Source organism: Electrona antarctica, assembly GCF_951216825.1.
Source record: "Electrona antarctica genome assembly, contig: scaffold_90, whole genome shotgun sequence".
NCBI classification, from domain to species: Eukaryota; Metazoa; Chordata; class Actinopteri; order Myctophiformes; family Myctophidae; genus Electrona; species Electrona antarctica.
Window position 1 is genome coordinate 280001 of NW_027637615.1, and position 278444 is coordinate 558444.

General features: G+C 45.2%; 1 protein-coding gene and 1 long non-coding RNA gene across 2 annotated transcripts; both read right to left on the minus strand.

Moving 5' to 3' along the window:
• Positions 1-25143: 25143 nt before the first annotated feature.
• Positions 25144-233825, minus strand: LOC306918767 (uncharacterized protein). Its single transcript, XM_079531631.1, has 26 exons — positions 233687-233825; positions 232106-232219; positions 225828-225941; positions 222924-223037; positions 210549-210665; positions 128655-128771; positions 126993-127106; positions 60340-60453; positions 57914-58027; positions 56274-56387; positions 53393-53506; positions 50599-50712; positions 47718-47831; positions 42735-42848; positions 41777-41890; positions 40639-40752; positions 39573-39686; positions 38495-38608; positions 37005-37060; positions 34822-36691; positions 33578-33751; positions 32454-32627; positions 32219-32374; positions 31198-31247; positions 25637-26304; positions 25144-25384 (listed from the first exon to the last, which is right to left on the minus strand). The coding sequence occupies exons 1-25, from the start codon at positions 233764-233766 to the stop codon at positions 25655-25657; spliced, it is 5154 nt and encodes a 1717-aa protein (XP_079387757.1). The 5' UTR covers positions 233767-233825; the 3' UTR covers positions 25144-25384; positions 25637-25654.
• Positions 233826-275348: 41523 nt separating this feature from the next.
• On the minus strand, positions 275349-278173 carry LOC306918773. The gene is made up of 4 exons (XR_013789401.1): positions 277980-278173; positions 276656-276829; positions 276421-276576; positions 275349-275516 (listed from the first exon to the last, which is right to left on the minus strand). It is a non-coding gene; the product is annotated as an uncharacterized lncRNA (long non-coding RNA).
• Positions 278174-278444: the final 271 nt, after the last annotated feature.

The window sequence follows — 278444 nt, forward strand, 5'->3', positions numbered from 1 at the left end:
AGTGTACCAGTGACCACCCTCAGTGTGCCAGTGACCACCCTCAGTGTACCAGTGACCACTCTCCCTGTACCAGTGACCACCCTCCCTGTACCAGTGACCACCCTCAGTGTACCAGTGACCACCCTCCCTGTACCAGTGACCACCCTCAGTGTACCAGTGACCACCCTCAGTGTACCAGTGACCACTCTCCCTGTACCAGTGACCACCCTCCCTGTACCAGTGACCACCCTCCCTGTACCAGTGACCACCCTCAGTGTACCAGTGACCACCCTCAGTGTGCCAGTGACCACCCTCAGTGTACCAGTGACCACCCTCCCTGTACCAGTGACCACCATCAGTGTACAGTGACCACCATCAGTGTACCAGTGACCACCCTCAGTGTACCAGTGACCACCCTCCCTGTACCAGTGACCACCCTCAGTGTACCAGTGACCACCCTCCCTGTACCAGTGACCACCCTCAGTGTACCAGTGACCACCCTCCCTGTACCAGTGACCACCCTCAGTGTACCAGTGATCACCCTCCCTGTGCCAGTGACCACCCTCCCTGTACCAGTGATCACCCTCCCTGTGCCAGTGATCACCCTCCCCTGTGCCAGTGACCACCCTCCCTGTACCAGTGATCACCCTCCCTGTACCAGTGATCACCCTCCCTGTGCCAGTGACCACCCTCAGTGTGCCAGTGACCACCCTCCCTGTGCCAGTGATCACCCTCCCTGTGCCAGTGACCACCCTCAGTGTACCAGTGACCACCCTCCCTGTGCCAGTGACCACCCTCCCTGTACCAGTGACCACCCTCAGTGTACCAGTGACCACCCTCCCTGTGCCAGTGACCACTCTCCCTGTACCAGTGACCACCCTCCCTGTACCAGTGACCACCCTCCCTGTACCAGTGACCACCCTCAGTGTACCAGTGACCACCCTCCCTGTGCCAGTGACCACTCTCCCTGTACCAGTGACCACCCTCCCTGTACCAGTGACCACCCTCCCTGTACCAGTGACCACCCTCAGTGTACCAGTGACCACCCTCCCTGTGCCAGTGACCACCCTCCCTGTACCAGTGACCACTCTCCCTGTACCAGTGACCACCCTCCCTGTACCAGTGACCACCCTCCCTGTACCAGTGACCACCCTCAGTGTGCCAGTGACCACCCTCAGTGTACCAGTGACCACCCTCAGTGTACCAGTGACCACCCTCAGTGTGCCAGTGACCACCCTCAGTGTACCAGTGCCCACCCTCCCTGTACCAGTGACCACCCTCCCTGTACCAGTGACCACCCTCAGTGTACCAGTGACCACCCTCCCTGTACCAGTGACCACCCTCAGTGTACCAGTGACCACCCTCCCTGTACCAGTGACCACCCTCAGTGTACCAGTGACCACCCTCAGTGTACCAGTGACCACCCTCAGTGTACCAGTGCCCACCCTCCCTGTACCAGTGACCACCCTCAGTGTACCAGTGACCACCCTCAGTGTACCAGTGACCACCCTCCCTGTACCAGTGACCACCCTCCCTGTGCCAGTGTACCAGTGACCACCCTCAGTGTATCAGTGACCACCCTCCATGTGCCAGTGTACCAGTGACCACCCTCCCTGTGCCAGTGTACCAGTGACCACCCTCAGTGTACCAGTGACCACCCTCCCTGTACCAGTGACCACCCTCCCTGTACCAGTGACCACCCTCAGTGTACCAGTGACCACCCTCAGTGTGCCAGTGACCACCCTCAGTGTACCAGTGACCACCCTCAGTGTACCAGTGACCACCCTCCCTGTGCCAGTGTACCAGTGACCACCCTCCCTGTGTAGTGTACCAGTGACCACCCTCCCTGTGTAGTGTACCAGTGACCACCCTCCCTGTACCAGTGACCACCCTCCCTGTACCAGTGACCACCCTCCCTGTACCAGTGACCACCCTCAGTGTACCAGTGACCACCCTCAGTGTACCAGTGACCACCCTCAGTGTACCAGTGACCACCCTCCCTGTACCAGTGACCACCCTCCCTGTACCAGTGACCACCCTCAGTGTACCAGTGACCACCCTCAGTGTACCAGTGACCACCCTCCCTGTACCAGTGACCACCCTCCCTGTACCAGTGACCACCCTCAGTGTACCAGTGACCACCCTCCCTGTACCAGTGACCACCCTCCCTGTACCAGTGACCACCCTCAGTGTACCAGTGACCACCCTCCCTGTACCAGTGACCACCCTCAGTGTACCAGTGACCACCCTCCCTGTGCCAGTGTACCAATGACCACCCTCAGTGTACCAGTGACCACCCTCAGTGTACCAGTGACCACCCTCCATGTGCCGACAACCTTCCCTGTGTTTCTACACTAGTCCACCCATCGACTGATCTAATATACGGCAACCTTCCCTGTGTTTCTACACTAGTCCACCCATCGACTGATCTAATATACGGCAACCTTCCCTGTGTTTCTACAGTAGTCCACCCATCGACTAATCTAATATACGGCAACCTTCCCTGTGTTTCTACACTAGTCCACCCATCGACTAATCTAATATACAGCAACCTTCCCTGTGTTTCTACACTAGTCCACCCATCGACTAATCTAATATACAGCAACCTTCCCTGTGTTTCTACACTAGTCCACCCATCGACTAATCTAATATACAGCAACCTTCCTTGTGTTTCTACACTAGTCCACCTATCGACTGATCTAATATACGGCAACCTTCCCTGTGTTTCTACACTAGTCCACCCATCGACTAATCTAATATACGGCAACCTTCCCTGTGTTTCTACACTAGTCCACCCATCGACTGATCTAATATACAGCAACCTTCCCTGTGTTTCTACACTAGTCCACCCATCGACTAATCTAATATACAGCAACCTTCCCCGTGTTTCTACACTAGTCCACCCATCGACTAATCTAATATACAGCAACCTTCCCCGTGTTTCTACACTAGTCCACCCATCGACTAATCTAATATACAGCAACCTTCCCCGTGTTTCTACACTAGTCCACCCATCGACTAATCTAATATACGGCAACCTTCCCCGTGTTTCTATACTAGTCCACCCATCGACTAATCTAATATACGGCAACCTTCCCCGTGTTTCTACACTAGTCCACCCATCGACTGATCTAATATACGGCAACCTTCCCTGTGTTTCTACACTAGTCCACCCATCGACTGATCTAATATACGGCAACCTTCCCTGTGTTTCTACACTAGTCCACCCATCGACTGATCTAATATACGGCAACCTTCCCTGTGTTTCTACACTAGTCCACCCATCGACTGATCTAATATACGGCAACGTTCCCTGTGTTTCTACACTAGTCCACCCATCGACTGATCTAATATACGGCAACCTTCCCTGTGTTTCTACACTAGTCCACCCATCGACTAATCTAATATACGGCAACCTTCCCTGTGTTTCTACACTAGTCCACCCATCGACTGATCTAATATACGGCAACCTTCCCTGTGTTTCTACACTAGTCCACCCATCGACTGATCTAATATACAGCAACCTTCCCTGTGTTTCTACACTAGTCCACCCATCGACTGATCTAATATACGGCAACCTTCCCTGTGTTTCTACACTAGTCCACCCATCGACTAATCTAATATACAGCAACCTTCCCCGTGTTTCTACACTAGTCCACCCATCGACTAATCTAATATACAGCAACCTTAGCCGTGTTTCTACACTAGTCCACCCATCGACTAATCTAATATACAGCAACCTTCCCCGTGTTTCTACACTAGTCCACCCATCGACTAATCTAATATACAATTTACAATTTACAATTTAGGCATTTAGCAGACGCTCTTAATCCAGAGCGATTTACATTTAGCAAGAACAAAAGCATGGGAATACATCACATATATAAAAAGCATTTATCAAGAAACATGCGTAAGCTAAGAACGTAGCTAGAACATATCTATATAATGACACTATACATATAAACTATACATATATACTATATTATGCTGTACATATATACTATGAAGTGCTATGACTACATACAATGCAATTATTGTGCTGTCTACATAACATGCTATAAGTCTGTATCAAATGCTATCTAAGTCTAAGAAGTGCTGTCTAAGGGGGTAGGGTAAGTGCTATGGGCCATGGTGGAGTCTGAAAAGGTGGGTTTTCAGACTACGGCGGAAGATTGGGAGTGATGCTGCAGTTCTGACTGCAACGGGGAGTGCATTCCACAGTTTTGGAGCCAGAAGCAACCTTCCCTGTGTTTCTACACTAGTCTAATATAATCTATATCTATAATCTAATATACGGCAACGTTCCCTGTGTTTCTACACTAGTCCACCCATCGACTGATCTAATATACGGCAATGTTCCCTGTGTTTCTACACTAGTCCACCCATCGACTGATCTAATATACGGCAACCTTCCCTGTGTTTCTACACTAGTCCACCCATCGACTGATCTAATATACGGCAACCTTCCCTGTGTTTCTACACTAGTCCACCCATCGACTGATCTAATATACGGCAACCTTCCCTGTGTTTCTACACTAGGCCACCCATCGACTGATCTAATATACGGCAACCTTCCCTGTGTTTCTACACTAGTCCACCCATCGACTGATCTAATATACGGCAACCTTCCCTGTGTTTCTACACTAGTCCACCCATCGACTGATCTAATATACAGCAACCTTCCCCGTGTTTCTACACTAGTCCACCCATCGACTAATCTAATATACAGCAACCTTCCCTGTGTTTCTACACTAGTCCACCTATCGACTAATCTAATATACAGCAACCTTCCCCGTGTTTCTACACTAGTCCACCCATCGACTAATCTAATATACGGCAACCTTCCCCGTGTTTCTACACTAGTCCACCCATCGACTGATCTAATATACGGCAACCTTCCCTGTGTTTCTACACTAGTCCACCCATCGACTGATCTAATATACGGCAACCTTCCCTGTGTTTCTACACTAGTCCACCCATTGACTGATCTAATATACGGCAAGGCCCTGTGTTTATACACTAGTCCACCCATCGACTGATCTAATATACGGCAACCTTCCCTGTGTTTCTACACTAGTCCACCCATCGACTAATCTAATATACGGCAACCTTCCCTGTGTTTCTACACTAGTCCACCCATCGACTAATCTAATATACGGCAACCTTCCCTGTGTTTCTACACTAGTCCACCCATCGACTAATCTAATATACGGCAACCTTCCCTGTGTTTCTACACTAGTCCACCCATCGACTAATCTAATATACGGCAACCTTCCCTGTGTTTCTACACTAGTCCACCCATCGACTGAACTAATATACAGCAACCTTCCCTGTGTTTCTACACTAGTCCACCCATCGACTAATCTAATATACAGCAACCTTCCCTGTGTTTCTACACTAGTCCACCCATCGACTGATCTAATATACAGCAACCTTCCCTGTGTTTCTACACTAGTCCACCCATCGACTGATCTAATATACAGCAACCTTCCTTGTGTTTCTACACTAGTCCACCCATCGACTAATCTAATATACAGCAACCTTCCCCGTGTTTCTACACTAGTCCACCCATCGACTAATCTAATATACAGCAACCTTCCCCGTGTTTCTACACTAGTCCACCCATCGACTAATCTAATATACGGCAACCTTCCCCGTGTTTCTACACTAGTCCACCCATCGACTAATCTAATATACGGCAACCTTCCCTGTGTTTCTACACTAGTCCACCCATCGACTGATCTAATATACGGCAACCTTCCCTGTGTTTCTACACTAGTCCACCCATTGACTGATCTAATATACGGCAAGGCCCTGTGTTTATACACTAGTCCACCCATCGACTGATCTAATATACAGGAACCTTCCCTGTGTTTCTACACTAGTCCACCCATCGACTAATCTAATATACGGCAACCTTCCCTGTGTTTCTACACTAGTCCACCCATCGACTAATCTAATATACGGCAACCTTCCCTGTGTTTCTACACTAGTCCACCCATCGACTAATCTAATATACGGCAACCTTCCCTGTGTTTCTACACTAGTCCACCCATCGACTAATCTAATATACAGCAACCTTCCCTGTGTTTCTACACTAGTCCACCCATCGACTAATCTAATATACAGCAACCTTCCTTGTGTTTCTACACTAGTCCACCTATCGACTGATCTAATATACGGCAACCTTCCCTGTGTTTCTACACTAGTCCACCCATCGACTAATCTAATATACGGCAACCTTCCCTGTGTTTCTACACTAGTCCACCCATCGACTGATCTAATATACAGCAACCTTCCCTGTGTTTCTACACTAGTCCACCCATCGACTAATCTAATATACAGCAACCTTCCCCGTGTTTCTACACTAGTCCACCCATCGACTAATCTAATATACAGCAACCTTCCCCGTGTTTCTACACTAGTCCACCCATCGACTAATCTAATATACAGCAACCTTCCCCGTGTTTCTACACTAGTCCACCCATCGACTAATCTAATATACGGCAACCTTCCCCGTGTTTCTATACTAGTCCACCCATCGACTAATCTAATATACGGCAACCTTCCCCGTGTTTCTACACTAGTCCACCCATCGACTGATCTAATATACGGCAACCTTCCCCGTGTTTCTACACTAGTCCACCCATCGACTGATCTAATATACGGCAACCTTCCCTGTGTTTCTACACTAGTCCACCCATCGACTGATCTAATATACGGCAACCTTCCCTGTGTTTCTACACTAGTCCACCCATCGACTGATCTAATATACGGCAACGTTCCCTGTGTTTCTACACTAGTCCACCCATCGACTGATCTAATATACGGCAACCTTCCCTGTGTTTCTACACTAGTCCACCCATCGACTAATCTAATATACGGCAACCTTCCCTGTGTTTCTACACTAGTCCACCCATCGACTGATCTAATATACGGCAACCTTCCCTGTGTTTCTACACTAGTCCACCCATCGACTGATCTAATATACAGCAACCTTCCCTGTGTTTCTACACTAGTCCACCCATCGACTGATCTAATATACGGCAACCTTCCCTGTGTTTCTACACTAGTCCACCCATCGACTAATCTAATATACAGCAACCTTCCCCGTGTTTCTACACTAGTCCACCCATCGACTAATCTAATATACAGCAACCTTCGCCGTGTTTCTACACTAGTCCACCCATCGACTAATCTAATATACAGCAACCTTCCCCGTGTTTCTACACTAGTCCACCCATCGACTAATCTAATATACAATTTACAATTTACAATTTAGGCATTTAGCAGACGCTCTTAATCCAGAGCGATTTACATTTAGCAAGAACAAAAGCATGGGAATACATCACATATATAAAAAGCATTTATCAAGAAACATGCGTAAGCTAAGAACGTAGCTAGAACATATCTATATAATGACACTATACATATAAACTATACATATATACTATATTATGCTGTACATATATACTATGAAGTGCTATGACTACATACAATGCAATTATTGTGCTGTCTACATAACATGCTATAAGTCTGTATCAAATGCTATCTAAGTCTAAGAAGTGCTGTCTAAGGGGGTAGGGTAAGTGCTATGGGCCATGGTGGAGTCTGAAAAGGTGGGTTTTCAGACTACGGCGGAAGATTGGGAGTGATGCTGCAGTTCTGACTGCAACGGGGAGTGCATTCCACAGTTTTGGAGCCAGAAGCAACCTTCCCTGTGTTTCTACACTAGTCTAATATAATCTATATCTATAATCTAATATACGGCAACGTTCCCTGTGTTTCTACACTAGTCCACCCATCGACTGATCTAATATACGGCAATGTTCCCTGTGTTTCTACACTAGTCCACCCATCGACTGATCTAATATACGGCAACCTTCCCTGTGTTTCTACACTAGTCCACCCATCGACTGATCTAATATACGGCAACCTTCCCTGTGTTTCTACACTAGTCCACCCATCGACTGATCTAATATACGGCAACCTTCCCTGTGTTTCTACACTAGGCCACCCATCGACTGATCTAATATACGGCAACCTTCCCTGTGTTTCTACACTAGTCCACCCATCGACTGATCTAATATACGGCAACCTTCCCTGTGTTTCTACACTAGTCCACCCATCGACTGATCTAATATACAGCAACCTTCCCCGTGTTTCTACACTAGTCCACCCATCGACTAATCTAATATACAGCAACCTTCCTTGTGTTTCTACACTAGTCCACCTATCGACTGATCTAATATACGGCAACCTTCCCTGTGTTTCTACACTAGTCCACCCATCGACTGATCTAATATACGGCAACCTTCCCTGTGTTTCTACACTAGTCCACCCATCGACTAATCTAATATACGGCAACCTTCCCTGTGTTTCTACACTAGTCCACCCATCGACTGATCTAATATACAGCAACCTTCCCTGTGTTTCTACACTAGTCCACCCATCGACTAATCTAATATACAGCAACCTTCCCCGTGTTTCTACACTAGTCCACCCATCGACTAATCTAATATACAGCAACCTTCCCCGTGTTTCTACACTAGTCCACCCATCGACTAATCTAATATACAGCAACCTTCCCCGTGTTTCTACACTAGTCCACCCATCGACTAATCTAATATACGGCAACCTTCCCCGTGTTTCTATACTAGTCCACCCATCGACTAATCTAATATACGGCAACCTTCCCCGTGTTTCTACACTAGTCCACCCATCGACTGATCTAATATACGGCAACCTTCCCCGTGTTTCTACACTAGTCCACCCATCGACTGATCTAATATACGGCAACCTTCCCTGTGTTTCTACACTAGTCCACCCATCGACTGATCTAATATACGGCAACCTTCCCTGTGTTTCTACACTAGTCCACCCATCGACTGATCTAATATACGGCAACGTTCCCTGTGTTTCTACACTAGTCCACCCATCGACTGATCTAATATACGGCAACCTTCCCTGTGTTTCTACACTAGTCCACCCATCGACTAATCTAATATACGGCAACCTTCCCTGTGTTTCTACACTAGTCCACCCATCGACTGATCTAATATACGGCAACCTTCCCTGTGTTTCTACACTAGTCCACCCATCGACTGATCTAATATACAGCAACCTTCCCTGTGTTTCTACACTAGTCCACCCATCGACTGATCTAATATACGGCAACCTTCCCTGTGTTTCTACACTAGTCCACCCATCGACTAATCTAATATACAGCAACCTTCCCCGTGTTTCTACACTAGTCCACCCATCGACTAATCTAATATACAGCAACCTTCGCCGTGTTTCTACACTAGTCCACCCATCGACTAATCTAATATACAGCAACCTTCCCCGTGTTTCTACACTAGTCCACCCATCGACTAATCTAATATACAATTTACAATTTACAATTTAGGCATTTAGCAGACGCTCTTAATCCAGAGCGATTTACATTTAGCAAGAACAAAAGCATGGGAATACATCACATATATAAAAAGCATTTATCAAGAAACATGCGTAAGCTAAGAACGTAGCTAGAACATATCTACTGTATATAATGACACTATACATATAAACTATACATATATACTATATTATGCTGTACATATATACTATGAAGTGCTATGACTACATACAATGCAATTATTGTGCTGTCTACATAACATGCTATAAGTCTGTATCAAATGCTATCTAAGTCTAAGAAGTGCTGTCTAAGGGGGTAGGGTAAGTGCTATGGGCCATGGTGGAGTCTGAAAAGGTGGGTTTTCAGACTACGGCGGAAGATTGGGAGTGATGCTGCAGTTCTGACTGCAACGGGGAGTGCATTCCACAGTTTTGGAGCCAGAAGCAACCTTCCCTGTGTTTCTACACTAGTCTAATATAATCTATATCTATAATCTAATATACGGCAACGTTCCCTGTGTTTCTACACTAGTCCACCCATCGACTGATCTAATATACGGCAATGTTCCCTGTGTTTCTACACTAGTCCACCCATCGACTGATCTAATATACGGCAACCTTCCCTGTGTTTCTACACTAGTCCACCCATCGACTGATCTAATATACGGCAACCTTCCCTGTGTTTCTACACTAGTCCACCCATCGACTGATCTAATATACGGCAACCTTCCCTGTGTTTCTACACTAGGCCACCCATCGACTGATCTAATATACGGCAACCTTCCCTGTGTTTCTACACTAGTCCACCCATCGACTGATCTAATATACGGCAACCTTCCCTGTGTTTCTACACTAGTCCACCCATCGACTGATCTAATATACAGCAACCTTCCCCGTGTTTCTACACTAGTCCACCCATCGACTAATCTAATATACAGCAACCTTCCCTGTGTTTCTACACTAGTCCACCTATCGACTAATCTAATATACAGCAACCTTCCCCGTGTTTCTACACTAGTCCACCCATCGACTAATCTAATATACGGCAACCTTCCCCGTGTTTCTACACTAGTCCACCCATCGACTGATCTAATATACGGCAACCTTCCCTGTGTTTCTACACTAGTCCACCCATCGACTGATCTAATATACGGCAACCTTCCCTGTGTTTCTACACTAGTCCACCCATTGACTGATCTAATATACGGCAAGGCCCTGTGTTTATACACTAGTCCACCCATCGACTGATCTAATATACGGCAACCTTCCCTGTGTTTCTACACTAGTCCACCCATCGACTAATCTAATATACGGCAACCTTCCCTGTGTTTCTACACTAGTCCACCCATCGACTAATCTAATATACGGCAACCTTCCCTGTGTTTCTACACTAGTCCACCCATCGACTAATCTAATATACGGCAACCTTCCCTGTGTTTCTACACTAGTCCACCCATCGACTAATCTAATATACGGCAACCTTCCCTGTGTTTCTACACTAGTCCACCCATCGACTGAACTAATATACAGCAACCTTCCCTGTGTTTCTACACTAGTCCACCCATCGACTAATCTAATATACAGCAACCTTCCCTGTGTTTCTACACTAGTCCACCCATCGACTGATCTAATATACAGCAACCTTCCCTGTGTTTCTACACTAGTCCACCCATCGACTAATCTAATATACAGCAACCTTCCCTGTGTTTCTACACTAGTCCACCCATCGACTGATCTAATATACAGCAACCTTCCCCGTGTTTCTACACTAGTCCACCCATCGACTAATCTAATATACAGCAACCTTCCCTGTGTTTCTACACTAGTCCACCCATCGACTGATCTAATATACAGCAACCTTCCTTGTGTTTCTACACTAGTCCACCCATCGACTAATCTAATATACAGCAACCTTCCCCGTGTTTCTACACTAGTCCACCCATCGACTAATCTAATATACAGCAACCTTCCCCGTGTTTCTACACTAGTCCACCCATCGAATAATCTAATATACGGCAACCTTCCCCGTGTTTCTACACTAGTCCACCCATCGACTAATCTAATATACGGCAACCTTCCCTGTGTTTCTACACTAGTCCACCCATCGACTGATCTAATATACGGCAACCTTCCCTGTGTTTCTACACTAGTCCACCCATTGACTGATCTAATATACGGCAAGGCCCTGTGTTTATACACTAGTCCACCCATCGACTGATCTAATATACAGGAACCTTCCCTGTGTTTCTACACTAGTCCACCCATCGACTAATCTAATATACGGCAACCTTCCCTGTGTTTCTACACTAGTCCACCCATCGACTAATCTAATATACGGCAACCTTCCCTGTGTTTCTACACTAGTCCACCCATCGACTAATCTAATATACGGCAACCTTCCCTGTGTTTCTACACTAGTCCACCCATCGACTAATCTAATATACGGCAACCTTCCCTGTGTTTCTACACTAGTCTAATATAATCTATATCTATAATCTAATATACAGCAACCTTCCCTGTGTTTCTACACTAGTCTAATATAATCTATATCTATAATCTAATATACGGCAACGTTCCCTGTGTTTCTACACTAGTCCACCCATCGACTGATCTAATATACGGCAACCTTCCCTGTGTTTCTACACTAGTCCACCCATCGACTGATCTAATATACGGCAACCTTCCCTGTGTTTCTACACTAGTCCACCCATTGACTGATCTAATATACGGCAACCTTTCCTGTGTTTCTACACTAGTCCACCCATCGACTGATCTAATATACAGCAACCTTCCCTGTGTTTCTACACTAGTCCACCCATTCGACTGATCTAATATACAGCAACCTTCCCTGTGTTTCTACACTAGTCCACCCATCGACTTATCTAATATACAGCAACCTTCCCCGTGTTTCTACACTAGTCCACCCATCGACTAATCTAATATACAGTAACCTTCCCCGTGTTTCTACACTAGTCCACCCATCGACTAATTTAATATACAGCAACCTTCCCCGTGTTTCTACACTAGTCCACCCATCGACTAATCTAATATACAGCAACCTTCCCCGTGTTTCTACACTAGTCCACCCATCGACTAATCTAATATACGGCAACCTTCCCCGTGTTTCTACACTAGTCCACCCATCGACTAATCTAATATACGGCAACCTTCCCCGTGTTTCTACACTAGTCCACCCATCGACTGATCTAATATACGGCAACCTTCCCTGTGTTTCTACACTAGTCCACCCATCGACTGATCTAATATACGGCAACCTTCCCTGTGTTTCTACACTAGTCCACCCATCGACTGATCTAATATACGGCAACCTTCCCTGTGTTTCTACACTAGGCCACCCATCGACTGATCTAATATACGGCAACCTTCCCTGTGTTTCTACACTAGTCCACCCATCGACTGATCTAATATACGGCAACCTTCCCTGTGTTTCTACACTAGTCCACCCATCGACTGATCTAATATACAGCAACCTTCCCCGTGTTTCTACACTAGTCCACCCATCGACTAATCTAATATACAGCAACCTTCCCTGTGTTTCTACACTAGTCCACCTATCGACTAATCTAATATACAGCAACCTTCCCCGTGTTTCTACACTAGTCCACCCATCGACTAATCTAATATACGGCAACCTTCCCCGTGTTTCTACACTAGTCCACCCATCGACTGATCTAATATACGGCAACCTTCCCTGTGTTTCTACACTAGGCCACCCATCGACTGATCTAATATACGGCAACCTTCCCTGTGTTTCTACACTAGGCCACCCATCGACTGATCTAATATACGGCAACCTTCCCTGTGTTTCTACACTAGTCCACCCATCGACTGATCTAATATACGGCAACCTTCCCTGTGTCTCTACACTAGTCCACCCATCGACTGATCTAATATACAGCAACCTTCCCCGTGTTTCTACACTAGTCCACCCATCGACTAATCTAATATACAGCAACCTTCCCTGTGTTTCTACACTAGTCCACCTATCGACTAATCTAATATACAGCAACCTTCCCCGTGTTTCTACACTAGTCCACCCATCGACTAATCTAATATACGGCAACCTTCCCCGTGTTTCTACACTAGTCCACCCATCGACTGATCTAATATACGGCAACCTTCCCTGTGTTTCTACACTAGTCCACCCATCGACTGATCTAATATACGGCAACCTTCCCTGTGTTTCTACACTAGTCCACCCATTGACTGATCTAATATACGGCAAGGCCCTGTGTTTATACACTAGTCCACCCATCGACTGATCTAATATACGGCAACCTTCCCTGTGTTTCTACACTAGTCCACCCATCGACTAATCTAATATACGGCAACCTTCCCTGTGTTTCTACACTAGTCCACCCATCGACTAATCTAATATACGGCAACCTTCCCTGTGTTTCTACACTAGTCCACCCATCGACTAATCTAATATACGGCAACCTTCCCTGTGTTTCTACACTAGTCCACCCATCGACTAATCTAATATACGGCAACCTTCCCTGTGTTTCTACACTAGTCCACCCATCGACTGAACTAATATACAGCAACCTTCCCTGTGTTTCTACACTAGTCCACCCATCGACTAATCTAATATACAGCAACCTTCCCTGTGTTTCTACACTAGTCCACCCATCGACTGATCTAATATACAGCAACCTTCCCTGTGTTTCTACACTAGTCCACCCATCGACTAATCTAATATACAGCAACCTTCCCTGTGTTTCTACACTAGTCCACCCATCTACTGATCTAATATACAGCAACCTTCCCTGTGTTTCTACACTAGTCCACCCATCGACTGATCTAATATACAGCAACCTTCCTTGTGTTTCTACACTAGTCCACCCATCGACTAATCTAATATACAGCAACCTTCCCCGTGTTTCTACACTAGTCCACCCATCGACTAATCTAATATACAGCAACCTTCCCCGTGTTTCTACACTAGTCCACCCATCGACTAATCTAATATACGGCAACCTTCCCCGTGTTTCTACACTAGTCCACCCATCGACTAATCTAATATACGGCAACCTTCCCTGTGTTTCTACACTAGTCCACCCATCGACTGATCTAATATACGGCAACCTTCCCTGTGTTTCTACACTAGTCCACCCATTGACTGATCTAATATACGGCAAGGCCCTGTGTTTATACACTAGTCCACCCATCGACTGATCTAATATACAGGAACCTTCCCTGTGTTTCTACACTAGTCCACCCATCGACTAATCTAATATACGGCAACCTTCCCTGTGTTTCTACACTAGTCCACCCATCGACTAATCTAATATACGGCAACCTTCCCTGTGTTTCTACACTAGTCCACCCATCGACTAATCTAATATACAGCAACCTTCCCTGTGTTTCTACACTAGTCCACCCATCGACTAATCTAATATACAGCAACCTTCCTTGTGTTTCTACACTAGTCCACCTATCGACTGATCTAATATACGGCAACCTTCCCTGTGTTTCTACACTAGTCCACCCATCGACTAATCTAATATACGGCAACCTTCCCTGTGTTTCTACACTAGTCCACCCATCGACTGATCTAATATACAGCAACCTTCCCTGTGTTTCTACACTAGTCCACCCATCGACTAATCTAATATACAGCAACCTTCCCCGTGTTTCTACACTAGTCCACCCATCGACTAATCTAATATACAGCAACCTTCCCCGTGTTTCTACACTAGTCCACCCATCGACTAATCTAATATACAGCAACCTTCCCCGTGTTTCTACACTAGTCCACCCATCGACTAATCTAATATACGGCAACCTTCCCCGTGTTTCTATACTAGTCCACCCATCGACTAATCTAATATACGGCAACCTTCCCCGTGTTTCTACACTAGTCCACCCATCGACTGATCTAATATACGGCAACCTTCCCCGTGTTTCTACACTAGTCCACCCATCGACTGATCTAATATACGGCAACCTTCCCTGTGTTTCTACACTAGTCCACCCATCGACTGATCTAATATACGGCAACCTTCCCTGTGTTTCTACACTAGTCCACCCATCGACTGATCTAATATACGGCAACGTTCCCTGTGTTTCTACACTAGTCCACCCATCGACTGATCTAATATACGGCAACCTTCCCTGTGTTTCTACACTAGTCCACCCATCGACTAATCTAATATACGGCAACCTTCCCTGTGTTTCTACACTAGTCCACCCATCGACTGATCTAATATACGGCAACCTTCCCTGTGTTTCTACACTAGTCCACCCATCGACTGATCTAATATACAGCAACCCTCCCTGTGTTTCTACACTAGTCCACCCATCGACTGATCTAATATACGGCAACCTTCCCTGTGTTTCTACACTAGTCCACCCATCGACTAATATAATATACAGCAACCTTCCCCGTGTTTCTACACTAGTCCACCCATCGACTAATCTAATATACAGCAACCTTCGCCGTGTTTCTACACTAGTCCACCCATCGACTAATCTAATATACAGCAACCTTCCCCGTGTTTCTACACTAGTCCACCCATCGACTAATCTAATATACAATTTACAATTTACAATTTAGGCATTTAGCAGACGCTCTTAATCCAGAGCGATTTACATTTAGCAAGAACAAAAGCATGGGAATACATCACATATATAAAAAGCATTTATCAAGAAACATGCGTAAGCTAAGAACGTAGCTAGAACATATCTATATAATGACACTATACATATAAACTATACATATATACTATATTATGCTGTACATATATACTATGAAGTGCTATGACTACATACAATGCAATTATTGTGCTGTCTACATAACATGCTATAAGTCTGTATCAAATGCTATCTAAGTCTAAGAAGTGCTGTCTAAGGGGGTAGGGTAAGTGCTATGGGCCATGGTGGAGTCTGAAAAGGTGGGTTTTCAGACTACGGCGGAAGATTGGGAGTGATGCTGCAGTTCTGACTGCAACGGGGAGTGCATTCCACAGTTTTGGAGCCAGAAGCAACCTTCCCTGTGTTTCTACACTAGTCTAATATAATCTATATCTATAATCTAATATACGGCAACGTTCCCTGTGTTTCTACACTAGTCCACCCATCGACTGATCTAATATACGGCAATGTTCCCTGTGTTTCTACACTAGTCCACCCATCGACTGATCTAATATACGGCAACCTTCCCTGTGTTTCTACACTAGTCCACCCATCGACTGATCTAATATACGGCAACCTTCCCTGTGTTTCTACACTAGTCCACCCATCGACTGATCTAATATACGGCAACCTTCCCTGTGTTTCTACACTAGGCCACCCATCGACTGATCAAATATACGGCAACCTTCCCTGTGATTCTACACTAGTCCACCCATCGACTGATCTAATATACGGCAACCTTCCCTGTGTTTCTACACTAGTCCACCCATCGACTGATCTAATATACAGCAACCTTCCCCGTGTTTCTACACTAGTCCACCCATCGACTAATCTAATATACAGCAACCTTCCCTGTGTTTCTACACTAGTCCACCTATCGACTAATCTAATATACAGCAACCTTCCCCGTGTTTCTACACTAGTCCACCCATCGACTAATCTAATATACGGCAACCTTCCCCGTGTTTCTACACTAGTCCACCCATCGACTGATCTAATATACGGCAACCTTCCCTGTGTTTCTACACTAGTCCACCCATCGACTGATCTAATATACGGCAACCTTCCCTGTGTTTCTACACTAGTCCACCCATTGACTGATCTAATATACGGCAAGGCCCTGTGTTTATACACTAGTCCACCCATCGACTGATCTAATATACGGCAACCTTCCCTGTGTTTCTACACTAGTCCACCCATCGACTAATCTAATATACGGCAACCTTCCCTGTGTTTCTACACTAGTCCACCCATCGACTAATCTAATATACGGCAACCTTCCCTGTGTTTCTACACTAGTCCACCCATCGACTAATCTAATATACGGCAACCTTCCCTGTGTTTCTACACTAGTCCACCCATCGACTAATCTAATATACGGCAACCTTCCCTGTGTTTCTACACTAGTCCACCCATCGACTGAACTAATATACAGCAACCTTCCCTGTGTTTCTACACTAGTCCACCCATCGACTAATCTAATATACAGCAACCTTCCCTGTGTTTCTACACTAGTCCACCCATCGACTGATCTAATATACAGCAACCTTCCCTGTGTTTCTACACTAGTCCACCCATCGACTAATCTAATATACAGCAACCTTCCCTGTGTTTCTACACTAGTCCACCCATCGACTGATCTAATATACAGCAACCTTCCCCGTGTTTCTACACTAGTCCACCCATCGACTAATCTAATATACAGCAACCTTCCCTGTGTTTCTACACTAGTCCACCCATCGACTGATCTAATATACAGCAACCTTCCTTGTGTTTCTACACTAGTCCACCCATCGACTAATCTAATATACAGCAACCTTCCCCGTGTTTCTACACTAGTCCACCCATCGACTAATCTAATATACAGCAACCTTCCCCGTGTTTCTACACTAGTCCACCCATCGACTAATCTAATATACGGCAACCTTCCCCGTGTTTCTACACTAGTCCACCCATCGACTAATCTAATATACGGCAACCTTCCCTGTGTTTCTACACTAGTCCACCCATCGACTGATCTAATATACGGCAACCTTCCCTGTGTTTCTACACTAGTCCACCCATTGACTGATCTAATATACGGCAAGGCCCTGTGTTTATACACTAGTCCACCCATCGACTGATCTAATATACAGGAACCTTCCCTGTGTTTCTACACTAGTCCACCCATCGACTAATCTAATATAGGGCAACCTTCCCTGTGTTTCTACACTAGTCCACCCATCGACTAATCTAATATACGGCAACCTTCCCTGTGTTTCTACACTAGTCCACCCATCGACTAATCTAATATACGGCAACCTTCCCTGTGTTTCTACACTAGTCCACCCATCGACTAATCTAATATACGGCAACCTTCCCTGTGTTTCTACACTAGTCTAATATAATCTATATCTATAATCTAATATACAGCAACCTTCCCTGTGTTTCTACACTAGTCTAATATAATCTATATCTATAATCTAATATACGGCAACGTTCCCTGTGTTTCTACACTAGTCCACCCATCGACTGATCTAATATACGGCAACCTTCCCTGTGTTTCTACACTAGTCCACCCATCGACTGATCTAATATACGGCAACCTTCCCTGTGTTTCTACACTAGTCCACCCATTGACTGATCTAATATACGGCAACCTTTCCTGTGTTTCTACACTAGTCCACCCATCGACTGATCTAATATACAGCAACCTTCCCTGTGTTTCTACACTAGTCCACCCATTCGACTGATCTAATATACAGCAACCTTCCCTGTGTTTCTACACTAGTCCACCCATCGACTTATCTAATATACAGCAACCTTCCCCGTGTTTCTACACTAGTCCACCCATCGACTAATCTAATATACAGTAACCTTCCCCGTGTTTCTACACTAGTCCACCCATCGACTAATTGAATATACAGCAACCTTCCCCGTGTTTCTACACTAGTCCACCCATCGACTAATCTAATATACAGCAACCTTCCCCGTGTTTCTACACTAGTCCACCCATCGACTAATCTAATATACGGCAACCTTCCCCGTGTTTCTACACTAGTCCACCCATCGACTGATCTAATATACGGCAACCTTCCCTGTGTTTCTACACTAGTCCACCCATCGACTGATCTAATATACGGCAACCTTCCCTGTGTTTCTACACTAGTCCACCCATCGACTGAACTAATATACGGCAAGGCCCTGTGTTTATACACTAGTCCACCCATCGACTGATCTAATATACGGCAACCTTCCCTGTGTTTCTACACTAGTCCACCCATCGACTAATCTAATATACGGCAACCTTCCCTGTGTTTCTACACTAGTCCACCCATCGACTAATCTAATATACGGCAACCTTCCCTGTGTTTCTACACTAGTCCACCCATCGACTAATCTAATATACGGCAACCTTCCCTGTGTTTCTACACTAGTCCACCCATCGACTAATCTAATATACGGCAACCTTCCCTGTGTTTCTACACTAGTCTAATATAATCTACATCTATAATCTAATATACAGCAACCTTCCCTGTGTTTCTACACTAGACTAATATAATCTATATCTATAATCTAATATACGGCAACGTTCCCTGTGTTTCTACACTAGTCCACCCATCGACTGATCTAATATACGGCAACCTTCCCTGTGTTTCTACACTAGTCCACCCATCGACTGATCTAATATACGGCAACCTTCCCTGTGTTTCTACACTAGTCCACCCATCGACTGATCTAATATACGACAACCTTCCCTGTGTTTCTACACTAGTCCACCCATCGACTGATCTAATATACGGCAACCTTCCCTGTGTTTCTACACTAGTCCACCCATCGACTGATCTAATATACGGCAACCTTCCCTGTGTTTCTACAGTAGTCCACCCATCGACTAATCTAATATACGGCAACCTTCCCTGTGTTTTACACTAGTCCACCCATCGACTAATCTAATATACAGCAACCTTCCCTGTGTTTCTACACTAGTCCACCCATCGACTGATCTAATATACAGCAACCTTCCCTGTGTTTCTACACTAGTCCACCCATCGACTGATCTAATATACAGCAACCTTCCTTGCGTTTCTACACTAGTCCACCCATCGACTGATCTAATATACGGCAACCTTCCCTGTGTTTCTACACTAGTCCACCCATCGACTGATCTAATATACGGCAACCTTCCCTGTGTTTCTACACTAGTCCACCCATCGACTGATCTAATATACAGCAACCTTCCCTGTGTTTCTACACTAGTCCACCCATCGACTAATCTAATATACAGCAACCTTCCCTGTGTTTCTACACTAGTCCACCCATCGACTAATCTAATATACAGCAACCTTCCCCGTGTTTCTACACTAGTCCACCCATCGACTAATCTAATATACGGCAACCTTCCCCGTGTTTCTACACTAGTCCACCCATCGACTGATCTAATATACGGCAACCTTCCCCGTGTTTCTACACTAGTCCACCCATCGACTGATCTAATATACGGCAACCTTCCCCGTGTTTCTACACTAGTCCACCCATCGACTGATCTAATATACGGCAACCTTCCCTGTGTTTCTACACTAGTCCACCCATCGACTGATCTAATATACGGCAACCTTCCCTGTGTTTCTACACTAGTCCACCCATCGACTGATCTAATATACGGCAACCTTCCCTGTGTTTCTACACTAGTCCACCCATCAACTGATCTAATATACGGCAACCTTCCCTGTGTTTCTACACTAGTCCACCCATAGACTAATCTAATATACGTCAACGTTCCCTGTGTTTCTACACTAGTCCACCCATCGACTGATCTAATATACGGCAACGTTCCCTGTGTTTCTACACTAGTCCACCCATCGACTGATCTAATATACAGCAACCTTCCCCGTGTTTCTACACTAGTCCACCCATCGACTAATCTAATATACAGCAACCTTCCCCGTGTTTCTACACTAGTCCACCCATCGACTAATCTAATATACACTTTACAATTTAGGCATTTAGCAGACGCTCTTAATCCAGAGCGATTTACATTTAGCAAGAACAAAAGCATGGGAATACATCACATAAATAAAAAGCATTTATCAAGAAACATGCGTAAGCTAAGAACGTAGCTAGAACATATCTATATAATGACACTGTACATATAAACTATACATATATACTATATTAAGCTGTACATACATACTATGAAGTGCTATGACTACATACAATGCAATTATTGTGCTGTCTACATAACATGCTATAAGTCTGTATCAAATGCTATCTAAGTCGAAGAAGTGCTGTCTAAGGGGGTAGGGTAAGTGCTATGGGCCATGGTGGAGTCTGAAAAGGTGGGTTTTCAGACTACGGCGGAAGATTGGGAGTGATGCTGCAGTTCTGACTGCAACGGGGAGTGCATTCCACAGTTTTGGAGCCAGAAGCAACCTTCCCTGTGTTTCTACACTAGTCTAATATAATCTATATCTATAATCTAATATACGGCAACGTTCCCTGTGTTTCTACACTAGTCCACCCATCGACTGATCTAATATACGGCAATGTTCCCTGTGTTTCTACACTAGTCCACCCATCGACTGATCTAATATACGGCAACCTTCCCTGTGTTTCTACACTAGTCCACCCATCGACTGATCTAATATACGGCAACCTTCCCTGTGTTTCTACACTAGTCCACCCATCGACTGATCTAATATGCGGCAACCTTCCCTGTGTTTCTACACTAGGCCACCCATCGACTGATCTAATATACGGCAACCTTCCCTGTGTTTCTACACTAGTCCACCCATTGACTGATCTAATATACGGCAAGGCCCTGTGTTTATACACTAGTCCACCCATCGACTGATCTAATATACGGCAACCTTCCCTGTGTTTCTACACTAGTCCACCCATCGACTGATCTAATATACGGCAACCTTCCCTGTGTTTCTACACTAGTCCACCCATCGACTAATCTAATATACAGCAACCTTCCCCGTGTTTCTACACTAGTCCACCCATCGACTAATCTAATATACAGCAACCTTCCCCGTGTTTCTACACTAGTCCACCCATCGACTAATCTAATATACAGCAACCTTCCCCGTGTTTCTACACTAGTCCACCCATCGACTAATCTAATATACGGCAACCTCCCCTGTGTTTCTACACTAGTCCACCCATCGACTAATCTAATATACGGCAACCTTCCCTGTGTTTCTACACTAGTCCACCCATCGACTAATCTAAAATACGGCAACCTTCCCTGTGTTTGTACACTAGTCTAATATAATCTATATCTATAATCTAATATACAGCAACCTTATCTGTGTTTCTACACTAGTCCACCCATCGACTAATCTAATATACAGCAACCTTCCCCGTGTTTCTACACTAGTCCACCCATCGACTAATCTAATATACGGCAACCTTCACTGGGCCTAGGCACAGGCAGTCTAGGGGTCCTAAAACCACCCCTCAGGGACCACCGGGTGTCCACCACCCCTCAGGGACCCCCGGGGGTCCCAGAACCCCTTAGGGACCCCCGGGGTCCTAGAAGCCCTCAGGGACCCCCCTAGAACCCTTCAGGGACGCCCGGGGGTCCCAGAACCCCTCAGGGACCCCCGGGGGTCCTAGAACCCACCCCTCAGGGACCCATGGGGGTTCCAGGACCCCTCAGGGACACCCGGGGGTCCTAGAACCCCTCAAGGACCTCCGGGGGTCCAGGACCCCTCAGGGACCCCCGGGGGTCCTAGAACCCCTCAGGGACCCCCGGGGGTCCTAGAACCTCTCAGGGACCTCCGGGGGTCCAGGACCCCTCAGGGACACCCGGGGGTCCTAGAACCCCTCAAGGACCTCCGGGGGTCCAGGACCCCTCAGGGACCCATGGGGGTTCCAGGACCCCTCAGGGACCTCCGGGGGTCCTAGAGCCCCTCAGGGACCCCCGGGGGGCCCCGACCACTGGTTGAAAACCACTGCTCTAGAGCAGAGCCTCCCACCCTCTGGTGGTACTTGAGCACCCTCTGGTGGTACGCAGAGGAGTCGCCCCCAAAATACGAGAAAAAAGACCAAAGTGGAATGAAATGTTGATATTACTACGGGTAGTTCTTCTGACCAATCAGCAATTGGTTGAAACAGGCTCTCCAGCCGTGCTGGAATGAGCACGACATCACACCTAGACGTTAATAGAAGATTTGAGAAGGGATTAATCACGTTATAAACACGACATCACACCTAGACGTTAATAGAAGATTTGAGAAGGGATTAGTCACGTTATAAACACGACATCACACCTAGACGTTAATAGAAGATTTGAGAAGGGATTAATCACGTTATAAACACGACATCACACCTAGACGTTAATAGAAGATTTGAGAAGGGATTAATCACGTTATAAACACGACATCACACCTAGACGTTAATAGAAGATTTGAGAAGGGATTAGTCACGTTATAAACACGACATCACACCTAGACGTTAATAGAAGATTTGAGAAGGGATTAATCACGTTATAAACACGACATCACACCTAGACGTTAATAGAAGATTTGAGAAGGGATTAATCACGTTATAAACACGACATCACACCTAGACGTTAATAGAAGATTTGAGAAGGGATTAATCACGTTATAAACACGACATCACACCTAGACGTTAATAGAAGATTTGAGAAGGGATTAATCACGTTATAAACACGACATCACACCTAGACGTTAATAGAAGATTTGAGAACGGATTAGTCACGTTATAAACACGACATCACACCTAGACGTTAATAGAAGATTTGAGAACGGATTAGTCACGTTATAAACACGACATCACACCTAGACGTTAATAGAAGATTTGAGAAGGGATTAGTCACGTTATAAACACGACATCACACCTAGACGTGAATATAGAAACATAGAAACATAATGTTTATATGGCAATGGTGCTCAATATTTCATGTCAAGGACCCCAAAAACTATATGTAATAATTGGCCGCCGACCCCCATCATTATGTTGTTCAGTGACCCCTCCAGAAGCAAAGATTTGAGTTTAAAACACAAGATTTGCACCACATTTTCACGCTTTTTCAAAAATAGCAGACCTACAAGCTCGTAGCTACAAGCTTGTAGATCTGCTTTTTTTAATAGCTAAAGTATAACAGAATGCTTAAAACACCAAATGGGGTTCCTGTCCAAAATGGGTTAGGAATGGAACAACAAGGGCAGGTATTAACATCAGTTATTATGGAGGTACTTGGAGAGACACATATTTTCTGAGGTGGTGTTTTAGAGAAGGGAGAAGAGTCTGGGACGTGTGGAGCGTTGTCCAGGGTGTTTTAGAGAAGGCAGAAGAGTCTGGGACGTGTGGAGCGTTGTCCAGGGTGTTTTAGAGAAGGGAGAAGAGTCTGGGACGCGTGGAGCGTTGTCCAGGGTGTTTTAGAGAAGGGAGAAGAGTCTGGGACGTGTGGAGCGTTGTCCAGGGTGTTTTAGAGAAGGGAGAAGAGTCTGGGACGTGTGGAGCGTTGTCCAGGGTGTTTTAGAGAAGGGAGAAAAGTCTGGGACGTGTGGAGCATTGTCCAGGGTGTTTTAGAGAAGGGAGAAGAGTCTGGGACGTGTGGAGCGTTGTCCAGGGTGTTTTAGAGAAGGGAGAAGAGTCTGGGACGTGTGGAGCGTTGTCCAGGGTGTTTTAGAGAAGGGAGAAGAGTCTGGGACGTGTGGAGCGTTGTCCAGGGTGTTTTAGAGAAGGGAGAAGAGTCTGGGACGTGTGGAGCGTTGTCCAGGGTGTTTTAGAGAAGGGAGAAGAGTCTGGGACGTGTGGAGCGTTGTCCAGGGTGTTTTAGAGAAGGGAGAAGAGTCTGGGACGTGTGGAGCGTTGTCCAGGGTGTTTTAGAGAAGGGAGAAGAGTCTGGGACGTGTGGAGCGTTGTCCAGGGTGTTTTAGAGAAGGGAGAAGAGTCTGGGACGGGTGTAGCGTGTGTTTGTGTGTGTGTGTGTGTGTGTGTGTGTGTGTGTGTGTGTGTGTGTGTGTGTGTGTGTGTGTGTGTGTGTGTGTGTGTGTGTGTGTGTGTGTGTGTGTGTGTGTGTGCACAGAAAGGTGAAAGACCATCACTGCAAAAAGTTACATCCAAAATGTTTTTCTTTCTTTTCTTTATATTTTTTAATTATTTACTTCTTCTTTAAACAACAGCATTGGTTACATCTTATTGAAGATATGAGTAAATATACATTCAGGTTCAACATAAACGTGAAATTACATGTTATGGTTTTTAGATGTAGATTTTCCACAACATTCTGTCACAAAGATGCAAAACGATAATAAAGTCAAACTATAATTTATCTGATTGACTTTTATACTGAAATGGTGTTAAAGAGGCCCCGCCCCCTTCCTATACAAACACACTGTAACTTCAACCTCGACCCCTGACCTCAGATGACCCTCAGATGACCCCAGATGACCTCAGATGACCCTCAGATGACCCCAGATGACCCTCAGATGACCCTCAGATAACCTCAGATGACCCCATATGACCCTCAGATGACCCCTGTCTAAAAATAGTTTGTGTTAGAGACACACAGAGCCCCCCCCACCCCCCCGTCACTATGGAAACCAAACCATATTCATTAAACACCCCCCCCCCCCCCCCACCACACCTGTTCCTGATTATTACATTATAATACAACACACTGTCTGTCTGTCCTCACAGCCTGTCTGTCTGTCCTCACAGCCTGTCTGTCTGTCCTCACAGCCTGTCTGTCTGTCCTCACAGCCTGTCTGTCCTCACACAGAGACACAGAGGAGGAGTCAGTGTAAATCCCAAACCCAGCGTACAGAGCTTGAGTGAAGGTGGTCTGGAAGGTGTACAGGTGAGTCAGAGTGTCCTCTAACACTCTGTAGAAGGACAGAGTCCCAGCGGGACGGTCCAGATACACTGCTACTCTGGTGGAGCCAGAGGGACGGATAGGAAGGTAAGTCTCCTTACTATTGTGATGGACAGAGTAAAGCTCACCATGGTGACCGTCTCTACAGTACAGACTCCAGGAATGTTCATTCCTTCCAAACCCACAGTCCTGACCCGCTCCTTTCCTACTGATGTCTCTGTCAGTCACTCCTATCAGAACCTCTCCACTGAACTGTACCTCACTGTAGCAGCGTTCATCTACACTCTCTGAACTCAGAACCTGAATCGTTCTATCAAACCTGTCAGGATGATCAGGATATGAATGAGGCTGATCATCCTGACGTGTCGCCTTCCTGTTGTTCTCAGACAGAGAGAGGACTGGGTTTGCTGTGTTTGTGTCCAGAGTGAGACGCTGGAAATCTGATGAGAAAACAACACAGTACACATTAAATACATCATTCACTGAATGACTGACACACACACACACACACACACACACACACACACACACACACACACACACACACACACACACACACACACACACACACACACACACACACACACACACACACACACACACACACACACACACACACACACACACACACACGGAGGGGGGGGGGACGGCATGGAGGGGGGGGGGTGGCTGGGGGGGGAACTTTAAACATGAATATTGTGAGGATGTATAGATCATGAATGGTTCTCAGTGTGTTCCAGGGACCCCCAGGGGTCCTTGAGGTGTTCCAGGGGGTCCGGGGACCCCCAGGGGTCCTTGAGGTGTTCCAGGGACCCCCAGGGGTCCTTGAGGTGTTCCAGGGGGTCCCCAGGGGTCCTTGGAGGGTTCCAGGGGGTCCGGGGACCCCCAGGGGTCCTTGAGGTGTTCCAGGGACCCCCAGGGGACCTTGAGGTGTTCCAGGGGTCAGGGACCCCCAGGGGTCCTTGAGGTGTTCCAGGGACCCCCAGGGGTCCTTGAGGTGTTCCAGGGGGTCCGGGGACCCCCAGGGGTCCTTGAGGTGTTCCAGGGGGTCCTCAGCAACATTCATGTTTACAGTATCAGAATCAGTGGAACCACTTCAACCATATTATATACACTGACTATCTGAAGATAGCAGATCTACAAGCTCACAACGCGTCACACCGCAACACGTCCCCGGACCCCCTGGAACCCTCCAAGGACCCCTATGAACTTGTAGATCTGCTATTTTAGAAAAATCGAGAAAATGTGGCGCAAATCTTTGAATAAAATTATATATTCTTTCAGAGCGAACGTTTTTAACTCAAATCTTTGCTTCTGGGGGGGGTGGGGGGGTCCCTGGAACAACATATTTTCAGATGGGGGTCGGCGGCCAAATACAGATAATTCTGGGGCTCCTTGACATGAAATAGTTTGAAAGAATATATATTCAAAGATTTGTGCCACATTTTCACGATTTTTCAAAAATAGCAGACCTACAAGCTCCCTTAGGGGACACAGACGCATTCCAGGTCTTAATGGGTTTAACTGTCTGTCTGTCTGTCTGTTCCCTCTACACAAAATCTGTCTAAAATATCAGATCTACAAGCTCAGAACCATTAACCCCTTAAAGCCTGCATCCCGAAGTTGGACAGTTCTTAATACGTGAACATTCATTTTAACCACTTTAGCTGGGGACCCCCTGGAACCCTCCAAGGACCCCCTGGAACCCTCCAAGGACCCCTGGGGACCCCCTGGAACCCTCCAAGGACCCCTGGGGACCCCCTGGAACCCTCCAAGGACCCCTGGGAGTCCCCGGACCCCCTGGAACCCTCCAAGGACCCCTGGGGACACCCTGGACCCCTCCAAGGACCCCTGGGAGTCCCCGGACCCCCTGGAACCCTCCAAGGACCCCTGGGGACCCCCTGGAACCCTCCAAGGACCCCTGGGGACCCCCTGGAACCCTCCAAGGACCCCTGGGGTCCCCCTGGAACCCTCCAAGGACCCCTGGGGGTCCCCCTGGAACCCTCCAAGGACCCCTGGGAGTCCCCGGACCCCCTGGACCCCTCCAAGGACCCCTGGGGACCCCCTGGAACCCTCCAAGGACCCCTGGGGTCCCCCTGGAACCCTCCAAGGACCCCTGGGGTCCCCCTGGAACCCTCCAAGGACCCCTGGGGGTCCCCCTGGAACCCTCCAAGGACCCCTGGGAGTCCCCGGACCCCCTGGAACCCTCCAAGGACCCCTGGGGACCCCCTGGAACCCTCCAAGGACCCCTGGGGGTCACCCTCCAAGGACCCCTGGGAGTCCCCTGACCCCCTGGAACCCTCCAAGGACCCCTGGGGACCCCCTGGAACCCTCCAAGGACCCCTGGGGACCCCCTGGAACCCTCCAAGGACCCCTGGGGGTCCCCTGACCCCCTGGAACCCTCCAAGGACCCCTGGGGGTCCCCCTGGAACCCTCCAAGGACCCCTGGGGGTCCCCATGGAACCCCACCAAGGAACCCTGGGGGTCCCCATGGAACCCTCCAAGGACCCCTGGGGACCCCCTGGACCCCTCCAAGGACCCCTGGGGGTCCCCCTGGAACCCCACCAAGGAACCCTGGGGGTCCCCATGGAACCCCACCAAGGAACCCTGGGGGTCCCCATGGAACCCTCCAAGGACCCCTGGGGACCCCCTGGACCCCTCCAAGGACCCCTGGGGACCCCCTGGACCCCTCCAAGGACCCCCTGGACCCCTCCAAGGACCCCTGGGGACCCCCTGGACCCCTCCAAGGACCCCTGGGGACCCCCTGGAACCCTCCAAGGACCCCTGGGGGTCCCCATGGAACTCTCCAAGGAACCCTGGGGGTCCCCGGACCCACTGAAGGACCCCCTGGAACCCTCCAAGGACCCCTGGGAGTCCCCGGACCCCTCCAAGGACCCCTGGAACCCTCCAAGGACCCCTGGGGACCCCCTGGAACCCTCCAAGGACCCCTGGGGACCCCCTGGAACCAGGACCCCTGGGGACCCCCTGGAACACTCCAAGGACCCCTGGGGGTCCCCATGGAACCAGGACCCCTGGGGACCCCCTGGAACACTCCAAGGACCCCTGGGGGTCCCCATGGAACCCTGGAACCCTCCAAGGACCCCTGGGGACCCCCTGGAACCCTCCAAGGACCCCTGGGGACCCCCTGGAACCCTCCAAGGACCCCTGGGGTCCCCCTGGAACCCTCCAAGGACCCCTGGGGGTCCCCCTGGAACCCTCCAAGGACCCCTGGGAGTCCCCGGACCCCCTGGACCCCTCCAAGGACCCCTGGGGACCCCCTGGAACCCTCCAAGGACCCCTGGGGACCCCCTGGAACCCTCCAAGGACCCCTGGGGTCCCCCTGGAACCCTCCAAGGACCCCTGGGGGTCCCCCTGGAACCCTCCAAGGACCCCTGGGAGTCCCCGGACCCCCTGGAACCCTCCAAGGACCCCTGGGGACCCCCTGGAACCCTCCAAGGACCCCTGGGGGTCACCCTCCAAGGACCCCTGGGAGTCCCCTGACCCCCTGGAACCCTCCAAGGACCCCTGGGGACCCCCTGGAACCCTCCAAGGACCCCTGGGGGTCCCCTGACCCCCTGGAACCCTCCAAGGACCCCTGGGGGTCCCCCTGGAACCCTCCAAGGACCCCTGGGGGTCCCCATGGAACCCCACCAAGGAACCCTGGGGGTCCCCATGGAACCCTCCAAGGACCCCTGGGGACCCCCTGGACCCCTCCAAGGACCCCTGGGGGTCCCCCTGGAACCCCACCAAGGAACCCTGGGGGTCCCCATGGAACCCCACCAAGGAACCCTGGGGGTCCCCATGGAACCCTCCAAGGACCCCTGGGGACCCCCTGGACCCCTCCAAGGACCCCTGGGGACCCCCTGGACCCCTCCAAGGACCCCCTGGACCCCTCCAAGGACCCCTGGGGACCCCCTGGACCCCTCCAAGGACCCCTGGGGACCCCCTGGAACCCTCCAAGGACCCCTGGGGGTCCCCATGGAACTCTCCAAGGAACCCTGGGGGTCCCCGGACCCACTGAAGGACCCCCTGGAACCCTCCAAGGACCCCTGGGAGTCCCCGGACCCCTCCAAGGACCCCTGGAACCCTCCAAGGACCCCTGGGGACCCCCTGGAACCCTCCAAGGACCCCTGGGGACCCCCTGGAACCAGGACCCCTGGGGACCCCCTGGAACACTCCAAGGACCCCTGGGGGTCCCCATGGAACCAGGACCCCTGGGGACCCCCTGGAACACTCCAAGGACCCCTGGGGGTCCCCATGGAACCCTGGAACCCTCCAAGGACCCCTGGGGACCCCCTGGAACCCTCCAAGGAACCCTGGGGGTCCCCGGACCCCCTGGAACCGTCCAAGGACCCCTGGGGGTCCCCCTGGAACCCTCCAAGGACCCCTGGGGGTCCCCCTGGAACCCCTGAAGGTCCCCCTGGAACCCCACCAAGGAACCCTGGGGGTCCCCGGACCCCCTGAAGGTCCCCCTGGAACCCCACAAAGGAACCCTGGGGGTCCCCGGACCCCACATTGAGAACCATGACCACTTTAACCCTTCATGGACCGCTTGGTGTCTCCAGGACCACACTCCAACTCTGTTGAAAATAAACGATCTACAAGCTCACGTTGAGCTTGCGTTGAGCTTGTAGATCTGATATTTGGATGAATGTTCACGTATTAAGAACTGTCCAACATCAGGACGCAGGCTTTAATGGGTTAACCCATTAAGACCTGGAATGCGTCTGTGTTCCCTACAAGCTTGTAGATCTGCTATTTTTGAAAAATCGTGAAAATGTGGCACAAATCTTTGAATATATATTCTTTCAGAGCGAACATTTTTACCTCAAATCTTTGCTTCTGGGGGGTCCCTGGAACAACATATTTTCAGAAGGGGGTCCGCGGTCATACAGATAATTTGTCCATGACATGAAAAAGTTTGAGCACCACTGATACGTTTTTAAGAAAACTGTCTTAATCCATTTATACCTGATGACGATTCTACAAAATGTATTTTCTGAAAAACCTCATGTTTCTGTCAGTGGTTCTCAAACTATTTCATGTCAAGGAGCCCCAGAATTATCTGAATTTGGCCGCCGACCCCCATCTGAAAATATGTTGTTCCAGGGACCCCCCCCCCCCCCCCCCCAGAAGCAAAGATTTGCGCCACATTTCCACGATTTTTCAAAAATAGCAGATCTACAAGTTCATAGCGCGGCTATGAACTGGTTGTTCCCGTCTAGAATGGGTTAATGGGCTAGACAGACAGACAGACAGACAGACAGACAGACAGACAGACAGACAGACAGACAGACAGACAGACAGACAGACAGACAGACAGACAGACTCACGTGTTGTAAGGAGTTGAGGTTTAGTCCAGTGTTCTCCTCCATGATTCACACTGTAGGAAGTAGAACAACAATGAATCAAGTCAAAACCTCTGCTGCTTAATGTCTCACATCGGCCTGTTTTAGTCCCACCAAATATTTACTGAACACATGTTGTCATCATTCTCCCACAGACTCTGTCCAAACATCACACACATTGCTACACCATATCTCTATGGTCATGTGATTAAGACGTATCTCTCAGATTTGGATAAGATTGGCTTCCATAGTTTGCAGGAGTGTCTCGTTTTGAACAATATGCTTCAAATCATGAACGCAGTGTCTGATTGACTGTGAAACATTCCTGGCTCACAATAAGCTACCCGTCCTGGCGGAGACCTGTGTTCTGAGGAGCACATGTTTCTAGTTTAAACAGTCTTTCTCTGTGTGTTAAATTATAGATTATGATCTATAGTCTACTGACCACCATGGACACAGTCCTATAATCTACTGACCAACATGGACACAGTCCTATAGTCTACTGACCAACATGGACACAGTCCTATAGTCTACTGACCAACATGGACACAGTCCTATAGTCTACTGACCAACATGGACACAGTCCTATAGTCTACTGACCAACATGGACACAGTCCTATAGTCTACTGACCAACATGCAGGACACAGTCCTATAGTCTACTGACCAACATGGACACAGTCCTATAGTCTACTGACCAACATGGACACAGTCCTATAGTCTACTGACCAACATGGACACAGTCCTATAGTCTGCTGACCAACATGGACACAGTCCTATAGTCTACTGACCAACATGGACACAGTCCTATAGTCTACTGACCAACATGGACACAGTCCTATAGTCTACTGACCAACATGGACACAGTCCTATAGTCTACTGACCACCATGGACACAGTCCTATAGTCTACTGACCACCATGGACACAGTCCTATAGTCTACTGACCAACATGGACACAGTCCTATAGTCTACTGACCAACATGGACACAGTCCTATAGTCGACTCACTTGACAGTCTCCAGAGCAGCAGACAGCTCCTTCAGAGCAGACTCTCCTAAGTGGCTGAAGTTCAAGTCCAGCTGTTTCAGCTGGGAGGAGGGGTTGGCGGTCACAGCTGAAGCCAGAGCAGAACAGCCTTCCTCTGTGACTCCACAGCCTGACAACCTGCAGAGAAATACACATTTAACAAAGTGCTGTTGATGTTCAAGTAGAGATCCACACAGAGAGAACACACATTCTTTACCCCAGGATCTGCAGTCCACACTGTGGACTCTTCAGGACAGCAGAGAGCTGGAGCAGTTGTGATTCCTGCAGGCAGATGAAACTGAGGTCCAATTCTCTCAGATGGAGAAGATTAGAGCTGAGAGCTGAGAGCAGAACTTCAAGTCCTGTCTGTGTGATGGTACAGCCAGCAAGTCTGTAATTACACATGAAATATCTGGACTGAATATCAGAGGTTTGGAGTAAAGACCCCAAGAGATGGAAAGAGAAGGCAGGACAACATATTGTAGTTACTGTACCGTAGCATTGATAATGATAATCCCCTAGCAGCCATGATGGATCACATATTGTAGTTACTGTACCGTAGCATTGATAATGATAATCCCCTAGCAGCCATGATGGATCACATATTGTAGTTACTGTACCGTAGCATTGATAATGATAATCCCCTAGCAGCCATGATGGATCACATATTGTAGTTATTGTACCGTAGCATTGATAATGATAATCCCCTAGCAGCCATGATGGATCACATATTGTAGTTACTGTACCGTAGCATTGATAATGATAATCCCCTAGCAGCCATGATGGATCACATATTGTAGTTACTGTACCGTAGCATTGATAATGATAATCCCCTAGCAGCCATGATGGATCACATATTGTAGTTACTGTACTGTAGCATTGATAATGATAATCCCCTAGCAGCCATGATGGATCACATATTGTAGTTACTGTACCGTAGCATTGATAATGATAATCCCCTAGCAGCCATGATGGATCACATATTGTAGTTACTGTACCGTAGCATTGATAATGATAATCCCCTAGCAGCCATGATGGATCACATATTGTAGTTACTGTACCGTAGCATTGATAATGATAATCCCCTAGCAGCCATGATGGATCACATATTGTAGTTACTGTACCGTAGCATTGATAATGATAATCCCCTAGCAGCCATGATGGATCACATATTGTAGTTACTGTACTGTGATGTGAGAGTGTGAACTAGACAACACAAACTCTGACCATATAATTATTCTAATCAGTGTGGGATACCATGATGTCAACCTTATTCACACTGTTGTTATTATAATTAAACAATACATAATAAAACAGAACGAATCTAAATAATAATGTGACCTCAGTATCTCCAGTTGACAGTTTGGACTCTTCAATGCAGCAGAGAGCAGGTCCATGGATGGATCCGTTATGTCATTATAACTGATGTCCAATTCTCTTAGATGTGAAGGATTAGAGCTGAGAGCTGAAGCCACAATCTCATATGCTGGCTGACGGAGGTCACAGCCAACAAGTCTGTAAATGTAGATGATGTAAAATCAGTGATTATCAACACAGATTAGATCAAGTTCATGTTCAAGGAAATTAACTATAAAGTGTAATGTAAATGTACCAATGTCTAGGGGTACCAATAGGGGTACCAATGTCTAGGGGTACCAATAGGGGTACCAATGTCTAGGGGTACAAATAGGGGTACCAATGTCTAGTTGGTCAGATATTGACAGGTCATAAGAACAGAGAACCAGAAAACATCCCAGTGATCTATATTAATACTAGTGTGTAACTCGTATGGATCTAGAATCTGCATTTATGGATAAATCATCACATTCCATGATTCTCTCTCCCTCTCCCCGTGTCCGTCTCTCCCTCTGTCCGTGTCCCTCTCTCTCTCTCCCCGTGTCCGTGTCCCCCTCTCTCTCCCCCTCTCCCTCTCCCCCTCTCTCCCCCCCTCTCCCCCCCCCTCTCTCTCTCTCTCTCCCCTCCCCCCCCTCTCTCTCTCCTCCCCCACCCCCCCTCTCTCTCTCCTCCCTCCCCTCCCTCCCTCCCTCCTCCCCACCCCCCCCCTCTCTCTCTCTCTCTCTCTCTGTGTGTCTCTCTCTGTGTCTCTCTCTCTCTCTCTCTCTCTCTGTGTGTCTCTCTCTGTGTCTCTCTCTCTCTCTCTCTCTCTCTCTGTGTCTCTCTGTGTGTCTCTCTCTGTGTCTCTCTCTCTCTCTCTGTGTGTCTCTCTCTGTGTCTCTCTCTCTCTCTCTCTCTATCTCTCTCTCTCTCCCCCTCTCCCTCCCCCCTCTCTCTCTCTCTGTGTGTCTCTCTCTGTCTCTCTATCTATCTATCTATCTATCTCTCTCTCTCTCTCTCTCTCTCTCTCTCTCTCTCTATCTCTCTCTCTCTCCCCCTCTCCCTCCCCCCTCTCTCTCTCTCTCTCCCCCCCTCTCTCTCTCTCCCCCCCCCTCTCTCTCTCTCTCTCTCTCTCTCCCCCTCCCCCCTCTCTCTCTCCTCTCTCTCTCCCCCTCTCTTCCCCCCCCTCTCCCCCCCCCCCCCTCTCTCTCTCTCTCTCTCTCTCTCTCCTCCCCACCCCGCCTACTAACCGAGCCTTTCTGCAGTTCCTCACAGCTGGGACCAGACTTAATGTCCCCCATCCAACTGTGTTGTATTGGTGCAGGTCCAACTCCTCCAGAACCTCCTCTGACGTCAGCAGCATGAAGGCCAGAGCTGAACACTGGCTCGCAGACAGTCTTGTCTTTGATCTGTCCGCTGACTTCAGGTACTGTTGGATCTCCTGATGTACTGAGTGGTCGTTCATCTCCATCAGACAGTGGAAGATGTTGATGAATCTGTCAGGAGAGAGACTCCCATCTTTATTTGTCATCTCCTTCAGGTTGTTGATGGCTCTCTGGATGCTCTCTGGACTGTTCTCTGTCTGACCCAGCAGGCCTCCTAACAGACTCGGGTTGGACTCCAGTGAGAGGCCATGAAGGAAGCGGACAAAGAGGTCCAGGTGGCCGTTCTTACTCTTCAGGGATTTTTGCACGGCTCTCTGCAGGAAGACATCCAGGGTCATTTCTTCTTCTTCTTCTTCTTCTCCTCCCAGGAATGTCTTCAGGACCTCCATGTTCTTCTGTGTGAAACAGTGCATCAGGTAGACTGCAGCCAGGAACTCCTGGATGCTCAGATGAACAAAGCTGTAGATCTTTCTCTGAGATTGAACGGTCTCTTCTTTGAAGATCTCTGTGCACACTCCCGAGTACAGCGAGGCGTCGTTCACATCAAGACCACACTCTTCCAGGTCTTCTTGGTAGAACATGACGCTGCCTTTCTCCAGATGTTTAAACGCCAGCATGCCCAGATTCAGGAGAAACAACCTCTCAGTCTCCCTTCTTTTTTCTCGGATTCTCTCTTTTTTGCTTTTTTGCTTTTTCTTTTCTTTTCTTTTCACCTCATGAGTCTCGTCATACTTCGTCTTCATCCTCCTTAACTGGAGTGAGATGAAGTGTCTGTACATCCCGGTCAGGTTCTTGGGCAGCTGTCCTGTCTCGTCTGTCTTCACCAGGTCCTCCACAACGGTAGCGGTCATCCAACAGAAGACTGGGATGTGACACATGATGTGGATGCTCTTTGATGTCTTCACGTGTGAGATGATGGTGCTGGCCAGCTCCTCATCCTCACTGAACATCTTCCTGAAGAACTCCTCCTTCTGGGGGTCTGTGAACCCTCGTACTTCTGTCACCATGTCAATGCATGCAGGAGGGATCTGATTGGCTGCTGCAGGTCTGGTGGTTATCCAGAGGAGAGCCGAGGGGAGCAGATTCCCCTTGATGAGGTTCGTCAGCAGCATGCCCACCGATGATGTCACCGTGACATCAGAGACGACGTCATTGTTGTCGAAGACATCAGAATCGACGTCTATGTTCTGGAATTTCAGCGGAAACCTGCTTTCATCGAGACCATCGACGATGAAGCCAACTTTCCAGGCAGCGAGCTGCTCTGCTGTGACCTTCTTTAACGTTGGATGGAAAACATGGATCAGTGAGAGAAGACTGTGCTGCTCATCTCGGACCAAGTTCAGCTCCCGGAATGAGAAGAGAACCAGGAGAATGATGTCTTGGTTCTCCAAACCTCTTGCCCAGTCCAGAGCGAACTTACGCACAGAGAATGTCTTTCCGATGCCAGCGATGCCCTTGGTCAGAACTCTGCTGCTGGGTGTGTCTCTGCCAGGGAGGAGGGTCTTAAAGACGGCACGGCACTTGATTAGGACGTCATGGAGGGTCTTCATGTTGGAGGCGGTCTCAAGCTGCCACACCTCATGTTGCTGATTAACCCCTTCACTCCCTCCCGCTGATAGGTGGAGGTCTGTGTAGATGTTGGAGAGGGAGGAGGGCAGTTCAATGACGTATGTCACGCCATCAAGACTCTCCAAAGTGAACTTATAGACCTTTAGATCCTCCGGCAGACTGACATCTGATATGAGAAGACAATTAATACATTATGCTTCATTTACAACTTTACATTGAACAATCCATAGCATTAAAACTATGTATTAAATATCCTCAAGAAAATCTAAATTTGTAAAAAAAAAAGGAGAAAATTGGCTAAAATAAATAACATTGGATAGTTTTTTTAGTCTAAATGTATGTGTTTATCATCAGTATTTGTATTTGGACATTGATACAGGAATACAACGAGTATATTTAATCTGATGAGTCTGCTGCTATTTAGACATTTCATTAATTGAAATAAAATGTTGTAAAGTGTAAAATGTGTCCAGTCTTACTGTGTCCAGGTTTGTTTCTGAATGTCTTCTGTCCAGGTGTGTTTCTGAATGTCTCTCTGTGGAGATGAAGACAATAGAATATATACATATAGATACATACAGTATAGATGAAGACAATAGAATATATACATATAGATACATACAGTATAGATGAAGACAATAGAATATATACATATAGATACATACAGTATAGATGAAGACAATAGAATATAGATAATAGATAGTTTAATATATAAACTATACCAGCTTTTATTAAACGTTCTTTATCATTAGGTCTCATTATACAAGTAGAAGAGAACACAACATCTTGGGTTAAAACTATAAGACAATGTTGCCGTTTTAATTATTATTATTATTATTAGACCAAGGTTCATGTTTTAGGTTATTAGAGATTGTAAAAGGTGAGTGTTAAAACATTTTCATTTGCCGTTTTATTTCATTTTAGTGTTTTTCATGATTTTGAGTCCTATCCATCCCTGCGATGGATAGGACACACCATCCGCATGCCTGACCACCGCCTGCCCCGCCAAGTCCTCTACGGCCAACTGCATGATGCAAAGCGTGCCGCTGGTGGACAGAAGAGGCGCTACAGGGACTACACCAAAGACCTCCTAAAGCGCACTACCATAAACCCCACGCAGCTCGAAGCTCTGGCACACGACCGCTCAGCCTGGCGGGTCACATGTGCCAGGGCAATTTCGCAGATAAGCGACAACAACCAACAGAGGAGGCTCGAGAGACGCGCCCAGCGACACCGGAGAGAAGCCGGCGTTCCTCCGGCGGGCGGGATCCCCTGTCCCGCCTGTGGAAAGATCTGCGGCTCGCGCATCGGCCTCGACAGCCACACCAAGTGGCATCAGCGGCAACAACGCTGAACCCCCCCCCCCCGACCCGAAGCAAGCGTCATCATCGGACACGATGGACAGCTAAGATGAGGTGTGTGTGTGTGTGTACGTGTACAGTCAGTCTGCCATCAAGCCAACGGTGCCAGAGATTAGCTGGTCTCAGACGGAAGGACAGGGTGTAAAACATGGACTGGACCATTCAGCCTGGCAGAGACAGGGTGTAAAACATGGACTGGACCATTCAGCCTGGCAGAGACAGGGTGTAAAACATGGACTGGACCATTCAGCCTGGCAGAGACAGGGTGTAAAACATGGACTGGACCATTCAGCCTGGCAGAGACAGGGTGTAAAACATGGACTGGACCATTCAGCCTGGCAGAGACAGGGTGTAAAACATGGACTGGACCATTCAGCCTGGCAGAGACAGGGTGTAAAACATGGACTGGACCATTCAGCCTGGCAGAGACAGGGTGTAAAACATGGACTGGACCATTCAGCCTGGCAGAGACAGGGTGTAAAACATGGACTGGACCATTCAGCCTGGCAGAGACAGGGTGTAAAACATGGACTGGACCATTCAGCCTGGCAGAGACAACCATACATACATTTATAGTGTTGTATATATTTATAGGAGGGTTGACATACTGTGAGTCAGGAGGTCCAGGTTCGTTACTGAAGTTAGGAGGATTTCCTTTAGACCGGTCACTCTTCACAGACAGAAGGCTGGGAGTTGGAGACTCTGCTCTGTGGTGGACACTTCTGGAATCATAACAAAGATTATACAATTATCATAATTATGAATGAAAAAGTCACTGTTAAACGTTCTTAATCATTATGTCTCGTTCTACAAGCAGAGAGAAAACAACATCTTGGGTTTTGGGTTTCAGCTACTGAACACTGCAGCAACAACAACACATAGAAATATGTGAACAATAGAAATAATACAATAGCAGGTTACATAGACGCCATGTAGAGATCTAGTTTGTAAGGCAGGCAGACAGACAGACAGGCAGGAAGCCAGTCAGACAGACAGACAGACAGACTGACAGGCAGGAAGCCAGTCAGACAGACAGGCAGACAGACAGACAGACAGACAGACAGACAGACAGACAGACAGACAGACAGGCAGGCATACAGACAGACAGACAGACAGACAGACAGACAGACAGACAGACAGACAGACAGACAGACAGACAGACAGACAGACAGACAGACAGACAGACAGGCAGACAGGCAGGCAGACAGACAGACAGACCGACAGCTTCACCACTTCATTCACAAACTGCACACACAGTCATTTATAATCTATAGATACTATCGGACAGAGAGGACACAACGTTATTATTCTTTGTTTGTATAGTATTAGACTGTAAGGGCCTTGCAAACGGTGAGCGATAAAACAAGCCTATAGTTCATTTTCAATGAGACCTGCGTTTTTGCTCGGAGAAGTCGCGGTGCGACAACGCAAGCGTATTTACGTTAGCTGGTCTCAGACGGAAGGACAGGGTGTAAAACATGGACTGGACCATTCAGCCTGGCAGAGACAGGGTGTAAAACATGGACTGGACCATTCAGCCTGGCAGAGACAGGGTGTAAAACATGGACTGGACCATTCAGCCTGGCAGAGACAGGGTGTAAAACATGGACTGGACCATTCAGCCTGGCAGAGACAACCATACATACATTTATAGTGTTGTATATATTTATAGGAAGGTTGACATACTGTGAGTCAGGAGGTCCAGGTTCGTTACTGAAGTTAGGAGGATTTCCTTTAGACCGGTCACTCTTCACAGACAGAAGGCTGGGAGTTGGAGACTCTGCTCTGTGGTGGACACTTCTGGAATCATAACAAAGATTATACAATTATCATAATTATGAATGAAAAAGTCACTGTTAAACGTTCTTAATCATTATGTCTCGTTCTACAAGCAGAGAGAAAACAACATCTTGGGTTTTGGGTTTCAGCTACTGAACACTGCAGCAACAACAACACATAGAAATATGTGAACAATAGAAATAATACAATAGCAGGTTACATAGACGCCATGTAGAGATCTAGTTTGTAAGACAGACAGACAGACAGACAGACAGACAGACAGACAGACAGGCAGGCAGACAGGCAGCCAGTCAGACAGACAGACAGACAGACAGACAGACAGACAGACAGACAGACAGACAGGCAGACACACAGACAGACAGACAGACAGGCAGGCAGGCAGGCAGGCAGGCAGACAGACAGACAGCTTCACCACTTCATTCACAAACTGCACACACAGTCATTTATAATCTATAGATACTATCGGACAGAGAGGACACAACGTTATTATTCTTTGTTTGTATAGTATTAGACTGTAAGGGCCTTGCAAACGGTGAGCGATAAAACAAGCCTATAGTTCATTTTCAATGAGACCTGCGTTTTTGCTCGGAGAAGTCGCGGTGCGACAACGCAAGCGTATTTACGTTAGCTGGTCTCAGACGGAAGGACAGGGTGTAAAACATGGACTGGACCATTCAGCCTGGCAGAGACAGGGTGTAAAACATGGACTGGACCATTCAGCCTGGCAGAGACAGGGTGTAAAACATGGACTGGACCATTCAGCCTGGCAGAGACAGGGTGTAAAACATGGACTGGACCATTCAGCCTGGCAGAGACAGGGTGTAAAACATGGACTGGACCATTCAGCCTGGAAGAGACAGGGTGTAAAACATGGACTGGACCATTCAGCCTGGCAGAGACAACCATACATACATTTATAGTGTTGTATATATTTATAGGAGGGTTGACATACTGTGAGTCAGGAGGTCCAGGTTCGTTACTGAAGTTAGGAGGATTTCCTTTAGACCGGTCACTCTTCACAGACAGAAGGCTGGGAGTTGGAGACTCTGCTCTGTGGTGGACACTTCTGGAATCATAACAAAGATTATACAATTATCATAATTATGAATGAAAAAGTCACTGTTAAACGTTCTTAATCATTATGTCTCGTTCTACAAGCAGAGAGAAAACAACATCTTGGGTTTTGGGTTTCAGCTACTGAACACTGCAGCAACAACAACACATAGAAATATGTGAACAATAGAAATAATACAATAGCAGGTTACATAGACGCCATGTAGAGATCTAGTTTGTAAGGCAGGCAGACAGACAGGCAGGCAGGCAGGCAGCCAGCCAGACAGACAGACAGACAGACAGACAGACAGACAGACAGACAGACAGACAGACAGACAGACAGACAGGCAGACACACAGACAGACAGACAGGCAGGCAGGCAGGCAGGCAGGCAGGCAGGCAGACAGGCTCACCACTTCATTCACAAACTGCACACACAGTCATTTATAATCTATAGATACTATCGGACAGAGAGGACATAACGTTATTATTCTTTGTTTGTATAGTATTAGACTGTAAGGGCCTTGCAAACGGTGAGCGATAAAACAAGCCTATAGTTCATTTTCAATGAGACCTGCGTTTTTGCTCGGAGAAGTCGCGGTGCGACAACGCAAGCGTATTTACGTTAGCTGGTCTCAGACGGAAGGCCAGGGTGTAAAACATGGACTGGACCATTCAGCCTGGCAGAGACAGGGTGTAAAACATGGACTGGACCATTCAGCCTGGCAGAGACAGGGTGTAAAACATGGACTGGACAATTCAGCCTGGCAGAGACTGGGTGTAAAACATGGACTGGACCATTCAGCCTGGCAGAGACAGGGTGTAAAACATGGACTGGACCATTCAGCCTGGCAGAGACAGGGTGTAAAACATGGACTGGACCATTCAGCCTGGCAGAGACAGGGTGTAAAACTTGGACTGGACCATTCAGCCTGGCAGAGACAGGGTGTAAAACATGGACTGGACCATTCAGCCTGGCAGAGACAACCATACATACATTTATAGTGTTGTATATATTTATAGGAGGGTTGACATACTGTGTATCAGGAGGTCCAGGTTCGTTACTGAAGTTAGGAGGATTTCCTTTAGACCGGTCACTCTTCACAGACAGAAGGCTGGGAGTTGGAGACTCTGCTCTGTGGTGGACACTTCTGGAATCATAACAAAGATTATACAATTATCATAATTATGAATGAAAAAGTCACTGTTAAACGTTCTTAATCATTATGTCTCGTTCTACAAGCAGAGAGAAAACAACATCTTGGGTTTTGGGTTTCAGCTACTGAACACTGCAGTAACAACAACACATAGAAATATGTGAACAATAGAAATAATACAATAGCAGGTTACATAGACGCCATGTAGAGATCTAGTTTGTAAGACAGACAGACAGACAGACAGACAGACAGACAGGCAGGCAGACAGGCAGGCAGGCAGGCAGGCAGACAGGCTCACCACTTCATTCACAAACTGCACACACAGTCATTTATAATCTATAGATACTATCGGACAGAGAGGACATAACGTTATTATTCTTTGTTTGTATAGTATTAGACTGTAAGGGCCTTGCAAACGGTGAGCGATAAAACAAGCCTATAGTTCATTTTCAATGAGACCTGCGTTTTTGCTCGGAGAAGTCGCGGTGCGACAACGCAAGCGTATTTACGTTAGCTGGTCTCAGACGGAAGGACAGGGTGTAAAACATGGACTGGAACATTCAGCCTGGCAGAGACCGGGTGTAAAACATGGACTGGACCATTCAGCCTGGCAGAGACAGGGTGTAAAACATGGACTGGACCATTCAGCCTGGCAGAGACAGGGTGTAAAACATGGACTGGACCATTCAGCCTGGCAGAGACAGGGTGTAAAACATGGACTGGACCATTCAGCCTGGCAGAGACAGGGTGTAAAACATGGACTGGACCATTCAGCCTGGCAGAGACAACCATACATACATTTATAGTGTTGTATATATTTATAGGAGGGTTGACATACTGTGAGTCAGGAGGTCCAGGTTCGTTACTGAAGTTAGGAGGATTTCCTTTAGACCGGTCACTCTTCACAGACAGAAGGCTGGGAGTTGGAGACTCTGCTCTGTGGTGGACACTTCTGGAATCATAACAAAGATTATACAATTATCATAATTATGAATGAAAAAGTCACTGTTAAACGTTCTATTGTTAAACAGTGACTGTTAAACGTCTATTGTAACAGTTATCTCCTTAACAGTTAGTCTATTGTAACAGTTATCTCCTTAACAGTTAGTCCGCCAGCATTTATTGATAAATTGTGATATACAGTAATTCACGCCTGCATTTTTCCCTGTTCAGCTTTTATTTTGAAGAGCCACACTCCAATCTCAAAATCCCACACTCTTCACATCAAATAGAAATGCAGTGGCAAAATAAATTATAATAAAAATAAATAAAATGTGTTTTGGGATAGTTTGCACTGCAGTCAACAGTAGAGATGGGATTTATGGCTCTTTTAACCCTTAGAAGATGAAAGACGCCAATTGGCGTCTTCATCAGAATTCCGTAAATGATCAATGACGCCAATTGGCGTCTTCACAGTTTTTGATGAATCTAAACATATTAATATGCTCCGAAGCGCTGTTTAAATTCCTGAGCTTATATTCCAACTACATTACCCAGAAAACCCGTGTCACGTGACACACGTGTACGTGTTGCCATTGGAAGCTGGTCCCACCCCCTGTAAACAGTGGGGGCAGAGGGAGTCTTCATAGTTTTCATTGTTTTGCCTGTTTGCCGTCTCGCCCGAGCGATTTTCTAGCAGAAAAAGTTGAAAGCAGTACTATTTATTTGAGCGAGTTTTGTGGTAGTAGTATTGATCCATACGCGTCCCAGTCGCCTTCTCCAGGCGGAGTAGCCCTGGTCCAGTGCTTACAGCGAGACTCGCTGCTCCCTCCCTCCTTTTTTCATTGTCTCCCCATCGTCGTCCGATGAGCTATACCGGGAAACCATTGAAGAAGACGATCAACCCGGAATGTTTTGAGGTAATCTTATTGTAGAAAATGCCCTTCTATAGTGATCAGAAATCATAAGATGATCGCTACAAATAGATGCTTGGATAATTACTACTACTAGTCAGATCATGACGCCAGAATGACTCACCACGATGGCCCCCAGCCATTAGCCAGCACCGAAGGTGCTGGCTAATGGTGTTGGTCGGTGCATTGGTGCTGGCTAAGGGCTGGAGGGGGGGGTTGGTGTCGATCGGTTGGTTGATGCAGTACAAATGTATCGTAGCAGGCATGCACGCATGGCAGTACAAGTATTTTATATTGTAGCGTGCCTTATAGGCGATCTGATCTTTAGAGTAATGTTCGCTCCTTTTATTTACTGTCTACAAAGACGGAGAACAAACATGCATCGTTTACTGAAGCAACGCGTGGTTATGATGACGTTGCTACAAGGATCGGAGGGGGGACGGGGAGTGAAGCTAACAGTAGCGTATTATATAAGATCTGTATGACGTTTCATTGACGTCTGAGCTTGCATGATAATTGCATTCATTGTATATTGTATACATTGTTTAGTGTGTCTCCGTGTGATGATGATGATGACGATGATGTCAGATAGCCTACGTCCCCCCCCCCCCCCCAACTGGCTATTGGCCGGGCTGACTACAGCTAAATGTTTATTTTTATATATTTAGAACTGGCATCGGAGGAGGAGGATGATGATGATGATGATGATGATGAAGACGAAGAGTCAAGACTGCGATGGAGTTCTCCGACACTGAACCGGATGCATTCATTCATTTCAGTTGTTGTTTTTTTTAAAATTTAGCCTACACACACACACACCGTCAAGAACAACTGGAATGCAGTGGTTTGGGGACACTGGGGAGTTTGGGGACAACTGTTTTGTATGTAGGCCTATTTATTTTCTGTAATATTTATTATAATTGTATTATGTTAGTAGTCATAAAAAATAAAAGACAAGCTTTTACAATGAGTTAGACCTGTCATGGCTATTTTGTTCACTAGTCTGAGGTTTATGGTTTGACTAAGCGAGTTTCAACTGTGATTTACTCTGTAACGGTAGATGGTAAGAACCCAAATTTTTTGTTATAATACAGTATACATTCAAGTCTATATTTTGATACATATCATGGGCACAAAGTCATATCAAAACAATGTCCTTGGATGAGTTTTTTATCAAAACTGTTTCTTCACAACAGGTTTTTGAGATACATGCATGAATAGACACGGTACTGGTAAGACTATGTAAACATGGTATATATCAAAATGTGCGTTAGAATGTCTAATTTTACCCCAAAAAAGAATTGAGTTTATATGATGTTCCATTTCAGAGCTAGGGGGACTTTTAGCTGGATAGGTCAGATTGATCATGACTGACCATGCTATTTATAGATGGCAAAATATCTACAGTGGTACATGTGAGAAACTTTTTATTTTATTTTAATTGAACTAGACAACTCACCCTTTAAAATGAGATATTGCATGGCTATGTACGCCCAGCAGAAAAAAAGTTATTTAGAAAATAAAACTTCAACCGGTCATAACTTTTTTTGTTGTCCTAGAAACACTACCCAGTGTAAATGCAGGCTCTTTTAAATGGCTTCCAACACCACAACTAAACATTTTATCAACTCAGTTCATTTTTTTCCTGGAAGCAGACAAGCCAAGCTTTCTCTGAAGGTCTTTCGTTGTCACACATTCACAACAGAGAATTTTCAATAAATCATTCAAAAACGCCATTCTGCCATAGAGAAGTCTAAAAACTATATAGAAATCCATGAAACTCTCAAAGAGTTAAGGGAACCGGATCTCTGGGAGCCGTTACCTTCAAAGACCCGTTCAAAAAACTGGCTCTCTGGGAGCCGTTCCTTTCAAAGAGCCGTTCAAAAGACTGGCTCACAGGGAAGTTCCCGATTACCTCCCCAATGTCTGCCCAGGGCCTCCCTAGTGACTCCCCAGTGCCCAGTGTCCCCCAAGTGCCTCCACAGTGCCTCCCCAGTGTATCCTGCTTAGGACGCCAGATTGCTCAGGACCGGCCCTGGTTGAAACCCCCCTGCCCCCCTCCTCCTCTGAAAAGGAACGGCTCCCTACTGTGAACCGGATCCCATCGTTCCTTTCAAAGAGCCGTTCAAATGATCCGATTCGTTCACGAACGTCACATCTCTACTCCCCAGTGCCTCCCCAGTGTATCCTGCTTAGGACGCCAGATTGCTCAGGACCGGCCCTGGTTGAAACCCCCCTGCCCCCCTCCTCCTCTGAAAAGGAACGGCTCCCTACTGTGAACCGGATCCCATCGTTCCTTTCAAAGAGCCGTTCAAATGATCCGATTCGTTCACGAACGTCACATCTCTAGTCAACAGGACAGTTCTGTCAGTGTGGAGGCCTGACTGCCCTTTTGGCTTTTTTGGCCTGGGCCAGGGTCTGGCCTGGGCCAGGGTTTGGCCTGGGCCAGGGTTTGCCCAGGGCCAGGGTCTGGCCTGGGCGAGGGTTTGGCCTGGGCGAGGGTTTGGCCCGGGCCAGGGTCTGGCCTGGGCGAGGGTTTGGTCTGGGCCAGGGTTTGGCCTGGGCCAGGGTCTGGCCTGGGCGAGGGTTTGGTCTGGGCCAGGGTTTGCCTGGGCGAGGGTCTGGCCTGGGCGAGGGTTTGGTCTGGGTCAGGGTTTGGCCTGGGCCAGGGTTTGGTCTGGGCCAGGGTTTGGTCTGGGCCAGGATTTCAAGGGCTTGCTTTCTCTGCTTTGCTGCATGCTTCAGCCTTGCCCTTGATATACCTGATGTCCAGAGTAGCAATTTAGCCCAGTTCTCCCCTGCAAAAGTTGCATTTAATTGCTTAACTATATTACCCTGAATCTAATAGTTTAATAACTCAACCGCCCATGCACGCATTGATTACAGGTTACAATAATACCTACAGTTTATAGTCTGCTAAGATAGTGCACCTCTTCTTAAAACAATATTATTTTAAGTCTTAAGAACGGGACACATGCCGAAAATTGACCAGATCTACAAGCTCAATGTGTGTAGAGGACGCAACTCTTTGTAAGCTTGTTGTTCTGCTAATTTCGATGCGAAGGCGTAGTGAAATGAAAAATATGTTTTTCACACTTTTAGACCACATCTGTGGTCATCATATGAGCATACCTAACAATGGATGCCAAAAAAATTGGTACATTTTCATTTGTGTATTTTTATATCAAAAGTCCATAACATCGAATTTGAATTACTTCCTGAAAACGTACTGCGTGATGACGTGTCGAGACCCACATCGATAAAAGCAAATTAAGCTCATCAGTTTGATTCCCCATATCTGCGCATCCGTCTATCACAGCTGCTACTGATTACAGAAATCCTCCGTTTTTATTCCCATTCAAGATAACATCGGATCCAGACAGTGTATTACTCGGTTTCAACTTAATCATCACGCTAAAATATGTATCTGAAAACATTATAGGGTAGAAATAAGCCAAATAACAGTAAACTGGTACAGCTGGCCGACTATCTGACTTGTAAACAAACACATTCCATGTTCTGAGTATAGCATAGCTACCGTCCCTAGATACCGTCCCATCGCCTGAAGGGATGCGACGCTCTGATTGGTTCAGAAACTTCAGAGCGGTGTTTCAACTTGAAACCGTCTGAAACTTCAAAATAAAATGTCCACCATTTCCGTTCCACTACGCCTTTAAGCTTACGCGCACTGCTCATGAGCAGCGTTCACGTGCAAACTTTCACAGATGCATCTTGTTGACAATTACCGTGCAGTGCAGTGTGCAAATACAGGCAGCGGTGAGTCTGTCAGAAAGATTTATCTGGGCTCCACCCATAGGCTCCACTGACCCAGAAATCGACATGACCCCCTCAAACGTTTTTTTAAGGGATTTGCATAAATCACACAGGTGCCCTAGTTGGATTAAAAACGGTGATTTTCGCCGAAAAGCTACACTTTTGCATGTCTGTTTATAGGAGGGTTGACATACTGTGTATCAGGAGGTCCAGGTTCGTTACTGAAGTCAGGAGGCATTCCTTTAGACCGGTCACTCTTCACAGACAGAAGGCTGGGAGTTGGAGACTCTGCTCTGTGGTAACGACCTCTGGAATCACACAGACAGAAATAACAATACATAAACATTAAACAACAGAGACAGTGAATAATACTACTAGAAATAATACTAAGTAAATAACAGACAGTAATTAGCATAACAGTAGCTTGTATTCCATGTAGTACAAACGGTGCAATGGAATGATTTGTCCAAGGAGATAAAGACAAGTGCCTCTCTAAACACTTAAAACTTAGGTCAGGATTGAGAAGGCGTTTTTAGAATCCTTAATGGGTTAAAAGGTGTCTGTTGAATTGAGCAATTGTAACAGTTATCTCCTTAACAGTTAGTCTATTGTAACAGTTATCTCCTTAACAGTTAGTCTATTGTAACAGTTATCTCCTTAACAGTTAGTCTATTGTAACAGTTATCTCCTTAACAGTTAGTCCGCCAGCATTTATTGATAAATTGTGATATACAGTAATTCACGCCTGCATTTTTCCCTGTTCAGCTTTTATTTTGAAGAGCCACACTCCAATCTCAAAATCCCACACTCTTCACATCAAATAGAAATTCAGTGGCAAAATAAATTATAATAAAAATAAATAAAATGTGTTTTGGGATAGTTTGCACTGCAGTCAACAGTAGAGATGGGATTTATGGCTCTTTTAAGGGAACCGGATCTCTGGGAGCCGTTACCTTCAAAGACCCGTTCAAAAAACTGGCTCTCTGGGAGCCGTTCCTTTCAAAGAGCCGTTCAAAAGACTGGCTCACAGGGAAGTTCCCGATTACCTCCCCAATGTCTGCCCAGGGCCTCCCTAGTGACTCCCCAGTGCCCAGTGTCCCCCAAGTGCCTCCACAGTGCCTCCCCAGTGTATCCTGCTTAGGACGCCAGATTGCTCAGGACCGGCCCTGGTTGAAACCCCCCTGCCCCCCTCCTCCTCTAAAAAGGAACGGCTCCCTACTGTGAACCGGATCCCATCGTTCCTTTCAAAGAGCCGTTCAAATGATCCGATTCGTTCACGAACGTCACATCTCTACTCCCCAGTGCCTCCCCAGTGTATCCTGCTTAGGACGCCAGATTGCTCAGGACCGGCCCTGGTTGAAACCCCCCTGCCCCCCTCCTCCTCTGAAAAGGAACGGCTCCCTACTGTGAACCGGATCCCATCGTTCCTTTCAAAGAGCCGTTCAAATGATCCGATTCGTTCACGAACGTCACATCTCTAGTCAACAGGACAGTTCTGTCAGTGTGGAGGCCTGACTGCCCTTTTGGCTTTTTTGGCCTGGGCCAGGGTCTGGCCTGGGCCAGGGTTTGGCCTGGGCCAGGGTTTGCCCAGGGCCAGGGTCTGGCCTGGGCGAGGGTTTGGCCTGGGCGAGGGTTTGGCCAGGGCCAGGGTCTGGCCTGGGCGAGGGTTTGGTCTGGGCGAGGGTTTGGCCTGGGCCAGGGTCTGGCCTGGGCGAGGGTTTGGTCTGGGCCAGGGTTTGGCCTGGGCGAGGGTCTGGCCTGGGCGAGGGTTTGGTCTGGGTCAGGGTTTAGTCTGGGCCAGGGTTTCAAGGGCTTGCTTTCTCTGCTTTGCTGCATGCTTCAGCCTTGCCCTTGATATACCTGATGTCCAGAGTAGCAATTTAGCCCAGTTCTCCCCTGCAAAAGTTGCATTTAATTGCTTAACTATATTACCCTGAATCTAATAGTTTAATAACTCAACCGCCCATGCACGCATTGATTACAGGTTACAATAATACCTACAGTTTATAGTCTGCTAAGATAGTGCACCTCTTCTTAAAACAATATTATTTTAAGTCTTAAGAACGGGACACATGCCGAAAATTGACCAGATCTACAAGCTCAATGTGTGTAGAGGACGCAACTCTTTGTAAGCTTGTTGTTCTGCTAATTTCGATGCGAAGGCGTAGTGAAATGAAAAATATGTTTTCACACTTTTAGACCACATCTGTGGTCATCATATGAGCATACCTAACAATGGATGCCAAAAAAATTGGTACATTTTCATTTTTGTGTATTTTTATATCAAAAGTCCATAAAATCGAATTTGAATTACTTTCTGAAAACGTACTGCGTGATGACGTGTCGAGGCCCACATCGATAAAAGCAAATTAAGCTCATCAGTTTGATTCCCCATATCTGCGCATCAGTCTATCACAGCTGCTACTGATTACAGAAATCCTCCGTTTTTATTCCCATTCAAGATAACATCGGATCCAGACAGTGTATTACTCGGTTTCAACTTAATCATCACGCTAAAATATGTATCTGAAAACATTAAAGGGTAGAAATAAGCCAAATAACAGTAAACTGGTACAGCTGGCCGACTATCTGACTTGTAAACAAACACATTCCATGTTCTGAGTATAGCATAGCTACCGTCCCTAGCTACCGTCCCATCGCCTGAAGGGATGCGACGCTCTGATTGGTTCAGAAACTTCAGAGCGGTGTTTCAACTTGAAACCGTCTGAAACTTCAAAATAAAATGTCCACCATTTCCGTTCCACTACGCCTTTAAGCTTACGCGCACTGCTCATGAGCAGCGTTCACGTGCAAACTTTCACAGCTGCATCTTGTTGACAATTACCGTGCAGTGTGCAGATACAGGCAGCGGTGAGTCCGTCAGAAAGATTTCTCTGGGCTCCACCCATAGGCTCCACCCATAGGCTCCACTGACCCAGAAATCGACATGACCCCCTCAAACGTTTTTTTAAGGGATTTGCATAAATCACACAGGTGACCTAGTTGGATTAAAAACGGTGATTTTCGCCGAAAAGCTACACTTGTGCATGTCTGTTTATAGGAGGGTTGACATACTGTGTATCAGGAGGTCCAGGTTCGTTACTGAAGTCAGGAGGCATTCCTTTAGACCGGTCACTCTTCACAGACAGAAGGCTGGGAGTTGGAGACTCTGCTCTGTGGTAACGACCTCTGGAATCACACAGACAGAAATAACAATACATAAACATTAAACAACAGAGACAGTGAATAATACTACTAGAAATAATACTAAGTTAATTACAGACAGTAATTAGCATAACAGTAGCTTGTATTCCATGTAGTACAAACGGTGCAATGGAATGATTTGTCCAAGGAGATAAAGACAAGTGCCTCTCTAAACACTTAAAACTTAGGTCAGGATTGAGAAGGCGTTTTTAGAATCCTGAATGGGTTAAAAGGTGTCTGTTGAATTGAGCAATTGTAACAGTTATCTCCTTAACAGTTAGTCTATTGTAACAGTTATCTCCTTAACAGTTAGTCTATTGTAACAGTTATCTCCTTAACAGTTAGTCCGCCAGCATTTATTGATAAATTGTGATATACAGTATTTCACGCCTGCATTTTTCCCTGTTTAGCTTTTATTTTGAAGAGCCACACTCCAATCTCAAAATCCCACTCTCTTCACATCAAATAGAAATTCAGTGGCAAAATATATTATAATACAAATAAATAAAATGTGTTTTGGGATAATTTGCACTGCAGTCAACAGGACAGTTCTGTCAGTGTGGAGGCCTGACTGCCCTTTTGGCTTTTCTGGCCTGGGCGAGGGTTTGGCCTGGGCGAGGGTTTGGCCTGGGCCAGGGTTTGCCCGGGCCAGGGTCTGGCCTGGGCCAGGGTTTGCCCCGGGCCAGGGTTTGCCCCGGGCCAGGGTTTGGCCCAGGCCAGGGTCTGGCCCGGGCCAGGGTCTGGCCTGGGCCAGGGTTTGGCCTGGGCGTCCATCACAGCTGCTACTGATTACAGAAATTACCTCCCCAATGTCTGCCCAGGGCCTCCCTAGTGACTCCCCAGTGCCCAGTGTCCCCCAAGTGCCTCCACAGTGCCTCCCCAGTGTATCCTGCTTAGGACGCCAGATTGCTCAGGACCGGCCCTGGTTGAAACCCCCCTGCCCCCCTCCTCCTCTGAAAAGGAACGGCTCCCTACTGTGAACCGGATCCCATCGTTCCTTTCAACGAGCCGTTCAAATGATCCGATTCGTTCACGAACGTCACATCTCTAGTCAACAGGACAGTTCTGTCAGTGTGGAGGCCTGACTGCCCTTTTGGCTTTTTTGGCCTGGGCCAGGGTCTGGCCTGGGCCAGGGTTTGGCCTGGGCCAGGGTTTGCCCAGGGCCAGGGTCTGGCCTGGGCGAGGGTTTGGCCCGGGCCAGGGTCTGGCCTGGGCGAGGGTTTGGTCTGGGCCAGGGTTTGGCCTGGGCCAGGGTCTGGCCTGGGCGAGGGTTTGGTCTGGGCCAGGGTTTGGCCTGGGCGAGGGTCTGGCCTGGGCGAGGGTTTGGTCTGGGTCAGGGTTTGGCCTGGGCCAGGGTTTGGTCTGGGCCAGGGTTTGGTCTGGGCCAGGGTTTCAAGGGCTTGCTTTCTCTGCTTTGCTGCATGCTTCAGCCTTGCCCTTGATATACCTGATGTCCAGAGTAGCAATTTAGCCCAGTTCTCCCCTGCAAAAGTTGCATTTAATTGCTTAACTATATTACCCTGAATCTAATAGTTTAATAACTCAACCGCCCATGCACGCATTGATTACAGGTTACAATAATACCTACAGTTTATAGTCTGCTAAGATAGTGCACCTCTTCTTAAAACAATATTATTTTAAGTCTTAAGAACGGGACACATGCCGAAAATTGACCAGATCTACAAGCTCAATGTGTGTAGAGGACGCAACTCTTTGTAAGCTTGTTGTTCTGCTAATTTCGATGCGAAGGCGTAGTGAAATGAAAAATATGTTTTCACACTTTTAGACCACATCTGTGGTCATCATATGAGCATACCTAACAATGGATGCCAAAAAAATTGGTACATTTTCATTTGTGTATTTTTATATCAAAAGTCCATAAAATCGAATTTGAATTACTTCCTGAAAACGTACTGCGTGATGACGTGTCGAGGCCCACATCGATAAAAGCAAATTAAGCTCATCAGTTTGATTCCCCATATCTGCGCATCCGTCTATCACAGCTGCTACTGATTACAGAAATCCTCCGTTTTTATTCCCATTCAAGATAACATCGGATCCAGACAGTGTATTACTCGGTTTCAACTTAATCATCACGCTAAAATATGTATCTGAAAACATTATAGGGTAGAAATAAGCCAAATAACAGTAAACTGGTACAGCTGGCCGACTATCTGACTTGTAAACAAACACATTCCATGTTCTGAGTATAGCATAGCTACCGTCCCTAGATACCGTCCCATCGCCTGAAGGGATGCGACGCTCTGATTGGTTCAGAAACTTCAGAGCGGTGTTTCAACTTGAAACCGTCTGAAACTTCAAAATAAAATGTCCACCATTTCCGTTCCACTACGCCTTTAAGCTTACGCGCACTGCTCATGAGCAGCGTTCACGTGCAAACTTTCACAGCTGCATCTTGTTGACAATTACCGTGCAGTGCAGTGTGCAAATACAGGCAGCGGTGAGTCCGTCAGAAAGATTTATCTGGGCTCCACCCATAGGCTCCACCCATAGGCTCCACTGACCCAGAAATCGACATGACCCCCTCAAACGTTTTTTTAAGGGATTTGCATAAATCACACAGGTGCCCTAGTTGGATTAAAAACGGCGATTTTCGCCGAAAAGCTACACTTTTGCATGTCTGTTTATAGGAGGGTTGACATACTGTGTATCAGGAGGTCCAGGTTCGTTACTGAAGTCAGGAGGCATTCCTTTAGACCGGTCACTCTTCACAGACAGAAGGCTGGGAGTTGGAGACTCTGCTCTGTGGTAACGACCTCTGGAATCACACAGACAGAAATAACAATACATAAACATTAAACAACAGAGACAGTGAATAATACTACTAGAAATAATACTAAGTAAATAACAGACAGTAATTAGCATAACAGTAGCTTGTATTCCATGTAGTACAAACGGTGCAATGGAATGATTTGTCCAAGGAGATAAAGACAAGTGCCTCTCTAAACACTTAAAACTTAGGTCAGGATTGAGAAGGCGTTTTTAGAATCCTTAATGGGTTAAAAGGTGTCTGTTGAATTGAGCAATTGTAACAGTTATCTCCTTAACAGTTAGTCTATTGTAACAGTTATCTCCTTAACAGTTAGTCTATTGTAACAGTTATCTCCTTAACAGTTAGTCTATTGTAACAGTTATCTCCTTAACAGTTAGTCCGCCAGCATTTATTGATAAATTGTGATATACAGTAATTCACGCCTGCATTTTTCCCTGTTCAGCTTTTATTTTGAAGAGCCACACTCCAATCTCAAAATCCCACACTCTTCACATCAAATAGAAATTCAGTGGCAAAATAAATTATAATAAAAATAAATAAAATGTGTTTTGGGATAGTTTGCACTGCAGTCAACAGTAGAGATGGGATTTATGGCTCTTTTAAGGGAACCGGATCTCTGGGAGCCGTTACCTTCAAAGACCCGTTCAAAAAACTGGCTCTCTGGGAGCCGTTCCTTTCAAAGAGCCGTTCAAAAGACTGGCTCACAGGGAAGTTCCCGATTACCTCCCCAATGTCTGCCCAGGGCCTCCCTAGTGACTCCCCAGTGCCCAGTGTCCCCCAAGTGCCTCCACAGTGCCTCCCCAGTGTATCCTGCTTAGGACGCCAGATTGCTCAGGACCGGCCCTGGTTGAAACCCCCCTGCCCCCCTCCTCCTCTAAAAAGGAACGGCTCCCTACTGTGAACCGGATCCCATCGTTCCTTTCAAAGAGCCGTTCAAATGATCCGATTCGTTCACGAACGTCACATCTCTACTCCCCAGTGCCTCCCCAGTGTATCCTGCTTAGGACGCCAGATTGCTCAGGACCGGCCCTGGTTGAAACCCCCCTGCCCCCCTCCTCCTCTGAAAAGGAACGGCTCCCTACTGTGAACCGGATCCCATCGTTCCTTTCAAAGAGCCGTTCAAATGATCCGATTCGTTCACGAACGTCACATCTCTAGTCAACAGGACAGTTCTGTCAGTGTGGAGGCCTGACTGCCCTTTTGGCTTTTTTGGCCTGGGCCAGGGTCTGGCCTGGGCCAGGGTTTGGCCTGGGCCAGGGTTTGCCCAGGGCCAGGGTCTGGCCTGGGCGAGGGTTTGGCCTGGGCGAGGGTTTGGCCAGGGCCAGGGTCTGGCCTGGGCGAGGGTTTGGTCTGGGCGAGGGTTTGGCCTGGGCCAGGGTCTGGCCTGGGCGAGGGTTTGGTCTGGGCCAGGGTTTGGCCTGGGCGAGGGTCTGGCCTGGGCGAGGGTTTGGTCTGGGTCAGGGTTTAGTCTGGGCCAGGGTTTCAAGGGCTTGCTTTCTCTGCTTTGCTGCATGCTTCAGCCTTGCCCTTGATATACCTGATGTCCAGAGTAGCAATTTAGCCCAGTTCTCCCCTGCAAAAGTTGCATTTAATTGCTTAACTATATTACCCTGAATCTAATAGTTTAATAACTCAACCGCCCATGCACGCATTGATTACAGGTTACAATAATACCTACAGTTTATAGTCTGCTAAGATAGTGCACCTCTTCTTAAAACAATATTATTTTAAGTCTTAAGAACGGGACACATGCCGAAAATTGACCAGATCTACAAGCTCAATGTGTGTAGAGGACGCAACTCTTTGTAAGCTTGTTGTTCTGCTAATTTCGATGCGAAGGCGTAGTGAAATGAAAAATATGTTTTCACACTTTTAGACCACATCTGTGGTCATCATATGAGCATACCTAACAATGGATGCCAAAAAAATTGGTACATTTTCATTTTTGTGTATTTTTATATCAAAAGTCCATAAAATCGAATTTGAATTACTTTCTGAAAACGTACTGCGTGATGACGTGTCGAGGCCCACATCGATAAAAGCAAATTAAGCTCATCAGTTTGATTCCCCATATCTGCGCATCAGTCTATCACAGCTGCTACTGATTACAGAAATCCTCCGTTTTTATTCCCATTCAAGATAACATCGGATCCAGACAGTGTATTACTCGGTTTCAACTTAATCATCACGCTAAAATATGTATCTGAAAACATTAAAGGGTAGAAATAAGCCAAATAACAGTAAACTGGTACAGCTGGCCGACTATCTGACTTGTAAACAAACACATTCCATGTTCTGAGTATAGCATAGCTACCGTCCCTAGCTACCGTCCCATCGCCTGAAGGGATGCGACGCTCTGATTGGTTCAGAAACTTCAGAGCGGTGTTTCAACTTGAAACCGTCTGAAACTTCAAAATAAAATGTCCACCATTTCCGTTCCACTACGCCTTTAAGCTTACGCGCACTGCTCATGAGCAGCGTTCACGTGCAAACTTTCACAGCTGCATCTTGTTGACAATTACCGTGCAGTGTGCAGATACAGGCAGCGGTGAGTCCGTCAGAAAGATTTCTCTGGGCTCCACCCATAGGCTCCACCCATAGGCTCCACTGACCCAGAAATCGACATGACCCCCTCAAACGTTTTTTTAAGGGATTTGCATAAATCACACAGGTGACCTAGTTGGATTAAAAACGGTGATTTTCGCCGAAAAGCTACACTTGTGCATGTCTGTTTATAGGAGGGTTGACATACTGTGTATCAGGAGGTCCAGGTTCGTTACTGAAGTCAGGAGGCATTCCTTTAGACCGGTCACTCTTCACAGACAGAAGGCTGGGAGTTGGAGACTCTGCTCTGTGGTAACGACCTCTGGAATCACACAGACAGAAATAACAATACATAAACATTAAACAACAGAGACAGTGAATAATACTACTAGAAATAATACTAAGTTAATTACAGACAGTAATTAGCATAACAGTAGCTTGTATTCCATGTAGTACAAACGGTGCAATGGAATGATTTGTCCAAGGAGATAAAGACAAGTGCCTCTCTAAACACTTAAAACTTAGGTCAGGATTGAGAAGGCGTTTTTAGAATCCTGAATGGGTTAAAAGGTGTCTGTTGAATTGAGCAATTGTAACAGTTATCTCCTTAACAGTTAGTCTATTGTAACAGTTATCTCCTTAACAGTTAGTCTATTGTAACAGTTATCTCCTTAACAGTTAGTCCGCCAGCATTTATTGATAAATTGTGATATACAGTATTTCACGCCTGCATTTTTCCCTGTTTAGCTTTTATTTTGAAGAGCCACACTCCAATCTCAAAATCCCACTCTCTTCACATCAAATAGAAATTCAGTGGCAAAATATATTATAATACAAATAAATAAAATGTGTTTTGGGATAATTTGCACTGCAGTCAACAGGACAGTTCTGTCAGTGTGGAGGCCTGACTGCCCTTTTGGCTTTTCTGGCCTGGGCGAGGGTTTGGCCTGGGCGAGGGTTTGGCCCGGGCCAGGGTTTGCCCGGGCCAGGGTCTGGCCTGGGCCAGGGTTTGCCCCGGGCCAGGGTTTGCCCCGGGCCAGGGTTTGGCCCAGGCCAGGGTCTGGCCCGGGCCAGGGTCTGGCCTGGGCCAGGGTTTGCCCCGGGCCAGGGTTTGGCCCGGGCCAGACCGAGGGTCTGGCCTGGGCGAGGGTTTGGCCTGGGCGTCCATCACAGCTGCTACTGATTACAGAAATCCTCCGTTTTTATTCCCATTCAAGATAACATCGGATCCAGACAGTGTATTACTCGGTTTCAACTTAATCATCACGCTAAAATATGTATCTGAAAACATTAGAGGGTAGAAATAAGCCACATAACAGTAAACTGGTACAGCTGGCCGACTATCTGACTTGTAAACAAACACATTCCATGCGTTCTGCGTATAGCATAGCTACCGTCCCTAGCTACCGTCCCATCGCCTGAAGGGATGCAACGCTCTGATTGGTTCAGAAACTTCAGAGCGGTGTTTCAACTTGAAACCGTCTGAAACTTCAAAATAAAATGTCCACCATTTCCGTTCCACTACGCCTTTAAGCTCACGCGCACTGCTCATGAGCAGCGTTCACGTGCAAACTTTCACAGCTGCATCTTGTTGACAATTACCGTGCAGTGCAGTGTGCAGATACAGGCAGCGGTGAGTCCGTCAGAAAGATTTATCTGGGCTCCACCCATAGGCTCCACCCATAGGCTCCACTGACCCAGAAATCGACATGACCCCCTCACCCCCCCTCAAACGTTTTTTTTAAGGGATTTGCATAAATCACACAGGTGACCTAGTTGGATTAAAAACGGCGATTTTCGCCAAAAAGCTACACTTGTGCATGTCTGTTTATAGGAGGGTTGACATACTGTGTATCAGGAGGTCCAGGTTCGTTACTGAAGTCAGGAGGCATTCCTTTAGACCGGTCACTCTTCACAGACAGAAGGCTGGGAGTTGGAGACTCTGCTCTGTGGTAACGACCTCTGGAATCACACAGACAGAAATAACAATACATAAACATTAAACAACAGAGACAGTGAATAATACTACTAGAAATAATACTAAGTAAATAACAGACAGTAATTAGCATAACAGTAGCTTGTATTCCATGTAGTACAAACGGTGCAATGGAATGATTTGTCCAAGGAGATAAAGACAAGTGCCTCTCTAAACACTTAAAACTTAGGTCAGGATTGAGAAGGCGTTTTTAGAATCCTTAATGGGTTAAAAGGTGTCTGTTGAATTGAGCAATTGTAACAGTTATCTCCTTAACAGTTAGTCTATTGTAACAGTTATCTCCTTAACAGTTAGTCTATTGTAACAGTTATCTCCTTAACAGTTAGTCTATTTTAACAGTTATCTCCTTAACAGTTAGTCTATTGTAACAGTTATCTCCTTAACAGTTAGTCTATTGTAACAGTTATCTCCTTAACAGTTAGTCCGCCAGCATTTATTGATGAATTGTGATATACAGTAATTCACGCCTGCATTTTTCCCTGTTCAGCTTTTATTTTGAAGAGCCACACTCCAATCTCAAAATCCCACACTCTTCACATCAAATAGAAATTCAGTGGCACAATAAATTATAATAAAAATAAAGAAAATGTGTTTTGGGATAGTTTGCACTGCAGTCAACAGGACAGTTCTGTCAGTGTGGAGGCCTGACTGCCCTTTTGGCTTTTTTGGCCTGGGCCAGGGTCTGGCCTGGGCGAGGGTTTGGCCTGGGCCAGGGTCTGGCCTGGGCCAGGGTCTGGCCTGGGACAGGGTTTGGCCCGGGCCAGGGTCTGGCCTGGGCTTGCCCCGGGCCAGAGTTTGCCCCGGGCCAGGGTCTGGCCTGGGCCAGGGTCTGGCCTGGGCGAGGGTCTGGCCTGGGCCAGGGTTTGCCCCGGGCCAGGGTTTGACCCGGGCCAGGGTCTGGCCCGGGCGAGGGTTTGGCCTGGGCCAGGGTCTGGCCTGGGCGAGGGTTTGGCCTGGGCCAGGGTTTGGCCCGGGCCAGGGTCTGGCCTGGGCGAGGGTTTGGTCTGGGCCAGGGTTTGGTCTGGGCCAGGGTTTGGTCTGGGCCAGGGTTTCAAGGGCTTGCTTTCTCTGCTTTGCTGCATGCTTCAGCCTTGCCCTTGATATACCTGATGTCCAGAGTAGCAATTTAGCCCAGTTCTCCCCTGCAAAAGTTGCATTTAATTGCTTAACTATATTACCCTGAATCTAATAGTTTAATAACTCAACCGCCCATGCATGCATTGATTACAGGTTAAAATAATACCTAAAGTTTATAGTCTGCTAAGATAGTGCACGTCTTCTTAAACCAATATTATTTTAAGTCTTAAGAACGGGACACATGCCGAAAATTGACCAGATCTACAAGCTCAATGTGCGTAGAGGACGCAACTCTTTGTAAGCTTGTTGTTCTGCTAATTTCGATGCGAAGGCGTAGTGAAATGAAACATATGTTTTTCACACTTTTAGACCACATCCGTGGTCATCATATGAGCATACCTAACAATGGATGCCAAAAAAATGGTACATTTTCATTTTTGTGTATTTTTATATCAAAAGTCCATAAAATCTAATTTGAATTACTTCCTGAAAACGTACTGCGTGATGACGTGTCGAGGCCCACATCGATAAAAGCAAATTAAGCTCATCCGTTTAATTCCCCATATCTGCGCATCCGTCTATCACAGCTGCTACTGATTACAGAGATCCAGACAGTGTATTACTCGGTTTCAACTTAATCATCACGCTAAAATATGTATCTGAAAACATTATAGGGTAGAAATAAGCCACATAACAGTAAACTGGTACAGCTGGCCGACTATCTGACTTGTAAACAAACACATTCCATGTTCTGAGTATAGCATAGCTACCGTCCCATCGCCTGAAGGGATGCAACGCTCTGTTTGGTTCAGAAACTTCAGAGCGGTGTTTCAACTTGAAACCGTCTGAAACTTCAAAATAAAATGTCCACCATTTCCGTTCCACTACGCCTTTAAGCTCACGCGCACTGCTCATGAGCAGCGTTCACGTGCAAACTTTCACAGCTGCATCTTGTTGACAATTACCGTGCAGTGCAGTGTGCAGATACAGGCAGCGGTGAGTCCGTCAGAAAGATTTATCTGGGCTCCACCCATAGGCTCCACCCATAGGCTCCACTGACCCAGAAATCGTCATGACCCCCTCAAACGTTTTTTTTAAGGGATTTGCATAAATCACACAGGTGCCCTAGTTGGATTAAAAACAGTGATTTTCGCCGAAAAGCTACACTTTTGCATGTCTGTTTATAGGAGGGTTGACATACTGTGTATCAGGAGGTCCAGGTTCGTTACTGAAGTCAGGAGGCATTCCTTTAGACCGGTCACTCTTCACAGACAGAAGGCTGGGAGTTGGAGACTCTGCTCTGTGGTGGACACTTCTGGAATCAGACAGAAATAACAATACATAAACAACAGAGACAGTGAATAATACTACTAGAAATAATACTAAGTTAATTACAGACAGTAATTAGCATAACAGTAGCTTGTATTCCATGTAGTACAAACGGTGCAATGGAATGATTTGTCCAAGGAGATAAAGACAAGTGCCTCTCTAAACACTTAAAACTTAGGTCAGGATTGAGAAGGCGTTTTTAGAATCCTGAATGGGTTAAAAGGTGTCTGTTGAATTGAGCAATTGTAACAGTTATCTCCTTAACACATTCCGACCAGGATTACTGCATGTTTTTTGTAAGGGTACCTATACCCTAGGGGACACGGGGAGAACATGAGAGGGTACCTATACCCTAGGGGACACGGGGAGAACATGTGAGGGTACCTATACCCTAGGGGACACGGGGAGAACATGTGAGGGTACCTACCCTAGGGGACACGGGGAGAACATGTGAGGGTACCTACCCTAGGGGACATGGGGGAGAACATGTGAGGGTACCTACCCTAGGGGACACGGGGAGAACATGTGAGGGTACCTACCCTAGGGGACACGGGGAGAACATGTGAGGGTACCTATATCCTAGGCCTAGGGGACACGGGGAGAACATGTGGGGGTACCTACCCTAGGGGACACGGGGAGAACATGTGAGGGTACCTACTCTAGGGGACACGGGGAGAACATGTGAGGGTACCTACCCTAGGGGACACAGGGAGTACATGTGAGGGTACCTACCCTAGGGGACACGAGAACATGTGAGGGTACCTACCCTAGGGGACACGGGGAGAACATGTGAGGGTACCTACGGGACACAGGGAGGACATGTGAGGGTACCTACCATAGGGGACACACAGAGAACATGTGAGGGTACCTACCCTAGGGGACACAGGGAGAACATGTGAGGGTACCTACCCTAGGGGACACAGGGAGAACATGTGAGGGTACCTACCCTAGGGGACACGGGGAATACATGTGAGGGTACCTACCCTAGGGGACACGGGGAGAACATGTGAGGGTACCTACCCTAGGGGACACGGGGAGAACATGTGAGGGTACCTACCCTAGGGGACACAGGGAGAACATGTGAGGGTACCTACCCTAGGGGACACGGGGAGAACATGTGAGGGTACCTACCCTAGGGGACACGGGGAGAACATGTGAGGGTACCTACCCTAGGGGACACGGGGAGAACATGTGAGGGTACCTACCCTAGGGGACACGGGGAGAACATGTGAGGGTACCTACCCTAGGGGACACGGGGAGAACATGTGAGGGTACCTACCCTAGGGGACACGGGGAGAACATGTGAGGGTACCTACCCTAGGGGACACGAGAACATGTGAGGGTACCTACCCTAGGGGACACGGGGAGAACATGTGAGGGTACCTACGGGACACAGGGAGGACATGTGAGGTTACCTACCCTAGGGGACACACGGAGAACATGTGAGGGTACCTACCCTAGGGGACACGGGGAATACATGTGAGGGTACCTACCCTAGGGGACACGGGGAGAACATGTGAGGGTACCTACCCTAGGGGACACGGGGAGAACATGTGAGGGTACCTACCCTAGGGGACACGGGGAGAACATGTGAGGGTACCTACCCTAGGGGACACGAGAACCTGTGAGGGTACCTACCCTAGGGGACACGGGGAGAACATGTGAGGGTACCTACGGGACACAGGGAGGACATGTGAGGGTACCTACCCTAGGGGACACACGGAGAACATGTGAGGGTACCTACCCTAGGGGACACAGGGAGAAAATGTGAGGGTACCTACCCTAGGGGACACGGGGAATACATGTGAGGGTACCTACCCTAGGGGACACAGGAGAACATGTGAGGGTACCTACCCTAGGGGACACGGGGAATACATGTGAGGGTACCTACCCTAGGGGACACGGGGAGAACATGTGAGGGTACCTACCCTAGGGGACACAGGGAGAACATGTGAGGGTACCTACCCTAGGGGACACGGGGAGAACATGTGAGGGTACCTACCCTAGGGGACACGGGGAGAACATGTGAGGGTACCTACCCTAGGGGACACAGGGAGAACATGTGAGGGTACCTACCCTAGGGGAAACGGGGAGAACATACAAACTCCACACAGAAAGGCCCTTTCGCCAACCCCGCCTCGGGTATGGGCACTGATGACGCAGAGGAGAGAACACGCCCCCAGCGCCCACAGCGGGAATCGAACCCAGGACCTTCTAGCTGTGAGGCGACAACACTACAGACTGTGCCACTGTCCCCCCTCTTGGTTTTATTTTTGATAAAGATTTTAAACTTAATAAACAAATCAGCTCCGTCGTTAAAACTCTCTTCTTCCAATCATCGCCACGGTCAAATCCTACCTCCCCCTAAAAACAGCTGGAGATGGTTATCCATGCTTTGATTTCATCAAGAATAGATTATTGCAACTCTTTGTATATTGGCATCGACCAGGCGTCACTCAGGCGTTTACAGCTAGTGCAGAACGCAGCTGCCCGCCTTCTCACCGGCACTATAAAACGTGAACACATTACTCCATGTCTGCCCCTCCCCATTAGATCTGCTCAGATAGATGCTATCCAGTCCACGTTTTTCCCCACCAAGGTACTGGGGCTCCTTGTGTGTGTGCTTTGCTTCCTTCAGGCCGCGTTGCCATGTCTGCTTATTATAAGCAACTTTTGACTTGTTTTTTTCTGTAAAGTCCCTTGCAGATAAATTATTGGTAGTTGCTGGCTGATGGTTTTTTTGGGCTTGATTCTAAAGTGTACAGTAGTTGCTTATTTGGGCTGGCTTCCACATTTCTTCACATCAAGGAACCCCAGATTAATATGTAATTGTCCACGGACATCCATCTGAACATATTTTGTGCCTTTTTTATTAAAATGTTATAATGTAAAGAATATTCAAAATATTTCGATTTATTCTCAACGTTTTTTTTAAATAACAGATGTACAACCTCACAATGATGTGTTGCTGTGTGCTTGTAGATCAGCTATTTTCATTTGTGGTTGTTTTCATAGACCTGGGGCCTATTTCACGAAACTTGGATTAACTAATCCAGGATTTAAGCCAAAACCAGGCTTGTTAAATCCTGTTCTGTACAGCCTGGTTTATTCCGTTCCACTAAAGCCAAGCGAGGCTTAGAATGGGTGGATTTAGCGACCCAGGATCATAAAGCCTGGCTGAATAGACAGCCTGGCTTTTTGTCTCTAGACCCATTCGGTGGAACACAGATTTACTGATCCTTCTTCTTCATGGGGTATTATGGCAGTTTGCATCCTTAATAGTTGCATTACTGCCCCCTTCTGTATATCTATTCAAGACTTACTGATACAAGGACTTAAGCTTCTAAAATAAATACTGCTGCTGTAATTAAAGAGAGAACATACTCTCAATAGTGGATAGACTGAATGATTAACTACCCCAAACATATAGTTTACATTTTACCACTACTATTAACTCTAAACAGAATTCTTAATATTGTAAGCATAATGATATTGTCGCATTGTGATATTTGGCCATAACTCCCTCCTCTGAGGGAGCTACCTTTGGGGAAGGGGTTGTTGACAGGGGCCAGACTGGTGAACTGTGGGTCATGGGTTCAATAGTGGGTGAAACGTTACAATGATAATATGTTGTAAAACAATGAGTAATGGTAACATTTAGATATTTTACAAAAAATAAATACAAAATTATAATATAATATAATATAATAATTCTTCTTTACCACTTGCACCACAGCAAACCTATTCTGGGGAACATTCACCAAAAGTAGCTGATCTACAAGCTCACAAGCTGTCATGATGTTGTGCAGCCTATATATTTTGGTTCTTTGATTATATATAGTGCTTAAATTAGTCCTTTAATGCAGACCGATTAAAACAAGGCAACATAAACCCATAATAATTGAATAAGTGTGGAAAACATCATTGGTTTGTGATCAGTTTGACTTAACTGCTTAATGAACAGTAAAGACCTCAGGATTAGGTTAAACCTGGCTGTAACGGCCGGGCTCCACCGGGCGCGTTGCGTCTCCGTCAGCGTCGCGTCTCCGTCAGCGTCAGGGAATGTTCCCTTTTTAATCAATGAAGGGTGGCTCCACTGCCCGCGTTGCGTGACATTAACGCGTGCATTAAAATTGAACCGGTGCGTTTTTTGACGCACGCGACGGAGACGCAACGCGTCCGGTGGAGCCCTGGCGTTAGCCTGGTCCGGAGCAGGTTAAGTCCAAAGCATTAGTTTCCATGGGAACTAATGTGGCATTGCTTTCATGAAACCGAATCAAGCCTCAACATATCCAGGCAGGGCTCCAGACTAACTTTTTCACAGGTAGCACTGGTGCCACCTACCTTTTCATTTGGTAGCGCCACCACAAATTAGGTAGCACAATTATTTGTCTTTGTATAGCGTGGTATTAATACATGATCTTATCATGCCCCCACATCGGGCTCCATTTATTTATGTAGTGGTTTCCACCATTAAAGGTTTGAATCATAAAACCCCCTACAAAGGTCACTGTGTAAAAAACAGCAACCTACCTGGTTATACTTCAAAACACTGTAGATGGTTTCAACCCACCACAAAGTCACTCAGTCAATAAAGGCAATATTTATATTCCACACACAGAAAGTCAGTTTAAGGTTTTGTGTTGAAAATTAAATGCAGTCCAAATCTTTTGGATTAATAAAGTGACAATTTGTACAATATCTCCATTACCATTATCCAAATTAATTCCTTATTATAATATTTCTACATTTTGGAAAAAATCTTTTGCAATGTGAAATGCCACCAAATTCTTAATCCTTTTCCACGTCTTTATGGGCCAACTTGTGAAAGCTGCATGCTTTTATTGTGAAGGCAAAAGTTTCTGAATGCTCTCAGAGCCTGCATATCTCCGCGTGCTGAAAATAGCTGATCTACAAGCTCACAACGCGTCGCGTCCGCAACGCGTTGTGAGCTTGTAGATCAGCTATTTTCAGCACGGAACACGAAGAATAAATCAGGCATCAGTGCTCTTCACTCACTGGGAGGGAGATTAATGTATTTTGTTGGCCGATCAGCATGTATGGACCTATGGTATGGACACATAGGCTACCTCCTCGATGCAAACATAACAAGCTTTGGAAGCTATTTTTCGTGGCACATGTTTAATCAAAAGACACGTTTACTAAGTTTCACTCAGTGTTTGGGTCGGGAGTCGGCTGTCTGTGTAGATCATGACTGATCATCATGCAGTTAGATATGCGCGCTGCGCGCTCCAGTGAAATTGTACAGCTGAGAAAGATTAGTTAATTTGTGTCGGATAAGCTGCGTTCAGACCTGAATATATATTCGCCTCGGTTCGTCCAGTTTGTACCGCGGCAGGTCGCGCCGCGCCCGTTTGCGCAATTCTCGTCTTAGAATTGACTTTGTATGTAACCGCGCCGCTCTGACCATCCAAGTCTGAAGGGCTTATTTGTGGGTTTTCGTGAACGATCGTTCTTTGAACACTGGGCGTCAGGCGAACGTCCAATGTTTTCAATCAATGGAACGGGCAAGCACTGCGGGATGGTTTTTTTTTCCTCCACTCATCCTTTCAGCAAGTCGCACCTGTGCGACCTCATTCAATTTTAAGTATCACCCTTAATAAATTAAGTCGCATATGCGACCTAATAGGTCGCACGCTGGAGCCCTGTATCCAGGTTAACTGGCCAAGTTAATCTGGCAAGATTAACCAGTTTTCATGAAACCGGTTAATCACTGATCCACGCTATAACAAACCAGGATATCTGTTAAATCCAGGTTTAATCGCTAATCCAAGTTTTGTGAAATAGGCCCCAGGTCACTCGTTTCTCTTGCAAAACTGACAACACAGAAAGAGAAAGAGGAACTTATGCACACACAAACGCAAAGATTTATGGGCTATATGAAAAAGGTGAATAGATTTGATTTGACTTGGAGTACACAATTCAGACACCAGATGGAGCTGTTGGTTGTAAAGGAGTTCATGTTTCAATCATCAGTCTGGTCAATTCAAATTCAAACCTTTGATGAGTAGAGTGGTGTCCATCTTTGAAGTCAATAGGTCCATGCAAGGACGAGTCACTCTTCATGGAGACACAGCTGGGTACAGGAGACTCTGCTCTGCGATGATCAACCCTGTTACAAAGAGAGGATCAACAGGATTTATAGAGAATCATATCAGGCTTGGCAATTTCATAGTCTAGGAAGTTCTACGTATTTCTTTAAAAAGAAATATAGCGATTATATACATCTGGCCACAGAAGATCATGGGATCTACTGAATGTGTCAAACTGACATATTGAGCCTATGACACAGTGTGGCTTCCCCCCAGTAGGCCTCCTTCACATTCAGTAGATCCTGTGATCTTTTGTGGCCAGATGTAATTTCTTGGGGTCTATTAGGACTATAGTAAATAATCAAAATAGAAATCGCTATAACATTTTGTAAAAGAAAATACATATTTATCCCCATGCTCGAATGCCCACACCCCCTGTCAAAATCAGCTAAAATCCCTAAAATGAAAGAAAGCAGCAAATGAAAAAGAAAATGAACACTCATCTTTTACTTTCTCTAATAACAACCTAAAACATCAACCTTGGTTGAAAAAAACTATAGTTGTCCTTTAAGTTTTAATATTGCCAGCTAACGATAAAAAGAAAATCCATTATTATTATTTGGATATGCACAACAACATTACAATTTTAAACCGTTAAAATCATATGTAACGTTGTTTTATGAGCAAACATTTTTTTATGAGTCGGAGTCAGTGTAAGCTTGTAAATCTATTTACATCTATCACTTTTTCATTATTTTGACGAGCAACCCCGCTGCACGATGGAGTAGATTCATTATGCTTCAGTGTATTTTACAGGAACAGAGCGACACCGCTGCACGGTGGAGTAGATTCATTATGCTTCAGTGTATTTTACAGGAACAGAGCAACACCGCTGCACGGTGGAGTAGATTCATTATGCTTCAGTGTATTTTACAGGAACAGAGCGACACCGCTGCACGGTGGAGTAGATTCATTATGCTTCAGTGTATTTTACAGGAACAGAGCAACACCGCTGCACGGTGGAGTAGATTCATTATGCTTCAGTGTATTTTACAGGAACAGAGCAACACCGCTGCACGGTGGAGTAGATTCATTATGCTTCAGTGTATTTTACAGGAACAGAGCGACACCGCTGCACGATGGAGTAGATTCATTATGCTTCAGTGTATTTTACAGGAACAGAGCGACACCGCTGCACGGTGGAGTAGATTCATTATGCTTCAGTGTATTTTACAGGAACAGAGCGACACCGCTGCACGGTGGAGTAGATTCATTATGCTTCAGTGTATTTTACAGGAACAGAGCGACACCGCTGCACGATGGAGTAGATTCATTATGCTTCAGTGTATTTTACAGGAACAGAGCGACACCGCTGCACGGTGGAGTAGATTCATTATGCTTCAGTGTATTTTACAGGAACAGAGCAACACCGCTGCACGGTGGAGTAGATTCATTATGCTTCAGTGTATTTTACAGGAACAGAGCGACACCGCTGCACGGTGGAGTAGATTCATTATGCTTCAGTGTATTTTACAGGAACAGAGCAACCCCGCTGCACGGTGGAGTAGATTCATTATGCTTCAGTGTATTTTACAGGAACAGAGCAACCCCGCTGCACGGTGGAGTAGATTCATTATGCTTCAGTGTATTTTACAGGAACAGAGCAACACCGCTGCACGATGGAGTAGATTCATTATGCTTCAGTGTATTTTACAGGAACAGAGCGACACCGCTGCACGATGGAGTAGATTCATTATGCTTCAGTGTATTTTACAGGAACAGAGCGACACCGCTGCACGGTGGAGTAGATTCATTATGCTTCAGTGTATTTTACAGGAACAGAGCAACACCGCTGCACGATGGAGTAGATTCATTATGCTTCAGTGTATTTTACAGGAACAGAGCGACACCGCTGCACGATGGAGTAGATTCATTATGCTTCAGTGTATTTTACAGGAACAGAGCGACACCGCTGCACGGTGGAGTAGATTCATTATGCTTCAGTGTATTTTACAGGAACAGAGCGACACCGCTGCACGGTGGAGTAGATTCATTATGCTTCAGTGTATTTTACAGGAACAGAGCGACACCGCTGCACGGTGGAGTAGATTCATTATGCTTCAGTGTATTTTACAGGAACAGAGCAACACCGCTGCACGATGGAGTAGATTCATTATGCTTCAGTGTATTTTACAGGAACAGAGCAACCCCGCTGCACGATGGAGTAGATTCATTATGCTTCAGTGTATTTTACAGGAACAGAGCGACACCGCTGCACGGTGGAGTAGATTCATTATGCTTCAGTGTATTTTACAGGAACAGAGCGACACCGCTGCACGGTGGAGTAGATTCATTATGCTTCAGTGTATTTTACAGGAACAGAGCGACACCGCTGCACGGTGGAGTAGATTCATTATGCTTCAGTGTATTTTACAGGAACAGAGCGACACCGCTGCACGGTGGAGTAGATTCATTATGCTTCAGTGTATTTTACAGGAACAGAGCAACACCGCTGCACGATGGAGTAGATTCATTATGCTTCAGTGTATTTTACAGGAACAGAGCAACCCCGCTGCACGATGGAGTAGATTCATTATGCTTCAGTGTATTTTACAGGAACAGAGCGACACCGCTGCACGATGGAGTAGATTAATTATGCTTCAGTGTATTTTACAGGAACAGAGCAACACCGCTGCACGGTGGAGTAGATTCATTATGCTTCAGTGTATTTTACAGGAACAGAGCGACACCGCTGCACGGTGGAGTAGATTCATTATGCTTCAGTGTATTTTACAGGAACAGAGCGACACCGCTGCACGATGGAGTAGATTCATTATGCTTCAGTGTATTTTACAGGAACAGAGCAACACCGCTGCACGGTGGAGTAGATTAATTATGCTTCAGTGTATTTTACAGGAACAGAGCGACACCGCTGCACGGTGGAGTAGATTAATTATGCTTCAGTGTATTTTACAGGAACAGAGCGACACCGCTGCACGGTGGAGTAGATTAATTATGCTTCAGTGTATTTTACAGGAACAGAGCGACACCGCTGCACGATGGAGTAGATTCATTATGCTTCAGTGTATTTTACAGGAACAGAGCAACCCCGCTGCACGGTGGAGTAGATGCATTATGCTTCAGTGTATTTTACAGGAACAGAGCGACACCGCTGCACGATGGAGTAGATTAATTATGCTTCAGTGTATTTTACAGGAACAGAGCGACACCGCTGCACGGTGGAGTAGATTAATTATGCTTCAGTGTATTTTACAGGAACAGAGCGACACCGCTGCACGGTGGAGTAGATTAATTATGCTTCAGTGTATTTTACAGGAACAGAGCGACACCGCTGCACGGTGGAGTAGATTAATTATGCTTCAGTGTATTTTACAGGAACAGAGCGACACCGCTGCACGGTGGAGTAGATTAATTATGCTTCAGTGTATTTTACAGGAACAGAGCGACACCGCTGCACGGTGGAGTAGATTAATTATGCTTCAGTGTATTTTACAGGAACAGAGCGACACCGCTGCACGGTGGAGTAGATTCATTATGCTTCAGTGTATTTTACAGGAACAGAGCGACACCGCTGCACGGTGGAGTAGATTCATTATGCTTCAGTGTATTTTACAGGAACAGAGCAACACCGCTGCACGATGGAGTAGATTCATTATGCTTCAGTGTATTTTACAGGAACAGAGCGACACCGCTGCACGGTGGAGTAGATTCATTATGCTTCAGTGTATTTTACAGGAACAGCGCGGTGCGTCTGCGATAAGGTGGTTGAAAGCAGCGTCGTGCTAGATCGGTAACGACACGCACGCATCTGTAAACACGCACAAGAAACGAGTAAATTCAAACCTTTCATCGGTTGGGTCGTCTCCGTCACTAGAGATCAACGATGACATGCCAGAAGCAGAACTCCCACTCATTTTCTCCATAGAGATATTGTATTATCAGCTACAGTAAAATGTCCTAAACAATCCAGTATTTAGAAAGAGAACTTGACGTCACACCATTAGACCTATCCCAAGCCCCTCCCCAAACTGCTATGGTCCAATCACAGCAAAGCATAACATGGGTTAGACAAACCTCTCCACCAATAGTTTTCCTGTATGATAAAACATTGTTTTAAGAAAAAAATGCCACGCACATATTTTTCCAGTGCATATGGCAGGCCGTGTTGACGGACTTGGAAGAGATTTTGAAGGTCTGGTTCCAAAAATGAACCAGTATTTAATGTATAAAATCCATGATATTTACATTGGAATGAATGAGCCTGGCTGGAAAGTGTCCAAGTGGGAGAGGCCGGGTCTTAGCTATAGGTTTTCCGATTCTTGTGAATGGAATCAAATGTGTTATGAGTTAATTTATCAGGTCGCTGGTTGGCTTGATTCCAGCCTCCAAACTCTTAATATAAGGATGTTTTGAAATGTTTGTGCAGTATGTTGCGTGTTGTTCTATGTCTCAAAGGTGGACCACAATGGAAACAAGCTACGGCTTTTTAGTTTAGTGTATAGTCCACGTTGGTGTTTTCCTAATGAATCACAGTGTTGTGATTTGTTTTAAAATGCCAATAAAGTATTCTATCTATCTATGAAGCAAAATGAATGGGACATTCTCTTCTGGCCCCATGCAGTGCTGTTGGAAATGATGGCGGCTTATCTCCTGATGACTCCTGGTAGAAAAGGCTTATCTCCTGATGACTCCTGGTAGAAAAGAGAGGATGAACAATATTTAGTGAATCATTATAATCCATGTTGAATCTACAGCCACTGGTCACACATCTCTTACATTATAGCACTCTGAATTTAAAACAATTTAACCTAGAAATAGTACAAAGGTCTCTGCTAGGCCAGGTTGTTGGGGGCACAAAGTCTGGAAGGCACTTAAAGACAGTTGGAATCATAGACATATATACGTAGACGCCCTTTCCGGCTCTGAGGCGCGTGTCACCATTGAAGGCACAATTTTCCCGACATTTCTTGCAAAGCATTAGCGGAAGCTTGTCAAGCTTCCATGTGCGTAACATAAGTCCCGGAAAAGACGCGCTGTGATTGGCCAGTAGTCACTTGAGTGACAGCGAGAGACATGGAGGAGTCACATGAGTGACGTCACTTGGGCAGCGACGCAGTCGCCTTCAGCAAATGCCTTCAGCACTTCTAAATAAGAAAGCTGCGGAGAACTGTTGCTTTGTGTTCACTCTTTAATGTTTTCTGTTAGTAATCTAATTCCCCCCTGGCTCTGATGTTGTATTGTTAATAACTTTGTTGTTTGTGTTTGTTTGTTTGTCTTGTTTTGTATTGTAATGTATATTGTCATGACTGTTATAAAGATTTGTTAAAAAAGAAAAAAAAGCCTTCAGCACTGCACTTCCGCCTTCATTGGGATACACGTCGCTCCAATGAACTGCAGCGGCAAATGAGGCATCTATTTCTTATAATATCTATGGTTGGAATGGTGTATGAGAAATCTGACTGACTAGACTTGGCCCTGTCCTCAGTGGGGGAAGCACCATTACTCTCTTTGTTGTCTTCTTCTTCTCCTGCACATACATTTGGAGCATTGTCAGGTTGATCGGTGACAGTTAACATCACACAACTGAGCTCACGATAGTTAATACGGCGCCATCTTTAACTTTTAATAATAGTTAAGCTATCCTAGACTTTAGAATTTGTAATTCTAGTAATATAGTGTCACGACAGACCAGTAGTGCAATAGCATATCCTTTACTGCAGGAGTTCTCAACGTTTTGGGCTGGGGACCCCCTGTGGGGACCCCCTCTGGGGCCCCTCTGGGGACCACCTCTGGGGCCCCCAGTGACCACCTCTGGGGACCCCCACTGGGGTATATTATAAAATGATTTTTTTTTTTTTTGTAAAGGTGAAAACATTACTAAATATTACCATTACTCGTTGTTTTACAACATATTACCATTGTAACATTTCACCCACTATTGAACCCATGACCCACGGTTCACCAGTCTGGCCCCTGTCTGGGCAACAACCCCCTTCCCCAAAGGTAGCTCCCTCAGAGGAGGGAGTTATGGCCAAATATCACCATGCTACAATATCATTATGCTTACAATATTAAGAATTCTGTTACATTTATTATGATGATTTCATTATGAAGTTTTAAGTTAAGAGTAGTGGTAAAATGTAGACTATATTTTTGGGGTAGTTAATCATTCAGTCTATCCACTATTGAGAGTATTTTCTCTCTTTAATTACAGCAGCAGTATTTATTTTAGAAGCTTAAGTCCTTGTATCAGTAAGTCTGGAATAGATTAATAAAGATACTGAGATATACAGAAGGGGGCAGTAATGCAACTATTAAAGATGCCAACTGCCATAATACCCCACGAAGAAGAAGGATCTGCAAATCTGTGTTCCACCGAATGGGTCTAGAGAGGAAAAGCCAGGCTTTATGATCCTGGCTCAATAAATCCACCCATTCTAAGCCTCGCTTGGCTTTAGTGGAATGGAATAAACCAGGCTGTACAGACCAGGATTTAACAAGCCTGGTTTTGGCTTAAATCCTGGATTAGTTCATCCAAGTTTCGTGAAACAGATGAACTGATGCTGAATCCATTCCAAGCATTAGTTTTGCAAAAAAATCACACCCGTGTGAACTGAGTGGTGCAAGGTCTTATATAGCCTGATCAGCTGTGGTCTGACGTAATGTCAGTGACCATAGTAACCATGCTCATTTTTTTGGTACGAACACGGGTACACGGGTACAAAGCCAGTTGTGGTTTACACCACTCAAAAATCACTCATTGGGCTAAAACGGCCATTGTCGTAATCACAAATGTGATGATGTCAGCACAAGTGGGCATAGCCGTTTTTAGCCCAATGAGTGTTTTTTTTTTTGCAAAACTAATGCTTGGAATGGATTCAGCATCATGAAAACCCCCTAGTTTGACATGTCACATGCTACATAAAGCATGATGAAATTTTGAATATTTTGCCTTCTATAGGTTGTTAATGGTATGGTCACAGATTATGCCAATTATGAAAATTGCTCAACATATGCAAGTTAGCATCCGGCAGTTTCTACATGCTGGGGACCCCTACTAAACATTTATAACATCAGTTTCTACATACTGGGAGTGGGGACCCCTACTCAACATTTATAACATCAGTTTCTACATGCTGGGGACCCCTACTCAACATTTATAACATCAGTTTCTACATGCTGGGGACCCCTACTCAACATTTATAACATCAGTTTCTACATGCTGGGGACCCCTACTCAACATTTATAACATCAGTTTCTACATGCTGGGGACCCCTACTAAACATTTATAACATCAGTTTCTGCATGCTGGGGACCCCTACTAAACATTTATAACATCAGTTTCTACATGCTGGGGACCCCTACTAAACATTTATAACATCAGTTTCTACATGCTGGGGACCCCTACTCAACATTTATAACATAAAACCTTGGTGTACTCAACATGTCCGGGTTCACAATGGGGCTCTATGGGCTGGCTACTAGTTCTGGAAGAATGAAGGCCTTGTTCTGACGTACTTTCATGTAACATTTTAATTTGGTCTGTTACGTTTGTAAGCCTATGAAAAAAACATTTAAGGATAGGCTATGGACCAGACTCTGGTCCATAGCCACGTTAAAATTACCACCGCTGAAGTGCCCTTGAACAAGGCATTGAACCACTACGATGAAATGTTCTATGAGCAGGGCCTGGCTGGAAACAAGTTCTTGAGCTTAGCCCAGATACCCTGGGTAAATATAGTAATAATTTAATTTAATTTAATTTAATTTAATTTCATAGCCTTACTGCTTCTATCTGCCCAGCAGCCACCTTAAGGTGACCTTAAGCACACACTACACGGTTTTAAAACTCGGGCGCAGCGCACCGGCCCGAGGGAGTGGAGAGGGGAGGGAGGGAGTGGAGTGGAGAGGAGAGGGGGAAGGGGAGGAGGAGAGGGGGAGGAGGGGAGGGGGGAGTGGGGGAGGGGGAGGGGGGAGTGGGGGAGGGGGAGGGGGGAGGAGGGGAGGGGGAGGGGGGAGGAGGGGAGGGGGGAGTAGGGGAGGGGGAGGAGGAGAGGGGGGGTTGCGGGGGAAGAGCAAATATCAAACATTCTTGATGTTGATCGGGCCGATTGTTGTGTCATTAAAGCCTACTTTCCTTAGTGGACGCACTCTGAGCCCCGCCCCCCCCACCCCTCCCCTCCCCCCCCCACCACTCCCTCCCCTCCCCTCCCCTCCCCCTCCCCCACTACACGTATAAACGGTACTTTTCCACCGGAAAAAAAATACTTTTATAGTTACTCCGCTGCGCTTTAACTTCTAGTTCTACCGATATTGCCCAGACTAGAGAATTGCCTCATAGAGAACATTTGTCCTCCGCTAAAGAGGAGAAGCTGGTCTGAGTTCCATTATGTGAGATTTAAAAGCGAAAGTAGCAGAGCCAGAGCTAGGCTATAATGTTATGTTTAGTATTAGAAAAAGTAAAGTAAAGTATTCAATATTCAGAGGTACATGCAGTAGGCCTATTGTTAACCACAGGTTAAAGTGTAAAACACAATACTAACGGCATAAAAGTAGCTTTTCTATACCTACCTTGTTGAGCAGAGCTGGAGAGCAGAGGGGAAAGATGGCCGAATGGAGTTCTGACTGTTTGGGGCGAAGGGAACACTTCCTCATTCCTCCCACACTAGAAGAGCAGATCTACAAGCTCACAGAGCGTCGCATCGCCCCGCGCTGTGAGCTTGTAGATCTGATGGCTGCGAAGTTAAAACACTCCCAGGGCAGGGACGAGAGAGAGAGAGAGAGAGAGAGAGACAGAGACAGAGAGAGAGAGAAAGAGAGAGAGAGAGAGAGAGACAGAGAGAGAGAGAGAGAGAGAGAGAGAGAGACAGAGAGAGAGACAGTGAGAGAGAGAGAGACAGAGAGAGAGAGAGAGAGACAGAGAGAGACAGAGAGAGAGACAGAGAGAGAGAGAGAGACAGACAGACAGACAGACAGACAGACAGACAGACAGACAGACAGACAGACAGACAGAGAGAAATCTCGGTCACTCCAGCATGGTGGTTACAGTGGAATTGGTGACCTGCTGAAATATGTGACAATTGTGTAGACAGTCACATAATGTCAGTGTCTGAATGTAAATGGTTGCAGTTTGTTCATTAGCAGAGTTCAACCCAGCGGTATTCTTATTCAGGCCACGTATTTAAAGACCTTCCATGTAAATTGTGTGAAGTCCACAAGTTGGTCACATATTTTGGCAGGTCACCAATTTCACCATAATAATTTGCCATGCTGGAGTATTGGAATGTGGCTAAGGAGAGTTAAATGACTAATAATAACAAGCTAAACGGTGTTTTGAGTCCAAGGAACAGCAATGTCCGGGACTATGGGACTATGTGACTATGTTTAGAGTACCAGTAGGGGCAAAAGTGGCGCTGTTGTGCCAGAAACAGAGAGAGAGATATAGTGCTGCACTGTTGCCTGCTAATGAGAGAGAGAGAGAGAGACTTTTTTTGACTTTTCTAAAACCCCTTTATTTACAAACTAAAAACCAGTAACACTTCAGTTGTTTTCAAACAGACATTCGAGGTTCAAAACAAGGGCATTCTTACCCAAAAACCAAACCAAAAAGAAGAGTCTCATCAACAACTGAGCAAATGACATCATTAAAACACCATTGTTGCACAAAAGTGTCCACATTTTTCATTTCCAGGTGAAATCTAAAATCGATCCAAACCCTCGCCCTAACCAGTGAGATGAAAACACTAACCAGGTCCTGTGTTACTTCCCTTTCGATCCGGTTTCTCCTGGTCAAGTAGACCACCATTTTTGCTTCGCCTAGCAGAAAATTGAGCAACTGCCACTTGTTAGCATTGTTCCTCCTGTACCCCGCTCCATAAATAAACCCAACTTTAGACCACTTCTCTTCGAAAAGAATAAACAGACTCTCTAACACACCAAATAATTCATCGATCCTGCCACATTCTAGAAAGCCTAACCCTCATATAACATATATATATATATATATATATATATATATATATATATATATATATATATATATTCCTATATACAGGTTTAATGTTTGTTTTTAGTTCAATGTTTGGTTTAAAAACGCCATTAACAATAAAGAGAATGTAATGTTTGTTTTGTCCCTAACACAAACATTAAATGCCGTTAACAATGAAGAGAATGTAATGTTTGTTTTGTCCCTAACACAAACATTAAATGCCGTTAACAATGAAGAGAATGTAATGTTTGTTTTGTCCCTAACACAAACATTAAATGCCGTTAACAATGAAGAGAATGTAATGTTTGTTTCGACACCGTTTGTTTTACATCACCATTACATCACCTGATCATAGCAACATTTATAGCTGGTCCAAGCTATACCGAATTCCCTCCTCGATGATAGGAGCGCCCCTCACTTCACACGGGTGTGATTTTTATTTTTATTTTAATATTTTGATCTCAAGTCTTGCATAGGCAGCTCAAATACTTGGGGAAATATGCTGATTAAAGCTAAATATTAAGGTCAATATACTGCTTTCATATTGCTCAAACGTGTAAAGTGAACGTTGAACTGGAATTCACCCGTGCATGGCTCTAAGTAATCTAAAATTAAATATTGATAAAGTAAACTAGAATGTTGATATAGCTCTAATCTGATTCATGGTTAAAATGGATTCAAGTTGTATGCTTCAAGTTAATCTCATAAACTGTCTTGATATGTGCTGTTGTTACCCATGGTGGGGTTTTGTTATGCTCGCTGATTTTTGAGGGGCGCTAGCCCCTCCTATATACAGGTTTAATGTTTGTCTTTAGTTCAATGTTTGTTTTAAAAATCACACCCGTGTGAAGTGAAGGGCGCTAATAACTCATGTTGATTAGGTGATGTAGTCAGTGCACCAAAGCATTATGGTCATTGTAGGAATTCAGCAATCCAGTCAAACCCTCTAGCAAAACCAAAAAGAGATTGTTGTTCCAGTTGTTAGTGAACCTTCCATTGGGGAGTCATGCATTAAATAGATCTGTCTGGCAGCTTGAAAAACAAACCTTCAACAAAGGTCCCCTATAGAGAGTATGCACAGGCCCCTATAGAGAGTATGCACAGGCCCCTATAGAGGCCCCTATAGAGAGTATGCACAGGCCCCTATAGAGGCCCCTATAGAGGCCCCTATAGAGGCCCCTATAGAGAGTATGCACAGGCCCCTATAGAGGCCCCTATAGAGGCCCCTATAGAGGCCCCTATAGAGGCCCCTATAGAGAGTATGCACAGGCCCCTATAGAGGCCCCTATAGAGGCCCCTATAGAGGCCCCTATAGAGGCCCCTATAGAGAGTATGCACAGGCCCCTATAGAGGCCCCTATAGAGGCCCCTATAGAGAGTATGCACAGGCCCCTATAGAGGCCCCTATAGAGGCCCCTATAGAGGCCCCTATAGAGAGTATGCACAGGCCCCTATAGAGGCCCCTATAGAGGCCCCTATAGAGAGTATGCACAGGCCCCTATAGAGGCCCCTATAGAGGCCCCTATAGAGAGTATGCACAGGCCCCTATAGAGGCCCCTATAGAGGCCCCTATAGAGAGTATGCACAGGCCCCTATAGAGGCCCCTATAGAGGCCCCTATAGAGAGTATGCACAGGCCCCTATAGAGGCCCCTATAGAGAGTATGCACAGGCCCCTATAGAGGCCCCTATAGAGGCCCCTATAGAGGCCCCTATAGAGAGTATGCACAGGCCCCTATAGAGGCCCCTATAGAGAGTATGCACAGGCCCCTATAGAGGCCCCTATAGAGAGTATGCACAGGCCCCTATAGAGGCCCCTATAGAGAGTATGCACAGGCCCCTATAGAGGCCCCTATAGAGGCCCCTATAGAGGCCCCTATAGAGAGTATGCACAGGCCCCTATAGAGGCCCCTATAGAGGCCCCTATAGAGAGTATGCACAGGCCCCTATAGAGAGTATGCACAGGCCCCTATAGAGAGTATGCACAGGCCCCTATAGAGGCCCCTATAGAGGCCCCTATAGAGGCCCCTATAGAGAGTATGCACAGGCCCCTATAGAGGCCCCTATAGAGAGTATGCACAGGCCCCTATAGAGGCCCCTATAGAGGCCCCTATAGAGGCCCCTATAGAGAGTATGCACAGGCCCCTATAGAGGCCCCTATAGAGGCCCCTATAGAGAGTATGCACAGGCCCCTATAGAGAGTATGCACAGGCCCCTATAGAGGCCCCTATAGAGGCCCCTATAGAGGCCCCTATAGAGAGTATGCACAGGCCCCTATAGAGGCCCCTATAGAGAGTATGCACAGGCCCCTATAGAGGCCCCTATAGAGGCCCCTATAGAGGCCCCTATAGAGAGTATGCACAGGCCCCTATAGAGGCCCCTATAGAGGCCCCTATAGAGGCCCCTATAGAGAGTATGCACAGGCCCCTATAGAGGCCCCTATAGAGGCCCCTATAGAGAGTATGCACAGGCCCCTATAGAGAGTATGCACAGGCCCCTATAGAGGCCCCTATAGAGGCCCCTATAGAGGCCCCTATAGAGAGTATGCACAGGCCCCTATAGAGGCCCCTATAGAGAGTATGCACAGGCCCCTATAGAGGCCCCTATAGAGGCCCCTATAGAGGCCCCTATAGAGAGTATGCACAGGCCCCTATAGAGGCCCCTATAGAGGCCCCTATAGAGGCCCCTATAGAGAGTATGCACAGGCCCCTATAGAGGCCCCTATAGAGGCCCCTATAGAGAGTATGCACAGGCCCCTATAGAGGCCCCTATAGAGGCCCCTATAGAGAGTATGTACAGGCCCCTATAGAGACCCCTATAGAGGCCCCTATAGAGGCCCCTATAGAGAGTATGCACAGGCATGATTTTCCCATCAGGAGAGGACACGCCCCCCTCATCTAGACTGAGTGGCAAAACATTGAGCAGCATGGAGTGTTGGAGTTTGGAAGCGCTCGTTGGAAATCACTCAACCGCCCTGTGTACCACCTGTTTCTAAATGTCACATAATGCAGGTGGCAGCAAAATGTTGTGTTATTGAAAACAAGCACTTCCAAACTCTGAACAATAATCAAATGCAGGGCATTTATTGACAGAAAGTAGCTCATAACGTTTCTATGGTGGATTTTTATGAAACAAAAACTTTGCAGATAGAAAGAGGATAATTCAAGCTTTTCGTACAAATGCAATGTTGGTGAGTTTAACATTGTTTAATGCAATCAGACATGACTTTTCTGTTTGGATGAATGGGCTGTCAAGGCCAGAAAGTAGTTTTTTGCCACTCAGTGGGCGTTCCCGCATAACTTCCAGGTACGATGATGTGACGCGCATACCCTCTATTCTCCATATGCAGACCGTGTCCATCTTACCATATATTAAAGTTAATGGCAAGGTGCTACCTAGGTGCAATGGCCAATGGCAGCCCATTCATCCAAACAGAAAAGTCCCCTCTGATTGTATTAAACAACGTCAAACTCACCAACATTAAAGCTTGAATTATCCTCTTTCCGTCCTCAAAGTGTTTGATTTATAAAAATCCACTGTAGACATGTTATGAGCTACTTTGTGTCCTTGCAGGTGATTCTGGAGTTTGGAAGCGCTCGTTACAATTTACAATTTACAATTTACAATTTAGGCATTTAGCAGACGCTCTTAATCCAGAGCGATTTACAATAAGCAATAACAAAAAGCATGGCATACATCACATGTATAAAAAGTAGTTATCATGAATCATGCGTAAACTAAGAACGTAACATTGGAGTATCTATGTAAACTATACATACTATACTATATAATATATTATACATGTGTACTATAAAGTGCTATGACTACATAAAGTGCAATTCTAGAGCTGTCTACATAACAAGCTATAAGTCTGTTTATAATACTATCTAAGTCTACATAATGTGCTATCTAAGGGGTTAACATCACTCAACTGCCCAGGCTACGTAGCACCTGTTTATAATACTATCTAAGTCTACATAATGTGCTATCTAAGGGGTTAACATCACTCAACTGCCCAGGCTGCGTAGCACCTGTTTATAATACTATCTAAGTCTACATAATGTGCTATCTAAGGGGTTAACATCACTCAACTGCCCAGGCTGCGTAGCACCTGTTTATAATACTATCTAAGTCTACATAATGTGCTATCTAAGGGGTTAACATCACTCAACTGCCCAGGCTGCGTAGCACCTGTTTATAATACTATCTAAGTCTACATAATGTGATATCTAAGGGGTTAGATGTCACTCAACGGCCCTGCCGTAGCACCTGTTTATAATACTATCTAAGTCTACATAATGTGCTATCTAAGGGGTTAACATCACTCAACGGCCCAGGCTGCGTAGCACCTGTTTATAATACTATCTAAGTCTACATAATGTGCTATCTAAGGGGTTAACATCACTCAACGGCCCTGCCGTAGCACCTGTTTATAATACTATCTAAGTCTACATAATGTGCTATCTAAGGGGTTAACATCACTCAACGGCCCTGCCGTAGCACCTGTTTATAATACTATCTAAGTCTACATAATGTGCTATCTAAGGGGTTAGATATCACTCAACGGCCCAGGCTGCGTAGCACCTGTTTATAATACTATCTAAGTCTACATAATGTGCTATCTAAGGGGTTAACATCACTCAACGGCCCAGGCTGCGTAGCACCTGTTTATAATACTATCTAAGTCTACATAATGTGCTATCTAAGGGGTTAGACATCACTCAACGGCCCAGGCTGCGTAGCACCTGTTTATAATACTATCTAAGTCTACATAATGTGCTATCTAAGGGGTTAACATCACTCAACGGCCCAGGCTGCGTAGCACCTGTTTATAATACTATCTAAGTCTACATAATGTGCTATCTAAGGGGTTAACATCACTCAACGGCCCAGGCTGCGTAGCACCTGTTTATAATACTATCTAAGTCTACATAATGTGCTATCTAAGGGGTTAACATCACTCAACGGCCCAGGCTGCGTAGCACCTGTTTATAATACTATCTAAGTCTACATAATGTGCTATCTAAGGGGTTAACATCACTCAACGGCCCAGGCTGCGTAGCACCTGTTTATAATACTATCTAAGTCTACATAATGTGCTATCTAAGGGGTTAACATCACTCAACGGCCCAGGCTGCGTAGCACCTGTTTATAATACTATCTAAGTCTACATAATGTGCTATCTAAGGGGTTAACATCACTCAACTGCCCAGGCTGCGTAGCACCTGTTTATAATACTATCTAAGTCTACATAATGTGCTATCTAAGGGGTTAACATCACTCAACGGCCCAGGCTGCGTAGCACCTGTTTATAATACTATCTAAGTCTACATAATGTGCTATCTAAGGGGTTAACATCACTCAACGGCCCAGGCTGCGTAGCACCTGTTTATAATACTATCTAAGTCTACATAATGTGCTATCTAAGGGGTTAACATCACTCAACGGCCCAGGCTGCGTAGCACCTGTTTATAATACTATCTAAGTCTACATAATGTGCTATCTAAGGGGTTAACATCACTCAACTGCCCAGGCTGCGTAGCACCTGTTTATAATACTATCTAAGTCTACATAATGTGCTATCTAAGGGGTTAACATCACTCAACTGCCCAGGCTGCGTAGCACCTGTTTATAATACTATCTAAGTCTACATAATGTGCTATCTAAGGGGTTAACATCACTCAACTGCCCAGGCTGCGTAGCACCTGTTTATAATGATCACATAATGCAGGAGGCAGCAGGACGCTGCTTTGCTGAAAACGAGTGCTTCTAAACTCTGATGGAAACATGGCCGCCGTCTGCAGATGGGCAACACCCCACGGGGAGTAAAAACACATATTTACACAACCACCCTAAAACAATATATAGTTACACTGTGCTTTAAAATACATGTTGATTTGTATTTCCCTATATATACTCTTTTTAAATGTAATGTGGTCATTGTCCACCACCTAGTGGACATTTACATGCAGAAATTCATTCGGAATGAATGGATTAATTCCAGTCATCAGAATAAAGATGCTCATGTAAACACCTCAATTGGATAGAATATCCCGTTCCGAATGAATTTCCATTCCGCTCTGGAGGGGTGGTGGTATATACCGTTTGAATCGCTAGAGATCACCAGGGTCTGGAGGGGTGGTGGTATATACCGTTTGAATCGCTATAGATCACCAGGGTCTGGAGGGGTGGTGGTATATACCGCTTGAATCAATATAGATCACCATATAAACACTTTATTCCGAATTTGGAATACATGTATTATTTTACACATGTCTGCCCTTAGTAGACTATAGTGCTTTATGCCCTGCATGTCCAAGCAGGGATGGCCATTTGGAGACATTTTATGTGAGCAGAAATGCGCTACTTTACCCATTAGAAAAATACAAATACACCAGTTTTTTTCCCCCCATAATAAAATGCGCTATTTACAAACCCATCTGCAAATTACAGTGCCATTGCCAATTGCAGTGTATGGATGCTGTGTTTTTTAGTTCTGGGTTGTTTTGGGTGGAGTTGCGTGTGGTTGCAGGGACTGCGCTTCAAAATATATTTTTATTTTATTGGACTGCGCTTCAAAATATATTTTTATTTTATTTCATCAAATAATTCAAATAATAGCTGTTAGTGTTTGTTTGCAGGTGTGAATGCAATCCGCAGCAAATAAAGGACATGAAGCAAACAATGTGGCGGGTGAGGAGCTAAACACAGTTGGAGACGGAGAAGGCATATTTTACGCAAAGATGTCCCGTTACCGTGGATAGACGTGGTCGAATGAGGAGACTGAAGCCCTGGTCGAAATATGAGAACGAGTACATTAATCAATTGCTTAATATAAGGAAACACATAAAAAACACTGCAGTGTAGCCTACAGAATATTCTGTCTGTCTGTCTGTCTGTCTGTCTGTGCGTAAACATGGAGTGCTGTCACTGTGTGGGGACTTAGGCCAGGGACCTTTTCTGTCTGTGCTCAGTGCGCTGAGCCTCTATGCCCAAAGGAACAGTGCGTGCAGAGAGAGAGAGAGAGAGAGAGAGAGAGAGAGAGAGAGAGAGAGAGAGAGATGGTCCAGTCCCCGACGGCACGAAACATGCACGTTATCTATCTAATAATTTAGCGATCGCTCGCCCGCTGTCTATTTTGGTCGCTGTCTGTCAGTCAGTCAGTCAGTCCGAGTACATCCTTAGAATGCATGTTGGGACGGCTTCCGGGTCACCAGTGAAATGCATGTTGGGACGGACACAGATTAATACTGGGACACACTTTTCCCGCGTAACTTGAGTTGTTTCGCCCGCTGTCTATTTTGCTCGCAATAGACAGCGGGCGAGCGATCGCTAAATTATTAGATAGATTACCCACACTGAATATAATTTGCTGTTCATATATTCAGAACGGGTAAGGACTAGTGAGTATAATTTTAACACCATAGATTTCACTGTGTAGGCTATAGTTTATGAATTGAACACATTGATACAATTCCCTGCTGCGTTTCCTTGCTGCGCTTGACACAGCCAGTGTGAAGGCAAACCGCAGCAAATTAAATATGCAAGAATCCCAAGAATCCGCCCATTCGCATCGAGTCCACCGAAGTATTAGGTGAGAATGTGACCTAAAACACTCTGGACAACGCTCCACACGTCCTAGACTCTTCTCCCTTCTCTAAAACACCCTGGACAACGCTCCACACGTCCTAGACTCTTCTCCCTTCTCTAAAACACCCTGGACAACGCTCCACACGTCCTAGACTCTTCTCCCTTCTCTAAAACACCCTGGACAACGCTCCACACGTCCCAGACTCTTCTCCCTTCTCTAAAACACCCTGGACAACGCTCCATAAGTCCTAAACTCTTCTCCCTTCTCTAAAACACCCTGGACAACGCGCCACACGTCCCAGACTCTTCTCCCTTCTCTAAAACACCCAAAGGTCAGTGGGCGTTCCCTCTGAGGCACTGCACGCTGGACAAGGTGTCCGGACACACGCACAGCCAGGGGGCGCTGCTGAGCGTGAGTATTTACATACTAGCCCTCCCCTCAGGTTAAGAGTCTGGGTGTCGTCCTCGATAGCACACTCTCATTCCACACCCACATCAACAACACCATCCGGTCTGCCTACTTCCACCTCAGAAACATCAACCGCCTCCGCCCCTCACTCACTCCCCACAGTGCCGCAATCCTAGCCTGGCTAATAAGCCAGACTAATATCACACAACACTGTCGCGGTATATTAGTCTGGGCAATTATTTTTTTTGCCAACGGCTGATTCGGTCTGGTTTATTAACCAGGCTACCGCAATCCTGGTTCATGCTGTCGTCACCTCCCGCTTGGACTACTGTAATTCCCTTCTTTTTGGTCTCCCCCACAAACTTCTCCATAAACTCCAACTGGTCCAGAACGCTGCTGCCCGTATCATCACCAGAACCCCTGTCATCAGTCACATCACCCCTGTACTACACCAACTCCACTGGCTTCCCATAAAATTCCACATTGACTATAAGATCCTTATACTTTCAAGGCCATCCATAACCTCACCCCCCATTATCTGTCTGACCTTGTTCACGTCGACATTCCCACCCGGTCTCTTAGGTCTGCCTCCTCCATCAAACTGAAAGTCCTCCCAGCCCGTCTGTCCACCATGGGGTCAAGAGCTTTCAGCCGCTCTGCCCCCCACCTCTGGAACTCCCTCCCCCTGATGCTCTGCCCCCCACCTTTGGAACTCCCTCCCCCCTGATGCTCTGCCACTCACCTCTGGAACTCCCTCCCCCCTGATGCTCTGCCCCTCACCTCTGGAACTCCCTCCCCCCTGATGCTCTGCCCCCCACCTCTGGAACCCCCTCCCCCCTGATGCTCTGCCCCTCACCTCTGGAACTCCCTCCCCCCTGATGCTCTGCCCCTCACCTCTGGAACTCCCTCCCCCCTGATGCTCTGCCCCCCACCTCTGGAACTCCCTCCCCCCTGATGCTCTGCCCCCCACCTCTGGAACTCCCTCCCCCCTGATGCTCTGCCCCCCACCTCTGGAACTCCCTCCCCCCTGATGCTCTGCCCCCCACCTCTGGAACTCCCTCCCCCCCTGATGCTCTGCCCCTCACCTCTGGAACTCCCTCCCCCCTGATGCTCTGCCCCCCACCTCTGGAACTCCCTCCCCCTGATGCTCTGCCCCCCACCTCTGGAACCCCCTCCCCCCTGATGCTCTGCCCCTCACCTCTGGAACTCCCTCCCCCCTGATGCTCTGCCCCCCACCTCTGGAACTCCCTCCCCCCTGATGCTCTGCCCCCCACCTCTGGAACTCCCTCCCCCCTGATGCTCTGCCCCCCACCTCTGGAACTCCCTCCCCCCTGATGCTCTGCCCCTCACCTCTGGAACTCCCTCCCCCTGATGCTCTGCCCCTCACCTCTGGAACTCCCTCCCCCCTGATGCTCTGCCCCCCACCTCTGGAACTCCCTCCCCCCTGATGCTCTGCCCCCCACCTCTGGAACTCCCTCCCCCCTGATGCTCTGCCCCCCACCTCTGGAACTCCCTCCCCCCTGATGCTCTGCCCCCCACCTCTGGAACTCCCTCCCCCCTGATGCTCTGCCCCTCACCTCTGGAACTCCCTCCCCCCTGATGCTCTGCCCCCCACCTCTGGAACTCCCTCCCCCCCTGATGCTCTGCCCCTCACCTCGGAACTCCCTCCCCCTGATGCTCTGCCCCCCACCTCTGGAACTCCCTCCCCCCTGATGCTCTGCCCCCCACCTCTGGAACTCCCTCCCCCCTGATGCTCTGCCCCCCACCTCTGGAACTCCCTCCCCCTGATGCTCTGCCCCTCACCTCTGGAACTCCCTCCCCCTGATGCTCTGCCCCTCACCTCAAAACCCACCTGTTTAGGCAGGCCTATGATTGATCTGTGTTTTCTGCTGCAAGCTATACTTTATTGTCTGCTTTTGCTTTTAACTGTGTTTTGTGTCAACTGTTTTTAACTTGCTGTACGGCGACCTTGAGCCCTGAAAGGCGCCTTATAAATAAAATGTATTATTCTGGGTGCCTGCCATGCAATGGCAGAAACACAGGTTGAAATCTAAAACGCATACTTAATCGTAATTATTATCATCATCAATACGCGAAACTTCGACGTCTATGGCCGGCCGCACGGTTTGCCAAAGCCCCGCAATATATACATCAAAACGTGCGGCTCGGCCGGGAATGGTGTGCTTGTGCTTTTCTTTCCGATTCGTGTTACCGTGCCGACGTAATTCGCAATAAACGACGCGAAAATGCCCCATTCAAAGTCGATGGGGAGACGCGGGTAAAAACAGAAAACGACACGTTACTTTGGAGCCACATTGCTCGGGCATACTGTTACGTAGAAACACGATTTAAACGTCAAACAGCACACGAGGCCATCGACTTTGTGGTGGTTCAGACGGAATTCGAATACGTTGCACGGTTTGCCCGCTATGGCAGTTCAAAGTGTGTGTGGTCTGAGCAATATTCTCGACTCAGAGTGTCGCACGCCCAGAGAGAGAGCGGATCAGAGTGAGAAGCCAATGTGAAGACTATACCGAAATTCTCCGAACAAATCGTCCTCACGGCCAAAATATTCACTTTACACGCATGGGTTTCGGTAATTTTGTAGCCACACTCGTCCTCTTTCACCCAATGTCACAACCAAAGCCCAGATACATACAGTACGTGAACTACAGCCCTGAAAGCGACAGGTGTACCATCATAATGTGTCAAAAACTCCATGTTAACTGCCTGAATGAGTCAGCAATTTTTTCATCACAAGCACAATTCTTAACTCGCTCTTATAACCACGTTTTTTATCGTACCAATACCACGATCGCACACGGCGTACCTCAATGCCTCGGGTCACTCACGGTGAAAACAAAAATCGCATTCGACTTTTACTTTTTGCGATAGAGCAATTTGTTCGGACATACGTTCTGTCATAGAGAGTCACTGTGCTTTACCTTTCAATACTGTTTGCATTGCATAGACTAGCCCAGGTGAAAATGATACTTTGTTAATGATTCAAGGTCACCTGACCAACTCTCACACACGCGCGCACACATGCACATGCACGCACATGCACACATGTGCACGCACACACACATTGAAAGTCAATAGAGAAATTCGGGGAAACACGTAACTCTGTCATTTCTCAACCGTTTCGGATGCGGGGCGGCTCGCCAGAACCGGGCCGCCCCCCCTGAGCGAAACCAAATGGACCCCTTAGCATGTTAGCATTAGCATGTTAGCATTAGCATGTTAGCATGTTAGCATTAGCATGTTAGCATGTTAGCATTAGCATGTTAGCATTATCATGTTAGCATGTTAGCATTAGCATGTTAGCATTAGCATGTTAGCATTAGCATGTTAGCATGTTAGCATTAGCATGTTAGCATTAGCATATTAGCATTAGCATGTTAGCATTAGCATTTTAGCATGTTAGCATGTTAGCATTAGCATGTTAGCATTAACATGTTAGTATTAGCATGTTAGCATGTTAGCATTAGAATGTTGGTGGCAACGTAATGTGCAATAAACTTAGACAAAATACCCCATTGAAAGTCAACCAAATGGACCCTTACAGGGTCTGAGAGGCTAAATGTCATCAAATGGTGGTCCGTGGCTCAAATGCTGCACAGACTTGGCGAGCTGTAGGCACCCAGTCAAATTTCCTGAAATGTGTTTCTAGTTCTGGGTGCCTGCCATGCAATGGCAGAAACACAGGTTGAAATCTAAAACGCAAACTTAATCGTAATAATCATCAATACGCGAAACTTCGACGTCTACGGCCGGCCGCACGGTTTGCCAAAGCCCCGCAATATATACATCAAAACGTGCGGCTCGGCCGGGAATGGTGTGCTTGTGCTTTTCTTTCCGATTCGTGTTACCGTGCCGACGTAATTCGCGATAAACGACGCGAAAAATGCCCCATTCAAAGTCGATGGGGAGACACAGGTGAAAACAGAAAACGACACGTTACTTTGGAGCCACATTGCTCTGGCATACTGGTACGTAGAAACACGATTTAAACGTCAAACAGCACACGAGGCCATCGACTTTGTGGTGGTTCAGACGGAATTCGAATACGTTGCACGGTTTGCCCGCTATCGCAGTTCAAAGTGTGTGTGGTCTGAGCAATATTCTCGACTCAGAGTGTCGCACGCCCAGAGAGAGAGCGGATCAGAGTGAGAAGCCAATGTGAAGACTATACCGGAATTCTCCGAACAAATCGTCCTCACGGCCAAAATATTCACTTTACACGCATGGGTTTCGGCAATTTTGTAGCCACACTCGTCCTCTTTCACCCAATGTCACAACCATAGCCCAGATACATACAGTACGTGAACTACAGCCCTGAAAGCGACAGGTGTACCATCATAATGTGTCATAAACTCCATGTTAAATACCTGAATGAGTCAGCAATTTTTTCATCACAAGCACAGTTCTTAACTCGCTCTTATAACCACGTTTTTTATCGTACCAATACCACGATCGCACACGGCGTACCTCAATGCCTCGGGTCACACACGGCGGAAACAAAAATCGCATTCGACTTTTACTTTTTGCGACAGAGCAATTTGTTCGGACATACGTTCTCTCATAGAGTCAGTGGGCTTTTAACTTGCAATACTGTTTGCATTTGCATAGACTAGCCCAGGTGAAAATGATACTTTGTTAATGATTCAAGGTCACCTGACCAACTCTCACACACGCGCGCACACACGCACATGCACGCACATGCACACATGTGCACGCACACACACACATTGAAAGTCAATAGAGAAATTCGGGGAAACACGTAACTCTGTCATTTCTCAACCGTTTCGGATGCGGGGCGGCTCGCCAGAACCGGGCCGCCCCCCTGAGCGAAACCAAATGGACCCCTTAGCATGTTAGCATTAGCATGTTAGTGTTAGCATGTTAGCATTAGCATATTAACATGTTAGCATGTTAGCATGTTAGCATTAGCATGTTAACATGTTAGCATTAGCATGTTAGCATATTAGCATGTTAGCATATTAGCATGTTAGCATGTTAGCATGTTAGCATTAGCATGTTAGCATGTTAGCATGTTAGCATTAGCATGTTAGCATGTTAGCATGTTAGCTTTAGCATGTTAGCATTAGCATGTTAGCATGTTAGCATTAGCATGTTAGCATTAGCATGTTAGCATTATTATGCTAGCATGTTAGCATGTTGGCATTAGCATGTTAGCATTAGCATGTTAGCATGTTAGCTTTAGCATGTTAGCATTAGCATGTTAGCATGTTAGCTTTAGCATGTTAGCATTAGCATGTTAGCATTAGCATGTTAGCATTAGCATGTTAGCATGTTAGCATTAGCATGTTAGCATGTTAGCATGTTAGCATTAGCATTAGCATGTTAGCATGTTACCATGCTAGCATTAGCATGTTAGCATGTTAGCATTAGCATGTTAGCATGTTAGCATGTTAGCATTAGCATGTTAGCATTAGCATGTTAGCATGTTAGCATTAGCATGTTAGCATGTTAGCTTTAGCATGTTAGCATGTTAGCATGTTAGCATGTTAGCATTAGCATGTTAGCATTAGCATGTTAGCATTAGCATGTTAGCATGTTAGCATGTTAGCTTTAGCATGTTAGCTTTAGCATGTTAGCTTTAGCATGTTAGCATTAGCATGTTAGCATTAGCATGTTAGCATTAGCATGTTAGCATTAGCATGTTAGCATTAGCATGTTAACATGTTAGCATGTTAGCATTAGCATGTTAGCATGTTAGCATTAGCATGTTAGCATTAGCATGTTAGCATGTTAGCATTAGCATGTTAGCATTATCATGTTAGCATGTTAGCATTAGCATGTTAGCATTAGCATGTTAGCATGTTAGCATTAGCATGTTAGCATTAGCATGTTAGCATTAGCATGTTAGCATTAGCATGTTAGCATGTTAGCATTAGCATGTTAGCATTATCATGTTAGCATGTTAGCATTAGCATGTTTGCATTAGCATGTTAGCATTAGCATGTTAGCATGTTAGCATTAGCATGTTAGCATTAGCATATTAGCATGTTAGCATTAGCATGTTAGCATTAGCATGTTAGCATTAGCATGTTAGCATGTTAGCATTAGCATGTTAGCATTATCATGTTAGCATGTTAGCATTAGCATGTTAGCATTAGCATGTTAGCATTAGCATGTTAGCATGTTAGCATTAGCATGTTAGCATTAGCATATTAGCATTAGCATGTTAGCATTAGCATTTTAGCATGTTAGCATGTTAGCATTAGCATGTTAGCATTAGCATGTTAGTATTAGCATGTTAGCATGTTAGCATTAGAATGTTGGTGGCAACGTAATGTGCAATAAACTTAGACAAAATACCCCATTGAAAGTCAACCAAATGGACCCTTACAGGGTCTGAGAGGCTAAATGTCATCAAATGGTGGTCCGTGGCTCAAATGCTGCACAGACTTGGCGAGCTGTAGGCACCCAGTCAAATTTCCTGAAATTTGTTTCTAGTTCTGGGTGCCTGCCATGCAATGGCAGAAACACAGGTTGAAATCTAAAACGCATACTTAATAATTATTATCAATACGCGAAACTTCGACGTCTACGGCCGGCCGCACGGTTTGCCAAAGCCCCGCAATATATACATCAAAACGTGCGGCTCGGCCGGGAATGGTGTGCTTGTGCTTTTCTTTCCGATTCGTGTTACCGTGCCGACGTAATTCGCAATAAACGACGCGAAAATGCCCCATTCAAAGTCGATGGGGAGACGCGGGTAAAAACAGAAAACGACACGTTACTTTGGAGCCACATTGCTCGGGCATACTGTTACGTAGAAACACGATTTAAACGTCAAACAGCACACGAGGCCATCGACTTTGTGGTGGTTCAGACGGAATTCGAATACGTTGCACGGTTTGCCCGCTATCGCAGTTCAAAGTGTGTGTGGTCTGAGCAATATTCTCGACTCAGAGTGTCGCACGCCCAGAGAGAGAGCGGATCAGAGTGAGAAGCCAATGTGAAGACTATACCGAAATTCTCCGAACAAATCGTCCTCACGGCCAAAATATTCACTTTACACGCATGGGTTTCGGTAATTTTTTAGCCACACTCGTCCTCTTTCACCCAATGTCACAACCATAGCCCAGATACATACAGTACGTGAACTACAGCCCTGAAAGCGACAGGTGTACCATCATAATGTGTCATAAACTCCATGTTAAATGCCTGAATGAGTCAGCAATTTTTTCATCACAAGCACAATTCTTAACTCGCTCTTATAACCACGTTTTTTATCGTACCAATACCACGATCGCACACGGCGTACCTCAATGCCTCGGGTCACTCACGGTGAAAACAAAAATCGCATTCGACTTTTATTTTTTGCGATAGAGCAATTTGTTCGGACATACGTTCTGTCATAGAGAGTCACTGTGCTTTTAACTTTCAATACTGTTTGCATTGCATAGACTAGCCCAGGTGAAAATGATACTTTGTTAATGATTCAAGGTCACCTGACCAACTCTCACACACGCGCGCACACATGCACATGCACGCACATGCACACATGTGCACGCACACACACATTGAAAGTCAATAGAGAAATTCGGGGAAACACGTAACTCTGTCATTTCTCAACCGTTTCGGATGCGGGGCGGCTCGCCAGAACCGGGCCGCCCCCCTGAGCGAAACCAAATGGACCCCTTAGCATGTTAGCATTAGCATGTTAGCATTAGCATGTTAGCATTAGCATGTTAGCATGTTAGCATGTTACCATGTTAGCATTAGCATGTTAGCATTAGCATGTTACCATGTTAGCATTAGCATGTTAGCATTAGCATGTTAGCATTAGCATGTTAGCATGTTAGCATTAGCATGTTAGCATTAGCATGTTAGCATTAGCATGTTAGCATGTTAGCTTTAGCATGTTAGCATTAGCATGTTAGCATTAGCATTAGCATGTTAGCATGTTAGCATGTTACCATGTTAGCATTAGCATGTTAGCATGTTACCATGTTAGCATTAGCATGTTAGCATTAGCATGTTACCATGTTAGCATTAGCATGTTAGCATTAGCATGTTAGCATGTTAGCATTAGCATGTTAGCATGTTAGCATGTTAGCATTAGCATGTTAGCATGTTAGCATTAGCATGTTAGCATGTTAGCATTAGCATGTTAGCATTAGCATGTTAGCATGTTAGCATGTTAGCATTAGCATGTTAGCATGTTAGCATTAGCATGTTAGCATGTTAGCATGTTAGCATTAACATGTTAGCATGTTTGCATTAGCATGTTAGCATTAGCATATTAGCATGTTAGCATTAGCATGTTAGCATTAGCATGTTAGCATTAGCATGTTAGCATTAGCATGTTAGCATGTTAGCATTAGCATGTTAGCATTAGCATGTTAGCATTAGCATGTTAGCATGTTAGAATTAGCATATTAGCATGTTAGCATTAGCATATTAGCATGTTAGCATTAGCATGTTAGCATTAGCATGTTAGTATTAGCATGTTAGCATGTTAGCATTAGAATGTTGGTGGCAACGTAATGTGCAATAAACGTAGACAAAATACCCCATTGAAAGTCAACCAAATGGACCCTTACAGGGTCTGAGAGGCTAAATGTCATCAAATGGTGGTCCGTGGCTCAAATGCTGCACAGACTTGGCGAGCTGTAGGCACCCAGTCAAATTTCCTGAAATTTGTTTCTAGTTCTGGGTGCCTGCCATGCAATGGCAGAAACACAGGTTGAAATCTAAAACGCATACTTAATAATTATTATCAATACGCGAAACTTCGACGTCTACGGCCGGCCGCACGGTTTGCCAAAGCCCCGCAATATATACATCAAAACGTGCGGCTCGGCCGGGAATGGTGTGCTTGTGCTTTTCTTTCCGATTCGTGTTACCGTGCCGACGTAATTCGCAATAAACGACGCGAAAATGCCCCATTCAAAGTCGATGGGGAGACGCGGGTAAAAACAGAAAACGACACGTTACTTTGGAGCCACATTGCTCGGGCATACTGTTACGTAGAAACACGATTTAAACGTCAAACAGCACACGAGGCCATCGACTTTGTGGTGGTTCAGACGGAATTCGAATACGTTGCACGGTTTGCCCGCTATCGCAGTTCAAAGTGTGTGTGGTCTGAGCAATATTCTCGACTCAGAGTGTCGCACGCCCAGAGAGAGAGCGGATCAGAGTGAGAAGCCAATGTGAAGACTATACCGAAATTCTCCGAACAAATCGTCCTCACGGCCAAAATATTCACTTTACACGCATGGGTTTCGGTAATTTTGTAGCCACACTCGTCCTCTTTCACCCAATGTCAAAACCATAGCACAGATACATACAGTACGTGAACTACAGCCCTGAAAGCGACAGGTGTACCATCATAATGTGTCATAAACTCCATGTTAAATGCCTGAATGAGTCAGCAATTTTTTCATCACAAGCACAATTCTTAACTCGCACTTATAACCACGTTTTTTATCGTACCAATACCACGATCGCACACGGCGTACCTCAATGCCTCGGGTCACTCACGGCGAAAACAAAAATCGCATTCGACTTTTACTTTTTGCGATAGAGCAATTTGTTCGGACATACCTGTCATTGACAGTCAGTGGGCTTTTAACATTCAATACTGTTTGCGTTTGCATAGACTAGCCCAGGTGAAAATGATACTTTGTTAATGATTCAAGGTCACCTGACCAACTCTCACACACGCGCGCACACACGCACATGCATGCACATGCACACATGTGCACGCACACACACACATTGAAAGTCAATAGAGGAATTCGGGGAAAGACGTAACTCTGTCATTTCTCAACCGTTTCGGACACGGGGCGGCTCGCCAGAACCGGGCCGCCCCCCTGAGCGAAACCAAATGGACCCCTTAGCATGTTAGCATTAGCATGTTAGCATGTTAGCATTAGCATGTTAGCATGTTAGCATTAGCATGTTAGCATGTTAGCATTAGCATGTTAGCATGTTAGCATTAGCATGTTAGCATGTTAGCATGTTAGCATTAGCATGTTAGCATGTTAGCATTAACATGTTAGCATTAGCATGTTAGCATGTTAGCATTAGCATGTTAGCATTAGCATGTTAGCATTAGCATGTTAGCATTAGCATATTAGCATGTCAGCATTAGCATGTTAGCATTAGCATGTTAGCATGTTAGCATGTTAGCATGTTAGCATTAGCATGTTAGCATGTTAGCATTAGCATGTTAGCATTAGCATATTAGCATGTTAGCATTAGCATATTAGCATTAGCATGTTAGCATTAGCATTTTAGCATGTTAGCATGTTAGCATTAGAATGTTAGCATTAGCATGTTAGTATTAGCATGTTAGCATTAGCATGTTAGCATTAGCATGTTAGCATGTTAGCATTAGCATGTTAGCATTAGCATGTTAGCATTAGCATGTTAGCATATTAGCATGTTAGCATTAGCATATTAGCATGTTAGCATTAGCATGTTAGCATTAGCATGTTAGCATTAGCATGTTAGCATTAGCATGTTAGCATTAGCATATTAGCATGTTAGCATTAGCATGTTAGCATATTAGCATGTTAGCATTAGCATGTTAGCATGTTAGCATATTAGCATGTTAGCATATTAGCATGTTAGCATGTTAGCATTAGCATGTTAGCATTAGCATGTTAGCATTAGCATGTTAGCATTAGCATGTTAGCATGTTAGCATTAGCATGTTAGCATTAGCATGTTAGCATTAGCATGTTAGCATATTAGCATGTTAGCATTAGCATATTAGCATGTTAGCATTAGCCTGTTAGCATTAGCATGTTAGCATTAGCATGTTAGCATTAGCATGTTAGCATGTTAGCATTAGAATGTTGGTGGCAACGTAATGTGCAATAAACGTAGACAAAATACCCCATTGAAAGTCAACCAAATGGACCCTTACAGGGTCTGAGAGGCTAAATGTCATCAAATGGTGGTCCGTGGCTCAAATGCTGCACAGACTTGGCGAGCTGTAGGCACCCAGTCAAATTTCCTGAAATTTGTTTCTAGTGTTATTATTATTATTATATTATTATAATCACCAATAATTATCACCATAATTCTGGGTGCCTGCCATGCAATGGCAGAAACACAGGTTGAAATCTAAAACGCATACTTAATAATTATTATAATCAATACGCGAAACTTCGACGTCTACGGCCGGCCGCACGGTTTGCCAAAGCCCCGCAATATATACATCAAAACGTGCGGCTCGGCCGGGAATGGTGTGCTTGTGCTTTTCTTTCCGATTCGTGTTACCGTGCCCACGTAATTCGCAATAAACGACGCGAAAAATGCCCCATTCAAAGTCGATGGGGAAACGCGTGTAAAAACAGAAAACGACACGTTACTTTGGAGCCACATTGCTCTGGCATACTGTTACGTAGAAACACGATTTAAACGTCAAACAGCACACGAGGCCATCGACTTTGTGGTGGTTCAGACGGAATTCGAATACGTTGCACGGTTTGCCCGCTATCGCAGTTCAAAGTGTGTGTGGTCTGAGAAATATTCTCGACTCAGAGTGTCGCACGCCCAGAGAGAGAGCGGATCAGAGTGAGAAGCCAATGTGAAGACTATACCGAAATTCTCCGAACAAATCGTCCTCACGGCCAAAATATTCACTTTACACGCATGGGTTTCGGTAATTTTGTAGCCACACTCGTCCTCTTTCACCCAATGTCAAAACCATAGCACAGATACATACAGTACGTGAACTACAGCCCTGAAAGCGACAGGTGTACCATCATAATGTGTCATAAACTCCATGTTAAATGCCTGAATGAGTCAGCAATTTTTTCATCACAAGCACAATTCTTAACTCGCACTTATAACCACGTTTTTTATCGTACCAATACCACGATCGCACACGGCGTACCTCAATGCCTCGGGTCACTCACGGGGAAAACAAAAATCGCATTCAACTTTTACTTTTTGCGATAGAGCAATTTGTTCGGACATACGATCTCTCATAGAGAGTCAGTGTGCTTTACCTTTCAATACTGTTTGCATTGCATAGACTAGCCCAGGTGAAAATGATACTTTGTTAATGATTCAAGGTCACCTGACCAACTCTCACACACGCGCGCACACACGCACATGCATGCACATGCACACATGTGCACGCACACACACACATTGAAAGTCAATAGAGGAATTCGGGGAAACACGTAACTCTGTCATTTCTCAACCGTTTCGGACGCGGGGCGGCTCGCCAGAACCGGGCCGCCCCCCTGAGCGAAACCAAATGGACCCCTTAGCATGTTAGCATTAGCATGTTAGCATGTTAGCATTAGCATGTTAGCATGTTAGCATGTTAGCATTAGCATGTTAGCATGTTAGCCTTAGCATGTTAGCATTAGCATATTAGCATGTTAGCATTAGCATGTTAGCATATTAGCATGTTAGCATTAGCATGTTAGCATGTTAGCATGTTACCATGTTAGCATTAGCATGTTAGCATGTTAGCATGTTAGCATTAGCATGTTAGCATGTTAGCTTTAGCATGTTAGCATGTTAGCATTAGCATGTTAGCATTAGCATGTTAGCATGTTAGCATGTTAGCTTTAGCATGTTAGCTTTAGCATGTTAGCATTAGCATGTTAGCATTAGCATGTTAGCATGTTAGCATTAGCATGTTAGCATTAGCATGTTAGCATTAGCATGTTAGCATTAGCATGTTAGCATGTTAGCATGTTAGCTTTAGCATGTTAGCATTAGCATGTTAGCATGTTAGCATGTTAGCATTAGCATGTTAGCATGTTAGCTTTAGCATGTTAGCATTAGCATGTTAGCATGTTAGCATTAGCATGTTAGCATTAGCATGTTAGCATGTTAGCTTTAGCATGTTAGCATTAGCATGTTAGCATGTTAGCATTAGCATGTTAGCATTAGCATGTTAGCATTAGCATGTTAGCATGTTAGCATGTTAGCATTAGCATGTTAGCATGTTACCATGTTAGCATTAGCATGTTAGCATGTTACCATGTTAGCATTAGCATGTTAGCATTAGCATGTTACCATGTTAGCATTAGCATGTTAGCATTAGCATGTTAGCATGTTAGCATTAGCATGTTAGCATGTTAGCATTAGCATGTTAGCATTAGCATGTTAGCATGTTAGCATGTTAGCATTAGCATGTTAGCATGTTAGCATGTTAGCATTAGCATGTTAGCATGTTAACTTTAGCATGTTAGCATTAGCATGTTAGCATGTTAGCATTAGCATGTTAGCATTAGCATGTTAGCATTAGCATGTTAGCATGTTAGCTTTAGCATGTTAGCATTAGCATGTTAGCATGTTAGCATTAGCATGTTAGCATTAGCATGTTAGCATTAGCATGTTAGCATTAGCATGTTAGCATTAACATGTTAGCATGTTAGCATTAGCATGTTAGCATGTTAGCATGTTAGCATTAGCATGTTAGCATGTTACCATGTTAGCATTAGCATGTTAGCAAATGAGAGTATATGAGAGCTCTGAGAGTATATGTAACCAAATGGACCGTTACAGGGTCCAATGTCATCAAATGGTGGTCCGTGGCTCAAATGGGTCTGAGAGGCTAAATGTCATCAAATGGTGGTCCGTGGCTCAAATGGGTCTGAGAGGCTAAATGTCATCTGGTGGTCCGTGGCTCAAATGGGTCTGAGAGGCTAAATGTCATCAAATGGTGGTCCGTGGCTCAAATGGGTCTGAGAGGCTGAATGTCATCTGGTGGTCCGTGGCTCAAATGGGTCTGAGAGGCTAAATGTCATCAAATGTTGGTGGCAATGTATGTAATGGAATGCAATGTATGTAATGTATGTAATGTTGGTGGCAACGTAATGTGCAATAAACTTAGACAAAATACCCCATTGAAAGTCAACCAAATGGACCCTTACAGGGTCTGAGAGGCTAAATGTCATCAAATGGTGGTCCGTGGCTCAAATGCTGCACAGACTTGGCGAGCTGCAGGCACCCAGTCAAATTTCCTGAAATTTGTTTCTAGTTCTGGGTGCCTGCCATGCAATGGCAGAAACACAGGTTGAAATCTAAAACGCATACTTAATAATTATTATCAATACGCGAAACTTCGACGTCTACGGCCGGCCGCACGGTTTGCCAAAGCCCCGCAATATATACATCAAAACGTGCGGCTCGGCCGGGAATGGTGTGCTTGTGCTTTTCTTTCCGATTCGTGTTACCGTGCCGACGTAATTCGCAATAAACGACGCGAAAATGCCCCATTCAAAGTCGATGGGGAGACGCGGGTAAAAACAGAAAACGACACGTTACTTTGGAGCCACATTGCTCGGGCATACTGTTACGTAGAAACACGATTTAAACGTCAAACAGCACACGAGGCCATCGACTTTGTGGTGGTTCAGACGGAATTCGAATACGTTGCACGGTTTGCCCGCTATCGCAGTTCAAAGTGTGTGTGGTCTGAGCAATATTCTCGACTCAGAGTGTCGCACGCCCAGAGAGAGAGCGGATCAGAGTGAGAAGCCAATGTGAAGACTATACCGAAATTCTCCGAACAAATCGTCCTCACGGCCAAAATATTCACTTTACACGCATGGGTTTCGGTAATTTTGTAGCCACACTCGTCCTCTTTCACCCAATGTCACAACCATAGCCCAGATACATACAGTACGTGAACTACAGCCCTGAAAGCGACAGGTGTACCATCATAATGTGTCATAAACTCCATGTTAAATGCCTGAATGAGTCAGCAATTTTTTCATCACAAGCACAATTCTTAACTCGCTCTTATAACCACGTTTTTTATCGTACCAATACCACGATCGCACACGGCGTACCTCAATGCCTCGGGTCACTCACGGGGAAAACAAAAATCGCATTCGACTTTTACTTTTTGCGATAGAGCAATTTGTTCGGACATACGCTCTCTCATAGAGAGTCACTGTGCTTTTACCTTTCAATACTGTTTGCATTGCATAGACTAGCCCAGGTGAAAATGATACTTTGTTAATGATTCAAGGTCACCTGACCAACTCTCACACACGCGCGCACACACGCACATGCACGCACATGCAGACATGTGCACGCACACACACACATTGAAAGTCAATAGAGAAATTCGGGGAAACACGTAACTCTGTCATTTCTCAACCGTTTCGGACGCGAGGCGGCTCGCCAGGACCGGGCCGCCCCCCTGAGCGAAACCAAATGGACCCCTTAGCATGTTAGCATATTAGCATGTTAGCATTAGCATGTTAGCATTAGCATGTTAGCATGTTAACATTAGCATGTTAGCATTAGCATGTTAGCATGTTAGCATTAGCATGTTAGCATTAGCATGTTATCATTAGCATGTTAGCATGTTAGCATGTTAGCATTAGCATGTTAGCATGTTAGCATTAGCATGTTAGCATGTTAGCCTTAGCATGTTAGCATTAGCATATTAGCATGTTAGCATATTAGCATGTTAGCATATTAGCATGTTAGCATTAGCATGTTAGCATGTTAGCATTAGCATGTTAGCATTAGCATGTTAGCATGTTAGCATTAGCATGTTAGCATTAACATGTTAACATGTTAGCATTAGCATGTTAGCATTAGCATGTTAGCATTAGCATGTTAGCATGTTAGCATTAGCATGTTAGCATGTTAGCATGTTAGCATTAGCATGTTAGCATTAGCATGTTAGCATGTTAGCCTTAGCATGTTAGCATTAGCATATTAGCATGTTAGCATTAGCATGTTAGCATATTAGCATGTTAGCATTAGCATGTTAGCATGTTAGCATGTTAGCATTAGCATGTTAGCATTAGCATGTTAGCATGTTAGCATTAGCATGTTAGCATTAACATGTTAACATGTTAGCATTAGCATGTTAGCATTAGCATGTTAGCATTAGCATGTTAGCATGTTAGCATTAGCATGTTAGCATGTTAGCATGTTAGCATTAGCATGTTAGCATGTTAGCCTTAGCATGTTAGCATTAGCATGTTAGCATTAGCATGTTAGCATGTTAGCATTAGCATGTTAGCATGTTAGCATTAGCATGTTAGCATGTTAGCATGTTAGCATTAGCATGTTAGCATTAGCATGTTAGCATGTTAGCATTAGCATGTTAGCCTTAGCATGTTAGCATTAGCATATTAGCATGTTAGCATTAGCATGTTAGCATATTAGCATGTTAGCATTAGCATGTTAGCATGTTAGCATTAGAATGTTGGTGGCAACGTAATGTGCAATAAACTTAGACAAAATACCCCATTGAAAGTCAACCAAATGGACCCTTACAGGGTCTGAGAGGCTAAATGTCATCAAATGGTGGTCCGTGGCTCAAATGCTGCACAGACTTGGCGAGCTGCAGGCACCCAGTCAAATTTCCTGAAATTTGTTTCTAGTTATCACCATAATTATTATAATCACCAATACGCGAAACTTCGACGTCTACGGCCGGCCGCACGGTTTGCCAAAGCCCCGCAATATATACATCAAAACGTGCGGCTCGGCCGGGAATGGTGTGCTTGTGCTTTTCTTTCCGATTCGTGTTACCGTGCCCACGTAATTCGCAATAAACGACGCGAAAAATGCCCCATTCAAAGTCGATGGGGAAACGCGTGGAAAAACAGAAAACGACACGTTACTTTGGAGCCACATTGCTCTGGCATACTGGTACGTAGAAACACGATTTAAACGTCAAACAGCACACGAGGCCATCGACTTTGTGGTGGTTCAGACGGAATTCGAATACGTTGCACGGTTTGCCCGCTATCGCAGTTCAAAGTGTGTGTGGTCTGAGCAATATTCTCGACTCAGAGTGTCGCACGCCCAGAGAGAGAGCGGATCAGAGTGAGAAGCCAATGTGAAGACTATACCGAAATTCTCCGAACAAATCGTCCTCACGGCCAAAATATTCACTTTACACGCATGGGTTTCGGTAATTTTGTAGCCACACTCGTCCTCTTTCACCCAATGTCACAACCATAGCCCAGATACATACAGTACGTGAACTGCAGCCCTGAAAGCGACAGGTGTACCATCATAATGTGTCATAAACTCCATGTTAAATGCCTGAATGAGTCAGCAATTTTTTCATCACAAGCACAATTCTTAACTCGCTCTTATAACCACGTTTTTTATCGTACCAATACCACGATCGCACACGGCGTACCTCAATGCCTCGGGTCACTCACGGTGAAAACAAAAATCGCATTCGACTTTTACTTTTTGCGATAGAGCAATTTGTTCGGACATACGTTCTCTCATAGAGAGTCAGTGGGCTTTTAACTTGCAATACTGTTTGCATTTGCATAGACTAGCCCAGGTGAAAATGATACTTTGTTAATGATTCAAGGTCACCTGACCAACTCTCACACACGCGCGCACACATGCACATGCACGCACATGCACACATGTGCACGCACACACACATTGAAAGTCAATAGAGAAATTCGGGGAAACACGTAACTCTGTCATTTCTCAACCGTTCCGGATGCGGGGCGGCTCGCCAGAACCGGGCCGCCCCCCTGAGCGAAACCAAATGGACCCCTTAGCATGTTAGCATTAGCATGTTAGCATTAGCATGTTAGCATGTTAGCATTAGCATATTAGCATGTTAGCATTAGCATGTTAGCATTAGCATGTTAGCATTAGCATGTTAGCATTAGCATGTTAGCATGTTAGCATGTTAGCATTAGCATGTTAGCATGTTAGCATGTTAGCATTAGCATGTTAGCATGTTAGCATTAGCATGTTAGCATTAGCATGTTAGCATGTTAGCATTAGCATGTTAGCATTAGCATGTTAGCATGTTAGCAATAGCATGTTTAGCATGTTAGCATTAGCATGTTAGCATTAGCATGTTAGCATGTTAGCATTAGCATGTTAGCATTAGCATGTTAGCATGTTAGCATTAGCATGTTAGCATGTTAGCATGTTAGCATGTTAGCATTAGCATATTAGCATATTAGCATGTTAGCATTAGCATGTTAGCATTAGAATTTTAGCATGTTAGCATGTTAGCATTAACATGTTAGCATTAGCATGTTAGTATTAGAATGTTGGTGGCAACGTAATGTGCAATAAACTTAGACAAAATACCCCATTGAAAGTCAACCAAATGGACCCTTACAGGGTCTGAGAGGCTAAATGTCATCAAATGGTGGTCCGTGGCTCAAATGCTGCACAGACTTGGCGAGCTGCAGGCACCCAGTCAAATTTCCTGAAATTTGTTTCTAGTTATTATTATTGTTACTAGACACACACGCAGCCAGGGGGCGCTGCTGAGCGTGAGTATTTACATACTGTACTAGACACACGCACCGCCATACCATAGTGTGGTAGTAAATCAGTACTAGTTGGACTCCTGATATTCCATACATAGTGTGGTAGTAAATCAGTACTAGTTGGACTCCTAATATAGTCCATACATAGTGTGGTAGTAAATCAGTACTAGTTGGACTCCTAATATTCCATACATAGTGTGGTAGTAAATCAGTACTAGTTGGACTCCTGATATAGTCCATACATAGTGTGGTAGTAAATCAGTACTAGTTGGACTCCTAATATAGTCCATACATAGTGTGGTAGTAAATCAGTACTAGTTGGACTCCTGATATTCCATACATAGTGTGGTAGTAAATCAGTACTAGTTGGACTCCTGATATTCCATACATAGTGTGGTAGTAAATCAGTACTAGTTGGACTCCTGATATAGTCCATACATAGTGTGGTAGTAAATCAGTACTAGTTGGACTCCTAATATAGTCCATACATAGTGTGGTAGTAAATCAGTACTAGTTGGACTCCTGATATTCCATACATAGTGTGGTAGTAAATCAGTACTAGTTGGACTCCTGATATTCCATACATAGTGTGGTAGTAAATCAGTACTAGTTGGACTCCTGATATTCCATACATAGTGTGGTAGTAAATCAGTACTAGTTGGTCTCCTAATATTCCATACATAGTGTGGTAGTAAATCAGTACTAGTTGGTCTCCTAATATTCCATACATAGTGTGGTAGTAAATCAGTACTAGTTGGACTCCTAATATTCCATACATAGTGTGGTAGTAAATCAGTACTAGTTGGACTCCTAATATTCCATACATAGTGTGGTAGTAAATCAGTACTAGTTGGTCTCCTAATATTCCATACATAGTGTGGTAGTAAATCAGTACTAGTTGGACTCCTAATATTCCACAAATATTCCACAACTCAAATACAGGCAAATGATTATCAGTCCAAAGACAGAGGGATCTATCTATAAATGATTATCAGTCCAAAGACAGAGGGATCTATCTATAAATGATTATCAGTCCAAAGACAGAGGGATCTATCTATAAATGATTATCAGTCCAAAGACAGAGGGATCTATCTATAAATGATTATCAGTCCAAAGACAGAGGGATCTATCTATAAATGATTATCAGTCCAAAGACAGAGGGATCTATCTATAAATGATTATCAGTCCAAAGACAGAGGGATCTATCTATAAATGATTATCAGTCCAAAGACAGAGGGATCTATCTATAAATGATTATCAGTCCAAAGACAGAGGGATCTATCTATCACATCCAATATCAGTCATTATCACCGGACAGGAGTGCTCGTGTAGAGAGCGTTGCAGTCCCGCCCCCTACCAGGGCCCAGGAAATGATTCTCCGTTCATTTTCCTCATAGACTTTTCAAAAGGTATTTATTTAAAGACCTTTTAAGCCTCGTACAAAGCCAACTCTTGTCATGACCAATCATGTGACAACAAACCCATTTGTTTGGGCCAAAAAAAGAATTAGAAAGAAGAATTTGTTTGGTCCAAAATATTGTGTTTATTGTCATGGTTTGTCACAACTCGAGTTGGCTTTGTCCGCGGCGTAACCGTCTTTAAATAAATAGATTCCCTTGTTATTCCCCAGTATGTTGCGTTTCATTTTAACCAATAGATTCCCTTGTTATTCCCCAGTATGTTGTGTTTCATTTTAACCAATAGATTCCCTTGTTATTCCCCAGTATGTCATGTTTCATTTTAACCAATAGATTCCCTTGTTATTCCCCAGTATGTTGTGTTTCATTTTAACCAATAGATTCCCTTGTTATTCCCCAGTATGTTGTGTTTCATTTTAACCAATAGATTCCCTTGTTATTCCCCAGTATGTTGTGTTTCATTTTAACCAATAGATTCCCTTGTTATTCCCCAGTATTTATGATGAATTCATGACTATATTGAAGTGTCTATTTGTACGTCTCTAAATGTTTTGATGAATTGAACATGGTGGACCCTCTTGTAAACAAGTGTAATGCTTAATTGGGTCGTCCACTCACAGTTACTCTCTTTGTATTGAGTTTGTGCTTGAAATGTACTGTAATTCTGCAAACTGTTAATACATATTTCAATCAATCAATCAAAATATGTCATGTTTCAGTTTAACCAATAGATTCCCTTGTTATTCCCCAGTATGTCATGTTTCATTTTAACCAATAGATTCCCTTGTTATTCCCCAGTATGTTGTGTTTCATTTTAACCAATAGATTCCCTTGTTATTCCCCAGTATGTTATGTTTCATTTTAACCAATAGATTCCCTTGTTATTCCCCAGTATGTCATGTTTCATTTTATTTCAATACTCTACAAGGACAGGAAATACATTATTTCACACATTTATGTGGCAGTGTGACTAAAGTACAGAACCAGCCCTGCTAAGCTCTTATTACAAGGTTTCTTCGACTATGCAGCACCTCTTGGTACGACGAAGAATAAATCAGGCCTCACTGCACTTCACTCACTGTGGCCGTGGGAGGGGCCATATGGACACATACCTCCTGTTGGCCGTTAGGGGCCATATGGACACATACCTCCTGTTGGCCGTTAGGGGCCATATGGACACATACTTCCTGTTGGCCGTTAGGGGCCATATGGACACATACCTCCTGTTGGCCGTTAGGGGCCATATGGACACTTACCTCCTGTTGGCCGTTAGGGGCCATATGGACACATACCTCCTGTTGGCCGTTAGGGGCCATATGGACACATACCTCCTGTTGGCCGTTAGGGGCCATATGGACACATACCTCCTGTTGGCCGTTAGGGGCCATATGGACACTTACCTCCTGTTGGCCGTTAGGGGCCATATGGACACATACCTCCTGTTGGCCGTTAGGGGCCATATGGACACATACCTCCTGTTGGCCGTTAGGGGCCATATGGACACATACCTCCTGTTGGCCGTTAGGGGCCATATGGACACATACCTCCTGTTGGCCGTTAGGGGCCATATGGACACATACCTCCTGTTGGCCGTTAGGGGCCATATGGACACATACCTCCTGTTGGCCGTTAGGGGCCATATGGACACATACCTCCTGTTGGCCGTTAGGGGCCATATGGACACATACCTCCTGTTGGCCGTTAGGGGCCATATGGACACTTACCTCCTGTTGGCCGTTAGGGGCCATATGGACACATACCTCCTGTTGGCCGTTAGGGGCCATATGGACACATACCTCCTGTTGGCCGTTAGGGGCCATATGGACACATACCTCCTGTTGGCCGTTAGGGGCCATATGGACACATACCTCCTGTTGGCCGTTAGGGGCCATATGGACACATACCTCCTGTTGGCCGTTAGGGGCCATATGGACACATACCTCCTGTTGGCCGTTAGGGGCCATATGGACACATACCTCCTGTTGGCCGTTAGGGGCCATATGGACACATACCTCCTGTTGGCCGTTCAGGGGCCATATGGACACATACCTCCTGTTGGCCGTTAGGGGCCATATAGACACATACCTCCTGTTGGCCGTTAGGGGCCATATGGACACATGCCTCCTGTTGGCCGTTAGGGGCCATATGGACACATACCTCCTGTTGGCCGTTAGGGGCCATATGGACACTTACCTCCTGTTGGCCGTTAGGGGCCATATGGACACATACCTCCTGTTGGCCGTTAGGGGCCATATGGACACATGCCTCCTGTTGGCCGTTAGGGGCCATATGGACACATACCTCCTGTTGGCCGTTAGGGGCCATATGGACACTTACCTCCTGTTGGCCGTTAGGGGCCATATGGACACATACCTCCTGTTGGCCGTTAGGGGCCATATGGACACATACCTCCTGTTGGCCGTTAGGGGCCATATGGACACATACCTCCTGTTGGCCGTTAGGGGCCATATGGACACATACCTCCTGTTGGCCGTTAGGGGCCATATGGACACATACCTCCTGTTGGCCGTTAGGGGCCATATGGACACATACCTCCTGTTGGCCGTTAGGGGCCATATGGACACTTACCTCCTGTTGGCCGTTAGGGGCCATATGGACACATACCTCCTGTTGGCCGTTAGGGGCCATATGGACACATACCTCCTGTTGGCCGTTAGGGGCCATATGGACACATACCTCCTGTTGGCCGTTAGGGGCCATATGGACACATACCTCCTGTTGGCCGTTAGGGGCCATATGGACACATACCTCCTGTTGGCCGTTAGGGGCCATATGGACACATACCTCCTGTTGGCCGTTAGGGGCCATATGGACACATACCTCCTGTTGGCCGTTAGGGGCCATATGGACACATACCTCCTGTTGGCCGTTAGGGGCCATATGGACACTTACCTCCTGTTGGCCGTTAGGGGCCATATGGACACATACCTCCTGTTGGCCGTTAGGGGCCATATGGACACATACCTCCTGTTGGCCGTTAGGGGCCATATGGACACTTACCTCCTGTTGGCCGTTAGGGGCCATATGGACACTTACCTCCTGTTGGCCGTTAGGGGCCATATGGACACTTACCTCATGTTGGCCGTTAGGGGCCATATGGACACATACCTCCTGTTGGCCGTTAGGGGCCATATGGACACTTACCTCCTGTTGGCCGTTAGGGGCCATATGGACACATACCTCCTGTTGGCCGTTAGGGGCCATATGGACACATACCTCCTGTTGGCCGTTAGGGGCCATATGGACACATACCTCCTGTTGGCCGTTAGGGGCCATATGGACACATACCTCCTGTTGGCCGTTAGGGGCCATATGGACACATACCTCCTGTTGGCCGTTAGGGGCCATATGGACATATGCCTCCTGTTGGCCGTTAGGGGCCATATGGACACATACCTCCTGTTGGCCGTTAGGGGCCATATGGACACATACCTCCTGTTGGCCGTTAGGGGCCATATGGACACATACCTCCTGTTGGCCGTTAGGGGCCATATGGACACATACCTCCTGTTGGCCGTTAGGGGCCATATGGACACATACCTCCTGTTGGCCGTTAGGGGCCATATGGACACATGCCTCCTGTTGGCCGTTAGGGGCCATATGGACACATACCTCCTGTTGGCCGTTAGGGGCCATATGGACACATACCTCCTTTTTTTTTTTAATGTTTTTTTATCCCATGATTTTGTAACGCATTTTTCACCCCTGTCAATTATCTAATGTGATCCTGGGCTCTACACACCCTCCGCCAACCTAGTCCCCATATATGGGGGACATGGGGAGAGCAACGGACTTGAACTCATGCTTCCTTCATGCCCGAGTGTCCAAGTTGCTCCTTTACACCTGGACACATGCCTCCTTGACGCAAAAATAAATAACTAAGCTATCGGAAGCTATATTTTGTGGCACATTATGTTTAGTTTCCTCAGTGTTTGGGTCGGGAGTTGGGACATGTTCTGTGTCTGCTGTCTGTCTGCGTGGAGTGGGACATGTTCTGTGTCTGCTGTCTGTCTGCGTGGAGTGGGACATGTTCTGTGTCTGCTGTCTGTCTGCGTGGAGTTGGGACATGTTCTGTGTCTGCTGTCTGTCTGCGTGGAGTGGGACATGTTCTGTGTCTGCTGTCTGTCTGCGTGGAGTGGGACATGTTCTGTGTCTGCTGTCTGTCTGCGTGGAGTGGGACATGTTCTGTGTCTGCTGTCTGTCTGCGTGGAGTGGGACATGTTCTGTGTCTGCTGTCTGTCTGCGTGGAGTGGGACATGTTCTGTGTCTGCTGTCTGTCTGCGTGGAGTGCGTGCTGTCTGTCTGCGTGGAGTGCGTGCTGTCTGTCTGCGTGGAGTGCGTGCTGTCTGTCTGCGTGGAGTGCGTGCTGCGTGTATGAGTGGCTCATCATGCAGTAGATGCGCGCTGCGCGCTCCAGTGACGGCTGAGAACCATTAGTTAATTTGTGTGGGATATCTAAGGGCTTATTGGTGGGTTTTCTGCTAGATATTAAGGCCTGTTTAGGGTGTGTTTTAGTGGTGGGTTTTCCACTAGATATTAAGGCCTGTTTAGGGTGTGTTTTAGTGGTGGGTTTTCCACTAGATATTAAGGCCTGTTTAGGGTGTGTTTTAGTGGTGGGTTTTCCACTAGATATTAAGGCCTGTTTAGGGTGTGTTTTAGTGGTGGGTTTTCCACTAGATATTAAGGCCTGTTTAGGGTGTGTTTTAGTGGTGGGTTTTCCACTAGATATTAAGGCCTGTTTAGGGTGTGTTTTAGTGGTGGGTTTTCCACTAGATATTAAGGCCTGTTTAGGGTGTGTTTTAGTGGTGGGTTTTCCACTAGATATTAAGGCCTGTTTAGGGTGTGTTTTAGTGGTGGGTTTTCCACTAGATATTAAGGCCTGTTTAGGGTGTGTTTTAGTGGTGGTTTCGCCTGGAAGGCTCTGTGGAAACACTGTCTCTAAATGTTATGATGCATTGAACAAGGTGGACCCTCTTGTAAACAAGCAAGTGCAATGCTTTATTGGGTCGTCCACTCACAGTTAACAGTCTTTGTATTGAGTTGTGCTTGAAATGTACTGTAATTCTGCAAACTGTTAATAAATACTTCAATCAATCAATCAATAAATCAAAATGCCTATTAATATGTTCCATTTATCATGTGCATATTCAATTACTATATGGTAAAACCTGGACTGGTACGTAGCCCTCAGCTAGGTGGTAAAACCTGGACTGGTACGTAGCCCTCTAGGTGGTAAAACCTGGACTGGTACGTAGCCCTCAGCTAGGTGGTAAAACCTGGACTGGTACGTAGCCCTCAGCTAGGTGGTAAAACCTGGACTGGTACGTAGCCCTCTAGGTGGTAAAACCTGGACTGGTACGTAGCCCTCTAGGTGGTAAAACCTGGACTGGTACGTAGCCCTCTAGGTGGTAAAACCTGGACTGGTACGTAGCCCTCTAGGTGGTAAAACCTGGACTCTAGCTATGGACCAGTAGGGCATTAGAGCTATGGACCAGTAGGGCATTAGAGCTATGGACCAGTAGGGCATTAGAGCTATGGACCAGTAGGGCATTAGAGCTATGGACCAGTAGGGCATTAGAGCTATGGACCAGTAGGGCATTAGAGCTATGGACCAGTAGGGCATTAGAGCTATGGACCAGTAGGGCATTAGAGCTATGGACCAGTAGGGCATTAGAGCTATGGACCAGTAGGGCATTAGAGCTATGGACCAGTAGGGCATTAGAGCTATGGACCAGTAGGGTATTAGAGCTATGGACCAGAACGTCTAAAGGGTGAATGATAAACTCACCTCATCCTGTGAGACAGCTTGACTTCTCCTCTCTGTGCTGTGAAGACCCATCACGTGCGCGCGCGTGATGTATCTGAACCATGAGAGCCCCGGAGAAAAGTTGTGACACACGGCAGACAGCAGATCAAAGGTGATGTTGTTTTATTTCAGAGTACACAGCGCAGCATACAGGTTAAAGCTCACGCCAGCCAGAATGGCCTGACGTGCATCCACAAAGGGCTCGCGCCCAACTGACAAAATAGTCGCATCTTGGTCAACCTTTTAAGCAGTTTACATAAGTGTAGGGTGTCGACAGAAATATGCATACATTTTAGTGACAAGTCCTTTGATCAATCAGTCTGTTCCTTCATGTCAACAAACTCCTTTGTCATACAAATATCCACAGGAAGGCACATAGCAAATGGCAAGGCCCTCACCACACGGGTCCGGGTGTGTGAGCCTGGAGTGGAAGACAGTCACAGACACCTCCAAATGCCAACATGCAAGTCAAGATGAGCACAGTAGCACACATTACTTAGAATTATGAATTCCAGATTCCACACGCGTGCGTGCGTGCACGCGTGCCCTACTGCCCTAGGGCAGGGGTTCTCAACCCGTGGGTCGCGACCCCTCGGGGGGTCGCCAAATAATTTTAGGGGGTCCCCAAAAAAAAACATTTTTTTTTAAATTTTATTTTCACGATTTTTCAAAAATAGCAGACCTACAAGCTCGTAGCGCGCCACTCGGTGGCGCGCTATGAGCTTGTAGATCTGCTATTTTTCAATAGCTAAATTATAACAATGCTTAAAACACCAAAAGGGGTTCCCGCCCAAAATGGTTTAAGGTTATTGTAGCAGTCAATTTATATTGGGGGTCGGGAGGGGGCGGGGCGGGGGTCCCGAGACATTGCCGAAGCATTTCCGGGGGTCCCCGGCCAAAAACGTTGAGAACCCCTGCCCTAGGGCCCTAATGCCCTACTGGTCCATAGCTCTAATGCGCATGCACGCACGCACGCACGCATCCTAGAGCCCCTCAGGGACCCCCAGGGGTCCTAGAGCCCCTCAGGGACCCCCGGGGGTCCTAGAACCACCCCTCAGGGACCCACCTAGAACCCCTCAGGGACCCCCGGGGGTCCTAGAGCCCCTCAGGGACCCCCGGGGGTCCTAGAACCACCCCTCAGGGACCCCCCTAGAACCCCTCAGGGACCCCCGGGGGTCCTAGAGCCCCTCAGGGACCCCCGGGGGTCCTAGAGCCCCTCAGGGACCCCCAGGGGTCCTAGAACCCCTCCCCTCAGGGACCCCCAGGGGTCCTAGAGCCCCTCAGGGACCCCCGGTGGTCCTAGAGCCCCCCAGGGACCCCCGGGGGTCCTAGAACCCCTCAGGGACCCCCGGACCACTGGTTGAAAACCACTGCTCTAGAGCAGAGCCTCCCACCCTCTGGTGGTACTTGAGCACCCTCTGGTGGTACGCAGAGGAGTCGCCCCCAAAATACGAGAAAAAAGACCAAAGTGGAATGAAATGTTGATATTACTACGGGTAGTTCTTCTGACCAATCAGCAATTGGTTGAAACAGGCTCTCCAGCCGTGCTGAAATGAGCACGACATCACACCTAGACGTTAATAGAAGATTTGAGAAGGGATTAATCACGTTATAAACACGACATCACACCTAGACGTTAATAGAAGATTTGAGAAGGGATTAATCACGTTATAAACACGACATCACACCTAGACGTTAATAGAAGATTTGAGAAGGGATTAATCACGTTATAAACACGACATCACACCTAGACGTTAATAGAAGATTTGAGAAGGGATTAATCACGTTATAAACACGACATCACACCTAGACGTTAATAGAAGATTTGAGAAGGGATTAATCACGTTATAAACACGACATCACACCTAGACGTTAATAGAAGATTTGAGAACGGATTAGTCACGTTATAAACACGACATCACACCTAGACGTTAATAGAAGATTTGAGAAGGGATTAATCACGTTATAAACACGACATCACACCTAGACGTTAATAGAAGATTTGAGAAGGGATTAATCACGTTATAAACACGACATCACACCTAGACGTTAATAGATTTGAGAAGGGATTAATCACGTTATAAACACGACATCACACCTAGACGTTAATAGAAGATTTGAGAAGGGATTAATCACGTTATAAACACGACATCACACCTAGACGTTAATAGAAGATTTGAGAACGGATTAGTCACGTTATAAACACGACATCACACCTAGACGTTAATAGAAGATTTGAGAAGGGATTAATCACGTTATAAACACGACATCACACCTAGACGTTAATAGAAGATTTGAGAAGGGATTAATCACGTTATAAACACGACATCACACCTAGACGTTAATAGAAGATTTGAGAAGGGATTAATCACGTTATAAACACGACATCACACCTAGACGTTAATAGAAGATTTGAGAAGGGATTAATCACGTTATAAACACGACATCACACCTAGACGTTAATAGAAGATTTGAGAAGGGATTAATCACGTTATAAACACGACATCACACCTAGACGTTAATAGAAGATTTGAGAAGGGATTAATCACGTTATAAACACGACATCACACCTAGACGTTAATAGAAGATTTGAGAACGGATTAATCACGTTATAAACACGACATCACACCTAGACGTTAATAGAAGATTTGAGAAGGGATTAATCACGTTATAAACACGACATCACACCTAGACGTTAATAGAAGATTTGAGAAGGGATTAATCACGTTATAAACACGACATCACACCTAGACGTTAATAGAAGAATTGAGAAGGGATTAATCACGTTATAAACACGACATCACACCTAGACGTTAATAGAAGATTTGAGAAGGGATTAATGACGTTATAAATATCATCAGTTGTGCTGATTAGTGATTAGACTGAGTTTAGTGGCTCAGCCCATTTAAGCCTGACACCCAAATTAAAAAAATGTCTTCTAAATCCTGACAGTTTTCTGAAATAGCTGAAATATTGAGCACCACTGCCATAGAAACATAATGTTTCTATGGCAGTGGTGCTCAATATTTCATGTCAAGGACCCCAAAAATTATATGTAATAATTGGCCGCCGACCCCCGTCTGAAAATATGTTGTTCAGTGACCCCTCCAGAAGCAAAGATTTGAGTTAAAAAAAAAAACAAGATTTGCACCACATTTTCACGCTTTTTCAAAAATAGCAGACCTACAAGCTCGTAGCTACAAGCTTATCTGCTTTTTTTAATAGCTAAAGTATAACAGAATGCTTAAAACACCAAATGGGGTTCCTGTCCAAAATGGGTTAGGAATGGAACAACAAGGGCAGGTATTAACATCAGTTATTATGGAGGTACTTGGAGACACAGATTTTCTGAGGTGGTATTTTGAGAAGGGAGAGGAGTCTGGGACGTGTGGAGCGTTGTCCAGGGTGTTTTAGAGAAGGGAGAAGAGTCTGGGACGCGTGGAGCGTTGTCCAGGGTGTTTTAGAGAAGGGAGAAGAGTCTGGGACGTGTGGAGCGTTGTCCAGGGTGTTTTAGAGAAGGGCGAAGAGTCTGGGACGTGTGGAGCGTTGTCCAGGGTGTTTTAGAGAAGGGAGAAGAGTCTGGGACGTGTGGAGCGTTGTCCAGGGTGTTTTAGAGAAGGGAGAAGAGTCTGGGACGTGTGGAGCGTTGTCCAGGGTGTTGTAGAGAAGGGAGAAGAGTCTGGGACGTGTGGAGCGTTGTCCAGGGTGTTTTAGAGAAGGGAGAAGAGTCTGGGACGTGTGGAGCGTTGTCCAGGGTGTTTTAGAGAAGGGAGAAGAGTCTGGGACGTGTGGAGCGTTGTCCAGGGTGTTTTAGAGAAGGGAGAAGAGTCTGGGACGTGTGGAGCGTTGTCCAGGGTGTTTTAGAGAAGGGAGAAGAGTCTGGGACGTGTGGAGCGTTGTCCACGGTGTTTTAGAGAAGGGAGAAGAGTCTGGGACGTGTGGAGCGTGGTCCAGGGTGTTTTAGAGAAGGGAGAAGAGTCTGGGACGTGTGGAGCGTTGTCCAGGGTGTTTTAGAGAAGGGAGGAGAGTCTGGGACGTGTGGAGCGTTGTCCAGGGTGTTTTAGAGAAGGGAGAAGAGTCTAGGACGCGTGGAGCGTTGTCCAGGGTGTTTTAGAGAAGGGAGGAGAGTCTGGGACGTGTGGAGCGTTGTCCAGGGTGTTTTAGAGAAGGGAGAAGAGTGTGTGCGTGTGCGTGTGTGTGTGTGTGTGTGTGTGTACAGAAAGGTGAAAGACCATCACTGCAAAAAGTTACATCCAAAATGTTTTTCTTTCTTTTCTTTATATTTTTTAATTATTTACTTCTTCTTTAAACAACAGCATTGGTTACATCTTATTGAAGATATGAGTAAATATACATTCAGGTTCAACATAAACGTGAAATTACATGTTATGGTTTTTAGATGTAGATTTTCCACAACATTCTGTCACAAAGATGCAAAACGATAATAAAGTCAAACTATAATTTATCTGATTGACTTTTATACTTAAATGGTGTTAAAGAGGCCCCGCCCCCTTCCTATACAAACACACTGTAACTTCAACCTCGACCCCTGACCTCAGATGACCTCAGATGACCCTCAGATGACCCCAGATGACCTCAGATGACCCCAGATAACCCTCAGATGACCCTCAGTTAACCTCAGATGACCCCATATGACCCTCAGATGACCTCAGATGACCCCTGTCTAAAAATAGTTTGTGTTAGAGACACACAGAGCCCCCCCCACCCCCCCGTCGCTATGGAAACCAAACCATATTCATTAAACACCCCCCCCCCCCCCCCCCACCACACCTGTTCCTGATTATTACATTATAATACAACACACTGTCTGTCTGTCCTCACAGCCTGTCTGTCTGTCCTCACAGCCTGTCTGTCTGTCCTCACAGCCTGTCTGTCTGTCCTCACAGCCTGTCTGTCTGTCCTCACAGCCTGTCTGTCTGTCCTCACAGCCTGTCTGTCTGTCCTCACAGCCTGTCTGTCCTCACACAGAGACACAGAGGAGGAGTCAGTGAAAAACCCAAACCCAGCGTACAGAGCTTGAGTGAAGGTGGTCTGGACGGTGTACAGGTGAGTCAGAGTGTCCTCTAACACTCTGTAGAAGGACAGAGTCCCAGCGGGACGGTCCAGATACACTGCTACTCTGGTGGAGCCAGAGGGACGGATAGGAAGGACAGTCCTCTTACTATTGTGATAGACAGAGTAAAGCTCACCACCGTCTGTACAGTCCAGACACCAGGAATGTTCATTCCTTCCAAACCCACAGTCCTGACCCGCTCCTTTCCTACTGATGTCTCTGTCAGTCACTCCTATCCTAACCACTCCACTGAACTGTACCTCACTGTAGCAGCGTTCATCTACACTCTCTGAACTCAGAACCTGAATCGTTCTATCAAACCTGTCAGGATGATCAGGATATGAATGAGGCTGATCATCCTGACGTGTCGCCTTCCTGTTGTTCTCAGACAGAGAGAGGGCTGGGTGTGCTGTGTTTGTGTCCAGAGTGAGACGCTGGAAATCTGATGAGAAAACAACACAGTACACATTAAATACATCATTCACTGAATGATTGACACACACACACACACACACACACACACACACACACACACACACACACACACACACACACACACACACACACACACACACACACACACACACACACACACACACACACACACACACACACACACACACACACACACACACACACACACACACACACACACACACACACACACACACACACACGGCATGGAGGGGGGGGGGGGGTGGCTGGGGGGGGGAACTTTAAACATGAATATTGTGAGGATGTATAGATCATGAATGGTTCTCAGTGTGTTCCAGGGACCCCCAGGGGTCCTTGAGGTGTTCCAGGGGGTCCGGGGACCCCCAGGGGTCCTTGAGGTGTTCCAGGGACCCCCAGGGGTCCTTGAGGTGTTCCAGGGGGTCCCCAGGGGTCCTTGGAGGGTTCCAGGGGGTCCGGGGACCCCCAGGGGTCCTTGAGGTGTTCCAGGGACCCCCAGGGGTCCTTGAGGTGTTCCAGGGGGTCCAGGGACCCCCAGGGGTCCTTGAGGTGTTCCAGGGGGTCCCCAGGGGTCCTTGGAGGGTTCCAGGGGGTCCGGGGACCCCCAGGGGTCCTTGAGGTGTTCCAGGGGGTCTGGGGACCCCCAGGGGTCCTTGAGGTGTTCCAGGGGGTCCAGGGACCCCCAGGGGTCCTTGAGGTGTTCCAGGGACCCCCAGGGGTCCTTGAGGTGTTCCAGGGGGTCCTCAGCAACATTCATGTTTACAGCATCAGAATCAGTGGAACCACTTCAACCATATTATATACACTGACTATCTGAAGATAGCAGATCTACAAGCTCACAACGCGTCACACCGCAACACGTCCCCGGACCCCCTGGAACCCTCCAAGGACCCCTATGAACTTGTAGATCTGCTATTTTAGAAAAATCGAGAAAATGTGGCGCAAATCTTTGAATAAAATTATATATTCTTTCAGAGCGAACGTTTTTAACTCAAATCTTTGCTTCTGGGGGGGGGGGGGGGGGGGTCCCTGGAACAACATATTTTCAGATGGGGGTCGGCGGCCAAATACAGATAATTCTGGGGCTCCTTGACATGAAATAGTTTGAAAGAATATATATTCAAAGATTTGTGCCACATTTTCACGATTTTTCAAAAATAGCAGACCTACAAGCTCCCTTAGGGGACACAGACGCATTCCAGGTCTTAATGGGTTTAACTGTCTGTCTGTCTGTCTGTTCCCTCTACACAAAATCTGTCTAAAATATCAGATCTACAAGCTCAGAACCATTAACCCCTTAAAGTCTGCATCCCGAAGTTGGACAGTTCTTGATACGTGAACATTCATTTTAACCACTTTAGCTGGGGACCCCCTGGAACCCTCCAAGGACCCCCTGGAACCCTCCAAGGACCCCTGGGGGTCACCCTCCAAGGACCCCTGGGAGTCCCCGGACCCCCTGGAACCCTCCAAGGACCCCTGGGGACCCCCTGGAACCCTCCAAGGACCCCTGGGGGTCCCTGGGACCCTCCAAGGACCCCTGGGGACCCTCCAAGGACCCCTGGGGACCCCCTGGAACCCTCCAAGGACCCCTGGGGACCCCCTGGAACACTCCAAGGACCCCTGGGGACCCCCTGGAACCCTCCAAGGACCCCTGGGGACCCCCTGGACCCCTCCAAGGACCCCTGGGGACCCCCTGGAACACTCCAAGGACCCCTGGGGACCCCCTGGAACCCTCCAAGGACCCCTGGGGACCCCCTGGAACACTCCAAGGACCCCTGGGGACCCCCTGGACCCCTCCAAGGACCCCTGGGGACCCCCTGGAACACTCCAAGGACCCCTGGGGACCCCCTGGGGACCCCCTGGACCCCTCCAAGGACCCCTGGGGACCCCCTGGAACACTCCAAGGACCCCTGGGGACCCCCTGGAACCCTCCAAGGACCCCTGGGGACCCCCTGGAACACTCCAAGGACCCCTGGGGACCCCCTGGAACCCTCCAAGGACCCCTGGGGACCCCCTGGAACCCTCCAAGGACCCCTGGGGACCCCCTGGAACACTCCAAGGACCCCTGGGGACCCCCTGGACCCCTCCAAGGACCCCTGGGGGTCCCCTGGAACCCTCCAAGGACCCCTGGGGACCCCCTGGAACCCTCCAAGGAACCCTGGGGGTCCCCGGACCCCCTGGAACCCTCCAAGGACCCCTGGGAGTCCCCGGACCCCCTGGAACCCTCCAAGGACCCCTGGGGGTCCTCATGGAACCCTGGAACAATCCAAGGACCCCTGGGGACCCCCTGGAACCCTCCAAGGACCCCTGGGGACCCCCTGGAACCCTCCAAGGACCCCTGGGGACCCCCTGGACCCCTCCAAGGACCCCTGGGGACCCCCTGGGGACCCCCTGGGGACCCCTGGGGACCCCCTGGAACCCTCCAAGGACCCCTGGGGACCCCCTGGAACCCTCCAAGGACCCCTGGAACCCTCCAAGGACCCCTGGGGTCCCCCTGGAACCCTCCAAGGAACCCTGGGGACCCCCTGGAACCCTCCAAGGAACCCTGGGGGTCCCCCTGGAACCCTCCAAGGACCCCTGGGGGTCCCCATGGAACCCTGGAACCCTCCAAGGACCCCTGGGGACCCCCTGGAACCCTCCAAGGAACCCTGGGGGTCCCCGGACCCCCTGAAGGACCCCCTGGAACCCTCCAAGGACCCCTGGGGGTCCCCCTGGAACCCTCCAAGGACCCCTGGGGGTCCCCCTGGAACCCCTGAAGGTCCCCCTGGAACCCCACCAAGGAACCCCGGGGGTCCCCGGACCCCCTGAAGGTCCCCCTGGAACCCCACCAGGGAACCCTGGGGGTCCCCCTGGAACCCCACCAAGGACCCCTGGGGGTCCCCCTGGAACCCTCCAAGGACCCCTGGGGGTCCCCCTGGAACCCCTGAAGGTCCCCCTGGAACCCCACCAAGGAAAGCAAGGTTCCAGGGGGACCTTCAGGGGGACCTTCAGGGGGTCCCCGGACCCCCTGAAGGTCCCCCTGAAGGTCCCCCTGGAACCCCACCAAGGAACCCTGGGGGTCCCCGGACCCCACATTGAGAACCATGACCACTTTAACCCTTCATGGACCGCTTGGTGTCTCCAGGACCACACTCCAACTCTCTGTTGAAAATAAACGATCTACAAGCTCACGTTGAGCTTGCGTTGAGCTTGTAGATCTGATATTTGGATGAATGTTCACGTATTAAGAACTGTCCAACATCAGGACGCAGGCTTTAATGGGTTAACCCATTAAGACCTGGAATGCGTCTGTGTTCCCTACAAGCTTGTAGATCTGCTATTTTTGAAAAATCGTGAAAATGTGGCACAAATCTTTGAATATATATTCTTTCAGAGCGAACATTTTTACCTCAAATCTTTGCTTCTGGGGGGTCCCTGGAACAACATATTTTCAGATGGGGGTCCGCGGTCATACAGATAATTTGTCCATGACATGAAAAAGTTTGAGCACCACTGATACGTTTTTAAGAAAACTGTCTTAATCCATTTATACCTGATGACGATTCTACAAAATGTATTTTCTGAAAAACCTCATGTTTCTGTCAGTGGTTCTCAAACTATTTCATGTCAAGGAGCCCCAGAATTATCTGAATTTGGCCGCCGACCCCCATCTGAAAATATGTTGTTCCAGGGACCCCACCCCCCCCCCAGAAGCAAAGATTTGCGCCACATTTCCACGATTTTTCAAAAATAGCAGATCTACAAGTTCATAGCGCGGCTATGAACTGGTTGTTCCCGTCTAGAATGGGTTAATGGGCTAGACAGACAGACAGACAGACAGACAGACAGACAGACAGACAGACAGACAGACAGACAGACAGACAGACAGACAGACAGACAGACAGACTCACGTGTTGTAAGGAGTTGAGGTTTAGTCCAGTGTTCTCCTCCATGATTCACACTGTAGGAAGTAGAACAACAATGAATCAAGTCAAAACCTCTGCTGCTTAATGTCTCACATCGGCCTGTTTTAGTCCCACCAAATATTTACTGAACACATTTTGTCATCATTCTCCCACAGACTCTGTCCAAACATCACACACATTGCTACGCCATATCTCTATGGTCATGTGATTAAGACGTATCTCTCAGATTTGGATAAGATTGGCTTCCATAGTTTGCAGGAGTGTCTCGTTTTGAACAAAATGCTTCAAATCATGAACGCAGCGTCTGATTGACTGTGAAACATTCCTGGCTCACAATAAGCTACCCGTCCTGGCGGAGACCTGTGTTCTGAGGAGCACATGTTTCTAGTTTAAACAGTCTTTCTCTGTGTGTTAAATTATAGATTATGATCTATAGTCTACTGACCACCATGGACACAGTCCTATAGTCTACTGACCAACATGGACACAGTCCTATAGTCTACTGACCACCATGGACACAGTCCTATAGTCTACTGACCACCATGGACACAGTCCTATAGTCTACTGCCCAACATGGACACAGTCCTATAGTCTACTGACCAACATGGACACAGTCCTATAGTCTACTGACCAACATGCAGGACACAGTCCTATAGTCTACTGACCAACATGGACACAGTCCTATAGTCTACTGCCCAACATGGACACAGTCCTATAGTCTACTGACCAACATGGACACAGTCCTATAGTCTACTGCCCAACATGGACACAGTCCTATAGTCTACTGACCAACATGGACACAGTCCTATAGTCTACTGCCCAACATGGACACAGTCCTATAGTCTACTGACCACCATGGACACAGTCCTATAGTCTACTGACCAACATGGACACAGTCCTATAGTCTACTGACCAACATGGACACAGTCCTATAGTCTACTGACCAACATGGACACAGTCCTATAGTCTACTGACCAACATGCAGGACACAGTCCTATAGTCTACTGCCCAACATGGACACAGTCCTATAGTCTACTGACCAACATGGACACAGTCCTATAGTCTACTGCCCAACATGGACACAGTCCTATAGTCTACTGCCCAACATGGACACATTCCTATAGTCTACTGACCAACATGGACACAGTCCTATAGTCTACTGCCCAACATGGACACAGTCCTATAGTCTACTGCCCAACATGGACACAGTCCTATAGTCTACTGACCACCATGGACACAGTCCTATAGTCTACTGACCAACATGGACACAGTCCTATAGTCTACTGCCCAACATGGACACGGTCCTATAGTCTACTGCCCAACATGGACACGGTCCTATAGTCTACTGACCAACATGGACACGGTCCTATAGTCTACTGACCAACATGGACACGGTCCTATACTCTACTGACCACCATGGACACAGTCTTATAGTCTACTGACCAACATGGACACAGTCCTATAGTCTACTCACTTGACAGTCTCCAGAGCAGCAGACAGCTCCTTCAGAGCAGACTCTCCTAAGTGGCTGAAGTTCAAGTCCAGCTGTTTCAGCTGGGAGGAGGGGTTGGAGGTCACAGCTGAAGCCAGAGCAGAACAGCCTTCCTCTGTGACTCCACAGCCTGACAACCTGCAGAGAAATACACATTTAACAAAGTGCTGTTGATGTTCAAGTAGAGATCCACACAGAGAGAACACACATTATTTACCCCAGGATCTGCAGTCCACACTGTGGACTCTTCAGGACAGCAGAGAGCTGGAGCAGTTGTGATTCCTGCAGGCAGATGAAACTGAGGTCCAATTCTCTCAGATGGAGAAGATTAGAGCTGAGAGCTGAGAGCAGAACTTCAAGTCCTGTCTGTGTGATGGTACAGCCAGCAAGTCTGTAAGTACACATGAAATATCTGGACTGAATATCAGAGGTTTGGAGTAAAGACCCCAAGAGATGGAAAGAGAAGGCAGGACAACATATTGTAGTTACTGTACCGTAGCATTGATAATGATAATCCCCTAGCAGCCATGATGGATCACATATTGTAGTTACTGTACCGTAGCATTGAAAATGATAATCCCCTAGCAGCCATGATGGATCACATATTGTAGTTACTGTACCGTAGCATTGATAATGATAATCCCCTAGCAGCCATGATGGATCACATATTGTAGTTACTGTACCGTAGCATTGATAACGATAATCCCCTAGCAGCCATGATGGATCACATATTGTAGTTACTGTACCGTAGCATTGATAATGATAATCCCCTAGCAGCCATGATGGATCACATATTGTAGTTACTGTACCGTAGCATTGATAACGATAATCCCCTAGCAGCCATGATGGATCACATATTGTAGTTACTGTACTGTAGCATTGATAATGATAATCCCCTAGCAGCCATGATGGATCACATATTGTAGTTACTCTACTGTGATGTGAGAGTGTGAACTAAACAAAACTCTGACCATATAATTATTCTAATCAGTGTGGGATACCATGATGTCCATGACTTTATTCACACGTTGTTATTAGAATGAAACAATACATAATAAAACAGAACTAATCTAAATAATAATGTGACCTCAGTATCTCCAGTTGACAGTTTGGACTCTTCAATGCAGCAGAGAGCAGGTCCATGGATGGATCCGTTATGTTATTATAACTGATGTCCAATTCTCTTAGATGTGAAGGATTAGAGCTGAGAGCTGAAGCCACAATCTCATATGCTGGCTGACGGAGGTCACAGCCAACAAGTCTGTAAATGTAGATGATGTAAAATCAGTGATTATCAACACAGATTAGATCAAGTTCATGTTCAAGGAAATTAACTATAAAGTGTAATGTAAATGTACCAATGTCTAGGGGTACCAATAGGGGTACCAATGTCTAGGGGTACCAATAGGGGTACCAATGTCTAGGGGTACAAATAGGGGTACCAATGTCTAGTTGGTCAGATATTGACAGGTCATAAGAACAGAGAACCAGAAAACATCCCAGTGATCTATATTAATACCAGTGTGTAACTCGTATGGATCTAGAATCTGCATTTATGGATAAATCATCACATTCCATGATACTCTCTCTCTCTCTCTCTCTGTGTGTCTCTCTCTGTGTCTCTCTCTGTGTCTCTCTCTGTGTCTCTCTCTGTGTCTCTCTCTCTCTATCTCTCTCTCTCTCCCCCCTCTCTCTCTCTCTCTCTCTCTCTCCCCCCCCTCTCTCTCTCTCCCCCCCTCTCTCTCTCTCTCTCTCTCTCTCTCCCCCTCCCCCCTCTCTCTCTCCCCCCCCTCTTCCCCCCCCTCTCCCCCCCCCCCCCCCCTCTCTCTCTCTCTCTCTCTCTCCTCCCCACCCCGCCTACTAACCGAGCCTTTCTGCAGTTCCTCACAGCTGGGACCAGACTGTTTTTCCCCCATGATGATGTGTTGTATTGGTGCATGTCCAACTCCTCCAGAACCTCCTCTGACGTCAGCAGCATGAAGGCCAGAGCTGAACACTGGCTCGCAGACAGTTTTGTCTTTGATCTGTCCGCTGACTTCAGGTACTGTTGGATCTCCTGATGTACTGAGTGGTCGTTCATCTCCATCAGACAGTGGAAGATGTTGATGAATCTGTCAGGAGAGAGACTCCCATCTTTATTTGTCATCTCCTTCAGGTTGTTGATGGCTCTCTGGATGCTCTCTGGACTGTTCTCTGTCTGACCCAGCAGGCCTCCTAACAGACTCGGGTTGGACTCCAGTGAGAGGCCATGAAGGAAGCGGACAAAGAGGTCCAGGTGGCCGTTCTTACTCTTCAGGGATTTTTGCACGGCTCTCTGCAGGAAGACATCCAGGGTCATTTCTTCTTCTTCTTCTCCTCCCAGGAATGTCTTCAGGACCTCCATGTTCTTCTGTGTGAAACAGTGCATCAGGTAGACTGCAGCCAGGAACTCCTGGATGCTCAGATGAACAAAGCTGTAGATCTTTCTCTGAGATTGAACGGTCTCTTCTTTGAAGATCTCTGTGCACACTCCCGAGTACAGCGAGGCGTCGTTCACATCGAGACCACACTCTTCCAGGTCTTCTTGGTAGAACATGACGCTGCCTTTCTCCAGATGTTTAAACGCCAGCATGCCCAGATTCAGGAGAAACAACCTCTCAGTCTCCCTTCTTTTTTCTCGGATTCTCTCTTTTTTGCTTTTTTGCTTTTTCTTTTCTTTTCTTTTCACCTCATGAGTCTCGTCATACTTCGTCTTCATCCTCCTTAACTGGAGCGAGATGAAGTGTCTGTACATCCCAGTCAGGTTCTTGGGCAGCTGTCCTGTCTCGTCTGTCTTCACCAGGTCCTCCACAACGGTAGCGGTCATCCAACAGAAGACTGGGATGTGACACATGATGTGGATGCTCTTTGATGTCTTCACGTGTGAGATGATGGTGCTGGCCAGCTCCTCATCCTCACTGAACATCTTCCTGAAGAACTCCTCCTTCTGGGGGTCTGTGAACCCTCGTACTTCTGTCACCATGTCAATGCATGCAGGAGGGATCTGATTGGCTGCTGCAGGTCTGGTGGTTATCCAGAGGAGAGCCGAGGGGAGCAGATTCCCCTTGATGAGGTTCGTCAGCAGCATGCCCACCGATGATGTCACCGTGACATCAGAGACGACGTCATTGTTGTCGAAGACATCAGAATCGACGTCTATGTTCTGGAATTTCAGCGGAAACCTGCTTTCATCGAGACCATCGACGATGAAGCCAACTTTCCAGGCAGCGAGCTGCTCTGCTGTGACCTTCTTTAACGTTGGATGGAAAACATGGATCAGTGAGAGAAGACTGTGCTGCTCATCTCGGACCAAGTTCAGCTCCCGGAATGAGAAGAGAACCAGGAGAATGATGTCTTGGTTCTCCAAACCTCTTGCCCAGTCCAGAGCGAACTTACGCACAGAGAATGTCTTTCCGATGCCAGCGATGCCCTTGGTCAGAACTCTGCTGCTGGGTGTGTCTCTGCCAGGGAGGAGGGTCTTAAAGACGGCACGGCACTTGATTAGGACGTCATGGAGGGTCTTCATGTTGGAGGCGGTCTCAAGCTGCCACACCTCATGTTGCTGATTAACCCCTTCACTCCCTCCCGCTGATAGGTGGAGGTCTGTGTAGATGTTGGAGAGGGAGGAGGGCAGTTCAATGACGTATGTCACGCCATCAAGACTCTCCAAAGTGAACTTATAGACCTTTAGATCCTCCGGCAGACTGACATCTGATATGAGAAGACAATTAATACATTATGCTTCATTTACAACTTTACATTGAACAATCCATAGCATTAAAACTATGTATTAAATATCCTCCAGAAAATATATGATTTGAAAAGAAAGAAATTTGGCTAAAATAAATAACGTTGCATCATTTGTTTTAGTCTAAATGTATATTTTATCATCAGTATTTGGACATTGATACAGGAATACAACATGGATATTTAATCTGATGTCGTCTGCTGCTATTTAAACATTTCATTAATTGATATAAAATGTTAATGAGTGTAAAATGTGTCCAGTCTTACTGTGTCCAGGTGTGGTTTGACTGAATGTCTTCTGTCCAGGTGTGTTTCTGAATGTCTCTCTGTGGAGATGAAGACAATACAATATAGATAAGAGATAGTTTAATATACAAACTTTATTTATAGAGTACTGTGAGAGTATAGAGTAATATTTATAGAGCACGTTTAAAACAACCAACATTCACCAAAGTCCTGAACAGAATCTACAGATCAGAAGCAAAACAAAACAAGCAAAGAAAAAACAATGTAGAAGAAACACAACATGAGAAATGTCAACATGATCACAGGAATAACGTAGAAGCACGAAAGATACAAACACAGAAAACTACAGTGAAAACAAACATTAGACTCAGATGGAATGAAAATCCAGAGAAAATAGATCTTGAGCTGAGATTTCAAAATAAAAGCATGAATTGCGGTTTCTAACTGTTTTGAGGGAAGATATGGCTTGACCTTTGCGAGGAGGCGGAGTTGGAAGAAGCTGGTCTTAACGACATGTGAACTGATTTGCTTATCGAATTTAAAATAACTATCGAGGATAATGCAGAGGTTTTTAGCAGATGTGCAGATGTTGGAATTGAGGGTGTCCGGTGCGTTGAGGGGTGGGGCCAGATGTTGATCCAAAAATGAAATTAAAAATGACTGTAATTGGTTATAAACTATTTTCTCCAAAACCTTTAATACAAATGGTAGTTGTGAAATGGGCCTACATTTTATATTTTACTCATGATCAGAGCTTCCGTTGCTCCAGATATATATATTTTACTTTAGAGACAAATTCATACAATTATCATGTGAATGAAAAAGTCACTTTGTTCAAGAGGATGTATTGTTATGTCCCAACAAGTATAAGAGAGTCTAATCTGTGGGTTTCCTTTCACAATATTACAGTTCCATGAAAACAGGACAACAATGAATGAAATAATATCACCAGTAAAATGTACTGTAAATACAGTACAATACAAGTTGCACAGATAGATTAGAGGTTATTATTTCTGGCCCGCAATATTATTTTGAGAATAATGTGTTGGGGTGTTTTATGACCCTCCCCCCACAAAATAAAGAAATTAATAATTATTAATAATAGTTGGTAAATCAGTTTAGGGATAATATTACGTTGTGGTTTTACTAGGCATGTTAAAGACTGTAGTTACAGGGCCTGGCCAAGAGGGGGCACAAGAACACCATGTTATGGTCGTGAGTTTTTCCTCCACCTGTTCATGTCTTCCTTTTATTATGTTTACTTTTCATGATAGCTGTAGGTGGAGCAACAAGTGTGGAAGAAAATTCAAAATGGCGGAAAGCTATCCTGACGCAAATGGGCGTGGCCTATATGGGGAGATGCGTCATGACCCAAGGAATCCAAGGAAAGTGACATTTTGACTTTACAACATACGGTTCAAGAGTTATAAGGTGAAATGTAAAGTGGGCTGTTTTAGCGCCACCATGAAGCCGACTGATGTAATTATTTATTACATTAATTTGAATAATTATTATGAACCTCCCCTCCAAGTGTTGTGACTGTAGCTCCGACGGTTTCTGAGAGAAAAATACTTGAGGTGAGTTTGTGCATTTCCCCATGTAAGTGGATAGGAAGTTTTAATGCACTAATAAATTAGTTATTAATCAATGAATTGTTAAATAGAAAAAAAGACTTCGTTAAGACCTCCGTAATATTATGGTCAACGCCTGTGTGAAACGTGGGAGCGATTGGTGCAGACAGTGAGGAGCTACGGCAGTGTTTCTGACACACATTCAGACATTCATTCATTCAGACATTGAGTTAATTATAGTATGATGATGATGATGATGATAACAGTTACATAGACACCATGTATACTTGTATACATGGTGTATACATACCTAATTGTGTAATGTATGGATGATATGGATTTATATTATATGGATTTATGGAGCATTTATATTTTACTCGTGATCAGAGCATCCGTTGCTCCAGACTGTATGACGGAAGCATTTATATTTTACTCACAATATATTTATAGAGGGTTGACATACTTAGCGTGTGGAGGTCCAGGTTCATTACTGAAGTTAGCACCCCAGTCTTTAGACTTGTCACTCTTCACAGACAGAAGGCTGGGAGTTGGAGACTCTGCTCTGTGGTCAACACTTCTGGAATCATAAAACATATTCATACAATTATCATGTGAATGAAAAAGTCACTTTGTTCAAGAGGATGTATTGTTATGTCCCAACAAGTATAAGAGAGTCTAATCTGTGGGTTTCCTTTCACAATATTACAGTTCCATGAAAACAGGACAACAATGAATGAAATAGAGAGAACACAACATCTTGGGTTTCAACGTTCTTAATCATTATGTGTCGTTCTACAAGTAGAGAGAACACAACATCTTGGGTTTCAGCTACTGAACACTGCAGCAACAAGACAAACAGCAACACATAGAAATATGTTAACGATAGAAGATAAAAAGAATAAAAACTATAAAATGATGATAACAGTTACATAGACACCATGTATACTTGTATACATGGTGTATACATACCTAATTGTGTAATGTATGGATAATATGGATTTATATTATATGGATTTATGGAGCATTTATATTTTACTCATGATCAGAGCTTCCGTTGCTCCAGACTGTATGACGGAAGCATTTATATTTTACTCGTGATCAGAGCTTACGTTGCTCCAGACTGTATGACGGAAGCATTTATATTTTACTCATGATCAGAGCTTCCGTTGCTCCAGACTGTATGACGGAAGCATTTATATTTTACTCGTGATCAGAGCTTGCGTTGCTCCAGACTGTACGACGGAAGCATTTATATTTTACTCGTGATCAGAGCTTCCGTTGCTCCAGACTGTACGACGGAAGCATTTATATTTTACTCGTGATCAGAGCTTCCGTTGCTCCAGACTGTATGACGGAAGCATTTATATTTTACTCATGATAAGAGCTTCTGTTGTTCCAGACTGTATGACGGAAGCATTTATATTTGACTCATGATCAGAGCTTCCGTTGCTCCAGACTTTATGACGGAAGCATTTATATTTTACTCGTGATCAGAGCTTCCGTTGCTCCAGACTGTATGATGGAAGCATTTATATGTTACTCATGATCAGAGCTTCCGTCTCTCCAGACTGTATGATGGAAGCATTTATATTTTACTCATGATCAGAGCTTCCGTTGCTCCAGACTGTATGACGGAAGCATTTATATTTGACTCATGATCAGAGCTTCCGTTGCTCCAGACTGTATGACGGAAGCATTTATATTTTACTCATGATGAGAGCTTCCGTTGGCACCGTTGCTCCAGACTGTTATATTTTACTCATGATCAGAGCTTCCGTTGCTCCAGACTGTATGACGGAAGCATTTATATTTGACTCGTGATCAGAGCTTCCGTTGCTCCAGACTGTATGACGGAAGCATTTATATTTTACTCGTGATCAGAGCTTGCGTTGCTCCAGACTGTACGACGGAAGCATTTATATTTTACTCGTGATCAGAGCTTCCGTTGCTCCAGACTGTACGACGGAAGCATTTATATTTTACTCGTGATCAGAGCTTCCGTTGCTCCAGACTGTATGACGGAAGCATTTATATTTTACTCATGATGAGAGCTTCCGTTGCTCCAGACTGTATGACGGAAGCATTTATATTTTACTCATGATATATTTATAGAGGATTAACATACTGTGAGTGTGGAGGTCCAGGTTCATTACTGAAGTCCGGACCGGGCCATCCTTTAGACCGGTCACTCTTCACAGACAGAAGGCTGGGAGTTGGAGACTCTGCTCTGTGGTCAACACTTCTGGAATCATAAAACATATTCATACAATTATCATGTGAATGAAAAAGTCACTTTGTTCAAGAGGATGTATTGTTATGTCCCAACAAGTATAAGAGAGTCTAATCTGTGGGTTTCCTTTCACAATATTACAGTTCCATGAAAACAGGACAACAATGAATGAAATAATATCACCAGTAAAATGTACTGTAAATACAGTACAATACAAGTTGCACAGATAGATTAGAGGTTATTATTTCTGGCCCGCAATATTATTTTGAGAATAATGTGTTGGGGTGTTTTATGAAGTAAAAAAAAGGTGAAGTACATATAATTGGTAAATCAGTTTAGGGATAATATTACGTTGTGGTTTTACTATGCATGTTAAAGACTAGTTACAGGGCCTGGCCAAGAGGGGGCACAAGAACACCAGACTAGGACTAGGCTGTCAGTAGGAGGAAACCAGCCTCTTGGAGGAATTATAATATTACATGTTTTTGATTGATTGATTGATTGATTGATTGATTGATTGAATAGTTTATTAGACATTAATGTAAAAACAGCAACAGAGTACAGTCAAACACTTCTATAACTTGTATTGTACAGTGTTAGTGTATATTGTATAGTGTTATAGTGTATTTTGTATAGTGTTATAGTGTGTATATTTATAGAGGATTAACATACTTAGCGTGTGGAGGTCCAGGTTCATTACTGAAGTTAGGAGACATTCCTTTAGACTTGTCACTCTTCACAGACAGAAGGCTGGGAGTTGGAGACTCTGCTCTGTGGTCAACACTTCTGGAATCATAAAACATATTCATACAATTATCATGTGAATGAAAAAGTCACTTTGTTAGACATTCTTAATCATTATGTGTCGTTCTACAAGTAGAGAGAACTCAACATCTTGGGTTTAAACGTTCTTAATCATTATGTGTCGTTCTACAAGTAGAGAGAACACAACATCTTGGGTTTCAGCTACTGAACACTGCAGCAACAAGACAAACAGCAACACATAGAAGATAAAATAAAGAAAACTATAAAATTATAATAACAGTTACATAGACACCATGTATACTTGTATACATGGTGTATTCATACCTAATTGTGTAATGTATGGATAATATGGATTTATATTATATGGATTTATGGAGCATTTATATTTTACTTATGATCAGAGCATCCGTTGCTCCAAACCGTATGACGGAAGCATTTATATTTTACTCGTGATCAGAGCTTCCGTTGCTCCAGACTGTATGACGGAAGCATTTATATTTTACTCGTGATCAGAGCTTCCGTTGCTCCAGACTGTATGACGGAAGCATTTATATTTTACTCGTGATCAGAGCTTCCGTTGCTCCAGACTGTATGACGGAAGCATTTATATTCTACTCGTGATCAGAGCTTCCGTTGCTCCAGACTGTATGACGGAAGCATTTATATTTTACTCGTGATCAGAGCTTCCGTTGCTCCAGACTGTATGACGGAAGCATTTATATTTTACTCGTGATCAGAGCTTCCGTTGCTCCAGACTTTATGACGGAAGCATTTATATTTTACTCACAATATATTTATAGAGGGTTGACATACTTAGCGTGTGGAGGTCCAGGTTCATTACTGAAGTTAGCACCCCAGTCTTTAGACTTGTCACTCTTCACAGACAGAAGGCTGGGAGTTGGAGACTCTGCTCTGTGGTCAACACTTCTGGAATCATAAAACATATTCATACAATTATCATGTGAATGAAAAAGTAACTTTGTTCAAGAGGATGTATTGTTATGTCCCAACAAGTATAAGAGAGTCTAATCTGTGGGTTTCCTTTCACAATATTACAGTTCCATGAAAACAGGACAACAATGAATGAAATAATATCACCAGTAAAATGTACTGTAAATACAGTACAATACAAGTTGCACAGATAGATTAGAGGTTATTATTTCTGGCCCGCAATATTATTTTGAGAATAATGTGTTGGGGTGTTTTATGAAGTAAAAAAAAGGTGAAGTACATATAATTGGTAAATCAGTTTAGGGATAATATTACGTTGTGGTTTTACTATGCATGTTAAAGACTAGTTACAGGGCCTGGCCAAGAGGGGGCACAAGAACACCAGACTAGGACTAGGCTGTCAGTAGGAGGAAACCAGCCTCTTGGAGGAATTATAATATTACATGTTTTTGATTGATTGATTGATTGATTGAATAGTTTATTAGACATGAATGTAAAAACAGCAACAGAGTACAGTCAAACACTTCTATAACTTGTATTGTACAGTGTTAGTGTATATTGTATAGTGTTATAGTGTATTTTGTATAGTGTTATAGTGTGTATATTTATAGAGGATTAACATACTTAGCGTGTGGAGGTCCAGGTTCATTACTGAAGTTAGGAGACATTCCTTTAGACTTGTCACTCTTCACAGACAGAAGGCTGGGAGTTGGAGACTCTGCTCTGTGGTCAACACTTCTGGAATCATAAAACATATTCATACAATTATCATGTGAATGAAAAAGTCACTTTGTTCAAGAGGATGTATTGTTATGTCCCAACAAGTATAAGAGAGTCTAATCTGTGGGTTTCCTTTCACAATATTACAGTTCCATGAAAACAGGACAACAATGAATGAAATAGAGAGAACACAACATCTTGGGTTTCAACGTTCTTAATCATTATGTGTCGTTCTACAAGTAGAGAGAACACAACATCTTGGGTTTAAACGTTCTTAATCATTATGTGTCGTTCTACAAGTAGAGAGAACACAACATCTTGGGTTTAAACGTTCTTAATCATTATGTGTCGTTCTACAAGTAGAGAGAACACAACATCTTGGGTTTCAGCTACTGAACACTGCAGCAACAAGACAAACAGCAACACATAGAAATATGTTAACGATAGAAGATAAAAAGAATAAAAACTATAAAATGATGATAACAGTTACATAGACACCATGTATACTTGTATACATGGTGTATACATACCTAATTGTGTAATGTATGGATAATATGGATTTATATTATATGGATTTATGGAGCATTTATATTTTACTCATGATCAGAGCTTCCGTTGCTCCAGACTGTATGACGGAAGCATTTATATTTTACTCGTGATTAGAGCTTCCGTTGCTCCAGACTGTATGACAGAAGCATTTATATTTTATTCGTGATCAGAGCTTCCGTTGCTCCAGACTGTATGACGGAAGCATTTATATTTTACTCACAATATATTTATAGAGGGTTGACATACTTAGCGTGTGGAGGTCCAGGTTCATTACTGAAGTTAGGAGACATTCCTTTAGACTTGTCACTCTTCACAGACAGAAGGCTGGGAGTTGGAGACTCTGCTCTGTGGTCAACACTTCTGGAATCATAAAACATATTCATACAATTATCATGTGAATGAAAAAGTCACTTTGTTCAAGAGGATGTATTGTTATGTCCCAACAAGTATAAGAGAGTCTAATCTGTGGGTTTCCTTTCACAATATTACAGTTCCATGAAAACAGGACAACAATGAATGAAATATTATCACCAGTAAAATGTACTGTAAATACAGTACAATACAAGTTGCACAGATAGATTAGAGGTTATTATTTCTGGCCCGCAAGATTATTTTGAGAATAATGTGTTGGGGTGTTTTATGAAGTAAAAAAAAGGTGAAGTACATATAATTGGTAAATCAGTTTAGGGATAATATTACGTTGTGGTTTTACTATGCATGTTAAAGACTAGTTACAGGGCCTGGCCAAGAGGGGGCACAAGAACACCAGACTAGGACTAGGCTGTCAGTAGGAGGAAACCAGCCTCTTGGAGGAATTATAATATTACATGTTTTTGATTGATTGATTGATTGATTGAATAGTTTATTAGACATGAATGTAAAAAGAGCAACAGAGTACAGTCAAACACTTCTATAACTTGTATTGTACAGTGTTAGTGTATATTGTATAGTGTTATAGTGTATTTTGTATAGTGTTATAGTGTGTATATTTATAGAGGATTAACATACTTAGCATGTGGAGGTCCAGGTTCATTACTGAAGTTAGGAGACATTCCTTTAGACTTGTCACTCTTCACAGACAGAAGGCTGGGAGTTGGAGACTCTGCTCTGTGGTCAACACTTCTGGAATCATAAAACATATTCATACAATTATCATGTGAATGAAAAAGTCACTTTGTTAGACATTCTTAATCATTATGTGTCGTTCTACAAGTAGAGAGAACTCAACATCTTGGGTTTAAACGTTCTTAATCATTATGTGTCGTTCTACAAGTAGAGAGAACACAACATCTTGGGTTTCAGCTACTGAACACTGCAGCAACAAGACAAACAGCAACACATAGAAGATAAAATAAAGAAAACTATAAAATTATAATAACAGTTACATAGACACCATGTATACTTGTATACATGGTGTATTCATACCTAATTGTGTAATGTATGGATAATATGGATTTATATTATATGGATTTATGGAGCATTTATATTTTACTTATGATCAGAGCATCCGTTGCTCCAAACCGTATGACGGAAGCATTTATATTTTACTCGTGATCAGAGCTTCCGTTGCTCCAGACTGTATGACGGAAGCATTTATATTTTACTCGTGATCAGAGCTTCCGTTGCTCCAGACTGTATGACGGAAGCATTTATATTTTACTCGTGATCAGAGCTTCCGTTGCTCCAGACTGTATGACGGAAGCATTTATATTTTACTCGTGATCAGAGCTTCCGTTGCTCTAGACTTTATGACGGAAGCATTTATATTTTACTCATGATCAGAGCTTCCGTTGCTCCAGACTTTATGACGGAAGCATTTATATTTTACTCACAATATATTTATAGAGGGTTGACATACTTAGCGTGTGGAGGTCCAGGTTCATTACTGAAGTTAGCACCCCAGTCTTTAGACTTGTCACTCTTCACAGACAGAAGGCTGGGAGTTGGAGACTCTGCTCTGTGGTCAACACTTCTGGAATCATAAAACATATTCATACAATTATCATGTGAATGAAAAAGTCACTTTGTTCAAGAGGATGTATTGTTATGTCCCAACAAGTATAAGAGAGTCTAATCTGTGGGTTTCCTTTCACAATATTACAGTTCCATGAAAACAGGACAACAATGAATGAAATAATATCACCAGTAAAATGTACTGTAAATACAGTACAATACAAGTTGCACAGATAGATTAGAGGTTATTATTTCTGGCCCGCAAGATTATTTTGAGAATAATGTGTTGGGGTGTTTTATGAAGTAAAAAAAAGGTGAAGTACATATAATTGGTAAATCAGTTTAGGGATAATATTACGTTGTGGTTTTACTATGCATGTTAAAGACTAGTTACAGGGCCTGGCCAAGAAGGGGCACAAGAACACCTGACTAGGACTAGGCTGTCAGTAGGAGGAAACCAGCCTCTTGGAGGAATTATAATATTACATGTTTTTGATTGATTGATTGATTGATTGAATAGTTTATTAGACATGAATGTAAAAACAGCAACAGAGTACAGTCAAACACTTCTATAACTTGTATTGTACAGTGTTAGTGTATATTGTATAGTGTTATAGTGTATTTTGTATAGTGTTATAGTGTGTATATTTATAGAGGATTAACATACTTAGCGTGTGGAGGTCCAGGTTCATTACTGAAGTTAGGAGACATTCCTTTAGACTTGTCACTCTTCACAGACAGAAGGCTGGGAGTTGGAGACTCTGCTCTGTGGTCAACACTTCTGGAATCATAAAACATATTCATACAATTATCATGTGAATGAAAAAGTCACTTTGTTAGACATTCTTAATCATTATGTGTCGTTCTACAAGTAGAGAGAACTCAACATCTTGGGTTTAAACGTTCTTAATCATTATGTGTCGTTCTACAAGTAGAGAGAACACAACATCTTGGGTTTCAGCTACTGAACACTGCAGCAACAAGACAAACAGCAACACATAGAAGATAAAATAAAGAAAACTATAAAATTATAATAACAGTTACATAGACACCATGTATACTTGTATACATGGTGTATTCATACCTAATTGTGTAATGTATGGATAATATGGATTTATATTATATGGATTTATGGAGCATTTATATTTTACTTATGATCAGAGCTTCCGTTGCTCCAAACCGTATGACGGAAGCATTTATATTTTACTCGTGATCAGAGCTTCCGTTGCTCCAGACTGTATGACGGAAGCATTTATATTTTACTCGTGATCAGAGCTTCCGTTGCTCCAGACTGTATGACGGAAGCATTTATATTTTACTCGTGATCAGAGCTTCCGTTGCTCCAGACTGTATGACGGAAGCATTTATATTTTACTCGTGATCAGAGCTTCCGTTGCTCCAGACTTTATGACGGAAGCATTTATATTTTACTCATGATCAGAGCTTCCGTTGCTCCAGACTTTATGACGGAAGCATTTATATTTTACTCACAATATATTTATAGAGGGTTGACATACTTAGCGTGTGGAGGTCCAGGTTCATTACTGAAGTTAGCACCCCAGTCTTTAGACTTGTCACTCTTCACAGACAGAAGGCTGGGAGTTGGAGACTCTGCTCTGTGGTCAACACTTCTGGAATCATAAAACATATTCATACAATTATCATGTGAATGAAAAAGTCACTTTGTTCAAGAGGATGTATTGTTATGTCCCAACAAGTATAAGAGAGTCTAATCTGTGGGTTTCCTTTCACAATATTACAGTTCCATGAAAACAGGACAACAATGAATGAAATAGAGAGAACACAACATCTTGGGTTTCAACGTTCTTAATCATTATGTGTCGTTCTACAAGTAGAGAGAACACAACATCTTGGGTTTAAACGTTCTTAATCATTATGTGTCGTTCTACAAGTAGAGAGAACACAACATCTTGGGTTTAAACGTTCTTAATCATTATGTGTCGTTCTACAAGTAGAGAGAACACAACATCTTGGGTTTCAGCTACTGAACACTGCAGCAACAAGACAAACAGCAACACATAGAAATATGTTAACGATAGAAGATAAAAAGAATAAAAACTATAAAATTATGATAACAGTTACATAGACACCATGTATACTTGTATACATGGTGTATACATACCTAATTGTGTAATGTATGGATAATATGGATTTATATTATATGGATTTATGGAGCATTTATATTTTACTCATGATCAGAGCTTCCGTTGCTCCAGACTGTATGACGGAAGCATTTATATTTTACTCGTGATTAGAGCTTCCGTTGCTCCAGACTGTATGACAGAAGCATTTATATTTTATTCGTGATCAGAGCTTCCGTTGCTCCAGACTGTATGACGGAAGCATTTATATTTTACTAATGATCAGAGCTTCCGTTGCTCCAGACTGTATGACGGAAGCATTTATATTTTACTCACAATATATTTATAGAGGGTTGACATACTTAGCGTGTGGAGGTCCAGGTTCATTACTGAAGTTAGGAGACATTCCTTTAGACTTGTCACTCTTCACAGACAGAAGGCTGGGAGTTGGAGACTCTGCTCTGTGGTCAACACTTCTGGAATCATAAAACATATTCATACAATTATCATGTGAATGAAAAAGTCACTTTGTTCAAGAGGATGTATTGTTATGTCCCAACAAGTATAAGAGAGTCTAATCTGTGGGTTTCCTTTCACAATATTACAGTTCCATGAAAACAGGACAACAATGAATGAAATAATATCACCAGTAAAATGTACTGTAAATACAGTACAATACAAGTTGCACAGATAGATTAGAGGTTATTATTTCTGGCCCGCAAGATTATTTTGAGAATAATGTGTTGGGGTGTTTTATGAAGTAAAAAAAAGGTGAAGTACATATAATTGGTAAATCAGTTTAGGGATAATATTACGTTGTGGTTTTACTATGCATGTTAACACTTTGATTGCTGGAAGATCTCAACAGGCCTATTTGGATGTTGCTGCCATTTAACATTGCACAAAGGCCTTGTTCGGGGGCCCACAGTAAAATGTTCTCTTATAGCGAGAATCACACGCCTACATCAAAAGAAAGCTGAACTTGTCCACTTCAATTAAAAAAATACATTTTGATTTTACCATGTTCCATTCTGGAGATATTGACCTTTTTGCAACACCTGCATTTGCCTGGAAGTGGTTATCTTGAACAGCGAGCAGAGTTATGGATGGTTTAAAGTCAGAGACATTGACAGGCAGATATAAAATTGAACCCAATAAATATCCTATACATCCTATACACCGAATGAAAGCCCTGAATGTGTACTTTTACGAGGAAAACAGTAAACATTGATCCCATCTACAGTTAGACAGTAATTGGTTATTGAATGCAGCTTGTGCCCACCAGATAACTTCAGATAAGACATGGACGTGAACTCCTCAATATTCACAAAATAAGGCCTATAGCGACATATAAATACTATATACCGTATGAAACAGAAGACTCTCTGCTTTCATAAGGAAAAAAATTGTACTGTAATAATAAAAAAATCACACCCCTGTGAAGTGAGCAGTGCAACTCTACTTCTCTACTTATTCACTACAGCTCGCTATATACGGACTGAGGCAGAAAGTCATGTAAACCTTTTATTTACAGTTTGGTCTGTAAACTTCTACTGTAATAATAAAAATCACACCCCTGTGAAGTGAGCGTTGCAACTGTTCTGTACTTATTCACTACAGCTCGCTATATACGGACTGAGACAGAAAGTCATGTAAACCTTTTATTTACAGTTTGGTCTGTAAACTTCTACTGTAATAATAAAAATCACACCCCTGTGAAGTGAGCGGTGCAACTGTTCTTTATAGTTGCGCGGTGCAACTGTAGAGAACAGTTGCACCGCTCACTTCACAGGGGTGTGATTTTTATTATTACAGTAGAAGTTTACAGACCAAACTGTAAATAAAAGGTTTACATGACTTTCTGTCTCAGTCCGTATATAGCGAGCTGTAGTGAATAAGTACAGAACAGTTGCAACGCTCACTTCACAGGGGTGTGATTTTTATTATTACAGTAGAAGTTTACAGACCAAACTGTAAATAAAAGGTTTACATGACTTTCTGCCTCAGTCCGTATATAGCGAGCTGTAGTGAATAAGTAGAGAAGTAGAGTTGCACTGCTCACTTCACAGGGGTGTGATTTTTTTATTATTACAGTACAATTTTTTTCCTTATGAAAGCAGAGAGTCTTCTGTTTCATACGGTATATAGTATGTATATGTCGCTATAGGCCTTATTTTGTGAATATTGAGTTCGGGTCCATGTCTTCTCTGCAGTTATATCTGGTGGGCGCAATGTGCATCCACCCAGTATATGACAAACTGTACATGGGATCAATGTTTACTCTTTTCCTCGTAAAAGTACACATTCAGGGCTTTCATTCGATGTATAGGATGTATAGCATATTTATTGTGTTTATTGTTATATCTGCCTGTCAATGTCTGACTATAAACCTTCATAACTATGCTTTCTTTTTGATGATGATTGCCGCCTCGCCTAATCTATCTCACTGCTTTCATTGTTTTGATCGCAGTAACATTGGGGGGGGGGTCATGGGCACATTGGGCAGCAAAAGTCTTGATCCGTACGGCTATAAAAAGTCCCATTCCACCGTTCGGTTCAGAACTATAGTATAACACGGTGAGACGCGTTGTCATCAGCTGATTTTGTTTTTCAAGCTAGTGTAGGGGAACATGCCTGGGCATGCTAGCCTGGCACGGCCAGACTCATAGCGAGGGTTCACTGATGTTTCCTCCGGGGAAGAATCTTCAGTGAATCCCCGCTATGAGGCTGGCCAAGCCAGGCTATGGGCATGCAGCTTGGGGGCGATGGAGGGGGAAAAAAGCGTCACCCGGCTGTGATGTCGACGAGAAGGAAAAAATGACTTCCACAGATGACAACACCACGGTTTAGGTCGCGGAAAAGTTCGTTATACATTACACCCGGGTCGATTACGTCCCCGACGCGTTCATTGCGGTCTTATCACTACAATTATAATGAATAAAAAAGCGTTACAATCACACGTCTGAGCGATCTCCGATTATGACGGCTCTGCATGGCGATACGTGATCCACCAACGGTAGACCTCTCCTCCTGCAGGAGAAACAGGAGGGGAGGGGGGAATCGAGTATAAAAGCCAATAGGTGGAGGAAAGCCTGGTGAGGCGAGGTTAGGTGAAATTTGATTCTTTTCATACACGGGCTACATCGGCATGGGCGCAGCCATTCTACACTGGTTTATACACGTAAAGCGGTCCGCCCTCCTGTTTTCAGGAGGGGAGGGTTTTTTTTTTTTTTGGTTTTTTTTTCTGATCACGTGAGCGGGACTAAGCAGCAATGATAGGGCGATGGTTCTTCATTGTCCGGGTGGGTAAAAAGATGAATGAAAGTATGCTATAAAAAAGTGATTGAAACGTATTGATACGTGATCCGCACCCGACGTTTGATTAATTGATAACGTATTGATACGCGATCCGCGTTGGGAGTGTTAAAGACTAGTTACAGGGCCTGGCCAAGAAGGGGCACAAGAACACCTGACTAGGACTAGGCTGTCAGTAGGAGGAAACCAGCCTCTTGGAGGAATTATAATATTACATGTTTTTGATTGATTGATTGATTGATTGAATAGTTTATTAGACATGAATGTAAAAACAGCAACAGAGTACAGTCAAACACTTCTATAACTTGTATTGTACAGTGTTAGTGTATTTTGTATAGTGTTATAGTGTGTATATTTATAGAGGATTAACATACTTAGCATGTGGAGGTCCAGGTTCATTACTGAAGTTAGGAGACATTCCTTTAGACTTGTCACTCTTCACAGACAGAAGGCTGGGAGTTGGAGACTCTGCTCTGTGGTCAACACTTCTGGAATCATAAAACATATTCATACAATTATCATGTGAATGAAAAAGTCACTTTGTTAGACATTCTTAATCATTATGTGTCGTTCTACAAGTAGAGAGAACTCAACATCTTGGGTTTAAACGTTCTTAATCATTATGTGTCGTTCTACAAGTAGAGAGAACACAACATCTTGGGTTTCAGCTACTGAACACTGCAGCAACAAGACAAACAGCAACACATAGAAGATAAAATAAAGAAAACTATAAAATTATAATAACAGTTACATCGACACCATGTATACTTGTATACATGGTGTATTCATACCTAATTGTGTAATGTATGGATAATATGGATTTATATTATATGGATTTATGGAGCATTTATATTTTACTTATGATCAGAGCTTCCGTTGCTCCAAACCGTATGACGGAAGCATTTATATTTTACTCGTGATCAGAGCTTCCGTTGCTCCAGACTGTATGACGGAAGCATTTATATTTTACTCGTGATCAGAGCTTCCGTTGCTCCAGACTGTATGACGGAAGCATTTATATTTTACTCGTGATCAGAGCTTCCGTTGCTCCAGACTGTATGACGGAAGCATTTATATTTTACTCGTGATCAGAGCTTCCGTTGCTCCAGACTTTATGACGGAAGCATTTATATTTTACTCATGATCAGAGCTTCCGTTGCTCCAGACTGTTATATTTTACTCATGATCAGAGCTTCCGTTGCTCCAGACTGCATGACGGAAGCATTTATATGTTACTCATGATCAGAGCTTCCGTTGCTCCAGACTGCATGACGGAAGCATTTATATGTTACTCATGATCAGAGCTTCCGTTGCTCCAGACTGCATGACGGAAGCATTTATATTGTACTCATGATCAGAGCTTCCGTTGCTCCAGACTGTATGACGGAAGCATTTATATTTTACTCATGATGAGAGCTTCCGTTGGCACCGTTGCTCCAGACTGTTGTATTTCACTCATGATCAGAGCTTCCGTTGCGCCAGACTGTATGACGGAAGCATTTATATTTTACTCGTGATCAGAGCTTCCGTTGCTCCAGACTGTATGACGGAAGCATTTATATTTTACTTGTGATCAGAGCTTCCGTTGCTCCAGACTGTATGACGGAAGCATTTATATTTTACTTGTGATCAGAGCTTCCGTTGCTCCAGACTGTATGATGGAAGCATTTATATGTTACTCATGATCAGAGCTTCCGTCGCTCCAGACTGTATGACGGAAGCATTTATATTTTACTCATGATGAGAGCTTCCGTTGGCACCGTTGCTCCAGACTATTATATTATTTATATATATTGGACCAGGCCAGACATATAGATTTGCATAAATCACACAGGTGCCCTAGTTGGATTAAAAACAGCGATTTTCGCCGAAAAGCTACACTTTTGCATGTCTGTTTATAGGAGGGTTGACATACTGTGTATCAGGAGGTCCAGGTTCGTTACTGAAGTCAGGAGGCATTCCTTTAGACCGGTCACTCTTCACAGACAGAAGGCTGGGAGTTGGAGACTCTGCTCTGTGGTAACGACCTCTGGAATCACACAGACAGAAATAACAATACATAAACATTAAACAACAGAGACAGTGAATAATACTACTAGAAATAATACTAAGTTAATAACAGACAGTAATTAGCATAACAGTAGCTTGTATTCCATGTAGTACAAACGGTGCAATGGAATGATTTGTCCAAGGAGATAAAGACAAGTGCCTCTCTAAACACTTAAAACTTAGGTCAGGATTGAGAAGGCGTTTTTAGAATCCTTAATGGGTTAAAAGGTGTCTGTTGAATTGAGCAATTGTAACAGTTATCTCCTTAACAGTTAGTCTATTGTAACAGTTATCTCCTTAACAGTTAGTCTATTGTAACAGTTATCTCCTTAACAGTTAGTCTATTTTAACAGTTATCTCCTTAACAGTTAGTCTATTGTAACAGTTATCTCCTTAACAGTTAGTCTATTGTAACAGTTATCTCCTTAACAGTTAGTCCGCCAGCATTTATTGATGAATTGTGATATACAGTAATTCACGCCTGCATTTTTCCCTGTTCAGCTTTTATTTTGAAGAGCCACACTCCAATCTCAAAATCCCACACTCTTCACATCAAATAGAAATTCAGTGGCACAATAAATTATAATAAAAATAAAGAAAATGTGTTTTGGGATAGTTTGCACTGCAGTCAACAGGACAGTTCTGTCAGTGTGGAGGCCTGACTGCCCTTTTGGCTTTTTTGGCCTGGGCCAGGGTTTGGCCCGGGCCAGGGGTTGGCCCGGGCCAGGGTCTGGCCTGGGCGAGGGTTTGGCCTGGGCCAGGGTCTGGCCTGGGCGAGGGTTTGGCCCGGGCCAGGGTCTGGCCTGGGCCAGGGTTTGGCCTGGGCCAGGGTCTGGCCTGGGCGAGGGGTTGGCCTGGGCCAGGGTCTGGCCTGGGCCAGGGGTTGGCCTGGGCCAGGGTCTGGCCTGGGCGAGGGTTTGGCCTGGGCCAGGGTCTGGCCCGGGCCAGGGGTTGGCCTGGGCCAGGGTCTGGCCTGGGCGAGGGTTTGGCCTGGGCCAGGGTCTGGCCTGGGCGAGGGTTTGGCCTGGGCCAGGGTCTGGCCTGGGCGAGGGTTTGGCCCGGGCCAGGGTCTGGCCTGGGCGAGGGTTTGGCCTGGGCCAGGGTCTGGCCTGGGCCAGGGTCTGGCCTGGGACAGGGTTTGGCCCGGGCCAGGGTCTGGCCTGGGCTTGCCCCGGGCCAGAGTTTGCCCCGGGCCAGGGTCTGGCCTGGGCCAGGGTCTGGCCTGGGCGAGGGTCTGGCCTGGGCCAGGGTTTGCCCCGGGCCAGGGTTTGACCCGGGCCAGGGTCTGGCCCGGGCGAGGGTTTGGCCTGGGCCAGGGTCTGGCCTGGGCGAGGGTTTGGCCTGGGCCAGGGTTTGGCCCGGGCCAGGGTCTGGCCTGGGCGAGGGTTTGGTCTGGGCCAGGGTCTGGCCTGGGCGAGGGTTTGGCCTGGGCCAGGGTTTGGCCCGGGCCAGGGTCTGGCCTGGGCGAGGGTCTGGCCTGGGCCAGGGTTTGGTCTGGGCCAGGGTTTCAAGGGCTTGCTTTCTCTGCTTTGCTGCATGCTTCAGCCTTGCCCTTGATATACCTGATGTCCAGAGTAGCAATTTAGCCCAGTTCTCCCCTGCAAAAGTTGCATTTAATTGCTTAACTATATTACCCCGAATCTAATAGTTTAGTAACTCAACCGCCCATGCATGCATTGATTACAGGTTACAATAATACCTACAGTTTATAGTCTGCTAAGATAGTGCACGTCTTCTTAAACCAATATTATTTTAAGTCTTAAGAACGGGACACATGCCGAAAATTGACCAGATCTACAAGCTCAATGTGCGTAGAGGACGCAACTCTTTGTAAGCTTGTTGTTCTGCTAATTTCGATGCGAAGGCGTAGTGAAATGAAACATATGTTTTTCACACTTTTAGACCACATCCGTGGTCATCATATGAGCATACCTAACAATGGATGCCAAAAAAATGGTACATTTTCATTTTTGTGTATTTTTATATCAAAAGTCCATAAAATCAAATTTGAATTACTTCCTGAAAACGTACTGCGTGATGACGTGTCGAGGCCCACATCGATAAAAGCAAATTAAGCTCATCCGTTTAATTCCCCATATCTGCGCATCCGTCTATCACAGCTGCTACTGATTACAGAAATCCTCCGTTTTTATTCCCATTCAAGATAACATCGGATCCAGACAGTGTATTACTCGGTTTCAACTTAATCATCACGCTAAAATATGTATCTGAAAACATTATAGGGTAGAAATAAGCCACATAACAGTAAACTGGTACAGCTGGCCGACTATCTGACTTGTAAACAAACACATTCCATGTTCTGAGTATAGCATAGCTACCGTCCCATCGCCTGAAGGGATGCAACGCTCTGTTTGGTTCAGAAACTTCAGAGCGGTGTTTCAACTTGAAACCGTCTGAAACTTCAAAATAAAATGTCCACCATTTCCGTTCCACTACGCCTTTAAGCTCACGCGCACTGCTCATGAGCAGCGTTCACGTGCAAACTTTCACAGCTGCATCTTGTTGACAATTACCGTGCAGTGCAGTGTGCAGATACAGGCAGCGGTGAGTCCGTCAGAAAGATTTCTCTGGGCTCCACCCATAGGCTCCACCCATAGGCTCCACTGACCCAGAAATCGACATGACCCCCTCAAACGTTTTTTTTAAGGGATTTGCATAAATCACACAGGTGCCCTAGTTGGATTAAAAACGGCGATTTTCGCCGAAAAGCTACACTTTTGCATGTCTGTTTATAGGAGGGTTGACATACTGTGTATCAGGAGGTCCAGGTTCGTTACTGAAGTCAGGAGGCATTCCTTTAGACCGGTCACTCTTCACAGACAGAAGGCTGGGAGTTGGAGACTCTGCTCTGTGGTAACGACCTCTGGAATCACACAGACAGAAATAACAATACATAAACATTAAACAACAGAGACAGTGAATAATACTACTAGAAATAATACTAAGTAAATAACAGACAGTAATTAGCATAACAGTAGCTTGTATTCCATGTAGTACAAACGGTGCAATGGAATGATTTGTCCAAGGAGATAAAGACAAGTGCCTCTCTAAACACTTAATTGAGAAGGCGTTTTTAGAATCCTGAATGGGTTAAAAGGTGTCTGTTGAATTGAGCAATTGTAACAGTTATCTCCTTAACACATTCCGACCAGGATTACTGCATGTTTTTTGTAAGGGTACCTATACCCTAGGGGACACGGGGAGAACATGAGAGGGTACCTATACCCTAGGGGACACGGGGAGAACATGTGAGGGTACCTATACCCTAGGGGACACGGGGAGAACATGTGAGGGTACCTACCCTAGGGGACACGGGGAGAACATGTGAGGGTACCTACCCTAGGGGACACGGGGAGAACATGTGAGGGTACCTACCCTAGGGGACACGGGGAGTACATGTGAGGGTACCTACCCTAGGGGACACGAGAACATGTGAGGGTACCTACCCTAGGGGACATGGGGAGAACATGTGAGGGTACCTACGGGACACAGGGAGGACATGTGAGGGTACCTACCATAGGGGACACACAGAGAACATGTGAGGGTACCTACCCTAGGGGACACAGGGAGAACATGTGAGGGTACCTACCCTAGGGGACACAGGGAGAACATGTGAGGGTACCTACCCTAGGGGACACGGGGAATACATGTGAGGGTACCTACCCTAGGGGACACGGGGAGAACATGTGAGGGTACCTACCCTAGGGGACACAGGGAGAACATGTGAGGGTACCTACCCTAGGGGACACGGGGAATACATGTGAGGGTACCTACCCTAGGGGACACGGGGAGAACATGTGAGGGTACCTACCCTAGGGGACACGGGGAGAACATGTGAGGGTACCTACCCTAGGGGACACGGGGAGAACATGCGAGGGTACCTACCCTAGGGGACACGGGGAGAACATGTGAGGGTACCTACCCTAGGGGACACGGGGAGAACATGTGAGGGTACCTACCCTAGGGGACACGAGAACATGTGAGGGTACCTACCCTAGGGGACACGGGGAGAACATGTGAGGGTACCTACGGGACACAGGGAGGACATGTGAGGGTACCTACCCTAGGGGACACGGGGAGAACATGTGAGGGTACCTACCCTAGGGGACACGGGGAGAACATGTGAGGGTACCTACCCTAGGGGACACGGGGAGAACATGTGAGGGTACCTACCCTAGGGGACACGAGAACATGTGAGGGTACCTACCCTAGGGGACACGGGGAGAACATGCGAGGGTACCTACGGGACACAGGGAGGACATGTGAGGTTACCTACCCTAGGGGACACACGGAGAACATGTGAGGGTACCTACCCTAGGAGACACGGGGAATACATGTGAGGGTACCTACCCTAGGGGACACGGGGAGAACATGTGAGGGTACCTACCCTAGGGGACACGGGGAGAACATGTGAGGGTACCTACCCTAGGGGACACGGGGAGAACATGTGAGGGTACCTACCCTAGGGGACACGAGAACATGTGAGGGTACCTACCCTAGGGGACACGGGGAGAACATGTGAGGGTACCTACCCTAGGGGACACAGGGAGAACATGTGAGGGTACCTACCCTAGGGGACACGAGAACATGTGAGGGTACCTACCCTAGGGGACACGGGGAGAACATGTGAGGGTACCTACGGGACACAGGGAGGACATGTGAGGTTACCTACCCTAGGGGACACACAGAGAACATGTGAGGGTACCTACCCTAGGAGACACGGGGAATACATGTGAGGGTACCTACCCTAGGGGACACGGGGAGAACATGTGAGGGTACCTACCCTAGGGGACACGGGGAGAACATGTGAGGGTACCTACCCTAGGGGACACGGGGAGAACATGTGAGGGTACCTACCCTAGGGGACACGAGAACATGTGAGGGTACCTACCCTAGGGGACACGGGGAGAACATGTGAGGGTACCTACGGGACACAGGGAGGACATGTGAGGGTACCTACCCTAGGGGACACACGGAGAACATGTGAGGGTACCTACCCTAGGGGACACAGGGAGAACATGTGAGGGTACCTACCCTAGGGGACACGGGGAATACATGTGAGGTTACCTACCCTAGGGGACACAGGAGAAAATGTGAGGGTACCTACCCTAGGGGACACGGGGAATACATGTGAGGGTACCTACCCTAGGGGACACGGGGAGAACATGTGAGGGTACCTACCCTAGGGGACACAGGGAGAACATGTGAGGGTACCTACCCTAGGGGACACGGGGAGAACATGTGAGGGTACCTACCCTAGGGGACACAGGGAGAACATGTGAGGGTACCTACCCTAGGGGAAACGGGGAGAACATACAAACTCCACACAGAAAGGCCCTTTCGCCAACCCCGCCTCGGGTATGGGCACTGATGACGCAGAGGAGAGAACACGCCCCCAGCGCCCACAGCGGGAATCGAACCCAGGACCTTCTAGCTGTGAGGCGACAACACTACCGACTGTGCCACTGTCCCCCCTCTTGGTTTTATTTTTGATAAAGATTTTAAACTTAATAAACAAATCAGCTCCGTCGTTAAAACTCTCTTCTTCCAATCATCGCCACGGTCAAATCCTACCTCCCCCTAAAAACAGCTGGAGATGGTTATCCATGCTTTGATTTCATCAAGAATAGATTATTGCAACTCTTTGTATATTGGCATCGACCAGGCGTCACTCAGGCGTTTACAGCTAGTGCAGAACGCAGCTGCCCGCCTTCTCACCGGCACTATAAAACGTGAACACATTACTCCATGTCTGCCCCTCCCCATTAGATCTGCTCAGATAGATGCTATCCAGTCCACGTTTTCCCCACCAAGGTACTGGGGCTCCTTGTGTGTGTGCTTTGCTTCCTTCAGGCCGCGTTGCCATGTCTGCTTATTATAAGCAACTTTTGACTTGTTTTTTTCTGTAAAGTCCCTTGCAGATAAATTATTGGTAGTTGCTGGCTGATGGTTTTTTTGGGCTTGATTCTAAAGTGTACAGTAGTTGCTTATTTGGGCTTGCTTCCACATTTCTTCACATCAAGGAACCCCAGATTAATATGTAATTGTCCACGGACATCCATCTGAACATATTTTGTGCCTTTTTTATTAAAATGTTTAAAGAATATTCAAAATATTTCGATTTATTCTCAACGTTTTTTTTAAATAACAGATGTACAACCTCACAATGATGTGTTGCTGTGTGCTTGTAGATCAGCTATTTTCATTTGTGGTTGTTTTCATAGACCTGGGGCCTATTTCACGAAACTTGGATTAACTAATCCAGGATTTAAGCCAAAACCAGGCTTGTTAAATCCTGTTCTGTACAGCCTGGTTTATTCCGTTCCACTAAAGCCAAGCGAGGCTTAGAATGGGTGGATTTAGCGACCCAGGATCATAAAGCCTGGCTGAATAGACAGCCTGGCTTTTTGTCTCTAGACCCATTCGGTGGAACACAGATTTACTGATCCTTCTTCTTCATGGGGTATTATGGCAGTTTGCATCCTTAATAGTTGCATTACTGCCCCCTTCTGTATATCTATTCAAGACTTACTGATACAAGGACTTAAGCTTCTAAAATAAATACCGCTGCTGTAATTAAAGAGAGAACATACTCTCAATAGTGGATAGACTGAATGATTAACTACCCCAAACATATAGTTTACATTTTACCACTACTATTAACTCTAAACAGAATTCTTAATATTGTAAGCATAATGATATTGTCGCATTGTGATATTTGGCCATAACTCCCTCCTCTGAGGGAGCTACCTTTGGGGAAGGGGTTGTTGACAGGGGCCAGACTGGTGAACTGTGGGTCATGGGTTCAATAGTGCGTGAAACGTTACAATGATAATATGTTGTAAAACAATGAGTAATGGTAACATTTAGATATTTTACAAAAAATAAATACAAAATTATAATATAATATAATATAATAATTCTTCTTTACCACTTGCACCACAGCAAACCTATTCTGGGGAACATTCACCAAAAGTAGCTGATCTACAAGCTCACAAGCTGTCATGATGTTGTGCAGCCTATATATTTTGGTTCTTTGATTATATATAGTGCTTAAATTAGTCCTTTAATGCAGACCGATTAAAACAAGGCAACATAAACCCATAATAATTGAATAAGTGTGGAAAACATCATTGGTTTGTGATCAGTTTGACTTAACTGCTTAATGAACAGTAAAGACCTCAGGATTAGGTTAAACCTGGCTGTTAGCCTGGTCCGGAGCAGGTTAAGTCCAAAGCATTAGTTTCCATGGGAACTAATGTGGCATTGCTTTCATGAAACCGAATCAAGCCTCAACATATCCAGGCAGGGCTCCAGACTAACTTTTTCACAGGTAGCACTGGTGCCACCTACCTTTTCATTTGGTAGCGCCACCACAAATTAGGTAGCACAATTATTTTTCTTTGTATAGCGTGGTATTAATACATGATCTTATCATGCCCCCACATCGGGCTCCATTTATTTATGTAGTGGTTTCCACCATTAAAGGTTTGAATCATAAAACCCCCTACAAAGGTCACTGTGTAAAAAACAGCAACCTACCTGGTTATACTTCAAAACACTGTAGATGGTTTCAACCCACCACAAAGTCACTCAGTCAATAAAGGCAATATTTATATTCCACACACAGAAAGTCAGTTTAAGGTTTTGTGTTGAAAGTTAAATGCAGTCCAAATCTTTTGGATTAATAAAGTGACAATTTGTACAATATCTCCATTACCATTATCCAAATTAATTCCTTATTATAATATTTCTACATTTTGGAAAAAATCTTTTGCAATGTGAAATGCCACCAAATTCTTAATCCTTTTCCTTGTCTTTATGGGCCAACTTGTGAAAGCTGCATGCTTTTATTGTGAAGGCAAAAGTTTCTGAATGCTCTCAGAGCCTGCATATCTCCGCGTGCTGAAAATAGCTGATCTACAAGCTCACAACGCGTCGCGTCCGCAACGCGTTGTGAGCTTGTAGATCAGCTATTTTCAGCACGGAACACGAAGAATAAATCAGGCATCAGTGCTCTTCACTCACTGGGAGGGAGATTAATGTATTTTGTTGGCCGATCAGCATGTATGGACCTATGGTATGGACACATAGGCTACCTCCTCGATGCAAACATAATAAGCTTTGGAAGCTATTTTTCGTGGCACATGTTTAATCAAACAACACGTTTACTAAGTTTCACTCAGTGTTTGGGTCGGGAGTCGGCTGTCTGTGTAGATCATGACTGATCATCATGCAGTTAGATATGCGCGCTGCGCGCTCCAGTGAAATTGTACAGCTGAGAAAGATTAGTTAATTTGTGTCGGATAAGCTGCGTTCAGACCTGAATATATATTCGCCTCGGTTCGTCCAGTTTGTACCGCGGCAGGTCGCGCCGCGCCCGTTTGCGCAATTCTCGTCTTAGAATTGACTTTGTATGTAATCGCGCCGCTCTGACCATCCAAGTCTGAAGGGCTTATTTGTGGGTTTTCGTGAACGATCGTTCTTTGAACACTGGGCGTCAGGCGAACGTCCAATGTTTTCAATCAATGGAACGGGCAAGCACTGCGGGATGGTTTTTTTTCCTCCACTCATCCTTTCAGCAAGTCGCACCTGTGCGACCTCATTCAATTTTAAGTATCACCCTTAATAAATTAAGTCGCATATGCGACCTAATAGGTCGCACGCTGGAGCCCTGTATCCAGGTTAACTGGCCAAATTAATCTGGCAAGATTAACCAGTTTTCATGAAACCGGTTAATCACTGATCCACGCTATAACAAACCAGGATATCTGTTAAATCCAGGTTTAATCGCTAATCCAAGTTTTGTGAAATAGGCCCCAGGTCACTCGTTTCTCTTGCAAAACTGGCAACACAGCAAGAGAAAGAGGAAGTTATGCACACACAAACGCAAAGATGTATGGGCTATATGAAAAAGGTGAATAGATTTGATTTGACTTGGAGTACACAATTCAGACACCAGATGGAGCTGTTGGTTGTAAAGGAGTTCATGTTTCAATCATCCGTCTGGTCAATTCAAATTCAAACCTTTGATGAGTAGAGTGGTGTCCATCTTTGAAGTCAATAAGTCCATGCAAGGACGAGTCACTCTTCATGGAGACACAGCTGGGTACAGGAGACTCTGCTCTGCGATGATCAACCCTGTTACAAAGAGAGGATCAACAGGATTTATAGAGAATCATATCAGGCTTGGCAATTTCATAGTCTAGGAAGTTCTACGTATTTCTTTAAAAAGAAATATAGCGATTTATTTTTTCATTATTTACTATAGTCCTACTAGACCCCAAGAAATTACATCTGGCCACAGAAGATCATGGGATCTACTGAATGTGTCAAACTGACATATTGAGCCTATGACACAGTGTGGCTTCCCCCCAGTAGGCCTCCTTCACATTCAGTAGATCCTGTGATCTTTTGTGGCCAGATGTAATTTCTTGGGGTCTATTAGGACTATAGTAAATAATCAAAATAGAAATCGCTATAACATTTTGTAAAAGAAAATACATATTTATCCCCATGCTCGAATGCCCACGCCCCCTGTCAAAATCAGCTAAAATCCCTAAAATGAAAGAAAGCAGCAAATGAAAAAGAAAATGAACACTCATCTTTTACTTTCTCTAATAACAACCTAAAACATCAACCTTGGTTGAAAAAAACTATAGTTGTCCTTTAAGTTTTAATATTGCCAGCTAACGATAAAAAGAAAATCCATTATTATTATTTGGATATGCACAACAACATTACAATTTTAAACCGTTAAAATCATATGTAACGTTGTTTTATGAGTCGGAGTCAGTGTAAGCTTGTAAATCTATTTACATCTATCACTTTTTCATTATTTTGACGAGCAACCCCGCTGCACGGTGGAGTAGATTCATTATGCTTCAGTGTATTTTACAGGAACAGAGCAACACCGCTGCACGATGGAGTAGATTCATTATGCTTCAGTGTATTTTACAGGAACAGAGCAACACCGCTGCACGATGGAGTAGATTCATTATGCTTCAGTGTATTTTACAGGAACAGAGCGACACCGCTGCACGGTGGAGTAGATTCATTATGCTTCAGTGTATTTTACAGGAACAGAGCGACACCGCTGCACGATGGAGTAGATTAATTATGCTTCAGTGTATTTTACAGGAACAGAGCAACACCGCTGCACGGTGGAGTAGATTCATTATGCTTCAGTGTATTTTACAGGAACAGAGCGACACCGCTGCACGGTGGAGTAGATTCATTATGCTTCAGTGTATTTTACAGGAACAGAGCAACCCCGCTGCACGGTGGAGTAGATTCATTATGCTTCAGTGTATTTTACAGGAACAGAGCGACACCGCTGCACGATGGAGTAGATTCATTATGCTTCAGTGTATTTTGCAGGAACAGAGCGACACCGCTGCACGATGGAGTAGATTAATTATGCTTCAGTGTATTTTACAGGAACAGAGCGACACCGCTGCACGGTGGAGTAGATTAATTATGCTTCAGTGTATTTTACAGGAACAGAGCAACACCGCTGCACGGTGGAGTAGATTCATTATGCTTCAGTGTATTTTACAGGAACAGAGCAACCCCGCTGCACGGTGGAGTAGATTCATTATGCTTCAGTGTATTTTACAGGAACAGAGCGACACCGCTGCACGATGGAGTAGATTCATTATGCTTCAGTGTATTTTGCAGGAACAGAGCGACACCGCTGCACGATGGAGTAGATTAATTATGCTTCAGTGTATTTTACAGGAACAGAGCGACACCGCTGCACGGTGGAGTAGATTAATTATGCTTCAGTGTATTTTACAGGAACAGAGCAACACCGCTGCACGGTGGAGTAGATTCATTATGCTTCAGTGTATTTTACAGGAACAGAGCGACACCGCTGCACGGTGGAGTAGATTAATTATGCTTCAGTGTATTTTACAGGAACAGCGCGGTGCGTCTGCGATAAGGTGGTTGAAAGCAGCGTCGTGCTAGATCGGTAACGACATGCACGCATCTGTAAACACGCACAAGAAACGAGTAAATTCAAACCTTTCATCGGTTGGGTCGTCTCCGTCACTAGAGATCAACGATGACATGCCAGAAGCAGAACTCCCACTCATTTTCTCCATAGAGATATTGTATTATCAGCTACAGTAAAATGTCCTAAACAATCCAGTATTTAGAAAGAGAACTTGACGTCACACCATTAGACCTATCCCAAGCCCCTCCCCAAACTGCTATGGTCCAATCACAGCAAAGCATAACATGGGTTAGACAAACCTCTCCACCAATAGTTTTCCTGTATGATAAAACATTGTTTTAAGAAAGAAATGCCACGCACATATTTTTCCAGTGCATATGGCAGGCCGTGTTGACGGACTTGGAAGAGATTTTGAAGGTCTGGTTCCAAAAATGAACCAGTATTTAATGTATAAAATCCATGATATTTACATTGGAATGAATGAGCCTGGCTGGAAAGTGTCCAAGTGGGAGAGGCCGGGTCTTAGCTATAGGTTTTCCGATTCTTGTGAATGGAATCAAATGTGTTATGAGTTAATTTATCAGGTCGCTGGTTGGCTTGATTCCAGCCTCCAAACTCTTAATATAAGGATGTTTTGAAATGTTTGTGCAGTATGTTGCGTGTTGTTCTATGTCTCAAAGGTGGACCACAATGGAAACAAGCTACGGCTTTTTAGTTTAGTGTATAGTCCACGTTGGTGTTTTCCTAATGAATCACAGTGTTGTGATTTGTTTTAAACTGCCAATAAAGTATTCTATCTATCTATGAAGCAAAATGAATGGGACATTCTCTTCTGGCCCCATGCAGTGCTGTTGGAAATGATGGCGGCTTATCTCCTGATGACTCCTGGTAGAAAAGGCTTATCTCCTGATGACTCCTGGTAGAAAAGGCTTATCTCCTGATGACTCCTGGTAGAAAAGGCTTATCTCCTGATGACTCCTGGTAGAAAAGAGAGGATGAACAATATTTAGTGAATCATTATAATCCATGTTGAATCTACAGCCACTGGTCACACATCTCTTACATTATAGCACTCTGAATTTAAAACAATTTAACCTAGAAATAGTACAAAGGTCTCTGCTAGGCCAGGTTGTTGGGGGCACAAAGTCTGGAAGGCACTTAAAGACAGTTGGAATCATAGACATATATACGTAGACGCCCTTTCCGGCTCTGAGGCGCGTGTCACCATTGAAGGCACAATTTTCCCGACATTTCTTGCAAAGCATTAGCGGAAGCTTGTCAAGCTTCCATGTGCGTAACATAAGTCCCGGAAAAGACGCGCTGTGATTGGCCAGTAGTCACTTGAGTGACAGCGAGAGACATGGAGGAGTCACATGAGTGACGTCACTTGGGCAGCGACGCAGTCGCCTTCAGCAAATGCCTTCAGCACTTCTAAATAAGAAAGCTGCGGAGAACTGTTGCTTTGTGTTCACTCTTTAATGTTTTCTGTTAGTAATCTAATTCCCCCCTGGCTCTGATGTTGTATTGTTAATAACTTTGTTGTTTGTGTTTGTTTGTTTGTCTTGTTTTGTATTGTAATGTATATTGTCATGACTGTTATAAAGATTTGTTAAAAAAGAAAAAAAAGCCTTCAGCACTGCACTTCCGCCTTCATTGGGATACACGTCGCTCCAATGAACTGCAGCGGCAAATGAGGCATCTATTTCTTATAATATCTATGGTTGGAATGGTGTATGAGAAATCTGACTGACTAGACTTGGCCCTGTCCTCAGTGGGGGAAGCACCATTACTCTCTTTGTTGTCTTCTTCTTCTCCTGCACATACATTTGGAGCATTGTCAGGTTGATCGGTGACAGTTAACATCACACAACTGAGCTCACGATAGTTAATACGGCGCCATCTTTAACTTTTAATAATAGTTAAGCTATCCTAGACTTTAGAATTTGTAATTCTAGTAATATAGTGTCACGACAGACCAGTAGTGCAATAGCATATCCTTTACTGCAGGAGTTCTCAACGTTTTGGGCTGGGGACCCCCTGTGGGGACCCCCTCTGGGGCCCCTCTGGGGACCACCTCTGGGGCCCCCAGTGACCACCTCTGGGGACCCCCACTGGGGTATATTATAAAATGATTTTTTTTTTTTTTGTAAAGGTGAAAACATTACTAAATATTACCATTACTCGTTGTTTTACAACATATTACCATTGTAACATTTCACCCACTATTGAACCCATGACCCACGGTTCACCAGTCTGGCCCCTGTCTGGGCAACAACCCCCTTCCCCAAAGGTAGCTCCCTCAGAGGAGGGAGTTATGGCCAAATATCACCATGCTACAATATCATTATGCTTACAATATTAAGAATTCTGTTACATTTATTATGATGATTTCATTATGAAGTTTTAAGTTAAGAGTAGTGGTAAAATGTAGACTATATTTTTGGGGTAGTTAATCATTCAGTCTATCCACTATTGAGAGTATTTTCTCTCTTTAATTACAGCAGCAGTATTTATTTTAGAAGCTTAAGTCCTTGTATCAGTAAGTCTGGAATAGATTAATAAAGATACTGAGATATACAGAAGGGGGCAGTAATGCAACTATTAAAGATGCCAACTGCCATAATACCCCACGAAGAAGAAGGATCTGCAAATCTGTGTTCCACCGAATGGGTCTAGAGAGGAAAAGCCAGGCTTTATGATCCTGGCTCAATAAATCCACCCATTCTAAGCCTCGCTTGGCTTTAGTGGAATGGAATAAACCAGGCTGTACAGACCAGGATTTAACAAGCCTGGTTTTGGCTTAAATCCTGGATTAGTTCATCCAAGTTTCGTGAAACAGATGAACTGATGCTGAATCCATTCCAAGCATTAGTTTTGCAAAAAAATCACACCCGTGTGAACTGAGTGGTGCAAGGTCTTATATAGCCTGATCAGCTGTGGTCTGACGTAATGTCAGTGACCATAGTAACCATGCTCATTTTTTTGGTACGAACACGGGTACACGGGTACAAAGCCAGTTGTGGTTTACACCACTCAAAAATCACTCATTGGGCTAAAACGGCCATTGTCGTAATCACAAATGTGATGATGTCAGCACAAGTGGGCATAGCCGTTTTTAGCCCAATGAGTGTTTTTTTTTTTGCAAAACTAATGCTTGGAATGGATTCAGCATCATGAAAACCCCCTAGTTTGACATGTCACATGCTACATAAAGCATGATGAAATTTTGAATATTTTGCCTTCTATAGGTTGTTAATGGTATGGTCACAGATTATGCCAATTATGAAAATTGCTCAACATATGCAAGTTAGCATCCGGCAGTTTCTACATGCTGGGGACCCCTACTAAACATTTATAACATCAGTTTCTACATACTGGGAGTGGGGACCCCTACTCAACATTTATAACATCAGTTTCTACATGCTGGGGACCCCTACTCAACATTTATAACATCAGTTTCTACATGCTGGGGACCCCTACTCAACATTTATAACATCAGTTTCTACATGCTGGGGACCCCTACTCAACATTTATAACATCAGTTTCTACATGCTGGGGACCCCTACTAAACATTTATAACATCAGTTTCTGCATGCTGGGGACCCCTACTAAACATTTATAACATCAGTTTCTACATGCTGGGGACCCCTACTAAACATTTATAACATCAGTTTCTACATGCTGGGGACCCCTACTCAACATTTATAACATAAAACCTTGGTGTACTCAACATGTCCGGGTTCACAATGGGGCTCTATGGGCTGGCTACTAGTTCTGGAAGAATGAAGGCCTTGTTCTGACGTACTTTCATGTAACATTTTAATTTGGTCTGTTACGTTTGTAAGCCTATGAAAAAAACATTTAAGGATAGGCTATGGACCAGACTCTGGTCCATAGCCACGTTAAAATTACCACCGCTGAAGTGCCCTTGAACAAGGCATTGAACCACTACGATGAAATGTTCTATGAGCAGGGCCTGGCTGGAAACAAGTTCTTGAGCTTAGCCCAGATACCCTGGGTAAATATAGTAATAATTTAATTTAATTTAATTTAATTTAATTTCATAGCCTTACTGCTTCTATCTGCCCAGCAGCCACCTTAAGGTGACCTTAAGCACACACTACACGGTTTTAAAACTCGGGCGCAGCGCACCGGCCCGAGGGAGTGGAGAGGGGAGGGAGGGAGTGGAGTGGAGAGGAGAGGGGGAAGGGGAGGAGGAGAGGGGGAGGAGGGGAGGGGGGAGTGGGGGAGGGGGAGGGGGGAGTGGGGGAGGGGGAGGGGGGAGGAGGGGAGGGGGAGGGGGGAGGAGGGGAGGGGGGAGTAGGGGAGGGGGGAGGAGGAGAGGGGGGGTTGCGGGGGAAGAGCAAATATCAAACATTCTTGATGTTGATCGGGCCGATTGTTGTGTCATTAAAGCCTACTTTCCTTAGTGGACGCACTCTGAGCCCCGCCCCCCCCACCCCTCCCCTCCCCCCCCCACCACCACTCCCTCCCCTCCCCTCCCCTCCCCCTCCCCCACTACACGTATAAACGGTACTTTTCCACCGGAAAAAAAATACTTTTATAGTTACTCCGCTGCGCTTTAACTTCTAGTTCTACCGATATTGCCCAGACTAGAGAATTGCCTCATAGAGAACATTTGTCCTCCGCTAAAGAGGAGAAGCTGGTCTGAGTTCCATTATGTGAGATTTAAAAGCGAAAGTAGCAGAGCCAGAGCTAGGCTATAATGTTATGTTTAGTATTAGAAAAAGTAAAGTAAAGTATTCAATATTCAGAGGTACATGCAGTAGGCCTATTGTTAACCACAGGTTAAAGTGTAAAACACAATACTAACGGCATAAAAGTAGCTTTTCTATACCTACCTTGTTGAGCAGAGCTGGAGAGCAGAGGGGAAAGATGGCCGAATGGAGTTCTGACTGTTTGGGGCGAAGGGAACACTTCCTCATTCCTCCCACACTAGAAGAGCAGATCTACAAGCTCACAGAGCGTCGCATCGCCCCGCGCTGTGAGCTTGTAGATCTGATGGCTGCGAAGTTAAAACACTCCCAGGGCAGGGACGAGAGAGAGAGAGAGAGAGAGAGAGACAGAGACAGAGAGAGAGAGAAAGAGAGAGAGAGAGAGAGAGACAGAGAGAGAGAGAGAGAGAGAGAGAGAGAGACAGAGAGAGAGACAGTGAGAGAGAGAGAGACAGAGAGAGAGAGAGAGAGACAGAGAGAGACAGAGAGAGAGACAGAGAGAGAGAGAGAGACAGACAGACAGACAGACAGACAGACAGACAGACAGACAGACAGACAGACAGACAGAGAGAAATCTCGGTCACTCCAGCATGGTGGTTACAGTGGAATTGGTGACCTGCTGAAATATGTGACAATTGTGTAGACAGTCACATAATGTCAGTGTCTGAATGTAAATGGTTGCAGTTTGTTCATTAGCAGAGTTCAACCCAGCGGTATTCTTATTCAGGCCACGTATTTAAAGACCTTCCATGTAAATTGTGTGAAGTCCACAAGTTGGTCACATATTTTGGCAGGTCACCAATTTCACCATAATAATTTGCCATGCTGGAGTATTGGAATGTGGCTAAGGAGAGTTAAATGACTAATAATAACAAGCTAAACGGTGTTTTGAGTCCAAGGAACAGCAATGTCCGGGACTATGGGACTATGTGACTATGTTTAGAGTACCAGTAGGGGCAAAAGTGGCGCTGTTGTGCCAGAAACAGAGAGAGAGATATAGTGCTGCACTGTTGCCTGCTAATGAGAGAGAGAGAGAGAGACTTTTTTTGACTTTTCTAAAACCCCTTTATTTACAAACTAAAAACCAGTAACACTTCAGTTGTTTTCAAACAGACATTCGAGGTTCAAAACAAGGGCATTCTTACCCAAAAACCAAACCAAAAAGAAGAGTCTCATCAACAACTGAGCAAATGACATCATTAAAACACCATTGTTGCACAAAAGTGTCCACATTTTTCATTTCCAGGTGAAATCTAAAATCGATCCAAACCCTCGCCCTAACCAGTGAGATGAAAACACTAACCAGGTCCTGTGTTACTTCCCTTTCGATCCGGTTTCTCCTGGTCAAGTAGACCACCATTTTTGCTTCGCCTAGCAGAAAATTGAGCAACTGCCACTTGTTAGCATTGTTCCTCCTGTACCCCGCTCCATAAATAAACCCAACTTTAGACCACTTCTCTTCGAAAAGAATAAACAGACTCTCTAACACACCAAATAATTCATCGATCCTGCCACATTCTAGAAAGCCTAACCCTCATATAACATATATATATATATATATATATATATATATATATATATATATATATATATATATTCCTATATACAGGTTTAATGTTTGTTTTTAGTTCAATGTTTGGTTTAAAAACGCCATTAACAATAAAGAGAATGTAATGTTTGTTTTGTCCCTAACACAAACATTAAATGCCGTTAACAATGAAGAGAATGTAATGTTTGTTTTGTCCCTAACACAAACATTAAATGCCGTTAACAATGAAGAGAATGTAATGTTTGTTTTGTCCCTAACACAAACATTAAATGCCGTTAACAATGAAGAGAATGTAATGTTTGTTTCGACACCGTTTGTTTTACATCACCATTACATCACCTGATCATAGCAACATTTATAGCTGGTCCAAGCTATACCGAATTCCCTCCTCGATGATAGGAGCGCCCCTCACTTCACACGGGTGTGATTTTTATTTTTATTTTAATATTTTGATCTCAAGTCTTGCATAGGCAGCTCAAATACTTGGGGAAATATGCTGATTAAAGCTAAATATTAAGGTCAATATACTGCTTTCATATTGCTCAAACGTGTAAAGTGAACGTTGAACTGGAATTCACCCGTGCATGGCTCTAAGTAATCTAAAATTAAATATTGATAAAGTAAACTAGAATGTTGATATAGCTCTAATCTGATTCATGGTTAAAATGGATTCAAGTTGTATGCTTCAAGTTAATCTCATAAACTGTCTTGATATGTGCTGTTGTTACCCATGGTGGGGTTTTGTTATGCTCGCTGATTTTTGAGGGGCGCTAGCCCCTCCTATATACAGGTTTAATGTTTGTCTTTAGTTCAATGTTTGTTTTAAAAATCACACCCGTGTGAAGTGAAGGGCGCTAATAACTCATGTTGATTAGGTGATGTAGTCAGTGCACCAAAGCATTATGGTCATTGTAGGAATTCAGCAATCCAGTCAAACCCTCTAGCAAAACCAAAAAGAGATTGTTGTTCCAGTTGTTAGTGAACCTTCCATTGGGGAGTCATGCATTAAATAGATCTGTCTGGCAGCTTGAAAAACAAACCTTCAACAAAGGTCCCCTATAGAGAGTATGCACAGGCCCCTATAGAGAGTATGCACAGGCCCCTATAGAGGCCCCTATAGAGAGTATGCACAGGCCCCTATAGAGGCCCCTATAGAGGCCCCTATAGAGGCCCCTATAGAGAGTATGCACAGGCCCCTATAGAGGCCCCTATAGAGGCCCCTATAGAGGCCCCTATAGAGGCCCCTATAGAGAGTATGCACAGGCCCCTATAGAGGCCCCTATAGAGGCCCCTATAGAGGCCCCTATAGAGGCCCCTATAGAGAGTATGCACAGGCCCCTATAGAGGCCCCTATAGAGGCCCCTATAGAGAGTATGCACAGGCCCCTATAGAGGCCCCTATAGAGGCCCCTATAGAGGCCCCTATAGAGAGTATGCACAGGCCCCTATAGAGGCCCCTATAGAGGCCCCTATAGAGAGTATGCACAGGCCCCTATAGAGGCCCCTATAGAGGCCCCTATAGAGAGTATGCACAGGCCCCTATAGAGGCCCCTATAGAGGCCCCTATAGAGAGTATGCACAGGCCCCTATAGAGGCCCCTATAGAGGCCCCTATAGAGAGTATGCACAGGCCCCTATAGAGGCCCCTATAGAGAGTATGCACAGGCCCCTATAGAGGCCCCTATAGAGGCCCCTATAGAGGCCCCTATAGAGAGTATGCACAGGCCCCTATAGAGGCCCCTATAGAGAGTATGCACAGGCCCCTATAGAGGCCCCTATAGAGAGTATGCACAGGCCCCTATAGAGGCCCCTATAGAGAGTATGCACAGGCCCCTATAGAGGCCCCTATAGAGGCCCCTATAGAGGCCCCTATAGAGAGTATGCACAGGCCCCTATAGAGGCCCCTATAGAGGCCCCTATAGAGAGTATGCACAGGCCCCTATAGAGAGTATGCACAGGCCCCTATAGAGAGTATGCACAGGCCCCTATAGAGGCCCCTATAGAGGCCCCTATAGAGGCCCCTATAGAGAGTATGCACAGGCCCCTATAGAGGCCCCTATAGAGAGTATGCACAGGCCCCTATAGAGGCCCCTATAGAGGCCCCTATAGAGGCCCCTATAGAGAGTATGCACAGGCCCCTATAGAGGCCCCTATAGAGGCCCCTATAGAGAGTATGCACAGGCCCCTATAGAGAGTATGCACAGGCCCCTATAGAGGCCCCTATAGAGGCCCCTATAGAGGCCCCTATAGAGAGTATGCACAGGCCCCTATAGAGGCCCCTATAGAGAGTATGCACAGGCCCCTATAGAGGCCCCTATAGAGGCCCCTATAGAGGCCCCTATAGAGAGTATGCACAGGCCCCTATAGAGGCCCCTATAGAGGCCCCTATAGAGGCCCCTATAGAGAGTATGCACAGGCCCCTATAGAGGCCCCTATAGAGGCCCCTATAGAGAGTATGCACAGGCCCCTATAGAGAGTATGCACAGGCCCCTATAGAGGCCCCTATAGAGGCCCCTATAGAGGCCCCTATAGAGAGTATGCACAGGCCCCTATAGAGGCCCCTATAGAGAGTATGCACAGGCCCCTATAGAGGCCCCTATAGAGGCCCCTATAGAGGCCCCTATAGAGAGTATGCACAGGCCCCTATAGAGGCCCCTATAGAGGCCCCTATAGAGGCCCCTATAGAGAGTATGCACAGGCCCCTATAGAGGCCCCTATAGAGGCCCCTATAGAGAGTATGCACAGGCCCCTATAGAGGCCCCTATAGAGGCCCCTATAGAGAGTATGTACAGGCCCCTATAGAGACCCCTATAGAGGCCCCTATAGAGGCCCCTATAGAGAGTATGCACAGGCATGATTTTCCCATCAGGAGAGGACACGCCCCCCTCATCTAGACTGAGTGGCAAAACATTGAGCAGCATGGAGTGTTGGAGTTTGGAAGCGCTCGTTGGAAATCACTCAACCGCCCTGTGTACCACCTGTTTCTAAATGTCACATAATGCAGGTGGCAGCAAAATGTTGTGTTATTGAAAACAAGCACTTCCAAACTCTGAACAATAATCAAATGCAGGGCATTTATTGACAGAAAGTAGCTCATAACGTTTCTATGGTGGATTTTTATGAAACAAAAACTTTGCAGATAGAAAGAGGATAATTCAAGCTTTTCGTACAAATGCAATGTTGGTGAGTTTAACATTGTTTAATGCAATCAGACATGACTTTTCTGTTTGGATGAATGGGCTGTCAAGGCCAGAAAGTAGTTTTTTGCCACTCAGTGGGCGTTCCCGCATAACTTCCAGGTACGATGATGTGACGCGCATACCCTCTATTCTCCATATGCAGACCGTGTCCATCTTACCATATATTAAAGTTAATGGCAAGGTGCTACCTAGGTGCAATGGCCAATGGCAGCCCATTCATCCAAACAGAAAAGTCCCCTCTGATTGTATTAAACAACGTCAAACTCACCAACATTAAAGCTTGAATTATCCTCTTTCCGTCCTCAAAGTGTTTGATTTATAAAAATCCACTGTAGACATGTTATGAGCTACTTTGTGTCCTTGCAGGTGATTCTGGAGTTTGGAAGCGCTCGTTACAATTTACAATTTACAATTTACAATTTAGGCATTTAGCAGACGCTCTTAATCCAGAGCGATTTACAATAAGCAATAACAAAAAGCATGGCATACATCACATGTATAAAAAGTAGTTATCATGAATCATGCGTAAACTAAGAACGTAACATTGGAGTATCTATGTAAACTATACATACTATACTATATAATATATTATACATGTGTACTATAAAGTGCTATGACTACATAAAGTGCAATTCTAGAGCTGTCTACATAACAAGCTATAAGTCTGTTTATAATACTATCTAAGTCTACATAATGTGCTATCTAAGGGGTTAACATCACTCAACTGCCCAGGCTACGTAGCACCTGTTTATAATACTATCTAAGTCTACATAATGTGCTATCTAAGGGGTTAACATCACTCAACTGCCCAGGCTGCGTAGCACCTGTTTATAATACTATCTAAGTCTACATAATGTGCTATCTAAGGGGTTAACATCACTCAACTGCCCAGGCTGCGTAGCACCTGTTTATAATACTATCTAAGTCTACATAATGTGCTATCTAAGGGGTTAACATCACTCAACTGCCCAGGCTGCGTAGCACCTGTTTATAATACTATCTAAGTCTACATAATGTGATATCTAAGGGGTTAGATGTCACTCAACGGCCCTGCCGTAGCACCTGTTTATAATACTATCTAAGTCTACATAATGTGCTATCTAAGGGGTTAACATCACTCAACGGCCCAGGCTGCGTAGCACCTGTTTATAATACTATCTAAGTCTACATAATGTGCTATCTAAGGGGTTAACATCACTCAACGGCCCTGCCGTAGCACCTGTTTATAATACTATCTAAGTCTACATAATGTGCTATCTAAGGGGTTAACATCACTCAACGGCCCTGCCGTAGCACCTGTTTATAATACTATCTAAGTCTACATAATGTGCTATCTAAGGGGTTAGATATCACTCAACGGCCCAGGCTGCGTAGCACCTGTTTATAATACTATCTAAGTCTACATAATGTGCTATCTAAGGGGTTAACATCACTCAACGGCCCAGGCTGCGTAGCACCTGTTTATAATACTATCTAAGTCTACATAATGTGCTATCTAAGGGGTTAGACATCACTCAACGGCCCAGGCTGCGTAGCACCTGTTTATAATACTATCTAAGTCTACATAATGTGCTATCTAAGGGGTTAACATCACTCAACGGCCCAGGCTGCGTAGCACCTGTTTATAATACTATCTAAGTCTACATAATGTGCTATCTAAGGGGTTAACATCACTCAACGGCCCAGGCTGCGTAGCACCTGTTTATAATACTATCTAAGTCTACATAATGTGCTATCTAAGGGGTTAACATCACTCAACGGCCCAGGCTGCGTAGCACCTGTTTATAATACTATCTAAGTCTACATAATGTGCTATCTAAGGGGTTAACATCACTCAACGGCCCAGGCTGCGTAGCACCTGTTTATAATACTATCTAAGTCTACATAATGTGCTATCTAAGGGGTTAACATCACTCAACGGCCCAGGCTGCGTAGCACCTGTTTATAATACTATCTAAGTCTACATAATGTGCTATCTAAGGGGTTAACATCACTCAACTGCCCAGGCTGCGTAGCACCTGTTTATAATACTATCTAAGTCTACATAATGTGCTATCTAAGGGGTTAACATCACTCAACGGCCCAGGCTGCGTAGCACCTGTTTATAATACTATCTAAGTCTACATAATGTGCTATCTAAGGGGTTAACATCACTCAACGGCCCAGGCTGCGTAGCACCTGTTTATAATACTATCTAAGTCTACATAATGTGCTATCTAAGGGGTTAACATCACTCAACGGCCCAGGCTGCGTAGCACCTGTTTATAATACTATCTAAGTCTACATAATGTGCTATCTAAGGGGTTAACATCACTCAACTGCCCAGGCTGCGTAGCACCTGTTTATAATACTATCTAAGTCTACATAATGTGCTATCTAAGGGGTTAACATCACTCAACTGCCCAGGCTGCGTAGCACCTGTTTATAATACTATCTAAGTCTACATAATGTGCTATCTAAGGGGTTAACATCACTCAACTGCCCAGGCTGCGTAGCACCTGTTTATAATGATCACATAATGCAGGAGGCAGCAGGACGCTGCTTTGCTGAAAACGAGTGCTTCTAAACTCTGATGGAAACATGGCCGCCGTCTGCAGATGGGCAACACCCCACGGGGAGTAAAAACACATATTTACACAACCACCCTAAAACAATATATAGTTACACTGTGCTTTAAAATACATGTTGATTTGTATTTCCCTATATATACTCTTTTTAAATGTAATGTGGTCATTGTCCACCACCTAGTGGACATTTACATGCAGAAATTCATTCGGAATGAATGGATTAATTCCAGTCATCAGAATAAAGATGCTCATGTAAACACCTCAATTGGATAGAATATCCCGTTCCGAATGAATTTCCATTCCGCTCTGGAGGGGTGGTGGTATATACCGTTTGAATCGCTAGAGATCACCAGGGTCTGGAGGGGTGGTGGTATATACCGTTTGAATCGCTATAGATCACCAGGGTCTGGAGGGGTGGTGGTATATACCGCTTGAATCAATATAGATCACCATATAAACACTTTATTCCGAATTTGGAATACATGTATTATTTTACACATGTCTGCCCTTAGTAGACTATAGTGCTTTATGCCCTGCATGTCCAAGCAGGGATGGCCATTTGGAGACATTTTATGTGAGCAGAAATGCGCTACTTTACCCATTAGAAAAATACAAATACACCAGTTTTTTTCCCCCCATAATAAAATGCGCTATTTACAAACCCATCTGCAAATTACAGTGCCATTGCCAATTGCAGTGTATGGATGCTGTGTTTTTTAGTTCTGGGTTGTTTTGGGTGGAGTTGCGTGTGGTTGCAGGGACTGCGCTTCAAAATATATTTTTATTTTATTGGACTGCGCTTCAAAATATATTTTTATTTTATTTCATCAAATAATTCAAATAATAGCTGTTAGTGTTTGTTTGCAGGTGTGAATGCAATCCGCAGCAAATAAAGGACATGAAGCAAACAATGTGGCGGGTGAGGAGCTAAACACAGTTGGAGACGGAGAAGGCATATTTTACGCAAAGATGTCCCGTTACCGTGGATAGACGTGGTCGAATGAGGAGACTGAAGCCCTGGTCGAAATATGAGAACGAGTACATTAATCAATTGCTTAATATAAGGAAACACATAAAAAACACTGCAGTGTAGCCTACAGAATATTCTGTCTGTCTGTCTGTCTGTCTGTCTGTGCGTAAACATGGAGTGCTGTCACTGTGTGGGGACTTAGGCCAGGGACCTTTTCTGTCTGTGCTCAGTGCGCTGAGCCTCTATGCCCAAAGGAACAGTGCGTGCAGAGAGAGAGAGAGAGAGAGAGAGAGAGAGAGAGAGAGAGAGAGAGAGAGATGGTCCAGTCCCCGACGGCACGAAACATGCACGTTATCTATCTAATAATTTAGCGATCGCTCGCCCGCTGTCTATTTTGGTCGCTGTCTGTCAGTCAGTCAGTCAGTCCGAGTACATCCTTAGAATGCATGTTGGGACGGCTTCCGGGTCACCAGTGAAATGCATGTTGGGACGGACACAGATTAATACTGGGACACACTTTTCCCGCGTAACTTGAGTTGTTTCGCCCGCTGTCTATTTTGCTCGCAATAGACAGCGGGCGAGCGATCGCTAAATTATTAGATAGATTACCCACACTGAATATAATTTGCTGTTCATATATTCAGAACGGGTAAGGACTAGTGAGTATAATTTTAACACCATAGATTTCACTGTGTAGGCTATAGTTTATGAATTGAACACATTGATACAATTCCCTGCTGCGTTTCCTTGCTGCGCTTGACACAGCCAGTGTGAAGGCAAACCGCAGCAAATTAAATATGCAAGAATCCCAAGAATCCGCCCATTCGCATCGAGTCCACCGAAGTATTAGGTGAGAATGTGACCTAAAACACTCTGGACAACGCTCCACACGTCCTAGACTCTTCTCCCTTCTCTAAAACACCCTGGACAACGCTCCACACGTCCTAGACTCTTCTCCCTTCTCTAAAACACCCTGGACAACGCTCCACACGTCCTAGACTCTTCTCCCTTCTCTAAAACACCCTGGACAACGCTCCACACGTCCCAGACTCTTCTCCCTTCTCTAAAACACCCTGGACAACGCTCCATAAGTCCTAAACTCTTCTCCCTTCTCTAAAACACCCTGGACAACGCGCCACACGTCCCAGACTCTTCTCCCTTCTCTAAAACACCCAAAGGTCAGTGGGCGTTCCCTCTGAGGCACTGCACGCTGGACAAGGTGTCCGGACACACGCACAGCCAGGGGGCGCTGCTGAGCGTGAGTATTTACATACTAGCCCTCCCCTCAGGTTAAGAGTCTGGGTGTCGTCCTCGATAGCACACTCTCATTCCACACCCACATCAACAACACCATCCGGTCTGCCTACTTCCACCTCAGAAACATCAACCGCCTCCGCCCCTCACTCACTCCCCACAGTGCCGCAATCCTAGCCTGGCTAATAAGCCAGACTAATATCACACAACACTGTCGCGGTATATTAGTCTGGGCAATTATTTTTTTTGCCAACGGCTGATTCGGTCTGGTTTATTAACCAGGCTACCGCAATCCTGGTTCATGCTGTCGTCACCTCCCGCTTGGACTACTGTAATTCCCTTCTTTTTGGTCTCCCCCACAAACTTCTCCATAAACTCCAACTGGTCCAGAACGCTGCTGCCCGTATCATCACCAGAACCCCTGTCATCAGTCACATCACCCCTGTACTACACCAACTCCACTGGCTTCCCATAAAATTCCACATTGACTATAAGATCCTTATACTTTCAAGGCCATCCATAACCTCACCCCCCATTATCTGTCTGACCTTGTTCACGTCGACATTCCCACCCGGTCTCTTAGGTCTGCCTCCTCCATCAAACTGAAAGTCCTCCCAGCCCGTCTGTCCACCATGGGGTCAAGAGCTTTCAGCCGCTCTGCCCCCCACCTCTGGAACTCCCTCCCCCTGATGCTCTGCCCCCCACCTTTGGAACTCCCTCCCCCCTGATGCTCTGCCACTCACCTCTGGAACTCCCTCCCCCCTGATGCTCTGCCCCTCACCTCTGGAACTCCCTCCCCCCTGATGCTCTGCCCCCCACCTCTGGAACCCCCTCCCCCCTGATGCTCTGCCCCTCACCTCTGGAACTCCCTCCCCCCTGATGCTCTGCCCCTCACCTCTGGAACTCCCTCCCCCCTGATGCTCTGCCCCCCACCTCTGGAACTCCCTCCCCCCTGATGCTCTGCCCCCCACCTCTGGAACTCCCTCCCCCCTGATGCTCTGCCCCCCACCTCTGGAACTCCCTCCCCCCTGATGCTCTGCCCCCCACCTCTGGAACTCCCTCCCCCCCTGATGCTCTGCCCCTCACCTCTGGAACTCCCTCCCCCCTGATGCTCTGCCCCCCACCTCTGGAACTCCCTCCCCCTGATGCTCTGCCCCCCACCTCTGGAACCCCCTCCCCCCTGATGCTCTGCCCCTCACCTCTGGAACTCCCTCCCCCCTGATGCTCTGCCCCCCACCTCTGGAACTCCCTCCCCCCTGATGCTCTGCCCCCCACCTCTGGAACTCCCTCCCCCCTGATGCTCTGCCCCCCACCTCTGGAACTCCCTCCCCCCTGATGCTCTGCCCCTCACCTCTGGAACTCCCTCCCCCTGATGCTCTGCCCCTCACCTCTGGAACTCCCTCCCCCCTGATGCTCTGCCCCCCACCTCTGGAACTCCCTCCCCCCTGATGCTCTGCCCCCCACCTCTGGAACTCCCTCCCCCCTGATGCTCTGCCCCCCACCTCTGGAACTCCCTCCCCCCTGATGCTCTGCCCCCCACCTCTGGAACTCCCTCCCCCCTGATGCTCTGCCCCTCACCTCTGGAACTCCCTCCCCCCTGATGCTCTGCCCCCCACCTCTGGAACTCCCTCCCCCCCTGATGCTCTGCCCCTCACCTCGGAACTCCCTCCCCCTGATGCTCTGCCCCCCACCTCTGGAACTCCCTCCCCCCTGATGCTCTGCCCCCCACCTCTGGAACTCCCTCCCCCCTGATGCTCTGCCCCCCACCTCTGGAACTCCCTCCCCCTGATGCTCTGCCCCTCACCTCTGGAACTCCCTCCCCCTGATGCTCTGCCCCTCACCTCAAAACCCACCTGTTTAGGCAGGCCTATGATTGATCTGTGTTTTCTGCTGCAAGCTATACTTTATTGTCTGCTTTTGCTTTTAACTGTGTTTTGTGTCAACTGTTTTTAACTTGCTGTACGGCGACCTTGAGCCCTGAAAGGCGCCTTATAAATAAAATGTATTATTCTGGGTGCCTGCCATGCAATGGCAGAAACACAGGTTGAAATCTAAAACGCATACTTAATCGTAATTATTATCATCATCAATACGCGAAACTTCGACGTCTATGGCCGGCCGCACGGTTTGCCAAAGCCCCGCAATATATACATCAAAACGTGCGGCTCGGCCGGGAATGGTGTGCTTGTGCTTTTCTTTCCGATTCGTGTTACCGTGCCGACGTAATTCGCAATAAACGACGCGAAAATGCCCCATTCAAAGTCGATGGGGAGACGCGGGTAAAAACAGAAAACGACACGTTACTTTGGAGCCACATTGCTCGGGCATACTGTTACGTAGAAACACGATTTAAACGTCAAACAGCACACGAGGCCATCGACTTTGTGGTGGTTCAGACGGAATTCGAATACGTTGCACGGTTTGCCCGCTATGGCAGTTCAAAGTGTGTGTGGTCTGAGCAATATTCTCGACTCAGAGTGTCGCACGCCCAGAGAGAGAGCGGATCAGAGTGAGAAGCCAATGTGAAGACTATACCGAAATTCTCCGAACAAATCGTCCTCACGGCCAAAATATTCACTTTACACGCATGGGTTTCGGTAATTTTGTAGCCACACTCGTCCTCTTTCACCCAATGTCACAACCAAAGCCCAGATACATACAGTACGTGAACTACAGCCCTGAAAGCGACAGGTGTACCATCATAATGTGTCAAAAACTCCATGTTAACTGCCTGAATGAGTCAGCAATTTTTTCATCACAAGCACAATTCTTAACTCGCTCTTATAACCACGTTTTTTATCGTACCAATACCACGATCGCACACGGCGTACCTCAATGCCTCGGGTCACTCACGGTGAAAACAAAAATCGCATTCGACTTTTACTTTTTGCGATAGAGCAATTTGTTCGGACATACGTTCTGTCATAGAGAGTCACTGTGCTTTACCTTTCAATACTGTTTGCATTGCATAGACTAGCCCAGGTGAAAATGATACTTTGTTAATGATTCAAGGTCACCTGACCAACTCTCACACACGCGCGCACACATGCACATGCACGCACATGCACACATGTGCACGCACACACACATTGAAAGTCAATAGAGAAATTCGGGGAAACACGTAACTCTGTCATTTCTCAACCGTTTCGGATGCGGGGCGGCTCGCCAGAACCGGGCCGCCCCCCCTGAGCGAAACCAAATGGACCCCTTAGCATGTTAGCATTAGCATGTTAGCATTAGCATGTTAGCATGTTAGCATTAGCATGTTAGCATGTTAGCATTAGCATGTTAGCATTATCATGTTAGCATGTTAGCATTAGCATGTTAGCATTAGCATGTTAGCATTAGCATGTTAGCATGTTAGCATTAGCATGTTAGCATTAGCATATTAGCATTAGCATGTTAGCATTAGCATTTTAGCATGTTAGCATGTTAGCATTAGCATGTTAGCATTAACATGTTAGTATTAGCATGTTAGCATGTTAGCATTAGAATGTTGGTGGCAACGTAATGTGCAATAAACTTAGACAAAATACCCCATTGAAAGTCAACCAAATGGACCCTTACAGGGTCTGAGAGGCTAAATGTCATCAAATGGTGGTCCGTGGCTCAAATGCTGCACAGACTTGGCGAGCTGTAGGCACCCAGTCAAATTTCCTGAAATGTGTTTCTAGTTCTGGGTGCCTGCCATGCAATGGCAGAAACACAGGTTGAAATCTAAAACGCAAACTTAATCGTAATAATCATCAATACGCGAAACTTCGACGTCTACGGCCGGCCGCACGGTTTGCCAAAGCCCCGCAATATATACATCAAAACGTGCGGCTCGGCCGGGAATGGTGTGCTTGTGCTTTTCTTTCCGATTCGTGTTACCGTGCCGACGTAATTCGCGATAAACGACGCGAAAAATGCCCCATTCAAAGTCGATGGGGAGACACAGGTGAAAACAGAAAACGACACGTTACTTTGGAGCCACATTGCTCTGGCATACTGGTACGTAGAAACACGATTTAAACGTCAAACAGCACACGAGGCCATCGACTTTGTGGTGGTTCAGACGGAATTCGAATACGTTGCACGGTTTGCCCGCTATCGCAGTTCAAAGTGTGTGTGGTCTGAGCAATATTCTCGACTCAGAGTGTCGCACGCCCAGAGAGAGAGCGGATCAGAGTGAGAAGCCAATGTGAAGACTATACCGGAATTCTCCGAACAAATCGTCCTCACGGCCAAAATATTCACTTTACACGCATGGGTTTCGGCAATTTTGTAGCCACACTCGTCCTCTTTCACCCAATGTCACAACCATAGCCCAGATACATACAGTACGTGAACTACAGCCCTGAAAGCGACAGGTGTACCATCATAATGTGTCATAAACTCCATGTTAAATACCTGAATGAGTCAGCAATTTTTTCATCACAAGCACAGTTCTTAACTCGCTCTTATAACCACGTTTTTTATCGTACCAATACCACGATCGCACACGGCGTACCTCAATGCCTCGGGTCACACACGGCGGAAACAAAAATCGCATTCGACTTTTACTTTTTGCGACAGAGCAATTTGTTCGGACATACGTTCTCTCATAGAGTCAGTGGGCTTTTAACTTGCAATACTGTTTGCATTTGCATAGACTAGCCCAGGTGAAAATGATACTTTGTTAATGATTCAAGGTCACCTGACCAACTCTCACACACGCGCGCACACACGCACATGCACGCACATGCACACATGTGCACGCACACACACACATTGAAAGTCAATAGAGAAATTCGGGGAAACACGTAACTCTGTCATTTCTCAACCGTTTCGGATGCGGGGCGGCTCGCCAGAACCGGGCCGCCCCCCTGAGCGAAACCAAATGGACCCCTTAGCATGTTAGCATTAGCATGTTAGTGTTAGCATGTTAGCATTAGCATATTAACATGTTAGCATGTTAGCATGTTAGCATTAGCATGTTAACATGTTAGCATTAGCATGTTAGCATATTAGCATGTTAGCATATTAGCATGTTAGCATGTTAGCATGTTAGCATTAGCATGTTAGCATGTTAGCATGTTAGCATTAGCATGTTAGCATGTTAGCATGTTAGCTTTAGCATGTTAGCATTAGCATGTTAGCATGTTAGCATTAGCATGTTAGCATTAGCATGTTAGCATTATTATGCTAGCATGTTAGCATGTTGGCATTAGCATGTTAGCATTAGCATGTTAGCATGTTAGCTTTAGCATGTTAGCATTAGCATGTTAGCATGTTAGCTTTAGCATGTTAGCATTAGCATGTTAGCATTAGCATGTTAGCATTAGCATGTTAGCATGTTAGCATTAGCATGTTAGCATGTTAGCATGTTAGCATTAGCATTAGCATGTTAGCATGTTACCATGCTAGCATTAGCATGTTAGCATGTTAGCATTAGCATGTTAGCATGTTAGCATGTTAGCATTAGCATGTTAGCATTAGCATGTTAGCATGTTAGCATTAGCATGTTAGCATGTTAGCTTTAGCATGTTAGCATGTTAGCATGTTAGCATGTTAGCATTAGCATGTTAGCATTAGCATGTTAGCATTAGCATGTTAGCATGTTAGCATGTTAGCTTTAGCATGTTAGCTTTAGCATGTTAGCTTTAGCATGTTAGCATTAGCATGTTAGCATTAGCATGTTAGCATTAGCATGTTAGCATTAGCATGTTAGCATTAGCATGTTAACATGTTAGCATGTTAGCATTAGCATGTTAGCATGTTAGCATTAGCATGTTAGCATTAGCATGTTAGCATGTTAGCATTAGCATGTTAGCATTATCATGTTAGCATGTTAGCATTAGCATGTTAGCATTAGCATGTTAGCATGTTAGCATTAGCATGTTAGCATTAGCATGTTAGCATTAGCATGTTAGCATTAGCATGTTAGCATGTTAGCATTAGCATGTTAGCATTATCATGTTAGCATGTTAGCATTAGCATGTTTGCATTAGCATGTTAGCATTAGCATGTTAGCATGTTAGCATTAGCATGTTAGCATTAGCATATTAGCATGTTAGCATTAGCATGTTAGCATTAGCATGTTAGCATTAGCATGTTAGCATGTTAGCATTAGCATGTTAGCATTATCATGTTAGCATGTTAGCATTAGCATGTTAGCATTAGCATGTTAGCATTAGCATGTTAGCATGTTAGCATTAGCATGTTAGCATTAGCATATTAGCATTAGCATGTTAGCATTAGCATTTTAGCATGTTAGCATGTTAGCATTAGCATGTTAGCATTAGCATGTTAGTATTAGCATGTTAGCATGTTAGCATTAGAATGTTGGTGGCAACGTAATGTGCAATAAACTTAGACAAAATACCCCATTGAAAGTCAACCAAATGGACCCTTACAGGGTCTGAGAGGCTAAATGTCATCAAATGGTGGTCCGTGGCTCAAATGCTGCACAGACTTGGCGAGCTGTAGGCACCCAGTCAAATTTCCTGAAATTTGTTTCTAGTTCTGGGTGCCTGCCATGCAATGGCAGAAACACAGGTTGAAATCTAAAACGCATACTTAATAATTATTATCAATACGCGAAACTTCGACGTCTACGGCCGGCCGCACGGTTTGCCAAAGCCCCGCAATATATACATCAAAACGTGCGGCTCGGCCGGGAATGGTGTGCTTGTGCTTTTCTTTCCGATTCGTGTTACCGTGCCGACGTAATTCGCAATAAACGACGCGAAAATGCCCCATTCAAAGTCGATGGGGAGACGCGGGTAAAAACAGAAAACGACACGTTACTTTGGAGCCACATTGCTCGGGCATACTGTTACGTAGAAACACGATTTAAACGTCAAACAGCACACGAGGCCATCGACTTTGTGGTGGTTCAGACGGAATTCGAATACGTTGCACGGTTTGCCCGCTATCGCAGTTCAAAGTGTGTGTGGTCTGAGCAATATTCTCGACTCAGAGTGTCGCACGCCCAGAGAGAGAGCGGATCAGAGTGAGAAGCCAATGTGAAGACTATACCGAAATTCTCCGAACAAATCGTCCTCACGGCCAAAATATTCACTTTACACGCATGGGTTTCGGTAATTTTTTAGCCACACTCGTCCTCTTTCACCCAATGTCACAACCATAGCCCAGATACATACAGTACGTGAACTACAGCCCTGAAAGCGACAGGTGTACCATCATAATGTGTCATAAACTCCATGTTAAATGCCTGAATGAGTCAGCAATTTTTTCATCACAAGCACAATTCTTAACTCGCTCTTATAACCACGTTTTTTATCGTACCAATACCACGATCGCACACGGCGTACCTCAATGCCTCGGGTCACTCACGGTGAAAACAAAAATCGCATTCGACTTTTATTTTTTGCGATAGAGCAATTTGTTCGGACATACGTTCTGTCATAGAGAGTCACTGTGCTTTTAACTTTCAATACTGTTTGCATTGCATAGACTAGCCCAGGTGAAAATGATACTTTGTTAATGATTCAAGGTCACCTGACCAACTCTCACACACGCGCGCACACATGCACATGCACGCACATGCACACATGTGCACGCACACACACATTGAAAGTCAATAGAGAAATTCGGGGAAACACGTAACTCTGTCATTTCTCAACCGTTTCGGATGCGGGGCGGCTCGCCAGAACCGGGCCGCCCCCCTGAGCGAAACCAAATGGACCCCTTAGCATGTTAGCATTAGCATGTTAGCATTAGCATGTTAGCATTAGCATGTTAGCATGTTAGCATGTTACCATGTTAGCATTAGCATGTTAGCATTAGCATGTTACCATGTTAGCATTAGCATGTTAGCATTAGCATGTTAGCATTAGCATGTTAGCATGTTAGCATTAGCATGTTAGCATTAGCATGTTAGCATTAGCATGTTAGCATGTTAGCTTTAGCATGTTAGCATTAGCATGTTAGCATTAGCATTAGCATGTTAGCATGTTAGCATGTTACCATGTTAGCATTAGCATGTTAGCATGTTACCATGTTAGCATTAGCATGTTAGCATTAGCATGTTACCATGTTAGCATTAGCATGTTAGCATTAGCATGTTAGCATGTTAGCATTAGCATGTTAGCATGTTAGCATGTTAGCATTAGCATGTTAGCATGTTAGCATTAGCATGTTAGCATGTTAGCATTAGCATGTTAGCATTAGCATGTTAGCATGTTAGCATGTTAGCATTAGCATGTTAGCATGTTAGCATTAGCATGTTAGCATGTTAGCATGTTAGCATTAACATGTTAGCATGTTTGCATTAGCATGTTAGCATTAGCATATTAGCATGTTAGCATTAGCATGTTAGCATTAGCATGTTAGCATTAGCATGTTAGCATTAGCATGTTAGCATGTTAGCATTAGCATGTTAGCATTAGCATGTTAGCATTAGCATGTTAGCATGTTAGAATTAGCATATTAGCATGTTAGCATTAGCATATTAGCATGTTAGCATTAGCATGTTAGCATTAGCATGTTAGTATTAGCATGTTAGCATGTTAGCATTAGAATGTTGGTGGCAACGTAATGTGCAATAAACGTAGACAAAATACCCCATTGAAAGTCAACCAAATGGACCCTTACAGGGTCTGAGAGGCTAAATGTCATCAAATGGTGGTCCGTGGCTCAAATGCTGCACAGACTTGGCGAGCTGTAGGCACCCAGTCAAATTTCCTGAAATTTGTTTCTAGTTCTGGGTGCCTGCCATGCAATGGCAGAAACACAGGTTGAAATCTAAAACGCATACTTAATAATTATTATCAATACGCGAAACTTCGACGTCTACGGCCGGCCGCACGGTTTGCCAAAGCCCCGCAATATATACATCAAAACGTGCGGCTCGGCCGGGAATGGTGTGCTTGTGCTTTTCTTTCCGATTCGTGTTACCGTGCCGACGTAATTCGCAATAAACGACGCGAAAATGCCCCATTCAAAGTCGATGGGGAGACGCGGGTAAAAACAGAAAACGACACGTTACTTTGGAGCCACATTGCTCGGGCATACTGTTACGTAGAAACACGATTTAAACGTCAAACAGCACACGAGGCCATCGACTTTGTGGTGGTTCAGACGGAATTCGAATACGTTGCACGGTTTGCCCGCTATCGCAGTTCAAAGTGTGTGTGGTCTGAGCAATATTCTCGACTCAGAGTGTCGCACGCCCAGAGAGAGAGCGGATCAGAGTGAGAAGCCAATGTGAAGACTATACCGAAATTCTCCGAACAAATCGTCCTCACGGCCAAAATATTCACTTTACACGCATGGGTTTCGGTAATTTTGTAGCCACACTCGTCCTCTTTCACCCAATGTCAAAACCATAGCACAGATACATACAGTACGTGAACTACAGCCCTGAAAGCGACAGGTGTACCATCATAATGTGTCATAAACTCCATGTTAAATGCCTGAATGAGTCAGCAATTTTTTCATCACAAGCACAATTCTTAACTCGCACTTATAACCACGTTTTTTATCGTACCAATACCACGATCGCACACGGCGTACCTCAATGCCTCGGGTCACTCACGGCGAAAACAAAAATCGCATTCGACTTTTACTTTTTGCGATAGAGCAATTTGTTCGGACATACCTGTCATTGACAGTCAGTGGGCTTTTAACATTCAATACTGTTTGCGTTTGCATAGACTAGCCCAGGTGAAAATGATACTTTGTTAATGATTCAAGGTCACCTGACCAACTCTCACACACGCGCGCACACACGCACATGCATGCACATGCACACATGTGCACGCACACACACACATTGAAAGTCAATAGAGGAATTCGGGGAAAGACGTAACTCTGTCATTTCTCAACCGTTTCGGACACGGGGCGGCTCGCCAGAACCGGGCCGCCCCCCTGAGCGAAACCAAATGGACCCCTTAGCATGTTAGCATTAGCATGTTAGCATGTTAGCATTAGCATGTTAGCATGTTAGCATTAGCATGTTAGCATGTTAGCATTAGCATGTTAGCATGTTAGCATTAGCATGTTAGCATGTTAGCATGTTAGCATTAGCATGTTAGCATGTTAGCATTAACATGTTAGCATTAGCATGTTAGCATGTTAGCATTAGCATGTTAGCATTAGCATGTTAGCATTAGCATGTTAGCATTAGCATATTAGCATGTCAGCATTAGCATGTTAGCATTAGCATGTTAGCATGTTAGCATGTTAGCATGTTAGCATTAGCATGTTAGCATGTTAGCATTAGCATGTTAGCATTAGCATATTAGCATGTTAGCATTAGCATATTAGCATTAGCATGTTAGCATTAGCATTTTAGCATGTTAGCATGTTAGCATTAGAATGTTAGCATTAGCATGTTAGTATTAGCATGTTAGCATTAGCATGTTAGCATTAGCATGTTAGCATGTTAGCATTAGCATGTTAGCATTAGCATGTTAGCATTAGCATGTTAGCATATTAGCATGTTAGCATTAGCATATTAGCATGTTAGCATTAGCATGTTAGCATTAGCATGTTAGCATTAGCATGTTAGCATTAGCATGTTAGCATTAGCATATTAGCATGTTAGCATTAGCATGTTAGCATATTAGCATGTTAGCATTAGCATGTTAGCATGTTAGCATATTAGCATGTTAGCATATTAGCATGTTAGCATGTTAGCATTAGCATGTTAGCATTAGCATGTTAGCATTAGCATGTTAGCATTAGCATGTTAGCATGTTAGCATTAGCATGTTAGCATTAGCATGTTAGCATTAGCATGTTAGCATATTAGCATGTTAGCATTAGCATATTAGCATGTTAGCATTAGCCTGTTAGCATTAGCATGTTAGCATTAGCATGTTAGCATTAGCATGTTAGCATGTTAGCATTAGAATGTTGGTGGCAACGTAATGTGCAATAAACGTAGACAAAATACCCCATTGAAAGTCAACCAAATGGACCCTTACAGGGTCTGAGAGGCTAAATGTCATCAAATGGTGGTCCGTGGCTCAAATGCTGCACAGACTTGGCGAGCTGTAGGCACCCAGTCAAATTTCCTGAAATTTGTTTCTAGTGTTATTATTATTATTATATTATTATAATCACCAATAATTATCACCATAATTCTGGGTGCCTGCCATGCAATGGCAGAAACACAGGTTGAAATCTAAAACGCATACTTAATAATTATTATAATCAATACGCGAAACTTCGACGTCTACGGCCGGCCGCACGGTTTGCCAAAGCCCCGCAATATATACATCAAAACGTGCGGCTCGGCCGGGAATGGTGTGCTTGTGCTTTTCTTTCCGATTCGTGTTACCGTGCCCACGTAATTCGCAATAAACGACGCGAAAAATGCCCCATTCAAAGTCGATGGGGAAACGCGTGTAAAAACAGAAAACGACACGTTACTTTGGAGCCACATTGCTCTGGCATACTGTTACGTAGAAACACGATTTAAACGTCAAACAGCACACGAGGCCATCGACTTTGTGGTGGTTCAGACGGAATTCGAATACGTTGCACGGTTTGCCCGCTATCGCAGTTCAAAGTGTGTGTGGTCTGAGAAATATTCTCGACTCAGAGTGTCGCACGCCCAGAGAGAGAGCGGATCAGAGTGAGAAGCCAATGTGAAGACTATACCGAAATTCTCCGAACAAATCGTCCTCACGGCCAAAATATTCACTTTACACGCATGGGTTTCGGTAATTTTGTAGCCACACTCGTCCTCTTTCACCCAATGTCAAAACCATAGCACAGATACATACAGTACGTGAACTACAGCCCTGAAAGCGACAGGTGTACCATCATAATGTGTCATAAACTCCATGTTAAATGCCTGAATGAGTCAGCAATTTTTTCATCACAAGCACAATTCTTAACTCGCACTTATAACCACGTTTTTTATCGTACCAATACCACGATCGCACACGGCGTACCTCAATGCCTCGGGTCACTCACGGGGAAAACAAAAATCGCATTCAACTTTTACTTTTTGCGATAGAGCAATTTGTTCGGACATACGATCTCTCATAGAGAGTCAGTGTGCTTTACCTTTCAATACTGTTTGCATTGCATAGACTAGCCCAGGTGAAAATGATACTTTGTTAATGATTCAAGGTCACCTGACCAACTCTCACACACGCGCGCACACACGCACATGCATGCACATGCACACATGTGCACGCACACACACACATTGAAAGTCAATAGAGGAATTCGGGGAAACACGTAACTCTGTCATTTCTCAACCGTTTCGGACGCGGGGCGGCTCGCCAGAACCGGGCCGCCCCCCTGAGCGAAACCAAATGGACCCCTTAGCATGTTAGCATTAGCATGTTAGCATGTTAGCATTAGCATGTTAGCATGTTAGCATGTTAGCATTAGCATGTTAGCATGTTAGCCTTAGCATGTTAGCATTAGCATATTAGCATGTTAGCATTAGCATGTTAGCATATTAGCATGTTAGCATTAGCATGTTAGCATGTTAGCATGTTACCATGTTAGCATTAGCATGTTAGCATGTTAGCATGTTAGCATTAGCATGTTAGCATGTTAGCTTTAGCATGTTAGCATGTTAGCATTAGCATGTTAGCATTAGCATGTTAGCATGTTAGCATGTTAGCTTTAGCATGTTAGCTTTAGCATGTTAGCATTAGCATGTTAGCATTAGCATGTTAGCATGTTAGCATTAGCATGTTAGCATTAGCATGTTAGCATTAGCATGTTAGCATTAGCATGTTAGCATGTTAGCATGTTAGCTTTAGCATGTTAGCATTAGCATGTTAGCATGTTAGCATGTTAGCATTAGCATGTTAGCATGTTAGCTTTAGCATGTTAGCATTAGCATGTTAGCATGTTAGCATTAGCATGTTAGCATTAGCATGTTAGCATGTTAGCTTTAGCATGTTAGCATTAGCATGTTAGCATGTTAGCATTAGCATGTTAGCATTAGCATGTTAGCATTAGCATGTTAGCATGTTAGCATGTTAGCATTAGCATGTTAGCATGTTACCATGTTAGCATTAGCATGTTAGCATGTTACCATGTTAGCATTAGCATGTTAGCATTAGCATGTTACCATGTTAGCATTAGCATGTTAGCATTAGCATGTTAGCATGTTAGCATTAGCATGTTAGCATGTTAGCATTAGCATGTTAGCATTAGCATGTTAGCATGTTAGCATGTTAGCATTAGCATGTTAGCATGTTAGCATGTTAGCATTAGCATGTTAGCATGTTAACTTTAGCATGTTAGCATTAGCATGTTAGCATGTTAGCATTAGCATGTTAGCATTAGCATGTTAGCATTAGCATGTTAGCATGTTAGCTTTAGCATGTTAGCATTAGCATGTTAGCATGTTAGCATTAGCATGTTAGCATTAGCATGTTAGCATTAGCATGTTAGCATTAGCATGTTAGCATTAACATGTTAGCATGTTAGCATTAGCATGTTAGCATGTTAGCATGTTAGCATTAGCATGTTAGCATGTTACCATGTTAGCATTAGCATGTTAGCAAATGAGAGTATATGAGAGCTCTGAGAGTATATGTAACCAAATGGACCGTTACAGGGTCCAATGTCATCAAATGGTGGTCCGTGGCTCAAATGGGTCTGAGAGGCTAAATGTCATCAAATGGTGGTCCGTGGCTCAAATGGGTCTGAGAGGCTAAATGTCATCTGGTGGTCCGTGGCTCAAATGGGTCTGAGAGGCTAAATGTCATCAAATGGTGGTCCGTGGCTCAAATGGGTCTGAGAGGCTGAATGTCATCTGGTGGTCCGTGGCTCAAATGGGTCTGAGAGGCTAAATGTCATCAAATGTTGGTGGCAATGTATGTAATGGAATGCAATGTATGTAATGTATGTAATGTTGGTGGCAACGTAATGTGCAATAAACTTAGACAAAATACCCCATTGAAAGTCAACCAAATGGACCCTTACAGGGTCTGAGAGGCTAAATGTCATCAAATGGTGGTCCGTGGCTCAAATGCTGCACAGACTTGGCGAGCTGCAGGCACCCAGTCAAATTTCCTGAAATTTGTTTCTAGTTCTGGGTGCCTGCCATGCAATGGCAGAAACACAGGTTGAAATCTAAAACGCATACTTAATAATTATTATCAATACGCGAAACTTCGACGTCTACGGCCGGCCGCACGGTTTGCCAAAGCCCCGCAATATATACATCAAAACGTGCGGCTCGGCCGGGAATGGTGTGCTTGTGCTTTTCTTTCCGATTCGTGTTACCGTGCCGACGTAATTCGCAATAAACGACGCGAAAATGCCCCATTCAAAGTCGATGGGGAGACGCGGGTAAAAACAGAAAACGACACGTTACTTTGGAGCCACATTGCTCGGGCATACTGTTACGTAGAAACACGATTTAAACGTCAAACAGCACACGAGGCCATCGACTTTGTGGTGGTTCAGACGGAATTCGAATACGTTGCACGGTTTGCCCGCTATCGCAGTTCAAAGTGTGTGTGGTCTGAGCAATATTCTCGACTCAGAGTGTCGCACGCCCAGAGAGAGAGCGGATCAGAGTGAGAAGCCAATGTGAAGACTATACCGAAATTCTCCGAACAAATCGTCCTCACGGCCAAAATATTCACTTTACACGCATGGGTTTCGGTAATTTTGTAGCCACACTCGTCCTCTTTCACCCAATGTCACAACCATAGCCCAGATACATACAGTACGTGAACTACAGCCCTGAAAGCGACAGGTGTACCATCATAATGTGTCATAAACTCCATGTTAAATGCCTGAATGAGTCAGCAATTTTTTCATCACAAGCACAATTCTTAACTCGCTCTTATAACCACGTTTTTTATCGTACCAATACCACGATCGCACACGGCGTACCTCAATGCCTCGGGTCACTCACGGGGAAAACAAAAATCGCATTCGACTTTTACTTTTTGCGATAGAGCAATTTGTTCGGACATACGCTCTCTCATAGAGAGTCACTGTGCTTTTACCTTTCAATACTGTTTGCATTGCATAGACTAGCCCAGGTGAAAATGATACTTTGTTAATGATTCAAGGTCACCTGACCAACTCTCACACACGCGCGCACACACGCACATGCACGCACATGCAGACATGTGCACGCACACACACACATTGAAAGTCAATAGAGAAATTCGGGGAAACACGTAACTCTGTCATTTCTCAACCGTTTCGGACGCGAGGCGGCTCGCCAGGACCGGGCCGCCCCCCTGAGCGAAACCAAATGGACCCCTTAGCATGTTAGCATATTAGCATGTTAGCATTAGCATGTTAGCATTAGCATGTTAGCATGTTAACATTAGCATGTTAGCATTAGCATGTTAGCATGTTAGCATTAGCATGTTAGCATTAGCATGTTATCATTAGCATGTTAGCATGTTAGCATGTTAGCATTAGCATGTTAGCATGTTAGCATTAGCATGTTAGCATGTTAGCCTTAGCATGTTAGCATTAGCATATTAGCATGTTAGCATATTAGCATGTTAGCATATTAGCATGTTAGCATTAGCATGTTAGCATGTTAGCATTAGCATGTTAGCATTAGCATGTTAGCATGTTAGCATTAGCATGTTAGCATTAACATGTTAACATGTTAGCATTAGCATGTTAGCATTAGCATGTTAGCATTAGCATGTTAGCATGTTAGCATTAGCATGTTAGCATGTTAGCATGTTAGCATTAGCATGTTAGCATTAGCATGTTAGCATGTTAGCCTTAGCATGTTAGCATTAGCATATTAGCATGTTAGCATTAGCATGTTAGCATATTAGCATGTTAGCATTAGCATGTTAGCATGTTAGCATGTTAGCATTAGCATGTTAGCATTAGCATGTTAGCATGTTAGCATTAGCATGTTAGCATTAACATGTTAACATGTTAGCATTAGCATGTTAGCATTAGCATGTTAGCATTAGCATGTTAGCATGTTAGCATTAGCATGTTAGCATGTTAGCATGTTAGCATTAGCATGTTAGCATGTTAGCCTTAGCATGTTAGCATTAGCATGTTAGCATTAGCATGTTAGCATGTTAGCATTAGCATGTTAGCATGTTAGCATTAGCATGTTAGCATGTTAGCATGTTAGCATTAGCATGTTAGCATTAGCATGTTAGCATGTTAGCATTAGCATGTTAGCCTTAGCATGTTAGCATTAGCATATTAGCATGTTAGCATTAGCATGTTAGCATATTAGCATGTTAGCATTAGCATGTTAGCATGTTAGCATTAGAATGTTGGTGGCAACGTAATGTGCAATAAACTTAGACAAAATACCCCATTGAAAGTCAACCAAATGGACCCTTACAGGGTCTGAGAGGCTAAATGTCATCAAATGGTGGTCCGTGGCTCAAATGCTGCACAGACTTGGCGAGCTGCAGGCACCCAGTCAAATTTCCTGAAATTTGTTTCTAGTTATCACCATAATTATTATAATCACCAATACGCGAAACTTCGACGTCTACGGCCGGCCGCACGGTTTGCCAAAGCCCCGCAATATATACATCAAAACGTGCGGCTCGGCCGGGAATGGTGTGCTTGTGCTTTTCTTTCCGATTCGTGTTACCGTGCCCACGTAATTCGCAATAAACGACGCGAAAAATGCCCCATTCAAAGTCGATGGGGAAACGCGTGGAAAAACAGAAAACGACACGTTACTTTGGAGCCACATTGCTCTGGCATACTGGTACGTAGAAACACGATTTAAACGTCAAACAGCACACGAGGCCATCGACTTTGTGGTGGTTCAGACGGAATTCGAATACGTTGCACGGTTTGCCCGCTATCGCAGTTCAAAGTGTGTGTGGTCTGAGCAATATTCTCGACTCAGAGTGTCGCACGCCCAGAGAGAGAGCGGATCAGAGTGAGAAGCCAATGTGAAGACTATACCGAAATTCTCCGAACAAATCGTCCTCACGGCCAAAATATTCACTTTACACGCATGGGTTTCGGTAATTTTGTAGCCACACTCGTCCTCTTTCACCCAATGTCACAACCATAGCCCAGATACATACAGTACGTGAACTGCAGCCCTGAAAGCGACAGGTGTACCATCATAATGTGTCATAAACTCCATGTTAAATGCCTGAATGAGTCAGCAATTTTTTCATCACAAGCACAATTCTTAACTCGCTCTTATAACCACGTTTTTTATCGTACCAATACCACGATCGCACACGGCGTACCTCAATGCCTCGGGTCACTCACGGTGAAAACAAAAATCGCATTCGACTTTTACTTTTTGCGATAGAGCAATTTGTTCGGACATACGTTCTCTCATAGAGAGTCAGTGGGCTTTTAACTTGCAATACTGTTTGCATTTGCATAGACTAGCCCAGGTGAAAATGATACTTTGTTAATGATTCAAGGTCACCTGACCAACTCTCACACACGCGCGCACACATGCACATGCACGCACATGCACACATGTGCACGCACACACACATTGAAAGTCAATAGAGAAATTCGGGGAAACACGTAACTCTGTCATTTCTCAACCGTTCCGGATGCGGGGCGGCTCGCCAGAACCGGGCCGCCCCCCTGAGCGAAACCAAATGGACCCCTTAGCATGTTAGCATTAGCATGTTAGCATTAGCATGTTAGCATGTTAGCATTAGCATATTAGCATGTTAGCATTAGCATGTTAGCATTAGCATGTTAGCATTAGCATGTTAGCATTAGCATGTTAGCATGTTAGCATGTTAGCATTAGCATGTTAGCATGTTAGCATGTTAGCATTAGCATGTTAGCATGTTAGCATTAGCATGTTAGCATTAGCATGTTAGCATGTTAGCATTAGCATGTTAGCATTAGCATGTTAGCATGTTAGCAATAGCATGTTTAGCATGTTAGCATTAGCATGTTAGCATTAGCATGTTAGCATGTTAGCATTAGCATGTTAGCATTAGCATGTTAGCATGTTAGCATTAGCATGTTAGCATGTTAGCATGTTAGCATGTTAGCATTAGCATATTAGCATATTAGCATGTTAGCATTAGCATGTTAGCATTAGAATTTTAGCATGTTAGCATGTTAGCATTAACATGTTAGCATTAGCATGTTAGTATTAGAATGTTGGTGGCAACGTAATGTGCAATAAACTTAGACAAAATACCCCATTGAAAGTCAACCAAATGGACCCTTACAGGGTCTGAGAGGCTAAATGTCATCAAATGGTGGTCCGTGGCTCAAATGCTGCACAGACTTGGCGAGCTGCAGGCACCCAGTCAAATTTCCTGAAATTTGTTTCTAGTTATTATTATTGTTACTAGACACACACGCAGCCAGGGGGCGCTGCTGAGCGTGAGTATTTACATACTGTACTAGACACACGCACCGCCATACCATAGTGTGGTAGTAAATCAGTACTAGTTGGACTCCTGATATTCCATACATAGTGTGGTAGTAAATCAGTACTAGTTGGACTCCTAATATAGTCCATACATAGTGTGGTAGTAAATCAGTACTAGTTGGACTCCTAATATTCCATACATAGTGTGGTAGTAAATCAGTACTAGTTGGACTCCTGATATAGTCCATACATAGTGTGGTAGTAAATCAGTACTAGTTGGACTCCTAATATAGTCCATACATAGTGTGGTAGTAAATCAGTACTAGTTGGACTCCTGATATTCCATACATAGTGTGGTAGTAAATCAGTACTAGTTGGACTCCTGATATTCCATACATAGTGTGGTAGTAAATCAGTACTAGTTGGACTCCTGATATAGTCCATACATAGTGTGGTAGTAAATCAGTACTAGTTGGACTCCTAATATAGTCCATACATAGTGTGGTAGTAAATCAGTACTAGTTGGACTCCTGATATTCCATACATAGTGTGGTAGTAAATCAGTACTAGTTGGACTCCTGATATTCCATACATAGTGTGGTAGTAAATCAGTACTAGTTGGACTCCTGATATTCCATACATAGTGTGGTAGTAAATCAGTACTAGTTGGTCTCCTAATATTCCATACATAGTGTGGTAGTAAATCAGTACTAGTTGGTCTCCTAATATTCCATACATAGTGTGGTAGTAAATCAGTACTAGTTGGACTCCTAATATTCCATACATAGTGTGGTAGTAAATCAGTACTAGTTGGACTCCTAATATTCCATACATAGTGTGGTAGTAAATCAGTACTAGTTGGTCTCCTAATATTCCATACATAGTGTGGTAGTAAATCAGTACTAGTTGGACTCCTAATATTCCACAAATATTCCACAACTCAAATACAGGCAAATGATTATCAGTCCAAAGACAGAGGGATCTATCTATAAATGATTATCAGTCCAAAGACAGAGGGATCTATCTATAAATGATTATCAGTCCAAAGACAGAGGGATCTATCTATAAATGATTATCAGTCCAAAGACAGAGGGATCTATCTATAAATGATTATCAGTCCAAAGACAGAGGGATCTATCTATAAATGATTATCAGTCCAAAGACAGAGGGATCTATCTATAAATGATTATCAGTCCAAAGACAGAGGGATCTATCTATAAATGATTATCAGTCCAAAGACAGAGGGATCTATCTATAAATGATTATCAGTCCAAAGACAGAGGGATCTATCTATCACATCCAATATCAGTCATTATCACCGGACAGGAGTGCTCGTGTAGAGAGCGTTGCAGTCCCGCCCCCTACCAGGGCCCAGGAAATGATTCTCCGTTCATTTTCCTCATAGACTTTTCAAAAGGTATTTATTTAAAGACCTTTTAAGCCTCGTACAAAGCCAACTCTTGTCATGACCAATCATGTGACAACAAACCCATTTGTTTGGGCCAAAAAAAGAATTAGAAAGAAGAATTTGTTTGGTCCAAAATATTGTGTTTATTGTCATGGTTTGTCACAACTCGAGTTGGCTTTGTCCGCGGCGTAACCGTCTTTAAATAAATAGATTCCCTTGTTATTCCCCAGTATGTTGCGTTTCATTTTAACCAATAGATTCCCTTGTTATTCCCCAGTATGTTGTGTTTCATTTTAACCAATAGATTCCCTTGTTATTCCCCAGTATGTCATGTTTCATTTTAACCAATAGATTCCCTTGTTATTCCCCAGTATGTTGTGTTTCATTTTAACCAATAGATTCCCTTGTTATTCCCCAGTATGTTGTGTTTCATTTTAACCAATAGATTCCCTTGTTATTCCCCAGTATGTTGTGTTTCATTTTAACCAATAGATTCCCTTGTTATTCCCCAGTATTTATGATGAATTCATGACTATATTGAAGTGTCTATTTGTACGTCTCTAAATGTTTTGATGAATTGAACATGGTGGACCCTCTTGTAAACAAGTGTAATGCTTAATTGGGTCGTCCACTCACAGTTACTCTCTTTGTATTGAGTTTGTGCTTGAAATGTACTGTAATTCTGCAAACTGTTAATACATATTTCAATCAATCAATCAAAATATGTCATGTTTCAGTTTAACCAATAGATTCCCTTGTTATTCCCCAGTATGTCATGTTTCATTTTAACCAATAGATTCCCTTGTTATTCCCCAGTATGTTGTGTTTCATTTTAACCAATAGATTCCCTTGTTATTCCCCAGTATGTTATGTTTCATTTTAACCAATAGATTCCCTTGTTATTCCCCAGTATGTCATGTTTCATTTTATTTCAATACTCTACAAGGACAGGAAATACATTATTTCACACATTTATGTGGCAGTGTGACTAAAGTACAGAACCAGCCCTGCTAAGCTCTTATTACAAGGTTTCTTCGACTATGCAGCACCTCTTGGTACGACGAAGAATAAATCAGGCCTCACTGCACTTCACTCACTGTGGCCGTGGGAGGGGCCATATGGACACATACCTCCTGTTGGCCGTTAGGGGCCATATGGACACATACCTCCTGTTGGCCGTTAGGGGCCATATGGACACATACTTCCTGTTGGCCGTTAGGGGCCATATGGACACATACCTCCTGTTGGCCGTTAGGGGCCATATGGACACTTACCTCCTGTTGGCCGTTAGGGGCCATATGGACACATACCTCCTGTTGGCCGTTAGGGGCCATATGGACACATACCTCCTGTTGGCCGTTAGGGGCCATATGGACACATACCTCCTGTTGGCCGTTAGGGGCCATATGGACACTTACCTCCTGTTGGCCGTTAGGGGCCATATGGACACATACCTCCTGTTGGCCGTTAGGGGCCATATGGACACATACCTCCTGTTGGCCGTTAGGGGCCATATGGACACATACCTCCTGTTGGCCGTTAGGGGCCATATGGACACATACCTCCTGTTGGCCGTTAGGGGCCATATGGACACATACCTCCTGTTGGCCGTTAGGGGCCATATGGACACATACCTCCTGTTGGCCGTTAGGGGCCATATGGACACATACCTCCTGTTGGCCGTTAGGGGCCATATGGACACATACCTCCTGTTGGCCGTTAGGGGCCATATGGACACTTACCTCCTGTTGGCCGTTAGGGGCCATATGGACACATACCTCCTGTTGGCCGTTAGGGGCCATATGGACACATACCTCCTGTTGGCCGTTAGGGGCCATATGGACACATACCTCCTGTTGGCCGTTAGGGGCCATATGGACACATACCTCCTGTTGGCCGTTAGGGGCCATATGGACACATACCTCCTGTTGGCCGTTAGGGGCCATATGGACACATACCTCCTGTTGGCCGTTAGGGGCCATATGGACACATACCTCCTGTTGGCCGTTAGGGGCCATATGGACACATACCTCCTGTTGGCCGTTCAGGGGCCATATGGACACATACCTCCTGTTGGCCGTTAGGGGCCATATAGACACATACCTCCTGTTGGCCGTTAGGGGCCATATGGACACATGCCTCCTGTTGGCCGTTAGGGGCCATATGGACACATACCTCCTGTTGGCCGTTAGGGGCCATATGGACACTTACCTCCTGTTGGCCGTTAGGGGCCATATGGACACATACCTCCTGTTGGCCGTTAGGGGCCATATGGACACATGCCTCCTGTTGGCCGTTAGGGGCCATATGGACACATACCTCCTGTTGGCCGTTAGGGGCCATATGGACACTTACCTCCTGTTGGCCGTTAGGGGCCATATGGACACATACCTCCTGTTGGCCGTTAGGGGCCATATGGACACATACCTCCTGTTGGCCGTTAGGGGCCATATGGACACATACCTCCTGTTGGCCGTTAGGGGCCATATGGACACATACCTCCTGTTGGCCGTTAGGGGCCATATGGACACATACCTCCTGTTGGCCGTTAGGGGCCATATGGACACATACCTCCTGTTGGCCGTTAGGGGCCATATGGACACTTACCTCCTGTTGGCCGTTAGGGGCCATATGGACACATACCTCCTGTTGGCCGTTAGGGGCCATATGGACACATACCTCCTGTTGGCCGTTAGGGGCCATATGGACACATACCTCCTGTTGGCCGTTAGGGGCCATATGGACACATACCTCCTGTTGGCCGTTAGGGGCCATATGGACACATACCTCCTGTTGGCCGTTAGGGGCCATATGGACACATACCTCCTGTTGGCCGTTAGGGGCCATATGGACACATACCTCCTGTTGGCCGTTAGGGGCCATATGGACACATACCTCCTGTTGGCCGTTAGGGGCCATATGGACACTTACCTCCTGTTGGCCGTTAGGGGCCATATGGACACATACCTCCTGTTGGCCGTTAGGGGCCATATGGACACATACCTCCTGTTGGCCGTTAGGGGCCATATGGACACTTACCTCCTGTTGGCCGTTAGGGGCCATATGGACACTTACCTCCTGTTGGCCGTTAGGGGCCATATGGACACTTACCTCATGTTGGCCGTTAGGGGCCATATGGACACATACCTCCTGTTGGCCGTTAGGGGCCATATGGACACTTACCTCCTGTTGGCCGTTAGGGGCCATATGGACACATACCTCCTGTTGGCCGTTAGGGGCCATATGGACACATACCTCCTGTTGGCCGTTAGGGGCCATATGGACACATACCTCCTGTTGGCCGTTAGGGGCCATATGGACACATACCTCCTGTTGGCCGTTAGGGGCCATATGGACACATACCTCCTGTTGGCCGTTAGGGGCCATATGGACATATGCCTCCTGTTGGCCGTTAGGGGCCATATGGACACATACCTCCTGTTGGCCGTTAGGGGCCATATGGACACATACCTCCTGTTGGCCGTTAGGGGCCATATGGACACATACCTCCTGTTGGCCGTTAGGGGCCATATGGACACATACCTCCTGTTGGCCGTTAGGGGCCATATGGACACATACCTCCTGTTGGCCGTTAGGGGCCATATGGACACATGCCTCCTGTTGGCCGTTAGGGGCCATATGGACACATACCTCCTGTTGGCCGTTAGGGGCCATATGGACACATACCTCCTTTTTTTTTTTAATGTTTTTTTATCCCATGATTTTGTAACGCATTTTTCACCCCTGTCAATTATCTAATGTGATCCTGGGCTCTACACACCCTCCGCCAACCTAGTCCCCATATATGGGGGACATGGGGAGAGCAACGGACTTGAACTCATGCTTCCTTCATGCCCGAGTGTCCAAGTTGCTCCTTTACACCTGGACACATGCCTCCTTGACGCAAAAATAAATAACTAAGCTATCGGAAGCTATATTTTGTGGCACATTATGTTTAGTTTCCTCAGTGTTTGGGTCGGGAGTTGGGACATGTTCTGTGTCTGCTGTCTGTCTGCGTGGAGTGGGACATGTTCTGTGTCTGCTGTCTGTCTGCGTGGAGTGGGACATGTTCTGTGTCTGCTGTCTGTCTGCGTGGAGTTGGGACATGTTCTGTGTCTGCTGTCTGTCTGCGTGGAGTGGGACATGTTCTGTGTCTGCTGTCTGTCTGCGTGGAGTGGGACATGTTCTGTGTCTGCTGTCTGTCTGCGTGGAGTGGGACATGTTCTGTGTCTGCTGTCTGTCTGCGTGGAGTGGGACATGTTCTGTGTCTGCTGTCTGTCTGCGTGGAGTGGGACATGTTCTGTGTCTGCTGTCTGTCTGCGTGGAGTGCGTGCTGTCTGTCTGCGTGGAGTGCGTGCTGTCTGTCTGCGTGGAGTGCGTGCTGTCTGTCTGCGTGGAGTGCGTGCTGCGTGTATGAGTGGCTCATCATGCAGTAGATGCGCGCTGCGCGCTCCAGTGACGGCTGAGAACCATTAGTTAATTTGTGTGGGATATCTAAGGGCTTATTGGTGGGTTTTCTGCTAGATATTAAGGCCTGTTTAGGGTGTGTTTTAGTGGTGGGTTTTCCACTAGATATTAAGGCCTGTTTAGGGTGTGTTTTAGTGGTGGGTTTTCCACTAGATATTAAGGCCTGTTTAGGGTGTGTTTTAGTGGTGGGTTTTCCACTAGATATTAAGGCCTGTTTAGGGTGTGTTTTAGTGGTGGGTTTTCCACTAGATATTAAGGCCTGTTTAGGGTGTGTTTTAGTGGTGGGTTTTCCACTAGATATTAAGGCCTGTTTAGGGTGTGTTTTAGTGGTGGGTTTTCCACTAGATATTAAGGCCTGTTTAGGGTGTGTTTTAGTGGTGGGTTTTCCACTAGATATTAAGGCCTGTTTAGGGTGTGTTTTAGTGGTGGGTTTTCCACTAGATATTAAGGCCTGTTTAGGGTGTGTTTTAGTGGTGGTTTCGCCTGGAAGGCTCTGTGGAAACACTGTCTCTAAATGTTATGATGCATTGAACAAGGTGGACCCTCTTGTAAACAAGCAAGTGCAATGCTTTATTGGGTCGTCCACTCACAGTTAACAGTCTTTGTATTGAGTTGTGCTTGAAATGTACTGTAATTCTGCAAACTGTTAATAAATACTTCAATCAATCAATCAATAAATCAAAATGCCTATTAATATGTTCCATTTATCATGTGCATATTCAATTACTATATGGTAAAACCTGGACTGGTACGTAGCCCTCAGCTAGGTGGTAAAACCTGGACTGGTACGTAGCCCTCTAGGTGGTAAAACCTGGACTGGTACGTAGCCCTCAGCTAGGTGGTAAAACCTGGACTGGTACGTAGCCCTCAGCTAGGTGGTAAAACCTGGACTGGTACGTAGCCCTCTAGGTGGTAAAACCTGGACTGGTACGTAGCCCTCTAGGTGGTAAAACCTGGACTGGTACGTAGCCCTCTAGGTGGTAAAACCTGGACTGGTACGTAGCCCTCTAGGTGGTAAAACCTGGACTCTAGCTATGGACCAGTAGGGCATTAGAGCTATGGACCAGTAGGGCATTAGAGCTATGGACCAGTAGGGCATTAGAGCTATGGACCAGTAGGGCATTAGAGCTATGGACCAGTAGGGCATTAGAGCTATGGACCAGTAGGGCATTAGAGCTATGGACCAGTAGGGCATTAGAGCTATGGACCAGTAGGGCATTAGAGCTATGGACCAGTAGGGCATTAGAGCTATGGACCAGTAGGGCATTAGAGCTATGGACCAGTAGGGCATTAGAGCTATGGACCAGTAGGGTATTAGAGCTATGGACCAGAACGTCTAAAGGGTGAATGATAAACTCACCTCATCCTGTGAGACAGCTTGACTTCTCCTCTCTGTGCTGTGAAGACCCATCACGTGCGCGCGCGTGATGTATCTGAACCATGAGAGCCCCGGAGAAAAGTTGTGACACACGGCAGACAGCAGATCAAAGGTGATGTTGTTTTATTTCAGAGTACACAGCGCAGCATACAGGTTAAAGCTCACGCCAGCCAGAATGGCCTGACGTGCATCCACAAAGGGCTCGCGCCCAACTGACAAAATAGTCGCATCTTGGTCAACCTTTTAAGCAGTTTACATAAGTGTAGGGTGTCGACAGAAATATGCATACATTTTAGTGACAAGTCCTTTGATCAATCAGTCTGTTCCTTCATGTCAACAAACTCCTTTGTCATACAAATATCCACAGGAAGGCACATAGCAAATGGCAAGGCCCTCACCACACGGGTCCGGGTGTGTGAGCCTGGAGTGGAAGACAGTCACAGACACCTCCAAATGCCAACATGCAAGTCAAGATGAGCACAGTAGCACACATTACTTAGAATTATGAATTCCAGATTCCACACGCGTGCGTGCGTGCACGCGTGCCCTACTGCCCTAGGGCAGGGGTTCTCAACCCGTGGGTCGCGACCCCTCGGGGGGTCGCCAAATAATTTTAGGGGGTCCCCAAAAAAAAACATTTTTTTTTAAATTTTATTTTCACGATTTTTCAAAAATAGCAGACCTACAAGCTCGTAGCGCGCCACTCGGTGGCGCGCTATGAGCTTGTAGATCTGCTATTTTTCAATAGCTAAATTATAACAATGCTTAAAACACCAAAAGGGGTTCCCGCCCAAAATGGTTTAAGGTTATTGTAGCAGTCAATTTATATTGGGGGTCGGGAGGGGGCGGGGCGGGGGTCCCGAGACATTGCCGAAGCATTTCCGGGGGTCCCCGGCCAAAAACGTTGAGAACCCCTGCCCTAGGGCCCTAATGCCCTACTGGTCCATAGCTCTAATGCGCATGCACGCACGCACGCACGCATCCTAGAGCCCCTCAGGGACCCCCAGGGGTCCTAGAGCCCCTCAGGGACCCCCGGGGGTCCTAGAACCACCCCTCAGGGACCCACCTAGAACCCCTCAGGGACCCCCGGGGGTCCTAGAGCCCCTCAGGGACCCCCGGGGGTCCTAGAACCACCCCTCAGGGACCCCCCTAGAACCCCTCAGGGACCCCCGGGGGTCCTAGAGCCCCTCAGGGACCCCCGGGGGTCCTAGAGCCCCTCAGGGACCCCCAGGGGTCCTAGAACCCCTCCCCTCAGGGACCCCCAGGGGTCCTAGAGCCCCTCAGGGACCCCCGGTGGTCCTAGAGCCCCCCAGGGACCCCCGGGGGTCCTAGAACCCCTCAGGGACCCCCGGACCACTGGTTGAAAACCACTGCTCTAGAGCAGAGCCTCCCACCCTCTGGTGGTACTTGAGCACCCTCTGGTGGTACGCAGAGGAGTCGCCCCCAAAATACGAGAAAAAAGACCAAAGTGGAATGAAATGTTGATATTACTACGGGTAGTTCTTCTGACCAATCAGCAATTGGTTGAAACAGGCTCTCCAGCCGTGCTGAAATGAGCACGACATCACACCTAGACGTTAATAGAAGATTTGAGAAGGGATTAATCACGTTATAAACACGACATCACACCTAGACGTTAATAGAAGATTTGAGAAGGGATTAATCACGTTATAAACACGACATCACACCTAGACGTTAATAGAAGATTTGAGAAGGGATTAATCACGTTATAAACACGACATCACACCTAGACGTTAATAGAAGATTTGAGAAGGGATTAATCACGTTATAAACACGACATCACACCTAGACGTTAATAGAAGATTTGAGAAGGGATTAATCACGTTATAAACACGACATCACACCTAGACGTTAATAGAAGATTTGAGAACGGATTAGTCACGTTATAAACACGACATCACACCTAGACGTTAATAGAAGATTTGAGAAGGGATTAATCACGTTATAAACACGACATCACACCTAGACGTTAATAGAAGATTTGAGAAGGGATTAATCACGTTATAAACACGACATCACACCTAGACGTTAATAGATTTGAGAAGGGATTAATCACGTTATAAACACGACATCACACCTAGACGTTAATAGAAGATTTGAGAAGGGATTAATCACGTTATAAACACGACATCACACCTAGACGTTAATAGAAGATTTGAGAACGGATTAGTCACGTTATAAACACGACATCACACCTAGACGTTAATAGAAGATTTGAGAAGGGATTAATCACGTTATAAACACGACATCACACCTAGACGTTAATAGAAGATTTGAGAAGGGATTAATCACGTTATAAACACGACATCACACCTAGACGTTAATAGAAGATTTGAGAAGGGATTAATCACGTTATAAACACGACATCACACCTAGACGTTAATAGAAGATTTGAGAAGGGATTAATCACGTTATAAACACGACATCACACCTAGACGTTAATAGAAGATTTGAGAAGGGATTAATCACGTTATAAACACGACATCACACCTAGACGTTAATAGAAGATTTGAGAAGGGATTAATCACGTTATAAACACGACATCACACCTAGACGTTAATAGAAGATTTGAGAACGGATTAATCACGTTATAAACACGACATCACACCTAGACGTTAATAGAAGATTTGAGAAGGGATTAATCACGTTATAAACACGACATCACACCTAGACGTTAATAGAAGATTTGAGAAGGGATTAATCACGTTATAAACACGACATCACACCTAGACGTTAATAGAAGAATTGAGAAGGGATTAATCACGTTATAAACACGACATCACACCTAGACGTTAATAGAAGATTTGAGAAGGGATTAATGACGTTATAAATATCATCAGTTGTGCTGATTAGTGATTAGACTGAGTTTAGTGGCTCAGCCCATTTAAGCCTGACACCCAAATTAAAAAAATGTCTTCTAAATCCTGACAGTTTTCTGAAATAGCTGAAATATTGAGCACCACTGCCATAGAAACATAATGTTTCTATGGCAGTGGTGCTCAATATTTCATGTCAAGGACCCCAAAAATTATATGTAATAATTGGCCGCCGACCCCCGTCTGAAAATATGTTGTTCAGTGACCCCTCCAGAAGCAAAGATTTGAGTTAAAAAAAAAAACAAGATTTGCACCACATTTTCACGCTTTTTCAAAAATAGCAGACCTACAAGCTCGTAGCTACAAGCTTATCTGCTTTTTTTAATAGCTAAAGTATAACAGAATGCTTAAAACACCAAATGGGGTTCCTGTCCAAAATGGGTTAGGAATGGAACAACAAGGGCAGGTATTAACATCAGTTATTATGGAGGTACTTGGAGACACAGATTTTCTGAGGTGGTATTTTGAGAAGGGAGAGGAGTCTGGGACGTGTGGAGCGTTGTCCAGGGTGTTTTAGAGAAGGGAGAAGAGTCTGGGACGCGTGGAGCGTTGTCCAGGGTGTTTTAGAGAAGGGAGAAGAGTCTGGGACGTGTGGAGCGTTGTCCAGGGTGTTTTAGAGAAGGGCGAAGAGTCTGGGACGTGTGGAGCGTTGTCCAGGGTGTTTTAGAGAAGGGAGAAGAGTCTGGGACGTGTGGAGCGTTGTCCAGGGTGTTTTAGAGAAGGGAGAAGAGTCTGGGACGTGTGGAGCGTTGTCCAGGGTGTTGTAGAGAAGGGAGAAGAGTCTGGGACGTGTGGAGCGTTGTCCAGGGTGTTTTAGAGAAGGGAGAAGAGTCTGGGACGTGTGGAGCGTTGTCCAGGGTGTTTTAGAGAAGGGAGAAGAGTCTGGGACGTGTGGAGCGTTGTCCAGGGTGTTTTAGAGAAGGGAGAAGAGTCTGGGACGTGTGGAGCGTTGTCCAGGGTGTTTTAGAGAAGGGAGAAGAGTCTGGGACGTGTGGAGCGTTGTCCACGGTGTTTTAGAGAAGGGAGAAGAGTCTGGGACGTGTGGAGCGTGGTCCAGGGTGTTTTAGAGAAGGGAGAAGAGTCTGGGACGTGTGGAGCGTTGTCCAGGGTGTTTTAGAGAAGGGAGGAGAGTCTGGGACGTGTGGAGCGTTGTCCAGGGTGTTTTAGAGAAGGGAGAAGAGTCTAGGACGCGTGGAGCGTTGTCCAGGGTGTTTTAGAGAAGGGAGGAGAGTCTGGGACGTGTGGAGCGTTGTCCAGGGTGTTTTAGAGAAGGGAGAAGAGTGTGTGCGTGTGCGTGTGTGTGTGTGTGTGTGTGTGTACAGAAAGGTGAAAGACCATCACTGCAAAAAGTTACATCCAAAATGTTTTTCTTTCTTTTCTTTATATTTTTTAATTATTTACTTCTTCTTTAAACAACAGCATTGGTTACATCTTATTGAAGATATGAGTAAATATACATTCAGGTTCAACATAAACGTGAAATTACATGTTATGGTTTTTAGATGTAGATTTTCCACAACATTCTGTCACAAAGATGCAAAACGATAATAAAGTCAAACTATAATTTATCTGATTGACTTTTATACTTAAATGGTGTTAAAGAGGCCCCGCCCCCTTCCTATACAAACACACTGTAACTTCAACCTCGACCCCTGACCTCAGATGACCTCAGATGACCCTCAGATGACCCCAGATGACCTCAGATGACCCCAGATAACCCTCAGATGACCCTCAGTTAACCTCAGATGACCCCATATGACCCTCAGATGACCTCAGATGACCCCTGTCTAAAAATAGTTTGTGTTAGAGACACACAGAGCCCCCCCCACCCCCCCGTCGCTATGGAAACCAAACCATATTCATTAAACACCCCCCCCCCCCCCCCCCACCACACCTGTTCCTGATTATTACATTATAATACAACACACTGTCTGTCTGTCCTCACAGCCTGTCTGTCTGTCCTCACAGCCTGTCTGTCTGTCCTCACAGCCTGTCTGTCTGTCCTCACAGCCTGTCTGTCTGTCCTCACAGCCTGTCTGTCTGTCCTCACAGCCTGTCTGTCTGTCCTCACAGCCTGTCTGTCCTCACACAGAGACACAGAGGAGGAGTCAGTGAAAAACCCAAACCCAGCGTACAGAGCTTGAGTGAAGGTGGTCTGGACGGTGTACAGGTGAGTCAGAGTGTCCTCTAACACTCTGTAGAAGGACAGAGTCCCAGCGGGACGGTCCAGATACACTGCTACTCTGGTGGAGCCAGAGGGACGGATAGGAAGGACAGTCCTCTTACTATTGTGATAGACAGAGTAAAGCTCACCACCGTCTGTACAGTCCAGACACCAGGAATGTTCATTCCTTCCAAACCCACAGTCCTGACCCGCTCCTTTCCTACTGATGTCTCTGTCAGTCACTCCTATCCTAACCACTCCACTGAACTGTACCTCACTGTAGCAGCGTTCATCTACACTCTCTGAACTCAGAACCTGAATCGTTCTATCAAACCTGTCAGGATGATCAGGATATGAATGAGGCTGATCATCCTGACGTGTCGCCTTCCTGTTGTTCTCAGACAGAGAGAGGGCTGGGTGTGCTGTGTTTGTGTCCAGAGTGAGACGCTGGAAATCTGATGAGAAAACAACACAGTACACATTAAATACATCATTCACTGAATGATTGACACACACACACACACACACACACACACACACACACACACACACACACACACACACACACACACACACACACACACACACACACACACACACACACACACACACACACACACACACACACACACACACACACACACACACACACACACACACACACACACACACACACACACACACACACACGGCATGGAGGGGGGGGGGGGGTGGCTGGGGGGGGGAACTTTAAACATGAATATTGTGAGGATGTATAGATCATGAATGGTTCTCAGTGTGTTCCAGGGACCCCCAGGGGTCCTTGAGGTGTTCCAGGGGGTCCGGGGACCCCCAGGGGTCCTTGAGGTGTTCCAGGGACCCCCAGGGGTCCTTGAGGTGTTCCAGGGGGTCCCCAGGGGTCCTTGGAGGGTTCCAGGGGGTCCGGGGACCCCCAGGGGTCCTTGAGGTGTTCCAGGGACCCCCAGGGGTCCTTGAGGTGTTCCAGGGGGTCCAGGGACCCCCAGGGGTCCTTGAGGTGTTCCAGGGGGTCCCCAGGGGTCCTTGGAGGGTTCCAGGGGGTCCGGGGACCCCCAGGGGTCCTTGAGGTGTTCCAGGGGGTCTGGGGACCCCCAGGGGTCCTTGAGGTGTTCCAGGGGGTCCAGGGACCCCCAGGGGTCCTTGAGGTGTTCCAGGGACCCCCAGGGGTCCTTGAGGTGTTCCAGGGGGTCCTCAGCAACATTCATGTTTACAGCATCAGAATCAGTGGAACCACTTCAACCATATTATATACACTGACTATCTGAAGATAGCAGATCTACAAGCTCACAACGCGTCACACCGCAACACGTCCCCGGACCCCCTGGAACCCTCCAAGGACCCCTATGAACTTGTAGATCTGCTATTTTAGAAAAATCGAGAAAATGTGGCGCAAATCTTTGAATAAAATTATATATTCTTTCAGAGCGAACGTTTTTAACTCAAATCTTTGCTTCTGGGGGGGGGGGGGGGGGGGTCCCTGGAACAACATATTTTCAGATGGGGGTCGGCGGCCAAATACAGATAATTCTGGGGCTCCTTGACATGAAATAGTTTGAAAGAATATATATTCAAAGATTTGTGCCACATTTTCACGATTTTTCAAAAATAGCAGACCTACAAGCTCCCTTAGGGGACACAGACGCATTCCAGGTCTTAATGGGTTTAACTGTCTGTCTGTCTGTCTGTTCCCTCTACACAAAATCTGTCTAAAATATCAGATCTACAAGCTCAGAACCATTAACCCCTTAAAGTCTGCATCCCGAAGTTGGACAGTTCTTGATACGTGAACATTCATTTTAACCACTTTAGCTGGGGACCCCCTGGAACCCTCCAAGGACCCCCTGGAACCCTCCAAGGACCCCTGGGGGTCACCCTCCAAGGACCCCTGGGAGTCCCCGGACCCCCTGGAACCCTCCAAGGACCCCTGGGGACCCCCTGGAACCCTCCAAGGACCCCTGGGGGTCCCTGGGACCCTCCAAGGACCCCTGGGGACCCTCCAAGGACCCCTGGGGACCCCCTGGAACCCTCCAAGGACCCCTGGGGACCCCCTGGAACACTCCAAGGACCCCTGGGGACCCCCTGGAACCCTCCAAGGACCCCTGGGGACCCCCTGGACCCCTCCAAGGACCCCTGGGGACCCCCTGGAACACTCCAAGGACCCCTGGGGACCCCCTGGAACCCTCCAAGGACCCCTGGGGACCCCCTGGAACACTCCAAGGACCCCTGGGGACCCCCTGGACCCCTCCAAGGACCCCTGGGGACCCCCTGGAACACTCCAAGGACCCCTGGGGACCCCCTGGGGACCCCCTGGACCCCTCCAAGGACCCCTGGGGACCCCCTGGAACACTCCAAGGACCCCTGGGGACCCCCTGGAACCCTCCAAGGACCCCTGGGGACCCCCTGGAACACTCCAAGGACCCCTGGGGACCCCCTGGAACCCTCCAAGGACCCCTGGGGACCCCCTGGAACCCTCCAAGGACCCCTGGGGACCCCCTGGAACACTCCAAGGACCCCTGGGGACCCCCTGGACCCCTCCAAGGACCCCTGGGGGTCCCCTGGAACCCTCCAAGGACCCCTGGGGACCCCCTGGAACCCTCCAAGGAACCCTGGGGGTCCCCGGACCCCCTGGAACCCTCCAAGGACCCCTGGGAGTCCCCGGACCCCCTGGAACCCTCCAAGGACCCCTGGGGGTCCTCATGGAACCCTGGAACAATCCAAGGACCCCTGGGGACCCCCTGGAACCCTCCAAGGACCCCTGGGGACCCCCTGGAACCCTCCAAGGACCCCTGGGGACCCCCTGGACCCCTCCAAGGACCCCTGGGGACCCCCTGGGGACCCCCTGGGGACCCCTGGGGACCCCCTGGAACCCTCCAAGGACCCCTGGGGACCCCCTGGAACCCTCCAAGGACCCCTGGAACCCTCCAAGGACCCCTGGGGTCCCCCTGGAACCCTCCAAGGAACCCTGGGGACCCCCTGGAACCCTCCAAGGAACCCTGGGGGTCCCCCTGGAACCCTCCAAGGACCCCTGGGGGTCCCCATGGAACCCTGGAACCCTCCAAGGACCCCTGGGGACCCCCTGGAACCCTCCAAGGAACCCTGGGGGTCCCCGGACCCCCTGAAGGACCCCCTGGAACCCTCCAAGGACCCCTGGGGGTCCCCCTGGAACCCTCCAAGGACCCCTGGGGGTCCCCCTGGAACCCCTGAAGGTCCCCCTGGAACCCCACCAAGGAACCCCGGGGGTCCCCGGACCCCCTGAAGGTCCCCCTGGAACCCCACCAGGGAACCCTGGGGGTCCCCCTGGAACCCCACCAAGGACCCCTGGGGGTCCCCCTGGAACCCTCCAAGGACCCCTGGGGGTCCCCCTGGAACCCCTGAAGGTCCCCCTGGAACCCCACCAAGGAAAGCAAGGTTCCAGGGGGACCTTCAGGGGGACCTTCAGGGGGTCCCCGGACCCCCTGAAGGTCCCCCTGAAGGTCCCCCTGGAACCCCACCAAGGAACCCTGGGGGTCCCCGGACCCCACATTGAGAACCATGACCACTTTAACCCTTCATGGACCGCTTGGTGTCTCCAGGACCACACTCCAACTCTCTGTTGAAAATAAACGATCTACAAGCTCACGTTGAGCTTGCGTTGAGCTTGTAGATCTGATATTTGGATGAATGTTCACGTATTAAGAACTGTCCAACATCAGGACGCAGGCTTTAATGGGTTAACCCATTAAGACCTGGAATGCGTCTGTGTTCCCTACAAGCTTGTAGATCTGCTATTTTTGAAAAATCGTGAAAATGTGGCACAAATCTTTGAATATATATTCTTTCAGAGCGAACATTTTTACCTCAAATCTTTGCTTCTGGGGGGTCCCTGGAACAACATATTTTCAGATGGGGGTCCGCGGTCATACAGATAATTTGTCCATGACATGAAAAAGTTTGAGCACCACTGATACGTTTTTAAGAAAACTGTCTTAATCCATTTATACCTGATGACGATTCTACAAAATGTATTTTCTGAAAAACCTCATGTTTCTGTCAGTGGTTCTCAAACTATTTCATGTCAAGGAGCCCCAGAATTATCTGAATTTGGCCGCCGACCCCCATCTGAAAATATGTTGTTCCAGGGACCCCACCCCCCCCCCAGAAGCAAAGATTTGCGCCACATTTCCACGATTTTTCAAAAATAGCAGATCTACAAGTTCATAGCGCGGCTATGAACTGGTTGTTCCCGTCTAGAATGGGTTAATGGGCTAGACAGACAGACAGACAGACAGACAGACAGACAGACAGACAGACAGACAGACAGACAGACAGACAGACAGACAGACAGACAGACAGACTCACGTGTTGTAAGGAGTTGAGGTTTAGTCCAGTGTTCTCCTCCATGATTCACACTGTAGGAAGTAGAACAACAATGAATCAAGTCAAAACCTCTGCTGCTTAATGTCTCACATCGGCCTGTTTTAGTCCCACCAAATATTTACTGAACACATTTTGTCATCATTCTCCCACAGACTCTGTCCAAACATCACACACATTGCTACGCCATATCTCTATGGTCATGTGATTAAGACGTATCTCTCAGATTTGGATAAGATTGGCTTCCATAGTTTGCAGGAGTGTCTCGTTTTGAACAAAATGCTTCAAATCATGAACGCAGCGTCTGATTGACTGTGAAACATTCCTGGCTCACAATAAGCTACCCGTCCTGGCGGAGACCTGTGTTCTGAGGAGCACATGTTTCTAGTTTAAACAGTCTTTCTCTGTGTGTTAAATTATAGATTATGATCTATAGTCTACTGACCACCATGGACACAGTCCTATAGTCTACTGACCAACATGGACACAGTCCTATAGTCTACTGACCACCATGGACACAGTCCTATAGTCTACTGACCACCATGGACACAGTCCTATAGTCTACTGCCCAACATGGACACAGTCCTATAGTCTACTGACCAACATGGACACAGTCCTATAGTCTACTGACCAACATGCAGGACACAGTCCTATAGTCTACTGACCAACATGGACACAGTCCTATAGTCTACTGCCCAACATGGACACAGTCCTATAGTCTACTGACCAACATGGACACAGTCCTATAGTCTACTGCCCAACATGGACACAGTCCTATAGTCTACTGACCAACATGGACACAGTCCTATAGTCTACTGCCCAACATGGACACAGTCCTATAGTCTACTGACCACCATGGACACAGTCCTATAGTCTACTGACCAACATGGACACAGTCCTATAGTCTACTGACCAACATGGACACAGTCCTATAGTCTACTGACCAACATGGACACAGTCCTATAGTCTACTGACCAACATGCAGGACACAGTCCTATAGTCTACTGCCCAACATGGACACAGTCCTATAGTCTACTGACCAACATGGACACAGTCCTATAGTCTACTGCCCAACATGGACACAGTCCTATAGTCTACTGCCCAACATGGACACATTCCTATAGTCTACTGACCAACATGGACACAGTCCTATAGTCTACTGCCCAACATGGACACAGTCCTATAGTCTACTGCCCAACATGGACACAGTCCTATAGTCTACTGACCACCATGGACACAGTCCTATAGTCTACTGACCAACATGGACACAGTCCTATAGTCTACTGCCCAACATGGACACGGTCCTATAGTCTACTGCCCAACATGGACACGGTCCTATAGTCTACTGACCAACATGGACACGGTCCTATAGTCTACTGACCAACATGGACACGGTCCTATACTCTACTGACCACCATGGACACAGTCTTATAGTCTACTGACCAACATGGACACAGTCCTATAGTCTACTCACTTGACAGTCTCCAGAGCAGCAGACAGCTCCTTCAGAGCAGACTCTCCTAAGTGGCTGAAGTTCAAGTCCAGCTGTTTCAGCTGGGAGGAGGGGTTGGAGGTCACAGCTGAAGCCAGAGCAGAACAGCCTTCCTCTGTGACTCCACAGCCTGACAACCTGCAGAGAAATACACATTTAACAAAGTGCTGTTGATGTTCAAGTAGAGATCCACACAGAGAGAACACACATTATTTACCCCAGGATCTGCAGTCCACACTGTGGACTCTTCAGGACAGCAGAGAGCTGGAGCAGTTGTGATTCCTGCAGGCAGATGAAACTGAGGTCCAATTCTCTCAGATGGAGAAGATTAGAGCTGAGAGCTGAGAGCAGAACTTCAAGTCCTGTCTGTGTGATGGTACAGCCAGCAAGTCTGTAAGTACACATGAAATATCTGGACTGAATATCAGAGGTTTGGAGTAAAGACCCCAAGAGATGGAAAGAGAAGGCAGGACAACATATTGTAGTTACTGTACCGTAGCATTGATAATGATAATCCCCTAGCAGCCATGATGGATCACATATTGTAGTTACTGTACCGTAGCATTGAAAATGATAATCCCCTAGCAGCCATGATGGATCACATATTGTAGTTACTGTACCGTAGCATTGATAATGATAATCCCCTAGCAGCCATGATGGATCACATATTGTAGTTACTGTACCGTAGCATTGATAACGATAATCCCCTAGCAGCCATGATGGATCACATATTGTAGTTACTGTACCGTAGCATTGATAATGATAATCCCCTAGCAGCCATGATGGATCACATATTGTAGTTACTGTACCGTAGCATTGATAACGATAATCCCCTAGCAGCCATGATGGATCACATATTGTAGTTACTGTACTGTAGCATTGATAATGATAATCCCCTAGCAGCCATGATGGATCACATATTGTAGTTACTCTACTGTGATGTGAGAGTGTGAACTAAACAAAACTCTGACCATATAATTATTCTAATCAGTGTGGGATACCATGATGTCCATGACTTTATTCACACGTTGTTATTAGAATGAAACAATACATAATAAAACAGAACTAATCTAAATAATAATGTGACCTCAGTATCTCCAGTTGACAGTTTGGACTCTTCAATGCAGCAGAGAGCAGGTCCATGGATGGATCCGTTATGTTATTATAACTGATGTCCAATTCTCTTAGATGTGAAGGATTAGAGCTGAGAGCTGAAGCCACAATCTCATATGCTGGCTGACGGAGGTCACAGCCAACAAGTCTGTAAATGTAGATGATGTAAAATCAGTGATTATCAACACAGATTAGATCAAGTTCATGTTCAAGGAAATTAACTATAAAGTGTAATGTAAATGTACCAATGTCTAGGGGTACCAATAGGGGTACCAATGTCTAGGGGTACCAATAGGGGTACCAATGTCTAGGGGTACAAATAGGGGTACCAATGTCTAGTTGGTCAGATATTGACAGGTCATAAGAACAGAGAACCAGAAAACATCCCAGTGATCTATATTAATACCAGTGTGTAACTCGTATGGATCTAGAATCTGCATTTATGGATAAATCATCACATTCCATGATACTCTCTCTCTCTCTCTCTCTGTGTGTCTCTCTCTGTGTCTCTCTCTGTGTCTCTCTCTGTGTCTCTCTCTGTGTCTCTCTCTCTCTATCTCTCTCTCTCTCCCCCCTCTCTCTCTCTCTCTCTCTCTCTCCCCCCCCTCTCTCTCTCTCCCCCCCTCTCTCTCTCTCTCTCTCTCTCTCTCCCCCTCCCCCCTCTCTCTCTCCCCCCCCTCTTCCCCCCCCTCTCCCCCCCCCCCCCCCCTCTCTCTCTCTCTCTCTCTCTCCTCCCCACCCCGCCTACTAACCGAGCCTTTCTGCAGTTCCTCACAGCTGGGACCAGACTGTTTTTCCCCCATGATGATGTGTTGTATTGGTGCATGTCCAACTCCTCCAGAACCTCCTCTGACGTCAGCAGCATGAAGGCCAGAGCTGAACACTGGCTCGCAGACAGTTTTGTCTTTGATCTGTCCGCTGACTTCAGGTACTGTTGGATCTCCTGATGTACTGAGTGGTCGTTCATCTCCATCAGACAGTGGAAGATGTTGATGAATCTGTCAGGAGAGAGACTCCCATCTTTATTTGTCATCTCCTTCAGGTTGTTGATGGCTCTCTGGATGCTCTCTGGACTGTTCTCTGTCTGACCCAGCAGGCCTCCTAACAGACTCGGGTTGGACTCCAGTGAGAGGCCATGAAGGAAGCGGACAAAGAGGTCCAGGTGGCCGTTCTTACTCTTCAGGGATTTTTGCACGGCTCTCTGCAGGAAGACATCCAGGGTCATTTCTTCTTCTTCTTCTCCTCCCAGGAATGTCTTCAGGACCTCCATGTTCTTCTGTGTGAAACAGTGCATCAGGTAGACTGCAGCCAGGAACTCCTGGATGCTCAGATGAACAAAGCTGTAGATCTTTCTCTGAGATTGAACGGTCTCTTCTTTGAAGATCTCTGTGCACACTCCCGAGTACAGCGAGGCGTCGTTCACATCGAGACCACACTCTTCCAGGTCTTCTTGGTAGAACATGACGCTGCCTTTCTCCAGATGTTTAAACGCCAGCATGCCCAGATTCAGGAGAAACAACCTCTCAGTCTCCCTTCTTTTTTCTCGGATTCTCTCTTTTTTGCTTTTTTGCTTTTTCTTTTCTTTTCTTTTCACCTCATGAGTCTCGTCATACTTCGTCTTCATCCTCCTTAACTGGAGCGAGATGAAGTGTCTGTACATCCCAGTCAGGTTCTTGGGCAGCTGTCCTGTCTCGTCTGTCTTCACCAGGTCCTCCACAACGGTAGCGGTCATCCAACAGAAGACTGGGATGTGACACATGATGTGGATGCTCTTTGATGTCTTCACGTGTGAGATGATGGTGCTGGCCAGCTCCTCATCCTCACTGAACATCTTCCTGAAGAACTCCTCCTTCTGGGGGTCTGTGAACCCTCGTACTTCTGTCACCATGTCAATGCATGCAGGAGGGATCTGATTGGCTGCTGCAGGTCTGGTGGTTATCCAGAGGAGAGCCGAGGGGAGCAGATTCCCCTTGATGAGGTTCGTCAGCAGCATGCCCACCGATGATGTCACCGTGACATCAGAGACGACGTCATTGTTGTCGAAGACATCAGAATCGACGTCTATGTTCTGGAATTTCAGCGGAAACCTGCTTTCATCGAGACCATCGACGATGAAGCCAACTTTCCAGGCAGCGAGCTGCTCTGCTGTGACCTTCTTTAACGTTGGATGGAAAACATGGATCAGTGAGAGAAGACTGTGCTGCTCATCTCGGACCAAGTTCAGCTCCCGGAATGAGAAGAGAACCAGGAGAATGATGTCTTGGTTCTCCAAACCTCTTGCCCAGTCCAGAGCGAACTTACGCACAGAGAATGTCTTTCCGATGCCAGCGATGCCCTTGGTCAGAACTCTGCTGCTGGGTGTGTCTCTGCCAGGGAGGAGGGTCTTAAAGACGGCACGGCACTTGATTAGGACGTCATGGAGGGTCTTCATGTTGGAGGCGGTCTCAAGCTGCCACACCTCATGTTGCTGATTAACCCCTTCACTCCCTCCCGCTGATAGGTGGAGGTCTGTGTAGATGTTGGAGAGGGAGGAGGGCAGTTCAATGACGTATGTCACGCCATCAAGACTCTCCAAAGTGAACTTATAGACCTTTAGATCCTCCGGCAGACTGACATCTGATATGAGAAGACAATTAATACATTATGCTTCATTTACAACTTTACATTGAACAATCCATAGCATTAAAACTATGTATTAAATATCCTCCAGAAAATATATGATTTGAAAAGAAAGAAATTTGGCTAAAATAAATAACGTTGCATCATTTGTTTTAGTCTAAATGTATATTTTATCATCAGTATTTGGACATTGATACAGGAATACAACATGGATATTTAATCTGATGTCGTCTGCTGCTATTTAAACATTTCATTAATTGATATAAAATGTTAATGAGTGTAAAATGTGTCCAGTCTTACTGTGTCCAGGTGTGGTTTGACTGAATGTCTTCTGTCCAGGTGTGTTTCTGAATGTCTCTCTGTGGAGATGAAGACAATACAATATAGATAAGAGATAGTTTAATATACAAACTTTATTTATAGAGTACTGTGAGAGTATAGAGTAATATTTATAGAGCACGTTTAAAACAACCAACATTCACCAAAGTCCTGAACAGAATCTACAGATCAGAAGCAAAACAAAACAAGCAAAGAAAAAACAATGTAGAAGAAACACAACATGAGAAATGTCAACATGATCACAGGAATAACGTAGAAGCACGAAAGATACAAACACAGAAAACTACAGTGAAAACAAACATTAGACTCAGATGGAATGAAAATCCAGAGAAAATAGATCTTGAGCTGAGATTTCAAAATAAAAGCATGAATTGCGGTTTCTAACTGTTTTGAGGGAAGATATGGCTTGACCTTTGCGAGGAGGCGGAGTTGGAAGAAGCTGGTCTTAACGACATGTGAACTGATTTGCTTATCGAATTTAAAATAACTATCGAGGATAATGCAGAGGTTTTTAGCAGATGTGCAGATGTTGGAATTGAGGGTGTCCGGTGCGTTGAGGGGTGGGGCCAGATGTTGATCCAAAAATGAAATTAAAAATGACTGTAATTGGTTATAAACTATTTTCTCCAAAACCTTTAATACAAATGGTAGTTGTGAAATGGGCCTACATTTTATATTTTACTCATGATCAGAGCTTCCGTTGCTCCAGATATATATATTTTACTTTAGAGACAAATTCATACAATTATCATGTGAATGAAAAAGTCACTTTGTTCAAGAGGATGTATTGTTATGTCCCAACAAGTATAAGAGAGTCTAATCTGTGGGTTTCCTTTCACAATATTACAGTTCCATGAAAACAGGACAACAATGAATGAAATAATATCACCAGTAAAATGTACTGTAAATACAGTACAATACAAGTTGCACAGATAGATTAGAGGTTATTATTTCTGGCCCGCAATATTATTTTGAGAATAATGTGTTGGGGTGTTTTATGACCCTCCCCCCACAAAATAAAGAAATTAATAATTATTAATAATAGTTGGTAAATCAGTTTAGGGATAATATTACGTTGTGGTTTTACTAGGCATGTTAAAGACTGTAGTTACAGGGCCTGGCCAAGAGGGGGCACAAGAACACCATGTTATGGTCGTGAGTTTTTCCTCCACCTGTTCATGTCTTCCTTTTATTATGTTTACTTTTCATGATAGCTGTAGGTGGAGCAACAAGTGTGGAAGAAAATTCAAAATGGCGGAAAGCTATCCTGACGCAAATGGGCGTGGCCTATATGGGGAGATGCGTCATGACCCAAGGAATCCAAGGAAAGTGACATTTTGACTTTACAACATACGGTTCAAGAGTTATAAGGTGAAATGTAAAGTGGGCTGTTTTAGCGCCACCATGAAGCCGACTGATGTAATTATTTATTACATTAATTTGAATAATTATTATGAACCTCCCCTCCAAGTGTTGTGACTGTAGCTCCGACGGTTTCTGAGAGAAAAATACTTGAGGTGAGTTTGTGCATTTCCCCATGTAAGTGGATAGGAAGTTTTAATGCACTAATAAATTAGTTATTAATCAATGAATTGTTAAATAGAAAAAAAGACTTCGTTAAGACCTCCGTAATATTATGGTCAACGCCTGTGTGAAACGTGGGAGCGATTGGTGCAGACAGTGAGGAGCTACGGCAGTGTTTCTGACACACATTCAGACATTCATTCATTCAGACATTGAGTTAATTATAGTATGATGATGATGATGATGATAACAGTTACATAGACACCATGTATACTTGTATACATGGTGTATACATACCTAATTGTGTAATGTATGGATGATATGGATTTATATTATATGGATTTATGGAGCATTTATATTTTACTCGTGATCAGAGCATCCGTTGCTCCAGACTGTATGACGGAAGCATTTATATTTTACTCACAATATATTTATAGAGGGTTGACATACTTAGCGTGTGGAGGTCCAGGTTCATTACTGAAGTTAGCACCCCAGTCTTTAGACTTGTCACTCTTCACAGACAGAAGGCTGGGAGTTGGAGACTCTGCTCTGTGGTCAACACTTCTGGAATCATAAAACATATTCATACAATTATCATGTGAATGAAAAAGTCACTTTGTTCAAGAGGATGTATTGTTATGTCCCAACAAGTATAAGAGAGTCTAATCTGTGGGTTTCCTTTCACAATATTACAGTTCCATGAAAACAGGACAACAATGAATGAAATAGAGAGAACACAACATCTTGGGTTTCAACGTTCTTAATCATTATGTGTCGTTCTACAAGTAGAGAGAACACAACATCTTGGGTTTCAGCTACTGAACACTGCAGCAACAAGACAAACAGCAACACATAGAAATATGTTAACGATAGAAGATAAAAAGAATAAAAACTATAAAATGATGATAACAGTTACATAGACACCATGTATACTTGTATACATGGTGTATACATACCTAATTGTGTAATGTATGGATAATATGGATTTATATTATATGGATTTATGGAGCATTTATATTTTACTCATGATCAGAGCTTCCGTTGCTCCAGACTGTATGACGGAAGCATTTATATTTTACTCGTGATCAGAGCTTACGTTGCTCCAGACTGTATGACGGAAGCATTTATATTTTACTCATGATCAGAGCTTCCGTTGCTCCAGACTGTATGACGGAAGCATTTATATTTTACTCGTGATCAGAGCTTGCGTTGCTCCAGACTGTACGACGGAAGCATTTATATTTTACTCGTGATCAGAGCTTCCGTTGCTCCAGACTGTACGACGGAAGCATTTATATTTTACTCGTGATCAGAGCTTCCGTTGCTCCAGACTGTATGACGGAAGCATTTATATTTTACTCATGATAAGAGCTTCTGTTGTTCCAGACTGTATGACGGAAGCATTTATATTTGACTCATGATCAGAGCTTCCGTTGCTCCAGACTTTATGACGGAAGCATTTATATTTTACTCGTGATCAGAGCTTCCGTTGCTCCAGACTGTATGATGGAAGCATTTATATGTTACTCATGATCAGAGCTTCCGTCTCTCCAGACTGTATGATGGAAGCATTTATATTTTACTCATGATCAGAGCTTCCGTTGCTCCAGACTGTATGACGGAAGCATTTATATTTGACTCATGATCAGAGCTTCCGTTGCTCCAGACTGTATGACGGAAGCATTTATATTTTACTCATGATGAGAGCTTCCGTTGGCACCGTTGCTCCAGACTGTTATATTTTACTCATGATCAGAGCTTCCGTTGCTCCAGACTGTATGACGGAAGCATTTATATTTGACTCGTGATCAGAGCTTCCGTTGCTCCAGACTGTATGACGGAAGCATTTATATTTTACTCGTGATCAGAGCTTGCGTTGCTCCAGACTGTACGACGGAAGCATTTATATTTTACTCGTGATCAGAGCTTCCGTTGCTCCAGACTGTACGACGGAAGCATTTATATTTTACTCGTGATCAGAGCTTCCGTTGCTCCAGACTGTATGACGGAAGCATTTATATTTTACTCATGATGAGAGCTTCCGTTGCTCCAGACTGTATGACGGAAGCATTTATATTTTACTCATGATATATTTATAGAGGATTAACATACTGTGAGTGTGGAGGTCCAGGTTCATTACTGAAGTCCGGACCGGGCCATCCTTTAGACCGGTCACTCTTCACAGACAGAAGGCTGGGAGTTGGAGACTCTGCTCTGTGGTCAACACTTCTGGAATCATAAAACATATTCATACAATTATCATGTGAATGAAAAAGTCACTTTGTTCAAGAGGATGTATTGTTATGTCCCAACAAGTATAAGAGAGTCTAATCTGTGGGTTTCCTTTCACAATATTACAGTTCCATGAAAACAGGACAACAATGAATGAAATAATATCACCAGTAAAATGTACTGTAAATACAGTACAATACAAGTTGCACAGATAGATTAGAGGTTATTATTTCTGGCCCGCAATATTATTTTGAGAATAATGTGTTGGGGTGTTTTATGAAGTAAAAAAAAGGTGAAGTACATATAATTGGTAAATCAGTTTAGGGATAATATTACGTTGTGGTTTTACTATGCATGTTAAAGACTAGTTACAGGGCCTGGCCAAGAGGGGGCACAAGAACACCAGACTAGGACTAGGCTGTCAGTAGGAGGAAACCAGCCTCTTGGAGGAATTATAATATTACATGTTTTTGATTGATTGATTGATTGATTGATTGATTGATTGAATAGTTTATTAGACATTAATGTAAAAACAGCAACAGAGTACAGTCAAACACTTCTATAACTTGTATTGTACAGTGTTAGTGTATATTGTATAGTGTTATAGTGTATTTTGTATAGTGTTATAGTGTGTATATTTATAGAGGATTAACATACTTAGCGTGTGGAGGTCCAGGTTCATTACTGAAGTTAGGAGACATTCCTTTAGACTTGTCACTCTTCACAGACAGAAGGCTGGGAGTTGGAGACTCTGCTCTGTGGTCAACACTTCTGGAATCATAAAACATATTCATACAATTATCATGTGAATGAAAAAGTCACTTTGTTAGACATTCTTAATCATTATGTGTCGTTCTACAAGTAGAGAGAACTCAACATCTTGGGTTTAAACGTTCTTAATCATTATGTGTCGTTCTACAAGTAGAGAGAACACAACATCTTGGGTTTCAGCTACTGAACACTGCAGCAACAAGACAAACAGCAACACATAGAAGATAAAATAAAGAAAACTATAAAATTATAATAACAGTTACATAGACACCATGTATACTTGTATACATGGTGTATTCATACCTAATTGTGTAATGTATGGATAATATGGATTTATATTATATGGATTTATGGAGCATTTATATTTTACTTATGATCAGAGCATCCGTTGCTCCAAACCGTATGACGGAAGCATTTATATTTTACTCGTGATCAGAGCTTCCGTTGCTCCAGACTGTATGACGGAAGCATTTATATTTTACTCGTGATCAGAGCTTCCGTTGCTCCAGACTGTATGACGGAAGCATTTATATTTTACTCGTGATCAGAGCTTCCGTTGCTCCAGACTGTATGACGGAAGCATTTATATTCTACTCGTGATCAGAGCTTCCGTTGCTCCAGACTGTATGACGGAAGCATTTATATTTTACTCGTGATCAGAGCTTCCGTTGCTCCAGACTGTATGACGGAAGCATTTATATTTTACTCGTGATCAGAGCTTCCGTTGCTCCAGACTTTATGACGGAAGCATTTATATTTTACTCACAATATATTTATAGAGGGTTGACATACTTAGCGTGTGGAGGTCCAGGTTCATTACTGAAGTTAGCACCCCAGTCTTTAGACTTGTCACTCTTCACAGACAGAAGGCTGGGAGTTGGAGACTCTGCTCTGTGGTCAACACTTCTGGAATCATAAAACATATTCATACAATTATCATGTGAATGAAAAAGTAACTTTGTTCAAGAGGATGTATTGTTATGTCCCAACAAGTATAAGAGAGTCTAATCTGTGGGTTTCCTTTCACAATATTACAGTTCCATGAAAACAGGACAACAATGAATGAAATAATATCACCAGTAAAATGTACTGTAAATACAGTACAATACAAGTTGCACAGATAGATTAGAGGTTATTATTTCTGGCCCGCAATATTATTTTGAGAATAATGTGTTGGGGTGTTTTATGAAGTAAAAAAAAGGTGAAGTACATATAATTGGTAAATCAGTTTAGGGATAATATTACGTTGTGGTTTTACTATGCATGTTAAAGACTAGTTACAGGGCCTGGCCAAGAGGGGGCACAAGAACACCAGACTAGGACTAGGCTGTCAGTAGGAGGAAACCAGCCTCTTGGAGGAATTATAATATTACATGTTTTTGATTGATTGATTGATTGATTGAATAGTTTATTAGACATGAATGTAAAAACAGCAACAGAGTACAGTCAAACACTTCTATAACTTGTATTGTACAGTGTTAGTGTATATTGTATAGTGTTATAGTGTATTTTGTATAGTGTTATAGTGTGTATATTTATAGAGGATTAACATACTTAGCGTGTGGAGGTCCAGGTTCATTACTGAAGTTAGGAGACATTCCTTTAGACTTGTCACTCTTCACAGACAGAAGGCTGGGAGTTGGAGACTCTGCTCTGTGGTCAACACTTCTGGAATCATAAAACATATTCATACAATTATCATGTGAATGAAAAAGTCACTTTGTTCAAGAGGATGTATTGTTATGTCCCAACAAGTATAAGAGAGTCTAATCTGTGGGTTTCCTTTCACAATATTACAGTTCCATGAAAACAGGACAACAATGAATGAAATAGAGAGAACACAACATCTTGGGTTTCAACGTTCTTAATCATTATGTGTCGTTCTACAAGTAGAGAGAACACAACATCTTGGGTTTAAACGTTCTTAATCATTATGTGTCGTTCTACAAGTAGAGAGAACACAACATCTTGGGTTTAAACGTTCTTAATCATTATGTGTCGTTCTACAAGTAGAGAGAACACAACATCTTGGGTTTCAGCTACTGAACACTGCAGCAACAAGACAAACAGCAACACATAGAAATATGTTAACGATAGAAGATAAAAAGAATAAAAACTATAAAATGATGATAACAGTTACATAGACACCATGTATACTTGTATACATGGTGTATACATACCTAATTGTGTAATGTATGGATAATATGGATTTATATTATATGGATTTATGGAGCATTTATATTTTACTCATGATCAGAGCTTCCGTTGCTCCAGACTGTATGACGGAAGCATTTATATTTTACTCGTGATTAGAGCTTCCGTTGCTCCAGACTGTATGACAGAAGCATTTATATTTTATTCGTGATCAGAGCTTCCGTTGCTCCAGACTGTATGACGGAAGCATTTATATTTTACTCACAATATATTTATAGAGGGTTGACATACTTAGCGTGTGGAGGTCCAGGTTCATTACTGAAGTTAGGAGACATTCCTTTAGACTTGTCACTCTTCACAGACAGAAGGCTGGGAGTTGGAGACTCTGCTCTGTGGTCAACACTTCTGGAATCATAAAACATATTCATACAATTATCATGTGAATGAAAAAGTCACTTTGTTCAAGAGGATGTATTGTTATGTCCCAACAAGTATAAGAGAGTCTAATCTGTGGGTTTCCTTTCACAATATTACAGTTCCATGAAAACAGGACAACAATGAATGAAATATTATCACCAGTAAAATGTACTGTAAATACAGTACAATACAAGTTGCACAGATAGATTAGAGGTTATTATTTCTGGCCCGCAAGATTATTTTGAGAATAATGTGTTGGGGTGTTTTATGAAGTAAAAAAAAGGTGAAGTACATATAATTGGTAAATCAGTTTAGGGATAATATTACGTTGTGGTTTTACTATGCATGTTAAAGACTAGTTACAGGGCCTGGCCAAGAGGGGGCACAAGAACACCAGACTAGGACTAGGCTGTCAGTAGGAGGAAACCAGCCTCTTGGAGGAATTATAATATTACATGTTTTTGATTGATTGATTGATTGATTGAATAGTTTATTAGACATGAATGTAAAAAGAGCAACAGAGTACAGTCAAACACTTCTATAACTTGTATTGTACAGTGTTAGTGTATATTGTATAGTGTTATAGTGTATTTTGTATAGTGTTATAGTGTGTATATTTATAGAGGATTAACATACTTAGCATGTGGAGGTCCAGGTTCATTACTGAAGTTAGGAGACATTCCTTTAGACTTGTCACTCTTCACAGACAGAAGGCTGGGAGTTGGAGACTCTGCTCTGTGGTCAACACTTCTGGAATCATAAAACATATTCATACAATTATCATGTGAATGAAAAAGTCACTTTGTTAGACATTCTTAATCATTATGTGTCGTTCTACAAGTAGAGAGAACTCAACATCTTGGGTTTAAACGTTCTTAATCATTATGTGTCGTTCTACAAGTAGAGAGAACACAACATCTTGGGTTTCAGCTACTGAACACTGCAGCAACAAGACAAACAGCAACACATAGAAGATAAAATAAAGAAAACTATAAAATTATAATAACAGTTACATAGACACCATGTATACTTGTATACATGGTGTATTCATACCTAATTGTGTAATGTATGGATAATATGGATTTATATTATATGGATTTATGGAGCATTTATATTTTACTTATGATCAGAGCATCCGTTGCTCCAAACCGTATGACGGAAGCATTTATATTTTACTCGTGATCAGAGCTTCCGTTGCTCCAGACTGTATGACGGAAGCATTTATATTTTACTCGTGATCAGAGCTTCCGTTGCTCCAGACTGTATGACGGAAGCATTTATATTTTACTCGTGATCAGAGCTTCCGTTGCTCCAGACTGTATGACGGAAGCATTTATATTTTACTCGTGATCAGAGCTTCCGTTGCTCTAGACTTTATGACGGAAGCATTTATATTTTACTCATGATCAGAGCTTCCGTTGCTCCAGACTTTATGACGGAAGCATTTATATTTTACTCACAATATATTTATAGAGGGTTGACATACTTAGCGTGTGGAGGTCCAGGTTCATTACTGAAGTTAGCACCCCAGTCTTTAGACTTGTCACTCTTCACAGACAGAAGGCTGGGAGTTGGAGACTCTGCTCTGTGGTCAACACTTCTGGAATCATAAAACATATTCATACAATTATCATGTGAATGAAAAAGTCACTTTGTTCAAGAGGATGTATTGTTATGTCCCAACAAGTATAAGAGAGTCTAATCTGTGGGTTTCCTTTCACAATATTACAGTTCCATGAAAACAGGACAACAATGAATGAAATAATATCACCAGTAAAATGTACTGTAAATACAGTACAATACAAGTTGCACAGATAGATTAGAGGTTATTATTTCTGGCCCGCAAGATTATTTTGAGAATAATGTGTTGGGGTGTTTTATGAAGTAAAAAAAAGGTGAAGTACATATAATTGGTAAATCAGTTTAGGGATAATATTACGTTGTGGTTTTACTATGCATGTTAAAGACTAGTTACAGGGCCTGGCCAAGAAGGGGCACAAGAACACCTGACTAGGACTAGGCTGTCAGTAGGAGGAAACCAGCCTCTTGGAGGAATTATAATATTACATGTTTTTGATTGATTGATTGATTGATTGAATAGTTTATTAGACATGAATGTAAAAACAGCAACAGAGTACAGTCAAACACTTCTATAACTTGTATTGTACAGTGTTAGTGTATATTGTATAGTGTTATAGTGTATTTTGTATAGTGTTATAGTGTGTATATTTATAGAGGATTAACATACTTAGCGTGTGGAGGTCCAGGTTCATTACTGAAGTTAGGAGACATTCCTTTAGACTTGTCACTCTTCACAGACAGAAGGCTGGGAGTTGGAGACTCTGCTCTGTGGTCAACACTTCTGGAATCATAAAACATATTCATACAATTATCATGTGAATGAAAAAGTCACTTTGTTAGACATTCTTAATCATTATGTGTCGTTCTACAAGTAGAGAGAACTCAACATCTTGGGTTTAAACGTTCTTAATCATTATGTGTCGTTCTACAAGTAGAGAGAACACAACATCTTGGGTTTCAGCTACTGAACACTGCAGCAACAAGACAAACAGCAACACATAGAAGATAAAATAAAGAAAACTATAAAATTATAATAACAGTTACATAGACACCATGTATACTTGTATACATGGTGTATTCATACCTAATTGTGTAATGTATGGATAATATGGATTTATATTATATGGATTTATGGAGCATTTATATTTTACTTATGATCAGAGCTTCCGTTGCTCCAAACCGTATGACGGAAGCATTTATATTTTACTCGTGATCAGAGCTTCCGTTGCTCCAGACTGTATGACGGAAGCATTTATATTTTACTCGTGATCAGAGCTTCCGTTGCTCCAGACTGTATGACGGAAGCATTTATATTTTACTCGTGATCAGAGCTTCCGTTGCTCCAGACTGTATGACGGAAGCATTTATATTTTACTCGTGATCAGAGCTTCCGTTGCTCCAGACTTTATGACGGAAGCATTTATATTTTACTCATGATCAGAGCTTCCGTTGCTCCAGACTTTATGACGGAAGCATTTATATTTTACTCACAATATATTTATAGAGGGTTGACATACTTAGCGTGTGGAGGTCCAGGTTCATTACTGAAGTTAGCACCCCAGTCTTTAGACTTGTCACTCTTCACAGACAGAAGGCTGGGAGTTGGAGACTCTGCTCTGTGGTCAACACTTCTGGAATCATAAAACATATTCATACAATTATCATGTGAATGAAAAAGTCACTTTGTTCAAGAGGATGTATTGTTATGTCCCAACAAGTATAAGAGAGTCTAATCTGTGGGTTTCCTTTCACAATATTACAGTTCCATGAAAACAGGACAACAATGAATGAAATAGAGAGAACACAACATCTTGGGTTTCAACGTTCTTAATCATTATGTGTCGTTCTACAAGTAGAGAGAACACAACATCTTGGGTTTAAACGTTCTTAATCATTATGTGTCGTTCTACAAGTAGAGAGAACACAACATCTTGGGTTTAAACGTTCTTAATCATTATGTGTCGTTCTACAAGTAGAGAGAACACAACATCTTGGGTTTCAGCTACTGAACACTGCAGCAACAAGACAAACAGCAACACATAGAAATATGTTAACGATAGAAGATAAAAAGAATAAAAACTATAAAATTATGATAACAGTTACATAGACACCATGTATACTTGTATACATGGTGTATACATACCTAATTGTGTAATGTATGGATAATATGGATTTATATTATATGGATTTATGGAGCATTTATATTTTACTCATGATCAGAGCTTCCGTTGCTCCAGACTGTATGACGGAAGCATTTATATTTTACTCGTGATTAGAGCTTCCGTTGCTCCAGACTGTATGACAGAAGCATTTATATTTTATTCGTGATCAGAGCTTCCGTTGCTCCAGACTGTATGACGGAAGCATTTATATTTTACTAATGATCAGAGCTTCCGTTGCTCCAGACTGTATGACGGAAGCATTTATATTTTACTCACAATATATTTATAGAGGGTTGACATACTTAGCGTGTGGAGGTCCAGGTTCATTACTGAAGTTAGGAGACATTCCTTTAGACTTGTCACTCTTCACAGACAGAAGGCTGGGAGTTGGAGACTCTGCTCTGTGGTCAACACTTCTGGAATCATAAAACATATTCATACAATTATCATGTGAATGAAAAAGTCACTTTGTTCAAGAGGATGTATTGTTATGTCCCAACAAGTATAAGAGAGTCTAATCTGTGGGTTTCCTTTCACAATATTACAGTTCCATGAAAACAGGACAACAATGAATGAAATAATATCACCAGTAAAATGTACTGTAAATACAGTACAATACAAGTTGCACAGATAGATTAGAGGTTATTATTTCTGGCCCGCAAGATTATTTTGAGAATAATGTGTTGGGGTGTTTTATGAAGTAAAAAAAAGGTGAAGTACATATAATTGGTAAATCAGTTTAGGGATAATATTACGTTGTGGTTTTACTATGCATGTTAACACTTTGATTGCTGGAAGATCTCAACAGGCCTATTTGGATGTTGCTGCCATTTAACATTGCACAAAGGCCTTGTTCGGGGGCCCACAGTAAAATGTTCTCTTATAGCGAGAATCACACGCCTACATCAAAAGAAAGCTGAACTTGTCCACTTCAATTAAAAAAATACATTTTGATTTTACCATGTTCCATTCTGGAGATATTGACCTTTTTGCAACACCTGCATTTGCCTGGAAGTGGTTATCTTGAACAGCGAGCAGAGTTATGGATGGTTTAAAGTCAGAGACATTGACAGGCAGATATAAAATTGAACCCAATAAATATCCTATACATCCTATACACCGAATGAAAGCCCTGAATGTGTACTTTTACGAGGAAAACAGTAAACATTGATCCCATCTACAGTTAGACAGTAATTGGTTATTGAATGCAGCTTGTGCCCACCAGATAACTTCAGATAAGACATGGACGTGAACTCCTCAATATTCACAAAATAAGGCCTATAGCGACATATAAATACTATATACCGTATGAAACAGAAGACTCTCTGCTTTCATAAGGAAAAAAATTGTACTGTAATAATAAAAAAATCACACCCCTGTGAAGTGAGCAGTGCAACTCTACTTCTCTACTTATTCACTACAGCTCGCTATATACGGACTGAGGCAGAAAGTCATGTAAACCTTTTATTTACAGTTTGGTCTGTAAACTTCTACTGTAATAATAAAAATCACACCCCTGTGAAGTGAGCGTTGCAACTGTTCTGTACTTATTCACTACAGCTCGCTATATACGGACTGAGACAGAAAGTCATGTAAACCTTTTATTTACAGTTTGGTCTGTAAACTTCTACTGTAATAATAAAAATCACACCCCTGTGAAGTGAGCGGTGCAACTGTTCTTTATAGTTGCGCGGTGCAACTGTAGAGAACAGTTGCACCGCTCACTTCACAGGGGTGTGATTTTTATTATTACAGTAGAAGTTTACAGACCAAACTGTAAATAAAAGGTTTACATGACTTTCTGTCTCAGTCCGTATATAGCGAGCTGTAGTGAATAAGTACAGAACAGTTGCAACGCTCACTTCACAGGGGTGTGATTTTTATTATTACAGTAGAAGTTTACAGACCAAACTGTAAATAAAAGGTTTACATGACTTTCTGCCTCAGTCCGTATATAGCGAGCTGTAGTGAATAAGTAGAGAAGTAGAGTTGCACTGCTCACTTCACAGGGGTGTGATTTTTTTATTATTACAGTACAATTTTTTTCCTTATGAAAGCAGAGAGTCTTCTGTTTCATACGGTATATAGTATGTATATGTCGCTATAGGCCTTATTTTGTGAATATTGAGTTCGGGTCCATGTCTTCTCTGCAGTTATATCTGGTGGGCGCAATGTGCATCCACCCAGTATATGACAAACTGTACATGGGATCAATGTTTACTCTTTTCCTCGTAAAAGTACACATTCAGGGCTTTCATTCGATGTATAGGATGTATAGCATATTTATTGTGTTTATTGTTATATCTGCCTGTCAATGTCTGACTATAAACCTTCATAACTATGCTTTCTTTTTGATGATGATTGCCGCCTCGCCTAATCTATCTCACTGCTTTCATTGTTTTGATCGCAGTAACATTGGGGGGGGGGTCATGGGCACATTGGGCAGCAAAAGTCTTGATCCGTACGGCTATAAAAAGTCCCATTCCACCGTTCGGTTCAGAACTATAGTATAACACGGTGAGACGCGTTGTCATCAGCTGATTTTGTTTTTCAAGCTAGTGTAGGGGAACATGCCTGGGCATGCTAGCCTGGCACGGCCAGACTCATAGCGAGGGTTCACTGATGTTTCCTCCGGGGAAGAATCTTCAGTGAATCCCCGCTATGAGGCTGGCCAAGCCAGGCTATGGGCATGCAGCTTGGGGGCGATGGAGGGGGAAAAAAGCGTCACCCGGCTGTGATGTCGACGAGAAGGAAAAAATGACTTCCACAGATGACAACACCACGGTTTAGGTCGCGGAAAAGTTCGTTATACATTACACCCGGGTCGATTACGTCCCCGACGCGTTCATTGCGGTCTTATCACTACAATTATAATGAATAAAAAAGCGTTACAATCACACGTCTGAGCGATCTCCGATTATGACGGCTCTGCATGGCGATACGTGATCCACCAACGGTAGACCTCTCCTCCTGCAGGAGAAACAGGAGGGGAGGGGGGAATCGAGTATAAAAGCCAATAGGTGGAGGAAAGCCTGGTGAGGCGAGGTTAGGTGAAATTTGATTCTTTTCATACACGGGCTACATCGGCATGGGCGCAGCCATTCTACACTGGTTTATACACGTAAAGCGGTCCGCCCTCCTGTTTTCAGGAGGGGAGGGTTTTTTTTTTTTTTGGTTTTTTTTTCTGATCACGTGAGCGGGACTAAGCAGCAATGATAGGGCGATGGTTCTTCATTGTCCGGGTGGGTAAAAAGATGAATGAAAGTATGCTATAAAAAAGTGATTGAAACGTATTGATACGTGATCCGCACCCGACGTTTGATTAATTGATAACGTATTGATACGCGATCCGCGTTGGGAGTGTTAAAGACTAGTTACAGGGCCTGGCCAAGAAGGGGCACAAGAACACCTGACTAGGACTAGGCTGTCAGTAGGAGGAAACCAGCCTCTTGGAGGAATTATAATATTACATGTTTTTGATTGATTGATTGATTGATTGAATAGTTTATTAGACATGAATGTAAAAACAGCAACAGAGTACAGTCAAACACTTCTATAACTTGTATTGTACAGTGTTAGTGTATTTTGTATAGTGTTATAGTGTGTATATTTATAGAGGATTAACATACTTAGCATGTGGAGGTCCAGGTTCATTACTGAAGTTAGGAGACATTCCTTTAGACTTGTCACTCTTCACAGACAGAAGGCTGGGAGTTGGAGACTCTGCTCTGTGGTCAACACTTCTGGAATCATAAAACATATTCATACAATTATCATGTGAATGAAAAAGTCACTTTGTTAGACATTCTTAATCATTATGTGTCGTTCTACAAGTAGAGAGAACTCAACATCTTGGGTTTAAACGTTCTTAATCATTATGTGTCGTTCTACAAGTAGAGAGAACACAACATCTTGGGTTTCAGCTACTGAACACTGCAGCAACAAGACAAACAGCAACACATAGAAGATAAAATAAAGAAAACTATAAAATTATAATAACAGTTACATCGACACCATGTATACTTGTATACATGGTGTATTCATACCTAATTGTGTAATGTATGGATAATATGGATTTATATTATATGGATTTATGGAGCATTTATATTTTACTTATGATCAGAGCTTCCGTTGCTCCAAACCGTATGACGGAAGCATTTATATTTTACTCGTGATCAGAGCTTCCGTTGCTCCAGACTGTATGACGGAAGCATTTATATTTTACTCGTGATCAGAGCTTCCGTTGCTCCAGACTGTATGACGGAAGCATTTATATTTTACTCGTGATCAGAGCTTCCGTTGCTCCAGACTGTATGACGGAAGCATTTATATTTTACTCGTGATCAGAGCTTCCGTTGCTCCAGACTTTATGACGGAAGCATTTATATTTTACTCATGATCAGAGCTTCCGTTGCTCCAGACTGTTATATTTTACTCATGATCAGAGCTTCCGTTGCTCCAGACTGCATGACGGAAGCATTTATATGTTACTCATGATCAGAGCTTCCGTTGCTCCAGACTGCATGACGGAAGCATTTATATGTTACTCATGATCAGAGCTTCCGTTGCTCCAGACTGCATGACGGAAGCATTTATATTGTACTCATGATCAGAGCTTCCGTTGCTCCAGACTGTATGACGGAAGCATTTATATTTTACTCATGATGAGAGCTTCCGTTGGCACCGTTGCTCCAGACTGTTGTATTTCACTCATGATCAGAGCTTCCGTTGCGCCAGACTGTATGACGGAAGCATTTATATTTTACTCGTGATCAGAGCTTCCGTTGCTCCAGACTGTATGACGGAAGCATTTATATTTTACTTGTGATCAGAGCTTCCGTTGCTCCAGACTGTATGACGGAAGCATTTATATTTTACTTGTGATCAGAGCTTCCGTTGCTCCAGACTGTATGATGGAAGCATTTATATGTTACTCATGATCAGAGCTTCCGTCGCTCCAGACTGTATGACGGAAGCATTTATATTTTACTCATGATGAGAGCTTCCGTTGGCACCGTTGCTCCAGACTATTATATTATTTATATATATTGGACCAGGCCAGACATATAGATTTGCATAAATCACACAGGTGCCCTAGTTGGATTAAAAACAGCGATTTTCGCCGAAAAGCTACACTTTTGCATGTCTGTTTATAGGAGGGTTGACATACTGTGTATCAGGAGGTCCAGGTTCGTTACTGAAGTCAGGAGGCATTCCTTTAGACCGGTCACTCTTCACAGACAGAAGGCTGGGAGTTGGAGACTCTGCTCTGTGGTAACGACCTCTGGAATCACACAGACAGAAATAACAATACATAAACATTAAACAACAGAGACAGTGAATAATACTACTAGAAATAATACTAAGTTAATAACAGACAGTAATTAGCATAACAGTAGCTTGTATTCCATGTAGTACAAACGGTGCAATGGAATGATTTGTCCAAGGAGATAAAGACAAGTGCCTCTCTAAACACTTAAAACTTAGGTCAGGATTGAGAAGGCGTTTTTAGAATCCTTAATGGGTTAAAAGGTGTCTGTTGAATTGAGCAATTGTAACAGTTATCTCCTTAACAGTTAGTCTATTGTAACAGTTATCTCCTTAACAGTTAGTCTATTGTAACAGTTATCTCCTTAACAGTTAGTCTATTTTAACAGTTATCTCCTTAACAGTTAGTCTATTGTAACAGTTATCTCCTTAACAGTTAGTCTATTGTAACAGTTATCTCCTTAACAGTTAGTCCGCCAGCATTTATTGATGAATTGTGATATACAGTAATTCACGCCTGCATTTTTCCCTGTTCAGCTTTTATTTTGAAGAGCCACACTCCAATCTCAAAATCCCACACTCTTCACATCAAATAGAAATTCAGTGGCACAATAAATTATAATAAAAATAAAGAAAATGTGTTTTGGGATAGTTTGCACTGCAGTCAACAGGACAGTTCTGTCAGTGTGGAGGCCTGACTGCCCTTTTGGCTTTTTTGGCCTGGGCCAGGGTTTGGCCCGGGCCAGGGGTTGGCCCGGGCCAGGGTCTGGCCTGGGCGAGGGTTTGGCCTGGGCCAGGGTCTGGCCTGGGCGAGGGTTTGGCCCGGGCCAGGGTCTGGCCTGGGCCAGGGTTTGGCCTGGGCCAGGGTCTGGCCTGGGCGAGGGGTTGGCCTGGGCCAGGGTCTGGCCTGGGCCAGGGGTTGGCCTGGGCCAGGGTCTGGCCTGGGCGAGGGTTTGGCCTGGGCCAGGGTCTGGCCCGGGCCAGGGGTTGGCCTGGGCCAGGGTCTGGCCTGGGCGAGGGTTTGGCCTGGGCCAGGGTCTGGCCTGGGCGAGGGTTTGGCCTGGGCCAGGGTCTGGCCTGGGCGAGGGTTTGGCCCGGGCCAGGGTCTGGCCTGGGCGAGGGTTTGGCCTGGGCCAGGGTCTGGCCTGGGCCAGGGTCTGGCCTGGGACAGGGTTTGGCCCGGGCCAGGGTCTGGCCTGGGCTTGCCCCGGGCCAGAGTTTGCCCCGGGCCAGGGTCTGGCCTGGGCCAGGGTCTGGCCTGGGCGAGGGTCTGGCCTGGGCCAGGGTTTGCCCCGGGCCAGGGTTTGACCCGGGCCAGGGTCTGGCCCGGGCGAGGGTTTGGCCTGGGCCAGGGTCTGGCCTGGGCGAGGGTTTGGCCTGGGCCAGGGTTTGGCCCGGGCCAGGGTCTGGCCTGGGCGAGGGTTTGGTCTGGGCCAGGGTCTGGCCTGGGCGAGGGTTTGGCCTGGGCCAGGGTTTGGCCCGGGCCAGGGTCTGGCCTGGGCGAGGGTCTGGCCTGGGCCAGGGTTTGGTCTGGGCCAGGGTTTCAAGGGCTTGCTTTCTCTGCTTTGCTGCATGCTTCAGCCTTGCCCTTGATATACCTGATGTCCAGAGTAGCAATTTAGCCCAGTTCTCCCCTGCAAAAGTTGCATTTAATTGCTTAACTATATTACCCCGAATCTAATAGTTTAGTAACTCAACCGCCCATGCATGCATTGATTACAGGTTACAATAATACCTACAGTTTATAGTCTGCTAAGATAGTGCACGTCTTCTTAAACCAATATTATTTTAAGTCTTAAGAACGGGACACATGCCGAAAATTGACCAGATCTACAAGCTCAATGTGCGTAGAGGACGCAACTCTTTGTAAGCTTGTTGTTCTGCTAATTTCGATGCGAAGGCGTAGTGAAATGAAACATATGTTTTTCACACTTTTAGACCACATCCGTGGTCATCATATGAGCATACCTAACAATGGATGCCAAAAAAATGGTACATTTTCATTTTTGTGTATTTTTATATCAAAAGTCCATAAAATCAAATTTGAATTACTTCCTGAAAACGTACTGCGTGATGACGTGTCGAGGCCCACATCGATAAAAGCAAATTAAGCTCATCCGTTTAATTCCCCATATCTGCGCATCCGTCTATCACAGCTGCTACTGATTACAGAAATCCTCCGTTTTTATTCCCATTCAAGATAACATCGGATCCAGACAGTGTATTACTCGGTTTCAACTTAATCATCACGCTAAAATATGTATCTGAAAACATTATAGGGTAGAAATAAGCCACATAACAGTAAACTGGTACAGCTGGCCGACTATCTGACTTGTAAACAAACACATTCCATGTTCTGAGTATAGCATAGCTACCGTCCCATCGCCTGAAGGGATGCAACGCTCTGTTTGGTTCAGAAACTTCAGAGCGGTGTTTCAACTTGAAACCGTCTGAAACTTCAAAATAAAATGTCCACCATTTCCGTTCCACTACGCCTTTAAGCTCACGCGCACTGCTCATGAGCAGCGTTCACGTGCAAACTTTCACAGCTGCATCTTGTTGACAATTACCGTGCAGTGCAGTGTGCAGATACAGGCAGCGGTGAGTCCGTCAGAAAGATTTCTCTGGGCTCCACCCATAGGCTCCACCCATAGGCTCCACTGACCCAGAAATCGACATGACCCCCTCAAACGTTTTTTTTAAGGGATTTGCATAAATCACACAGGTGCCCTAGTTGGATTAAAAACGGCGATTTTCGCCGAAAAGCTACACTTTTGCATGTCTGTTTATAGGAGGGTTGACATACTGTGTATCAGGAGGTCCAGGTTCGTTACTGAAGTCAGGAGGCATTCCTTTAGACCGGTCACTCTTCACAGACAGAAGGCTGGGAGTTGGAGACTCTGCTCTGTGGTAACGACCTCTGGAATCACACAGACAGAAATAACAATACATAAACATTAAACAACAGAGACAGTGAATAATACTACTAGAAATAATACTAAGTAAATAACAGACAGTAATTAGCATAACAGTAGCTTGTATTCCATGTAGTACAAACGGTGCAATGGAATGATTTGTCCAAGGAGATAAAGACAAGTGCCTCTCTAAACACTTAATTGAGAAGGCGTTTTTAGAATCCTGAATGGGTTAAAAGGTGTCTGTTGAATTGAGCAATTGTAACAGTTATCTCCTTAACACATTCCGACCAGGATTACTGCATGTTTTTTGTAAGGGTACCTATACCCTAGGGGACACGGGGAGAACATGAGAGGGTACCTATACCCTAGGGGACACGGGGAGAACATGTGAGGGTACCTATACCCTAGGGGACACGGGGAGAACATGTGAGGGTACCTACCCTAGGGGACACGGGGAGAACATGTGAGGGTACCTACCCTAGGGGACACGGGGAGAACATGTGAGGGTACCTACCCTAGGGGACACGGGGAGTACATGTGAGGGTACCTACCCTAGGGGACACGAGAACATGTGAGGGTACCTACCCTAGGGGACATGGGGAGAACATGTGAGGGTACCTACGGGACACAGGGAGGACATGTGAGGGTACCTACCATAGGGGACACACAGAGAACATGTGAGGGTACCTACCCTAGGGGACACAGGGAGAACATGTGAGGGTACCTACCCTAGGGGACACAGGGAGAACATGTGAGGGTACCTACCCTAGGGGACACGGGGAATACATGTGAGGGTACCTACCCTAGGGGACACGGGGAGAACATGTGAGGGTACCTACCCTAGGGGACACAGGGAGAACATGTGAGGGTACCTACCCTAGGGGACACGGGGAATACATGTGAGGGTACCTACCCTAGGGGACACGGGGAGAACATGTGAGGGTACCTACCCTAGGGGACACGGGGAGAACATGTGAGGGTACCTACCCTAGGGGACACGGGGAGAACATGCGAGGGTACCTACCCTAGGGGACACGGGGAGAACATGTGAGGGTACCTACCCTAGGGGACACGGGGAGAACATGTGAGGGTACCTACCCTAGGGGACACGAGAACATGTGAGGGTACCTACCCTAGGGGACACGGGGAGAACATGTGAGGGTACCTACGGGACACAGGGAGGACATGTGAGGGTACCTACCCTAGGGGACACGGGGAGAACATGTGAGGGTACCTACCCTAGGGGACACGGGGAGAACATGTGAGGGTACCTACCCTAGGGGACACGGGGAGAACATGTGAGGGTACCTACCCTAGGGGACACGAGAACATGTGAGGGTACCTACCCTAGGGGACACGGGGAGAACATGCGAGGGTACCTACGGGACACAGGGAGGACATGTGAGGTTACCTACCCTAGGGGACACACGGAGAACATGTGAGGGTACCTACCCTAGGAGACACGGGGAATACATGTGAGGGTACCTACCCTAGGGGACACGGGGAGAACATGTGAGGGTACCTACCCTAGGGGACACGGGGAGAACATGTGAGGGTACCTACCCTAGGGGACACGGGGAGAACATGTGAGGGTACCTACCCTAGGGGACACGAGAACATGTGAGGGTACCTACCCTAGGGGACACGGGGAGAACATGTGAGGGTACCTACCCTAGGGGACACAGGGAGAACATGTGAGGGTACCTACCCTAGGGGACACGAGAACATGTGAGGGTACCTACCCTAGGGGACACGGGGAGAACATGTGAGGGTACCTACGGGACACAGGGAGGACATGTGAGGTTACCTACCCTAGGGGACACACAGAGAACATGTGAGGGTACCTACCCTAGGAGACACGGGGAATACATGTGAGGGTACCTACCCTAGGGGACACGGGGAGAACATGTGAGGGTACCTACCCTAGGGGACACGGGGAGAACATGTGAGGGTACCTACCCTAGGGGACACGGGGAGAACATGTGAGGGTACCTACCCTAGGGGACACGAGAACATGTGAGGGTACCTACCCTAGGGGACACGGGGAGAACATGTGAGGGTACCTACGGGACACAGGGAGGACATGTGAGGGTACCTACCCTAGGGGACACACGGAGAACATGTGAGGGTACCTACCCTAGGGGACACAGGGAGAACATGTGAGGGTACCTACCCTAGGGGACACGGGGAATACATGTGAGGTTACCTACCCTAGGGGACACAGGAGAAAATGTGAGGGTACCTACCCTAGGGGACACGGGGAATACATGTGAGGGTACCTACCCTAGGGGACACGGGGAGAACATGTGAGGGTACCTACCCTAGGGGACACAGGGAGAACATGTGAGGGTACCTACCCTAGGGGACACGGGGAGAACATGTGAGGGTACCTACCCTAGGGGACACAGGGAGAACATGTGAGGGTACCTACCCTAGGGGAAACGGGGAGAACATACAAACTCCACACAGAAAGGCCCTTTCGCCAACCCCGCCTCGGGTATGGGCACTGATGACGCAGAGGAGAGAACACGCCCCCAGCGCCCACAGCGGGAATCGAACCCAGGACCTTCTAGCTGTGAGGCGACAACACTACCGACTGTGCCACTGTCCCCCCTCTTGGTTTTATTTTTGATAAAGATTTTAAACTTAATAAACAAATCAGCTCCGTCGTTAAAACTCTCTTCTTCCAATCATCGCCACGGTCAAATCCTACCTCCCCCTAAAAACAGCTGGAGATGGTTATCCATGCTTTGATTTCATCAAGAATAGATTATTGCAACTCTTTGTATATTGGCATCGACCAGGCGTCACTCAGGCGTTTACAGCTAGTGCAGAACGCAGCTGCCCGCCTTCTCACCGGCACTATAAAACGTGAACACATTACTCCATGTCTGCCCCTCCCCATTAGATCTGCTCAGATAGATGCTATCCAGTCCACGTTTTCCCCACCAAGGTACTGGGGCTCCTTGTGTGTGTGCTTTGCTTCCTTCAGGCCGCGTTGCCATGTCTGCTTATTATAAGCAACTTTTGACTTGTTTTTTTCTGTAAAGTCCCTTGCAGATAAATTATTGGTAGTTGCTGGCTGATGGTTTTTTTGGGCTTGATTCTAAAGTGTACAGTAGTTGCTTATTTGGGCTTGCTTCCACATTTCTTCACATCAAGGAACCCCAGATTAATATGTAATTGTCCACGGACATCCATCTGAACATATTTTGTGCCTTTTTTATTAAAATGTTTAAAGAATATTCAAAATATTTCGATTTATTCTCAACGTTTTTTTTAAATAACAGATGTACAACCTCACAATGATGTGTTGCTGTGTGCTTGTAGATCAGCTATTTTCATTTGTGGTTGTTTTCATAGACCTGGGGCCTATTTCACGAAACTTGGATTAACTAATCCAGGATTTAAGCCAAAACCAGGCTTGTTAAATCCTGTTCTGTACAGCCTGGTTTATTCCGTTCCACTAAAGCCAAGCGAGGCTTAGAATGGGTGGATTTAGCGACCCAGGATCATAAAGCCTGGCTGAATAGACAGCCTGGCTTTTTGTCTCTAGACCCATTCGGTGGAACACAGATTTACTGATCCTTCTTCTTCATGGGGTATTATGGCAGTTTGCATCCTTAATAGTTGCATTACTGCCCCCTTCTGTATATCTATTCAAGACTTACTGATACAAGGACTTAAGCTTCTAAAATAAATACCGCTGCTGTAATTAAAGAGAGAACATACTCTCAATAGTGGATAGACTGAATGATTAACTACCCCAAACATATAGTTTACATTTTACCACTACTATTAACTCTAAACAGAATTCTTAATATTGTAAGCATAATGATATTGTCGCATTGTGATATTTGGCCATAACTCCCTCCTCTGAGGGAGCTACCTTTGGGGAAGGGGTTGTTGACAGGGGCCAGACTGGTGAACTGTGGGTCATGGGTTCAATAGTGCGTGAAACGTTACAATGATAATATGTTGTAAAACAATGAGTAATGGTAACATTTAGATATTTTACAAAAAATAAATACAAAATTATAATATAATATAATATAATAATTCTTCTTTACCACTTGCACCACAGCAAACCTATTCTGGGGAACATTCACCAAAAGTAGCTGATCTACAAGCTCACAAGCTGTCATGATGTTGTGCAGCCTATATATTTTGGTTCTTTGATTATATATAGTGCTTAAATTAGTCCTTTAATGCAGACCGATTAAAACAAGGCAACATAAACCCATAATAATTGAATAAGTGTGGAAAACATCATTGGTTTGTGATCAGTTTGACTTAACTGCTTAATGAACAGTAAAGACCTCAGGATTAGGTTAAACCTGGCTGTTAGCCTGGTCCGGAGCAGGTTAAGTCCAAAGCATTAGTTTCCATGGGAACTAATGTGGCATTGCTTTCATGAAACCGAATCAAGCCTCAACATATCCAGGCAGGGCTCCAGACTAACTTTTTCACAGGTAGCACTGGTGCCACCTACCTTTTCATTTGGTAGCGCCACCACAAATTAGGTAGCACAATTATTTTTCTTTGTATAGCGTGGTATTAATACATGATCTTATCATGCCCCCACATCGGGCTCCATTTATTTATGTAGTGGTTTCCACCATTAAAGGTTTGAATCATAAAACCCCCTACAAAGGTCACTGTGTAAAAAACAGCAACCTACCTGGTTATACTTCAAAACACTGTAGATGGTTTCAACCCACCACAAAGTCACTCAGTCAATAAAGGCAATATTTATATTCCACACACAGAAAGTCAGTTTAAGGTTTTGTGTTGAAAGTTAAATGCAGTCCAAATCTTTTGGATTAATAAAGTGACAATTTGTACAATATCTCCATTACCATTATCCAAATTAATTCCTTATTATAATATTTCTACATTTTGGAAAAAATCTTTTGCAATGTGAAATGCCACCAAATTCTTAATCCTTTTCCTTGTCTTTATGGGCCAACTTGTGAAAGCTGCATGCTTTTATTGTGAAGGCAAAAGTTTCTGAATGCTCTCAGAGCCTGCATATCTCCGCGTGCTGAAAATAGCTGATCTACAAGCTCACAACGCGTCGCGTCCGCAACGCGTTGTGAGCTTGTAGATCAGCTATTTTCAGCACGGAACACGAAGAATAAATCAGGCATCAGTGCTCTTCACTCACTGGGAGGGAGATTAATGTATTTTGTTGGCCGATCAGCATGTATGGACCTATGGTATGGACACATAGGCTACCTCCTCGATGCAAACATAATAAGCTTTGGAAGCTATTTTTCGTGGCACATGTTTAATCAAACAACACGTTTACTAAGTTTCACTCAGTGTTTGGGTCGGGAGTCGGCTGTCTGTGTAGATCATGACTGATCATCATGCAGTTAGATATGCGCGCTGCGCGCTCCAGTGAAATTGTACAGCTGAGAAAGATTAGTTAATTTGTGTCGGATAAGCTGCGTTCAGACCTGAATATATATTCGCCTCGGTTCGTCCAGTTTGTACCGCGGCAGGTCGCGCCGCGCCCGTTTGCGCAATTCTCGTCTTAGAATTGACTTTGTATGTAATCGCGCCGCTCTGACCATCCAAGTCTGAAGGGCTTATTTGTGGGTTTTCGTGAACGATCGTTCTTTGAACACTGGGCGTCAGGCGAACGTCCAATGTTTTCAATCAATGGAACGGGCAAGCACTGCGGGATGGTTTTTTTTCCTCCACTCATCCTTTCAGCAAGTCGCACCTGTGCGACCTCATTCAATTTTAAGTATCACCCTTAATAAATTAAGTCGCATATGCGACCTAATAGGTCGCACGCTGGAGCCCTGTATCCAGGTTAACTGGCCAAATTAATCTGGCAAGATTAACCAGTTTTCATGAAACCGGTTAATCACTGATCCACGCTATAACAAACCAGGATATCTGTTAAATCCAGGTTTAATCGCTAATCCAAGTTTTGTGAAATAGGCCCCAGGTCACTCGTTTCTCTTGCAAAACTGGCAACACAGCAAGAGAAAGAGGAAGTTATGCACACACAAACGCAAAGATGTATGGGCTATATGAAAAAGGTGAATAGATTTGATTTGACTTGGAGTACACAATTCAGACACCAGATGGAGCTGTTGGTTGTAAAGGAGTTCATGTTTCAATCATCCGTCTGGTCAATTCAAATTCAAACCTTTGATGAGTAGAGTGGTGTCCATCTTTGAAGTCAATAAGTCCATGCAAGGACGAGTCACTCTTCATGGAGACACAGCTGGGTACAGGAGACTCTGCTCTGCGATGATCAACCCTGTTACAAAGAGAGGATCAACAGGATTTATAGAGAATCATATCAGGCTTGGCAATTTCATAGTCTAGGAAGTTCTACGTATTTCTTTAAAAAGAAATATAGCGATTTATTTTTTCATTATTTACTATAGTCCTACTAGACCCCAAGAAATTACATCTGGCCACAGAAGATCATGGGATCTACTGAATGTGTCAAACTGACATATTGAGCCTATGACACAGTGTGGCTTCCCCCCAGTAGGCCTCCTTCACATTCAGTAGATCCTGTGATCTTTTGTGGCCAGATGTAATTTCTTGGGGTCTATTAGGACTATAGTAAATAATCAAAATAGAAATCGCTATAACATTTTGTAAAAGAAAATACATATTTATCCCCATGCTCGAATGCCCACGCCCCCTGTCAAAATCAGCTAAAATCCCTAAAATGAAAGAAAGCAGCAAATGAAAAAGAAAATGAACACTCATCTTTTACTTTCTCTAATAACAACCTAAAACATCAACCTTGGTTGAAAAAAACTATAGTTGTCCTTTAAGTTTTAATATTGCCAGCTAACGATAAAAAGAAAATCCATTATTATTATTTGGATATGCACAACAACATTACAATTTTAAACCGTTAAAATCATATGTAACGTTGTTTTATGAGTCGGAGTCAGTGTAAGCTTGTAAATCTATTTACATCTATCACTTTTTCATTATTTTGACGAGCAACCCCGCTGCACGGTGGAGTAGATTCATTATGCTTCAGTGTATTTTACAGGAACAGAGCAACACCGCTGCACGATGGAGTAGATTCATTATGCTTCAGTGTATTTTACAGGAACAGAGCAACACCGCTGCACGATGGAGTAGATTCATTATGCTTCAGTGTATTTTACAGGAACAGAGCGACACCGCTGCACGGTGGAGTAGATTCATTATGCTTCAGTGTATTTTACAGGAACAGAGCGACACCGCTGCACGATGGAGTAGATTAATTATGCTTCAGTGTATTTTACAGGAACAGAGCAACACCGCTGCACGGTGGAGTAGATTCATTATGCTTCAGTGTATTTTACAGGAACAGAGCAACCCCGCTGCACGGTGGAGTAGATTCATTATGCTTCAGTGTATTTTACAGGAACAGAGCGACACCGCTGCACGATGGAGTAGATTCATTATGCTTCAGTGTATTTTGCAGGAACAGAGCGACACCGCTGCACGATGGAGTAGATTAATTATGCTTCAGTGTATTTTACAGGAACAGAGCAACACCGCTGCACGGTGGAGTAGATTCATTATGCTTCAGTGTATTTTACAGGAACAGAGCGACACCGCTGCACGGTGGAGTAGATTAATTATGCTTCAGTGTATTTTACAGGAACAGCGCGGTGCGTCTGCGATAAGGTGGTTGAAAGCAGCGTCGTGCTAGATCGGTAACGACATGCACGCATCTGTAAACACGCACAAGAAACGAGTAAATTCAAACCTTTCATCGGTTGGGTCGTCTCCGTCACTAGAGATCAACGATGACATGCCAGAAGCAGAACTCCCACTCATTTTCTCCATAGAGATATTGTATTATCAGCTACAGTAAAATGTCCTAAACAATCCAGTATTTAGAAAGAGAACTTGACGTCACACCATTAGACCTATCCCAAGCCCCTCCCCAAACTGCTATGGTCCAATCACAGCAAAGCATAACATGGGTTAGACAAACCTCTCCACCAATAGTTTTCCTGTATGATAAAACATTGTTTTAAGAAAGAAATGCCACGCACATATTTTTCCAGTGCATATGGCAGGCCGTGTTGACGGACTTGGAAGAGATTTTGAAGGTCTGGTTCCAAAAATGAACCAGTATTTAATGTATAAAATCCATGATATTTACATTGGAATGAATGAGCCTGGCTGGAAAGTGTCCAAGTGGGAGAGGCCGGGTCTTAGCTATAGGTTTTCCGATTCTTGTGAATGGAATCAAATGTGTTATGAGTTAATTTATCAGGTCGCTGGTTGGCTTGATTCCAGCCTCCAAACTCTTAATATAAGGATGTTTTGAAATGTTTGTGCAGTATGTTGCGTGTTGTTCTATGTCTCAAAGGTGGACCACAATGGAAACAAGCTACGGCTTTTTAGTTTAGTGTATAGTCCACGTTGGTGTTTTCCTAATGAATCACAGTGTTGTGATTTGTTTTAAACTGCCAATAAAGTATTCTATCTATCTATGAAGCAAAATGAATGGGACATTCTCTTCTGGCCCCATGCAGTGCTGTTGGAAATGATGGCGGCTTATCTCCTGATGACTCCTGGTAGAAAAGGCTTATCTCCTGATGACTCCTGGTAGAAAAGGCTTATCTCCTGATGACTCCTGGTAGAAAAGAGAGGATGAACAATATTTAGTGAATCATTATAATCCATGTTGAATCTACAGCCACTGGTCACACATCTCTTACATTATAGCACTCTGAATTTAAAACAATTTAACCTAGAAATAGTACAAAGGTCTCTGCTAGGCCAGGTTGTTGGGGGCACAAAGTCTGGAAGGCACTTAAAGACAGTTGGAATCATAGACATATATACGTAGACGCCCTTTCCGGCTCTGAGGCGCGTGTCACCATTGAAGGCACCATTTTCCCGACATTTCTTGCAAAGCATTAGCGGAAGCTTGTCAAGCTTCCGTGTGTGTAACATAAGTCCCGGAAAAGACGCGCTGTGATTGGCCAGTAGTCACTTGAGTGACAGCGAGAGACATGGAGGAGTCACATGAGTGACGTCACTTGGGCAGCGACGCAGTCGCCTTCAGCAAATGCCTTCAGCACTTCTAAATAAGAAAGCTGCGGAGAACTGTTGCTTTGTGTTCACTCTTTAATGTTTTCTGTTAGTAATCTAATCCCCCCTGGCTCTGATGTTGTATTGTTAATAACTTTGTTGTTTGTGTTTGTTTGTTTGTCTTGTTTTGTATTGTATTGTAATGTATATTGTCATGACTGTTATAAAGATTTGTTAAAAAAAAAAAAAAGCCTTCAGCACTGCACTTCCGCCTTCATTGGGATACACGTCGCTCCAATGAACTGCAGCGGCAAATGAGGCATCTATTTCTTATAATATCTATGGTTGGAATGGTGTATGAGAAATCTGACTGACTAGACTTGGCCCTGTCCTCAGTGGGGGAAGCACCATTACTCTCTTTGTTGTCTTCTTCTTCTCCTGCACATACATTTGGAGCATTGTCAGGTTGATCGGTGACAGTTAACATCACACAACTGAGCTCACGATAGTTAATACGGCGCCATCTTTAACTTTTAATAATAGTTAAGCTATCCTAGACTTTAGAATTTGTAATTCTAGTAATATAGTGTCACGACAGACCAGTAGTGCAATAGCATATCCTTTACTGCAGGAGTTCTCAACGTTTTGGGCTGGGGACCCCCTCTGGGGCCCCTCTGGGGACCACCTCTGGGGCCCCCAGTGACCACCTCTGGGGACCCCCACTGGGGTATATTATAAAATGATTTTTTTTTTTTTTGTAAAGGTGAAAACATTACTAAATATTACCATTACTCGTTGTTTTACAACATATTACCATTGTAACATTTCACCCACTATTGAACCCATGACCCACGGTTCACCAGTCTGGCCCCTGTCTGGGCAACAACCCCCTTCCCCAAAGGTAGCTCCCTCAGAGGAGGGAGTTATGGCCAAATATCACCATGCTACAATATCATTATGCTTACAATATTAAGAATTCTGTTACATTTATTATGATGATTTCATTATGAAGTTTTAAGTTAAGAGTAGTGGTAAAATGTAGACTATATTTTTGGGGTAGTTAATCATTCAGTCTATCCACTATTGAGAGTATTTTCTCTCTTTAATTACAGCAGCAGTATTTATTTTAGAAGCTTAAGTCCTTGTATCAGTAAGTCTGGAATAGATTAATAAAGATACTGAGATATACAGAAGGGGGCAGTAATGCAACTATTAAAGATGCCAACTGCCATAATACCCCACGAAGAAGAAGGATCTGCAAATCTGTGTTCCACCGAATGGGTCTAGAGAGGAAAAGCCAGGCTTTATGATCCTGGCTCAATAAATCCACCCATTCTAAGCCTCGCTTGGCTTTAGTGGAATGGAATAAACCAGGCTGTACAGACCAGGATTTAACAAGCCTGGTTTTGGCTTAAATCCTGGATTAGTTCATCCAAGTTTCGTGAAACAGATTAACTGATGCTGAATCCATTCCAAGCATTAGTTTTGCAAAAAAATCACACCCGTATGAACTGAGTGGTGCAAGGTCTTATATAGCCTGATCAGCTGTGGTCTGACGTAATGTCAGTGACCATAGTAACCATGCTCATTTTTTTGGTACGAACACGGGTACACGGGTACAAAGCCAGTTGTTGGAGTGGTTTACACCACTCAAAAATCACTCATTGGGCTAAAACGGCCATTGTCGTAATCACAAATGTGATGATGTCAGCACAAGTGGGCATAGCCGTTTTTATCCCAATGAGTGTTTTTTTTTTGCAAAACTAATGCTTGGAATGGATTCAGCATCATGAAAACCCCCTAGTTTGACATGTCACATGCTACATAAAGCATGATGAAATTTTGAATATTTTGCCTTCTATAGGCTGTTAATGGTATGGTCACAGATTATGCCAATTATGAAAATTGCTCAACATATGCAAGTTAGCATCCGGCAGTTTCTACATGCTGGGGACCCCTACTAAACATTTATAACATCAGTTTCTACATACTGGGAGTGGGGACCCCTACTCAACAGTTATAACATCAGTTTCTACATGCTGGGGACCCCTACTCAACATTTATAACATCAGTTTCTACATGCTGGGGACCCCTACTCAACATTTATAACATCAGTTTCTACATGCTGGGGACCCCTACTCAACATTTATAACATCAGTTTCTACATGCTGGGGACCCCTACTCAACATTTATAACATCAGTTTCTACATGCTGGGGACCCCTACTCAACATTTATAACATCAGTTTCTACATGCTGGGGACCCCTACTAAACATTTATAACATCAGTTTCTACATGCTGGGGACCCCTACTAAACATTTATAACATCAGTTTCTACATGCTGGGGACCCCTACTCAACATTTATAACATCAGTTTCTACATGCTGGGGACCCCTACTAAACATTTATAACATCAGTTTCTGCATGCTGGGGACCCCTACTAAACATTTATAACATCAGTTTCTGCATGCTGGGGACCCCTACTAAACATTTATAACATCAGTTTCTACATGCTGGGGACCCCTACTAAACATTTATAACATCAGTTTCTACATGCTGGGGACCCCTACTCAACATTTATAACATAAAACCTTGGTGTACTCAACATGTCCGGGTTCACAATGGGGCTCTATGGGCTGGCTACTAGTTCTGGAAGAATGAAGGCCTTGTTCTGACGTACTTTCATGTAACATTTTAATTTGGTCTGTTACGTTTGTAAGCCTATGAAAAAAACATTTAAGGATAGGCTATGGACCAGACTCTGGTCCATAGCCACGTTAAAATTACCACCGCTGAAGTGCCCTTGAACAAGGCATTGAACCACTACGATGAAATGTTCTATGAGCAGGGCCTGGCTGGAAACAAGTTCTTGAGCTTAGCCCAGATACCCTGGGTAAATATAGTAATAATTTCATTTCATTTCATTTCATAGCCTTACTGCTTATATCTGCCCAGCAGCCACCTTAAGGTGACCTTAAGCACAAACTACACGGTTTTAAAACTCGGGCGCAGCGCACCGGCCCGAGGGAGTGGAGAGGGGAGGGAGGGAGTGGAGTGGAGAGGAGAGGGGGAAGGGAGGAGGGGAGGGGGAGGGGGGAGGAGGGGAGGGGGAGGGGGGAGTGGGGGAGGGGAGGGGGAGGAGGGGAGGGGGAGGGGGAGTAGGGGAGGGGGGAGTAGGGGAGGGGGAGGGGGAGGAGGAGAGGGGGGGGTTGCGGGGGAAGAGCAAATATCAAACATTCTTGATGTTGATCGGGCCGATTGTTGTGTCATTAAAGCCTACTTTCCTTAGTGGACGCACTCTGAGCCCCGCCCCCCCCACCCCTCCCCTCCCCTCCCCCACCCCTCCCCTCCCCTCCCCCACTACACGTATAAACGGTACTTTTCCACCGGAAAAAAAATACTTTTATAGTTACTCCGCTGCGCTTTAACTTCTAGTTCTACCGATATTGCCCAGACTAGAGAATTGCCTCATAGAGAATATTTGTCCTCCGCTAAAGAGGAGAAGCTGGTCTGAGTTCCATTATGTGAGATTTAAAAGCGAAAGTAGCAGAGCCAGAGCTAGGCTATAATGTTATGTTTAGTATTAGAAAAAGTAAAGTAAAGTATTCAATATTCAGAGGTACATGTAGTAGGCCTATTGTTAACCACAGGTTAAAGTGTAAAACACAACATACTAACGGCATAAAAGTAGCTTTTCTATACCTACCTTGTTGAGCAGAGCTGGAGAGCAGAGGGGAAAGATGGCCGAATGGAGTTCTGACTGTTTGGGGCGAAGGGAACACTTCCTCATTCCTCCCACACTAGAAGAGCAGATCTACAAGCTCACAGCGCGTCGCATCGCCCCGCGCTGTGAGCTTGTAGATCTGATGGCTGCGAAGTTAAAACACTCCCAGGGCAGGGACGAGAGAGAGAGAGAGAGAGAGAGAGAGAGAGAGAGAGAGAGAGAGAGAGAGAGAGAGAGAGAGACAGAGAGAGAGAGAGAGAGAGAGAGAGACAGAGAGAGAGAGAGAGAGAGAGAGACAGAGACAGAGAGAGAGAAAGAGAGAGAGAGAGAGAGACAGAGAGAGAGAGAGAGAGAGAAATCTCGGTCACTCCAGCATGGTGGTTACAGTGGAATTGGTGACCTGCTGAAATATGTGACAATTGTGTAGACAATCACATAATGTCAGTGTCTGAATGTAAATGGTTGCAGTTTGTTCATTAGCAGAGTTCAACCCAGCGGTATTCTTATTCAGGCCACGTATTTAAAGACCTTCCATGTAAATTGTGTGAAGTCCACAAGTTGGTCACATATTTTGGCAGGTCACCAATTTCACCATAATAATTTGCCATGCTGGAGTATTGGAATGTGGCTAAGGAGAGTTAAATGACTAATAATAACAAGCTAAACGGTGTTTTGAGTCCAAGGAACAGCAATGTCCGGGACTATGGGACTATGTGACTATGTTTAGAGTACCAGTAGGGGCAAAAGTGGCGCTGTTGTGCCAGAAACAGAGAGAGAGATATAGTGCTGCACTGTTGCCTGCTAATGAGAGAGAGAGAGAGACTTTTTTTGACTTTTCTAAAACCCCTTTATTTACAAACTAAAAACCAGTAACACTTCAGTTGTTTTCAAACAGACATTCGAGGTTCAAAACAAGGGCATTCTTACCCAAAAACCAAACCAAAAAGAAGAGTCTCATCAACAACTGAGCAAATGACATCATTAAAACACCATTGTTGCACAAAAGTGTCCACATTTTTCATTTCCAGGTGAAATCTAAAATCGATCCAAACCCTCGCCCTAACCAGTGAGATGAAAACACTAACCAGGTCCTGTGTTACTTCCCTTTCGATCCGGTTTCTCCTGGTCAAGTAGACCACCATTTTTGCTTCGCCTAGCAGAAAATTGAGCAACTGCCACTTGTTAGCATTGTTCCTCCTGTACCCCGCTCCATAAATAAACCCAACTTTAGACCACTTCTCTTCGAAAAGAATAAACAGACTCTCTAACACACCAAATAATTCATCGATCCTGCCACATTCTAGAAAGCCTAACCCTCATATAACATACATATATATATATATATATATATATATATATATATATATATATATTCCTATATACAGGTTTAATGTTTGTTTTTAGTTCAATGTTTGGTTTAAAAACGCCATTAACAATAAAGAGAATGTAATGTTTGTTTTGTCCCTAACACAAACATTAAATGCCGTTAACAATGAAGAGAATGTAATGTTTGTTTCGACACCGTTTGTTTTACATCACCATTACATCACCTGATCATAGCAACATTTATAGCTGGTCCAAGCTATACCGAATTCCCTCCTCGATGATAGGAGCGCCCCTCACTTCACACGGGTGTGATTTTTATTTTTATTTTAATATTTTGATCTCAAGTCTTGCATAGGCAGCTCAAATACTTGGGGAAATATGCTGATTAAAGCTAAATATTAAGGTCAATATACTGCTTTCATATTGCTCAAACGTGTAAAGTGAACGTTGAACTGGAATTCACCCGTGCATGGCTCTAAGTAATCTAAAATTAAATATTGATAAAGTAAACTAGAATGTTGATATAGCTCTAATCTGATTCATGGTTAAAATGGATTCAAGTTGTATGCTTCAAGTTAATCTCATAAACTGTCTTGATATGTGCTGTTGTTACCCATGGTGGGGTTTTGTTATGCTCGCTGATTTTTGAGGGGCGCTAGCCCCTCCTATATACAGGTTTAATGTTTGTCTTTAGTTCAATGTTTGTTTTAAAAATCACACCCGTGTGAAGTGAAGGGCGCTAATAACTCATGTTGATTAGGTGATGTAGTCAGTGCACCAAAGCATTATGGTCATTGTAGGAATTCAGCAATCCAGTCAAACCCTCTAGCAAAACCAAAAAGAGATTGTTGTTCCAGTTGTTAGTGAACCTTCCATTGGGGAGTCATGCATGAAATAGATCTGTCTGGCAGCTTGAAAAACAAACCTTCAACAAAGGTCCCCTATAGAGGCCCCTATAGAGGCCCCTATAGAGAGTATGCACAGGCCCCTATAGAGGCCCCTATAGAGGCCCCTATAGAGAGTATGCACAGGCCCCTATAGAGGCCCCTATAGAGGCCCCTATAGAGGCCCCTATAGAGAGTATGCACAGGCCCCTATAGAGGCCCCTATAGAGGCCCCTATAGAGGCCCCTATAGAGAGTATGCACAGGCCCCTATAGAGGCCCCTATAGAGGCCCCTATAGAGAGTATGCACAGGCCCCTATAGAGGCCCCTATAGAGGCCCCTATAGAGGCCCCTATAGAGAGTATGCACAGGCCCCTATAGAGGCCCCTATAGAGGCCCCTATAGAGAGTATGTACAGGCCCCTATAGAGGCCCCTATAGAGAGTATGCACAGGCCCCTATAGAGGCCCCTATAGAGGCCCCTATAGAGGCCCCTATAGAGAGTATGCACAGGCCCCTATAGAGGCCCCTATAGAGGCCCCTATAGAGGCCCCTATAGAGGCCCCTATAGAGGCCCCTATAGAGAGTATGCACAGGCCCCTATAGAGGCCCCTATAGAGGCCCCTATAGAGGCCCCTATAGAGAGTATGCACAGGCCCCTATAGAGGCCCCTATAGAGGCCCCTATAGAGGCCCCTATAGAGGCCCCTATAGAGGCCCCTATAGAGAGTATGCACAGGCCCCTATAGAGGCCCCTATAGAGGCCCCTATAGAGGCCCCTATAGAGAGTATGCACAGGCCCCTATAGAGGCCCCTATAGAGGCCCCTATAGAGAGTATGCACAGGCCCCTATAGAGGCCCCTATAGAGAGTATGCACAGGCCCCTATAGAGGCCCCTATAGAGGCCCCTATAGAGGCCCCTATAGAGGCCCCTATAGAGAGTATGCACAGGCCCCTATAGAGGCCCCTATAGAGGCCCCTATAGAGGCCCCTATAGAGAGTATGCACAGGCCCCTATAGAGGCCCCTATAGAGGCCCCTATAGAGGCCCCTAAAGAGAGTATGCACAGGCCCCTATAGAGGCCCCTATAGAGAGTATGCACAGGCCCCTATAGAGGCCCCTATAGAGGCCCCTATAGAGGCCCCTATAGAGAGTATGCACAGGCCCCTATAGAGGCCCCTATAGAGGCCCCTATAGAGAGTATGCACAGGCCCCTATAGAGGCCCCTATAGAGGCCCCTATAGAGAGTATGCACAGGCCCCTATAGAGGCCCCTATAGAGGCCCCTATAGAGAGTATGCACAGGCCCCTATAGAGGCCCCTATAGAGGCCCTTATAGAGGCCCCTATAGAGAGTATGCACAGGCCCCTATAGAGGCCCCTATAGAGGCCCCTATAGAGAGTATGCACAGGCCCCTATAGAGGCCCCTATAGAGAGTATGCACAGGCCCCTATAGAGGCCCCTATAGAGAGTATGCACAGGCCCCTATAGAGGCCCCTATAGAGGCCCCTATAGAGAGTATGCACAGGCCCCTATAGAGGCCCCTATAGAGGCCCCTATAGAGGCCCCTATAGAGAGTATGCACAGGCCCCTATAGAGGCCCCTATAGAGAGTATGCACAGGCCCCTATAGAGGCCCCTATAGAGAGTATGCACAGGCCCCTATAGAGGCCCCTATAGAGAGTATGCACAGGCCCCTATAGAGAGTATGCACAGGCCCCTATAGAGGCCCCTATAGAGGCCCCTATAGAGAGTATGCACAGGCCCCTATAGAGGCCCCTATAGAGGCCCCTATAGAGAGTATGCACAGGCCCCTATAGAGGCCCCTATAGAGAGTATGCACAGGCCCCTATAGAGGCCCCTATAGAGGCCCCTATAGAGAGTATGCACAGGCCCCTATAGAGGCCCCTATAGAGGCCCCTATAGAGAGTATGCACAGGCCCCTATAGAGGCCCCTATAGAGGCCCCTATAGAGAGTATGCACAGGCCCCTATAGAGGCCCCTATAGAGAGTATGCACAGGCCCCTATAGAGGCCCCTATAGAGAGTATGCACAGGCCCCTATAGAGGCCCCTTTAGAGAGTATGCACAGGCCCCTATAGAGGCCCCTATAGAGAGTATGCACAGGCCCCTATAGAGAATATGCACAGGCCCCTATAGAGGCCCCTATAGAGAGTATGCACAGGCCCCTATAGAGGCCCCTATAGAGAGTATGCACAGGCCCCTATAGAGGCCCCTATAGAGAATATGCACAGGCCCCTATAGAGGCCCCTATAGAGGCCCCTATAGAGGCCCCTATAGGGAGTATGCACAGGCCCCTATAGAGGCCCCTATAGAGGCCCCTATAGAGAGTATGCACAGGCCCCTATAGAGGCCCCTATAGAGAGTATGCACAGGCCCCTATAGAGGCCCCTATAGAGGCCCCTATAGAGAGTATGCACAGGCCCCTATAGAGGCCCCTATAGAGGCCCCTATAGAGAGTATGCACAGGCCCCTATAGAGGCCCCTATAGAGAGTATGCACAGGCCCCTATAGAGGCCCCTTTAGAGAGTATGCACAGGCCCCTATAGAGGCCCCTATAGAGAGTATGCACAGGCCCCTATAGAGGCCCCTATAGAGAGTATGCACAGGCCCCTATAGAGGCCCCTATAGAGGCCCCTATAGAGAGTATGCACAGGCCCCTATAGAGGCCCCTATAGAGGCCCCTATAGAGGCCCCTATAGAGAGTATGCACAGGCCCCTATAGAGGCCCCTATAGAGAGTATGCACAGGCCCCTATAGAGGCCCCTATAGAGGCCCCTATAGAGAGTATTCACAGGCCCCTATAGAGGCCCCTATAAAGAGTATGCACAGGCCCATATAGAGGCCCCTATAGAGGCCCCTATAGAGAGTATGCACAGGCCCCTATAGAGGCCCCTATAGAGGTCCATATAGAGAGTATGCACAGGCCCCTATAGGGGCCCCTATAGAGAGTATGCACAGGCCCCTATAGAGGCCCCTATAGAGAGTATGCACAGGCCCCTATAGAGACCCCTATAGAGAGTATGCACAGGCCCCTATAGAGGCCCCTATAGAGAGTATGCACAGGCCCCTATAGAGGCCCCTATAGAGGCCCCTATAGAGAGTATGCACAGGCCCCTATAGAGGCCCCTATAGAGTATGCACAGGCCCCTATAGAGGCCCCTATAGAGGCCCCTATAGAGAGTATGCACAGGCCCCTATAGAGGCCCCTATAGAGAGTATGCACAGGCCCATATAGAGGCCCCTATAGAGGCCCCTATAGAGAGTATGCACAGGCCCCTATAGAGGCCCCTATAGAGGTCCATATAGAGAGTATGCACAGGCCCCTATAGAGGCCCCTATAGAGAGTATGCACAGGCCCCTATAGAGGCCCCTATAGAGAGTATGCACAGGCCCATATAGAGGCCCCTATAGAGAGTATGCACAGGCCCCTATAGAGGCCCCTATAGAGAGTATGCACAGGCCCCTATAGAGGCCCCTATAGAGGCCCCTATAGAGAGTATGCACAGGCCCCTATAGAGGCCCCTATAGAGGTCCCTATAGAGAGTATGCACAGGCCCCTATAGAGGCCCCTATAGAGAGTATGCACAGGCCCCTATAGAGGCCCCTATAGAGGCCCCTATAAAGAGTATGCACAGGCCCCTATAGAGGCCCCTATAGAGGCCCCTATAGAGAGTATGCACAGGCCCCTATAGAGGCCCCTATAGAGGCCCCTATAGAGAGTATGCACAGGCCCCTATAGAGGCCCCTATAGAGGCCCCTATAGAGGCCCCTTTAGAGAGTATGCACAGGCCCCTATAGAGAGTATGCACAGGCCCCTATAGAGGCCCCTATAGAGAGTATGCACAGGCCCCTATAGAGGCCCCTATAGAGGCCCCTATAGAGAGTATGCACAGGCCCCTATAGAGGCCCCTATAGAGGCCCCTATAGAGGCCCCTATAGAGAGTATGCACAGGCCCCTATAGAGGCCCCTATAGAGAGTATGCACAGGACCCTATAGAGGCCCCTATAGAGGCCCCTATAGAGAGTATGCACAGGCCCCTATAGAGAGTATGCACAGGACCCTATAGAGGCCCCTATAGAGGCCCCTATAGAGAGTATGCACAGGCCCCTATAGAGGCCCCTATAGAGAGTATGCACAGGCCCCTATAGAGGCCCCTATAGAGAGTATGCACAGGCCCCTATAGAGGCCCCTATAGAGAGTATGCACAGGCCCTTATAGAGGCCCCTATAGAGGCCCCTATAGAGGCCCCTATAGAGAGTATGCACAGGCCCCTATAGAGGCCCCTATAGAGAGTATGCACAGGCCCCTATAGAGGTCCCTATAGAGAGTATGCACAGGCCCCTATAGAGGCCCCTATAGAGGCCCCTATAGAGGCCCCTATAGAGAGTATGCACAGGCCCCTATAGAGGCCCCTATAGAGAGTATGCACAGGACCCTATAGAGGCCCCTATAGAGAGTATGCACAGGCCCCTATAGAGGCCCCTATAGAGAGTATGCACAGGCCCCTATAGAGGCCCCTATAGAGGCCCCTATAGAGAGTATGCACAGGCCCCTATAGAGGCCCCTATAGAGAGTATGCACAGGCATGATTTTCCCATCAGGAGAGGACACGCCCCCCTCATCTAGACTGAGTGGCAAAACATTGAGCAGCATGGAGTGTTGGAGTTTGGAAGCGCTCGTTGGAAATCACTCAACCGCCCTGTGTACCACCTGTTTCTAAATGTCACATAATGCAGGTGGCAGCAAAATGTTGTGTTATTGAAAACAAGCACTTCCAAACTCTGAACAATAATCAAATGCAGGGCATTTATTGACAGAAAGTAGCTCATAACGTTTCTATGGTGGATTTTTATGAAACAAAAACTTTGCAGATAGAAAGAGGATAATTCAAGCTTTTCGTACAAATGCAATGTTGGTGAGTTTAACATTGTTTAATGCAATCAGACATGACTTTTCTGTTTGGATGAATGGGCTGTCAAGGCCAGAAAGTAGTTTTTTGCCACTAAGTGGGCGTTCCCGCATAACTTCCAGGTACGATGATGTCACGCGCATACCCTCTATTCTCCATATGCAGACCGTGTCCATCTTACCATATATTAAAGTTAATGGCAAGGTGCTACCTAGGTGCAATGGCCAATGGCAGCCCATTCATCCAAACAGAAAAGTCCCCTCTGATTGTATTAAACAACGTCAAACTCACCAACATTGCAGCTGTACGGAAAGCTTGAATTATCCTCTTTCTGTCCTCAAAGTGTTTGATTCATAAAAAACCACTGTAGACATGTTGTGAGCTACTTTGTGTCCTTGCAGGTGATTCTGGAGTTTGGAAGCGCTCGTTACAATTTACAATTTACAATTTACAATTTAGGCATTTAGCAGACGCTCTTAATCCAGAGCGACTTACAATAAGCAATAACAACAAGCATGGCATACATCACATGTATAAAAAGTAGTTATCATGAATCATGCGTAAACTAAGAACGTAACAGTGGAGTATCTATGTAAACTATACATACTATACTATATAATATATTATACATGTGTACTATAAAGTGCTATGACTACATAAAGTGCAATTCTAGAGCTGTCTACGTAACAAGCTATAAGTCTGTTTATAATACTATCTAAGTCTACATAATGTGCTATCTAAGGGGTTAACATCACTCAACTGCCCAGGCTGCGTAGCACCTGTTTATAATACTATCTAAGTCTACATAATGTGCTATCTAAGGGGTTAACATCACTCAACTGCCCAGGCTGCGTAGCACCTGTTTATAATACTATCTAAGTCTACATAATGTGCTATCTAAGGGGTTAACATCACTCAACTGCCCAGGCTGCGTAGCACCTGTTTATAATACTATCTAAGTCTACATAATGTGCTATCTAAGGGGTTAACATCACTCAACTGCCCAGGCTGCGTAGCACCTGTTTATAATACTATCTAAGTCTACATAATGTGCTATCTAAGGGGTTAACATCACTCAACTGCCCAGGCTGCGTAGCACCTGTTTATAATACTATCTAAGTCTACATAATGTGCTATCTAAGGGGTTAACATCACTCAACTGCCCAGGCTGCGTAGCACCTGTTTATAATACTATCTAAGTCTACATAATGTGCTATCTAAGGGGTTAACATCACTCAACTGCCCAGGCTGCGTAGCACCTGTTTATAATACTATCTAAGTCTACATAATGTGCTATCTAAGGGGTTAACATCACTCAACTGCCCAGGCTGCGTAGCACCTGTTTATAATACTATCTAAGTCTACATAATGTGCTATCTAAGGGGTTAACATCACTCAACTGCCCAGGCTGCGTAGCACCTGTTTATAATACTATCTAAGTCTACATAATGTGCTATCTAAGGGGTTAACATCACTCAACTGCCCAGGCTGCGTGGCACCTGTTTATAATACTATCTAAGTCTACATAATGTGCTATCTAAGGGGTTAACATCACTCAACTGCCCAGGCTGCGTGGCACCTGTTTATAATACTATCTAAGTCTACATAATGTGCTATCTAAGGGGTTAACATCACTCAACTGCCCAGGCTGCGTAGGACCTGTTTATAATACTATCTAAGTCTACATAATGTGCTATCTAAGGGGTTAACATCACTCAACTGCCCAGGCTGCGTAGCACCTGTTTATAATACTATCTAAGTCTACATAATGTGCTATCTAAGGGGTTAACATCACTCAACTGCCCAGGCTGCGTAGCACCTGTTTATAATACTATCTAAGTCTACATAATGTGCTATCTAAGGGGTTAACATCACTCAACTGCCCAGGCTGCGTAGCACCTGTTTATAATACTATCTAAGTCTACATAATGTGCTATCTAAGGGGTTAACATCACTCAACTGCCCAGGCTGCGTAGCACCTGTTTATAATACTATCTAAGTCTACATAATGTGCTATCTAAGGGGTTAACATCACTCAACTGCCCAGGCTGCGTGGCACCTGTTTATAATACTATCTAAGTCTACATAATGTGCTATCTAAGGGGTTAACATCACTCAACTGCCCAGGCTGCGTAGGACCTGTTTATAATACTATCTAAGTCTACATAATGTGCTATCTAAGGGGTTAACATCACTCAACTGCCCAGGCTGCGTAGCACCTGTTTATAATACTATCTAAGTCTACATAATGTGCTATCTAAGGGGTTAACATCACTCAACTGCCCAGGCTGCGTAGCACCTGTTTATAATACTATCTAAGTCTACATAATGTGCTATCTAAGGGGTTAACATCACTCAACTGCCCAGGCTGCGTAGCACCTGTTTATAATACTATCTAAGTCTACATAATGTGCTATCTAAGGGGTTAACATCACTCAACTGCCCAGGCTGCGTAGCACCTGTTTATAATACTATCTAAGTCTACATAATGTGCTATCTAAGGGGTTAACATCACTCAACTGCCCAGGCTGCGTAGCACCTGTTTATAATACTATCTAAGTCTACATAATGTGCTATCTAAGGGGTTAACATCACTCAACGGCCCAGGCTGCGTAGCACCTGTTTATAATACTATCTAAGTCTACATAATGTGCTATCTAAGGGGTTAACATCACTCAACGGCCCTGCCGTAGCACCTGTTTATAATACTATCTAAGTCTACATAATGTGCTATCTAAGGGGTTAACATCACTCAACGGCCCAGGCTGCGTAGCACCTGTTTATAATACTATCTAAGTCTACATAATGTGCTATCTAAGGGGTTAACATCACTCAACTGGCCAGGCTGCGTAGCACCTGTTTATAATACTATCTAAGTCTACATAATGTGCTATCTAAGGGGTTAACATCACTCAACTGCCCAGGCTGCGTAGCACCTGTTTATAATACTATCTAAGTCTACATAATGTGCTATCTAAGGGGTTAACATCACTCAACGGCCCAGGCTGCGTAGCACCTGTTTATAATACTATCTAAGTCTACATAATGTGCTATCTAAGGGGTTAACATCACTCAACTGCCCAGGCTGCGTAGCACCTGTTTATAATACTATCTAAGTCTACATAATGTGCTATCTAAGGGGTTAACATCACTCAACTGCCCAGGCTGCGTAGCACCTGTTTATAATACTATCTAAGTCTACATAATGTGCTATCTAAGGGGTTAACATCACTCAACTGCCCAGGCTGCGTAGCACCTGTTTATAATACTATCTAAGTCTACATAATGTGCTATCTAAGGGGTTAACATCACTCAACTGCCCAGGCTGCGTAGCACCTGTTTATAATACTATCTAAGTCTACATAATGTGCTATCTAAGGGGTTAACATCACTCAACTGCCCAGGCTGCGTAGCACCTGTTTATAATACTATCTAAGTCTACATAATGTGCTATCTAAGGGGTTAGACATCACTCAACGGCCCAGGCTGCGTAGCACCTGTTTATAATACTATCTAAGTCTACATAATGTGCTATCTAAGGGGTTAACATCACTCAACAGCCCTGCCGTAGCACCTGTTTATAATACTATCTAAGTCTACATAATGTGCTATCTAAGGGGTTAACATCACTCAACGGCCCAGGCTGCGTAGCACCTGTTTATAATACTATCTAAGTCTACATAATGTGCTATCTAAGGGGTTAACATCACTCAACTGCCCAGGCTGCGTAGCACCTGTTTATAATACTATCTAAGTCTACATAATGTGCTATCTAAGGGGTTAACATCACTCAACTGCCCAGGCTGCGTAGCACCTGTTTATAATACTATCTAAGTCTACATAATGTGCTATCTAAGGGGTTAACATCACTCAACTGCCCAGGCTGCGTAGCACCTGTTTATAATACTATCTAAGTCTACATAATGTGCTATCTAAGGGGTTAACATCACTCAACTGCCCAGGCTGCGTAGCACCTGTTTATAATACTATCTAAGTCTACATAATGTGCTATCTAAGGGGTTAACATCACTCAACTGCCCAGGCTGCGTAGCACCTGTTTATAATACTATCTAAGTCTACATAATGTGCTATCTAAGGGGTTAACATCACTCAACTGCCCAGGCTGCGTAGCACCTGTTTATAATACTATCTAAGTCTACATAATGTGCTATCTAAGGGGTTAACATCACTCAACTGCCCAGGCTGCGTAGCACCTGTTTATAATACTATCTAAGTCTACATAATGTGCTATCTAAGGGGTTAGACATCACTCAACGGCCCAGGCTGCGTAGCACCTGTTTATAATACTATCTAAGTCTACATAATGTGCTATCTAAGGGGTTAACATCACTCAACTGCCCAGGCTGCGTAGCACCTGTTTATAATACTATCTAAGTCTACATAATGTGCTATCTAAGGGGTTAACATCACTCAACAGCCCTGCCGTAGCACCTGTTTTGAATTAGCACATAATGCAGGAGGCAGCAGGACGCTGCTTTGCTGAAAACGAGTGCATCCAAACTCTGATGGAAACATGGCCGCCGTCTGCAGATGGGCAACACCCCACGGGGAGTAAAAACACATATTTACACAACCACCCTAAAACAATATATAGTTACACTGTGCTTTACAATACATGTTGATTTGTATTTCCCTATATATACTCTTTTTAAATGTAATGTGGTCATTGTCCACCACCTAGTGGACATTTACATGCAGAAATTCATTCGGAATGAATGGATTAATTCCAGTCATCAGAATAAAGATGCTCATGTAAACACCTCAATTGGATAGAATATCCCGTTCCGAATGAATTTCCATTCCGCTCTGGAGGGGTGGTGGTATATACCGTTTGAATCGCTATAGATCACCAGGGTCTGGAGGGGTGGTGGTATATACCGTTTGAATCTGTATAGATCACCAGGGTCTGGAGGGGTGGTGGTATATACCGTTTGAATCGCTATAGATCACCAGGGTCTGGAGGGGTGGTGTATACCGTTTGAATCGCTATAGATCACCAGGGTCTGGAGGGGTGGTGTATACCGTTTGAATCGCTATAGATCACCAGGGTCTGGAGGGGTGGTGGTATATATACCGTTTGAATCGCTATAGATCACCAGGGTCTGGAGGGGTGGTGGTATATACCGTTTGAATCTGTATAGATCACCAGGGTCTGGAGGGGTGGTGGTATATACCGCTTGAATCAATATAGATCACCATATAAACACTTTATTCCGAATTTGGAATACATGTATTATTTTACACATGTCTGCCCTTAGTAGACTATAGTGCTTTATGCCCTGCATGTCCAAGCAGGGATGGCCATTTGGAGACATTTTATGTGAGCAGAAATGCGCTACTTTACCCATTAGAAAAATACAAATACACCAGTTTTTTCCCCCCATAATAAAATGCGCTATTTACAAACCCATCTGCAAATTACAGTGCCATTGCCAATTGCAGTGTATGGATGCTGTGTTTTTTAGTTCTGGGTTGTTTTGGGTGGAGTTGCGTGTGGTTGCAGGGACTGCGCTTCAAAATATATTTTTATTTGATTTCATCAAATAATTCAAATAATAGCTGTTAGTGTTTGTTTGCAGGTGTGAATGCAATCCGCAGCAAATAAAGGAAATGAAGCAAACAATGTGGCGGGTGAGGAGCTAAACACAGTTGGAGACGGAGAAGGCATATTTTACGCAAAGATGTCCCGTTACCGTGGATAGACGTGGTCGAATGAGGAGACTGAAGCCCTGGTCGAAATATGAGGACGAGTACATTAATCAATTGCTTAATATAAGGAAACACATAAAAAACACTGCAGTGTAGCCTACAGAATATTCTGTCTGTCTGTCTGTCTGTCTGTCTGTGCGTAAACATGGAGTGCTGTCACTGTGTGGGGACTTAGGCCAGGGACCTTTTCTGTCTGTGCTCAGTGCGCTGAGCCTCTATGCCCAAAGGAACAGTGCGTGCAGAGAGAGAGAGAGAGAGAGAGAGAGAGAGAGAGAGAGAGAGAGAGAGAGAGAGAGAGAGATGGTCCAGTCCCCGACGGCACGAAACATGCACGTTATCTATCTAATAATTTAGCGATCGCTCGCCCGCTGTCTATTTTGGTCGCTGTCTGTCAGTCAGTCAGTCAGTCTATTTTAGAGCCGATTAAAAGTCAGTTCGGCTCTGTAGAGCCTACAATGTGACGTCATTTGAGGTTCGGGGGGGGCGGGTACCGTCCTAAAGTCGGCTCTTCGGTGCTACTGAAATTTTCTGACGAGCCGAAATCATTTCGGCACTACAGCGATAAAATAAGAGTATGAATCGGCCCTTAGAATGCATGTTGGGACGGCTTCCGGGTCACCAGTGAAATGCATGTTGGGACGGACACAGATTAATACTGGGACACACTTTTCCCGCGTAACTTGAGTTGTTTCGCCCGCTGTCTATTTTGCTCGCAATAGACAGCGGGCGAGCGATCGCTAAATTATTAGATAGATTACCCACACTGAACATAATTTGCTGTTCATATATTCAGAACGGGTAAGGACTAGTGAGTATAATTTTAACACCATAGATTTCACTGTGTAGGCTATAGTTTATGAATTGAACACATTGATAAAATTCCCTGCTGCGTTTCCTTGCTGCGCTTGACACAGCCAGTGTGAAGGCAAACCGCAGCAAATTAAATATGCAAGAATCCCAACTTCTCCGGCCATTCGCATCGAGTCCACCGAAGTATTAGGTGAGAATGTGACCTAAAACACTCTGGACAACGCTCCACACGTCCTAGACTCTTCTCCCTTCTCTAAAACACCCTGGACAACGCTCCACACGTCCTAGACTCTTCTCCCTTCTCTAAAACACCCTGGACAACGCTCCACACGTCCCAGACTCTTCTCCCTTCTCTAAAACACCCTGGACAACGCTCCATAAGTCCTAAACTCTTCTCCCTTCTCTAAAACACCCTGGACAACGCGCCACACGTCCCAGACTCTTCTCCCTTCTCTAAAACACCCAAAGGTCAGTGGGCGTTCCCTCTGAGGCACTGCACGCTGGACAAGGTGTCCGGACACACGCACAGCCAGGGGGCGCTGCTGAGCGCGAGTATTTACATACTAGCCCTCCCCTCAGGTTAAGAGTCTGGGTGTCGTCCTCGATAGCACACTCTCATTCCACACCCACATCAACAACACCATCCGGTCTGCCTACTTCCACCTCAGAAACATCAACCGCCTCCGCCCCTCACTCACTCCCCACAGTGCCGCAATCCTAGCCTGGCTAATAAGCCAGACTAATATCACACAACACTGTCGCGGTATATTAGTCTGGGCAACATTTTTTTTGCCAACGGCTGATTCGGTCTGGTTTATTAACCAGGCTACCGCAATCCTGGTTCATGCTGTCGTCACCTCCCGCTTGGACTACTGTAATTCCCTTCTTTTTGGTCTCCCCCACAAACTTCTCCATAAACTCCAACTGGTCCAGAACGCTGCTGCCCGTATCATCACCAGAACCCCTGTCATCAGTCACATCACCCCTGTACTACACCAACTCCACTGGCTTCCCATAAAATTCCGCATTGACTATAAGATCCTTCTCCATACTTTCAAGGCCATCCATAACCTCACCCCCCCTTATCTGTCTGACCTTGTTCACGTCGACATTCCCACCCGGTCTCTTAGGTCTGCCTCCTCCATCAAACTGAAAGTCCTCCCAGCCCGTCTGTCCACCATGGGGTCAAGAGCTTTCAGCCGCTCTGCCCCCCACCTCTGGAACTCCCTCCCCCCTGATGCTCTGCCCCTCACCTCTGGAACTCCCTCCCCCTGATGCTCTGCCCCCCACCTCTGGAACTCCCTCCCCCCTGATGCTCTGCCCCTCACCTCTGGAACTCCCTCCCCCCTGATGCTCTGCCCCTCACCTCTGGAACTCCCTCCCCCCTGATGCTCTGCCCCTCACCTCTGGAACTCCCTCCCCCCTGATGCTCTGCCCCTCACCTCTGGAACTCCCTCCCCCCTGATGCTCTGCCCCTCACCTCTGGAACTCCCTCCCCCCTGATGCTCTGCCCCTCACCTCTGGAACTCCCTCCCCCCTGATGCTCTGCCCCCCACCTCTGGAACTCCCTCCCCCCTGATGCTCTGCCCCCCACCTCTGGAACCCCCTCCCCCCTGATGCTCTGCCCCCCACCTCTGGAACTCCCTCCCCCCTGATGCTCTGCCCCTCACCTCTGGAACTCCCTCCCCCCTGATGCTCTGCCCCTCACCTCAAAACCCACCTGTTTAGGCAGGCCTATGATTGATCTGTGTTTTCTGCTGCAAGCTATACTTTATTGTCTGCTTTTGCTTTTAACTGTGTTTTAAACTTGCTGTACGGCGACCTTGAGCCCTGAAAGGCGCCTTATAAATAAAATGTATTATTATTATTATTGTTACTAGACACAAACGCAGCCAGGGGGCGCTGCTGAGCGTGAGTATTTACATACTGTACTAGACACACGCACCGCCATACCATAGTGTGGTAGTAAATCAGTACTAGTTGGACAGTCCATACATAGTGTGGTAGTAAATCAGTACTAGTTGGACAGTCCATACATAGTGTGGTAGTAAATCAGTACTAGTTGGACAGTCCATACATAGTGTGGTAGTAAATCAGTACTAGTTGGACAGTCCATACATAGTGTGGTAGTAAATCAGTACTAGTTGGACAGTCCATACATAGTGTGGTAGTAAATCAGTACTAGTTGGACAGTCCATACATAGTGTGGTAGTAAATCAGTACTAGTTGGACAGTCCATACATAGTGTGGTAGTAAATCAGTACTAGTTGGACAGTCCATACATAGTGTGGTAGTAAATCAGTACTAGTTGGTCTCCTAATATTCCATACATAGTGTGGTAGTAAATCAGTACTAGTTGGTCTCCTAATATTCCATACATAGTGTGGTAGTAAATCAGTACTAGTTGGTCTCCTAATATTCCATACATAGTGTGGTAGTAAATCAGTACTAGTTGGACTCCTGATATTCCATACATAGTGTGGTAGTAAATCAGTACTAGTTGGACTCCTAATATAGTCCATACATAGTGTGGTAGTAAATCAGTACTAGTTGGACTCCTGATATTCCATACATAGTGTGGTAGTAAATCAGTACTAGTTGGACTCCTAATATTCCATACCATAGTGTGGTAGTAAATCAGTACTAGTTGGACTCCTGATATTCCATACATAGTGTGGTAGTAAATCAGTACTAGTTGGACTCCTAATATAGTCCATACATAGTGTGGTAGTAAATCAGTACTAGTTGGTCTCCTAATATTCCATACATAGTGTGGTAGTAAATCAGTACTAGTTGGACTCCTAATATTCCATACATAGTGTGGTAGTAAATCAGTACTAGTTGGACTCCTAATATTCCATACATAGTGTGGTAGTAAATCAGTACTAGTTGGACTCCTAATATTCCATACATAGTGTGGTAGTAAATCAGTACTAGTTGGTCTCCTAATATTCCATACATAGTGTGGTAGTAAATCAGTACTAGTTGGTCTCCTAATATTCCATACATAGTGTGGTAGTAAATCAGTACTAGTTGGTCTCCTAATATTCCATACATAGTGTGGTAGTAAATCAGTACTAGTTGGACTCCTAATATTCCATACATAGTGTGGTAGTAAATCAGTACTAGTTGGTCTCCTAATATTCCATACATAGTGTGGTAGTAAATCAGTACTAGTTGGACTCCTAATATTCCACAAATATTCCACAACTCAAATACAGGCAAATGATTATCAGTCCAAAGACAGAGGGATCTATCTATAAATGATTATCAGTCCAAAGACAGAGGGATCTATCTATAAATGATTATCAGTCCAAAGACAGAGGGATCTATCTATAAATGATTATCAGTCCAAAGACAGAGGGATCTATCTATAAATGATTATCAGTCCAAAGACAGAGGGATCTATCTATAAATGATTATCAGTCCAAAGACAGAGGGATCTATCTATAAATGATTATCAGTCCAAAGACAGAGGGATCTATCTATAAATGATTATCAGTCCAAAGACAGAGGGATCTATCTATAAATGATTATCAGTCCAAAGACAGAGGGATCTATCTATAAATGATTATCAGTCCAAAGACAGAGGGATCTATCTATAAATGATTATCAGTCCAAAGACAGAGGGATCTATCTATAAATGACTATCAGTCCAAAGACAGAGGGATCTATCTATCACATCCAATATCAGTCATTATCACCGGACAGGAGTGCTCGTGTAGAGAGCGTTGCAGTCCCGCCCCCTACCAGGGCCCAGGAAATGATTCTCCGTTCATTTTCCTCATAGACTTTTCAAAAGGTATTTATTTAAAGACCCTTTAAGCCTCGTACAAAACCAACTCTTGTCGTGACCAATCATGTGACAACAAACCCATTTGTTTGGGCCAAAAAAATAATTAGAAAGAAGAATTTGTTTGGTCCAAAATATTGTGTTTATTTTGTATGGTTTGTCACAACTCGAGTTGGCTTTGTCCGCGGCGTAACAGTCTTTAAATAAATACTTTTTGAAATGTCTATGAGGAAAAATGTATTGGGAATCTTTTCCTGGGCCTGGCGTCGTCATGACAGACAAATACAAATAGTAGCAGCTAATAGACAAACAAATGAATAAACACAACGAGAGATAGTAAAATCCTCAGTGTTCATTTGAGTCCAGCATCATACAGGTCATGGGTTAAGTAATGAGTCCAGCATCATACAGGTCATGGGTTAAGTAATGAGTCCAGCATCATACAGGTCATGGGTTAAGTAATGAGTCCAGCATCATACAGGTCATGGGTTAAGTAATGAGTCCAGCATCATACAGGTCATGGGTTAAGTAATGAGTCCAGCATCATACAGGTCATGGGTTAAGTAATGAGTCCAGCATCATACAGGTCATGGGTTAAGTAAATGTGAGGATTGGAGGTGCAGGTTTTAACCACAGAGGGCATCACCTTTTTGACGGCCTGACATTTGGCGATCTCCCAGTGGAGTCATCTGGTCTGGAGAGCAGATCTCCCAGTGGAGTCATCTGGTCTGGAGAGCAGATCTCCCAGTGGAGTCATCTGGTCTGGAGAGCAGATCTCCCAGTGGAGTCATCTGGTCTGGAGAGCAGATCTCCCAGTGGAGTCAACTGGTCTGGAGAGCAGATCTTCATGAAAGGGAATTCTGAGTCTTCAGGGATCTTGGCAGCCAGGGCCGTTTTCCCACTGTTAGGAGGACCTAGTAGAAACACAATGACATGTCATTCCACTGTTAGGAGGACCTAGTAGAAACACAATGACATGTCATTCCACTGTTAGGAGGACCTAGTAGAAACACAATGACATGTCATTCCACTGTGGTCAATGTTATGACTGTAATCGCTGAAGTAATCATAATCGTGTCTGCGTGCGTGCGTGCGTGCGTGCGTGCGTATTCTGCTCAGCCAACCTTCATGTCAGGAGTCCTCAGCTGGTTCCTTTGCTTGATTTGATTTATTTGATTTGATTTATTTATTAGATCCCCATTAGCTTGCTGTGAGACACAGCAGCTATTCTTCCTGGGGTCTTAAAACATATCATCATTACATTATTTCTTTCATATTATTACATACATTTACATACAACATTCATCCAACACAACAATACAACACAAAACAACTCATGATCCGTCTACTACATTGATAGCTAGCTCCACAGTACAATTAAATCTTCAACATTGATAATAAAGTAAATATACATTATAATGGGATATATACTATAATATATAATATACATATTATAATAATATATAACACACGATATATAATATATTATATAATATATATATATAATACATATATTATATCATAGCTCACATGCATCTCCTTCACATCTCCTGAGTGAACAAAAACAACTTCAGCTTCTTCTTAAAACTCATATAGTTATCCTCATAAACCAAAAACATAGGTAAAGAGTTCCATGCCACCATTGCTCTGTAATGGACTGTTCTTTGTTTAGCATTAGTTCTACATGGCTGACATCTCACAGTGGATGTCCTCCAACCACCTCAAGCTGAACCCAGACAAGACTGAGCTTCTCTTCTTCCCAGCTAAGTCCTGCCCTATGCGGGAGCTAACTATTTCCGTAGACAACGCCCTGGTAACGTCTGTCCCAACAGCCAGGAACCTTGGTGTTGTCCTGGACAGTCAGCTCTCGTTTAAAACTCACATCACAGCTGTCACTCGATCCTGTAGGTTCACACTCTATAACATACGACGAATTAGACCGTTCCTCACCCAGGAATCAGCCCAGCTCCTAATCCAGACAACAGTCTTGTCAAAACTTGACTATTGTAATTCGCTCCTTACTGGCCTACCGGCATGTGCACTTAAGCCTCTCCAACTGATCCAAAACGCCGCAGCTCGTCTGGTCTTCAACCAGCCAAAATTCTCACATGTCTCCCCCCTGCTCCGCTCCCTGCACTGGCTCCCAGTCGCTGCCCGCACAGAATACAAAACTCTGATGCTGGCATTCAAAGCAACCAAAGGTATGGCTCCCCCATATCTTGCAAGCATGATTGAACCCTACAAACCCTCCCGCGCACTCAGATCAGCCAACGCAGGAAAGCTGGAAGTACCCTCACTAAAAACGCCGGGACAACGCTCCACACGTCCCAAACTCTTCTCCCTTCTGGCCCCAAAACTGTGGAATGCACTCCCCGTTGCAATCAGAACTGCAGCATCACTCCCAATCTTCCGCCGTAGTCTGAAGACCCACCTTTTCAGACTCCATCATGGCCCATAGCACTTATCCTACCCCCTTAGATAGCACTTTTTAGACTTAGATAGCATTTGAAACAGACTTATAGCATGTCATGTAGACAGCACAATAATTGCATTGTATGTAGTCATAGCACATCATAGTACATATGTATAGCATAGTATAGTATATATGTATATTTAATATGTATAGTGTCATTATATAGATATGTTCTAGTTACGTTCTTAGCTTACGCATGTTTCTTGATAAATGCATTTTATATATGTGATGTATTCCCATACTTTTGTTCTTGCCTAATGTAAGTCGCTCTGGATTAAGAGCGTCTGCTAAATGCCTAAATTGTAAATTGAAATTGTACATGAAGGCAGCATAAAACGACCCTCTGATGACTGCCGAGTAAAATAATGATGTGTATTTGAGAACAATGATACATTATTATAAATTATTGCTGGGGTTTTAGTTGTGATGATGTTTTTCACAAAACACAGTAATAAATAATCCAACCTACTTTTTACACTTAACCACACTAGATCATTGTTCATTGTACTAATGTACTTACACTTAACCACACTAGATCATTGTTCATTGTACTAATGTACTTACACTTAACCACACTAGATCATTGTTCATTGTACTAATGTACTTACACTTAACCACACTAGATCATTGTTCATTGTACTAATGTACTTACACTTAACCACACTAGATCATTGTTCATTGTACTAATGTACTTACACTTAACCACACTAGATCATTGTTCATTGTACTAATGTACTTACACTTAACCACACTAGATCATTGTTCATTGTACTAATGTACTTACACTTAACCACACTAGATCATTGTTCATTGTACTAATGTACTTACACTTAACCACACTAGATCATTGTTCATTGTACTAATGTACTTACACTTAACCACACTAGATCATTGTTCATTGTACTAATGTACTTACACTTAACCACACTAGATCATTGTTCATTGTACTAATGTACTTACACTTAACCACACTAGATCATTGTTCATTGTACTAATGTACTTACACTTAACCACACTAGATCATTGTTCATTGTACTAATGTACTTACACTTAACCACACTAGATCATTGTTCATTGTACTAATGTACTTACACTTAACCACACTAGATCATTGTTCATTGTACTAATGTACTTACACTTAACCACACTAGATCATTGTTCATTGTACTTACTCTTGTTCCATATGGCATTGAAGCACTATACGAGCTGCTTTGTTTTGGGCCACCTGTAATCTGTTCAAGTTACTTTCTTTCGTATTGGACCAAATTACTGCACAATAATCTAAATGTGATAACACTAATGCCTGTACTAATTGTTTGGTTAAATATTTAGGCAGGTATTTCCTACAATGTTTAATAGCACCCATACCATCTATCTGATTATTCAAGGACAATTTATTATCTATAATAATACCTAAGAGTTTTACTTCAGTTACTTGTTCAACATTTTTATCTCCTATGTGTAAAGTTGGTACATCTTTTAATGAGTGATTTGAACCCAATACTTTACATTTAGTATTTTCTTTATTCAGAACCAGTTTATTTATTCTCATCCATTTCTCTATTTGTTTTAATTCATAATTTAAAACTCTTGTAAGTTCACAGGACGTATATATGGTAGAGTCGTCCGCGTACATCGCAACGGTGGCATGTTTTAAAATGAAAGGCAGATCATTCACAAAAATAGAAAATAAAAGACCCAAAGAACTTCCCTGGGGCACACCACAACTCACTGGCTTCAACCCAGAATAACTTCCATTAAAGTATACAGTATATTTCCTGTCAAATAATTTAACCAATAGATTCCCTTGTTATTCCCCAGTATGTTGTGTTTCATTTTAACCAATAGATTTCCCTTGTTATTCCCCAGTATGTCGTGTTTCATTTTAACCAATAGATTCCCTTGTTATTCCCCAGTATGTTGCGTTTCATTTTAACCAATAGATTCCCTTGTTATTCCCCAGTATGTCATGTTTCATTTTAACCAATAGATTCCCTTGTTATTCCCCAGTATGTTGTGTTTCATTTTAACCAATAGATTCCCTTGTTATTCCCCAGTATGTTGTGTTTCATTTTAACCAATAGATTCCCTTGTTATTCCCCAGTATTTATGATGAATTCATGACTATATTGAAGTGTCTATTTGTACGTCTCTAAATGTTTTGATGAATTGAACATGGTGGACCCTCTTGTAAACAAGTGTAATGCTTAATTGGGTCGTCCACTCACAGTTACTCTCTTTGTATTGAGTTTGTGCTTGAAATGTACTGTAATTCTGCAAACTGTTAATAAATATTTCAATCAATCAATCAAAATATGTCATGTTTCAGTTTAACCAATAGATTCCCTTGTTATTCCCCAGTATGTCATGTTTCATTTTAACCAATAGATTCCCTTGTTATTCCCCAGTATGTTGTGTTTCATTTTAACCAATAGATTCCCTTGTTATTCCCCAGTATATTGTGTTTCATTTTAACCAATAGATTCCCTTGTTATTCCCCAGTATGTTGTGTTTCATTTTAACCAATAGATTCCCTTGTTATTCCCCAGTATGTTATGTTTCATTTTAACCAATAGATTCCCTTGTTATTCCCCAGTATGTCATGTTTCATTTTATTTCAATACTCTACAAGGACAGGAAATACATTATTTCACACCTTTATGTGGCAGTGTGACTAAAGTACAGAACCAGCCCTGCTAAGCTCTTATTACAAGGTTTCTTCGACTATGCAGCACCTCTTGGTACGACGAAGAATAAATCAGGCCTCACTGCACTTCACTCACTGTGGCCGTGGGAGGGGCCATATGGACACATACCTCCTGTTGGCCGTTAGGGGCCATATGGACACTTACCTCCTGTTGGCCGTTAGGGGCCATATGGACACATACCTCCTGTTGGCCGTTAGGGGCCATATGGACACATACCTCCTGTTGGCCGTTAGGGGCCATATGGACACATACCTCCTGTTGGCCGTTAGGGGCCATATGGACACTTACCTCCTGTTGGCCGTTAGGGGCCATATGGACACTTACCTCCTGTTGGCCGTTAGGGGCCATATGGACACATACCTCCTGTTGGCCGTTAGGGGCCATATGGACACATACCTCCTGTTGGCCGTTAGGGGCCATATGGACACATACCTCCTGTTGGCCGTTAGGGGCCATATGGACACATACCTCCTGTTGGCCGTTAGGGGCCATATGGACACATACCTCCTGTTGGCCGTTAGGGGCCATATGGACACATACCTCCTGTTGGCCGTTAGGGGCCATATGGACACATACCTCCTGTTGGCCGTTAGGGGCCATATGGACACATACCTCCTGTTGGCCGTTAGGGGCCATATGGACACATACCTCCTGTTGGCCGTTCAGGGCCATATGGACACATACCTCCTGTTGGCCGTTAGGGGCCATATGGACACATACCTCCTGTTGGCCGTTAGGGGCCATATGGACACATACCTCCTGTTGGCCGTTAGGGGCCATATGGACACATACCTCCTGTTGGCCGTTCAGGGCCATATGGACACATACCTCCTGTTGGCCGTTAGGGGCCATATGGACACATACCTCCTGTTGGCCGTTAGGGGCCATATGGACACATACCTCCTGTTGGCCGTTAGGGGCCATATGGACACATACCTCCTGTTGGCCGTCAGGGGCCATATGGACACTTACCTCCTGTTGGCCGTCCGGGGCCATATGGACACATACCTCCTGTTGGCCGTTCAGGGCCATATGGACACATACCTCCTGTTGGCCGTCAGGGGCCATATGGACACTTACCTCCTGTTGGCCGTTCGGGGCCATATGGACACATACCTCCTGTTGGCCGTTAGGGGCCATATGGACACATACCTCCTGTTGGCCGTTAGGGGCCATATGGACACATGCCTCCTGTTGGCCGTTAGGGGCCATATGGACACATACCTCCTGTTGGCCGTTCAGGGCCATATGGACACATACCTCCTGTTGGCCGTCAGGGGCCATATGGACACTTACCTCCTGTTGGCCGTTCGGGGCCATATGGACACATACCTCCTGTTGGCCGTTAGGGGCCATATGGACACATACCTCCTGTTGGCCGTTAGGGGCCATATGGACACATGCCTCCTGTTGGCCGTTAGGGGCCATATGGACACATACCTCCTGTTGGCCGTTAGGGGCCATATGGACACATACCTCCTGTTGGCCGTTAGGGGCCATATGGACACATACCTCCTGTTGGCTGTTAGGGGCCATATGGACACATACCTCCTGTTGGCCGTTAGGGGCCATATGGACACATACCTCCTGTTGGCCGTTAGGGGCCATATGGACACATACCTCCTGATGGCCGTTAGGGGCCATATGGACACATACCTCCTGTTGGCCGTTAGGGGCCATATGGACACATACCTCCTGTTGGCCGTTAGGGGCCATATGGACACATACCTCCTGTTGGCCGTTAGGGGCCATATGGACACATACCTCCTGTTGGCCGTTAGGGGCCATATGGACACATACCTCCTGTTGGCCGTTAGGGGCCATATGGACACATACCTCCTGATGGCCGTTAGGGGCCATATGGACACATACCTCCTGTTGGCCGTTAGGGGCCATATGGACACATACCTCCTGTTGGCCGTTAGGGGCCATATGGACACATACCTCCTGTTGGCCGTTAGGGGCCATATGGACACATACCTCCTGTTGGCCGTTAGGGGCCATATGGACACATACCTCCTTTTTTTTTTTAATGTTTTTTTATCCCATGATTTTGTAACGCATTTTTCACCCCTGTGTCAATTATCTAATGTGATCCTGGGCTCTACACACCCTCCGCCAACCTAGTCCCCATATATGGGGGACATGGGGAGAGCAACGGACTTGAACTCATGCTTCCTTCATGCCCGAGTGTCCAAGTTGCTCCTTTACACCTGGACACATGCCTCCTTGACGCAAAAATAAATAACTAAGCTATCGGAAGCTATATTTCGTGGCACATTATGTTTAGTTTCCTCAGTGTTTGGGTCGGGAGTTGGGACATGTTCTGTGTCTGCTGTCTGTCTGCGTGGAGTGGGACATGTTCTGTGTCTGCTGCCTGTCTGCGTGGAGTGGGACATGTTCTGTGTCTGCTGTCTGTCTGCGTGGAGTGGGACATGTTCTGTGTCTGCTGTCTGTCTGCGTGGAGTGGGACATGTTCTGTGTCTGCTGTCTGTCTGCGTGGAGTGGGACATGTTCTGTGTCTGCTGTCTGTCTGCGTGGAGTTGGGACATGTTCTGTGTCTGCTGTCTGTCTGCGTGGAGTGGGACATGTTCTGTGTCTGCTGTCTGTCTGCGTGGAGTGGGACATGTTCTGTGTCTGCTGTCTGTCTGCGTGGAGTGGGACATGTTCTGTGTCTGCTGCCTGTCTGCGTGGAGTGGGACATGTTCTGTGTCTGCTGTCTGTCTGCGTGGAGTGGGACATGTTCTGTGTCTGCTGTCTGTCTGCGTGGAGTGGGACATGTTCTGTGTCTGCTGTCTGTCTGCGTGGAGTGGGACATGTTCTGTGTCTGCTGCCTGTCTGCGTGGAGTGGGACATGTTCTGTGTCTGCTGTCTGTCTGCGTGGAGTGGGACATGTTCTGTGTCTGCTGTCTGTCTGCGTGGAGTGGGACATGTTCTGTGTCTGCTGTCTGTCTGCGTGGAGTGCGTGCTGTCTGTCTGCGTGGAGTGCGTGCTGTCTGTCTGCGTGGAGTGCGTGCTGCGTGTATGAGTGGCTCATCATGCAGTAGATGCGCGCTGCGCGCTCCAGTGACGGCTGAGAACCATTAGTTAATTTGTGTGGGATATCTAAGGGCTTATTGGTGGGTTTTCTGCTAGATATTAAGGCCTGTTTAGGGTGGGTTTTAGTGGTGGGTTTTCTGCTAGATATTAAGGCCTGTTTAGGGTGTGTTTTAGTGGTGGGTTTTCCACTAGATATTAAGGCCTGTTTAGGGTGTGTTTTAGTGGTGGGTTTTCCACTAGATATTAAGGCCTGTTTAGGGTGTGTTTTAGTGGTGGGTTTTCCACTAGATATTAAGGCCTGGTTAGGGTGTGTTTTAGTGGTGGGTTTTCCACTAGATATTAAGGCCTGTTTAGGGTGTGTTTTAGTGGTGGGTTTTCCACTAGATATTAAGGCCTGTTTAGGGTGTGTTTTAGTGGTGGGTTTTCCACTAGATATTAAGGCCTGTTTAGGGTGTGTTTTAGTGGTGGGTTTTCCACTAGATATTAAGGCCTGTTTAGGGTGTGTTTTAGTGGTGGGTTTTCCACTAGATATTAAGGCCTGTTTAGGGTGTGTTTTAGTGGTGGTTTCGCCTGGAAGGCTCTGTGGAAACACTGTCTCTAAATGTTATGATGAATTGAACAAGGTGGACCCTCTTGTAAACAAGTGCAATGCTTTATTGGGTCGTCCACTCACAGTTAATCGTTTACCCGCCAGGAACATAGGAATTTTAAAACGTAGAATCTTGTAGCCTGCCACAAACGGAAAAGCCGTTTTAACAGCGATGTATTCATTAATGCATGTTTTAATACGATCGTATCGAAATCTACCGTCAGTTAGCTTTGTTATGCTTCTGACACAATGGGCGCGGCCATTTTGAAAATGCGCGCGCATCCACTAACATTGTCGGCTCTGTTTTCAGACGGCTTTATCTCACAGAAGCGACATTGCAGAGGACGCTTTGTCCCAGACAAGCGTTTTCAACGGCCTGTAGCAGGCGCTGTGATACTCGCGGTCCACTTTTTCCACCACCGACCGAGAGAACGAGCACCAGCTTCGTCAACACACACGGAATGGTTTCATAGTAAAATGCGATTACGGATATTTGGCTCTTCAAAGTAAGTGTCACGCGTGATTAAACCATGGCAATACGCAATAGAGGGATTAATTAATGGCGGCAGGCTAAGAGTCAGTCTTTGTATTGAGTTGTGCTTGAAATGTACTGTAATTCTGCAAACTGTTAATAAATACTTCAATCAATCAATAAATCAAAATGCCTATTAATATGTTCCATTTATCATGTGCATATTCAATTACTATATGGTAAAACATGGACTGGTACGTAGCCCTCAGCTAGGTGGTAAAACCTGGACTGGTACGTAGCCCTCAGCTAGGTGGTAAAACCTGGACTGGTACGTAGCCCTCTAGGTGGTAAAACCTGGACTGGTACGTAGCCCTCAGCTAGGTGGTAAAACCTGGACTGGTACGTAGCCCTCTAGGTGGTAAAACCTGGACTGGTACGTAGCCCTCTAGGTGGTAAAACCTGGACTGGTACGTAGCCCTCTAGGTGGTAAAACCTGGACTGGTACGTAGCCCTCTAGGTGGTAAAACCTGGACTGGTACGTAGCCCTCTAGGTGGTAAAACCTGGACTGGTACGTAGCCCTCTAGGTGGTAAAACCTGGACTGGTACGTAGCCCTCTAGGTGGTAAAACCTGGACTGGTACGTAGCCCTCTAGGTGGTAAAACCTGGACTCTAGCTATGGACCAGTAGGGCATTAGAGCTATGGACCAGTAGGGCATTAGAGCTATGGACCAGTAGGGCATTAGAGCTATGGTCCAGTAGGGTATTAGAGCTATGGACCAGTAGGGCATTAGAGCTATGGACCAGTAGGGCATTAGAGCTATGGACCAGTAGGGCATTAGAGCTATGGACCAGTAGGGCATTAGAGCTATGGACCAGTAGGGTATTAGAGCTATGGACCAGTAGGGCATTAGAGCTATGGACCAGTAGGGCATTAGAGCTATGGACCAGTAGGGCATTAGAGCTATGGACCAGTAGGGTATTAGAGCTATGGACCAGTAGGGTATTAGAGCTATGGACCAGTAGGGCATTAGAGCTATGGACCAGTAGGGCATTAGAGCTATGGACCAGTAGGGCATTAGAGCTATGGACCAGTAGGGCATTAGAGCTATGGACCAGTAGGGCATTAGAGCCATGGACCAGTAGGGCATTAGAGCCATGGACCAGTAGGGCATTAGAGCTATGGACCAGTAGGGCATTAGAGCTATGGACCAGTAGGGTATTAGAGCTATGGACCAGTAGGGCATTAGAGCTATGGACCAGTAGGGCATTAGAGCTATGGACCAGTAGGGTATTAGAGCTATGGACCAGTAGGGCATTAGAGCTATGGGCCAGTAGGGCATTAGAGCTATGGACCAGTAGGGCATTAGAGCTATGGACCAGTAGGGCATTAGAGCTATGGACCAGTAGGGTATTAGAGCTATGGACCAGTAGGGTATTAGAGATATGGACCAGTAGGGCATTAGAGCTATGGACCAGTAGGGCATTAGAGCTATGGACCAGTAGGGCATTAGAGCTATGGACCAGTAGGGCATTAGAGCTATGGACCAGTAGGGCATTAGAGCTATGGACCAGTAGGGCATTAGAGCTATGGACCAGTAGGGCATTAGAGCTATGGACCAGTAGGGCATTAGAGCTAGGGCATTAGAGCTATGGACCAGTAGGGCATTAGAGCTATGGACCAGTAGGGCATTAGAGCTATGGACCAGTAGGGCATTAGAGCTATGGACCAGAACGTCTAAAGGGTGAATGATAAACTCACCTCATCCTGTGAGACAGCTTGACTTCTCCTCTCTGTGCTGTGAAGACCCATCACGTGCGCGCGCGTGATGTATCTGAACCATGAGAGCCCCGGAGAAAAGTTGTGACACACGGCAGACAGCAGATCAAAGATGATGTTGTTTTATTTCAGAGTACACAGCGCAGCATACAGGTTAAAGCTCACGCCAGCCAGAATGGCCTGACGTGCATCCACAAAGGGCTCGCGCCCAACTGACAAAATAGTCGCATCTTGGTCAACCTTTTAAGCAGTTTACATAAGTGTAGGGTGTCGACAGAAATATGCATACATTTTAGTGACAAGTCCTTTGATCAATCAGTCTGTTCTTTCATGTCAACAAACTCCTTTGTCATACAAATAGCCACAGGAAGGCACATAGCAAATGGCAAGGCCCTCACCACACGGGACCGGGTGTGTGAGCCTGGAGTGGAAGACAGTCACAGACACCTCCAAATGCCAACATGCAAGTCAAGATGAGCACAGTAGCACACATTACTTAGAATTATGAATTCCAGATTCCACACGCGTGCGTGCGTGCACGCGTGCCCTACTGCCCTAGGGCAGGGGTTCTCAACCCGTGGGTCGCGACCCCTCGGGGGGTCGCCAAATTATTTTAGGGGGTCCCCCAAAAAAAACATTTTTTTTTAAATTTTATTTTCACGATTTTTCAAAAATAGCAGACCTACAAGCTCGTAGCGCGCCACTCGGTGGCGCGCTATGAGCTTGTAGATCTGCTATTTTTCAATAGCTAAATTATAACAATGCTTAAAACACCAAAAGGGGTTCCCGCCCAAAATGGTTTAAGGTTATTGTAGCAGTCAATTTATATTGGGGGTCGGGAGGGGGCGGGGCGGGGGTCCCGAGACATTGCCGAAGCATTTCCGGGGGTCCCCGGCCAAAAACGTTGAGAACCCCTGCCCTAGGGCCCTAATGCCCTACTGGTCCATAGCTCTAATGCGCATGCACGCACGCACGCATCCTAGAGCCCCTCAGGGACCCCCAGGGGTCCTAGAGCCCCTCAGGGACCCCCGGGGGTCCTAGAACCACCCCTCAGGGACCCCCCTAGAACCCCTCAGGGACCCCCGGGGGTCCTAGAGCCCCTCAGGGACCCCCAGGGGTCCTAGAACCCCTCCCCTCAGGGACCCCCAGGGGTCCTAGAGCCCCTCAGGGACCCCCGGTGGTCCTAGAGCCCCCCAGGGAACCCCGGGGGTCCTAGAACCCCTCAGGGACCCCCGGGGGTCCTAGAGCCCCTCAGGGACCCCCGGACCACTGGTTGAAAACCACTGCTCTAGAGCAGAGCCTCCCACCCTCTGGTGGTACTTGAGCACCCTCTGGTGGTACGCAGAGGAGTCGCCCCCAAAATACGAGAAAAAAGACCAAAGTGGAATGAAATGTTGATATTACTACGGGTAGTTCTTCTGACCAATCAGCAATCGGTTGAAACAGGCTCTCCAGCCGTGCTGAAATGAGCACGACATCACACCTAGACGTTAATAGAAGATTTGAGAACGGATTAATCACGTTATAAACACGACATCACACCTAGACGTTAATAGAAGATTTGAGAACGGATTAATCACGTTATAAACATCACACCTAGACGTTAATAGAAGATTTGAGAAGGGATTAATCACGTTATAAACACGACATCACACCTAGACGTTAATATAGAGACATAGAAACATAATGTTTCTATGGCAGTGGTGCTCAATATTTGAGAAGGGATTAATCACGTTATAAACACGACATCACACCTAGACGTTAATAGAAGATTTGAGAAGGGATTAATCACATTATAAACACGACATCACACCTAGACGTTAATAGAAGATTTGAGAAGGGATTAATCACGTTATAAACACGACATCACACCTAGACGTTAATAGAAGATTTGAGAAGGGATTAATCACGTTATAAACACGACATCACACCTAGACGTTAATAGAAGATTTGAGAAGGGATTAATCACGTTATAAACACGACATCACACCTAGACGTTAATAGAAGATTTGAGAAGGGATTAATCACGTTATAAACACGACATCACACCTAGACGTTAATAGAAGATTTGAGAAGGGATTAATCACGTTATAAACACGACATCACACCTAGACGTTAATAGAAGATTTGAGAAGGGATTAATCACGTTATAAATATCACACCTAGACGTTGATAGAAGATTTGAGAAGGGATTAATCACGTTATAAACACGACATCACACCTAGACGTTAATAGAAGATTTGAGAAGGGATTAATCACGTTATAAATATCACACCTAGACGTTAATAGAAGATTTGAGAAGGGATTAATCACGTTATAAATATCACACCTAGACGTTAATAGAAGATTTGAGAAGGGATTAATCACGTTATAAACACGACATCACACCTAGACGTTAATAGAAGATTTGAGAACGGATTAATCACGTTATAAATATCACACCTAGACGTTAATAGAAGATTTGAGAAGGGATTAATCACGTTATAAATATCATCAGTTGTGCTGATTAGTGATTAGACTGAGTTTAGTCAGAGCAGCCCATTTAGACCTGACACCCAAATTAAAAAAATGTCTTCTAAATCCTGACAGTTTTCTGAAATAGCTGAAATATTGAGCACCACTGCCATAGAAACATAATGTTTCTATGGCAGTGGTGCTCAATATTTCATGTCAAGGACCCCAAAAATTATATGTAATAATTGGCCGCTGACCCCCGTCTGAAAACATGTTGTTCAGTGACCCCTCCAGAAGCAGAGATTTGAGTTTAAAACACAACAAGATTTGCACCACATTTTCACGATTTTTCAAAAATAGCAGACCTACAAGCTCGTAGCGCGGCACTCGGTGCTGCGCTACGAGCTTGTAGATCTTCTATTTTTGAATAGCTAAAGTATAACATAATGCTTAAAACACCAAATGGGGTTCCTGCCCAAAATGGGTTAGGAATGGAACGACAAGGGCAGGTATTAACAACGTTATTATGGAGGTACTTGGAGACACAGATTTTCTGAGGTGGTGTTTTAGAGAAGGGAGAGGAGTCTGGGACGTGTGGAGCGTTGTCCAGGGTGTTTTAGAGAAGGCAGAAGAGTCTGGGACGTGTGGAGCGTTGTCCAGGGTGTTTTAGAGAAGGGAGAAGAGTCTGGGACGTGTGGAGCGTTGTCCAGGGTGTTTTAGAGAAGGGAGAAGAGTCTGGGACGTGTGGAGCGTTGTCCAGGGTGTTTTAGAGAAGGGAGAAGAGTCTGGGACGTGTGGAGCGTTGTCCAGGGTGTTTTAGAGAAGGGAGAAGAGTCTGGGACGTGTGGAGCGTTGTCCAGGGTGTTTTAGAGGAGGGAGAAGAGTCTGGGACGTGTGGAGCGTTGTCCAGGGTGTTTTAGAGAAGGGAGAAGAGTATGGGACGTGTGGCAGCGGTGGCCGAACGGATAGCGGCGCGGTCTAGATACCGGAAGGTTCCCAGTTCGAATCAGCCGTCCGACACGTTAAAATTACCACCGCTGAAATGCCCTTGAACAAGGCATCAACCACTACGATGAAATGTGTTCTATGAGCAGGGCCTGGCTGGAAACAAGTTCTTGAGCTTAGCCCAGATACCCTGGGTAAATATAGATTTCATTTCATTTCATTTCATTTCATTTCATGGAGCGTTGTCCAGGGTGTTTTAGAGAAGGGAGAAGAGTCTAGGACGTGTGGAGCGTTGTCCAGGGTGTTTTAGAGAAGGGAGAAGAGTCTGGGACGTGTGGAGCGTTGTCCAGGGTGTTTTAGAGAAGGGAGAAGAGTCTGGGACGTGTGGAGCGTTGTCCAGGGTGTTTTAGAGAAGGGAGAAGAGTGTGTGCGTGTGTGTGTGTGTGTGTGTGTGTGTGTGTGTGTGTGTGTGTGTGTGTGTGCACAGAAAGGTGAAAGACCCTCACTGCAAAAAGTTACATCCAAAATGTTTTTCTTTATATTTTTTAATTATTTACTTCTTCTTTAAACAACAGCATTGGTTACATCTTATTGAAGATATGAGTAAATATACATTCAGGTTCAACATAAACGTGAAATTACATGTTATGGTTTTTAGATGTAGATTTTCCACAACATTCTGTCACAAAGATGCAAAACGATAATAAAGTAAAACTATAATTTATCTGATTGACTTTTATACTTAAATGGTGTTAAAGAGGCCCCGCCCCCTTCCTATACAAACACACTGTAACTTCAACCTCGACCCCTGACCTCAGATGACCCTCAGATGACCTCAGATGACCCTCAGATGACCCCAGATGACCCCAGATGACCTCAGATGACCCTCAGATGACCCCCAGATTACCCCAGATGACCCAGATGACCCCCAGATAACCTCAGATGACCCCATATGACCCTCAGATGACCTCAGATGACCCCCGTCTAAAAATAGTTTGTGTTAGAGACACACAGAGCCCCCCCCACCCCCCCGTCGCTATGGAAACCAAACCATATTCATTAAACACCCCCCCCCCCCCCCCACCACACCTGTTCCTGATTATTACATTATAATACAACACACTGTCTGTCTGTCCTCACAGCCTGTCTGTCTGTCCTCACAGCCTGTCTGTCTGTCCTCACAGCCTGTCTGTCTGTCCTCACAGCCTGTCTGTCTGTCCTCACAGCCTGTCTGTCCTCACACAGAGACACAGAGGAGGAGTCAGTGAAAAACCCAAACCCAGCGTACAGAGCTTGAGTGAAGGTGGTCTGGACGGTGTACAGGTGAGTCAGAGTGTCCTCTAACACTTGTAGATCTGCTATTTTAGAAAAATCGAGAAAATGTGGCGCAAATCTTTGAATAAAATTATATATTCTTTCAGAGCGAACGTTTTTAACTCAAATCTTTGCTTCTGGGGGGGGTGGGGGGGTCCCTGGAACAACATATTTTCAGATGGGGGTCGGCGGCCAAATACAGATAATTCTGGGGCTCCTTGACATGAAATAGTTTGAAAGAATATATATTCAAAGATTTGTGCCACATTTTCACGATTTTTCAAAAATAGCAGACCTACAAGCTCCCTTAGGGGACACAGACGCATTCCAGGTCTTAATGGGTTTAACTGTCTGTCTGTCTGTCTGTTCCCTCTACACAAAATCTGTCTAAAATATCAGATCTACAAGCTCAGAACCATTAACCCCTTAAAGCCTGCATCCCGAAGTTGGACAGTTCTTAATACGTGAACATTCATTTTAACCACTTTAGCTGGGGACCCCCTGGAACCCTCCAAGGACCCCCTGGAACCCTCCAAGGACCCCTGGGGACCCCCTGGAACCCTCCAAGGACCCCTGGGGACCCCCTGGAACCCTCCAAGGACCCCTGGGAGTCCCCGGACCCCCTGGAACCCTCCAAGGACCCCTGGGGACACCCTGGACCCCTCCAAGGACCCCTGGGAGTCCCCGGACCCCCTGGAACCCTCCAAGGACCCCTGGGGACCCCCTGGAACCCTCCAAGGACCCCTGGGGACCCCCTGGACCCCTCCAAGGACCCCTGGGGACCCCCTGGAACCCTCCAAGGACCCCTGGGGACCCCCTGGACCCCTCCAAGGACCCCTGGGGACCCCCTGGAACCCTCCAAGGACCCCTGGGGTCCCCCTGGAACCCTCCAAGGACCCCTGGGGGTCCCCCTGGAACCCTCCAAGGACCCCTGGGAGTCCCCGGACCCCCTGGACCCCTCCAAGGACCCCTGGGGACCCCCTGGAACCCTCCAAGGACCCCTGGGGACCCCCTGGAACCCTCCAAGGACCCCTGGGGTCCCCCTGGAACCCTCCAAGGACCCCTGGGGGTCCCCCTGGAACCCTCCAAGGACCCCTGGGAGTCCCCGGACCCCCTGGAACCCTCCAAGGACCCCTGGGGACCCCCTGGAACCCTCCAAGGACCCCTGGGGGTCACCCTCCAAGGACCCCTGGGAGTCCCCTGACCCCCTGGAACCCTCCAAGGACCCCTGGGGACCCCCTGGAACCCTCCAAGGACCCCTGGGGACCCCCTGGAACCCTCCAAGGACCCCTGGGGGTCCCCTGACCCCCTGGAACCCTCCAAGGACCCCTGGGGGTCCCCCTGGAACCCTCCAAGGACCCCTGGGGGTCCCCATGGAACCCCACCAAGGAACCCTGGGGGTCCCCATGGAACCCTCCAAGGACCCCTGGGGACCCCCTGGACCCCTCCAAGGACCCCTGGGGGTCCCCCTGGAACCCCACCAAGGAACCCTGGGGGTCCCCATGGAACCCCACCAAGGAACCCTGGGGGTCCCCATGGAACCCTCCAAGGACCCCTGGGGACCCCCTGGACCCCTCCAAGGACCCCTGGGGACCCCCTGGACCCCTCCAAGGACCCCCTGGACCCCTCCAAGGACCCCTGGGGACCCCCTGGACCCCTCCAAGGACCCCTGGGGACCCCCTGGAACCCTCCAAGGACCCCTGGGGGTCCCCATGGAACTCTCCAAGGAACCCTGGGGGTCCCCGGACCCACTGAAGGACCCCCTGGAACCCTCCAAGGACCCCTGGGAGTCCCCGGACCCCTCCAAGGACCCCTGGAACCCTCCAAGGACCCCTGGGGACCCCCTGGAACCCTCCAAGGACCCCTGGGGACCCCCTGGAACCAGGACCCCTGGGGACCCCCTGGACCCCTCCAAGGACCCCCTGGACCCCTCCAAGGACCCCTGGGGACCCCCTGGACCCCTCCAAGGACCCCTGGGGACCCCCTGGAACCCTCCAAGGACCCCTGGGGGTCCCCATGGAACTCTCCAAGGAACCCTGGGGGTCCCCGGACCCACTGAAGGACCCCCTGGAACCCTCCAAGGACCCCTGGGAGTCCCCGGACCCCTCCAAGGACCCCTGGAACCCTCCAAGGACCCCTGGGGACCCCCTGGAACCCTCCAAGGACCCCTGGGGACCCCCTGGAACCAGGACCCCTGGGGACCCCCTGGAACACTCCAAGGACCCCTGGGGGTCCCCATGGAACCAGGACCCCTGGGGACCCCCTGGACCCCTCCAAGGACCCCTGGGGACCCCCTGGACCCCTCCAAGGACCCCTGGGGACCCCCTGGAACCCTCCAAGGACCCCTGGGGGTCCCCATGGAACTCTCCAAGGAACCCTGGGGGTCCCCGGACCCACTGAAGGACCCCCTGGAACCCTCCAAGGACCCCTGGGAGTCCCCGGACCCCTCCAAGGACCCCTGGAACCCTCCAAGGACCCCTGGGGACCCCCTGGAACCCTCCAAGGACCCCTGGGGACCCCCTGGAACCAGGACCCCTGGGGACCCCCTGGAACACTCCAAGGACCCCTGGGGGTCCCCATGGAACCAGGACCCCTGGGGACCCCCTGGAACCCCACCAAGGAACCCTGGGGGTCCCCGGACCCCCTGAAGGTCCCCCTGGAACCCCACAAAGGAACCCTGGGGGTCCCCGGACCCCACATTGAGAACCATGACCACTTTAACCCTTCATGGACCGCTTGGTGTCTCCAGGACCACACTCCAACTCTGTTGAAAATAAACGATCTACAAGCTCACGTTGAGCTTGCGTTGAGCTTGTAGATCTGATATTTGGATGAATGTTCACGTATTAAGAACTGTCCAACATCAGGACGCAGGCTTTAATGGGTTAACCCATTAAGACCTGGAATGCGTCTGTGTTCCCTACAAGCTTGTAGATCTGCTATTTTTGAAAAATCGTGAAAATGTGGCACAAATCTTTGAATATATATTCTTTCAGAGCGAACATTTTTACCTCAAATCTTTGCTTCTGGGGGGTCCCTGGAACAACATATTTTCAGATGGGGGTCCGCGGTCATACAGATAATTTGTCCATGACATGAAAAAGTTTGAGCACCACTGATACGTTTTTAAGAAAACTGTCTTAATCCATTTATACCTGATGACGATTCTACAAAATGTATTTTCTGAAAAACCTCATGTTTCTGTCAGTGGTTCTCAAACTATTTCATGTCAAGGAGCCCCAGAATTATCTGAATTTGGCCGCCGACCCCCATCTGAAAATATGTTGTTCCAGGGACCCCCCCCCCCCCCCCCCCCCCCAGAAGAAAAGATTTGCGCCACATTTTCACGATTTTTCAAAAATAGCAGACCTACAAGTTCATAGCGCGGCTATGAACTGGTTGTTCCCGTCTAGAATGGGTTAATGGGCTAGACAGACAGACAGACAGACAGACAGACAGACAGACAGACAGACAGACAGACAGACAGACAGACAGACAGACAGACAGACAGACAGACAGACAGACAGACTCACGTGTTGTAAGGAGTTGAGGTTTAGTCCAGTGTTCTCCTCCATGATTCACACTGTAGGAAGTAGAACAACAATGAATCAAGTCAAAACCTCTGCTGCTTAATGTCTCACATCGGCCTGTTTTAGTCCCACCAAATATTTACTGAACACATTTTGTCATCATTCTCCCACAGACTCTGTCCAAACATCACACACATTGCTACACCATATCTCTATGGTCATGTGATTAAGACGTATCTCTCAGATTTGGATAAGATTGGCTTCCATAGTTTGCAGGAGTGTCTCGTTTTGAACAAAATGCTTCAAATCATGAACGCAGTGTCTGATTGACTGTGAAACATTCCTGGCTCACAATAAGCTACCCGTCCTGGCGGAGACCTGTGTTCTGAGGAGCACATGTTTCTAGTTTAAACAGTCTTTCTCTGTGTGTTAAATTATAGATTATGATCTATAGTCTACTGACCACCATGGACACAGTCCTATAGTCTACTGACCACCATGGACACAGTCCTATAGTATACTGACCAACATGGACACAGTCCTATAGTCTACTGACCAACATGGACACAGTCCTATAGTCTACTGACCAACATGGACACAGTCCTATAGTCTACTGACCAACATGGACACAGTCCTATAATCTACTGACCAACATGGACACAGTCCTATAGTCTACTGACCAACATGGACACAGTCCTATAGTCTACTGACCAACATGGACACAGTCCTATAGTCTACTGACCAACATGGACACAGTCCTATAGTCTACTGACCAACATGGACACAGTCCTATAGTCTACTGACCAACATGGACAGTCCTATAGTCTACTGACCAACATGGACACAGTCCTATAGTCTACTGACCACCATGGACACAGTCCTATAGTCTACTGACCACCATGGACACAGTCCTATAGTCTACTGACCAACATGGACACAGTCCTATAGTCGACTCACTTGACAGTCTCCAGAGCAGCAGACAGCTCCTTCAGAGCAGACTCTCCTAAGTGGCTGAAGTTCAAGTCCAGCTGTTTCAGCTGGGAGGAGGGGTTGGCGGTCACAGCTGAAGCCAGAGCAGAACAGCCTTCCTCTGTGACTCCACAGCCTGACAACCTGCAGAGAAATACACATTTAACAAAGTGCTGTTGATGTTCAAGTAGAGATCCACACAGAGAGAACACACATTCTTTACCCCAGGATCTGCAGTCCACACTGTGGACTCTTCAGGACAGCAGAGAGCTGGAGCAGTTGTGATTCCTGCAGGCAGATGAAACTGAGGTCCAATTCTCTCAGATGGAGAAGATTAGAGCTGAGAGCTGAGAGCAGAACTTCAAGTCCTGTCTGTGTGAAGGTACAGCCAGCAAGTCTGTAATTACACAGGAAATATCTGGACTGAATATCAGAGGTTTGGAGTAAAGACCCCAAGAGATGGAAAGAGAAGGCAGGACAACATATTGTAGTTACTGTACTGTAGCATTGATAATGATAATCCCCTAGCAGCCATGATGGATCACATATTGTAGTTACTGTACCGTAGCATTGATAATGATAATCCCCTAGCAGCCATGATGGATCACATATTGTAGTTACTGTACCGTAGCATTGATAATGATAATCCCCTAGCAGCCATGATGGATCACATATTGTAGTTACTGTACCGTAGCATTGATAATGATAATCCCCTAGCAGCCATGATGGATCACATATTGTAGTTACTGTACCGTAGCATTGATAATGATAATCCCCTAGCAGCCATGATGGATCACATATTGTAGTTACTGTACCGTAGCATTGATAATGATAATCCCCTAGCAGCCATGATGGATCACATATTGTAGTTACTGTACCGTAGCATTGATAACGATAATCCCCTAGCAGCCATGATGGATCACATATTGTAGTTACTGTACCGTAGCATTGATAATGATAATCCCCTAGCAGCCATGATGGATCACATATTGTAGTTACTGTACCGTAGCATTGATAATGATAATCCCCTAGCAGCCATGATGGATCACATATTGTAGTTACTGTACCGTAGCATTGATAATGATAATCCCCTAGCAGCCATGATGGATCACATATTGTAGTTACTGTACTGTAGCATTGATAATGATAATCCCCTAGCAGCCATGATGGATCACATATTGTAGTTACTGTACTGTAGCATTGATAATGATAATCCCCTAGCAGCCATGATGGATCACATATTGTAGTTACTGTACCGTAGCATTGATAATGATAATCCCCTAGCAGCCATGATGGATCACATATTGTAGTTACTGTACCGTAGCATTGATAATGATAATCCCCTAGCAGCCATGATGGATCACATATTGTAGTTACTGTACCGTAGCATTGTGATGTGAGAGTGTGAACTAGACAACACAAACTCTGACCATATAATTATTCTAATCAGTGTGGGATACCATGATGCCCATGACTTTATTCACACTGTTGTTATTATAATTAAACAATACATAATAAAACAGAACTAATGTAAATAATAATGTGACCTCAGTATCTCCAGTTGACAGTTTGGACTCTTCAATGCAGCAGAGAGCAGGTCCATGGATGGATCCGTTATGTCATTATAACTGATGTCCAATTCTCTTAGATGTGAAGGATTAGAGCTGAGAGCTGAAGCCACAATCTCATATCCTGGCTTTTGGAGTTGACAGCCAACAAGTCTGTAAATGTAGATGATGCAAAATCAGTGATTATCAACACAGATTAGATCAAGTTCATGTTCAAGGAAATTAACTATAAAGTGTAATGTAAATGTACCAATGTCTAGGGGTACCAATAGGGGTACCAATGTCTAGGGGTACAAATAGGGGTACCAATGTCTAGGGGTACCAATGTCTAGTTGGTCAGATATTGACAGGTCATAAGAACAGAGAACCTAGTGTGTAACTCGCATGGATCTAGAATCTGCATTTATGGATAAATCATCACATTCCATGAATGGCTACAAACAC

Bases quoted from the DNA above. Each gene is read 5' to 3' on its own strand.
- LOC306918767 (XM_079531631.1), bottom strand. From the start codon at position 233,766: ATGGAGAAAATGAGTGGGAGTTCTGCTTCTGGCATGTCATCGTTGATC. The intron at 210,666-222,923 runs GTATGTCAACCC...TTATGATTCCAG, and splicing joins CCTGGACCTCCTGATACACA to AAGTGTTGACCACAGAGCAG. The intron at 47,832-50,598 runs GTATGTCAACCC...GTGTGATTCCAG, and splicing joins CCTGGACCTCCTGATACACA to AGGTCGTTACCACAGAGCAG.